The following is a 280,885-nucleotide window of genomic DNA, read 5'->3' on the forward strand; positions in this document are numbered from 1 at the left end:
GGTCCTAGGTCGCTTCCAAATAGCTGAGGTCTATACATTCGGCACTAAAACAATATAATTCGGCATATACGAAATGTTTCGATTCGAACACTAAACTACATATTAGGTATCATGTCAGCCATTATTAGCTGAGAGATCTTATCCTTCATATTAAAAAAGTGTTTGCTAGTATTAAGTTCTGACTTTCGTGGGAACGATACTCTTATTGGTGCATCGACTGATTATCTTATAATAGCTCTTCCCATTTTTAATACAGGCTAAGCCTTTTGTCAAGCCCTAGGCCTTGTAAGCAATGTAGTCTGATACTTTAGAGTACAACTCGATCTTATTTCGCCGCCATTTTGACTTACGTAGTTTCATTTTCGTCTAAAAAAACGGTTTACGAAAAATTCGGGAATTTTATGGATGTCTTTGTTCCGATCCAGACACATTTTTATACCAAGACAACACTGCCAACATATTTCTACCATTTTCTTTCCTTTCACCAGAACACGTGAGCGGTTCAAATAACTTTACTGACAATAATTTTTATTTTAAAAACGTTTTCTCATAAAAATACACGAAAACATGCTTCCATACATATTTTATACACCACAAACTCTTACATACATATTTAGATACAAATAAACAAGAATGAGCATATTCGTGTGGCATGCGATCAACGAGGCATCACCGCGCAAACATTTCCATTATCAGCACTTAACACCTAACATTTATTGTTGTTTCCATAGCTACTGCTGTTATATTATCACCACCAATGCACCGATGTCTGCCGAAGCAAGTGCTCTGTTAACATTCCGTTTCTACTTAACAGTTGTGATGTTAACATATTCAGCTACTGTTTGTGGACAGAATCTTGAATGGGATTTTTCTCATTTTCCAACGTACAGCTGACCTAACAGTTATTTTTCGTCGTCGGCAAATGCTTATCACTTGTTCGGCTTGCCAGCACAGACACACTGTAACACTGTCGGCTACTCGGTCATTCAGCCAGGGAATGTTAATATCACTGCTTGATAAAAATTCTCGGTGTGCGTGATCGTTCGGCCACTGCCGTTTGTGGCGTATGCGATGCGGTGATCGCGTTTTCACTTTAATATAACATTTGAAACGGTACTTGCCGGTTTGATTAGATCGCATTGGGCGCGAGTGCTAGTCGGTGGGGGAAGTGGATTTTTAATTAAAAAATATTTACGACACGAACACACCGTCGCTAAAGTCAAATAAAAGTGATATTTAGTGAATGATTTGCGAGAGGAATTCTCGAAAATAAAGTGAAAATTCTGAAATGGAAATTTTCAAAAATTAATAAGGAAGTGTTGAAGTTTTAAAAATATAAAATAGAGGCAAGCAATGCAAAGCAGCGAGCAATAATTTGCCGAAACTAAATGTGTATTTTGAAATTGTGATAAAACATCAAAAATTTTAAATCTCAGAAATATTTAATTGAAGTAAAAATTTTTGTTGAAATAAAATTTTTTTGTTGAAATAAGAATATTTAGTTGAAATACAAATATTTGGTTGAAATAAAAATATTTTTGTGCGTAAATTTGTTTAGTGTGTGAAAACAGCTCAAAACCACGACAAAGTCTTTAATTCTCAATATTTGTGATAAGGATGTCACTTTCGAAAACGACGAAATTTCTTTTACTAAATTGGAATATAATAAATACAGTCTTATAAGCGAGAGGTGAGCTTAATTTTTTTAATTATTTGAATTCATAAATGTGCATAAATCTTAAGTTGTCGTAATTGGAAATGTTTTCGGTACTAACTTTTAGATTACTGGCTTCATTAAAGCAAATTTGCAAATGTTTGCTTTTTAACTGAGTATTTAAATTTACTTGCTGGCCCATAATTCATATTTTACTATTTTATTAATAAAAAAATATTTTAAAATTAATTTCAAAATTAAATGATCAAAAATTCTGTCATAATATGTATTCATTAGTAACATTTGTTCTATCACATGATTTCTGTGTTCTCATAGCATTCATTAGAACACACAGTTAGGTAGCAAGCAAGTTAGCAATCCTGCAGTAGAAAACTAGCAATCCCGCATTGGAAACCCAACATTCGCTTACCCAAATTCCTTGAAATGTGAACAGCGATTGTTTGAACAAAGAAACGAATTTTATTTAGTTAGGTATGTAGTTACAGGCAAAAGCCAACATGCGGTGAAATCAACTAGTTATAAACTACATACTTTAATGCCAGTATGAATAACAAACCCAACTAGTAACTAGTTAATCAGCCAACTGACGTTTTTCAAACAAGGAACTGCATTTTTTACGTGTTATTGTCTTATAAAATGACAAAAGTCAGATTACGATTGATATCTCGAAACAGATTCACAATTGTCTATTGAACTCATATACTCAGCAACAACTTTAATTTGGATTTCATTCAGGATCTCTGAGTTTTTTATTTGAAAAATTACAGACTGATTCGCTGACGTAATTATGTTCTTTTTCCTCACTCAATTATTAAGAAATTAGTAGGATCTGAGGCTTTTCTGACTAATTCCATTTTAGTTATGAACATTATGTAATGAACTATGATCAGAACCTCATTTTCCTGACTATTTTTCTGATATTTTCCAGTTCTCTCAGAACATACCGATATACATACATACATATGTATATATTTATGTATGCACTCTTAGTCCTCATAGGATCAGTTCTGCTTTGTTAGTTTCCATATATACTATACATAGTTATTGTATGAGGCTGCGTTGACTTCCTTGAAGAAAAGTTAAGAGGAACTTCAAAAATTTTTTTTGTTGAGATTTGTTTTTTAAATAAATTGTTCATTTAAATATGGCAGTGAAAATAACTTATAGTACTGGAAAAGTAGTAAGATATATTTTCCTCTAAATAGTTTGATTTGCTGAAAAGATTTTCAAAAATCGTTCGTATTAGAAAATGCTATAAAGAATCCCAAGTAATACATATTTTAGTTATGAAGAACAGTACAATTTTCTTAAAAATAGTACAACGTGATTCTAACTCATCAGAACGGCTCTCCGGTTCTGAAGTTTCTCTGTGTTGTAACTGTTGGTGTGGCTTGCCATTTGGATTTATTTTTTATTTTGTTGAATATATTTATTTGCTGTCAATTTAATAATGCTTTGTTGAATAAAAACACGCTTTATTCCGGTTACGGAGATCCGACTGTCGTGGAAACATCGTGGTGCCACGGAGAGTTTAATTTTAACTGTGTAGACTATTTCTAATATCAAAAGTACACGAACATATTATTGGAATGAAAATATTAGTTATCATATCGTTTCTTTTTGATGATTTTTTGGGAGTATAAATGAACGAGGAATGTGGTGAAATTTAAAGACACTTATAGGTAACTGTTTGTAAGTTTCTTTTATTTAAGTATTATACCCTGAACAGGGTATACAAGTATTAAGGGCAAACATGGGCTTACTCGTTTAAAAAACAGACTTTTTTCAACAATTTTTTTCTCATATAAAAAGTGGAATATTTTATTAGAAATTTTTATTATTACTAACTTACGCTATTAACAAAGAAATTCTGAAACTTCCGGTGAGCCTTCGAAAAAAGATACGCTCGTGTTGGCAAAATAACTCCTTACATGATCATTTAAAGTGAAAAATACGTGTTTTAGTTAAAACCTTAACTTAGCACTTGGATGAAGGAAAAAAACTGAAAATTGAATTTTTGGCAGGCATTTTTACAAAAAATGAAAATTTCAGTGAAAGTTCGCGACATATTTTTATTCAAAAGTGGTAATCGAAAGAAATCCTTCGCACAAGTCTTTACGAATTATATCTCAAAGACCTGTGTAAAACTTCATGAAGATCGTTGGAGTAGTTCTCGAGAAATCTTGCCAACCGACTTCAAAAACACAGTTTCGAAAAAAATGTGTTTAAAGACGTAAAAGCCTAGCTCGCCTCAAGCGCAAAAGTTCTCAAGGCTGTATCTACGAAACTATTACTCGGATCAACTTGAAAATTGTGGACAATATTCAAGACATGTTGTAGAATATAATAAGACAATAAAAACTCGAATTTTTGGAACCCGTAAACCAATGATCCTACAATATGTGCATACATATATAAATGATCAGCTTAAAAAGCTGAGTCGATTTAGCCATTACACCAACTAATCCGTAAGGTTTTGAGTTATCGATCTGAAATTTTAAACACGTAATTTTCTCTTCAAGAAGCTGCTCATTTATTGGAATTTCTGATTTCAAACAACTTCAGCTTATAGCTGAGATACAACTGAGCTATCAAAATCAAGTCCTTGTATAGAAAACTTTTTTATTTGTCAAGCTATTTTTAGGAAATTTGACATGCATTATTTTTCGAGAAAGTGCTATCATCACCGAATAAATTTTTTAGAACGGACTGCTATAGCATATAGCTGCTATATAAACTGAAGAATCAAAATTCGGTGCAACCGAAGTTCAGGTTTTCTCTTGTTTTAATTGAGAAGAATATTTCTAGTACCCTACTATAAGTCTATACTTAAGCTATAATTATAGGAGTACGAATATTTTTTTTGTTTAGAAAATGTTTTAAAAATCAAACATTTCAAAAAGTAGCATTGATACTATAGAAACTGAATACATTGAAAAACTTTTTACCTAGTTCCTTTCAAATTCGCCCAATAAACTAGTATTCCAAATACCATCCCTCCTTAGAACCGCGTAGTTTCTTTGGAGCACATGTGGTCATCTAACGATTGATCTACTGACCTAACACCCCTTACGTATATTTTAATCATCCAAACCAATGACAAAGTAAATAAACGATTGAAAAATATTTGATTAAATAATTTTGTGTAAAAAAAACTTTTTTTTTTAAGAAGCCTTTAAATACTAACAATGCAAACACTAATATTTTACATACCCACAAAAAATTTCAACCTCACATCTCACGTTTGGTTTAGTACAAACTGATAATATTATCAGTAATATTGTCAGTCATAAATGAATACCTATTTTGGTATGTATGCTTACGTACATGTTGTTGTAAATAAATATTATGCAATTAACCTTTGGTGTTTTTACGTTCAAAACTCAATACAAGACATGTATTTTATCTCCGAAATCTAATCAAAGGACAGAACTCACTAAGTATTTAAAAGCAAACCAACTAAAGCGGCATTTTTTTTCATAAAAAAAAACACTAAATTTTTTTAAATTAAAAAAAAATGTATTTTTGTGTTTGATCTTTTGACTTTTGTTGTACAAAATAAATAACATTTGCCAAAGCAAACACGAGAGAGTCAACAATTTTCTACAAATACAACGTAGTAAGGAGAATCAAACTACAGGGGTAAAGAATGTTGCATGCAAACGAAGAAAATAAGTTAAATTGATTTAAATTGAAAGCGAAGAGCGGCGACACACAAGCAAATAAGAGAAATAGACAGACAAAAGTCAACTAATATAGACTTGTACATATGTATGTATGTGTGTGTAAATGAATGAAAACAGTAAAATATTGTTGCACGAACATACACAAACACTACCAAATGAAAATATGTGCATATACATATACATATATACATAGTATGTGTGTGATAATATATCAATATGTGTGTAAGTACAACACAAAAGCATAAACACAGATAATGGCTCGGTTTGTTTGCACTGCAAGTGGACAAATACCCACCCATTTGGAGCTCGACATTAGACAAACACTTACTGAGCTACACTTGCATACATACATATGTACATATAAGTATATATGATCGTATAGTTGCGCGCATGTGTGCATGTATGCTTATTTGTAACGAATATTCGGGCTTTGGCTCACGTGTGTCGGCCTGCCATGGATTACGGCATAATTTGATTTGACGAGCGGCCGAGCGCCATTGCAGTTTACAAAGTTCACTTTATTCATACATGTGTATGCGTGTGTGTATGATGCAATGCCGTTATCTGTGTAGTTGTAGCATGTTGACTTAGAGGTCAGCTCGTATGTAAGGGTGTAGCAGTATGTTGCAACCTTATGGTTAGTCGAGAAAAGTAAATATTCAAAAAATATGCATAACTGAAAAAGTCCACGGAGAAAATTCTTAATTTACATACTTTCTATATTTAGAAAAATTTTAAAATATAATGAAATAAATGGAAAAAATTCAGGGTGAACCAAGAAGCTATAATACCTTTCACAAATAGAAAAGATTCCATATACTTGTAAGAACTTGATTTTGATCGGTAAGTTGGAATGTCAGCTTTATGCTATAGTAGTCGGATCTGAACAATTTCTTCGGAGACTATGGTGATGTCTTGGATCATAATGCAATATCTGCCAAATTTCTTGAAGATACCTCGAAAAAAGCTTACGACAAAGCTTTCCATTCAAGCAATTGATTGTGATCGTTCCGCTTGTATGGCAGCTATAATCTTTCTCTGTTCGGGGTTTATATGTAAATAATTTATATACTGTTAACCAAGTTTGAATACTGCAGCGTCTTCCAAGTGGAGTTCGTGGCTACCATAAAGATAGCAGTAGATCTACTACTCCGAAGGGCGGCCTTCTCCAGAGTGATGACTTTCAACTCCGATAGTAGGGCAACGGTATTAGTCTTGAGGTCGTTAACTGTGCGCTCAAATCGAAAGAATGCCTAGACTTCTTATCTCTAGCATCGTGTTATTTTAGAATTAGACTAGTTGGCGGTATTGCAAGAAACGGTAAGGCTGGTACTTCTGTCTCAATAGCTGCGGAATGAAAACGAGTAGGAGCTCCTTTGGCTACTTGTGGTCTACGACTGAAATGTTGGGCCCCAAACCAAATCAACAAGCGCTGATCGACTACCAGCATTTGTGTAGTTGCAAGATCCTTCTGGCCCAGGGTAAATTATAAGAGTTTTAGGAAAATCTTCACTCTCAGCAAGGTCCATCTTTCAGTGGTGAGTTCTAACTGGACACTCTGCGAACGGGACTTATGTAGTAAGATGGCATATCTTACCAGAAGCCAGCTGCATCAGAAGAAGATGAGATAGAATTATCTTAACACCTCCTATCGAATGGTCCGTTTTTGTCAAATCTCGCAATCTCATACTTTTTGACATCTATGAGAAATAGCGGAAATAGAACCAAAACACCTAAGCAGATTTCGGTATTTTTGGCGATAGCTTTCAGCTAAAGGAATTTTTCTTCTTGCATCCCAAAAGATTTTACATAACAGTCCAAGTATGATCCTCATGCAATGCTGAAGAATCAGGCACATAACCTTACCTAATCAAGTTTGGATGACGGCGCATAGTTTTTTGATGAACCAAACATCAGAGTGTGTCCAACAACCTTTAATAATTTTTTTACCTATTACTCAACTGGCCTTCCACTATTATGGACCAGTAATTTACAACATCTAATGATTCTTCTCGTTGGGCTCTTACTGAATACGTAAATATTTTCTAAGTTCTAGGTTCAGCTGTTTTGCTTTTAGTCATTACTGTCAGTTTAATTTCTAACCGCACGGAGAGCAAACAGAAAGTCTTGCTGTGTTCGCCATAAACTGTCGGTCAGTTAGACTTTATAAACAAGTTATAAATAATACTTTGATAAAAACTCGAATCAAAAATGGTGACTGGTGTACTCAAGACCACGGTTTATTTTGCGGTTGAGTTTCTCACTTACAGTTAATTTAATCATATTCCTCGTATAACCACGAAGACCATTAGTGTCTAGATCTACATGTCAGCCCCCTGAAATCTCTGTTAAAAGTTAGGTATATCAAAGTACGATGAATTTACATTTCATTTAAATTTTATTTTCAAATATTTAATTATAATTTTAATTATAGAAAGGGGTTCATCAACAAAGTTTTTGAAATTTGCTTATCAATTTTCATCTTTCCTCTAATTTTTGCTTTCAAAATATTTGATTTCTTATTTGATCTTCTAGTATACAAATTCAATTCAATGTATGTATCTAGTTTCTTCTTACTGCTAATAATCTCTATCACAGCTGAATGAAATTCGATTGACAAGTGTCTCTTGATAGCATTTACACTAAAATTAGCATGCATATACATATGTAAATATACACACGATCTAGAAGTATACCTATGTACATATCTACATACATATATACATACATTTATACATACACCTGTAAAGTTTTTATATGCCATTCGTCGTCGACATCGCTGTGCCACATTAAGCCCCTCGTTAGATATGTTGTGCCACAAATGATGAGCCTATGTAGCAGAGGTGAGAAACATGCGGCAGTCGCTGTCACATTAATGATCCCAAAAACCATATGTTAGCTCTTTTGTCACTCGGCCGGAATCTTTGTTGTCGTAAAGTATGCAATAATACCCCTTAAAATAATAAATTGTGGTCAAATACACACACTTATTTATATGATGGCCTTTTCGGGCGGTTGGGTGGTGGGTGGTGTTATTCTAGAAATTTTTAAAGAGATACACTAACTTACGCAAATATTATTCGTCACCTTATACGTTAGACGTTAGACTTATTCGATTCTCGTGAAATTTATTATGTACGAAAGGTGTTTTGATAAGTATATTGGTTTAAATGATAAGATGTATAAATTTCTAACAACAAGCTTCAATAAAGTTAGTAATCAAGTATATATAAGTTAAACATTCATATCAAGTTATATTATGTTTGTATGTATGGTTTATTAATTGTGACAATGCTGTTTACCCTAGAAATTAGTACCTTCTAAACTTAGTTTCTTTATGTGGACAAGTTAAATTGATAATAAACGAATGGAATATGTGAAAATATCATATAGTACAGTCGTTCCCAACTTTTTTAAATCGGATAAGAAAAATATAAAAATATTTTCGATTTGCAAAATTTTTGTGGTTAAAAATGTGTTATCGATAACAGTAGTGCGTTGCGATTTTTACAACGGTTAAAAATATCGAATAAAGAATTTGTCTCAAATTTTGTATTTCTAACCAAATTTTCGTGTGCGTGTGCTAATGTTGGAAAAGTCTTACTGTGATTCAAAAACACAAGTCTACGAGTGGTACAAAACCTTCAAAGACGGTCGAAAGATCATTGAAGACGTGCCTCATTCTGGACGATCTTCGACCTCTTCCACTGATGAAAATAAAGTTAAAGATACGGTACTTGAAAATCGTCAGACAAAAATTAGAGAGATGGCAAGTGAGTTCGACATCTCCCTCGAGTCCGTTCGATTGGTTTTGATGGATATTTTGGGTTTGAAACGCGTTCTTGTTCGACTAGTAACGATACGCCTAATTTTTTTTTTCTAAAAGAGTACGATTGCTACCGAATTTAAAACCAAAAAGCGCAATGAATACCATCGATTAACCATCGTATTCACCAGATTTGGCTCTGTGTGATTTTTTTCTTGTTCCCCAAACCGAAATTACCGCTCCGTGGAACACATTTTCAGTCGATCGAAGAGATAGAACAAAATTCTTTGAAGGAGTTGAAGGCCATTCCAAAAAGTATTTCGAGGACTGAAAAAATTGCTGGCATAAGTGTATTACATCTGGTAGTGAACGCTTTGAGCGCGACAAAATAAATATTGAAGAATAATTGTATATTTTGCGCTTTATTTGCAATTTCGGGGTACTTTTCTGTCACAATTTTCAAATTGAAGTGCAACTAATATACTTAAGTTTTTTTTTTAAATAAAATATTTTTTAATTGCTAAAAGAGCAGATAGGTGTACTTGAGCAAGCTGTGTTATTAAAAGCTTATCGTTTAATTGGATCCACAGGTTACAGAATCATTAAATTTAGGTACTGTTAACAATTTGGTACAATTAATTGATAACCATATTTTTTTTTTTAAATAAAAATTGAAAAAGGTAATTAATTACAATTACAATTTATATATATATATATGGCAATAGCGGTTAAGCCATCAGCTTAGTCATATATTATACAAGTATATAGTGTTTCTTCCGGTAGTATACGTACTACCAGAGACTACTAAAGTTGTCTGCTTATAAAATATGTTTTGATTCACTCCCAGAAAATTACTTGCTTAGTATAACCAACCACCAATGCAATTTATGTATTTTCTAATGAATGAGTTCAGGTGGTATCATCTCGAATTGGCGGCAAATTGCTAAAACAAGAAACGATTATCGCGCTGTTGCTAACTAGGCTATAACCGGGTTAGCGGGGTCTACGCCACTGAAGAAGAAGAATGAATTGTGAAATTATAATTTTAGCACAAAGAATTCTATATTGTTTATAAAATATGCAATTACGCCTATATAAATCCATATACGTGTATGTATGTATGCACTTAATTCACTTCTTTGTTGAGTAATGAATCATGAAATGTTTTTGCTGTAATTATCGAATTTACGTCATACCAACATGCACATAGTCACAATGTAATAATAGTCGCTTTTTTCGATTTGTCAGACCGACGAGAGTGGCGTAACGTACTGCTACTGATATAATTAACTTGGAAAGACATTTTTGAAGAGGAACTCTGCAAGTCAACTACAGGTTAAGTCACTGGTTACTTACCAGATATTTTTGGCAAAAAACCGAAACTTTTGTACAATACGTGTGATCGTATCATGACCAACACCAAATTTGACCTATTACAATTTCACTATTTTAAAGTGAATCTGCATTACCGCCTTCAAAATAGGCTACTGAGCAAATACAATCATGCTAAAATGTAATTAAATTTTCCTTACACTTTTTACAAGGCTTGGGTGGGATAACCTTCAGCGCCTTTGGTGAATGTTTTTTTTTCGGTGTGCTCATGTTTGGATTCGTTAGGTTTTTGAACAGTTAAGTTGTGATATTCATAAACTCACTTCTCGTCATCCGTAATGATGCGTTTGATGAATGTAGCTACCGTCAAGCATCTCTTTTGCGATCTCTACGTGACGTCGTTTTTGCAAGAGGTCGATGTTTTTGGTACGAGTCTAGCATTGACCGGTTTCATACGAGCCAAGAGAATTATCACATCCGCTGACGCCAACAAGACGATTTCAAGCACTGTTTCTTTAACTTTTTCGATAATATCGTTATTACGAGTAACAGAGGTTGATGAACGAACGACTTGTATGAGGCAAGTTTTCGATGACTTCACGATCTTCACTGAATGATCTGTGCCACTCAAATTGTTATGTTAATAATCAAAAAGATTCTCCAAAATACGTCTGCAGTATTTTCAACCATTTCGAAGCCATGATTTTATTGAAAACACAAAATTCGGAAAAACTTGTTTGAATTTTTTTTTCATGGTAAATGGTAATGTTCATGGTATGGTTTCATGGTAAAACTCGCCAGACAAACCTTTCGAATATCAAACAAACAGCTGCCAAACACAGACATTAGGAAGTCAAACTTCACACCAGTATTTAAAAAGGTTGTATTAATCCAGGAAAATATTTAAATTAAAATTTTTATCTAGTCGGTTTGATTGCGCAGTTTATATGGACCAGTCTGGGTCAAATTTGATTAGACGGTAATTTATTTTGTTGTTGTTGTAACGATAAAAGACATTCCTCAATTAATTTCGAGGAATAATGCCGCGTTGACAGTCCTCGGCCGGATAACAATCCGGCTCCATTCCGGTTACTTAGACGCGACTGTCATGGGAGTAGACCGTTCTTAGTTAGTTGGGGTTAGTTACTATGCTAATTCTTTCAATGCGTTGGAGTTTCGGTAGTCATGGCTTGCTGGGTATAGAATTGCATATGCTAACTGGTATTTGATTGAAAGTTTTTTTATTGTTGCTTTCACATGTATTTTTTTTACAAAAGATTAGAACCCAAGCCGTCGAAAAACATTTTATATTATGTTAGGTTCGATTCGGTTTCATAGTTCTATCAAGAATCTTCTTTGATTGGAATGATTTGTGGAAACAGTCTAATTCAAGGATTGTTAATTGTTATTCTTAAGCGATATTATTCTTCTTACTTTTTCGAAGACGGTATATTTATAAATACCTATTTATATCGACTACTGTATCTAATCTTTAAACAATGCTTTTAAAATGCTAAGGAACTAATGAATAAAATCTAACATAACTCTGTGCACTAATATCGTTTAAAGAATTTATATGCCATTTGCCCATTTCGCTCTAAAATTCTGTGCATGAGTTCAGAATGTCTAGTTCTAATTTTCATAATTTTCTAATCCGTGGTTGTTGTTGTGAAAATCGTTGTAACGGTATGTGTTGATGAATTTTCACCAGTTACTTAAAATCTAAAATAATTTCTATTTTCTGTGTATTATTTTCATACTTTTAGCACACAACTGTAGACTGGAGAAATAAAATTTCTCGCAGGTGGAATAGTTGTAAGTAAACATAAAAAATTACAAACATAGAAAAATATTAATATAAACTGGATCTTAGATATTGCAACAAAATCATCAAATCATACATTTTAATAAATAATATATTTATTAAATAATAGAAAATAATGCAAATGAGGAAGAAATTTAATTGCTGCGATCTTTAGAAATAAGAATACAGACAGATACGCAGCGTAAAAATTACTAATATTCGTCATCAATTGTCACATTATGACGTCACATCAACACTTACTTCAATCATCAGTTTAAGTTTGACAGCTTTTACTCACTCTTAGTCCTCCCTCCATCCCACTTAACATCAACAATTTAAGGCACTAAATATAAGTAAAAATCATTACTCAACTATTTTGCCGTTAGAATTTATTGCTGCAGAATGTAAGATTTAATTTACGTCTATATCTTTTCTTTTTCTCGTTTTGAAAAATGTAGCAACACAAAAATATTCTGAAATGACAAACTGTTGCCTTTTCCGTAGCGACGTCACTTCGAAGAGCGCACATAAATATCTTTCAGTATTTAGCTATAACTATAAATAAATAATGATTTTTAAGAGCACTGGCAAAGTTGAGATAATCTTGGAATGTCATGTTCTACACAAAATTGCGACATCATACTAATTGTTCAACAAAATTTAGCGCGTAGACTTGACATTTTCGACACCTGTGCAGAATACAAAGGGGCATGTTTTTTGAGGACCTTCATTTGTGTTTTATAATTTAGTGGAAGTAAAGAAGAATTTAGTGGAATAGAAAATCGTATAAAATAAAATGGCGCTAATTTTAATAACAATGTATGAAGAAAATTAAAAAAGGAGAACTACAAAATTTAAATAAAATTTGAACGTTTTTTTTTTAATTGAATTAAAGTAGATTCAAAAAATTGTTTTTTATACCCTGAGCATGCTTTATTAAGTTTGCCTCGATATTTGTAAAGACCGCGGGACTGTCGGTGTTATTCCCTCAATTTTTGCGATATCAATTTGATATCCGCCGATATCGGACCACTATAGTATATAGCTACCATATATACCATATGGAAAACTTTTTTATTTGAAAAGGCGTATTCATGATTAAATTGAGATCGAACTTCTTCTTCTTTACTGGCGTAGACACTCTTTACGCGGTTATAGCCGTGTTAACAACAGCGCGCCAGTCGTTTCGTCTTTTGGCAATTTGGCGCCAATTCGAGATACCAAGTGTAGCCAACTCCTTCTCTACCTGATCTCTCCAACGAAGTGGAGGTCTTCCTCTTTCTCTGCTTCCCCTGGCAGGTACTGCATCGAATACTTTCAGATCTGGAGTATTTTCATCCATACGGACGACATGACCTAGCCAGCGTAGCCGCTGTCTCTTTATTCGCGGAACTGTCGTCGTATATCTCATACGGCTCATCGTTCCATCGAATGCGATATTCACTGTTGGCAATGCGTAAAGGACCATAAATTTTCCGCAGAACTTTTCTCTCGTAAATTCATAACGCCGACTCATCAGATATTGTCATCGTCCTTGCCTCTGCACCATATAGCAGGACGGGAATAATGAGTGACTTTTAGAGTTTGGTCTTTGTTCGTCGAGAGAGCACTTTACTTATCAATTGCCTACTCAGTTCAAAGTAACACCTGTTGGCAAGAGTGATTTTGGGTTGGACTTCAAGGCTGATATTGTAGCTGGTTCCAAGATAGACGAATTTAGCTGCGACTCCGAAGTTATGACGTAGGAACCAAGTCGCGAGTGTAGCGACTGTTTATGTATATAGTGACAGGAGATATTTCGTCTTGCCCTCGTTCACTACCAGACCCATTTGCATCATATTCTTATCCAGTAATCAATATCATCGGCGTACGCCAGCAGCAGTACACTCTAATAGAAGATTGTACCTTCTCGATTAAGCTCTGCTCAAATTATTTTCTCCAGCAGTTGTTTGAAGAAGTTGCACGATATTAAGTCGCCTTGTCTGAAACCTCGTTTGGTATCGAACGGCTCGGAGGGGTCCTTCCCGATCCTGACGGAGCTTTTGGTACACAAATTTCACGTCAGTTTACACAGCCGAATTAGTTTTGCGGGGATACAAAGTTCAGACATATCAGACCTTTTCGTGCTGTCAAAAGCAGCTTTGAAATCGACGAAAAGGTGGTGTGTGTGGATTCTCTGAATTCTCTTTTCACGGTTTTCACGGTCAAACCAGTTTGTTACATGCTCCTTATCAGTTCTTTATCGCCGGATTTGAACAGCTCGGCCGGCAATCTATCGGCCCCCGTCGCTTAACGTTTTTTCTTATTTTTACTAATGAAAACCTGCCATATCATTTGAAATCTTTTCCCATACAATATACAAATTCATAGAAGCACGTTTTTTGTAATAATTTTATTAAAAAACTATTTTCATTGTTTATATTTTTTGCATTACATGCATTGAGAATTAAGAGCATTCCTGGCGCAAGGCCAAACGTGTCACTACTTACGGCCCATTTACACTTTGTGCATGCGTATTTATGCAAACTTAATTTTTCATGTAGATATTTACTACATACATACACTTAAAATATAGCATAAAAAATATTCATGCACTTACAAATAATTTCAGTAAAAATTAAGTCTCACTGATCGCCAGTATTGATTCATCAGCAAGTTTGAATATTCAATGCTCGATTACAATTTGGAGTCCAGTTCAATTCAATTCCAGCTACCAACAAACACAATTGCTAAAAGCCACATATTTGTATTTATACTTGTATATAAAGATATGACGATATGGGAGCGTTCTCCTCAGGCACTTGCTCGGTTTCTTCGTCTCAGTGGCTTACGAATGCTTCGCTTCTAATTGGCTTTAATTGAAATAAACTACTTTAATTTTTTTCGATCGGAGTCATGAGCTTACACGTTCGCTGTTTAAGTTGGTTTCTCCACTTTGCCTACATTGCATTAGGGTGGACCTTTTTTTTGTATTTCAGAACATACCAAAGAAACCTTTCAGTTAGCGTCGTGGGTTTCAATTCACACCTGGGAACTTTATTCACACCTGACAAAATATACATGTTAAGAGGTGGTGAAGAAAGAAAACCATTCTCACTTGTCTGTGTTAGCAGCCCAAATTCTGGTTAATGTTTCAGAGTAATGCGCGTTAATGTCAGACCCTTAAGAGCCCAAATAAATAAAATCTTAAGTTTTTATAAAAAGGACATAGTCTGGAGATAATTTTGTTATTTTTTTAATATGTGTAATATTATTTTTTATGACATAAGAAATTTAGCCGCCCTTATGCTCACTCGTATCCATGGATCTGCTCTTTCCGTTCAGCTGAATATTTCGAACAATGTGCTTTCGAGATTACTTACATACATATTTATTTCTTAATTTTCGGGGTTAATTAGAAGTAAAGCATAAATTATGTATTTCGTTGAAATAATGCCAAATTGTAGCGATAAACATACTGTTATAACGGAAATAGTCGTCGTCAAATCGTCATTTCCCTGCTTGCTATGTTTGAGTTCAGTTCTCTCTCCTGCCAAAAAGTGGATATGTGAAAGCAGTAAAAAAATTTTCTGTATTACGTATTACAATAATATTAAACATCCATACATGTATATCGCTTTTCTAGCCCTATATGATTATACCAGTCTATTGGATATACCACTCGCTTGTTCGGTTCGCCACTATCTAAGGCTTGTTGAATCTAAGATATCTAAGTAAATATTGGAAATAACGTATTTAAATAAATTTTACATTTACAGTAAGCTGAAAGTAATTTTTCGTGGAAAAAATTATTAAATATTGTTATACCAAAGCCTAAGCATGAATCAGTCCTACCACAAATGACATGACAATAAGGTTCAATAACATAGACGATGTTACGATACATCGAGTTTTTCTGTTTGAACCACTCAGTTTGATGCTGCAGCAACCTCGGCAAAATTCATTAAGGGTTCAACTCTATACATAAACAATACTAATACATATGTAGCTCACACTTTCTAAGACCGATTGTAGTCACTTCTTTTCGGCACTACAACCGCGGGTCGGTCTGGACAGAGAACACAAAACTTCGTCAGTTGTCTATATGCTTTGCCAAGTAACGCCAGTTGTATATTCCACGTGCAGACAGGTCACTATGAATTTATTTTGGTGCCGAGGGTTGACAAAGTCCTTAACTTTTTCAAATGTATCTTTAGATGTGTACTTTGTCTTGTCCTCGTTCACCACAAGACCAACCTCTTTCACTTCTTTATTTAAGCTAGAAAAGTCAGCGGTGGCGGCTCCATTGTTAATACTTACGATGTCAATATCATCTGCGTACCCAGTAGTATTGTACTCTTAAAGTATCATAGAAGGTGCCACTGCGGTACAAAGTAGCAACATATATCACTTTTTCCAGCATTATATTGAAAAAGACGCACGAGAGGCCATCACCCTGTCTAAAATCTCGTCTGTTATCGAACGGCTCGGAGATGCCCTTCCGGATTTTGACGAAGTTCATGGTTATGCTCAACGTCATGCTGAATAACCGTATGAGTTGTCGTTGTGTAGTAAAATGTACGAAACATTTTTCAAAGGAACCTTGAGATGCGAAACTAAAATGCCCAAGTTGAGAAATAAATCATGCTATACATTATATTTATTCCTTTTCTCCCCAAGAAGTTACCATGGTTTATGCCTAAGGTAATGTTGTAAATCCGAAGAAATTGTTCAAGTCGGATCAGTATACCATAAAGCAAGAGATCTAGTGATCTCTTTGCCCTCAGCCTTTTCTTTTTTGTGGGGCTTTTAACAAGCCATTGCCTATTGGCGTCCATGCGGTAAAATTGGGAACCTTACTAGACGCCATCTGCAGAAGCTGTATGGAAGAAGATGAGGTGGAAACAACTCAACACTTCCTTCTTGACTGTCCTGCGTTTGTGAGGTCAAGACTTGGGGAGCGCATACCTTCAAATATCCCACCGAATCGACGGGAATGGAAATTTAACGCCTGTGCAAATTTGTACTGGCTGCTAAACGTTTTGCTAATTTGTAAGTTCGAACACAGGAGTTCTTCTTTTCTATGGCTTTGTAAAAGACTACATAGAGCGGTCCACGTGCAATCTCTCAAGATCAACCATCTCTCCTAACCTAAACTAACCATATTGCTACCATACAAACTGAATGATAGGTATCAAGTTTTTGTAAAGAATTTTTTGTATTTGTGAAGAGTATTACGGCTTCCGTGCAAATGAAATTAACATTTATTTTGTTTCAAAATATTTTTGAGTAAACTCATATTTAACGACAAAATGATAAAATTTTCATAAAATCCATATTATTTCAAAAAAATTTCAAATTTCATAATCTACACAAATACATAAATATATTTTTGCTATAAATTATACGAAGTAACATTCTTGTGCATCACTTGGCTAAACGATAAATTCCGATCAACCGGAAAGGCGCGTTCGCTTTCCTCTCAGCTGTGGCACGCGCGTCAATAGCTTCGCTCTGTCAGTGGCACCTGTTAAATGGACATTTATTACAATGCCAAAATCTGTGAATTTGACAAATGCCGACCACGAACTACAGGCGCACATAAATCCATTCACAAATATTTACCAAGTGATTAAAATACTTGAAACTAATACCGCGCAGCCACCCACATGCACATCCATTTGGAAATGTAATTTTGCATTTAGCCTAATATATGGATCAACTTGTTTGTTTGTCGATGTTTACAATATTTATGGGCTGATTGGTGAATACGCTGGTGGCTGCTGGCTGGTTGTAAGCAAGGTGCCTCCTTATAAACAAAGAAATATGTGAATACATATGTACAAACATAGATTCATAAATAAACTGCAATTACAACATTGGGACCCATTAAAATGCCATATGATTCAAATCAATTAAAATACCGCGATGAAAAACCAAACCAAAACAAAGCAAAACAAATAAATCGCCTTTACAAAAATGTGCGAGCAAACGGTGAATCGGTGAGCATATGGCGTTTTATAAACATTTCATATTTTGAATGAGCAATGGCTTTTAATGTTTTGTTGCTTCAATTTCTTTAATATTTTTGGCCAAAATGTGAAGCCCAAAATTTGGAAAACTGTGAAAAGTTAAAAAGTATGGGAATTTACAAACAAAACACAAAAAAAGCAATTTGAAAACCTTTGACGCCAAATTCACGCAAAGCACTTTGATTACAAATTGAATAATGACTTCTAATGCATTGTAAGTGTTATGCGGAAAAATTATGAAATATTGGTCGTATTAATAATTCCTAGAAAGCAGCAAGAAACTTTTGTGGGATAGACGCCAAATAAATCGTGAAAAACCGGCCAACAGATGGTCACTCGGGGCATGAAATAAGCCAAGCAGGGCACCGGAACTCAAATAATTCAAATTTTTGATATACTGCTACGAGCAGAAAATAGTAAGACTTTGTGCATATTTTTAAAATCCTTTATTTATTCTTCAAAATCTATGTCGTCCCCTTCAAAGTAAACCCCCTTGGCTCCAATACACTTATACCAACGTTTTTTTCAATACTCAAAACAGTCGTTAAAGTCAATCGGAAGCCGGAATAGCCTTCAATGCGCGTTGCGATTTAGGTACGTTTAATGTCTTCAATTGACTCAAAACGGTTTCAACGGAGCGATCTTTTAAGTTTCCTGAATAGCCAGAAGTCACACGGAGCTAAATCAGACGAATAAGGTGTTTGCGGCACGATATTATCGTGGTCCGAAAACCAAGAGTTATCAGCCCATAAGACGCATAACACTCAAATAGTATTCCTTGTTGGTAGTCGGAAAGCATTGTTTCACAGACGTTAACGCGATGCTGTTTTTCGAAAAAATTTGATGATTTTGGAGCCAATCGTGATCTCACTTTTCTTAGGGCCAAACGATCTTACAAAATGGTTTTCACTGATCTTTTTGATATACCAACGATGCCAGTAAGATCTAAGACTGTTAATCATCGATTCTGAAGCACCGATTCCTTTTGTTTATTGACGTGTTGATGTTGATGGCCGTCCTGGACGTGGTTCAGAAAGACAAGCGTATACTAAACACAAATAATTATTTTGATGTGGCATTTGGCACGTACCAGCTTAGAAAGAAATATTACGACGAATGGGTTTCCGTGCGAAGTTTAAAATACTATTTTTTGCTCACAGTAGTGCATTGCATTATGCTTGCGGTGCCTCTTACCGCCTATTATTGGCGGAACTCCCTTTCACTAACACTCATAATCATTTCTCTGAAGCATAATAAAATACTCATAATAAAAAACTCTATGATTTCTACAAAAACATACATAAATATGTTTGTGTATGAATTTATGAGTTTCGGGTTAATATCATGTTTACCAAGGTATGCGGAACTATAGCGGTTAATTCATGAGCATTAAATGTTTGCTGCCCTAGCTTGTCCTCCCATAAGTTTATAAATACTAACAAGCCACATGAAAAGAGAAAAATTATCTTCACACCGATTTTGCGTGCAACATGTGGCATGTAGAATTATATTACCTTTCGGTTTCGCTATATTTTTGGCCAACGAATCGCTAATGTGTAACAGTCATGTTGGAACCTAGTATAGTATGTATATATGTATATATTATATAAAATAGAGCAATTCGACGGAAGAATACAATACCTCTAGGGAGAGTTTTGACTAAATGCACGATATGAGATATTCCTGATTGAAAGTGTTTTCCAAATAAAAAATTAAGTTTGTGAGAGCCAACAGAAAACGTCGAAGACCCTATTAAGTACTTTCGTATACATAGATAATCAGCTTGACGAGCTAAGTGGATTTTGCTATGCCCGTCAGTCCGTCTGTCTGTCTGTTTGTCGAGCTAGTCCCTTACTTTTTGAGATATAGATGTGAAATTCTGCCCACGGCGTGTTCTCTCCAAACAGCTGCTCGTTTATCGGAAGCGTAGATATTGAACCGCTATAATATATGGTTGTCATGCGAGCTGATCAGTTAGAATCAAGCTAAACATCTGTTTATACTCTTTTATTTTATAAGAAATGCACCTATGAAGGGTATTATAGCTTCGATGCAGCCAAAGTTAACGTATTTTCTTGGTTTTTACTTGAAAGGTCCACGTAAGCATTTCTTTAAAAAATATCCTCACTTCACAGAGTTAACTTTCAAAAGATCTCTCGTACTCTCGCATTGGCTTGGTTTATTCTTTGTCATGATTTGAAATTATATTAGTACATTCGATATTTTGTCATGGTGTTACTGTTGGAATCCTGAGTCTCTTTTCAAATTGCTCTATTAAAAAAAAAGGAAACCTCTCCAAATAAGTACAACTAGGCTGGAACCTTCATAGTCTGCTGACTTTGGGATATCCGTCGATATTTTGGGTGATGCTAATGTGTTTGCTTCAGACTCAGGCTGTCTGGAGTTAAAAGGTCTCAATATTTGTTCGAAATATTGACTGTCAGAAGTTCTAAGTAGGAATAAAACATTAGTTACGAATCGAGGCAGAAGGGCCGTATGAGTGATAATGTGTTAAAGTAACCTAAAGTAATTGAAGTTAATGGAAAAATTGTGTGTCGTACTGATAGATTATTCAATACTTGACGTTGGCGATCAACTTGCCTAACACCCTAGATCGCAAGCTTCAAATTATGATAAAATCCAGATAAAATCTGCATATAGGTTATCATTAGAAACGAAAATTCCTAGTGAGATCAAATCATAGTTCTGCTTAAAGATATTGCAATACATCCATATTAAATAAAATAAATAATAAAACTGCGTGCTAATAAAAATCGGACAAAACCACATGTGTTCAATTTATAATTTTTTCTTATTTACGACAGCGTAAATCATAAAAGGCATTAAACACTTAAAATAACTGAAAATTTGTTTGAAAAATATCGGCGAAAATGATTTTTCAAATTTTCGCTATTATCACAGCCCACCACCACTGGCCCTCTTTTACGATGTTTATTATTATGGATTTATTTTTAGAAAATCATAATTTTGTACAATTTCACATCTGCTCTGTCGTTTCTACACTATTCTGATGTTCATATGATTTTCATCTTGTTTTATGTTTTTTTCCATTTCATGCGTTTGTGACTGCATTTGATCACCGGTCAGGCCCAAAGGGTGCCACAGATTTAAACGGAACGCATCACGTCTTGCGATAAAATTTACTATATTTGCGTGAGAGATGAACGTGTGTAGGGCAGGTTAACGTGGTGTGAAGGGCTAGAAAACTGAAATTAAAATTAGCACAAAGAAAATGCTGCCCAACGTTGTCACTGTATATATTTATATGTATATATGTACATATATACAGTTATACAAGCTTATAAATGGGCGCTAGCAGGCATGCTGTCGGTTCCCCTTTGGGGAAATGAGGTCAATTTGTTAGTGCATTTTGAAAATTTCATCTGTCAGCAATGACATTTTCACATGTCAGATAAGTCATGTAGAGTGTTTGGGAAGTAATGATATTTTATTAGTAATCAACAATTAGCAAGAGCTGGAATTTAATATGGCAGTTTGGACCGATTATTTGAAAAAATATTTAGTAATTAGGGGTTTTAGACCTGTTTGAGTGCGTCTGTTGGTCATTATATGAGATTTTTCGTTACTTAGAATATTATAAATATATTAGAACTGAAAATTTTTTCTACCAAAAACTCTTTCCTAATCAATGATAATATTTTTATAGGTTTATTTATTAACGTTTAGGGACAATGATTTGGTCAAAAATACTAAGTTTGTATCCAGAAAACAGCGAAAGGAAAGAATGACTGGCCAATCAAGAAAAAGATATATCCAGAAAGGTTTTTAGCTAATCATAATCCACGAACTTCCGCTCAGCCACACTCATGCTTCTGCATAGAAATTCCCATTAATTAGCTTTCGTCAAAATTAGTCACCCTAGTGAGGGTGAATCTTATCAGCAGCCAGTATTTATCTTGTTGTACTACAAGTATCTACATTCTTAGTTTATTGTTTATTAATAAATTATCTGCAAGCGTTTTTAAGCAATGAATCAAATTCATACTCGTAAGCACCTGCCAAACACACAGACATCTTAACGGGGTTGCCAATTTTCTTTAAAAATAAATCTTGAAAATAAATAAAAAATCATACATATGTATATCCATACATACTTGGATATATAGTATTTACATACTAGAGAACTGTGTGTGCTCACGCTTGGGTATTTATATAATGAAAGTGATAAAAGTGCTTTTATCAAGCTGGTGTGGCAAATTATGACTTTTGAAAACGAGTAATTCTTGCTTCGACAATTTTCTTTTTGTATTTTAATCAAACCACATCCTTTTAGAAAAAAGTGCAATTAATCGCGGTTTTCAAAGTATTTAATTTGTTTTATTTTGAAATTTAAACGTCTATAGCAACAAGTAGACAAGTTGAGCCACAGCAAACAGCGACTTTAGCATTATTTGCATTGTTAGCATATTTCTAAAGGGAATTTCGATAAGAAACTGCGCACAAAGTTTTATCAATGAATATATATTTATATTTTTTTATTTCAATGTCAAGTGCCTGAGGTTAGTTTAAGGGGTTTCATCGGGTAAAACGGCCTTTTTTCAACATTTTTTTCTAATATAAAAAATGAAATATTTTATTATAATTTTTTATTGTTGTATATTATATAAACTATTAAGAAAGAAATTCTGAAATTTTGGGAAAAAAATATTTTAAACTCGGCCATTGCGATGCCATTTCCGTCGACTCCTTGGTAAAACGATGAGCCCGCGTTGGCAGGATAGTTCCTTACAGGATCATCTAAAGTGAAAAAATACGTGTTTAAGTTAAAACCTTAACTTAGAACTTACACGAGGGAAAAAAACTGAAAATTGGAGTTTTGGCAGACATTTTTACAAAAAAAAAAAATAAAAATTTCAGTGAAAATTTCGCGACATTTTTTTTTCAAATCGTTGTAATCGATCTAGCTGCCATACAAACTTATCGATCAAAATCGACTCTTTAAAAATACATTTCAACCGACTTCTGCAAATATTATACTATTACTCACTTCTGGTATATATTATAAAATATTCAATCAAAAGAACTAGTTTAGTTGACTTCTAATCTAAGGCTACTATGTACATATGTACATATATTCCACAATAAACAACATAAGGGACATAATTATTCATATATGATTAAGATCGATAAGATCATTTGTATTTATGGCAGGTATCTCTTCTGAAAAGACTCTCAGTGATCTCCCCATCAAATTGATGTGAGTTCTTGAGAGTTCTGCTGCAGAATACTTAAGAACCTAAGAAGAAAACTACTCAGCCAGTTTTATTCATCTTGCTGTTAATGTGACTAATTTATAAAATTACAAAATACTGTAATATAAATTAATTGAAAATCAAATGTTCTTTACACTCTTCGCTTCCTTACTTGTTTTTATATGAATATTTATCATATGTTATATAGCATTTTTTGCTATTATGCGAAAGATTAGGCATACATGTAAAGAGATCGAGTAATAATGTAAGTAATGTCTAAGCGCAGCATCAGACGATGTACTAAAAAATAAAAAAATATTGAAACAAAATTGCATGCAACAAATTACTATTAAAATATGTAAACCCGTTAATTTCTTTCGCCCTAAAACCGCCCACTGGGCATTATCGCCTTTTATTTGGAAATTGAAATCGTTGCATGCGAAGTGAAATTAGTTTTATTGTTTTTCAATTGCAATAGACGTCACATGAGAACTTCACATACATACAAGTATGTATATATGTACATATATTCGCTCATACATATATGTACATATATTGATATACATACATACATATATACTTATATATCACAGTTATTTGCTCATTGTATTTATCGTTAATTTCCACGGGATTTTTATTTTTGTTCTGCGGCTTCTGTCAGCATCATCATTTAATGAGAAACAAAGCGAAAATTACCGCGCGGACAGGCATTCGAGCTCACAACGTTGGTCAGCATAATTTGTTGACATGCATTTTCAACAATGCAGTATCTAGTCAAGCGCTTGTGAAATATGAAATTAAAAGCCAAGAACAAAAAACTCGCAACAAATGAGCTACAAATAAGTGCAGTGAGTGATATTTTCTGTCAACTCATCGAAAACGGTATTTATCGCAATTCGCTTTCCCACCTAAATGTCAACTAATTATTCCTTAATTTACGGTTTACAGTTATTGGTGTGCTTTTTGCGCGATGCGCTCAAATTCCTTTCGCTCGTGCGGTTGGTAGTGCTGCCAACATTTTATAGTCATACGAGTAGTCAGCGGGCGATTTACAACTCCATACTGGCGTTCCTGAACTAAATTTATTGCAGTGCTGCTGTATCATACATATAGTACATACATACGTTCTTTTCTTTTTAATTAAAACGATTCATTTTGTTAAAAGGTAAACAGTGCTACTTGTTTAATAAATGTGTCAGTGATAAAAGTTGTCTCCACAAGCGCGTTAATTGATAAGATACCTGTAGGTGAGGGTGAATGTGTGACCGCGTACTTAAAAATAAAAAGATTAAATAATAAAGAAGGAAGGAGGAAGGAGGAAGGAGGAAGGAAAGTAAAGTACTACTATTAACAATACATAAGAGTTTTTCTTTGTTAATTTTTTAAGTTAAATTTTAGTTAATCATTTTAAGGATTACACAGAACTGATTCAGATATGTGATATACGAATAATTATTTAATTTTTGAAGCACGAGTACAAGCACCTAACAAAGTAAGCATTACAATAATTTTGTTGTTTTTTTTAATATTGGCTTAAAATGCTCTTAAAATTATTACAATAAAAATATATCAGAAAATATATATATAGAAATCACTTTTTTTTGAACAAATTTACAAATCTAAAAAATTGCAGATTGTTCTAGAGGCTCAAAGTATTAGTAAAAAAATTAGTAATAATAATTATTTAATACATATTTAATTTTTAAATGCAAATATAGGTGGTTACTGATTTGTTAATTAAAATATTTTAGATTAGAAGAATTACATATTTTTTGGATAAATAATTTAGAAAATATTTTTTAATTTAAAAATTGGAGTAACATTTTTTTTTTAATTTAAAAAGGAAGTATTTACATATTTCTAATTTAAACACTATAACTAAAAGCAATTAAATATAAATAAGACAAAAAGAGTTAAACTATGTCGATATTTCATTCAACATTCTGATCTGAACATCCGATCTGAACAATTTTTTCGGAGACTATATTGTTACCTTAAGCAGTAATCCATGTCAAATTTCGTGAAGATACCACGTCAAATGCGAAAGTTTTCCATACAAGCCCTTGATTCCGATCGTTCGGTTTGTATGGCAGCTATATGCTATAGTAAGCCGATCTGAACAATTTCTTCCGATATTACATTATTTCTATGAACAATAACTCATACCAAATTTCGTGAAGATATATCGCCAAATGACGAAGTTTCCCATGCAAGCGTTTATTTCCGGTCATTCAGTTTGTATGGCAGCTATATGCTATAGTAATCCGATCTGAATAATTTTTTCGGAGATTACATTGGTGCTTTAGAAAATAATTTATACCAAATTTCGTGAATATATCTTGTAAAATGTGAAAGTTTTCCATACAAAAACTTGATTCCGATCGTTCAGTTTGTATGATAGCTATATGTTATAGTTGTCCTATATCGGCAGTTCCGACAAATGAGCAGCTTCTTAAAGACAAAATGACGTTTGCAAAATATCAAAACGATTTCATAAAAACTGAGGGACTAGTTCGTATATATACAAACAGACTGACAGACGGACATGGCTAAATCGATTCAGCTCGACATACTGATCATTTATATATATGTATACTTTATAGGGTATCCTTCTGGGTGTTACAAACTTCGTGAAGTCGCCTTGTCTGAAACCTTGTTTGGTATCGAACGGCACAGATATCTAGTGATGTTGTCTTGTGTTATCTAATAAAAAATCTGCAAAATTTAATTTTGGCTCCCAAATTATTACGACCAGCTTTAACTTCGAAGTTGCATTCACTTGAAAACTAGAAACACCACAAATACCAAAGACTATGCCGAATTTTAGTAGAATGATATTACTTCCAAATGTTTGTACAAAAGTGAAATTCTCTCGTGATGCTCATACGTATAATGAAAACTTTTTAGGTATTTTACGATACAAATCCTGCGGCGCCTTCCAGATACAGATTTGTTGACTAGCATTCATTGATTTCTTGTTCTACACGTTTTATTTGATATAAATTATTTTTCATATGAACACAGATATGAGAATGCATATGTAAATATGCATAGGTATATGTACATATGTATTAAATTGCATTTTTCACTGCGAAATTCTCCCATTAGACGGACGATGAGCTTATCCAATTCAATTTAGTGCATTTTGAGATCAGGGTTAGCTTGCAATTGTTTTTATCTTTTTGTTCTTCTTCAGTCAATGGACTGTCTCCGCCAATTCACTTTCAGTAGAATGCTTATTTTACAACATACTTACATACATGCAAAGAGTATTGTTTATGTTAATAGCGTTAAGTGATCTTACATATACAAAAACACAAATAAACAACAACAGCAACAAACACATATATTTATACATATGTACTTGTATATAATGTGTATGTTTGATTATTGTTGATGTTTTACGCTCTTACACCTGCCTGACGAGCCCACTTCCCGCAAGCTGAAGCTTAGCAACGCAGCGGCGGTGCTTCAGAACGCGAATGTTGTCGCAATTATCTGCTTATTTGTGTATTTACATACATACATATAAATAAACACATGGCTTTTTATTTGTTTATTAGACATTTGGCAGTTGACAGTTTGCCGCTGCCGTGCCACTTGACGGATTGGCGCGTTGACATTTGTAATGATTTCGTTAATTTGATTTCAATATGCTGTTTGTTTTCTTTTAAAATGAACGATTTACCTTTTATTTTGTTTCATTCCATTTGTTTTTGTATTTATTTATGCGCGATTAAGCTGACATAATACGAGGAAGAGCAATTGATCAGCATTGTTTGCGCGCATTTCACGGCTTATTTGCTTGTTTGTTTGTTTATGTGAGTGTTATTTGACTTTTACAAACGCTCACACACACTCACATACATATGTACCTATGTGCATGGTGGCAATGTTTGGTGGGCGGCGTGCGCTCGTACTTGGTCGATCGGCGTCGCCGCCGCTAATGGCGAACGCGGTGATTTTGTGAAGTAAACTTTCCGGGGCGCATTTGATACGCTTCATTGCAATTGTTTGTGCACGTCCGTGCCCACCTGTGCGCGGCGACCTCAGCTGTCTGTCGCACACCCTGCTGCATGGGGTGGGAATGTCGACGGAATCCGGCGTTTGAATGTCACACCTTTGCATGGCCGGCTTCTGCCACTCGCTTGTTTATAAACATGCATTTTTATTTAATTTTTACCTATGTATTTTGTTTTTTTTTTTTGGTTTTACTTTAGATGCGTGAATAGTATTGAAAATAAAAACGTGACGAGTTGCATCGGCAATGATCTTGTATAGCAATTCAAGCCATTTGTTGTATTTGTTTATAGAAATTTCAATTATTTTTATTATATGCAAGTGTATTTCAATCAGTTATTGCATTATATGTATTGTGCTCTTGGTTGTTTAATTTTATTAATTTGCGACACATAATAAAATTGTTGGGTTGTTGTTATTATTCAATTTGATTAAATTGTGCAACGTTATTCCCCATTTATATGGCATGAAATTATATCTTCTGAGGGCGTTCCTTCAGTTTAGGTTTAAAATTCTATCCACCAATTGTCGGAGTAGGCAAACTTGGGTCATTGATCCGATAGGATTCTGATAGGCCGCGGGTGTCATTTAGTAGCTACATTCAACCAGACTGCAATGCGCTTTACATTTTAATGGATCTGAGACGAGTAGCATTCCGAGCTTGTTTACCGATTGTTGACCGTTATGATGGTTAACACAGTTAACTATTTTTACACGATCTGAAATTAAACTAACGCATTATAATGTCTATACCAAGAAAACTGGACAGGTGTTAATAAACGTGAAACCTTAAGCTCGGATTAGTGGCGAGGAGTGAGTATACTCTTCGGAAATCACTTTTGTATACAAGATAAGTAGTTGGGTAAGTGTGACGACGCATCAAGGCCTTTAGGAAACCCATTGTGATACCACCGGGACTAATATTCCTTCATCAGCGCATGTATTTTTATCTTTGCGTTCTCTGAAATGTCATTCAGAAACCCTCGGCAAAAAGTTGCGATACTTTTTCTTTGCAGAGCCTTGCATTCACGTTGTAGAGGTTTTACTGTCTTCTTTTCTTCTAGCTCTTGACAGCTTCTATAATATCCTTTATAAGGTGCACCTCGTCTGTTGACATGTCTGCCAATTAGACAGTGACCTGTTAACACGCCTACTAGAGTTGTTATATCATTCCTTTGGAATTTTAATAGTTAACATGTAAGCCCCCTGTTCCATTCATGTCACATTTGTTACGCAAGTCAGGGATTGACTCTGCCGAGATTCAGCTAAATTTATAACATGTTCGTCGATTAAAGTGGCCTTTTCGAAGCCTAATAGTAGGGTGATGCCTGTTCTGGCTAGTTCATCTGCTTCACAGTTACCAAGGATATCACTATCCCCTGAAACCCATTGCAGGTTTATCGTGAAATATGATATTAGATCCACTAAGAGATCAAAGCATTTTTTCACTAACTCTGACGAAACCCTAAGGCCTTCTCAGAACATCAAGACTTTCTTTGATTGCAGTGGTCTGGTAAACGGAAGACGATTTTGGTATCTAATCTTGTTGAAATGGCACCACTTCCCACTCGATTATCTACTTTGGAACCATCCATATATATGTTAATCCCTGCGTCCCTGTATACTTTACAATATTGGGGATCGAATTTATTTTCAATTCTATGAGATTTCGAAAATCTGTGGTAGTGGGTAGAAACGGGAACTTACTAAGTATCATAGAATGCCACTTATTGCAGGCGACTACGTAATAGTTAGGATTCCCTCAATCTGAGAGCTGACTTCGCTATCAGTTGCTCACAGAACAAGTCTGTTGACAGCAAGTGTAAAATTACGTTTAGTTTCTGATATTAGCTACTCTTTGTATGCTTTTCATATGCCGTATAGCGGATTTCTGTATGTCATAATAGATATAACAACTACTGTGTAGAGCCAATGAGCTACCCGATTCATCCGCTTTTGGACCCTACCGTCCTTTTGTAAGTGAAAAATACTGTATTTGCTTTCTTCACCCTAGCGTCGAAGTTTGGTTTCTACGCTTCTTGTTTGTATAGAAATTTATATTGGACTTTATATCGGGTGTATCTCGAGTATATATCGTTTTAAAAGATGGAGAAAGGAAGTAATTATCCAATATTGATGAGTCTTGTCTTCGAAAAGACATCGAAGCACATTTCGTGTGTCTTGGTCAGGACTTCATTATTAATACCGACGATAGAGAAATTGCCTTGTGAAGAAGTTGTTAGCTAAACTGAGATAGCTATGTCTCTGGATCCGATTAGAGTTCCAAATGGTGTTAGTGGTCATTGCGGACTTCGTTCATCTGGGTTTTTCAATTTTCTATGAGATGAGGTTGGAAAGTTTCGTTGAAAAAAATTAACATCTGCATCTTTGAAAATGTGGCAGAAAAATTTTTCGGTATGCTTGTATTGGCTCAAGAGTCTGTTTTGATGGCAAGAGAAGGGAGAAGAGTTCCTTTTGAGCGTTAGTGATTAAAAAAACGTTCGACATTCGTGTTATAGTACAATTCGGCGATGTAGTTCAGTCAAGTTAGTACTTCTTTTATTGCAACACATACTAAAAATGTATGAACATTTATAAAACCGTTTAGCATATTTTTTATTGAACTGGATTCTTATGTATTACGCTAGATTAGTAGACATTGAACCACTTTATATTACAGTTTATCGCGAATTATGTACATACATATTTATCGCATATATATTTATCTTTGAATTGTCCGAAGTTAAGTGCTTGAACAACGGAACACACTCACAGAGTCTTTGACCGATTTACCCGCATCAACATCCACACATACAATTGAATATTGCGATTAATAAATGGCACAGACTAATTTAGTAGATATAGAGTTACTTGAGCGCGCGAGTATATCGTATGACAACGAAAATATTTCAGAGATTCAGTAAATCAATGAAATTTCGCGCGAACTCCACAGACGACACAATGAATCATTATTGCATCATTTGTGTGGAAACAACGCCGCGGCGGTGTTGAGGTCTTTGTCCTCCACCAAAAATCCTTTCTTCTTTACGCTGCATTGGTTGTTGTGCCACATTGTTGTTGCTTTTATTTAATTCATTTGAACTTGCAATCATGCGCGTTCTCTGCATTTGCTCTTTACTAATCTACTGGTCTACTCTTTCGTTGTTTCACTCTCGTTTAGTATGGACTTGCATGCGGTTGCTATAGCGTTGTTGGCTCTAATCACAATCAACACCGAGATGATGATGCCATTCGGTTATGTCGGCGTCGTGCAGGACGAACGCAAGTGTCAGTATTTAAGGCCGTCGCGCATGCTCAAAATCCGTTGCTTCGAAATGAATCTGAGGGAGGTGCCGCAGTACCTGAAATCGTCGGTTGAGGTGAGTAAAGTGATAAAACATCAAAAAATAAATACTTATAAAATATAAAAAATAGTAATTAACTCATAATGCTTAGCTGTTGATTGATTTAAAATCAATTGACCGCGCGTGTGACCTTTGGCGTTTCTGAGTTGCTTAAGTTTAACTTTAAATGTCAACCATTGACTTTTGTTTAAATGCAAATTCCACCGTGCTGTTGCGCCGTCGTGCATCTGCAAGGGTTAATTTGTGTCAAGTAGCTTGATAAGGTTCGCATAAAGTGCTCAGTCGCCAGCGTTTATCCGATTTATTATAATTGTGTGTGCGCTTTTATTTTCTTCCATGGGAATTTGCACCCATCAATGCTCATATATATCTATATGCAAGCGGTGTCTGTCTGCTGCGAAATAAAATTCAATTGACTTTAATTGAACGCACAAAAGAAGTCGCGATAATTTCCTAAAAAATATATGTGTATGTATACAAACACTGTTATACACCTATATATATTTTCTTGTTTGATGATCATCAACTGATGAGCGCTTCCTGCAACCGTGCCCTGCAGGAAAAATGTAGGAAAAGTTTCGAGTTTCAAGCTTGGTAAAAAAATTTTAAATATTTAATTTAACTAAAATATAATGGTTTGGTTAGGAAAATTTCAAAAGAGGTAAGAATTAAAAAAATAATAATTTCGAAAATTAAAAAAACATCCAACAATACTGCAAATAACGACTATTTTATTTAAGACTTGTAGTTTTTAATACCATCTGATCAAATTTGACCCGGATTGACATAAATACATTTGCATGTATACAAATTTTTATTATTGCTCTCATAAAAATCTCCTGGGCCATGCCACTTAAACCAAATTTTCCATTATATTATAAGTCTTGACCGTGATGACTTTGACTGTCTTCAGAGAATTTTGGCTTCTGCTGATTTTTGCAGCGTCATTCGTTACATTGTTGATCACTTTTGAATGTACATAACCCCACGTTTCCGTCAACAGTAGGAATGCGTTTGATGAAGGTAGGGTCCTAAGTTACATTGTCAAGCAACTCATTTGAGACCTTTACTCGAGGCCGCAATTGTAAAAATTCAAGTCTTTTAGTACGAGTCTGGCATTGACACGCTTCATACCCCAAGCATTATCCAAAATAGTTGAGTCAATCCACAAAAAATTTTGAGATCTTCAATGATCGCTCTGAAGTTAACACGAGGATCTTACTGGCATCGCTGAAAAAAATTTTATAATTTCAAATAAATTTACATGACTTCGCATTTTTCCATCAGGGTCTCTACTATAAAATACACATTTAGCTACATACAATACACACACATTCACAAGAGCAAGCTAAAATTTTTTTAATTCCAACTCTCACGCAAACCGTACAGGAAGTGTACTTATTTTGTGCTTCTTATCAGTGTACCTATATAACTAAATTTTCGCTTTCCCGCCTAATTACAGATTCTGGATCTCGCATTCAATCGCATTAAAAAGCTCAAACGCAACTCATTTGAACGTTACACAAGCATTAAAATATTAGTGCTCTATGAGAATAAGATACAATCGGTGGAGCCGGGCACATTTGCGCCATTAACATCGTTGGAGGTAAGTGTAGGGACATATACATACTTACATATATGTGTACTTACACATGCGCATATGTATTGTAGAACATTGCATGCGCTCTGTAGCACCGCTGCAGTTGTTAATTACATAAGTGATATTAGCGTGATGACATTTTGTTCAAGTAATTAGTAAATTTAATTATAATTATAGATATTATATATAGATATTATGAATATTATTGATTTATAAACTTACAGACTTATATATTTATATACATATTTTTATTTTGATATATAGTGACATAAATTTTTAAATTATGTTAGAATATAAAAATTATATGAAAAATTAATTAATCTTTTTCGAAAGTTTTCAAGTACTTTCAGAGTTGAAATCGAAAATTACAGATACATATGTATATATGTATGTATATTATAGATATATATATTACAGAAAGAAATAATAACCCTTTAAAATACACTTTCTCATATATATTTCATTTTATTAATTTATTATTACATAAAATTTGGAATATATTTTTATTTAGAAATCACATATACTAAATTATATTTATTTATTTTATTTTCTTGAATTTATTAGGAAATTGATCTATCAAATAATGCGCTCGTCTCAATACCCTTGGAAATCTTCCAATTACCCTCACTGCGAAATCTTTATGTTGACAGCAACGAGCTCTTCAATCTCGACCGCGATCTGCAGGTTTGTACACACCCAATCATTAACATTTTCTTTAATTAAACATATTTATAAGTAAAACTGAAATTTTAAATAAATTTTAGCCACTGTTTAGTAAAATAAATTCTAATTCTCCCCTTTAGGGTCTTGAAACACCAATACAAGCACCGCTGGAATATTTAAATGTAGCCGATTGCGGCTTAGAGAACCTACCCGATTTGGGTGTACTGCCAAGTGAGTAATTAAGTATTATAAATATATACCTATAATCAACATATGATCAATCTCTCAAATATACTGCACGGATATCAAACTTTTAACACACATTTTTTAACTTTTTCTTCAGAATTATGGCAAATTAATGCCTCATCCAATCCGCTGACTGATCTCACCGTGGACACACTAGCCAATATGTGCAATTTGCGTACAATGGACCTGACAAAAACAGAAATCAGCGATTGCGCTCTACAACAAGTGAATCGTTACTTGCGATATATTGGCGCCAGTTCTAAATATGTTCCGATATCTTTGGGTAAGTTAAAAAATATTTAATACTTAAAAAGGAGTAAGGCTTGTTAGAAGTGCATGCCAATATTTATAAAAACTAATTGTTTACCAGAGAAAATATTAAAATCCTAAAAAGAAAACGCAATCGCCAAGTTTGATGAGGCTTGGACTGAACTGAACCTAATAATGTTTCCAATCTTTCACTTCCGGTAATTTGTCATATTAAGTTTGAAAAATTCGATACAAAATAAAAAAATAATAACTAAATTGTTTCGTTTTTGAAAAGATGTATTAATTTCACCACCGTTGGTTTGAAAGAATATTAACTGATAATCGCTAAATGAGAGACCATAAGAACTTCGACTCGGTAGTGAAAGTTCACAAATTTCCGGTTTTTATGTCAGTCCGACTATTAAATAATATTTGATTTCAGATAGCTTCATTAAGTTTCAATTGAAAACATAACGGAAAAATTTCGCGATTTGCGTAATGATGACCAATAAATTATATGGGAAATTTTATTATATCATGTGATTTTTCTATGCTTCATAAGCTTGAATCTTGGAACCTAAGGCTATATATAAGATGTTTTTATTTCGTAATTAATATACATATGTACTTATATCCGGTGACTCATTTACTTACATTAATCAATTATTATGACTGCAAGTGCGGTGAAGGCCAAACTAAACTTTTATGCTGTATTACCTCATATGGAAACCAGATAAAATCATAAATCATCTCAACATGAAGCACATATATTTTAAGGGGTTCCTCGAGCAAAAACCAGCCAGCTTTTAATTAATTTTTTTCATATAAAAATTAAATATTTTATTCAAACTTTTTATTATACCAAAGATACATAATCGCCTAGTTTTGAATATTTTCTAAATTAAAACAGATTTTGTGAAAATTTCAAAGGAAAATAATCGAAATTCGACCATTACGACGTCATTTTCGGCGGTCCATAGGAAAAAACGTAATTCCGCGTGTTTTAATTAAGACAATAAACTCGGTATTGAATGAAAAAAAAAAACAAAAAAAGGGAAAACTGTGTTTTTGGCCGACGTTTTTACAAAACATATAACTTTTGGTGACAATTTCTCGTCGACTTTATATTATAATTGTACAAAAAGATCGTTCTACAAGGTCTTGAAAGATTATATCACAAAGACCTGTGAAAAATTTCATTAAGATCGATTAAATTGTTCGCGAAAAATCTTGACAACCGAGTTTGGCACAGTTTCGAGAAAAATACATTGAAAGTGACTAAGGAGTAATCCAAGTAGAGGTACTGTTCTCAATAGCATTTTTTGGACAGATTTCATTTGAGTCGTGTAAATAACAGCTTTTTTAATGACATTTTTCACAGTATTGTTTGGCATTTCATCATGGTAACACTTACTTATATAGCTGATCTCGAGCCCCGCAACTTTTCAAGACTGTACCTCCAAAACTATTACTTAGATCAACTTAAGAGCTTAGTACATTAGAGGCATTATAATGAAAAAAGATAATAAAAAAACTTCCGGTTTTGAAGCCTTGTTACATGGGTTAACCCCTTAAAAGACACACTATTTGTGACGCCCCAAAAAGGGCTAATTTTTGCGAATTAAAAAAATCAGTAGTTGTTTTTAGGCAAATATACCAAGAATATACATATTTTAAAAGCACACAGTATAACTTTTGAAGAAAAATATTAAATATTCTGCGAGTTACACGTACTCTCCAACGAAAACGTCCGCCACCACTGCAAAGATTCCGACCTTCTCCGTGAATAAAGCTAAAAAAATTATCTCTACCATATATTCTCCGTAGAATGAAACGATCGAGAAAATAAACCAAAAACGGACAAAGGACGCGGTTTGAAAAAAAGTTGAATAGTTGCCATACATTTTATCAATTTTGGCCTGCCAAAATTCGATTTTTGATCAGCAAAATCTATTAGGAAATCATCAGGAGAACTATATACAGAACATGGTACTTTTAACGGTATCGACTATAGAAACATGCAAAAAAAATAAAAAGTAAAAAAAAATTCTAAATTTGACACTAGTACCAAAAAGTAATGCAGTGTGTGTCCGTAGGTAAGCACTAATTACTCACACATACAAGAAATTGTAATAGATTTGATCATCTGCAACGATCACACACGCCTTAGCAACTCAAAAAATGTTGCATACTTTTAGGCTGTGTGATTTTCAAATGAAAAGTAGGAAATGTAAATATAGCAATGTGCATATATAATACAATTATTCGAAAATACGCACTCAACAAAGCAAGTGTAGGCACACATATGCATCAAAACTCACACACACATATTAATAAAAAAATAGTAATTTAGTTCTCTACAATTTTGCCGAAAACAATCAATAGTAAACAAACTAAATTATATAAAGTTATCGATAAAATTAAAATTATTATGTTTAGATGTACATTTTACAACTTTATTATTATATTATTCATTTATTTTGCCTCCCTTTAACCAAAACCAATTAGTTAATTACAAAAATTTTACAAAATCTATTTATAGACGACCTCGACAACACCAAATGTCCGGATCCATATAACCAAACTGTCAATTCAACGACGTATCATAGCTGTAAAGCAGAGGCTGAACTTGCCAAAGTGCTTAGCTGGCGTTGGTGGGCGATCGCAGCGGCAGCGGCATTAGCTGTGCTTGGTAAGCGAATCAAAAAGCGATAAAAAACTATTAAACAATTTAATTCCCCCTTCCTTTTATTTACAGTCTTTACATGGTACTGCTGTCGTCGCAATTCGAAAAAGAAGAAGAAGAAGTCGAAGGTCAAAACCAAAGTAAATGCGCTGCCGCCCAAACAGCAACCGTTAGTGTCGCCCACGCTCGCGCTCAAGAGTCACAACGATCGCACAATGCTGCAGGACTGTGATTGTGCGTAATTGCTTAATTACAACAACAACAAAGCGCATAATTTAGATGTACAAATGCTAAAAATAGCTGCAATTAAATAGCAATTTATTTACAACTACAGCAACAACTATAACAATTACTGAAAATGTAACTACTTAATGGCTGCATCGCTTTGGGCGGGTAGTGTATAGTTTTTTCCGTTTTTTTTTTTACTTTCGAATAAATTTAGTTGTTAGTTAAATTCGCCATACAGCAAATTGGTGCCAAAAAGTACTAGATACGAACTTAGATATCGAATTGCAACGAACTGAAGGCGAAATCGTTACGCCAAAACTACAAGTGCCTACACTAGTAAACAATAGTAATAATTTTCCCGTTATTTTTACAAACATCGTACATTTAGAGCCCCGTGTAAACATAAAAGTATTAAAAGTTGTAGCCTTAGCTTCGCTTAGTGTAAAATGTCTTTCTTAATGCAATAATATGAAAACAAGTTTCGTTTAGTGAATTTGACAATATTTGTACATAAATTAATATGTAATTAAATGTTAGTTTAGCAAATTACACATACATATGTAAATATATAAATGCATATTTAAAAAAAAAAAAAAAAAAAATAAAAATAAAAAACTATCGCTTTCTACAACTGGAAGCAAAATATGCCAATCGAAAAGGTGCCTTCAATTGCTTTACTGCATTTACTTAGCATATACTTACACAATAAAACATATGTAAATATTAATTAGTTTTACGAAAATTCTTTACTTTTTGAAAAAGTAATAAGTTAAATTTAATTATTTTCTGAATAATATTTAAGTCTGTGCAAAATATATTTATTTACTGAATGGCTAATTTATAAGTTATATATATAGACATATGATCTAAGTACCTAATGTAATATAGTATGTATAGATGATATTAAATTTATCTCACTGTTTTTGTAATAAATGTGAAATGCCTTCAAGAAATTAGCATTTGTTTTTTTTATTAAATTAAAATATATTTACATATACTACTGTGGGCAAAAAATAGTAAGACTTTTTAATTTAAGTTTCGCGCGAAAACCCATTCGTCGAAATATTTTTTTTCTAGGTTGGTATGACTGTCAACGACATCTGTGCCAAATGTCACATCAAGATAATCATTAGTGTTTAGTATACGCTTGTCTTTCTGAGGTACATAAAGTGAATTCGGCGATTTTTACGATGAGTGAAATTATTCATTAAAAAAGTTCCATTAAATTTAGTGTGCGAAATCAAATATCTGGTGCTGAAACGTTCAGAATGTTGGAAAAGGCCTTCGATGACAATTGTTTGCCATCACCATCACGTCAATAAAATAAAGAAATTGTTGACATCGTTGGAATATTGGAAGTATCAATGAAAACCATTTTGAGGGATCATTTGGGCCTAAGAAAAGTGAAACCACGATTGGTTCCAAAATCACTTCATTTTTTCGAAAAACAGCGCCGCGTTAACGTCTGTGGAACAATGTTTTCCGACTACCAGGATGTCATGAAACGTATTATTATTGGCAACGAGTCTTGAATCTATGATTACGACTTGGAAACAGATGATCAATCGACCGAATATCGTGGCAAAAGTGAGCCGAAGCCAAAAAACCAGGCAAAAAATCAAGGTTATGTGACACTTTTCTGCGATTATTGAAGTGTGGTACACGCCGAGTTCCTTCCGACCGTTCAAACTGTCAACAAGGAATACTGTTTGAGAGTTATGCGTCGTTTGCGCGAAGCTTTTCGTAAAAAGAGGCTGGTATTATGGACCGACAACTGTTGGGTTTTGCTTCACGATAATGCACCGTCGCATACTGCATTGATTCTTCGTGATATCGTGCCGAAGCCACCGAATTCGCCTGATTTAGCTCCGAGTATCTTCTGGCTATTCAGCAAACTCAACAACCGTTTTGAGTCAATTGAAGACATTAAACGTGAATTGCACTGAAGGCTAATGCAGAAATTGACTTTAACAATTGTTTGCAGGATTGGAAAAAACGTTGGCACAAGTTTATTGGGGTCAAGGGGGATTACTTTGATGGGTACGTCATAGATTTTGAAGAATATATTAAGAATTTTAAAATTATAAACAAAGTCTTACTATTTTTTGTTCACAGTTATGTATGTATATATGTATTTTAATCGTAAGTTTTCGTGTTCAAAAGTAAGTTATGATATTTTCTCAGCATTCATTATCCAAATGAATATGAAACTTGGATTAATAATAGATTCTACAATACATCGGATGCCATTGCCTTTCATATTTCGGGAATTGGTAACCCTATGACATCGACATCGTGACAGGTGATGAGCCTGGGATTTACACGTACAATATGAGCCCGAAAGTAAACAGTAGTCGACTGCATGGGTGTTTCACGATTAGCCGAATCCAACAAAAGTTGATCGCGCACGAAACTATTCCAAGCAAATAGTTGCCTGTTTCTTTGGAACTAGTTGACATATCGCTACCATACCATACCAGATTAACGCACAACAGTAAATTCTGAGTGAGTATTTGTTTGAATGCCAGTTGTCTTTCAAGAAATACAGAATACCAATCGCTGAAAACGAATCACTGGAACTACTACATTTTGAGCAATTAAAACATCGGTTTGATGAGTCATCATTCAATAGGCATGTTTCGAGATACCGTAATCCGAGTGGCAAAAGCCCTTCGAAATATGATTTAAGGGGCTATACCAGTGTAACCCATGAAAAGTTAGGCGATTTTCGTGAATTTTTTTAAAAGAAAGTATTCAATAGAATGTTTCGAAGTTCTTTGGACATAATAAGGCATATTTTCAGGTATATTATAAGATTATTGTTTTTTTCACAAAAATGTTGAAAAATACCAGAGCTATGTGCTGTATTCGCAGGTGCCAAAAAAAAGTGCCCCAACTGCTGACATGATTCCGGCCGAATGGCTGCTGAATCAAAAGAATTCAAAAAGGTTGTTAAGGGGGTGATCTACTCTAAAATTTTGAAAAATTCGATTTTTTTTTTAATTAAAATTATTTTAAGAGCTACAGTTACTTTAGTGACGCAGGACCTAGCACGGTTCGGTCGTATCGAATTTTTCAAACGCGTTTTTCTCGAAACTACTTTTTTCCACACGGTACCGGCATTATCTCAAGTTCTATACAACCCATTTATTTGAAATTTTGTATGAACTTGATAATTTTATCGTTCTTACTACATCTTCAAAATTTTTGTTTTTAATATAAAAAAATTCTTTTAAAAAAAGCGTTCTTTTTATTTTCAGCATCGCCATTTTAAAAAAAATTTTTTCGTGTTCCCTGAATATTTAAAAAAAAGAATTTCTTTTCATTTTTTTTTTCAGACCACCAGGGAAGTTTGTCAAAAAAAAACCGCGTAAAAAAATATGATTTTTATTTTCAAGCATTCACCATTTTTCAAAAAAAATTTGTTTTCCTGAAATTCATGCCTGAAATAGGGAAAAATGTGAAAAATTAAATGGTGCTCTCTATAAATTTAAAAATTTTCATCCTCCGAATTAAGAGTGATTAAAGAACTAACAATGTTTTATGCTGAGGTAGATAATTTAACTTTGGAAAAATTTTGTATCATTGTTGTTGAACTACCTATCGTGGTAAAATGAACAATTATGAATGAAATAAATCTGTCATTGCTATGAACTCTTGCCAACATAATGAATATCCAAGTGGATTTCTGTAACAAAATCATCTCATAATATCTACCAGCCCTAAGGTGTTGGCTCAATACTTGAAGAACCTAAATACCATTAGTTAAATTTCATTAAATCGCACTAAGTATAATTATTGTGGCGCATATGAATAAGAGTTTTACAACCAAGTTAAAAAATCAGCTAAAATTATAATTGTTTGTTATTACAAGATATTTCAGATGTTTGCCCAGTTTTTTGGTATACGCTCAAGCATGAAAAGAGACGTGGTACTCGTAATTTTGAAATGCTTCTACCGTATAAAAGTACTGCAGCGTGTACTACAGGGCGTATGATGAACTTTTAATCGGTAATACATGCGAGCTGTGGCTGGTTGCATAAGCAAAGTTAAAAGAAACTAATTTATTCATGTTACTTAACACAGATTTCCGCGTACGGTTCATTGCTCTTTAGTCCCATTAACTTATCCCGATTTTTCCTGCTAATTATATGCATATAAAAGCGTGTAAAGCGCTGCTCATACACACACCCAAGCACAAACATATATGGAAATTAATAGAAATGTTTCACTAACATGCAAAGCATGCATTTTCCATAGTTATTTGCAACGTACATTCGCCATTAAAGTGAATAACATGCAATAGATACCTACAGGATATAGCAGGATAATACAGGACTTTCGCGAATAACTGCTTTCAGTTGAATTTCATAATTCGCTGAAAGCGAACACAAGTCACGCTTGACAAACGAAATTGAAATTATATTTAAGGAGATTTAAATAATAACAAAATAATAATAATTTAAAAATGAAATCGCTGGGCGAACAATTTGTCTGGTGCGTGCTGCCCACCTGCCTCCTTTGGATCTTCAACCAACTGGCGCTCAGTCAGGCTTATCTGCGCAGCGTACGCATCGAGGAGATACCATTTAGTCTGGCAGATAGCGCCGACGAAACGCTTCAAAAGGAAGGCCGCTTATTTGGACCGAGCTTAAAGACAGAAGAGCGAGGCATACTAGCGAAATCTGGTCTAGAACAGCGGCGCGGCTTCTTCCATCTCTTCAATATTCCATGTAAGTGTTTAAAAAACACTTTCACTAAATTATTGTTAATGCGATATCGCTACAGATATAGTTTGCTTCTTTGCCGCCAAAGGCAAATGGCCCTTTATACCGACCTTCATGCAAGGACGTGTCGATGCGACGGCCAGGACATTTTTCAAACAAAACGATAGCGCCATAAAGCAGTTTTGCCAAAAGTGGATACAGATAAAGCAGTGCTTCAGACCACTTTTCGGTAGGTATTAAATGTTTTGTTGGAAAAGTGTATTTATGGATGAAAAATAGTTTTTTTCCAGAAATTATTTAATAATTATTAAAAAAACATTAAATTAATAAAATTATTTATTATATGACTTAATTACATTTAATATACAAAACTAAAATCGTTTTTGGTTTTTGTCAACACATTTAATTTTTTTCGCAGCAACAACAAGCCCCAGCGATGTTGAGCAGCTTGATCCGCTACGCTCCACGCCTTGTACTTGCGCCAACGAACCGATTGTTTACTTCGATCGAGATCACATTGGCAATGTAAGCCGTGAAACGATCCTGAGTACTATTGAGTTTCTAGAAACCTTTCTGGTTCCACCAGTGTCGCCCACGAAAAAGTCGAAGAAGAAAAATCGTGTACGCAGTCGCGTGGATGAAATAGATATTGAATGAACCCTTTTAAATAACCTTTTTACATAACCTTTTTATATAAGCTTCTTATTAATAGCTGTTAAAATTTTAAAGTAATCATTAAATTTCAATAATGAAATGGAATATTAATTACCTGCTAAATTTTTCTCCGAAATGTATAAGAAAATAAATGCAATTCTTCTTTCTACGGGGGATTCTTACATACCAAAAATGTTCATAATCGGAAATTAAAAAATTGATATTCGGATGAATAAAACGAAATTAATAAAAATAAAACATTTTGCGAATTTATTTCTTTAAACTCTTTGAACTAAGAACGTGAAGATTTTGAAATAAACAACCAAATGAATGATGAAGCAATAAGCAAAAAAAGGTAAGTTGTAGTATCCACACTGGGTTCTTCTTCTTTAATGGCATAGGCAACGCTTACGCGGTTAGAGTCGAGTTAACAACAGCGCACCAGTCGTTTCTTCTTTTCGCTATTTGGCGCCAATTCGAGATACCAAGTGCAGCCAGGTCCTACTCCACCTGATCTCTCCAACGGAGTGGAGGTCTTCCTCTCCTCTGCTTCCCCCGGCGGTTACTTTCGTCGAATACTTTCAGAGCTGGAGTGTTTTCGTCCATTCGGACGACATGACCTAGCCAGCGTAGCCGCTGTCTTTTAATTCGCTGAACTATGCCAATGTCGTCGTTCAGCTCATGGTTCCATCGAATGCGATATTCGCCGTGGCCAACGCGCAAAGGACCATAAATCTTTCGCAGAACCTTTCTCTCGAAAACGCGTAACGTCGACTCATCAGATGTTGTCACCGACCATGCCTCTGCACCATATAGCAGGATGGGAACAATGAGTGATTCATACAGTTTGGTTTTTGTTCGTCGATAGACGACTTTACTTGTCAATTGCCAACTCAGCCCGAAGTAGCACCAAGAGTTATTCTGCGTTGGATTTCGAGGCTGACGTTGTTGTTGTTGATAATGCTGGTTCCAATATAGAAATCAAAGTTATGACCGTCAACAGTGACGTGGGAGCCTAGACGCGAGTGTGGCGACTGTTTGTTTGATGACAGGAAATATTTCGTGTTGCCCTCGTTCACCACTAGACCCATTTGCTTCGCTGCCTTATCTATTCTGGAGAAAGCATGACGGATTTAATCAGACAATGGACGCTCTCGATATTAAGAGACAACCATGCTTGGGGTTTAATACTTAAGACGAAGCACCTCGATCTGTCAATTTTTCAATTAATAACGAAGCAATGGATTTAGAGCACACAAAAACTTTGTGGGAACCCAAAACGCTTACAGAAAAAGTTACAGAATTTTTTTATATTCTATAGCTTTTCACCGTTACAGTTCGGTTGTAATGCTCTAGTAGAGCTTAGTGGAAAAGAAGCTAAATAAAATATTTGGTAAAGGCGTAAGCTCAAATCATATGCTTGTATACCATCTAATAAAATTTGTTCCGACCTTATAAAAACTTCATTTTCACGTATTTTAATGTGAAGCTTGGTTCAATTTTCCATACTTGTAATAAACCTCGGCGGAAATGGATTTCAGTGCCTTCAACGAATTTTGGTTTAGACTTATTTTAGAAACGCCATTCGCAAGATCGTTGAACAGTTTCGTAATATTCATAAACCTGCTACTCGTAATTATGCGTTTGATGAATGTATGGCCCTGTTGTCAAAAACTTCTTTTGCGATCTCTACTAGACGTCATTTCTGCAAAAATATTTTGGTAAGTCTGGCATTTGGGTATGTAGAGAACCCAAAACGTTAGCCAAAATGTGTTGAGTCGATTCATTAGACCGAGAAGATCCATTATCTTCCACAAGAAGATTTCCAAGCACTATTTCTTTAACTTCTTAGATGGTATCGTCATTAACAAAGGTGGATGAGACATTCACGAACTTTACTGAATGCTTTGTGCAACTGAAATATGTACTACTTATGTTCGTGATAAAGTAAACTCCCCAAAACATTTCTGCAATATTTTCAACGATTTCTTAGCTGTGATTCCATTGAATAAAAGTTCAACAAAACTCGTTGTTAAATTTTTTTCATTTTAAAAATCGCTTCAAAACCAAAGAGCTGCCAAACACACCTTAAATGACATACAAAAAACATAAAGATCAAACTTCACACGAACAAAAAAATGGATCAGCTCGGGTCAAATTTCGCAGGTTTTTCCGTAACACTAAAACTTGCAATATTTTTAACTTTATGAACTTTGGCAGCTTTATTTTGCAATTTTTTTATTAGACACTCTTTATTACAATAAAATATATCGGTAATTGTAGAGTACTGAATGTACAAATTATAATATTTAAAAAACAAAAGAGGAACTTACAAGTATTATACGAAAAAATCATCAGAGCTAATAAATACCCATATATATAGTAATTATGTATAATCTTAAACTTAATGCTATATAATTAAGTTAGAATAATTATTATTTTTCTATAAAATCTACTATGACATTAAAAACTATATAAATATATATATATACCAAATGTAAATGCTCAATAAAAAATCTAAATGCTAATACTAAAATCTCAGTTTGTGCGAGTTTTGTGCTCACTTTTTTCAAGATACTACATTAAAACTTAGTAAATTCTATAAATAAATGCTCTAACGAACCTCAGTCTAATCATCTATTTCTAAAATCGCATTCCATAGTTTTGCACGCTTCACGTGAAACTTGTTGTTTGTGGAAGTTTTGAAAGAATCATTGCCAGAATTCGAAAATTCTTGATAATCACAAATTGCATCCGATTTCTGGTCAAATGTAGCGGCCGTACATGGTTTTAAGGCGTCTACATTCAACGGTTTGCTGGAAGTAAAAGAGGGGCATGTAATAATTCATAGGTATATACAAAAATAATAACATAGTCTTTGAGAAATATGCTTTCAAGGAAGTCAACTAGGGAACTCGATGGGCTCAGAACCGTAAAGCATTCAAGCTCATGGTGTTCAATTTGTACCAAAATATGAGGGTTACCAACATTTGTGAAAATGCAGTGCAACTAAGGTAAAATGTTTCTATATACAGCCAGTTTACTTTTGAGCTTCCTCATCTCTTCATCTACTTCTTCTTCTTTATTGGCGTCACCGCTTACGCGGTTATAGCCAAGTTGACAACAGTGCTTCAGTCGTTCTTCCTTTTCGCTGGTTGGCGTCAATTTGAGATTTCAAGTGCAGCCAGGTCCTTCGCCACCTGGTCTTTCCCACGGAGTGGAGGTCTTCCTGTTCCTCTGCTTCTCCCGGCAAATACTGCGGGAAAGGAAAGTTCTCCATTCACTTGGGAGTGGCCAGAAACGATTCTTTAACATACATTTGACCAGCAGCTCACGACTTCCGATCGTTGACCAAGTATCCCCTGAGTAGCCAAAAAACATCCGTTTGAAGGCGAGCTTTAATGAAAAGGTGAAAAATCGCTCCTCACGGTTGTGCAATGGATTCGAGATCAACCACGTAAAAAACAGCCCCCATGAAAATAAGAAAACTGATCTCTTCAAGTTATGGTTATAAGCGACTCCGAAATTAAGATCTAAAATAAGATCCACCCCCACCACTTGAAAAAAACCTACATTATTCTCAAAGTACAACTCACCCATATTTGGCGAAATGAACAAGATTCCTGGTAAAATACGTGGCTAGAGATGCATCTGCCGAGCTCTGCTTGAAATCGGCAAATATCACAGGCGCACGGAAGGTATAAATTAGATCATCACAATGTACGGCACCAAATTCACCGATTGGTACGCCACCCGTATAAATGCTGGTAAAGCTATGTTGACCTTTGTAACTGAGCTTATACAAATAGACCGGATACTTTTTCACATCGACTGTATGCACATAAGCACGGATGGCATTGTAGTAGGGATGATGAAAGCCGCGATCGCTGATGCACTGTACCAAAAACACAAATAACTTTTTCAAATCCCTTCTTAGTAATAGACAAGCTCAAACACTCACGTCAAGGAAACCCTGCGCGGTTGTATTGTCGATTACTGGACGACCACCAAAGTACTCATCGATGACCAGCTGCGTTTTTGCTGTCAACTGCGTGCGCGTAAAATGCGCTGGAAGCTCGAGCAATTTTTCGAACAGCTCGTGAAAGTTCGCATTGAATTGCTGTCTTAGCGTTTCATTGGCTAAGATGGAGAACACACGGACTGCCCCCTCGCCTGGAACGCCACCATTCAGCCATGGCACAGGCGTGTATTTACCCTCTTTCATTATTTTCACAGGGTGTTGCGTAAGAAATGCATGTCCGTCGCCGTGCTTCTCCACGATTGGACGGAAATTCGTCATGGGATCCACATTCCAATATTTGAGTTTATCTCCCGCATTAATTATGTCCTCGGCGTTCAACGCACGTAAAGCGCGTGCGAGTTTAGCGGTGCTCAGCTCTTCCACATTACTGATATTACAAAACCTTGCGATGTCACGTGTCTGTTGCAGCGGTGAGTCATTAATGGCAAATGGTACATTTGCGGTGCCGCTCATTGTGATAGCGCTACGAAAGAGACCTGAAAATTTAAACGAAAATGATTTTTCTTATTATATAATGAACCGAATCCGGTAAGCAGCATTCGTGTACTTACCTTCGGATTGACGACTCAGCATGTGTAGGTGCACAGAAATGGCACCAGCGCTTTGTCCAAATATGGTTACCTTCTCCGGATCGCCGCCAAAAGCGCCGATATTGAGTTTAATCCAACGCAGCGCCAAATTTTGATCTTTAAGACCCAGATTGCCGGGCATATTGGCATCGTCGGTTGAGAGAAAGCCTAAAGTAAAAAAAATTCAGCAGAAATCATAAATAATTGAAAAGAAAGTTCTAGATTAGTAAGTAAGAAAGCTTCATACTCACCAAAAGGTCCTAATCTATAAGCGATGGATACCAAGATGACCTCTTTGGTTTCCATAATATATTCGGGACCATGTAATAGTGGACTGGCACTGCCACTAAACCAGCCGCCACCATGTATATAAACCATAACGGGCAGTAACTGTTTGGCGTCTGTCTATCGGGAAGATATTTAATTTTATGGAATAACTTGTGCTTCAAATTAAACTTCGCTAACCTTAAAGTAATGGAATACAAGGTTGCACTGACGAAACTAAAGCATATGCTTTCTGAAACTTAATTTATACCCGTCATAACCACATTAGTAGCTAACGCATCAAACTCTTATTTTGCGAAAATTTTCCCTAACCCTCCATCATGTTTTTGAAACAATTCACCAACAATGTGTCTAAATTATATGAGAACCTGTTATGAAATATCAGCGCAACCTGTAAATTCCCGCTTCTCGGGCGTACTTACTTACCATTGGTCTGTAGATATTCAAGTAAAGGCAATCTTCGACGCCTTCCACCACCGGATTCGGTAGTATGTAATTCTTTTGCACACAATTCTGCTTCGGCGCGGTCGCGTCCAAAATACCCCACCAACGTGGAAATGCTTTGGGAATCTGCAAAAGTCAAGTAACGTCATTAAAATGATTATTACTAAATTTCAAATTATTTCTACGCACCGCAAAGCGACGCTCACCCACTGGCGGCAAAGCGTACGGTATGCCCAGAAATGCCTCGAAATTGTGCGCACCTAAACCAGGCATATGTTTGCCCTGCAAGCAACCCATTTCGTATAGGCAAACTTTCGGCAAAACCGAATGCTGCATAAACAACGGTGCTTCGGTGGATGGCGTGTGCGCCAATGCTGTTATTGTTGTTTGACTACATATCATTGTTATAAGGATGGAGATCATGAAGATTGTCTGCCATAATTTTGATGGACGAGGTATGGTGGGCAAGAGCGTGATATTCGGTGGCAGTGACACCTCTGTTCTTGCTAATGAAGCAGCCATGATGTTTTGTTTTTTTTCTTTTAGAGTGATTTGTTTTGATTTTTGTTGTTGAAACTTGTGAGCCTCAGCCGCACTTCACTTCGCCACCCCAAGCGATATTGTCGCCGAGATCGCGTCTGCAAGTTCGTCTAGACCGAACGGTATTGTTTATTGTTTTTGTCTCTTTTTTTGTCTCAAGAGCTCTCTTGCCGTCAAATATATGGCAAGTCACTTTCGCTAAGCTGTAAGAAAAATTATATCTTTTAATTTTAATGATTTCTAAATAGTTTGCGCATTTGTCTATCAAATTTTTATAGAGAAATCTCTCATTGATCAAAATTGTATTTTGTAAAAAGTCATTCATGATTCTTATATTTTTTAGTCAACATGTTTTTTTGTGTTTGCATTCTACAAATAGTGTCCTTTTTGCATATTATTTGCTTACGCAGAGCTATTTTAAGATTTAGATCTGAAAATAGTTGCTCGTTTTCTACGTCAGATAAGCGGAAATACTTTGAAATATACATAAATCATTTATATTTTAAAATCCTCCCACGTTTTTTAACAATTAGCAAATACGCTGCGTGCCATTTTCAATTTTTATACTCTTGCAACCTGTTACTATAGAGTATAATGGCTTTATTCACCCAACTGTTGTACGTGTCATCTAAAATTAAGAGAGTTACATATTCAATACTCGTATTTCCTATGCTCTGAGTTAACTTTATTTCAAACTTTCAGGTTGACTTTAAACCATTTACATCTTTCAATAATTAAGATTTCTTAACAAAATAAAATGAAAACACATTATTTAACTATTAACCTTAGTTAACTACCGAAATTCACATATTTTCATGGATTCACGAGATATTCTCGGCTTTGACCATTGCAAATTGTAAGGGTACAAAATATTCCATCACAGCCGAACCCTGCCCTTCCTTAGTTGTTATTATTAGCATGCTATTTCGACATATTGTTCACTGTATTTGTAACACGATATACTCGGAAATTTCCGTCATTGATTAGTCTGCGATTACTCGGAACGATTTGTGAACAGGTGTTTATGAAAAATATCTATTTACGAAACTCATTCATAAATATGAATATGAATGAATGAAATATGTTTAACTAAAATTAGGTTTTTCTTCAATTGGCACTTACATTTCAGTTAGATAATGGACTGAGTTCATCGTCATTAGCCGTATGCGACTTGGTATAAATCAATATATAAATAATAAAATATATAAATAATACTAATACTACTGTGAGCAAAACTTAGTAAGAATTTTAATTTATATTTAGTCCGAGAACCGATTTGTCGAAATATTTTTTTTCTAGGTTTATATGACTGTCAGTGACATCTATGCCAAATGTTACATTAAAATAATCAAAGTGTTTAGTATACCCTTGTCTTTCTGAAGTACATAAAGAAGTTCCATTAAATTTTGTAGCTGAATCAAATTTCTGGTACCGAAACTTTCATAAAGTTGGAAAAGAAATTCGGTGAAACTTATTCAAAGAGGGTCAAGAACTCTTGACGACAAATCACTGGACGTGACTGGACGTCCAGTGAAGTCATCAACATCAACTGATGATCAACACGTCAATAAAATAAATGGATTGGTGCATCGTTGGCATATTAGAAGGATCAGTAAAAACCATTTTGAGAGATCATATGGGCCTAAGAAAAGTGAAAGCATTATTGGTTCCAAAATTATTCAATTTTTTCGAAAACGGCGTCAAGTTAACGTCTGGGAAATAATGCTTTCCGATTACCAGGATGTCATGAAACGTATTATTACTGACGATGAGTCTTGGATATATGCTATGACCCGATGACCCGGAAACTAACGTTGGTACAAGTATACTAGAGCCAAAGAGAACTACTTTGAAAAGAACGACATATTTTTGGAAGAATAGATGAAGAATTTTAAAATTATCAACAAAGTCTTACTATTGTTTGCTCTTCTAGAAGTAATCTCAAGCCGACTCTGCAAGGCCAAAATACGCAAAGTAATTTACAATTGACTGCTGAGGGAAAACCGCTCTTAGATAAAACTTGCTTTGTACTTGTTATGTAATGATTTCGAGCCTAGATTCTGCGTAGTGTAACTTCTACTCTTGACATTAACACTTTGTGAATACCCATGGTCCCCGAGTTCCTTGAGTATACTGGCTCTAAATATTAAGCCACAATATCAAACCTAACAAATGACATTTTTATTTTCTTTTTTGCTTACTTAGTTATCAATCTAACCTCAGAAAAAGTTAAGTTAATTGCATAAGAATCGTTAAAATTTGTTTTTTCACATAATGAAAGTTTAATAACTATAGCTGAGCCAATACAAAGTATATAAGTTAAATTTGTTGCACCATTTTCTAGTTTCAATCATTTTTTAGTAAAAGTACACAGAGCACACTTTGCACTTGTTTTTAGCTTTTAATTCAATTTACATATAAATATATTGTTTTCCTTCATACCGATTTAACTCCAATTGCACCGAATAACTTTACACTTGAAGCTCTTATAGAACAACCGTCTACTCTGACGGGCCAAACACTTCTGATTTAAGAACTCGCCGATTTGACTGAATTTTTGATTGCCGCCAACAGTAGTGAGACCGATAGAGAAATAATAGCAATGAAATATAGTATATCGACAATACCGGCGACAACAATGAATAGCCTCTTCAGCTAGTGACCAAATACCGAATATGAGTGTACGTGTACTATAAGTTCTAATATAACATATAGACTTGTATGTATAATTAAGTATGAAGTGTTGTCGACAAAGTACTTTTCCAGGATTTATTAGAATTTTTTTAATAATCATAAGCGCACCACGGGCCTACATACGGCATTAATGTAATTTGTATTACAAAAAAAGTATTTATAATAATCAAGCGATAAAATTACAGTTTATAGAGAATTAGTTAGATTTATGATTAATTATTTATTTTTCCTTCTCTCATTAGGCGCTTAAATAATTTACTTAGGCGCTTACATGAAGCGCTGCACTTTCTTTAAACAGTGATCACTTCTGGCTCGTTTATTACTCAAAAATGGTGGAGAGTCGATCCACGCCGATCGCAGCAACTTGGACTGACGTATGGAACGACTTGGTGCACTTTTTGCCGATATCTTAAATTGTAAGCGTACAAAATACAGCCTGTCTAAGAACCCGCTCAACCTTCCCAAGTGACATCGCTTCGCTCTATGGGCTCTTGAAAAGTTTCAAGAAAATCCGACGTTTTTGAGCCAAATTCTGTACAGCGATGAGACCCATTTCTGGCTCAATATGTAAACAAGCAAAATTTCCGAGTTTGGGATGAGAGCAACCTGAAGAAATTCAAGAGCTGCCATTTCGTACAGAAAAAACAACGATTTGGTTTGGTTTGGCAGCCGATGGAATCATCGGCCCATATGATGCCGGTGAAAACGTAACCGTCAATGGCGACTGTTATCGCGCCATGATAACCAATTATTTGATGCCTGAAATTGAAGCTGGTGATCTTGGCGATATTTGGTTTCAACAAGGCTCCCCTTCCCACACATTGCATCAATCAAGGGATTTATTCAGAGAACACTTCGATGATCAGATAATTTACGTTTTAGGCCGGTCGATTGACCACCAAGATCATGTGATATCACACCGTTAGATTTTTTTCTGTGCTGATATGTAAAGTCTAAAGTATATGTGCACAATCCCGCTTGGATTTAGGCCTTGGGGCAAAACATTACGCTTGTCATTCGCCTGTTAGCAGTCGAAAAATGAGACATCGAAAATTGAACTCAACGGATGGACCATCTGAGACGTAGCCCCGGCCAACATTTAAAGAGGTAATCTAGTTTTTTCTATTTATAATCTTAAAAGAGTCTTCCTTTTTCGTGATTCAACAGTATTAACTCATAGATTTGACATTATCTATTGATCACCATCAAATATTACCTCTGTTTATGGACAAGGAGAGGAATATTATGCAATTATCCCTTACAGCAGCTCAAGACTAATAATTTTTACAATATTCTATCCAGACTAAACAGGCAACAGTTGTTTATATTTTAAAATATTGTGTAGTTTTTTTTTCAACATTGCTACAAATTCTTCATCAATACATAGTTCAGTAAATTTGATATCAAAAAAGTTTTCAACGTCAGCTTTATGAGTTAAACCCACTGTGCGACAGAGTCGATCAAGTTTCAATTGCAATGTTGACTGAGAAATATTATTAATTATTTTTATTACGGCAATTTATTGCGGAAATGCAATAAGAATTACTAATTCAAACAGTAGTGATATGTTATAATAATAAAGTATTCGGATGTCGGCGCGTGCATTATTTTACAAGTGTTTGGGAGAGACTCCCCGCGAAGTTGAGTTGCACGTCGTTTAGTACGACAAGATATCGATCTTGAAATGAGGATCATTGATTGTGCGATTTTCACCAATTTTTGACATAGTTGTTAGATAAAACAAAAACAAACATTAACTTCGGCTGCACCGAATCTATAGTAGCCTCAAAGGGTGCATTTCTTTTAGCACAAAAGATCATATAAAGATCTTTGTCATAATTTTGATACATCGATTAGTTTATGTATTTATTATAATCCCCTATAGTATTTGAAAATAAATATATTTCCACCTATTGAAAGATGTATTCAAATTTAGTTTACTTACATACTTATGTATATATACATACATAAATATATATAAGATATTTATGAGAGGTGTTTCCAGACTAGTAGACTCGTGGAAACTACAGTGTTTGGTTCAACTCCCAAAACCAAAGAAACCACCTGAAGAACCTTCATCATACCGATCTCTGTGTATGCTCAACACAATGGGTAAAGTGTACGAAAATGTAATACGAAAGTGCTTGGAGCTAGCAATCCTGGAAGCCGGCAGATTATCAGAGAGACAGTTCGGCTTTATAAAAAAGATATCCAATATTGACGCAATACGAGAAGTAAGTGGCAAAAAGTACTATGACTTGATTACCCCTGGATGTAAAGAATGCGTCCAACACGGCAAAATGGGCACATATAATCAAAGGCCTATATGAAATACGCGCCCCTGAATACCTTTTAAGCATTATAAGGAGTTATTTTAAAAATAGAAGACTGATTTATGACATTTATCTCAGTATTAAACGCACTATTGTGGAACCTCATGTATGGAGTGCTAAGAAGACAGCAACCAAAAGACGTGAAACTAATAGCATTTGCTGACGATCTCATGGTGGTAGCAGTGGCTACAGAATTAGTCGACCTAAGAAAGAAAAGTAATAAGTGCTTAAATGGTCTACGCCAATGGTTCACTTCTGTGAGTCTGGAACGGGCTGAGCACAGAACGGAAGTTTTACCCATAAGCACCAGGAATGTGGAAGAACAAATAGAGCTCACCATAGGGGAGTGCAAGATTTCCTCACACCCGCAGCTGAAGTATCTGTGAGTAATATTGGACCCATTGACATCCAGTCCGATGAACTCGATTATATCAGCTATCGACGCCTAAAATAATGTCGGCAAAGACAGGGGAAAGGAGCAAGAGCATCAAAATGTCACAGCAGCGGTGGCAGTCCTCATGCAAAGGGCGCTGGACTCACAGACTTATTTCGGACATCCACTCGTGGATAGACAGATGTCATGGGGACCTGGAGTTCCATCTGCCCTAAATAAAAAAGTGGACATGGGTGTCCGACGTGTACAGAGTATATAGAAGACTCTCAACATGTATTATTTTATTGCCCTCACTTTTCAAATACCAGGGAAAAACTGAAAACCACACTCGGTGGTAGTTTTATGGTGGATAATTTAACTACACTCATGTGTCAGTCGACTGAGAAATGGAAATTTGTTAGCAAAGCGTCTAAGACTTTTCTACAGATTAGACGTTCGTCAGTCTGCACAATAGAGGAGACATAAATGTGCTGTTCCTTCCACGAAGTAATACTAAATCGGTGGCTCCGTGAGAGAATCTTGAGTTGGAAGTAGGCTAGGTTAGCGGATTAAAGTTCCGCATTCCGGCTTTCTATGCTTCCCTCTACTATAAAAAATTGTATACATATAGTTGAAAAGAAAGCGAAACCTTGAATAATAATCAATGACTGTAAGTTTTTCTAATATTCCGTTATAAACTATTTGCTCATCACAATTGCCATCCCCCATGGAAATACCTTTGTTATGCACGTGTACTTGCAATTAAAGTTATATTGCACACGAGTTGTAAATTTAACTATTAACAATGGAGATATGCAAGTGTGTAAATAAGTGTGGAAAAAGCAATAAATGTAGGCATATTTTACATGGAATGCACATACGTACAATTATACACTGGATTATTAGAAAAATTGCATGTAACTAATTACTTTTATTACATTTTTATAAATATAATGCGATTATTGCACAAATTCACTCTTAAATACATATGTAGGTACGTATTTATATTTAATACATAATTTTTCTGAACAATTTCTTCGGAGATTACATTGTTGCCTTAGAAAATAATCTATACCAAATTTTGTGAAGATACCTTGTCAAATGTGAAAGTTTTCCATACAAAAACTTGATTCCGATCATTCAGTTTATATGACAGCTATATGTTATAGTGGTCCGATATCGGCATATCCGACAAATGAGCAGCTTCTTGAAAAGAAAATGACGTTTGCAAAATTTCATAGGGATATCTTAAAAACTGAGGGAGTAGTTCGTATATATACAGACAGACGGACGAACAGACAGACAGACGGACATGGTTACATCGACTCAGCTCAACATACTGATCATTTATATATATATACTTTATATGGTCTCCGACGCTGCCTTCTGGGTGTTACAAACTTCGTGACAAACTTAATATACCCTGTTCAGGGTATAAATATTGGTTCTTTTCGAGAAAGCATTGATGGACTGAGCGCCGGAACACCGCATATTTGCGATTTCAACAAACGATATCTCTTAATTATACTTATTTCTAGGTTATGAATCGCCCCTAGCATTTTTTCCGCCACTAATAATAATTTTAACATGTTGCATTATCTTCCTGACGATGCGAAAAGTTTAAAATATTCACCGAAACTCTACACACAACAGCTCTTAATTAGAAACTCTTTAGTTTTGGAGAACAATTACTCAATAAAGTGCTGTAAGTCAAAAAAAAACATGAAAATCCTAGTAAGACGATTTACTCTAGATTAGCGCGAGTAATTAAAACGTACTGTATTGAGAATTTTCGTAATATTTTTTATACCGTAGGGGAACAATTTGCAAGCTTTTTAACCTTTCAATAGGTAGTTTGCAAAATTCTGTATAAAACTCTACAAAAGGTTCATTATTATCATTATTAAAGTCTATCATAACAATCCGTGTCTAACCTCAAGAAATTCAAGTGTTCAAGAAAACTCCAACGTCTGAAAACCCCAGTAGATGATAGTAGTCTGATAAAGTGTTGAATAGTTTATTAATATTTATATTTTACTATATAGTTGCTATTTGAAAGTAAGTACGAACCATAGATCTAAGTACGAAAAAAAGAGATCTATGTAGGTTGGAATTATAGATATGCTTGTATGAATGGGCAGAATCGGAACATTAACACGTCCAAGGAACTCCGTCAATCGAAAATATCTCTAACCATTTAGGATTCGACACAAAAGTCATACCATCTGATCATATTTGGATGGAACGATGAGCTGTGCGAAATATACGACGACATTGACGTAGTTCAGCGAATTAAGATATAACATGTCGTTCGAATGGATAAAAACGCTCCAGCTCAGAAAGAGAAGACCTCCCTCCGTTAGAAAGACCAGGTGGAGAAGGACCTGGTTACATTTGGAATCTCCAATTGACGCCAAACAGATCTACGCCAATACAGAAGAAGGAAAAGTTCATTTAAATTGCGCATTTCAATCGAATTTCTAAAACGAAAGAAAAATTGTTCGTGTGAAGTTTTTACTTCATTAGGGTCTGTTATGGCTGGTTTAAAAAGCGAAAGTTTGTCTTACGATTTTTACCTTGTCAAAAAAGTTTAACAACAAACAATTTTCCTAAACATTTTATTTCTCCATTGAAATATTGGCTGCGGATCCATTAAAAATGTTGCAGACGTGTTTTGGGGTCCACTTTATCAAGAAAACGAGTATTTGAGTGGCATAAAGCACACAGACTACATCGAAAACTTGCTTCATGCGAATCGTTAATCCACCTCTGCTAATGAGGATAATGTCAAAACATTTAAAGAAACAATATTCGAAAGCCGTCGTGTTGGCATCAGAGAGCTAGCAGAGTAACTAAACATCTTTTTTAGATCGACTCAACAGATTTTGGTTAATGTTTTGAGTATGAAGCGCGCCAACACTAGACTCGTATCAAAAGATCTGAAGCTTTTGCAAAAACAAACTCGAGTAGGAGTCACAAAAGATATGCTTCACAAGGTAGCATTCATCACACCCAACCTTACTGGTGACGAGATGCGGGTTTATGATTGGGAACATGACCTCGAAACTGAACGACAATGTAGTGAATTATGCTCCAAAAATGAGTCGAAGCCGGAAAAAACATAATTCGCTGAAAGCACTGAACTTAACCGAAACTTATAACAAATGTGTTGAAAATTCAATTGAGCGTTGGCATACTTGTAATGGCTCAGGAACCTATTTTGAAGCCGATAATAAAGATTTGTATTAAATTAGGTCACATTTGATCAGATGGTAAGGGACGAACATTTAAGTAATTTTAGAAGTTATAGAGTAAATGAATCCAAACACTGTTTAAGATTGCACAAATATCTCCATATCAATAAACGTGCCTTCAAAGTCAACGTTGTTCGTGAGTATTTTGCCAATATTTTGGTCCAAAGTAAGACGTAAACATAATGACAAACTCGTGTACGATAACAAGATAGATAGATTACACTTTTAAAAAAATTATAAAAATATTAAAATTAACACTTTCTAATATTACTTCAGTACACTCTTATCTTAAATCAATTCACCAATCAATTAGAAAAATGTAAAGCACTGCGCATTCGATAGCTGCACGAGTTTGAGTTATCATTAACTGCTCCAACAAGTAAACTAGTTAATTCGGGCACAATTTGCCTACTGAAAAGTTGTTCGCTTCGTTGGAGCCTTTTATCACTGGAGCGCATGGTCAGAAATCATGATCGACGATATATGTGTGCGCTCGTGTGCATGAAGCATTGGGGGCTACAGACAGTAGCAACTCATAGCGCATATTATCGCTAAACTCCATTTGTGGCACATATAACCGAGTATGCGCTGCTATGTTACATATAGTGGGGCAATAAGTGTGAGCACTCGCTGCCGCGCTGTGGCACAAGGAGTGTGATAGTAAAGCCTTTAGAAATTTCTTAATGTCTTCTTACATACATATGATGATTTTTATATGTTACTATTTTCTACAGATATGAATGTGGGGTATGTGAGGGCATTTGTAGTCTTCAGCATAACCCATTCTAATTAGATATGCGCTGCTATCGCGGGAATGTGAACTTCAAGACCTACGAACACTGTGGGCTTGTTAAAATAAGTGCTTGGAAAGCTGTGAGAACGTGAAGATAACAATTTTGAGAAAGAAAAATTTACTTAGTATTTTGTGTTATGATTCAACAAATGTCTGCAACATTGTTTAAGTCATGTTTTAGTCGCTAAGAAATATTTCAGAGAAGAATTTTGTCATACCAGCAGAACTTCAGTGTTTCTGGCATTGCTCCCCATTTGTGGTTAGCCAAAATTTATGTTCTTATTTCTACGTTGTGTTACTAATATAAACCAATTTGAAGAATCAGATTAGAGAGAAATTTAATGATGAACTTCTTACAGCTGACTCATGAAAAGTTTGTGACGTATTAAGCACAAAATCAAAGCATATAAGGGTGATCCAGAAACTTCAAATTTAATGGGGACCGTTTATTATCGTACGAAAGACAAACTTTAGCATTTATTTTTGAAGATTATATCTTTCAAATGTTGGCCGTGGCTACGTTATATCTCAACGGATGCGTTGAGTTCAATTTTTTATGACTTATTCGAGCATTTTGACTGATAAGAGGCGAATGACGCGCGTGAAGTTTTGCTCAAAGGCCTGAATCTAAGCGGGAAAAAGTTTAACGGTGTGATATCACGCAATCTTGGTGGCTAATCGACCAGCCCAAAACGTGAAATTAATGCTGACTGAAGTGTTTTCTCAATAAGTCCATTGATTGATGCGATGTGCGGGAAGTGGCACCGTCTTGTAGAAACCAAATGCCGCCGAGATCACGAGCTTCAATTTCAGACATCAAATAGTCGGTTATCATGGCGTTATAAGGTCGCCACTGACGGCTACGTTCTCACCGATATCATTTTTGAAGAAATATGGAACGATGATTCCACCGGCCTGCAAACCACACCAAACCGTTGTTTTTTCTGGATGAAAGGCTCTTGAATCTCTTCAGGTTACATTTCTTCCCAAATGCGGAATTTTTGCTTGTTTACATACCAATTGACCCAGAAAGAGGCCTCATCGCTGAACAAAATTTGGATTTTCGAGTCTTCTGAGAACTTAATAATTTAACAAAATTACCCACCCTATTTGATACAAACATGTCCACTAAAGATATTAACACGCTATAAATCCAATATATTTGATAAATGAGTGTGTAATGCGGTTGTATGAACATGTATTTTTGTTTCTCTAATTACTTACATATATGGATCTATCAAATGCGCTATTATTTTAAATGAAATGTCTTATCTTCGCATATGCAGCTTTGGTGCGCATAATAATGTGGGAAAAAATTATAAGAATAGAAGAAATTCGTAGGGAGTGAATTAGATTGCAATATTCTTGTAGTAATATCATTAGACCAGCACACTGGTCTTTCCCTACCAATACGATATCGTCGCTGTCGCGGTATGACGATTATTCCATAACTAGCGCAATTAAAACTGACGTTTTATGGAATGTGAGGAGTTCTGATATAAGTTTGACACGAAGTTCGTAACACCTTATATACATATATACACAAGATAAACGATCAGCGTCCCTCAGCTTTTAAGAAATCAAACTGAAATTTTGCAGACGTCCTTTTTTCTTACCAGAAACTACACGCTACAAACTGAACGATCAAAATCAAGTTCTGTCTGGAAAACTTCTCTATTTCTCGATCAGTTCAAGATAACGCTACAATATTTGTAGAAATTTTCCAAATCGAACTACTAAATATATCATAAAGCTGCCATAGAAACTGAACAATTAAAATTAAGTTCTTGTAGGTATTCTAGCTTCAGTACAACAGAAATTTAAGTTTTTTCTTTCTTTTTATACCCTGAGCAGGGTATATTAAGGTTGCTACGAAGTTTGTAACACCCAGAAGGAAGCGTCGGAGACCCTATAAGGTATACATATATTTAAATGATCAGTATGTTGAGCTGAGTCGATTTAGCCATGTCCGTCTGTCTGTCTGTCCGTCTGTCTGTCTGTCTGTCTGTCTGTCTGTCTGTCTGTCTGTCTGTCTGTATATATACAAACTAGTCCCTCAGTTTTTAAGATATCGTTTTGAAATTTTGCAAACATCATTTTCTCTTCAAGAAGCTGCTCAATTGTCGGAACTGTCGATATCGAACTACTATAACATATAGCTGCCATACAAACTGAACGATCGAATCAAGTTCTTGTATGGAAAACTTTCACATTTGACGATATATCTTCACGAATTTGGTATGAGTGACTGTTCATATCGGCTTACTATAGCATATAGCTGCCACACAAACCGAACAATCGGAATCACGGGCTTGTATGGAAAAGTCTCGCATTTGACGTGGTATCTTCACGAAAATTGACATGGATTACTGTTTAAGGTAATAAAATAATCTCCGAAAAAATTGTTCGGATCGGATTACTATACGATATAGCTTCCATACAAACTGAACACATAGTTACTAAAAGAAATGCACCTGTGAAGTTTATATTAGCTTCGGAGCAGCCGAAGTAACATTTTTTTAGTTTTTTTTTTTAATTCATTGCTTTCTGTCCATTTTTGTCTTAAAGAGCACTAAAGTAGGCAAAGTTGCTATAGTTTCAGTGCGGACATTATTACGGTTCACCAGGCTTCCATTCACAAAAATCAATTGCCTGGTCGGATTTGTATTCAAATGTGTTATAGTGGTGTATTTTCTCAAATGGAGACGACAAAATGAGGGCCGTGGTCAAATTATTCTATCTTTTGTAATTCACCGGCATCAATATCCATTAGCCAAGGCTAAATGTTTCCTGAATGGCGGCCAAATAAGCTTTACAACATGTGAAGTCATCAAATTGTTGAGATGAACTTTTGGTGACCGAATGTCATGACAAACTGAGCCTTTCGACAAAATGGGTAATTATTTACATTGTTATAACTGCTGGAGAAAGTCAACGAACTAAGCTGAAGAAAGTGATGCAGAATTGAAGCAACGAGATAATTTGCTTAAGACGCCGTCGCAATGGTTTAGTATAAATAAAGATTATCCACCTCAAGAAGTACAGCCTTTTACTTTGTAGTATATATAGATATATGTAGGTGCTATATGTAAGTATATGTATTACATTATACAGGGTTTGTGCGGAAAGTAATAGAACTGACGTGTTTCCGTGAGTGGTGCAAGCCGAAAATGCAGCGTTAGAGCAGAGATACGCGATTAAATTCTGTATGAAACTCTGTAAATCTGCGACAGAGACGTTTGATATGATCAAGCAGACTTACCCAGATGTTGCTTTAGCAAGAAGTGGTGTGTTTTGATGGCACCAAGCCATTTTGGAGGGCCGGGAAGAGGTCGCTGATTAAGACCGTGATGGGAGACCTGCGACTTTGACAAACTGTGACTTGTGTGCGCAAAGTTTTGAACTCAGACCGTCGACTAAGTATTCGTTTAATTGCGGCGAGTGGAAGTGTGCCAAGAAAATTTGAACATGTGTGAAAGTGACCCCCAATGTTTTAATAACGTAATCACAGGTGACGAATCATGGTTCTTTGAATATGATCCTGAGACAAAGAAGCAATCTTCCGAGCATTTTGAGACGACAGAGGGAATCCAAGCAGCATGCACCTCGGCTCTCAAGGCTATTCCGGAGAATGCCTTCCGTGACGCCTTCAATGCTTGGAAATCGCGCTGGCAGCGCTGCATCGACGCAGAAGGAGACTATTTTGAAAGTTTTCTAACGATTCGTTCAATAAATTTTTTTAAATCGACTCAGTCCTATTACAAACCCTGTATACATTCGAGGGCGTCGATTTTTCGTCGTTTACGGATCATTGAATGTAGCATTTCGCCTATAAGACTACGAGTCTAAAAACGGAAAATTTAAATATCTAAATAATCATTTGTATGAGATATACATATGTGATGTGTAGTAATTGTCCGATCTTGCCGATTTCGACAAATGATCAATAGAATATTAAAACTAATGACTTCAAATAACTCCACCAGAAATAGTCTAATGATGTTAAAACACAACTTCTTACTATAAGTTACAACCAAACACACTAACACCTCAATATCAGCACCAACTTAGCTTTCATATTGGATAGCTGAGTTGCAATAGCACCTACGCATAATATAACCGATGAGATCTTACTAAACAGACCTATGTATGCATGTATGCATGAGCCCATAAGATTAAATAAAGAAAAGTTGCATCAATATGAGCGCATCGCACGTGCAACAGCAAGGCATGTCCTTGAAAATGAACCGGAATGATCGTTGCACAAGCGCTTGCACCGCTTTTACATTTAAATAAACTTTACTGCACTTTACTTAAGTATTTCATTTCGATTCTTCTGTGATCACCAACTCGTTGTTAAACAGCTTAGTAGTCGTGTATGCATTTGTGCAACAGCGACTTTGTCGGCTTTCTTTTTTTAGGCATACAAATTTCAATGCCTGCTTGCAGATAATGCAACGCAGATAATCCAACGCCTGATGCCTTTAAAGTCTACAAACATACATAGATATTTATTTACATACATATATATGTAAATATATTTACACGCATAATCAACTCGAGGGCGTGCGCGTGTGAGCTTGAAAATTTTTCAATGTCGCATTTTTATTCAATATAAGCGCAAATACTACTTAGCGTATACACACATACATGCATACATATGCTCTTAATAATATAGTATACATAAATATTCATATATGCGTAAAAATAAGAAATCATATTCGCGATTTCATTGAAACGTCATTCACGCCGCCCACCTTTTGACTACCGGGTGTTGATAAGAGCATGCGAACAAATACTAGTAAATAAATGGGTCACAAGCACAGTGTTGTATTTACATATGTATATGTATGCGTACGACTGCATTAACTAACAGTCAGATAATTATATTTTCGATTGTTATTTTCGAGGAAAACGTGAAGCTCGTAGCCACGTGTCAGACTAGTAAGCCTAGCACACAACCCTAAGAAGTTAGAGGTTATTGTAGCTTAATTTTTTCAACTTCTAAATTTCAAAAAATCATTTTTTTTTGCATTGCAAGTACAGCGTTTGCCAATAGGAATAGCATTATTTGAACAGTAAGATTGCCGTTTCATCATGTCACGTTTCACTTTGGTATCACGCGTGGAAATTGCTCAATTCACGTTCTCTGGTGTCTGCCATAAGAGCTCTTCACGCAAAAGATCTTCTCAGAAGCGGCCCCTTTAATAGTTTTGTCAAACAAACAAACAAAGTAGTCGCTGTAGGGGTAAGTCAAGTCCTCGTGTGTGCGTTAATTTAGGAACAGCCAAGCAACACCGCCAAACACGTTTTTCCGAAGGTCCTCCTGTGTTCTTGGTTTACCTAATTGTTAAAACTCTCTCAATTTCCTACAAGCATAAATTAAAAGGGCTTAACTGCGTAAACCTTGCGTTCGAGTTTCAGACATTTTGGAACTAATTGATTTCTAGTTATTACCTATATGGTGTATTTCGGGTTTAATCGCACAATTTTTGCAAGGTTCAGTGAAAGATCACTTCACGCACGATGGGACTTCTTAAGAATTTTAACAGCAATGTAAAGGGGTTAGGTGAGTCACATATTTTTCGGGGAATTTAGAAAGAATATAGAATATAGAAGAAACAAAGCATTTCCGCTGTCATGAAGCTAATATAGCACAGAACACTTATTTATGATGCGCTGATAGAAGAGAACGATTGGGACTTCATCTGATTTGGAAATGAAAATGTGAGTGATTTGAGTTCAGTTTCAAATAGTGATTTGCTAAATTAAGAAACGAATAACTTGCCCCTATGAATTTGAACAAAATAAATAAATAAGTATTCTACATATTCCGATTTAACTCAGTCAAGTATTAGTATGACTTCATTTTCGGCTTTATTGCAAAAAGAAAGTATATACATGGACATATGTATATATAAATACAAAATATGTATATATATACATTCAAAACTGGCAAATTTCATATAGGTATTCCCAAAACGCCATTCGTTCCATATTCCACGGTATACCAGATTCGAAAGGTTCATCATTCTTTACAATCGACAAAGATTCACATTTCGGAAAATTTAAATCATTACATTCTTCGCTGATAGCAAATTCATCTGAATAACTGAAAAAAGGATACATCACACTAAGTCATACACTTATTTTTAGACCCACTCACCCATTTTCGGCAAAAGACTGAAACAGCCTCACATAGCGTCTAACCAAAGCTGCCTCACGAGACTTCTTTAAATAACCATACGACACTCCGCGTGGCCCTTGAAACAGGAACAGCGAATCATCAACGTGTGCAGTGCCAAAATTTTTTAAGCTCTTTGTAAATATTTTCGAATACGAATAGGGTCCGCGATAGTCAAAATTTATTATTCCTCTAAAATCAGTGCGGTTAGAATCGGCATTATAATTTAAAAGCCTGTAAGTTGGGTATACGAAATAGGCGTCTCCCAAAAGCTAAAAAGAAAACAATAATTAATTATAATTACTTTTGTGCATCCATATTTTATACTTATTTACCTCCAAAAAGCCATCCAATGTTTCATCATTCAATTCTCGGTTACCATCCATGTACTCTTTTACCAATGACTGTATCACATCTTCTGTGTCACATACAAGAGGTAAATCCAATGTAATGCTCAATCTTTTGCTAAACTCTTTATTGAACTCATTCCGCAATTTCTTATTTGTTGTCAACCGAAGTGCCATAGGCAAACCCTCACCCTTGGCAGGTGCATTACCAACGATCCAAGGTATATCATTGTCCGTTCCAAACGGTATATATGGTTCTCTTGGGTTCTTTGTTAAAAATGCATCATTCCAGCACTTATCTTCAACATTCGGACGGAAAATTACAATTGGTTGCTCAGCCCAAATTTTAAGATCATCGGCAGCTCGTAGCAAGGTTTTCGGTTTGATTGATCGCAATGCTTGAACTAGGTCAGCGGAACTTAGACTCTCCGCTTCTATTACACCAGCAGCTTTAGCCAATTGAACGACTTGATCTCTAGGATCGTTTAATGGCAAAGCGAATGGTGAGTTTGCGGCGCCACTCATCATAATAGCGTTACTGAATAGACCTGAAAATGTGTTGAGGTAACAGTGCTTCCAATACTTGGTATCGTCTTTATGGTCTCATAAATTACCCTCTTTATTGTTATTCATTAAGTGTAAATGGACTGCTGCAGCGCCAGCACTATGACCGAAAATAGTCACACGGTCGGGATCACCGCCAAAAGCCGAAATGTAGTTTTTAACCCATTTTAGAGCTAATTTCTGATCCTTAAGTCCAAAATTTCCCGTCATCTCTTCATCGTTAGTAGATAGGAAACCTGTTGAAAATAAAGGAATAATGCAAATAATATTAGCATTAATAATAAGATTCCCTTGGATATGTCCAAATATCTTGAAAAAATGGCAATTGCTTAAAATATTTCAGTCACTCACGAAAATTTTTAATATCTCAGAAGTGAGCAGATTTCCAAAATTTCAATTCACTTAACTTTATATGGATGTTTAATATTACTAATAATTTTGAAAGGGTGTTTTTATTATTTATAGTTTCTGAGTTATACATATAATGTTATACTGAAATATAATCTACTTTGCTTTTAAACCGGGTTTCAAACAAAACAACTTTTATCACTTACCAAATGGACCCAAGCGGTAGGCGGGCACTACTAGAATTACATCACTCGTATCCATAAAATATTGGGGTCCTACACTGCTAGGACTTGGTGAACCGCTAAAAAAGCCACCACCGTGTATGTAAAACATTACTGGCAATTTTCCACCGGCTTTGTGCTGCAGCCAAAAATACACATTTTGTTGAACAAAATTTGGTAATTTAAGAATATATATTAGTTACCAAGGGGCGATATATGTTCAAGTACAGGCAATCCTCTGAACCGCTAATCGGTTTTAATATATTGATATAATCACGTTGTATGCAATCAGGCTTAGGATATTGTGCTAATAAGGTGCCATTCCATAGTTCCGCTTTTTCAGGATTCTTTAATTAGATTATAAATATACTGTTGCAATCAGACATTGCTTGTTCGAGACGTACGCTTCTTACTTACGCTAAATCTCAAATCGTCGATGGGTGGTTTGGCGTATGGTATGCCCAAGAAAGCTTCAAATGAATAGCTCTCATAGCCGCTCATAAATCGACCGACCACACAAGATGAACCCGCAAAGCATACCTTCGGTAAATTGGCACGTATCGGACCGATATTCGAACAATACACCAAACACGTTAACAACAAAGTAATTCCTTTCATTACTGCGCCAATTCGATAGACTTTAAAAATTTGTTTGAGAATCTGACTTTATGCAAAACTTTTATACCAAACCAGAAGTAATTAGGCCATAATTATAAATGAGTTATTTTCCAAACATCTGCTTCCTCGAAGATACAAAGTCGTCGTTATAGATAAACAAATTTATGCAGATATTCGTAATGATTCCGAATAAATTAGCTATACTAGCAATTTTCGTACATAATGTACGTTATGTATAATAAATACAAGTAAGGAAGCGCTAAAAAAATATAGGAGTTGAGGGTGGTAATGACCCGATTTGATCTATTTTTACCAGTAACACATACTATTAACATGTCACATACTAAAAAAATATTCTCTGGGTTTCATTAAGACACCTCACATACTACCACAAATCATATGGAGTAAAGTCAGCCAGACGTTCGAAAATTCCCGGTATAAAGTCACCCGAAAACTCATTCAACCTATTTTTAATACACAGAGATACCATGAATTTTAATTGCATATACCATACACTAAACGACACCTTCGATCCAAAGTCAACTATATATACTGTAGTCCACATTTCCGGTATTTGGGGGCTTGAGCAGTGTTGGTTGGATTTGGACAGTTTTTAGTCATAAAGTGGCATACTTTAAAGGAATTATTATTGCAAAATTGCAAGCCCTTATAATTTCTTCTTGCTTTGTGTACTGGAAAGTGAAAGTTTCATTTAAAATTGTGGTATATGAGAAGTAGGCTTGATTGTAGTCTGATTTCGCCCATTTTCGATCTGTAACATAGAATATGAGTAGAATGCTACGAGCCAAGTTAAGTCGCATACCGTCGGTCGTGTCCCGAAATATGTTATTTTACCAATTCTATCGTCAAATATTTACCACGGCTCCTATAAAACCCCCTCATACCAACCCGGGTGTAAAATTGTATGATATGTGGTATTTAGTTAGTAATTTATCGACCTTTTAGTCGTTTTTAACAGTACAATTAGTGTGGACGAGATTGCTTTCTAAGTCCCTTTAGCACCCTTGCCGATAGCTGATCCAAATTTTTCTAAATACATATTTTCTTAACTTACAGTTCTAATAGTTTTCTGTATTTTTAGTATTTTTAATCTATAAATTAATACTAAATCTATAGTTCATTTTTTAAAATAAAAAAATTTTATTTTTTAATAATCAATAAAGTTTCGCGCGGAAATTTGATATAATTAATATTTCTAATATTTTAAGGGCATAATTTGACATTCACAGGAAGTTGGAACTTATCTTGTAAACAATCTACTTTGTTAGGTTGCTAACTGCAAGCTAATGACATTTGTTTGAGACGCAAGTAAAGCTTGGGAGAATGATTAATTACTTAGTTGAAGCACGTGAACAGGAAGTTTTCAAAATAAGATTTTCATTATAGATGGTCAAGTTCATAAGTAAACATAGAATACCAACAGTGATATCAAATAGTTTTAAACTATTTTTCAACTACTACGAGCCACAGTTCTAATTCGTCACCGGAATATTCAAACAACTATCGCTTTTCTACTCAAGAAACTTCTTATGTTTTACGTTATGCCCTAAGGGCCGGACTCACAGTGATTAGTTAACCAAAACCAACGGCTCAACCAACCAACCAACCAACTTTTTATTAACAATGCTTAGTTAACTATTAGTTAAACCCTCAATCTCTATTGGTTAATTACTAGTCAAATAACAGCTGATGTTGTGAAAGCATAATCAATAATTGCTTTCACTGAAAATTTGTTGAAATGTCTTGCGAATATATGTAATAATGTATAAAGTGATCGTTTCGCTATGAGACAGCGACACTTCAATTGGTGCACCTCCTCCTGTGGCGTAAGGACTTCTCTTTTCTTTTTTAATTATTATTATTTTTTTTTTAATTGTAATATTTGATTCTTCACTTTCCTGACTAAATTTGTCAACTATATTTTCCCACGTTTCTTCTTTTTCCCTTGTAGTCGCATGGTTTTTTTATTATGTTGTTATGCTGTTCTACAAGTTTTAATAATAGGTTTATAGTAGATCCGATTGTGAAAAATTAGCAGAACATACGTTTGGTCTTTCCGTTTTTTTAAATTTAAACATAAAAATGTAAACAGAAAACAAAAAACAGGAAACATATGTTTTGGCAATGGTACCTACATTGAAATCCAGAAATATGACGATGCTGCCATATATTTCAGTTAAGAGAAGTATTAATTAAACTCTACACTGCGAATATAAATTACTAGTTGAACATGTTAGTTTACTAACGGTTAACTAATAACTGTGAATTCGGCCCTAAGAGATGTAAATCGTCAGATTTCGGCCTAAAATGCAACAGTGTCACACTAGTGGAAAACAAGTCCACAATTATATTCCAAAAAAAAACGTACTGGGTTTTAGGTCATTAGCCTTGATATTTTTTGAATTTTCCAAAGATATCAAGAAAGCTTTAAGAAGCATTGTAAGTGCTTCTTGGTATATTACAAAGAACTCTACAAAGTATTGATACGATCGAATAAAAAATTCTAAATTACTCTATACGGAATTTGTATAGAATTTTTAAGTTTAAGCAAATAAAATAATTTAAAATATATTGTTCAGAATGGAGAACAATCAATCATGTCAATTGATAGTTGCAAATACAATATATATTAAAACAAGAAATGAATGGGGTATTTCGGGTGTCACCGAACATTTTTTTCGCATGGTTAAAGTTTAAACGAGATAAAAATGTAATAGAAAACATATGTTTTGAATTCATACATTGGTTCCTAAGCCCGTAAGTAAACTCGATTTCACCCATGTAATGTCATCAGACTGTTATGAACAATATTATATACCGAATTTCATTGAAATCGGTCTAATAACTCCTGAGATATGGTTCTTGGTCCATAAGTGGGCGGCGCCACGCCCATTTTTAATTTTTAAAAAAAGCCTGGGTGCAGCTTCTTTCTGCCACTTCTTCCGTAAAATTTAGTGTTTCTGACATTTTTTGTTAGTCGGTTAACACACTTTTAGTGATTTTGAACATTTTTATTAGGTCGTCACGAACGATCATGGAACTTAGAGTTGACATAGCTATATAGTTTCCGAGATATATCTCTGTCGGGGCGGGGCCACGCCCACTTTTCCAAAACAATTACGTCAAATAAGTCCTTTGTGCCAACTTAATATCTTTATTTATGGCTGAAATTTTGTGGGCAAATCTTCGAAAATATTCTTATGTCAAAATACGTAATACCAAGTTATCATGATATCTCAATTAAGAAGCTTGCACGGGCGGACGGACGGACAGACGGACGGACGGACAGACAGAATATTTCGACTCTACTCGTCGCCCTGAAAACTTTGGTATATACAATATATCTGACTCTTTTAGTTTTAGGACTTACAAACAACCGTTATGTGAACAAAACTATAATACTCTCCTTAGCAACATTGTTGCGAATATAAAAATAACGAATTTAAGACTGTTTTCTCAATTAGGTAAACAGAATCTGTAAGTTCTAGTTAAAATATGTTCTTTTCCGAAAGAAGAACATTGAAATTACCCTGAAAGAATTGGCATTTTACTAAAAATTATAATTACGGTTGAAATATCCTAACTCGAATCACCATAATCATAAACATAAAAAACTTCGAGTTATGGTAGGAAATTTTTATGCAGTTTGACTTCTATTTCTAATTTAAGAGTTCGAGTTATGGAGAACTTCGAGTTATACAAGTAGAAGTTTGAGCTATGGAAGCTCAATTGTATATATTTTTTTGAAGATTGTAAATATGTATATGCATATGTTTAGAAATGTAAACAGTGAAATTTCCCATAACAGACACTGACGAACCAGCCTTTCTGTCCAGTTATTAGAGTTTCTTTCACTGTATTTCTTATTAAACGAACTGTTTTGGCTATCCTATATTCTAAGCTGCTTCAAACTAAACACAGTGTGCTAAATTTTGATAAAATTGGTTCAGTAATTTAGTCCATCGCAGACAAAAAACTTGACACGTAATTTTTATATATAAGTATTATACAAGGTACGTTTCAAAGTAAACAGGACTTAAAAAAACACAGAACAAATGGTTTTTTTCGGCAAAATCATTTTATTTTATTCAAAATAGTATTCTTCTGCTTCATAAGCTTTTTGCACGGTCCAAAAGCATGTCGAAAGAGTGTTTTAGCCAGTATGCCGGTGCAAGCCTTTTGAATGGCCTCTACGTCTGCATAACGCTTTCCTTTCATGGGCAAATGCATTTCTCCGAAAAGTAAGAAGTCGCACGGTGCCCTATCAGGTGAATACGGGGAGTAGTTAATGGTTCAAATGTTAGTTTTGGTCAAATAATCGGTCACAAGCGTCGATCGAGGAGAGCAATTTTTGGTTGTCAGTCAATTTGTGCGGAAGAAACCGTACACATACCTTTCGTAAGCCCAAATGTTCGGTCAAAATGCGACAAATCGATGTTTTGGAGATGCTTTAATTCCATTTCCATGAATTTCAATGATGATTTCGGCTGATGATTGATGAGTTCACGCACAGTTTCGATGGAATTTCCGGTGATCACTGATTTTGATTGGCCCACATGTTGATCGTCATTTATGTCTTCACGACCACTTTGAAAACGTCGAAACCACTCGAGCACTCTGCTACGGGATAAGCAACCATCGCCATAAACTTGTTTCATCATTTGAAACGTTTCGGTAAAAGTTTTACCACTTTTAAAACAAAATTTAATGTTTGCTCTTCGTTCGAAGCTCATTTTTGTACCGATAACACAAACATACTGACACTTAAAACGCAATAACTTCACTTTCAATTAATGAAGGGTCACGAAATTCTCACTGGACAATCGATTAAGATGGCAGATTCTAACGTTTTAGTCGACATATACTATACATAGATGGTGCCACCAGATTCAAAAATTCCTATTTACTTTTTGGGATAAAGTCGAGATTGCCACGTGTAGAGTTTCATTATCCAGGGCAACCAATCATCTAAAAGCTAATGGGAAGTAATATATACAATTTCATTATGGAAAGGCATTATAGCCAAACGTTTACAAATTATTCAATTTTATAATCAAAATAGTCGGTCTCCAATTGCAACTTTACGTCCACGTTTCATCTGATTGGTGCGGCAAATAAACAAAACTGTCGATTTTGGTGCGAAGAAGATCTATAAATTATTCATGAACAACCATTAAATTGACAGTTTGGTGGGGTTCGGTCTGTACTTCTTTCGAAATGAAGCTGGTTACACAGTTACACTCAATGGAGAGCGGTATAGATCGATGATAACCAACTCTTTATGGCAGCAATTGGAAGAAGTTGATCTTGACAACATCTCTTTCCAACAACACGATGCTATGTGCCACACAGAACGTGCAAAAACTGAATTATTGTGAGAAAAGTTTGGATTTTCGATCATTTCAAGAAATTGTGACATTGAATGGCCTTCAAAAAGTTGTGATGTAACACCATTAAACTACCTCTTGTGAGGTTACATGAAGTCATTGGTCTATAGCAATAAATCAGACTTTCTTCAAGCTTATGAAGTCAATATTGAACGTGATATTCATGACATACAACATCATTTAGGGGAAAAAGTGCTAGAAAATTGGGTTCATCGAATTCGTTCCTGGAAAAGACTTCGTGGAGGACATTTGAATGATGTTATACTCAGATCTTAATTGTATCGATTGTATTAGGTCTACAACTTTGCTTCCGCCGTTTTCCAGTAGATGTCTCTAGGGTCAAGCACTGGTCGTTTAAATCGATTAAATCGTTTTCTATCGATCTTGGACAGCAAATATTTGTAGAGATCTGTTTGCATCCCAAACTTATTCTCAACTGAAAATGTCACTTTTTGAGCCGAATTCTCGACATTTTCGGGAAATTTTGCCAAGAAAAGTGCGACTGAGGCTGACACATACATAGATAATACTATTACTCTACTACTACCATCTATATGATTTCTATTAGGTATTAAAAAAATATATAATTTTTGTAAAGCAACTTGTGTTAGTTTACAAAAAAATGGATCATAAAGCATTTCGTGTTAATTAAGCATTGCTTTTTGATGGAATAAAGGAAAACACTTTTGGACCGTTTTTATACAATAAAACCTTAAATTTACAAAAAAAAAACGGCGGAAGCAAAGTTGTATACATCACACTAAATAAAAACGCATTTGAATTTCCTTAGCAATTAGTGTGTTCTTTTGAAAGAAATTTTATTATATTATAAAAATACCCATCAATTTACCTAAAATACTCAGTACTATTTACTGATGGACTTGGAGTCTCCAAAAAACAAACCTCCATCGTGTATAAAGAACAAAATAGATAGATTTTCAGCGGACCTGCTCTAAATTTTACTAAGCAAACTGAGTCATATTTCCAGCCTTACTGCTTTACGATACACAACAAGATATATATCTTTTCATTACCTACAACACTGCCAATTTAATTTTTTAAAATATCTTTCACATCGTATGTTGTTATTAAACTTACTTTTTGTCATAATTTCTTATATTCACCAACCTATAATAACGATAATCTTAAAATTATTAAGGTAGACATTATTTTTACAAAGAACTCCACTCTTGTGCTGGCTAGGGCATGCCGACGAAAGATTTACAGTCCCAAAAAAATTAATTTTAGTGGTCTAATAAATGATTGTGGCTTCATTTTATTTCAATATCAATGGTTTGACTTGACCTGGTACTTAATAAACGCATACCATAACCCTTATGAACTGGAACAAAAAAAATTATTTTTGTTCTAACTTATCAGATTTAGCACATTCAAGTATTAGTAAGACTTTATTTTCGGCTTTATTGCAATAAATGTGTGTATGCGTATTCGAAAAAGCAATTAGCAATAATAATAATATATCTTGTCCCACAATGCCATTCGTTTAATATTCCAAGATTTGCTAGTTTGGAACGGCTCCTCATCTTTTACGATAGACAAATATTCACAATACGGAAAATTTATTTCATTACATTCTTCGATATCAGCAAATTCATCAGAATAACTAAAAAAGGAAACATCACACTAAGTCATTCACTTATTTTTAGACCCACTCACCCATTTTCGGCAAAAGACTGATATAGCCTCACATAGCGTCTAACCAAAGCTGCCTCACGAGACTTCTTTAAATAACCATATGACACTCCTTGTGGCCCTTCAAACAGGAACAGCGAATCATCAACGTGTGCAGTGCCAAAATCTTTTAAGCTATTCGTAAATAATTTCGAATTTGAATAGGGTCCGCGATAGTCAAAATTTATTATTCCCCTAAAATCAGTGCGATTAGAATCGATATTATAAAATAAAAGATTGAAAGTTGGGTATACGAAATAGGCATCTCCTAAAAGCTATAAAGGAAACAAAGATTAAATGTAATTAATTTCATATGCACAGAGATTTCATACTTATTTACCTCCAAAAAGCCATCCATCGTTTCATTATTCAATTCTCGTTTACCATCCATATACTCTGTTACCAATGATTCTATCACATCTTCTGTGTCACATGCAAGAGGTAAGTCCAATGTAATGCTCAATCTTTTGCTAAACTCTTCATTGAACTCTTTCTGCAATTTCTTATTGGTTGTCAATCGAAGTGCAATAACCAAACCCTCACCCTTGGCAGGTACATTTCCAACGATCCAAGGTATGTCATTGCCCGTTCCAAACGTTATATATGGAAATCTTGGATCACGTATCAAGAATGCACCAGTCCAGGCGTAATTTTCAACATTCGGGCGGAAAATTGTAACAGGTTGCTCAGCCCAAATTTTAAGATCATCGGCAGCTCGTAGCAAGATTTTCGGTTTGATTGATCGCAATGCGTGAACTAGGCCAGCGGAACTTAGATATTCAGCTTCTGTTACACCAGCAGCTTTAGCCAATTGAACGACTTGGTCTCTAGGATCGTTTAATGGCAAAGCGAATGGTGAGTTTGCGGCGCCACTCATCATAATAGCGTTACTGAATAGACCTGAAAATGTGTTGAGATTACAGAACTTCCAATACTTGGTATCGTCTTTATGGCCTCATAAATTACCCTCATAATTGTTATTCATTAAGTGTAAATGGACTGCTGCAGCGCCAGCACTATGACCGAAAATAGTCACACGATCGGGATCACCGCCAAAAGCCGAAATGTACTTTTGAACCCATTGTAGTGCTAATTTCTGATCTTTAAGTCCATAATTTCCCGTCATCTGTTCATCGTTAGTAGATAGGAAACCTGTTGAAAATAACGCAATAATGCAAATAATATTGACATTAATAATAAGATTCCCTTGGATATGTCGAAATATCTTGATATAATGGCTTAAAAAATATTCCAGTCGAACACGAAAATGTGTAATATTTTAGAAGTGAGGAGATTTCCAAAATTTCGAAACACTTAACTTTATATGGATGTTTAATATTACTAATAGTTTTAAAAGGGTGTTTTTACAAAGATAAAAGTTTCCCTACAGTAGCTTGATAGCTCCTGATTTATACATATAATTTTATAATCAAATAATCTGCTTTGTTTTAGAACCGGTCTACAACCAAATTATTAACACTTTACTTACCAAATGGACCCAAGCGATAGGCGGGCACTACTAGAATTACATCACTCGTATCCATAAAATATTGGGGTCCTACATTGCTAGGACTTGGTGAACCGCTAAAAAAGCCACCACCGTGTATGTAAAACATTACTGGCAATTCTCCACCGGCTTTGTGCTGCAGCAAAAAAATTTTGGTAATTTTTTGAGCACAATTTTGGTAATTTTATAATTGTATATTAGTTACCAAGGGGCGATATATGTTCAAGTACAGGCAATCCTCTGAACCGCTAATCGGTTTTAATACATTAATATAATCACGTTGTATACAATCAGGCTTAGGATATTGTACTGATAAGGTGCCATCCCATAGTTCAGCTTCTTCAGGATTCTTTAATTAGATTACAAATATACTGTTGCAATCAGACATTGCTTGTTCGAGACGTACGCTTCTTACTTACGCTAAATCTCAAATCGTCGATGGGTGGTTTGGCGTATGGTATGCCCAAGAAAGCTTCAAATGAATAGCTCTCAAAGCCGCTCATAAATCGGCCGACCACACAAGATGAACCCGCAAAGCATACCTTCGGTAAATTGGCACGTATCGGACCGATATTCGAACAATACACCAAACACGTCAACAACAAAATAGTTCCTTTCATTACTGCGACAATTCGATAGACTTTAAAAATTTGTTTGAGAATCTGACTTTATGCAAAACTTTTATACCAAACCAGAAGTAATTAGGCCATAATTATAAATGAGTCGTCGTTTTAGATAAGCAAATGTATGCAGATATTCGTAATGTTTTCAAATAAATTAGCTAAACGAGCAAATTTTGCACATTAGGGTATATGCCCTAAACATTTATTTTCTAAAATAATAAATACAAGTAACGACGGGCCAGGTTCGGGTGTAACCTAACATTTTATACTCTTGCAACTTACAAGAATCAAAGTCCAAGAAATTAACTGCGGAAAATATGGGAGTCGGGGGTGGTAATGACCCGATTTGATCTATTTTTACCAGTAACACATACATACTCCCTACAAGGGTTGTGCGCTGGGTTTGGGACCCGCCACGTAAAAAAATACCCCCAGTGAAGAGCTATAGCCAGCCTCGGATGAGAGACCCCCCTTTTGATGACGACCATGGCAAACGAAACACATACATACTATTAACATGTCAAGTACTAAAAAAAGTTATCTGGATTTCATTAAGGTACCTCACATACTATCACAAATCATATGGAGTAAAGTCAGCCAGATGTTCGAAAATTCCGGGTATGAAGTGACCCGAAAATTAGAAATTAGGTATAGGGAGGCTTAGTAAAGTATTGACCCGATTCAATCCATTTTTAATACACGGAGATACTATAATCAGGAGAGGTTTATCTCAGAATTTTAATTGTAACGTTCCATACATTAACCGATATTTTCGGTCAAAAGACAACTTTAGATACTGAAGTGCGTATTTCCGGTATTTGGGGGCTTGAGCAGTGTTGGTTGGATTTGGACAGTTTTTAGTCATAAAGTGGCATATTTTAAAGGAATTATTATTGCAAAGATGTATCCCATTATGTGAGTAGAATGCCAAAATCAGTGGGACGGGTCCCGTGATATCTGATTTTACCAATTCAATCTTAAAATATCTTCCCCGGCTCCTATAAAGCCCTTTAATACCAACACGGGTGTAAAATTATATGTATATGTGTTATCTAGTTACTGATTTAAACTTCGGACTGAGTAGGCAATTGAAAAGTAAAGTCCTCTCCCGACGAACAAAAGCTAAACTCTATAAGTCGCTCATAATTCCCGTCCTACTATATGGTGCAGAGGCTTGGGCGATGACAGCAACCGATGAGTCAACGTTACGAGTTTTCGAGAGAAAAATTCTGCGAAAGATTTATGGTCCTTTGCGCATTGGCCACGGCGAATATCGCATTCGATGGAACGATGAGCTGTACGAGATATATGACGACATTGACATAGTTCAGCGATTTAAAAGACAGCGGTTACGCTGGCTAGGTCATGTTGTCCGGATGGATGAAAAACACTCCAGCTCTGAAATTATTCGACGCAGTACCCGCCGGGTGAAGCAGAGGAAGAGGAAGACCTCCACTCCGTTGGAAGGACCAAGTGGAGAAGGACCTGGCCTCGCTTGGAATATCCAATTGGCGCCACGTAGCGAAAAGAAGAAACGACTGGTACGCTGTTGTTAACTCGGCTATAATCGCGTAGGCGGTGTCTACGCCAATTAAGAAGAAGAAGAAGAAGTTACTGATTTATCGCCCTTTTAATAGTTTTCAACAGTACCGTTAGTGTGGACGGGGTTGCCATCTATTTTCAGCCATTTTTACAATAGACAAATTCACTCAGGATAAATCCATTTAGCACTCCTACCGATAGCCGATTCAAATTTTATAAGTTTTCAAATACAAATACATATTTTTTAACTTACAGTTTTTATATAAATTTCTATTTTTAGTATTTTTAATCTATAAATTAATATTAAAACTGTAGTTCATTTTTCAAAATAGAAAAATAATATTTTTTGATATTCAAGTTTGGCGCGGAAAAATTTAATTAATATTTCCGAGATTTTAGGAGCATAATTTTACATTCACAGGGAGTTGGTATTTATCTTATAAAAAACTTACCTTTTTATGTTGCTAACTGTAAGCTAATGGCATTTGTTTGAGTAAATCATGTGGGAATGATTTTTTGCTTAGTTGAAGCAACTAAGAACCCGACCACAGGGGATGATATTGTATATTCAAGGTGATAAAATTGTTTAAAAAACTCAATGAAGATTTGTCATTGCTTAACACTGGTGGGGGGAAATGAAAATACCTTCACTGAGCAGAGAATTATTTCATTCTTAAATAACTAAATATATGTGTATGTGTGTATGTTTGTAGGTATTGCGGCATATTGTTTATTGCTGCTTGACATGGGGTTGTTTTCAAGTGTACAATTTAATACATGTGTGTGTGTCTTTAAGGGGGTAGTAAGCCAAGTAGTCGAGCGAAAAAAAGCATATTTTCAATTATTTTTTTTAAAGATACAATCAATATTTATTTATTCGTATAATTATAGCATAATTATATGATATTTAAAGAATATTCGGTGAAAGTTTCATATGTTTTTCTAACACTTCACTTTTTCGCAGAGGGTGAACTCTGTAGCTCAAAATCTACTGAACCGATCCTTTTGAAATTTCGCACAGTTTTTCTTTACATAAATTGTGAGGTAACGCTGTCGAGTTTTGTTTTTAATTTTAACTTCTTTTTAAACAACAAAATTTCTGATTGTGTTTGATGAAAAATTTTTGAGTTCCGCGCGTTGTAAAAAATTTAAAAATCATTAAAAAAAAACTCGACAGCGTATCTGAGGAAACTTATCAACTAAACAAATCAATTTGGTTTTTTAATTTCAGATGATCCAGTCATGTGTTATGCGGTTCACCGCGAATCAATTTTTTTTTGGAACGCCTGCGAAGATTCTCTGTCACCGTCTCATTTTTTAATATTTTTCTATGAAACTTTCACGGAATATTCTTTAAATATCATCTAATTACGCTATAACTATACAAATAAATAAATATTGATTGTATCTTAAAAAAAATTATTGAAAATATGCTTTTTTTCGCTCGAATTAACCTTTCTACCCCCTTAATGTTATCTCTTCTATAAATTTATGACTTGTGTCCCATGCATTTTTGTTATTATTAGATGTACATTGCATTTAAATGCATGTGGTTGTTTATGTACATACATACATATGTTTGCATGTACATTTGAAAATAGATATTTATTTTTAATTGTATTCCGGCTTTGCTGATAAGTAAGCATGTTCAATGATATTTGAGCAAAAAGGAATCCGTCGGGTCGCTGAAACTTATCTTTCGAACAAGGGCTCATTTTACTAAACACTATTGCTAATGAAATATTTTTGTCAAAACAATAATAATAAACATTTTATATTTGTTAGAACTATTTTATCGCTGGGGGGATAACGTCGAGATTATCACGTGTGGGGTTTCTTTACCCAGGAGAACCAATCACCTAATAGCTAATTGGATGCAAAGTATAAAAGTGCCCAAAAAATAAGGTGACATTTGAATTTAAACTGCGCGAGTCGAAAGATTTGGAGAATTATTTTTTTTTTTTTTAGGTTGGTAGTACTGTCAGTCACATTTATGTCAAATATTCATTAGTGTTTGAGATACGTGTCGTTTTGTGAGCTGCTAAAAGTGAGTTTTTCGTTTTTTGCGATGTCGATTGCGATTTGTTGAGCAAAGAATTTGCATTAAATTTTGTTTACGGAATCAATTTTCTGCTGCGGATACGCTGAGGATGGTGCAGAAAGCCTTTGGTGATGAGGCTATGTCTAAAAAAATGTTTACAAGTGGTATAGTGAGTTCCAAGCCGGCCGTGAACGTGTTGAAGACGAAGAGCGTTCAGGGCGACCATCAACCTCAACCGACGAAGCTCACGTTCAACAAATCAAAGGTTTGGTATTGAAAAACCGTCGATTAACAATTAGAGACCCTGCTGATAAGATGGCATATCGAAAGGCTCAGCCAATACCATTTTGAAGGATGTTTTGGGCCTCAAGCGCGTCAAATCTCGACTGGTACCGAAAACATTGAATTTTTGGAAAAAAGGCGTCGCGTTGAAGTGTGTGAAACGATGCTTTCCGACTACCAGGGTGTCATGAAACGCATTATAACTGGCGATGAGACTTGGATCTATGATTACGACCCCGAAACAACCGATCAATCGAGCGAATATCGTGCCAAAAGAGAGCCGAGACCAAAAAAATCGCGCCAAAGTCGCTCAAAAATCAAGGTCATGTTGACTGTTTTCTTCGATTATCGTGGTGTTGTGCATTATGAATTCCTTCCAACCGGTCAAACAGTCAACAAGGAATATTATTTGAACGTAAAAAGGCCGGAATTGTGGAAAGACAAATCTTACAATTAATACCATGTTCAGACCGAGACTTAATCACACGATTTCGGCTGTTGAGTGGTTTATCCCACTAATCTTATAAATTTATCAAGATTTCGCCATACAAAAATGACAGTTCGAAATCACTTCATCGGAATGATTTGAAACTGATCCACGCTAAATCTCTCTGTGCGACTCTGATTTTGCGCCATCTACTTGTCAGCATTGAAAATCTATTTCATTATCACACATGCTTTAGACATACAAAGGGAAAAAATGTGAACAAACAAACTTTTTTTACAGCAATGAATCTAATTTCACCTGAAAATCGACTTCCCAAATGAAAAAATGCGTTCATTATTTCCATTTTGTGGAAAATATTTAAAAGAATACTGCTTTTATTACAAAATACTATATGACAATGTTTTCTTTTAATAAATATTAAGCGATGTGAATTCTTGAATGGCAAAAACAGCTGTTTTATTATCTTTTCAACGGCAGTGAGATGAGTGAGTGATTAGTGAAGGGCTTAAATGTAATATAATCCTTTCAAATTTTCGGTCTGAACATGGTATAAGAAATTAATAATTTTCTTATAGCGAAAAATAGTAACTCGAAGGATCACCAGAGGCACCAATTACATGTTTTTGAAAACTTTAAGAGCTAAGCGAAGCCTGAAGATTAAAAAAAAATACCCGCCAACTTTCCTAATAATGTATATTCAGGACTATTCACAGGACTTGGAGTGGTCGAACACAACCCGCCATCATCTATAAAAAACAAAAGAGATAGTCTATCAGCGTACCTTTCTTAAAATTTACTAAGCACGGTGAGTCATATTTCCAGCCTTATTGCTCTCCGATATTGAGAGTCGGCAGTGAATTGCATTTTTCGAAGTAAAATGTGTTTGCTTTTTTTGAGCATTTAATAATATAATATTAAGCTCAAGAATTTAACTTTAAAATATTGATTGTTTTGTTGGCTGTATGACATGTAGCGCCATCTTGCTGCAACCAAAAGTGGTCCATATAGGCATCCTCCAATTTAGGCACGAAAAAGTCAAAGTCTTTAATCATGGCTCTGTGGCGTTCCCCTCTAACAATGGGGCACTTTTTGGCGTTTTCTGAGCAATTTTACCCAAGTAATGAATGGATTTTTAATAACATCAGAAAGAAGAGATCTCAGCAATCATACAGATTACTTACATTTTATAAAAATCTGATTTTTCTTGATTGAAAATTAGGCGTTTTCCGATATTAGAATATAAGGAGAAAAATTTAATTTTTGAAATTCAAAAAATGGGACAAAAGAAAGTAGGTTTACGCAAAAATTCGTGTCAGAAAACACAATATTTGTTCAAGATAAAAATAAAAAAACTAAAGCTGGGCTATTTGAATTTTTCACATAAATTTTGATTAGTCTGTATACACAAGTTATAGATCACAGTATCCGTAGTATCGGCGTAAATTGGGATAAAATACCGATACCAAACTCTCAACTCCCTTTCATGCGCATTCTTCAATCTACTCTTGGAGAAAATAATTCGGACTGCAGAGCTGAATCGAGAAAGTACTTTCTTTTATACGGTATCATTGGCCGCTACAACCGCTCCGTTAGTTCTGCTTTCTCCAGAATGGGTAAGGAAGCGAAGCAAATGGGTTTGGTAATGAACGAGGACAAGAGGAAATATTTCCTGTCATCAAACAAACAGTCGTCGCACTTCCCACTAAAAATGAAAAAGTAAATGGTTTGACTTGACCTGGTAAGGTTTATGAACTGGAACCAAAAAATATTTAATTTAGATTTAACACAGTCAAGTATTTATAAGAATGACTTTATTTTCTGCTTTATTGGTTAAGTATGTGTATACGTATTCGAAAAATCAATTTAGCAAGAATCATATATTTGGTCCCACAATGCCATTCGTTCACTATTCCAAGAATCGCCAGTTTGGAACGGCTCCTCATCTTTTACGATCAACAAATTTTCACAATTCGGAAAATTTAAATCATTACATTCTCCGCTGACAGCAAATTCATCTGAATAACTGAAAACGGAAACATGACAATAAAATATATATTTATTTTTAGACCTACTCACCCATTTTCGGCAAAAGACTGATATAGCCTCACATAGCGTTTAACCAACGCTGCCTCAGGAGACTGCTGTGAATAACCATTTGATAATCCGACTGGACCATCAAACAGAAACAGCGTATCATCGTAGTGTGCAGTACCGAAATCTATTGAGCTATTTGTATAATATGGACTATATGAATAGGGTCCACGATAGTCAAAACGTAGTATTCCTCTAAAATCACTGCGACTAGAATTGACATTAGATTTTAAAACTCTGTAAGTTGGGTGTATGAAATAGCGGTCTCCCAAAAGCTAAAAAGGAAAAAAGATTAAATGTAATTTCTTTTATATGCATGGATATGTCATACTTATTTACCTCCAAAAAGCCATTTAACGTATCATTATTCAATTCGTGTTTACCATCCATATACTCCGTTACCAATGCATCTATCACAGCTTCTGTGTCACATGTACCAGACAAGCTCAATGTAATGCTTAGCCTCTGGATAAAGTCTTCATTTAATTCGTCCTGTAGACTCTTATTGCTTGCTAATCGAAGTGCTATAACCAAACCCTCACCCTTGGCAGGTGCATTACCAATAAACCAAGGTATATCAGTGTTCGTTCCCAACGGTATGAATGGGTCCATTGGGTCTTTTGTTAAGAACGCACCAGGCCAGGTGTCATTTTCAATATTCGGGCGGAATATTACAAGTGGTTGCTCAGCCCAAATTTTAAGATCATCGGCGGCTATTAGCAAGTCTTCCGGTTTGATTGATCGCAATGCTTGAACTAGGTCAGCGGAACTTAGATTCTCAGCCTCTGTTACACCAGCAGCTTTAGCCAGTTGAACGACTTGGTCTCTAGGATCGTTTACTGGCAAAGCGAATGGTGAGTTTCCGACGCCACTCATCATAATAGCTTTACTGAATAGACCTGAAAATGTGTTGAGATAACAGTACTTCCAAATACCACAATCGTCTTTATGGCTTTAAAAATTACCCTCTTTATTGTTATTCATTAAGTGTAAATGGACTGATGCACCGCCAGCACTATGACCGAAAATAGTCACACGATCGGGATCACCGCCAAAAGCCGAAATGTAGTTTTTAACCCATTTTAGAGCTAATTTCTGATCCTTAAGTCCAAAATTTCCCGTCATCTCTTCATCGTTAGTAGATAGAAAACCTGTTGAAAAAAAACACCATAATGCAAATAATATTGACATTAATAACAGTATTATCTTGGATATGTCGAAATATCTTGAAAACATGGCTATTCCTTAAAAGATATTCCAGTCGAACACGAAAATGTGTTATATTTGAGAAGTGAGCCGATTTCCAAAATTTCGAAGCACTTAACTTTATATGGATGTTCAATATTACAAATAATTTTAAAAGTGTGTTTCTATAATGATACAAATTTCACTACGGTAGCTTTATAGTTTCTGAGTTATACATATAATATTATACTGAAATATAATCTATTTTCTTTTTAAGCCGGTTTTCAAAAAAAAAAAACTTTTATCACTTACCAAATGGACCCAAACGATAGGCGGCCACTACTAGAATTACATCACCCGTATCCATAAAATATTGCGGTCCTACATTGTTTGGACTCGGTGATCCGGTGAAAAACCCACCACCGTGTATAAAGAACATTACTGGCAATTCTCTACCGGTATTGTTCTGCAGAAAAAGATAAAAAATAGATTACGTAATTACTATGGAGCAAACATTCCAGAAATCATATAATTATATGTTACGTACCAAGGGGCGATATATATTCAAGTACAAGCAATCTTCTGATCCGCCGATCCGTTTTGTAACATTGATATAATCACGTTGTATACAATCAGGCGTAGTATTTATTGCTGATAAGGTGCCATTCCATAGTTCAGCTTCTTCAGGATTCTTTAATTAGATTATAAATATACTGTTTCAATCAAACATTACTTGCTCGAGACGTATACTTCTTACTTACACTGAATCTCAAATCACCGATGGGTGGTTTGGCGTATGGTATGCCCAAGAAGGCCTCAAATGAATCGCTCACATTGCCACTCATATATCTGCCAAGCACACAGGATGAACCGTCCAAGCATACTTTCGGCGAATTAGCGCGTATCGGACCGATATTCGCACAATACACCAAACACGTTAACAACAAAATAATTCCTTTCATTACTGCGACAGTTCGATAGACTCTAGCAATTGGTTGAGAATCGGACCTTACGCAAATCTTTTATACTAAACCAGAAGTGATTTAGTCATAAATTTAAGCGTGAACTTTACCAAACACGTGACTCTTCGAAAAAATGTTGTTATATTTTTACGATCTTTTCGGCACGATTTTAAATTTATAAGCTATATTTTGTACATTAGGGTGCAAGCCCTGAAAAGTAGTTTCTGCAATCGTTTAAATATTATAAAAATAAAAATATTTAAAATTTTTTTCTATTATTGTTGAATCAGATCGATGTTTTATAAATTTGTATAGACCGTTTTTTCAGAATTTATATACATTTTTTTATACTTTTGCAACATGTTGCTACAGAATGTAACAGTTTATTGACCTACCAATTGTATGTACTATATAACATATAACTAAGCGAGTTAGATATAGCGTTATATCTTTATATATAAAAAGTACGTGTCACGTTGTATGTCTGCGATCAAATTTATATAAACATATTCAAAATTAAAACTCAATAACAATCCCTTGGATCCTTATACCGACAAAAACGTTTTCACTTTAATCGTAAATGAAATTTTCACTGTGTTGAATAGTTTATTATATGAATAATAATATAAAATATATACCATAGCAACGCGTATGCGAATCCCCTAGTTTGTACAGAGTGGTGCCAAGGACAGAAGATGATCAGAAGATGCTATAAAGTTTGCAATTGACCTCTAATGTCAGTTCTGTTTTGACATTTGTGTAATAAACACATGCGAAATACACTTAAATAAACAGTGGTACACTACACTGCGTGCCACAACCGATATGATGAAGGATTCCCGGACGCCTAATCTCCCGTTTTGGCGATTTGCACTGACCAGCAAGATCGCCTGATTTGACCGCTCCAGACTTCTTTTTGTGGGGCTTTTTGAAGTCGCGGGTTTATGTCAACAAGCCTCAGACTCTTGCCGCTCTTAAAGACAACATCCGTCAAGAATGTGAGGATCTATCGCCGGAAGTTCTGGCCAAAGTGTTGGAAAATGCCATGAAAAGGGCTCAAATAACAATCAACTGTGGCGGCGGCCATTTACATGATATCATATTCTCGACTCAGTGGCGTAGCTACAACTTCGGGCGCCCGGGGCCAAGAATGTTCTGCCGCCCCCCCCCCTTATCTACCAACCTACAAGTTTCATAAGGTGGTTCGAACAAAAGTGAATTTTTACAAAATGCCTTCGCAAATTCTGAAGTTCCAAAATTCTCACAATATTGGTTTTGAGCAAATTGATAGTCAATTTACAAGACATCTTATCAAAAGCCATAGAAAAAACCCATATCTAGTACACTTTTGACACAATTCGCCGGAATTTTTGCCCGAACTGGAGTTTTTAAATATCAGTTTGCCCCAAGACGTTGCGCCCGGGGCGCCGGCTCGGACTTGCATACATATATGACAGTTTGATGAATTATTCGAAGAAATATTTAATAATTAGGGTTTTTAGGCACCTTTGGGTGCGTCTGTTGGTCATTATATGTGTTCTTCCTTCCAAAAAAATCCTAATCCATGGTAATATTTTTTAGAGGTTTATTTATTAGCTATTAGAGAGCATGATTTGGTCAAAAGTACTTAGTATACCATAAAAGTTTTTAGAAATTCGCATTAATTAGCTTTCGTTAAAGGTTCGTCACCCTAATGAGCTGCTGACAAGTCTTATCAGCAGCCAGTATTTATCTTGCTCTACTATGAATAGGTACTATTGTACTACAATGATTCTTAGTTTTTTGTTAACTAATAAATTATCTGCCAAAGTTTTTATGCAATATATATGTATTTGCCACCACAATTACATTTTTAAAAATGCTTACAAAATGCTTCTACAAGCTGAAGCGACAAAATATGCTATTTGAAAACGAGTGATTTTTGCTTCGACAATTTTTTTTTTGTATTTTAATTATGCCACATCCTTTTAGAAAAATGTATTAATTTGTTTTATTTTGAAATTTTCTATAGTATAATAACAGAAGCAAAAAGTAGACAAGTTGAGCCACAGCAAACAGCGACTAGAGCATTATTTTGATTGTTATTTATTTCTAAAAGGGACTTCGATAAGAAACTTCCACATTTTACTTGTACATATATTTATCCAGATTTTATGGCCTAATTACTTCTGGTTTGGTATAAAAGTTTTTCATAGAGTCAGATTCTTAGACAAGTTGTTAAAGTCTATCGAACTGCAGCGGTAATGAAAGGAATCTTTTAATCTTACATACATACGCTCGATAGAACATTATATGTGATCTATAAGTCTAGCAGATAATCGAGCAGCTGTTTGTTGTGATTACAGCTTCTCGAGGTCAAACCTTCCTTCTGTTTGTTGACATGCGTTTTTTGCTGCACGAGTGTGTATCTTGACTACAAAAAATAGTGATCCGAGTCAATACTATGACCTCGGAGAGGTCTGGAGACGTGTCTTCCGTCTATAGCAACATGATCGATCTAACTAGATAGAGACTATGAGATGGATTTTTGTTTTTTGATAAATAATTATTGTAACACCTGTGTATCTTGCTTAAAACTCTATTGTTCCGTTTCATAATATTTCTTTGTTCGACGAATTTCGTTGCGTTTATAAGAAGTAAATGCTATTTTTTTTGGTTAGGTTAGTCAAATATTTTTCGGGGAGTTTAGAAAGGTTAGAAGCTAATATAGCAACGAACCCTAATTTATAATGCGGCGGTAGAAGAGAACGACTGGGACTTCATCTGATTTGAAAATTAAAATATGAATGATTTGAATTATTTTCGGATTTATTGGAAAAAGAAAGTATATATATGGACATATGTATATATATACATTCAAAACTGACAAATTTCATATAGGTTTTCCCAAAATGTCATTCGTTCAATATTCCAAGGTATACCAGATTCGAAAGGTTCATCCTTCTTTACAATCGACAAAGATTCACATTTCGGAAAATTTAAATCATTACATTCTTCGCTGATAGCAAATTCATCTGAATAACTGACAAAAGGAAGCATCACACTAATTTCACTTTTTTCACTTATTTTTAGACCCACTCACCCATTTTCGGCAAAAGACTGAAACAGCCTCACATAGCGTCTAACTAAAGCTGCCTCACGAGACTTCTTTAAATAACCATACGACACTCCTTGTGGCCCTTGAAACAGAAACAGCGAATCATCAACGTGTGCAGTGCCAAAATCTTTCATGCTATTTGAAAAATATTCCGTAAATGAATAGGGTCCGCGATAGTCAAAATGTATTATTCCTCTAAAATCAGTGCGGTTAGAATCGACATTATAATTTAAAAGCCTGTAAGTTGGGTATACGAAATATGCGTCTCCCAAAAGCTAAAACAAAAAACAATAATTAATTATAATTACTGTCGTGCATCTATATTTCATACTTATTTACCTCCAAAAAGCCATTCATCGTTTCATTATTCAATTCTCGTTTACCATCCATATACTCTGTTACCAATGATTCTATCACATCTTCTGTGTCACATGCAAGAGGTAAGTCCAATGTAATGCTCAAACTTTTGCTAAACTCTTCATTGAACTCTTTCTGCAATTTCTTATTGGTTGTCAATCGAAGTGCAATAACCAAACCCTCACCCTTGGCAGGTACATTACCAACGATCCAAGGTATGTCATTGCCCGTTCCAAACGCTATATATGGTTTTCTTGGGTCATTTTTCAAGAATGCACCAGTCCAGGCGTCATTTTCAACATTCGGACGGAAAATTGCAAGTGGTTGCTCAGCCCAAATTTTAAGATCATCGGCAGCTCGTAGCAAGGTTTTCGGTTTGATTGATCGCAATGCTTGAACTAGGTCAGCGGAACTTAGACTCTCCGCTTCTATTATACCAGCAGCTTTAGCCAGTTGAACGACTTGGTCTCTAGGATTGTTTAATGGCAAAGCGAATGGTGAGTTTGCGGCGCCACTCATCATAATAGCGTTACTGAATAGACCTGAAAATGTGTTGAGATAACAGTGCTTCCAATGATAGATATCTCTTTATGGCTTTATAAATTACCCTCTTCATTGTTATTCATTAAGTGTAAGTGAACAGCTGCAGCGCCAGCACTATGACCGAAAATAGTCACACGATCGGGATCACCGCCAAAAGCCGAAATGTACTTCTTAACCCATTGTAGTGCTAATTTCTGATCTTTAAGTCCATAATTTCCCGTCATCTGTTCATCGTTAGTAGATAGGAAACCTGTTGAAAAAACACAATAATACAAATAATATTGGCTTTAGTAATAAAATTCCCTTGGATATGTCGAAATATCTTGAATTAATGACTATTGCTTTAAAATTATTTCAGTCGATCACGAAAATGTGTAGTACTTCAGAAGTGAGCAGATTTCTAAAATTTCGAAGCAGTTAAATTTATATCGGATGTTTAATATTACTAATAATTTTCAAAGGGTGTCTCTATAAAGATAAAAGATTAGCTTTATAGTTGCTGAGTTATAGATATAATTTTATAATGAACATAGGTTAGGTTAGCTTAATCTGGTACACCATTCTTGGCAATCTCGTCCACTATTTCATTGCCCTAGATGCCTTTGTTGCGAGTCTTTCGCAACAGCAAAGAACTTCAGTTTGAAATTCTGTCCGGCAACTTAAGTAAAAGGCTGCCTTATGTCTAACGCTGAACAGTATATACCCGTAATGAAATGTCATCTGCTTTGATTTTGAACCGGTCTACAACCAATGCTAATATCACTCACCAAATGGACCCAAGCGATAGGCGGGCACTACTAGAATTACATCACTCGTATCCATAAAATATTGCGGTCCTACACTGCTGGGACTCGGTGAGCCGATGAAAAATCCACCACCATCTATGTAAAACATTACTGGCAATTTTCCACCGGCACCGTGCTGCAGCCAAACATAAAAATATTTTTGAGCAAAATTTTGGTAATTTTATAATTGTATATTAGTTACCAAGGGGCGATATATGTTCAAGTACAGGCAATCCTCTGAACCGCTAATCGGTTTTAATACATTAATATAATCACGTTGTATACAATCAGGCTTAGAATATAGTGCTGATAAGGTGCCATCCCATAGTTCCGCTTCTTCAGGATTCTATTATAATATTATTTATAATTAGATTATAAATATACTGTTGCAATCAGACATTGCTTGTTCGAGACGTACGCTTCTTACTTACGCTAAATCTCAAATCACCGATGGGTGGTTTGGCGTATGGTATGCCCAAGAAAGCTTCAAATGAATAGCTTTCATAGCCGCTCATAAATCTGCCGAGCACACAAGATGAACCCGCAAAGCATACCTTCGGCGAATTGGCGCGTATCGGACCGATATTCGAACAATACACCAAACACGTTAACAACAAAGTAATTCCTTTCATTACTGCGACAGTACGATAAACTCTAGTAATTGTTTGAGAATCTGACTTTGTGCAAAACTTTTATACTAAACCAGAAGTAATTAGGCCATGATTCTAAATGAGTTATTTTCCAAACATCTGCCTCCTCGAACATACAAAGTCGTCGTTATAGATAAGCAAATTTATGCAGAAATTCGTAATGATTTCGAATAAATTAGCTATACGAGCAACTTTTGTACATAATATATATATGTGATATTTTGTTTTTTGATTTATTGTCCTTTTAGTAGTTTTTGCCTTTGGACGAGGTTGCCATTTTTACAATAGCCAAATGCACTCAAGACAAATCCCTTTAGCACCCCTACCGATAGCTGATCCATATTTTATAAGTTTTTAAATACATATTTCTTAACTCATATGTAGTTTTTATATAAATCTTTATTTTTAGTAATTTTAATCTATAAATTAATATAAAATCTTTAGTTAATTTTTTAAAATAAAAAAATATCTGTTTTGATATTCAATCTAGTTTGGCGCGGAGAAATCTAATTATTACTTCCAATTATATTTCCGAGATTTTAGGACAAATAATTTTAAAATCACAGGAAGCTGGTATTTATCTTATAAAAAAACTACTATGTTAGGTTGCTAACTGTAAATGTCATTAATATTTGTTTGAGACGCAAGTAAAGCTTGTGTGAATGATTAATTGCTTAGTTGAAGCTGAAGCAAGTTGAAAAAGCACGTGTACAGGAAGGTTTCAAAATAATGTTTTTATTATAGATGGTCAGGTTCATAAGTAAACACAGTATTCCTACAGTGAAATCAACTAGTTTTGAAACTATTATTCAACTAGTACGAGCCACACTTCTAATTAGTCACCGGAATATTCAAACAACGAAGGACCCGACAACAGAGGATGATATCTCTTTCGAATCTTCAAAATGTTATAGAGGTCCGTCGGGTCGCTGAAACTTAAGGACACATTTTACTCATTCTGTTGATAATGAAAAATTTTGTCAAAATAATAATAATAAACATTTTATATATGTTCGAATTATTTTATGGCTGGGGGGGATAAAGTCGAGATTGTCACGTGAGGGGTTTCGTTACTCAGGGCAACCATTACAAGTATTATGCTCCCTCTATGAGGCCATCATTGTTGTCTTTATTCCACTTACGAATAATCGCTCTGTTAAGAATAATGATTGGAGTGAACTTTGAGTTTAAGAGAGTGCAGAATTTCACAGTTAGCGAGTAGTTTGTGTAAGGGATCCTTAAAAGTTTTTCTTCTTTACTGGCGTAGACAGCGCTTACGCGATTATAGCCGACTCTCATCCGAGGCTGATTGCTAATTTTCATTGGGAGTGTTTTTTTACGTGGCGGGTCCCAAACCCAGCGCACAACCCTATGTAGGGGATGTTTCGCCTTCTCACTTTAGCTCGCCTTCAAACGGATGTTTTTAGGCTACCCAGAGGATACTTGGTCAAAGACCGGAAGTCGCGAACTGCTTGAACTGTATGTAAAAGAATCGTTTCTGGCCACTCCCAAGTGAATGGCGATCAAGAACTTTCCTCACTTGCGTGAACTTCTACACATGACTCCATCCTCCGATCCTTAAAAGTTAGTTGAATATAAAATAATATATATTAAATATAAAATAATATAATTATATTATAATAATAATTCCCAAAAGGGATAATATGATTTCTAAGTGCCGTTTCGGCCATTTGTAATATTCGGGAATGTTTACAATTTCATTATGGAAAGATACTATGCCCAAACCTTTACAAATTCTTCTTTACTAGCGTAGAAACCGCTTACGCGGCTATAGTCGAGTTGACAACTGCGCGCCAGTCGGCACGCCCTTCTCCACCTGGTCTTTCCAACAGAGTCGAGAAAATCCATTAATTATTCATGAGCAACCATTACTTTCACCTAAATTGACAGTTTGGTATAGTTTTTGGTCTGGTGGCATCATCGGTCCGTACTTTTTCCGAAATAAAGCTGGTTACACCGTTACTGTTAAAGGAAAGCGGTATAAATCGTTGATAGCCAACTTTTTATGGCCGAAATTAGAAGAAGTTGATCTTAACAAAATCTGGTTCCAACAACAGTTAGCTACGTGCCCCACAGCACGAGCAACAACCATATTATTGCGAGAAAGGTTTGGAGATTCTATTATTTCAAGAAATTGTGACAACTGAATGGCCTCAGAGATGTTGTGATTTAATACCATTAGACTACTTATTGTGGAACTATTTGAAGCCATTGGCCTTTACTCTCTTCAAGCTTAAGAAGTCTGTATTGAACGTCCGTGTAATTCATGATATACGACTTGATTTAGTGAGTTCATCTAATTCGTTCCTGATATTGAAGTCTTGTAGGTGATTAGAATGATGTTATATTAAGAAATTAATTGCATTTTCGATACTTCACATTAAATGAAAACATGTCAATATCCTTAGCAATTAGTGTGTTTTTTTTAAGAAATCATATCACTTGTACAAGCCTATCCCTTTTGAAGCTTAAAATGTGGAAATGTAATGTTCACCATATTTCTGAACTCTTTAAGGGCCCTGCCAAGCTTGAGAATTAATACCAATACTTGAAGTGCCCGAAAACAAGCCTCCATTGTGCATAAAAAACAAAAGGGGTAGTTCATCAGCGTACCTTTCCTAAAATTTACTAAGCACATGTATTTACAAGATTGACTTTATTTTCTGCCTTATTGCATAAGTATGTGTATGCGTATTCGAAAAAGGAATTTAGCAAGAATCATATATTTGGTTCCACAATGCCATTCGCTCAATATTCCATGAATTGCCAGTTTGGAACGGCTCCTCATCTGTCACGATCGATAAATATTCACAATTTGGAAAATTTAAATCATTACATTCTTCGATGTCAGCAAATTCATCTGAATAACTAAAAAGAAACATGACACTAACTCATACACATATTTTTAGACCTACTCACCCATTTTCGGCCAAAGGCTGATATAGCCTAACATAGCGTTTAACCAGCGCTGCCTCAGGAGACTGTTTTGCATAACCATTTGATAATCTGGGTGGCCCATTAAACAGAAACAGCGAATCATCAACGTGTGCAGTGCCAAAATCTTTTGAGCTATTTGTATAATATGGCGTATATGAATAGGGTCCACGATAGTCAAAACGTAGTATTCCTCTAAAATCACTGCGACTAGAATTGACATTAGATTTTAAAACTCTGTAAGTTGGGTGTATGAAATAGCGGTCTCCCAAAAGCTAAAAAGGAAAAAAGATTAAATGTAATTTCTTTTATATGCATGGATATGTCATACTTATTTACCTCCAAAAAGCCATTTAACGTATCATTATTCAATTCGTGTTTACCATCCATATACTCTGTTACCAATGAATCTATCACAGCATCTATGTCACATGCAAGAGGTAAGTCCAATGTAATACTTAGTCTCTTTCTAAACTTTTCATTTAATTCTTTCTGCAGATTCTTATTGCTTGCTAATCGAAGTGCTATAACTAAACCCTCACCTTTGGCAGGTACATTACCAACGATCCAGGATATATCATTGCCCGTTCCAAACGGTATAAAGGGTCATGTTTCAAGAATGCACCAGGCCAGGCGTCATTTTCAACATTCGGACGGAATATTGCAAGTGGTTGCTCAGCCCAAATTTTAAGATCATCGGCGGCTAGTAGCAGGTCTTCCGGTTTTATTGATCGCAACGCGTGAACTAGGCCAGGGGAACTTAGATTCTCAGCCTCTGTTACACCAGCAGCTTTAGCCAATTGAACCACTTGGTCTCTAGGATCGTTTACTGGCAAAGCGAATGGTGAGTTTCCGACGCCACTCATCATAATAGCTTTACTGAATAGACCTGAAAATGTGTTGAGGTAACAGTTCTTCCAAATACCACAATCGTCTTTATGGCTTTATAAATTACCCTCGTTATTGTTATTCATTAAGTGTAAATGGACTGATGAACCACCAGCACTATGACCGAAAATAGTCACACGATCGGGATCACCGCCAAAAGCCGAAATGTACTTATTAACCCATTGTAGTGCTAATTTCTGATCTTTAAGTCCATAATTTCCTGTCATCTCTTCATCGTTAGTAGATAGGAAACCTGTTGAAAATAACAAAATAACGCTAATAATATTGACATTAACACGAAATTATGTTACGGGAAGTGAGCCGATTTCCAAAATTTCAAAGCACTTAACTTTATATCGAATATTTAATATTACTCGTATTAATATATTTTTCAACAGATGTCTCTAAAAAAAATAACAATTTTACTGAAGTAGCTTTATAGTTTAAGAAATATATACTTTTATAATGAAATATATATACATACTTTGTTTCTAAACCGGTTTTCAAAAAAAAAACTTTTATCACTCACCAAATGGACCCAAGCGATAGGCGGGCACTACTAGAATTACATCACTCGTATCCATAAAATATTGCGGTCCTACATTGTTGGGACTCGGAGAGCCGGTGAAAAATCCACCGCCATGAATGAAGAACATTACTGGCAATTCTTCACCGGCACCGTGCTGCAGCCAAAAATAAAAAGAGCATTTGTAATAATTTTGGAACATTTTTGTAATTATATATTAGTTACCAAAGGGCGATATATGTATATTCAAGTACAAGCAATCCTCTGAACCTCCGATATAATCACGTTGTATACAATCAGGCGTAGAATTTATTGCTGATAAGGTGCCATTCCATAGCTCAGCTTCTTCAGGATTCTTTAAATAGATTGCAAATATACTGTTACAATCAAACATTACTTGCTCGAGACGTATGCTTCTTACTTACACTGAATCTCAAATCACCGATGGGTGGTTTGGCGTATGGTATGCCCAAGAGGGCCTCAAATGAATCGCTCTCATTGCCACTCATATATCTGCCGAGCACACAAGATGAACCGTCTAAGCATACCTTCGGCGAATTGGCGCGTATCGGACCGATATTCGAACAATGCACCAAACACGTTAACAACAAAGTAATTCCTTTCATTACTGCGCCAATTCGATAGACTTTAAAAATTTGTTTGAGAATCGGACTTTGTGCAAAACTTTTATACTAAACCAGAAGTGATTCAGCCATAAATTGAAACGTGCCCAAGCATGTGCCTCTTCGAACATATGTATGTATAGTACGAGTATGTCGTTATGTTTTTACGATCTTTTCGGCAAATTAGCCATTAAATAATTAGCTATATTTTGTACATTATGGTGCATAAAAAGTGTTTTCCACAATAGTTTATATAAAATTGAAATATCTTTAAAAATATTTTTTTTTAAATTTTTTTCTATTATTGTTGGAGCAGATCGATGTTTTAATGAATTTAAATGAATGAAGTCGGATGATAACTACGCAATAAATTAATAAGTAAATACGCCAGAGACATTTAATTTTTTCTCCGAAATGGTATTAGAGAGATTTATGAGAGTTGGGGTTGAAATTTGGACGATGGGCGTGGCATCATCCACTTTTTGGTGAAACCACATATCGCGGGACCCGTCAGACCGATTTTGACTAAATTTAGTACGTGACATTCTTTAATGTCACGTTACGAAAGTATGTAACATCAGACAACAACCACACCTACTTCGCATATAGCACAATTTTAAATTCCACTTGATTCTTTTACTTTCCAGTATACAAACCAAGAAGGTAACCAATAACGGTATTAAACTATGCACGAATAATGCCTTTAGTGTATGCCACCTTATGACCAAAAATTGTTCAAATTCAAGAAAAACTGTTCAAGCCCCTTGGTACCGAATATGTGGACCTCAGTACCTATAGTTGACTTTTGATCGAAAATATCGGTCAATGTGTGAGATATATGTATGTATGTATAATGAAATTCTGTGATAATCCTTCTCCGACAAAGGTATGTTTACGGGTCAAAAATGGTTTGAATCGGGCCAATTCTTCCCTTAGTCCCTATATTTCTGCGGATTTCTTTGTACCGCACATATCGGCCAATATTTGAATTATCTCAATGAAAATAAGAGAGAGTATTTTACTCATAACAGTGTATCCCCTTGTATCTTTGTGAAAAATTTGAGCGAAAACTTGACCTAGCCCGTATATAACTACTTTACTCTATATTATTGCCTTTTTAGTGTGATGTATGTTAATGCTATGTGGGATTGGGAAAAATAAATAAAATCGTGTCGATACTACTCCAACTGCCATATACTACTACATATCGTCACCTGAAATGCAAGATAACGTAACATCACTTTTCGTAGGTTTACAGGAGAAGCAAAAAACCGTATAAAAAGAAAACCACTTGAGATATTGAAACAAAATTTTCAAATCTGAATTAACATGAACCTATAAGTATATTTTAGAAAAAAATAATGAAAAAATTAAGCAAATTTTATAGTAGGTGTCTTACGTTATTTTGAATTTTCATTTCTGAAACAAAATAACGTATGATCAATGTAAATTTGTATAAAAATTAAAAATTTGAATATTAATACTTTTTTTTTTTAATTTTAAATAAAAACAGTTGCAAGTTTTTTATATTTCATGTTATTTTTATTATTAATATGTACATAAGTACTAGAAAAAATTTTAATATTTCAAGCTAAAAAATGTGGATAATGTTTAATTATTACTTATTAAATAACTAATTATTCAAAAGGTATATTATCATAAAAGTAATAACAGTCTACTGGAATTAAAGCTTCTAGGTCCTGCAGATGTTGCCATTTCTTCTTAGTTATTGTTAAACTTTGCAATAGAATAGGCTGCTGAATTCCTAAAAAAGCACGGGTCTGATTACTTGGATCATGGAGTCGCTAAAACGAACTCTGGCGGCTCCTTCTCTACCCATATTCCGAGGGAGTTGTGGGTGGGAAGAAGCCGTTGGAGAAAAGTTACAGTGAGCTTCTTCATGGATGGGTCAAAGGTAGAGGGGTCTACTGTCAGGAGCTCTCTATCAACTCCAGTTTCTCCAACTTCCTAAGTATTACAGTGTCTTCCAGGCCGAGATTGGAGCCATTAAGGTAGCAGTAGATTTACTACTCCGGAGTGCACCCTGCTTCAGAGGAGTGACCATCGACTCAGATAGCAGAGCGGCGATTCCAGCCTTGAACTCATTAACAATGAGAGAATTCAGAGCTGATCGAAGACCTAACCTCGCTATCAATAGCATCGAGTGCCATGAGCTAGCAAGAAGAGTCTTACCAGACGCCATCTGCAGAATAATATTATTATAGTTAATATTTTAATGAGAATTGTTGGCAATTGTGTAGATATTTTACCCTGTACAGGGTATATTAAGTTTTCCACGAAGTTTGTAACACCCAGAAGGCAGCGTCGGAGACCCTATAAAGTATATATATAAATGATCAGTATGTTGAGCTGAGTCGATTTAGCCATGTCCATCAGTCTGTCTGTCTGCCCGTCTGTCTTCCCCCTTTGGGTTGAGGGGGAAACCGAATATGCCCGCGGCAAGGCATACCTGTCGTAAGAGGAGACGAAAAGCCACATGCACTGTGTATGACATTCATCTGATCTTGTCTCGAATGTCAGCATGGCCAAAAGTCAGAAAAGTGCTTAATATTAGTTTAAAATGATATTATAGTTTTTATATAAGTTTACATTTATATAACAAACATTTGTTGTTCAAGCGACAAATGTCATCAGTCATGATTTGGGATTACTACTCGTATGAGCTCAAACTGGAAGTAGCCAAAAGTTACAAAAGTCATACCAAAGACTTTAACATGGTACCACAGGGAGCAGTTAGCCCATGGAGGAAACTCCAATCTGCTCATAGGGTTTGGCCCTTTGGGGAGATTCGTGGTGGCTGTGGTTTAAACCTAAATGCAGGAAGGGCATTTGTCCAATGTGGAGTCGCACTACGGCCGGGTGTCGGACTCAGAGTACGGCAAAGATTTTAGATGGGCCTCGAACCCGACCAAGGTGGATAGGGAGTCCCACCCTACCAATTGGAACCAAAGTATATGTAAGTGTATGTGGAGTGAACGATCGGAATCTAGTGCTGGTATAAAAAACTTTTGCATTTGACAAGATATATTCACGAAATTCGGTATAGATACAAACTGAATGATCGAAATCAAATGCGTGCATGGAAAACTTCCTCATTTCACGAAATTTGGTATGAGTTCTTGTTTATAGAAATAATGTAATATCGGAAGAAATCGTTCAGATCGGATTACTGTAGCATATAGCTTCCATACAAACTGAACACATATGTAGTTACTAAAAGAAATGTACCTGTGAAGGGTATATTAGCTTCGGTGCAGCCGAAGTTAACGTTTTTTCTTGTTTATTTATACTTTGAAAATAATCCTTATCAAAAAAATATTTTAATTTACTTCCATACCATTATATAACTTTAATATAATTAGTAAATAATTTAATATTATGGCTAAGAAATTATATTTATTTTAAAGATACATACATACATACTCTTATAAGCACTTATTGTGTTTTAAAAATGATTTCGACAAGTGACAGCTACGGCCCCCAAAAAATAGTCCATCGGTGTTCAATTGCTCGATCTTGAAGACCATGCCACAGGCCCACGATACGCGGTAATGCGCTCTTCAAAATTGATCTTGTTAAAACCAAAGATGGTTCAGATAGACATCCTCCAATTCAGGCACGGCTTCCCCTTAGATTTAGCGCCTACTTAGATTTTGAAAGAGAAAAAGTAAATGTTTTATTTAAAAAAAAAACTGTAAGCTTGGGGCATAAGAAAGTAAGTTTACACCAAATTTCGTGACAGAAAAAACAATTTTTGTTCAAGATAAATATAAAAAACCCAAAAATTTGGTTATTTGAACATTTCACATATATTTTGAGGTTATGTAAAAAAGTCTATTCACACAAATTATAGATCTTTTCATTACCTACAACAAGAGCGTTCAACTCATTTCGTACTACTTGTATATAGGCGAGAGTCCGATTTCTAACTGCAAACGCTGGTGTCGAAAAGAAAAGAAGTATTCAAACATACCTGGACCAGCTATTGTTGAGTGCTATAACAAGCACATGGGAGGCATATACCTGGCTGATATGCTGTCAGAGTTATATAAAATCAACCACAGCTCAAAAAAATGGTATATGAGCATCGTATACCTCAACACAGAAGCAGTGAGTAATTGGTTGCTGTATAGAAGACACCTCAAGGGCTAAAACGGAAATACAAAGCATCATTGCTGGATTTCCATCTGAGTATTGCAAATGAGCTCCTACCCTCGTCTAACATTGCACAAATAAATCTACGGAAAAGAGGCCGTCCATCAGCAATTTATTCGACAATTCAGTCAGTGTCTCCATCTCATCTTTAGTGACAGACGTTTCATGTACGACATTATCAAAGCGATCGTGTATTTCTGAACCGCCAAAATCCAAAATGGGGATTAAAAGAGAGAGGCTTTGTCAAACCGCCGTTGCGAAATCCAAATGCTCAAAATGTAAGGGACACTTATGTTGCAATTCTCAAAAAACCTGTTTTGTTTCATATCACTCATGAAATATTTTGGAAATTATTAGAGATTATATATAAAATCAATATTAACCAATTTTTAAAAAGGTAAAATTGATATCAGTTCATATTCAAAGCTCAACTAATAACCTTGTACCCTCAAAATATTTTTAACCACGGCCACTAATATTCTGACATGAAAGGGTAAGGGACCCAAACCGAGCTCTTATGAACTCGAACAAAGAAAATTTTAGTATTTTAAAAAATTAAACAATTCAGATTTAACACAGTCAAATATAAGAATGACTTTAATTTCTGCTTTATTGCATAAGTATGTGTAGGTATGCGTATTCGAAAAAGCAATTTAGCAAGAATCATATATTTGGTCCCACAATGCCATTCGTTCACTATCCCAAGAATCACCAGTTTGGAACGGCTCCTCATCTTTTACGATCAACAAATTTTCACAATTCGGAAAATTTAAATCATTACATTCTCCGCTGACAGCAAATTCATCTGAGTAACTAAAAAAGGAAACATTACACTAATTCATATATGTACATATTTTTAGACCCACTCACCCATTTTCGGCAAAAGACTGATATAGCCTCACATAGCGTTTAACCAACGCTGCCTCAGGAGACTGCTGTGAATAACCTTTAGATAATCCGCTTAGCCCATTAAACAGAAACAGCCTATCATCGTAGTGTACAGTACCGAAATCTTGTGAGCTATTTGCAAATATTGTCGAATATGAGTAGGGTCCGCGATAGTCAAAACGTAGTATTCCTCTAAAATCAGTGCGACTAGAATTTACATTATATTTCAAAACTCTGTAAGTTGGATGTATGAAATAGCGGTCTCCACAAAGCTAAAAAGGAAAAAAAGATTAAATGTAATTACTTTCATATGCATGGATATATCATACTTATGTACCTCTAAAAAGCCATTTAACGTATCATTATTCAATTCGTGTTTACCATCCATATACTCCGTTACCAATGCATCTATCACAGCTTCTGTGTCACATGTACCAGACAAGCTCAATGTAATGCTTAGCCTCTGGCTAAAGTCTTCATTTAATTCATCCTGTAGACTCTTATTGCTTGCTAATCGAAGTGCTATAACCGTGCCCTCACCCTTGGCAGGTGCATTACCAATGAACCAAGGTATATCAGTATTCGTTCCAAACGGTATGAATGGGTCCAATGGATCTTTTGTTAAGAATGCACCAGGCCAGGTGTCATTTTCAACATTCGGGCGGAATATTACAAGTGGTTGCTCAGCCCAAATTTTAAGATCATCGGCGGCTAGTAGCAAGTCTTCCGGTTTGATTGATCGCAACGCTTGAACTAGCTCAGCGGAACTTAGACTCTCAGCTTCTGTTACACCAGCAGCTTTAGCCAGTTGAACGACTTGGTCTCTAGGATCGTTTACTGGCAAAGCGAATGGTGAGTTTCCGACGCCACTCATCATAATAGCTTTACTGAATAGACCTGAAAATGTGTTTAGATAACAGTTCTTCCAAATACCACAATCGTCTTTATGGCTTTATAAATTACCCTCGTTATTGTTATTCATTAAGTGTAAATGGACTGATGCACCGCCAGCACTATGACCGAAAATAGTCACACGATCGGGATCACCGCCAAAAGCCGAAATGTACTTATTAACCCATTGTAGTGCTAATTTCTGATCTTTAAGTCCATAATTTCCCGTCATCTGTTCATCGTTAGTAGATAGGAAACCTGTTGAAAATAATACAACAATGCAAATAATATTGACATTAAGAATAAGATTCTTTTGAATATGTCGAAATATCTTGAAATGATGACTATTGCTTTAAAATTATTTCAGTCGATCACGAAAATGTGTAGTACTTCAGAAGTGAGCAGATTTCTAAAATTTCGAAGCAGTTAAATTTATATCGGATGTTTAATATTACTAATAATTTTAAGAGGGTGTCACTATAAAGATAAAAGATTAGCTTTATAGTTGCTGAGTTATAGATATAATTTTATAATGAACATAGGTTAGGTTAGGTTAATCTGGTACACCATTCTTGGCAATCTCGTCCACTATTTCATTGCCCTGGATGCCTTTGTTGCGAGTCTTTCGCAAGAGCAAAGAACTGTTTCAGTTTGAAATTCTGTCCGGCAACTCGTATAAGAGAATAAAATGCCTTATGTCTAACGCTGAACAATATATACCCATAATGAAATGTCATCTGCTTTGATTTTGAACCGGTCTACAACCAATGCTAATATCACTTACCAAATGGACCCAAGCGATAGGCGGTCACTACTAGAATTACATCACTCGTTTCCATAAAATATTGCGGTCCTTCCTCGCTAGGACTTGGTGAGCCGGCGAAAAATCCACCACCGTGTATGTAAAACATTACTGGCAATTCTCTACCGGTATTGTTCTGCAGAAAAAAATAAAAATAGGTTATGTAATTACTGTGGAACAAACATTCCGGTAATCATATAATTATATATTAGTTACCAAGGGGCGATATATATTCAAGTACAGGCAATCCTCTGAACCGCTAATAGGATCTGTTACGAAGAGATAATTACGTTGTATACAATCAGGCATAGGATATAGTGCTGATAAGGTGCCATTCCATAGTTCCACTTCTTGAGGATTCTTTAATTAGATTATAAATATACTGTTTCAATCGAACATTACTTGCTCGAGACGTATACTTTTTACTTACGCTGAATCTCAAATCACCGACGGGTGGTTTGGCGTATGGTATGCCCAAGAAGGCCTCAAATGAATCGCTCTCATTGCCACTCATATATCTGCCGAGCACACAGGATGAACCGTCTAAGCATACCTTCGGTAAATTGGCGCGAATCGGACCGATATTCGCACAATACACCAAAAACGTTAACAACAAAGTAATTCCTTTCATTACTGCGGCAGTTCGACAGGCTCTAGTAATTGGTTGAGAATTGGACCTTACGCAAATCTTTTATACTAAACCAGAAGTGATTCAGCCATAAATTTAATCGTGAACTTTACCAAACACGCGCTTCTTCGCAAAAATGTTGTTGTATTTTTACGATCTTCTCGGAACAATTTCAAATAAATTAGTTTTATTTGGTACATTAGGGTGCATGCTCTAAAAAGTTTTATCTACAATTTTTTATCACATATAAATAATCGAGTTAGATATAGGGTTAAAATATATATATTCCAGCCATTTTTTTCAGTAAGTTCACCGCGGTTTTATATTTATATAGACCGTTTGTTTGTAAGTTTTGAGACTACTTTGGATGTCAATATACAATAACTTACAGACATATAGATATACGGTTATATCATACCGATGATATATACCTAATTTGATTCCAAATGACTGGTCTAATATAAATGACCAGGGTGACAAGCGGTTGAAACGTTGTCACAATATGCATTCATGGTGTCGGTTCCCCTTTGGGGAAATGTGGTTAATTTATTAGTACATTTTGAAAATTTCATCTGTCAACAAAGACACTTCCACATGCCAGATAAGTCAAGTAGAGATCGGTAAGTTGCAAGATTTTATTAGTAACCGGCGATTAGCCAGAGATAGACTTAAATGTGACGGTTTGAATCACTTATTCGAGGAATTATTTAATAATTACGGTTTTAGGCCTCTTTGGGTGCGTCTGTTGGTCATTATATGTGTTCTTCCTTCCAAAAAAATCCTAATCCATGGTAATATTTTTTATAGGATTATTTATTAACTGTTATGGAGCATGATTTGGTCAAAAATACTTAGTATACTATATATCCAGCAAAGTGCGAATTTCTAGCATTAATTAGCTTTCGTTAAAGGTTAGTCACCCTAATGAGCTGCTGACAAATCTTATCAGCAGCCAATATTTATCTTGTTCTAGTTTGAATAGGTACAATTGTACCTAGATTCTTAGTTTATTGTTCACTAATAAATTATCTGCCAGCGTTTTTATGCAATGTATCAAACTCCATCGGTGCAACAGTATATTTGCAATCTATTTAAAGAATCCTGAAGAAGCTGAACTATTGATTGGCACGTTATCAGCAATAAATTCTACGTCTGGTTGTATACAATATGATTATATAATAGTATCAAAATCGATTAGCGGTTCAGAAGATTGCCTGTACTTGAAAATACTAATATGCATATGTATATAATTATATGATTTCCGCAATGTGTGTTTCGCAACAAATCTATTTTAATTTTTGGCTACAGCACAATACCGGTGGAAAACTGCCAGTAATGTTTTGCATACACAGTGGTGGCTTTTTCACCGGCTCACTAAGTCCTAGCGATCAAGGACCGCAATATTTTGTGGAAACGAGTGATGCAATTCTAGTAGTGCCCGCATATCGTTTGGGTCCATTCGGAAAGTGAAGTATTATTAGACCGGTTCTGAAACAAAGCAGATTATTTCATTAGAAAATTATATATGTACATATATAACTCAGAAACTATAAAGCTAGCGTAGTGGAACTTTTATCTTCATAGAGACACTCTTTTTAAACTACTTGCAATATTAAACATCCGGTTTAAAGTTAAGCGTTTCGATATTGTAGAAATCTGCTCTCTTCTCCTTCTTTATTGCCGACTTCAAAAACAGGGAAAATGCGTTTAAAGACGGCGCACTTAGGCTAGCTTGTCTCGAGCACACAAGTTCTCAAGGTTGAATCTCAGAAAGTGTTACTCGAAACAACTTGAAAATTAAGGACAATATTCCAGAGATGATGTTAATAAGGTAATAAAAAAATTAAATTTTTCGAAACCCATAAGCCCATGTATCCTCAATAAAGTGTTGACAAACCCAAAAAACAAATCGACAGCCAACAGTTTAAGCTTAGTAAAAATGGAGCGTTACACGATAGAACAACGTGTCTTCAGTATTGAAAAATATTTAGTTAAAAAATTTCATAAAAAATATGTTCGGAATAGTGTTTTAACTTATCAACTTTGAAGATTAATTGAAATGCCTGCAAACTTAAATCTTGCGTTAAATTTGGGACAACTGTATCTCTGTCAAAAACCTTCTTACTAACTAAATTTTTTTGAATGCTCACAATTACTTTCTATTTTATTTTTTTTCTTGTAAATGTAGTTTTAACACAGTTGTTTTAAATATCAAAGAGAGTTTTATCTAAGTACTCCCACAGTTTCATGCGTTTCACATTCCACTTATTTTCAACCTGAAATAATTCCGTATCATTGACAATCGACAAATAATCGCAAATGGCTGCTCCGTCGGGTCGGTCAAACTTATCCTTCGAACAAGGGCTCATTTTATTAAAGGCTTCGACAATGCTGGAAATAAAATATTTCTGTCAAAATAACTATAACAAACTTTATAATGCATTTAGAGCTGGTGTGCTAAAATCAGAACTGTTACGTTACATATGAGGTTTATTTACAGCAGGCAACGGAACCATATGTACTTACCCCGTTTTAGCATACTCAACATGTAGTTCCACGTATTTCTTAACCAACTCCCTCTCAGGCGTTGATTTTTCATATCCATTTGGCACTAAGAACGGCATGCGATATAGATATAGCAAATCATCAACATGTACAGCGCCCACGTTTCTCGAGCTGCCCGTAAAAATCTCAGTAAATGTATTTGGCCCACGATAACCAAATTTAATTATTCCCGTAAGGCTATTTGCTCGACCATCAGAATAAACATTGCTGGCAATAGTTTTGTATAGTGGATAAGTAAAAAAGTAATCACCTAAAAGCTAATGGAAAACAAAAATGTATCCATTGATATTAATGTACATATGTATGTTTACTATGTTCCACAATTACCTCGAGAAAGCCATCAATTGTGTCTTTATTCAACTCGCGAACACCACCCATATATTCCACAACTAATCGCTCTATTACTTCATCAACTCTTTCCAGATATGTTGTGCCATTCAGTTCCATCACTAATTTGAATAAATCATTAAAGTTCTTATTGAAGTGAGCTTGTAAATCCGGATCCGTAGATAATCTTAGCGCCAAGACCGTGCCTTCACCAATTGACGAGGTATAACCACCAATCCATGGCACAGTTTTCGGCATTTTTGGACTTCCGATTAATTTGAACATATCTTCCGTTATGAAAGGTTCCGGCCATGATTCTTGTTCAATGGTGGTACGAAAAGTACCAAAAGGGTACACACTCCATACTTTGAGATCAACACCTGCCTTTAACAGGTCTGTTGCTGGCACATTGCGCAGAGCGTCAGCTAGTTCTCTTGAAGACATTTCGTTAACATTTGTAATTCCAACACCCTTAGCTAATTGAATGACCTGAGACTTTTGGTCGATTTGTCGTAAGAAAGGGCAATTTGCATGGCCGCTCATTAATACAGCATTGCGAAACAAACCTAGAAAGGGTTGTGTTTTTGATTAATAATAGTTACTCAACACTCTTTTATGTTGTAAGTTGTGAATAATAATGGAAGCGGAGCTGAAGCTTTAGACACTGTAGAATTTTACATTAAATTTGCCGAGCACGAGTGGTTTGAGTACGAGACCTCATAAGTACCTTTTGAAGCCGGGCTTAACATGTGGAAATGCACAGAAAAACTGCCAGCACTATGGCCAAAAATAGTAACACGCGAAGGATCACCATTGAAGGCAGCAATATATTTTTGTACCCATTTAAGCGCGATGTTCTGGTCCTTAAGTCCAAAATTACCAGTCATATGCTCATCACCGGTACTAAGAAAACCTACAGACATCAAGAATTATGATTATCACATAGAATCCTTTCAAGGAAGCTTAAAAATTGGAGAAGTACCCACCAAACTGACCCAAGCGATACGCGGCTAATACCAATATAACCTCATTAGTTTCCATAAAATATTCAGGACCATACACTGCGGGACTTGGAGTGCCTGAAAAAAAGCCTCCGCCGTGTATGTAGAATAAAATGGGTAGTTTCTCAGTGGACCATTTCTAAAATTTACAAAAAAAGGTGAGGTAAATTGATTGTAGCAAGCACGTTTCAGCGTCCTTTTACTTTGGGACGATACAAATTCAAGTAAAGGCAGTCCTCTTCACCACTAATCGTAGGTATGCGTGGAATTTGGTTATATTGAATGCATTCAGTTCGTGGTTCTTTGGCCATACGTTTGTCGTTCCATGGTTCAACTGGTAAGGGATTCTATTATATAAATAAAATAGAATATTTGCTATAAAATTTTATATGCTCGATATTCTCCCAAACTTTCTTACCTTAAATCGCAATTCACCGATCGGTGGTTTAGCAAACGGTATGCCATAAAAGGCTTCATATTCTTGACCCTCACTGCCTGTTGCATAAACACCTTCGATACAACCCAATTGATCGATACAGACTTCGGGACCACCGGCTTTCGTAACGGAAAAGTTGAAATAATTTGCAACAAGCACAAAGAGCAGCGCAAACATTTTGTTAATCAATTGTTAAAGCACAGATAAAATGATTGATCCGAGTGATATTTTCATCAGTTTTATAGGTTTCCGCCAGCTTTGAAAGTCGGCGACGGATTGCGTGTTTCGAAGTACAAACAAATATTTACACAAATTATTATAATATTATTATAATACAATATATTGTATATATACAGTAGGGGCTCAGAAAAGTTAAATATACGGAAAAGTTAAGCAGCTTTCAGTGACCACACGGAGGGTACATGTGGCGAAATTAAGTGAAAAACTTTACATATGGCAGAATACGTGGATTTGGGAAATCAACTATACAAGTGGTTTTTAAATCAACGAGAAAGGCACTATCGAATATGTGGTCCCATTTTGAAAGCTTAGGCAAAGCATCTTTTTGAATAAATTTATGCAAATATAAATCCAAATTTTTTAAAACTGAAGTAAGATATGATTTTATTTATTAAGTGATTTGAAACTAGAATAAATTTCGATTAATATTCAAAATAACTTGCCTGCAAAGGTCATTCTTCTATTGGATAATTGACCACGAGAACATTTTTTGTATGCTTCTTCCATCAAACGTCACAGCAGCTATTCAACCGATGGACCAGAAACAAATAAAACTGACAAAACTTCAGTTGTTGGCATCCATTGTGGTTCTAGTAGACCTGTTGATTCATGAATCATTGCAGAAACACGATCTTCGTCATGCAATTTTGCTATTAAAACTTTTATGGAATGAGTGCCCTCAAAGCGTTTTAGAAAACTACTAAAACTAACTAAATTGGGGAAATCATCAGTGTGATGACGAAGACAACATCTCTCTATCGGTGCTGCTTCCACCGGACGCTTTTTATAATCGCATATTCGAAGAGACACAAGAGTTGTGACAAGACTAGTTCCTGATTGCATTCTCCCAGTTGAAGATATTACTGCATGGAATGCCGACTTCGTTGATGAGAATGAAAAGGAATCAGACAAGAATGAAGATAATGTTCCCAAGCTCCAGAGTTTGTATCTTACAATGAAGCTATATACGCTGTGAATACGGTTATTCAATGGAATGACAATGCAATACAAAGCTCTGCAACAAGCATATGTATTTCACAACTTCTCGAACTACGATCGGACGTCGTAAAATCCTCTTCACAGAAAAGACTCCTTAAGAATAACTTGCATGTTTCCACGGAAAAGTTAAGGATTCGAAAAGGTTAAGCACCCCAATAACAAACTACTTAACTTTTTCGAGCCTCTACTGTATTTTAAAAAGGGTATTAAATAGTGTTGTTCTACGTCAATATATTAAGGATGTTCCTTTTTATATGTAATATACTATAAATACTATTATTTTACAATTAAATAAATATATAAAATTTAAGTAATTTCGAAGTTCCAATTTTTTAAATTTCAAGTTTTGTTTTCATTTCGCACTTAAATTGTTAGTGAACTGGAAGTTAGAAATCTTTTTGAATAACTGTATTTTTTGAGATATTACTTCACTTGGAAAAAAACCGTATATCTAAGATCAATTTGTAAAATAAAGAAAAGTTCTAAATCTGTTCAAATAAAGGATAGTTTTAGCAAGAATTGGTTTATTCAACCTGATTTAATTTGTGAAAGTATTTCCCTTTGACTTACAGATTTTAAGATGAAATGTCAAGAGCTAGACAATCCATGTCAAAATCTATAAGTCAAAGGAGAATACTTTCAAAAATCATAATAAGTACTTAAAAACATACTTAAAAAAAGTATCTACACCTTTCCTGCATTCAATTGAAATCGATAAGGCAAACGTTTGAACCTCACATCGAGGTTGCATCGTATCAAATATGGGTTTATTCACACCGCTACTCCGGATGCGTGCGTGATTTGCGTGTTTTGGGGTGCTGAAAACATTTAATAACACAAATTGCTTAACAGTTTACTTAACTTATTTGTGAACTATTCATACTATATATTTATATTATAATGAATAATCGCTGAATAATAGTTCGATACTGCAAATGTAGTTGATCAAAAGAACTTAAATATGGTATTGAAAATATGGTCAAAATCTCATGACATTACATCAAACGTTCTCATAATCTAAGTCCCATAATAACGCTTCTTCTTCTTGATGGAGAAAAAAGAGAAACCTTAACTTCGGTTGCGCCAAAGGTGCACTTTAGAGGTTAATTTCTTAAAGCAACTCTATGTATAATTAAATCTAAAAACGCTTACATTCAACGGGAAGCATTCTTTCTAGTCATACGGTTTGATATAAACACCATTCAAGCATGTAGTTATACTTTTTAATACAGAAAAAAGATCTGTTATGAAGATCTTTATCTTGATTTTGATAGATCAGTTTGTATGACAGCTATATGCTCTAGGGATTCGTGCTGAACAGTAATTAGGAGATTGTAACGCTACCCTTGACAATATTCCACGTCAAATTTCGTGAAAATGTCAAGTCAAATGAAACAGTTTCCCAGACAAGTATTTAATTTTGAGCATACAGTTTGTATATTCTATTGTGATACGATATCGGAGGTTCCGCTAAATGAGGAGCACTGACGAAATAGTCGCGTAAATATAGACAGTCAGACGTGCAAGACGGATATAGCTAAAATCGACTCAGAGCGTCATGCTGATCAATTATATAGTATTTCCACTTTTCTCAAATAAGAGGGAAATAAACGCCCATTTTTAAGGCACTACCTCAAGGATTGCTCATTTACTTATTGAAGGACTGTTACAAGAAATGTATTATATGTTATATCAATATTACTTTGAAATTCCTTTGGCCTGGTATTAGCTGATGTAGTTATCGATCCATATCTTGTCTTTGGTCCCATATATTCGTATGTACAAGGATGGATAAAGACCTTCCGTCTGGTTGTTTTCGAGGTGTATACCAAGTTATCAAAAAGTTAGGCCAATTTGAAATTTCAAATCAATTTCGACGCAGTTTTTATCTCCTCAATCGTAACAAAACGACGTTCCCCGTATTGGCTTTTTGAGTTCACTGAACGCGTGGAGACAAATTAGTCGAAAACGGTAGCGAAGGAAGCATATGAGTCAAATTGTGGGCAAAAGAGTCGCGAAGAAGCAATACAGGATGATATGGTGCACAAAAAATCCTTCAAATTGCTTTGGGCTGAGCCAAATGATATTCCAACACTATTAGCAAGGTCTCTAATTGTCGATCTGGTATTTTCATCACCAAATTTTTGGTCGTGGCCCTTTCTGGATTGAAGTTGATGGTGTTCGTCAGGAATAAAGGGTTGTTAAACTTATTCCAGTGTGAGAGCGCCTCAAAATTAGCGTTTTTTATAACATTTTCCATTATGGCCAGATTGAACAAAATTATAATTTTTGGGCATTTAAATTAAAACACCCAACATTTAGTATGAATAAAAATTACTATATAGTGGTTATTTATTATATGGAGAAACTATTTAAATCTTTTTAAAGAATATTATAACAACTGACTTTTGTCCTTCCAATGCCCAATAATAGGATTTAAGCAAATTTCTCAATCATTAAATGTTTTTAATAATTTTTTGGTTGAAAATATTACCATGATGCTTTTGTAATTACAAAACTTTTCATCAAATACCTTTAAATTTCACAAATTTATTTAATTTTCATTGTTTTACATTTTTTATAAGTGTTCATGAACGATGCAACAAATCCCTCCGTTTACATATTTTTTTCGTAAGATTTCAATCTGGCCATCGCTCGTTTCCAATTGCTAAACGACAAAACCTCCTGAACTCGATCAACTGTCAAAGTTTAGGTGGTTTTGACGTTTAGCAATTGCTCTCTCACTTCCAGTGAGAGAGGAGTTAAACATCTCTTTATCTCTGGTGTTCGTCTTTAACGCCAGGAATAATGGGATGCCCAACTTATTCCAGTGTGAGAGCTCCTCAAAATAAGCGTTTTTTATAACATTTTCCATTGTGGCCACATCGAACAAAATAAGAATTTTTGGGCATTTAAATTAAAACGCCCAACGTTTATTACGATTGCAAATTATTATATATTGGACTTTTTTATGATTTTATGATATATTAAAACAACTGACTTTCGATCTTTCAATACTTAATAAGGTGAATTAAGCCTGTTAGTTGTCAATTAATGAATGTTTTTAATCATTTGTAACAGAAAATGATTTCTATTATGCATCAAATTACAAAACGTTTCATGAAATATGTTTAAATTTCGCATTTTCTTTGATTTTTATTGTTTTAAATTTTTATTAACGATCTTGAACGGCGGCAACAAATTTCTCCGTTCACATATATTTTTGGTATAATTTCAATCTGGCCGTTCCAGTCATTCCAATTGCAAAACGTCAAAACCTACCCAATCCAGTCAACTGTCAAAGTTCGGTAGGTGAGCGGCTCTCACATTTCCAGTGACAGGAGAGTTGGGCATCCCATTATTCCTGTTTAACGCATTCTCGGCCTACTTTGAACTCGATGTACCACTTATGGACAGTCTTACCAACCTAGAAAAAAATTTACCTGCTTCACATGAGAATTAAGTGAGCATATTATTTGATAAAAATTCGAAACACAATTCAGGTCGGTGTAGAAAAGGAAAGCAAATTTATTAAAAATTCATATTTACGAGTACAACACATTTGTTTGGTTTTAAATTATGTTCACAGTGGCTTTTGTATTAAACGTAATTGTATAATATTAAATTGCTTTCGTTCGGTTAATAATAAGTTTACACAACTGTCTTTATACATGAATAAATAAATATTAAAACTTATAGTAATTATAGGGCTGTGTACTAATGCTAATTTAATAGAGACTAAAAGATTTTTTTATAAAAAAAAAATGAATACATTCTTACTGTTCATTCAAGAGAATTTGTAACGCCCTAACCAAATGTAACAAAACACAGGGTGATGCAAGCCAAGAATGATTTATTTATTTAATAACTTGAGAACAATTTTTAATTTTAAATATTTTTTTTTTATGAAATTAATTGAAGATAAGCGGAAAAAAATATTAATTTCAAATTATTTTTTTTGTTACATTTTATTCTTAATTATGACTTCGATGCGCAAATACGTTCAACAACACTATTTTTTTAATTATCTTAATATTTTTTTTTTGTTTTTCAAAATCAAAAAATTACAGAAAAAAATAGAAAAAACCTAGACCTACATATTAAGTAACATAAATATCAGCAGTGGCATAGAAACTCTCTCTTATCCAGATTAAACCGCATACAATGACTTCTAAGTGATCTTAAAAATATACCTTTGAGTTACATTTTTCTACTTTTTTTTCATAAACTATTTTAATTCACAATTTTAGTAACGAAATTTTAACAGCAATTAGCAAACTAGTTAGCTTGTTAGCAAGCGTGTAAGCTTAGATTCTAATAAGCTATTTATAAAAGCCGCCTTAAAAAGCAAAATATATTCTTGTTGTAATAATTAATTTAACGTTGCAATGTATTTGGTGTGGTGCGAACAGGAACTTTTAACGACAACAACTGCATATGTATGTGTGTAACATATGTAGCTACATTTCTCAATCAAATCGCTGAGAGCGTTCGTCGTTTCATCGCGCTCAAATCGGGATGCCAGACGTCAACGATCAGAACAAGGCGTAAACTAGTACCGTTATGCCAAACCTCGTGTTCGAAACTATCGTCGAATATCAAAAATTCACCCTCCTTCCAAGTCCTGTAAGCAAATATTAAATGAAAAAAAATAAATAACAGGAAAAAACGTAAACTTCAGCTACACCGAAGCGATAAAACCCTTCATAGGTGCAATTTGTATGACATAGAAGGATATAAAAAGAATCACGCCTTGGACAATAATTCGTAAATAAAAAAACTTTGCATACAAGAACTAGAATTTGATCTGTCAGTTCGTATGGCAACTGCACGTTAAAGACGGTCGATCTAAACAATATTTGCACAGATTGTGGCGATGCCTTGAACAATATGATAGGTTAGATTAGAAGGCTGATCAAAGATCTTACGTGGACTACTATATGTATTCCTTTGTGAGTACATAGAAAAGAAGAACTCCTGTGTTCGAACGTATAAGTTAGCAAAAAACTTAGTAACCAATACAAATTTCGGCAGGCGTTAAATTTCCATTCCAGCCAACTCGGTGGGATGTCTGGAGGTATGCGCTACCAAATGTTTAAGTCTGCACCTCCCAAACGTGGGATCAATACAGGAGCACCGACCTGACCAGCTCTGAACGCACTGTTAACGAGTTCAAAGCTAATATCGCCGCTCTGTTATCTGAGTGGATGGTCACTTTTCTAAAGAAGGCTGTACTCCGGGGTATTAAATCTACTGTTACATTAATAGCTGCTGGTGTATTTATCCGATATCGGTTCCGACAAATGAGCAACTTCTTAGGGCAAAAAGAAGTATATAACATTTCAGATCGATATCTCAAAAACTGAGGGACTATTTCGTGTATATGCAGCAGACAGACAGGGCATGCCTAAATCGACTCAGCTCGCCAAATTGATTATTTATATGTATATATACAAGTATTTCATGGGTTCTCCAACATTTTTTTCTGGGTACTACAAACAACGTTACAAACTTATTTTACCCTGTTCAGGGTATACTAATAATACGATTTATTCCAATATTATTCCTACTACTATGCTTCAGTAAGCAAAAAACAAACGCACTCACCTTTCCTTCTCAGCCACACGCAATCTTGGACCTTTCGGCACAACGAGACCCAGATGTGCACGCAAACGACAATTCGTCGGGCCGCAATGAGCATGAACATGCGTGCCCGGTTGCATGATACTGAATTTCACCTGACCGCGTCGACAGCCAGCTGCCGCTGTAAATTTTTCAATAAGCCCACACGTTATGGGCGCTTTCTGACAATTCTTAACACGCCGCTGACCGCGTGAATACAACTCGTATTGCTGCCAATTACCGGTGTCACGCAAGCTTTCAGCTTCGTCGAGATAATTGCCACGCCTACTCAACAAGCTCAACGCTTCATCACGTATCGCCTGCCAATTGAGTTCCAATTTGTTGAGGTATTCAGCATAAGTAGTCTCAGCTTTGGTCCAGTAGGGTTGTGCACGCAAATCGGGTTCATTGTACAGTGAACGCTGATAGACGGAGGGAAACAGTTGCAGAGCAGCGGCGCGTTTATACACTTTAACAGCTTCCGCTTGCCGACCCAGACGTTGCAACGAATCGCCCAGATTAAAATAGAAGCGGCCATCCTGAGTGCCCGGCGCTTTCGAATTGATGCCCGCACGCAAGTAAATAACGGCATTCTCATAATCTTTATCCAGCTGACGCAAAACAAAACCATAGTGCACCTGCGCAAATCCATCTTTGGGCCAACGACGCAGCACTTCCTGTAGCACTAGTTTGGCATCGGATAAGCTGCAAGAAAACGCGAGTTTACAACAACTGTGGGGAGACTAAATATACCCAAAAGTATGTGGGAAACACTCACCGATTCTGCAGCAGGTAAGTGATGGCCAATTCATTCCGCACATCCGGTTTATTCGTAAAGCGCGCAATCAATTGCTGATGTATGGGCACCGCCTGCATGTGGTGACCTGCAAGCAGCAGAGTTGATTAGCAACAGAGACAGTGAGCCGTGCAACAGTTTAGCTCCTACAGCCAATCGAGTTTACCCATGAAGCGCATACGCTCGATACAGCGCTCTGCAGCCCTCCGAAACTGCGCATGATCGGTGATGCCGTCGCCCAGCGCAAAGTAACGCTTGTACGCCTGTATAGCTTGATTCAGCAGGTTGTTGCTACGCTGCTGTTCCGACATCTTATCGAGCAACCGCGCTTGCCCGAGAAATGCTGCTGGTCGATCGGGAAATCGCTGCACGAGTTCGGCAAAACGTTTATCGGCGAGCGCGTAATTCTTTTGCGTGCGCCATCAGCATGAGCGTGCGTATGTGTACGTGGGTGTGTGTGTGTGTTGTGTCAACAGCGGGTTCGATAACAGCAAATGCAGTTAGCAGCAGCATTGGGAAATAAATAATTACAACAATAACAAGAAAACGCAATTTTAGTAAGAACACGACATGCAATTACAAAAGCAAAAACAAATACACAGTTAGCGCGTGTGCATTCGCAAAATACGTGTGTGTGTGTGTTAGTAAATCAGTATGTGTGTGTGTGGCGTGGCTTCGATTGCAATTAAAGTCATCGCTTAATTGGTCAGCCGTGACCCAGACGGCCGCGCTTTAAGTGGGTGATGAGCGCGTCCCCTGGCGTCGCCGGCGCAGTTAAGCAATAAGTTAATTGTAATTGAGTAATGCAATTCTGGCAAATTAAATTGATGCGCTCTGATTGTTTGGCGCTGTGAGTCAGCAGAAATGCGTAAATATTTAACATATTATTATTTTTTTTTTTTTTAATTTCCTATTAATAAAGCAGCCAATTAGTATAACCGATGCATTTAATAGTCTTTACCATTTAATTTTTTTTTAATAAATGCTAAAGAAAACATTTTTTTAAATTAAAATATTGTTTTTGTATCGTTTATCAAGCTTTTAGTATATTAATGTAAACATTTACTTCAAATTATTTATGAATTCATATTTTCTTTTGTGTATTTTTTATTGAATTAATAGAAAAGTTACATTTTTTTCTTAAAACCTACAGACTAGCATTTTTTAATTAAAGCGAACGCATTAAAAGCTATGCGCAGGAAGGTGGGGACGTTGTTTGTATGTAATTTTATGCAATCATTTACTTTTATTGATATGAAAACTGTGGGAATAGAAAGTTAAATGTGGAAGAATGTTATAAAAAATATATTTTTTTAACTATTGTACTTAAAAAAATATACCCAAGACTAACTCGTAAAATTTTTGAATTTTTAAGCTTTCGAAAATTGTTTTTGTTTCTGAAAATCATTAGTCGAAAGAAATGATATTTTTTTTAATTTTAACACCTAAAATTAAAAATATTTTGATAATACTGAGTCTATAACTATATTTGTACGTAACTTGATTATTATTACATTGTTAATATAACACGAACATTCGTTGGAAAGCTATGCCTTGACTACTGTAAATGGTGATCAATATCGAGGTTCCCTACTTTTTTAAGAAAATACACAGAGACTTCAAAACTAATGGGGAATGTTTATTATCTTTCGAAAGAACATTCTTTGGCATTTATTTTTTGAAGATTATCTCTTTCAAATGTTGGTCGCGGCTACGTCTCTGATGGTCCGTCCGTTGAGTCCAATTTTCGATTTTCGTTCGAACATTCCGACTGGTAACTGCCGAATGACAAGCATGATGTTTGCTCCAAGGCCTGAATCGAAGCGGGATTTGCCGTATAGACTTTAGACTTTACATATTTCCACAGGAAAAAGTCTAACGGTGTGATATCATACGATCTTGGTGGCCAATCGACCGGCCCAAAACATGATATTATCTGCTCACCGAAGTGTTCTCTCAATAAATACATTTATTGATGCGATGTGGGAGAAGTAGAGCCTGTTGAAACCAAATGCCGACGAGATCACCACCTTCAATTTCAGACTTCAAGTAGTCCGGTTATCATAGCGCGATAATGTTCGCCATTGACGGTCTGTCTCTCCGCATTATTTTTGAAGAAATACCCGCCGGTTCACAAGCGACACCAAACCCATATTTTTTCTGGATGAAATGGCAGCTTTTGAATAAAATTTTTTCGTCTCAAATGAGACAATTTTGCTTGTTTGCATACCGATTGAGTCAGAAATGGGCCTCATTGCTGAACAAAATTTAGCTCGAAGACGTTGGATCTTCTTGGAACTTTTCAAGAGCCCATAGAGCGAAACGATGTCGCTTGGGAAGGTCGGCGCCGAATCAACTATCCATGGTCTTCGCGTACACTCTCAATTGCGGCATCCACTAAAATATATTGCTGGGTCTTAAGATAGGTGATGGCGCTGCGAATAGTACGCTCAGTCGGCCGATTATGTTAAACATAAGTTGGGCGAAGCGCGCGACACACATTCTTTACAGAACTTGAATTGTCGTAATAAATTTGAGCGATTTGTAAAGCGTAAGCCTTTCCATGATGAAATGCCAAACAATACTGAACAAAAATAACATGACAGCATGACATGACTCACGCGTGATCTGGCAAAAAAAAAGGGCTATTGAAAAAAGTACCTCTATTTGGATCACCCGTTAAAAACTGTAAGGAAGTATATGTTTGTATAAGAAAAATCCCAATCATCGGTCGGAAATTTCTCGATGTCTCACAGGTTGCACAAATAAAACGTTTTGTAGATATGAACTTCATCAAGCCCATAGAGTGGTTCACAGATTGGTTTCACAATGAGCCTCCCAGGTGTCTAAGTGCATCGTCACACATCGACTCTACCTACCATCATATGTCATTCATTTGAAGCGTAAACAACAATAATTTTTAAAGAAAGATGAGGAACTAAAAGGATTACTCAGGAAGATTGTTGCCAAACAAAAGAAGATATCGCGATACTTTTGTATGTCACTCCAACAGCCATTTAAAAGCAGCCGGATATATTAAAAACCAATATATATCACATATGAATTGAAGCCGAAAGACGATTCTGTATGAAGTTCTCACGACAGTCGGGTGTACATAACCGGAACGGACGCTGATTTTTATTCAGCCAAGGACTGTTAACTCGGCAGAACTGTACCGCTAAAACAACAACAAATCTGCATGTCAGAAATTCTAAGTAATCAGTACCACATTTTGCGTCGGAATATGACTGGTGATCCAAAATAAATATCCTAGTATAACTCTAAACGTAAAAAATCAAATATGAAACCTGGAAAACAAACCAAAACAACGACAATGCCGATATCCATGACACTCTTTATTTAGTGGTGCAGGATAAAACTGGATGAAACCATTAATGAGGAACGCTGCTGACAACAGCTCATCAAATTGAAGTGAGCGTTTGTCGAAAAAGACTAAAATTTGCGACTAGACATGAGGTAATCATTTTCCAGCATAACAATGCTGGACCTCATGATGCAGGACTATTTGGAAACTATTTGGAAAACTGCAGCTGTGATGTTTTGTCTGATCCGCCTTATAGCCAAGATCTTGCCGCTACTGACTACCATTTTTTCCGATCGATTAAGAACGCTCTCACTGGATTTTTAGTTCACATCACCACAAGATATAAAAAAACTCGCTTAATTTATTCTTGTCATAATTCTTTTGTCCTGTAATCCACAAATTTTTAGGAAGATGGGGAAAATGTTGTAGCTTCAGATGAGCAATGCATTGAATAATACAATTTTTGCTTAAATAATCGTTCATATTATAAAAGAACCGCACCAATATAATTATAGACCCAATTAAAATCCCAAATTACCAATTCCGCTTTTATTCTCACTTGTATTTCACTTACCTCTCGCATTAGATCTTCGTTTGCACGGCGCAACTCGTGTTCAAACGAGTCAAAATCATCGTTCTGAGCTTGGGGTCCACCACCTAATTCTTCCTTTGGCTTGATTTCTTGTTATTAAAAAGAAAAAAAAGAAAATTAGGATTTCAAAAAGTTAGGTTATGTTTAGGAAGTGCAAAAATGTTTTTTAAATGAGTATGTAAAATAAAATTTTCAAATTTCGTATGACTTGAGAGTTTAATTTAACGGCAATTCGATAATAAAGAAGCGTCACTGCGCTCCACCCATATACTGATATTTCATATTTTCGAAAATGTTTCAAATTTAATTTTCTTAATAACTAATTTGTGAACACTTACTATCCGCTAATTATTGAGTCATTATTACATTAGCAAAACCTTATGTTACTATGTAAGTATGTAATTCGTATCAAAAGTATTTGCTTTGCTTGCCAACCGATTGTAGTCAGCTTTGATGATGATGATGATGGTGTTAATGATGTTGTTGCTTTTTAAAGCGTGTGTATGTAGGTGTTTGCGGTTTGGATAATTTTCAATGGTGAAGCATACATTTTATAGATAATTAAGGAATCATGAGAATATAAAAACGTATGCAATTACATAATTGCCAATCAGTGGACGGTTGGATATGTATGTGAGTATGTATTAAGTATGTATTTAAATTTTCCATATGTATTAAATTCGACGACAGTAATGCCAATTAAGCAGTAATTTGTATTAGAAATTACGTGTCCATGTTGGGTCGTCGGGATCTTCATCACTCTCGTATTCTTTTGCCGGCAAGCGGCCATACTTGGCCTCCAGTCTATTCATGAGTTCAGTGTCATCGACATCTGAAATATCATCGTCATCTAATAAATCATCGTCAATATCTTCTTCATCCTCTTCCTCCTCCTCATCCTCTTCATCCGTATCCTCCAATATCTCGCGCCTATATGCGCCACCAACACCCACACCATCATCATCATCATAATCAATATCTTCTTCGTCGGGTTGATAATCCAAATCGTGTGTAACATCGTGTTTTGTCGTTTTTGGTGAATCCGGTATGTATTGTTTGGTGTTGCTTTTCGGCGAGTATAGATCAGCTGCCGTTGTTGTTTTTGTTGTTGTGGTATTGAAGTTTTGCTTTGGTTTTATGATTTCGTCTTTCGTACTTGTTGTTGTTGTTGGTGATTGTGTTTGACCTAAACTTGGCGTAAATGTTTGTGCTGTTCTTGTTGTTGTCGCTGTCGCTGTCGTTGTAAATGGTGATACCTTCTTAAATGTTTTATCAGTAGTAGTGGCTGGCGGTGGTGGTGGTGCGGTGAATACTGCTGGTGATTTCTTCGCAACAAAACGTTGATCTCGCACTTCTTCCACACGCGCTGGTGTTGCGCTCGTATGAGCCGACTCGGCCTCGCTTAGCCGCGAACGATAAAGGTTATTTAATTGCTCGAACGTTTCGGGTATATATTCGCCAGCCAAGGCTGATAGATTGTCGTCGGGATCTTCAGGTAATTCGATTTCTTCATCTTCTTCATATTCGTATTCCTCTTCGATTTCGATTTCCTCTTCAGAGTACTCTCCTTTTGGTGTAAATAGAAATCCATGTGTAAGGAAATTATCAAACAAATATGTTAAGCTTTCGAAATGAGCTGAAGTCGCAATTGGAGCGATTGAGGTAATCATAATAAGTCGAAAAATATAAAGGTGAACCACGAAATTTTAATATGAAAATTTTTTTTTTCACCAATTATTTCCCGTTACGCAACGATATATTTTCGATTATTAAGTTTGTATCCAAAGAGCCATAAATAAGTAAATTATAAAAAATACAAATAATCACGGGTTCCAAAGAGATCTATATACGAATGAATTACAAAAATTTTAATTTTAATAAAAAAATATTCATTCTAACCTCAAAAATTAAAAGAAACAAATCGAAAAGATGCCGCTCTTATAGGGCAGTTACAATATTAATCAACGTAGGAAAGCAAATTAAACAAAAAAAAATTAAAAAAAAAATAATAAATTAGAAACAAAATTTGATTAAAAATATAAAAAATTAAGACACAATCTCGAAAAAATTAAATATTTTGGACTCCGCAAAATCTAAAATTTCTTAAATGAGACATAATTAAAAGTTTTTATAGGAAAATAAAGAATCAAGCATTTAATAACGCCAAAATCAATATTTTTTGAAAAATATATTCATTCTAATCTCAAAAACTTTTTTTAAAATTCGAACAGCACCTCGAAAAAAATACGGCAATATAATACAACTTATGGTGCAGTCAACTTCAAAAAAAATATTTAAAAAAAAATAAAAAAATTAAAAAAAAATAAAAAATATTTGAAAAAAATTAAGGCAAAATCTCCAAAACAAAATAAAATATTTTTGGACTCCCCAAAATCTAGAATTTTATTAAGTGAGACATAATTACAATTTTTGATTGGAAAATAAAGAATCAAGCAATTAATAATGCCAAAATCTAAATCAAAAAAAATTTTTAAAATTCCAACAGCATCTCGAAAAAATATGTCAATATTATACAACTTATAGTGCAGTCACCTTCAAAAAAAAAAATATATATTTAAAAAAAATTAAAAGTATTAAAAAAATTAAGGCAATTAAGTATCTATATATTCTAGATCTGCTCTTTGTTTAAATTTTGTATTACTTTAAACATTAGACTCAGCCTCACGCCCAAACCTCTACTCATTTCAACAAAGCTATGCATATTTATTCAAGTATTTATAAATAATGAGTTTAACCATCATCTAGCAGTGGTGGCTCCTCCCCATCGTTGTCGTATGTGTCCTCCTCGCTTGCAATTGTTAGACGGCGTTTCATTATCACCTCTGGTGCAGGTTCCTCAACTATGACGGCGTTAAATTTTCATTTTTTTTTTGCAAAAAAATATTTAGTTAAAATATAAAGAAATATTAAACCACAAACTTATAGTTAAAAATCACAATAAAATGCCAATATTGCAGCATACATACAATGGCGCAAAATATAATATGCGTATAAAATCTTAAACATTTCAATGACTAAAATATAAAATAAAAGAAAAAAAACACATTTACAATGACAATCAATTATAATTCAAGTGAGTACAGCTGAAATTATTTTTTACAAATATAAATAATGAATAAAGAATCCTAAAAGAAAGTGCAAATAACGTTGTTTGTTAAGAGAAAATTTCGATCAATACTTGGAGGGTTAAAAATGTGTTAAGCCATGCTGACAACAATTTTCGAAAAAAAAAATTGTTTGTAGTTAAAACTCACAACAGATAATTAGAAGAACAAAGTAAGAGTTTATGTTTTTTTTTTTGTTTTTTGGCTTGAGGTTTATTTGGCACCAAATTTGGATTAACGTAAAACGTAAAAGCAGCACTAGTAAGCTTGAATTAACTAATTTTACTTTGTTAAGTTCAAAATTCAACACTTTTGTTTTGAAATTGTTCAACTCACTTGTATTTGGATTATTCCTAATCAATACAAGGCGTGCAACTAGCGCGAGTGCCACACCGACGCCAATTTTAACCGCAACTGCAAAATTATATATATGTATATATGTTATATAGGAAATGATTTAGACGAATTATTTCGATATACGATATTCTGAAATACACATTTCAAATATACTTGCACTAATCATAGGCTAAATAAAGCAGCTTTCAACATCAAATCAGTACTTTTGACCAAATTTAAAGTTAAAAACCAATTTATTTCGCTTGCGATTATTAAAAAAAAAAGTATTATATGTTATATAAACGAAAAGTAAGGTGGTTAAAGTATAGAAAACAAATGAGTGCAACAACAGAAGTGGATGATTTGTATATGAAGGTATTTGCACTTTCTTGTACATTGTCGAAAACAAAAAAAAAATAAATACATTTCATACATATAAAAACAACAGTACATTCACATATACATGTGTGTATACAGTAGGAATACAAATTCATAAACAAATAGTATATATGTACATAAATTGTGAGTATTGTAAATTTTATAGTAATTTTCCTTTTTTTCTTTCAATCGATTGCACGAAAATACACTTGTGACTGGCACTTCTTCAATTAAGGAAAGTTTTCAGATCAAGCACAATATCAAATATTCACTGATTTCCAAATATGCAAACACTTTGCTTCTAACTCTGCAGCCTAATTACATACTTCACCCCACTCTCACTCTAATTTGATCCCCACAGTATTTTTTTTACTTACGAGATGAGGCCCAAGATGGCACCGCTTCAGCTGAGTCGTCTTTGTCGTCTTTTTCTGCAGAGTTCGGTGCATTCTTTGCTGCCTCCGCTGCTTGTTGTCGCGCTTTTTGTTGTAACAACAAAAGCTCCTCTGCGTCATTATCGACAACATTCTCTACGGAGTCGTTGGTCTCATCGTCATCATCTTCCTGCAAAGTTATCATTACATTATTGTATAACAAGCCAAAAAATAAAATAAATTAAATAAAAGTACCTCATCAAAAGCATCATCATCATCGTCAACGGCAGCGGCGCTATTGCCGGTGGAACGTTGACTGGTTTGTTGCGTGGAGCGCTCATAGATGGGTTCGACGCTATTATCATCATTATCATTATCAGCGTCGTCATCATCATCTTCATCAGCCGCATTAGCTTTGCTATCATTTTCTTCGTCTTCATTATCATTATCATCCTTATCATCGTCATTTGCTTCTTGACTAACTTCGGCGGTTTTCTCATCTTCATTCTCCTCATCATTATCATCAGCTTCTTCATCGTCATCATCTTCCTCCTCATCATCCTTATTGTCATTACCGACATCATTCTCATCATCATTATCTTCTTCTTCGATACTTTGTTCTACAGTAGCCTCTGCGGTTGCATCTTCTTCATCGTCTTCATCATCATTATCGTTATCTTCATCTTTTTCATCATTATCCTCATCCTCTTCTTCCTCTTTCGTTTGTTCCGTGGTGGCATCTTCTTCTTCTGCATCATGCTCATCATCATCTTCATCATCATGCTCTTCATCGGCATCTTCATCCAATTCAGAGTGATCTTCCTCCTCTTCGAATGGTTCGTCATGCTCGTCATGTTCTTCTATTGACGCCTGCACGGGATCGTGATCGTCATGCTCTTGCCGACTCTCATCCACCCAACCGTCGAAATAATTCGAGAAACGTGACTCTGATAACGGCGTGTCCACTGAAAAGTAATTTAGTTGTTTTTGTATTTTATTCCATAAAAAAGTTCATTGAGTACTCACAATCGGATATGCCGCGATTCTCCAGTATAATCAAGCCAACAAGACCAAATAGTATGGCCAATAGTGAAAAGAAGAATATCTTCGCGCACCAATGGCCGCCAGTGCCGTGTTCGTGCTGCACATGAAAGTGGACATCTTCGCTGCCCATCTTGGTGATGTGGACGCCATGCGAAGACTCATCCTCTGCGCGAAATAATGTGCATAATGAGCGAACATGAGTATAGACAATTCATGCAAGAAAATTGATAATGATACCAAATATATAAATTAAAAAAAGGATTTCAACGAGGACGGTGCAGTGTGGTGGAAAGAGTCGAACATTTGAATAGATATTTTTGGGCGAGTGCAAGGGAAGATGTTCGAGTGTTGTGGGTGCATTAATTTTTATAGATTTTTAAATTCAAATTTCATGTGAAACCAGCGTTTTCTTTTGCAAAATTCAACATTGTATCGCATTTCAAAATAAAGGGTGATTACCCAGTTATTTTCTTATTGCTTTTTTAATGTCTTTATGAATTATATGTTTTGATGTAAAGGGAGAACAGTTCAACAAAATGCAAAAGGTTCTGCAACTACCTTCAAAGCTTGAATGACGCGAAAAAGATAATTCACCCTCCGATTTACGATCGAAGCCATCTAAATAATATAAATATGCAATTAAAATATCTTAAAAACAACAAAGTTAATATAACCTTAATAATACTTAAAAATTACAAGTGTAATGAATTCGACTGAGAGAACTAAACTATTAAATTTCGTTCTCGTCAATAAAAAATCGACCCTACGGAAGAGTAACATGAAAGATTTTAATGAAAAAGCAAATTAGAAAGAGTTAAGTTCGGATATAACCGAACATTTCATACTATTGCCACTTGCAACGATTAAAGCCAATGAATTATATGGGGTCTAGGACGAGCTTTCACACGATTTTATTTATTCTAAACACAAAAGTGCACCGTTATAAGAAAATACACTCCCTCAATTTTATTAACATAACTTACATATTGGCCGATATATGCTATATACAGTCACCCGGCAGTTTGATGATGTTTATATTAGGTATATGGGGACTAAGGGAAGTATTGCCCGATTCAACCCATTTTTAGCACACAGGCATACTACAATCAGAAAACGATTCTCTCTCCAATTTCCACCAATTTTCACGCCGGCTCCCATAGCCCTCTCATGCCATCTCGGAGGTAAAATTTAATGTTTTTGGCGTGCTTAGTTATTAAATTATAGCGCTATTAGTAGCTTTTAATAGTACCGTTATATGGGGAGTGAACGGTGTTATCTTCCGATTTCACCCATTTTCACACTGCCGGTAAGAGTTCGTATGTGGCAGTGGTCCAATCATACACGTACATATATCTACGCAAGAAACAGCTTCCACGGACGGACGAACAGACAGTCACGCGGATTTTAAGTTGTATTGTCATCCAGATGATTTATATACTCGTATATATCTCGCTGAACAAAACTACGAGTATTATACTCAGTAGCAACATGTTGCAAGAATATACCCAAGTACCAAAAAGAAGCAAGTATCTAAGGCGGATAAAGCGAGAAGATTCAGATCCCCGCACCTAGGGTATATTAGGTTTGTCGTAAAGTATGTAACACCCGAAAGGAAACGTCGGAGTCCCTTACAATCATTGAACAAACAACTCATTACATTGTGTTGGAAATGTCAAATTTTGTACCGAAAAGTGATGATTTGCGAAAAACATTAATTTTTTCTTTCCGTTTGAAGAAGATGGCTGCAGCGTCGCATCGAATGCTTATTGAGGCATATAGTGATCATGCTCTATCAGAAGCAAATGCAAAAGATGGTTTCGACGGTTCAGAGATAATGATTTTGATGTGAGAAATGAAGAACGTGGAAGACCACTAAACAAGTTGGAATAGAAGCAATATTGGATGAAGATGATACTTTGAGTCAAAAGTAAATAGAAGTCATGTTAAATGCAGCACAACAAACAATTTCAGACCGTTTGAAAGCCATAGGAAAGATCTAAAAGTGTGGGGAAAGGATGTCTCGTAAATTGAGGGAGGTTAGGTTAGATGGCTGATCAAAGATCGCACGTGGACTGCTATATGTAGTCCTTTGTGAAGCCATGGGAAAGAAGAACTCCTGTATTTAAGACTTGACTCACAAATACGTGACAGTCAAGAAGGAATCTGCTTCTGCAGATGGCATCTGGTAGGATTCCAAGCTTTACTGCGTTGACGCCAATAGGGCAATGGCCCGTTAAAATCCTCTCATCTAGGGAGAGGCTAGCCTTATTGAGGGCAAAGAGATCATTAGATCAGTATTGCGATCGACCTTGGGCCAAAAGGCTTTGTGACAGCGCATGTACTGGCTAAGCTTCCGCGAAGCCCAGCTATCTAGTAGTAAAACAGAAGAAAGTAAGGGAAGACCGACACGCTCCCATTTTACCAATAACGATTCTAGGGTGCCTTTTCTTGCCTAGCTCATCAGCTGTACAGTTTCCTACGATTTCGCTGTGGCCTGGCACCCATAACAGTCTTATCACAAAGACACTCGATGCTATTAATAGCTAGATTAGGTACTCTTTGACCCGGCCCTGTACGCACTGCTAATGAGTGGATCGTCACTTTTCTGAAGGAGGCTGCACTACGGAGAAGTAAATCTACTGCTACCTTAATGGCTGCAACCTCGGAATGGAAGGCACTAAATACAAGTAGTCTGGAACTCTGAAGCTGAAGTTGATGGAGAGCTCCTGGCAGTAAATCTCTCCACCAAGCTTAGATCCATAAATAAAGAAGCCGACTGCCCCTCTCCTCTAACAGCTTCTTCCCACCCACAAGACAAAGGGAAAAGAGGGAAAGATAAATGGAAAACCAAAAAACCTGAAATTTTGCTTCAAGGACACGAAAGACAATCAGTTTTGCATCCAATTGTCACCGGCTGGATGAAAAATAAATTTGTTCAATTCAAGAATCCTAAACAGAGACAATCATAGGACAATCCGAGACAGCCATCAACATCCACATCAAAAACATATGGATTCGGTAAGTAGGCAATGCTCTGTGTTTGGGGGGATCAGAAGGCTAATCGTTACAAACAACATTTGATCGAAAGAAAACACGGCAAAGTAATTTTGCTACACGACAATGCTCCTGCACACAAAGCAAAATCAATGAAAGTTCTTGGCTTTGAATTGCTTCTCCACCACCGTATTCACCAGACTTGACCCCTTCCTCTCCGATTTGGTTGGCCAAATTGCCAAATTATACAATTTTGGTCAAAATACGGAAAAAAGCAATAATCAACTTTGAATAGTTTTATTTTGCTTTCCCATTCAGAATTAATATTTAATTTTCACAAAAAATGCTGCAAAATGCAAATTTCATTCCGGTATACCTATACATATGTAGTTGACATACAAAGAGATCGGTCAAATTAAAGTTCTTGTCCGGAAAACCTTTTTTTACCACATATCTTCTCGAATTTACCGACCGATTAAGCCCAAGCTCTTGTATGGAATTAATTATTAATAATGAAGGCTATAACGAATATAGCTTCGGTGCATTAGAGAAGTGTGATGATGAACGATGCATTAATTTACGTTGTCTACTCTCACACCATTACTGATCTCTTCTTCCTCAAAATTTTTCGAAGAGGCCAGTGACATGTAAGGATGTTAATAGAACTCGTTAGAACTAGTTTTCTTATTTGTCTTTATAGAATTATTGGTACATATGTAAGTATGTACATACATACATATATCGAACAGGAACAGTTACAAAAGGGACCATCGAAATGAGTTGAAAATGTCTAATGTTCTTCTACCTCTCAATCCGTATATAATGCATTAGAAAAGGTTTGGATCAATTATAACAATTTTTGTGAATATAGCAACGGTGTTCCATAACTTATGTATGTATGTACATATGTATTATAATACAATAATATAATTATTGATTGGCCTTTTTGTTGCGACGCCGATTTTAATCATAATCGGGGCATTTTATGTGTTTTTTTGATAACAAGTTTTTGTGGGTGTGCCAATCATACAAATTTGCATACATACATACATATGTATTTGCAAAATGATTTTTCTTGTGAATTTTATTTGTTATTGCAAACTTTTGACGCTTTTGTCTAAATCAAAGAAAAGAATAGAAATAAAAGCTGTGATAATAACAACGAAATTGTATGTTTGCATGTATGTAAGTCCATATGTGTGTATTATGTTACACAAATTTTGATTAATACTACATACAAATGTACATATGTATATACATAGATTTTTAATTGAGGAAGCGTGAGAAATGCGTAACAAAGCAAATGTGACCGCTAAATACGAGTAAACTAAATGGCTGCATAAAAGCAAAATAAACAAAGAAAATCGGCAGACCAGCAAAGAAGACAATGAGTAAATGTAATTAAAAATAAAAATAAAAATAAAAAATAGAATAAAATAAATAAAAGTAAAAAAATAAAAATAGTCAAATAAAATAAACAACAGCAAAAAGAATATTTAAATAAAATAAAAGTAAAAGAATTTAAAAGCAATGCCAAAAATACAAAGTGCAAATCATAATGTCAGTTTTAATGGACAGATGCCAACTGATAAAGGAGGAATGTACTTAAATACATACTTATTGATGTAGAGTACATATGTATGTATGTAAGTACATACTTACATGTGAGTGCATTTATGTTGAACACATATGTACATATGTATGTACAGAAATCAGTTTTCTTTTATATATTTAAGTACATTTATACATGTACATACATATGTATAGACTATGACATATAAGAAAAATAAAATGTAAAAAAATAAGAAAAGGTTAGAATTTAAACAAATAGCTGGAAATTGTTATAAAAAATTTTTAAAAAAGAGATAAAAAAAAGCTAAAAATTAAAAATTAAATTTTTACTTAAAATTTTAAAAGTAGAAATCGATGTAATTATACATATATGTATGTATGTACATATATTAGGTGTAATAAAAAGTATTCCATTATTTTTCCAATAAATGGCTGTAGTATTCTCTATTCCGTATTAAAAAAAATTATTTAGACAGTTATTTGATTGCTTGACTCAGTTTTGGATCATTGATGGACACCAGCAAAAAGAAAATACGTCAAATTTACAGTATTTTTCGACAAAGGCTAAAACGAAAGCCTGGAGACTGAAAATGTCCCACTACTGCAACAACCAATCATGGCCAATTTCGGGTACGTCAACTCTTTTTCGGTAATTTTGATATCAAAGCGAAGAACCCCGCTTTGAAGACCAATTGTCGTTAAATTAATGGAAATCGTCAGGTCCAATTATCGTGTAAGCACGGTCTCGAAACCAATCAATACGACGGTATACTAAAAGAAGTTTGATGAATGGGTGCCACATGCGTCAACGTAAAAAATGGATCGAATTTCCATCTACGCACCGCTACTGAATCGCATAAAATTCTATCTATTTCTGAAGTGAAGCATACTGGTGATGAAATGTGGGTCTTTTCCAACAACGTCAAGTAACAGACATATACGAATCATAATGAGCCGCCGCAAAAGATATCCACGCCAAAATTGATGCATGAAGGTTTTGTATTTGGTGAGATTGGCAGGGAATCATCTAACATGAGCTGCTCCCTACAGTTACAGCGCTTAATTCGGACCTGTATTGTCAACAATGGGAGCGTCTAAAAAAAGCAAGGCCAGAAGCGGCCAGTTTTGGTCAATAGTAGAGGAAATGTGTCCCATCAGGACAGCGTCAAATCGCATACATCAACAGCGATATGTTAAAAGCTGCGGCAGCTTGATTTAGAGGATCTTATGCACCCTCATTATAGTGCCGACCTGTCACCAAGTGATTGTTGTTTGTTCCGGTCTAAGGCGACAAAAACTTGTGGTAATCGACTCCCTGTTTGTTGCCAACATCGATGATAGTTTTTATGAAAGCTGCATTATGAAATTACCTTAAAAATAGCAACAACTTAAATAACAACAAATCGGTGCATATTCGACATAAATCGGATTATTCCAACTATGCTAAATAAAACCTTCAATTCAATGCAAAAATTATGGATATTTTTTTTACTTTTTGTTGTAAGTATGTATAGTAAAGGTTTAAGTATACATACTTACATATGTACATACTATGTAAGTACATCCATACAATATAGAACATAAATAATAGTGTTATGTCTTATTTTGTATTTCATAATTATGTTGTATTATTTTTTTTAATATCTGAAAAAGATAATAACTTCACGACTAATTCCATTGCTCATTATTCTCACATAGCAAACGCGATCATAATTTATTGTCTACGCCATCATTTGTGTCGACTCATTATGAGTTTATGGACGTACATATGTATGTATGTATGTATGTTTGGATATTTGCACGCGCAGTCTGAGTTACAAGCATCAAGACTTAAAATATTGTTGACTGACAGGAATTTGTGTATGTGAACACACACACAAAATTTGCATAAGGATGTATATTCATACATATGGGCACCATACATACATTTGTACATACATACATATAGCCAAGAGAGTTCACTAAGAACACTAGAAAACATAAAAAAGAACTTTCACAAAGCAAAATATGTATACATATTTACGTGTGTACATATACATACATACATATGTATATGTTCATATGTATATTCATATGCAAATGGCTTCACCCACAAAATCACTGTGAATGACCTATAGCTTCATATGGCACAATCATATGCACAACTGCCTCAGCACAAACATATACATATGTACATGCACTTCATGCGGATATCCATACAAATTTCTACTACCGGGTGGCGTACCCGGCTACAATAATAGCGGCGATCCACAGCGCTACAATTTACCTTTCTACAAATATGTAACGTGAATATATACATATACATACATATGTACGTGTATGTAATTATAAGCACGGGAATAGGTAGATGTAAGATCTCATTTGTTTATGTGTAGCCAAGTTGCCAACGCAATTAATGATTTAAGTAATCACATTCGAATCGAAAAATACAAAAAAATAGTTAATTAATAAATAGTGCATAAGTGGATTCGTGACGTGTGATGAAATCGTAGAAATATAAAAATATATTGTATGTAAATATATGTACATATGTTGGTTATATGTAAATTTTCTGAGTTCTAATAAATTTAAAGGTAAACAAAATATTTTAAGGCTTTATTGAAATAGCTTACTGAAGTATTATGATTAAAGTTTGATTTATCACATTCTTTAACGTACTACTTATCTTCTACCAATTATACTCTTCTCAGTAAAACATATTTAATAAAATTTTACTCCGATCCTATCATGGATATCATAGGCTCTATAGCAATCTCATTGATTGGAGTTGCTTTTTCTTTTTGTGGCGATTGTGGTGAGTGTCTTGATGTTATCTAACAAATGCAGGGTTATAGAACTTTACAGCTCTTCAGAACTACTGCTGAAGTAGTTTTCTCAAAATAGTTAATCCAGAATAACGTCAGTCTTGTAAAAAGTAGGTACTATATCTATAGTAACGATAGGCACACCGTAAAGTGAAGACAAAGTTCTAACAAAATGCCTACCAAATAAGTGGTAATTTGAAGGTAATTTCATAATGCGACTTTCATAGAAATCCTCACCCTTATTTTCAAAAAATGAAGCTTTTCTTGAGGCCAATTTTTCACACTCAATATCATTCGTCATAGACAGAAACAGGTACTTGGTGCTAGGTCCAAACTATAAGATGAAAGCAATAGAACCTCCTAACCTAGCTTTTAGGGCTTCTAGCGAGACACCATTGACGCGTGAAACTTGACGTTGTTCTGATTAAACAAATCTGACTTCTTTTGGGCTTCGTACAGACGTACAGAACAGGTCCTTATTGAGAGTTCGGCCGTAGGTGGGGCAGCTCCACCCACCAAACGCATAGCAAAACCTTCATGACTTTCAATTCCTGATATGGCACCGCTTAAAGCAACTCATCAAGATTCGACACGACCGATTTCACTTTACGTTGTCATAGATAACCCACTTGTATCACCAATTTTATCTCAGAAGTTTTTTTAGTACAAAATCTTATCTTTCTAGCGCCATATAGCGTAATCTGATCACAATTAATCGACGCGAGATAGAGCTTGCTAAAGCCATATATTAGAAAAATAATGGATTTCTTTTTACTAGACCTTATATTTTCCCATTTCAAATTTATTTGGCAACTCTTAAAAGAGTCTACCCAGACCAAGGCGAACATAAATATTTATTCCGTTATTTCGTATTCTTTGTTCTTGATTCAGTTCTTTCTCTTGACTGATCGCAAGAAAAACAAAAACAAACCCAAAAGGAAATTATAAATAGAATTAAGAAATATTATTGCGAAAGAAATCTACATACATACATACATACATAATAAGCTGAAAGCACATACGACACATGGATAGCAACAAATAAATTTTTACCGACAAGGAAAAGCATGCGAGAAGGTCACGCTGAAGGCAAATATGAGTGTTTTAACTGGTTTAAATTTTAATGCAGTTTTTAGTTGCAATAAAAATATAGTTAAATAGTAATTTTCTGTATAAATTACGAAAATACAGACCTACATGCACATAAATACATTAAGTCAGCAGAACTTCTAACAAATACGTACTTAGGTAGCTGAGCTACAAAATCTATTTTCTTCTATTGGGGCTTCTATGTTCCTAATTATATGTGTATATATACACACATACGTACATATATACATAAGTATGTATGTATGTATGTCCATATATTAAGTCAACAAAACTTGAAAAGTGCATATTCGCAAACTTACATAGTACATACACATGTACATACATATGTATGTATATATGTATGTTTGTAGAATATAAGCATGAGATAGGAGGTCATGTCATCAATGAATTTTGGGTTTTTCGGTTCAGGCCATATTTTGGATAAACCAACATCTTGTCACCAAAGATGATGCGTATGATGAATGTAAGGTCCTCAGCTACTTCTCTTTTGCGAGCTCTACACGACATAGTTTTCACAAAACATTGAGATCTTTTCTTTTTTTACATACATATGTATGTACATCTACCAAAACAACAATTTTCATTTTTTTTTTTCGTCCAATTTATGGTCTTAATTAAAACACGGATTTTTTTCTTTTATTTCATTGATCTTGTAAGCTCTGCATTTTCCTTTGAAAACTTCACAAAATCTAAATCCGTTTTTGGTTCGAGGAAACCCATGTTAGCCCTTAACAGCACGAAAAATTAAATATATAAAAAATTAGAAGTAAATTAATTTAAATTGGAATTACAACACTAAATAATATTCAGAATTCGTCATTTCTGAAAATCTGATTCAAAAATGATACATTTGTTTTACTAAGCCTAAGAATGTACTTTAAATCAAATAAGTCTTTTATACTTCAATTATCTTGGCGTTTGCCGCTCATCAATTATATTTCTTTTCTGCAGAAAGTAGCAAAACCAATTCGGATTCAGTTCCTAAACCTCCTTTAGAACCATAAACAACAATTTAACATTTTAAATAATTTATTAGAGTTATAATATTATGCTTTATGTTATGCATATATAATCATTATTTATTACACAAGTGAAAGCATATAATCATGTAAATATATATTCAATGAACTCAAATGCAAAATATGAAAACACGCTTGAGAATAGAGGGCGGTTACGCACGCGATAAGATAAGTAGAAAGTTGCTTGTAGGAAAATAAAAAAAATAAAAACACAAACATGCACTATATATATTTTCTATATACACCTAGTTATATAAAAATACATACATATAAACATATGTATGAATGTGTGCTCATGTACATATACATATACATATTTGATTTATAATAAAAAGCTGCTTGCATGAATGTACATACATATGTATGTATGTAGACACAACTATACTACATGCATACCTTTGCGAAGATCAACAAATTTTGTCACTTGTAGGACAGCGTAAAAATATATTCGGTTCTACATACATATGTATGTATGCATTTGTATGGTATCTAGGCGTGAGAATGTGCTTTCTTCTAACCATATGACTTTCATTTCATCTAAAATATTTGTTGGTTTCCTTAAAATAAATTTTAGCGCAAGATTCTGAAAAACAAAATACACTTACAAACATACATATGTACATAGTATATATGTATATACATATATGTATATGTATGTATTATAGTTCGCCGTCCTCATGAAAATGAAATGTTTGCTTTAGATAAAGAAAAGAGGCACTAATTCAACAAAGATGAAGGAAATTTTCTGAACTCGATGAAATTCACTTATGAGTGTTAAATTGGCACATGTTTGTTTGTTCATAGATAAATTAGATTAAAATTAAAATGTCATTAAGTCATAGTAAGTCACTCTCAAGTTGCAGTAGAGTCTGCGTAATTTGGTAGATTTACTGCATCGTAAACTTAAGAGAGACTTGTACATAGGTATTTACATACCTTGTTTAAAATAAAAAAAAACGTTAACTTCGATTACACCGTGGTCCATTTGGAAATTGTTCTGTTGAGTTGGACAATAATATAGTATGTATGTATGTCAAATTTTATGCAGATATCTCAAAAACCATGGTCATAATTCGCGTATATAAAGACAGACGGACATGGTTAAATCAACTCATCTCGTCACACAGGTCATTTACCTACATACATACATACATATGTACATATGTAAGTATCAATTTTGTAGGGTCTCCGACGTTTCTTTCTGGGTGTTACAAACTTATTTTTATATTATTTTTCATTTATTTATGTCCCTATGTATTATGAAGTTATATACATACTTGCATATGTACATATGAATAATATTTAAGATCATCAGATAAATAATAAATCACGTGCATAGAAATACATCTAGACGTTTACATTTAATATTTAGTGCACATTTTCAATAAAAGCCATAACTACCACGGATAATGTACATACATATATATATACATGTACATACCTATTAATAAACTAAAACGACATTAACTTGCGTGGACTTTTTAAATTCATAAGCGTATATAAAATTCTTATACAATAGATAGAAGGTACACATTTACATATGTATATACATACGTTCTTAACGGTAGGCACATACATATGTATGTAAGTATGCCCATCTACAAACATACATATTTATTTTTATATAATATGGTCGCAGATTTTCGGTATGCCCACACAAAAAGCAAAAAGTATGTCACCCACAAAATTACATATAGTACATTGGCCCTTTTTTCAAAAAGTTGAATGCATATTAAAATAATTATAAATATTTATTCTTTTATGATAATTTTATAGCCGTTTAAATGTTCGTTGCTGATCAGCTGTGTGAACTCACCACGTTTCTTTTTCTTATCCTTTCGCTTACGCGGCTGCACGTCACCGGACATTTTTCACCGCACCCTTTTCCTTTCTGTTAACCGCACCTGTTCTATCAATTCTCACTCACTTTTTTGCACTAATTATTATTATTCTTTTTATATTTTTAAATAAAATTAGGCAGTTAAGTTATATGAACTAGTAAAAAAATATGCCTAACTTATTGTGACTATATATTAGCATAATATGTATGCTTCAGGTGAATTTTTGCTCTAACGTCGTATAAAGTTATATTTATATATTAGCGCCGAAACCGCCGCGTTTTTAATCCAACGGCACAATACCACGGCTAACGATCTACTGGACCGGTAGTGCTCCCTATGCGTTGGAGCAAATGGTGATCGTTATTAGGCACATAATTTTTGTTTAAAAATAAAAGCTCACTACCTCTCAAATACAATACGACTCTCTTTGCCAATTCGCCGCATCCGGCGCCAAAGGCGGTTTGTGATTTGTTTTGGCGCTAAAATGTCAAAAGACAGCTGGTTTGTAGGTTCAGAAAGGTACCATATTTGGAAAAGGAATGGGGAGCTACCGAATAATATTAAACAATGTTCGAGATTTTTACTTCTTTAGTCGTAATAAAAGTTTATTTTTTTTTGAATTCGTAGTTTCATAATATTTATAAAAAATTTGCGCTAAATATCAAGATAATTTCACACAGAATGCCACACCACCGCATATTAAATTTCGTTATTAAAAAATATGAGCTATCATATGTACATTTTAAGCAATAATTATTTATAGTAGTATATTTACATATATCCATAGTTTTGCAACAAATCACATTAGTCCGAAAACTACGAAAAATAGGAAATATAAAATGTATTTTCGGTAACTAAGTGGCAATTAGAACAATCAGCTGTAAAATCACTAAACTGTCAAAAGTCAAAACGGAATGAGTTATAAAACAATTTGAAGTTAATTTAGTGAAAGGGATATTTTTTTAGATTTACTTAAATTAGCAAAATGTCGATGTTTATAAGAGGTGTGCGTACTCAAAGAGTTTTAATGGTAAGTAAATATATGATTTAAGGTGGTATTAAACTGCAGAGATATAGTAAAGGATAAAATTTGTTTCAAAAGTAACAAATATATTCCCTTTCACTTTTCTTTGGGTAACTAACCTATTGTTGCTTATACAAAAACAACAATTCCTGAAGAAAATATAAACCAGTAATTGCCATTTGATATATCAAGTGTTTGTTTCTATTATTTTTTATTTCATTATTTTCTGAATACCCTTATAAACATGTACGTATATTTTAACAGCACCGGATGTACTCTTCTTCAAAGTCGTCAGATCCAGCAAGCACTACGGAAGTTAAAACAATTCCTAAAAACTTACTCGAAGGTAGTCAAACTTCTCATCTACAACCTGAAAATGGTGCAATTTTCGATAAGAAACCATTTAAAATACACCTAGAAGCAAGTAAGTTCATAAATGAATAACTTAAAGGGAAGTAGAAAACAATACTTTTATTTAAGATAAATAAATTCAAATCCCTACTTCCTTTAAAACAAGTCTGCTTTATTAATATTTTAACGCTTCTCAAATTTACAGATAAAACTTACAGCTGGTGTTTGTGTGGAAAATCGAAGAGCCAACCTATTTGTGACGGTATGCACAAAAATGAATTTTTAAAAATAAAATTAAGGTTAGTGCACGTTTTTACATGTTTCCTGAGGTTTAGATAATTAAAAATAATATTAAATATATATTCCGCAGACCTGTAAGATTTCAAGTGGAAAAAACGGGCGATTACTGGCTATGCAATTGTAAGCAAACGAAGCATCGTCCCTTCTGCGATGGCACACACAAGCAACCTGATATTCAAGCTGCTGTACGTTAAACTGGGGGAAAAAATAGCACAAACCATCTCTGTAGTTTAAGAAATATCTACATTTGATAAAGTGTATGCATTTCAGACGTTTGTTGTTTAAATAACTGCTAATGTTCCAAGTCAATAAAAAATATTATTCAAATTCGTTTTTAATACAAGCAACAGATTGATATATATATTTCTCTTTTATATTTTTTATATGCCGTTATATGTATATATTCTTATGTAGGTATCTACGTATATATGCATATGCTGCAGTCCAATATTATTACACATATTAAGAAATATACACAATACATGTTAAATGATTGTATGTTACCAACGCTTAAATAGTGTATAATGTTGTGTCGGTAAAAAATCTGATATGCGAACTTTAATATGTCTGTTTTATTAAAGTCTCTTTACTTTAGCAAATGTTTAACGTAATATTTACAAAATTTGTTTTGTGATATTCACCACAGCTAATAACAAGAATGCGAAAATTTTAACATCAAACAATTCTGAAGCTTCTTGTGGTTATGTAGTTCCTGTGGATACTTTGAAATATTTACATGTATAAATTCGCATACATATCGACGTTATAAAGCGTTTTACAATAAGTAAATGTGTGTAAATATTTATATAAAATAGATTGGAGTTCGTTTCATTAGTAATCATTTTCAGCAGATTGGAAACAACGTTTTATTTGGATATAGTGATATGTAAACCCGACCGTACGTTAACGTTTTAACGTCATTAAAGGATACATGTATTTCCCTAAACAATTTCAACACCGAAAAACTTAGTTGTAGCAATCGCTTTAGTTTTACAACTTTCGCAGGCTAATAAATGTAATTACAACTGGGCCATAAAAGTATATGAGCAACAACTATATTGTATAAGTATTTAACAGCTTAATAAATTATATAAATGCCAACTCTACTCATCGCAGCATTGTGAACCCATAATAAATATTTGTATCAAGCACTTCATAATTCTCTAAGTTACATTTGCTAAGTTATGTTGATCTAATTTCACACTAATTCATTTTACCAGCAATTTATTAACTATTTATTTCATTTGAATTGCTGTAACCGTTGAATTTTTCTTTGAACCGATTATCAGCAAACGAAAATTTGTTTACACAAAATTCTAACACAATGTGGTGGTCCATTTGCGTATTGTTGTGGCTATTGCTATTTATTAGCGTCGTTTGCTTTGCCAAAAGCTCAAACCTGAAGCAAAAGAATAAAACCAAAAATCTTTCTTTAATAAATCCTTTATAAATGGGCGTGAGGTGAATGTGTTTTCAAACACATCCAACTAATTAATGACACTGGCATAAATAAAATTTATTGAAAATACGAAAATAAACAAGAGTTGAAAAGCGAACAATAGCAAAGGAAAGTAAACTCGAATTAATTAAATATTTGTTTAAGAATTCAGTATCATGATCCTAACTTCCTTAATAATGCCAAAAAACTAATTATGTGCTGAAAAGGATATTAAGTTCGCCACAAAGTTTGTAAAACCCAGAAGCAAACGTCGGAGACCCTATAAAATTTATAAATAAATGATCAGAATGACGAGCTGTGCCGACATAGCCATCGTCTCTTTTTGCCTATCTATATGCATTCGAACTAGTCCCTAAGCATATGAGATATCGATCTGCAATTTTGAACACGTCCTTTCTTCCCCAAGAAGCTGCTGATTTATGGAAACCGCCGAAACTCTTTATTTGACAAGTTATCTTCAAGATACTTGGTATGAATTAATGTCCAAGGCAACGGTACAATGCTCAAAGCAATTATTCAGATCGAATTACTTCAGCATATAGCTTCCATATAAACCGCCCGATCAAAATCAAATTATTGTATGAAATCTTTCTTATTTATGAGGGTATTATAGTTTCGGTGCAACCAAAGTTAACGTTTTTTCCTTTCTTGTTTTAAATTAGTATATAACCTATATTTTTTACCCACAAGTGCCCTTGCTACTGCGATCTCCTGTCCCAAATTATAGTTCTATATCTTAATTTAGTGCTTAGTTATAGGTTTTCGGCTAATGCGGTGTTGTGGGCGTGGCAGTAGTCCGATCACGCCCATCTACGATGTCGTATTTCTTTCACCATAGAACGCGCCTACCAAGTTTCGTCAAAAATATCTTAATTTTTACTCAAGTTACAGCTTAATATGTATATACATATACATATGTATATACGTATAACCCCATGACTACCTCGCTTAGTTTTAGATGATACCTTCAACCGTTAGATAAACGAAACTATTATACTCTGTGACAACATGTTGCAAGAGTACGTATAATAAATGCAAATGGATATTTTAGATCCTCTAAATCTACCGAGTTTTGGAATTATTGCAATTTAATTTTACAGAACTAAAATCATAAAAACCATAAACAACTTTAAGACGGTTTGTTTTATTTCAAAAATAACATAACGGCACAAATTAAAAATAATTATGTAATGTTTATGTGAGATAGCAAACATGAGAGTGTAGCAAACATGCACTAGTGAATTAGACGATTTAAAAGAAAATACGAAAAAGAGATTTCTTCAAACTAACAAAAATTCTAGGCGCCAAATTCAAAGAATGCAATTGTGTGTACGAAATTTATTATCTTGTAGGTTTTCGTTTATCCAACAAATACGAATTTTGTCTAATGAGTTTGAAATTATTAAGCTTGGCCGAAAAGTAAATGATGAGCAGTAAAAGGCAGTTTATTTTATAATCAGCAATAAAAAATACGAATACAAAAAATAATTAAATATTGAAGCAATCGATTATTTATAGAGAATTATGTCTTTTAAATCTAGCCAACAATTGCTCGCAAGAAAATGTTCGGCTACAGTGAGATATAATATATGATAAAATCTACATCTACTCTATACGAGTATATAAACATTTTCCAAATCCAAATTATTGATCCAAAAGTTGTGAAGTCTTTCGCTGTGCGTCTACAGTGAGGATTGCTGAAACTAGCTTAAGAGGGAGTAGGCTTTTTAGATTTTTTTCTTTCGACTTTTTAAAAAAATGCCTAAAATTAGAAGGTTGTATCGAAATTTGCAGTCGATCCTAGCAAATTAACGTCGTACGAGTAGTAAAAAAAAAAAGTGAAAATCGAAATTTCGAAAACCTTCCTTTGCGTTACCTGGGCACTGCGATTATCTAACGTTATAATTTGTTGCTTTTTTATTTCAAATGATCCAATGCCGAGTAATCAGGGACAGCGCAATTAAACTTTTTTCCGAGACGCTCCCGAATTATTGCTGGCAATGTCGTATTTTTTAATATTGCTCCATAAAAATTTAACAGAATTTACTTCATATGTCATACTATAATATACATTGGTTTTTAAAAATAGAATTTAACTATTTCATCAAAAAAACATAAAAATTTGACTTGTTTTACACGAAATACCCTTTACTCCCCCATTAAGAGAAAAGTCAGAAATTACTTTGTATCAACTACATATATTGTGTCTCCCCGGAGTTCCAGACTCGTACAAACTATAAAAAATCAGTCCGTCGTATGTTGTCGCCTAAACCACTACCTACAGGCGTACACTCACATAATTTTAATGTTTTATTTTTATGAACGTTTTATGTTCAAATATTAATATCGTTTATTTTCGTTAGATTTTGTTCGTATTTATATTATAGATTATCGTAATTTAAGCAGTTTGTTCATGTATTTATTAATTAAAGATACTTCGCCTTATCTGTTTGCTTCTTCATCAGTTTCGAGTGTTATAGCTGTAGTAGCCGAAACTTTCCATTCTAAATTGTCATTGAGTACAGCAATATTTTCAACATTTATCCATCATGTTTAACATAGTTTATTATGCTTAAATTCTTGTATTTTTTAAATCTTGTTTTTTTTTCTTTTTTGTGTAATATAAACATTTTTTTCTCAGTTTCTGTTTATTTGCAGTTCTGTAATCAATCCTCCTTGCGAGTTGTTGCTTTTAATACTCCTCATCCTCGGGCGGAATTTCATCCGGAGGCGCAAAACCATCCTGTCAAGGTGTAGCAGTGTTCGATTGTGTAGTGTTTTCGAATTTACGGAGCATTATGTAAATGATGTATGGTTGAACAAACAGAAGAGAATGTCAATGCACGCACACACACATATACACAAATTTATACACATTGATGATGCAGCGTCGTGGAGCGGTGCAAACACACAAAAATATATGCGCGCGGTGTGAAATGACGGGTATATATTAATTTTTGTTTTCAATTATTAGAGGTTGACGAATAATGCGGGCGTCAGGTGGTGGTGTGCATGATGATATTTGATATTTTCAATTCAAATGCACCGTTTTTATGGCCAATTAACAGCGAACAGTGATGTGATTGTTGTTGTTTTGAGTGTATTGAGGATAATAAAGAAAGAAAAAAAGAAAAAAGAGCGTTATGAAATTATATTGAGTAAAAGTGAGTCATTGGCGGTTAAGACGATTTGCCAAATGGTGTTAGTATTAGAAAATATTTAACAATAAGAAAATGCCAATTCACCGCGTAAAATATAATAGTGTAAACAAATACAATAACAACAATAATTTAGCTAATATGTAAATATAATATCTTTTTCAAATGCGTTCACGCTAAAATAAGCATTTGCATTAGTAATATCTAAAATTGAGAATTAAAAAAATTAAATTAATATTAAAAAAAAATTAAAACTGTTAATGGTTTTTAGTAGTATTATAAATAACTTCCACCGAAAGAAGTTTAATGAAAATATAAAAATTAGCAATTTTTGCTAAAACCTATCATTAAACTTGATTTAAGTTAGTTATTATTTAACTTTGTTTTACTTTTCAAATTGGCATTTTTAGTTTATACAAAAACATAAAAATTTTGCTGTGGGGAATTTTGTTCGGGGTGAAAAAAGAAATATACAAATGAAATTACACATACAGAAGTGTTGCGCTTTACCTCGGTCGCATACATAATATCCAAAATCTTTTGTATTAAAGGATGCGGGTCACCTTCTGCTGCTTCTTGGCAGCTGTTGAAGAAATTCATGAAAACAAAAAAAATATTTTAAAATATCAAAAATTCATTTGTAAATACATATATGCATTTGAGACAAGAGATAAGCGTTAGTTGTATTTATATACTTTTTTTCCAAAAAAAAAAATATTAAATTCATAATTATCTTTCTTTGAGTGTATAGTTTTTTATTATAGCGTTACAGTTAGAAAAATGTTAATATTTCCTTTCTTGTGCCTTTTCAGTTACGCTTTTAATTTGAAAAAAATATTTTTTATACTTTTAAGCCAAGAGATTTTCAATTTTATATTAAAAATCAAATCAACAAAAATTTAAAAATGTAAATTTTCACTTGGAGTGTGGAAAACACGAAAAGCTTATCTCATTACCTCAATACACCACAATTTCAGTACACTTACAGTATTTCTATGTCACGCAATTTTGAGAAATAGAAATCTCGCTCTTTCTCCAAACCTTCCAAATTCAAACGCATATCCATGACCTGCGAAAAATAAAACAAAAATATTATATATTTTATTTTCAAATTTCCTATGTGTGTTAAAAATCTTGCCTGATTGGACAACTCCTCGATCTGTTGGTTCGACACCGCATTGGATGAGTCGCCGGACTTTTTAACTGCACCGGTGGTATTGTTCACGGCAGCTGACTTAGTTACGACTGGTGCTGCTGCGCGAGGTGGTACTTTGGAAACTGCGCATGCGCGTTGTTTGAAATGGCGCAAAGTAAAAAATAGCAATATAAGCAAACATATACCAATATATATATGATAAGTTAGGTTAAAATTCATAATTTACAAGGGTAAATTCAACAAACGTGAAGCACGTACACATCTATTTTTAGAGAAATATTTGAAAATTGTATTTTAACATTATGGATTTTGTTTGTGAAAATGTTTTTTGAAAAAGTTGTGCTTTCAATTTTGTTAAATGAAACATAACTAAATCTACGAAGCAATGAACAATGGATTTTTTGATGAACACTTGGTTAACTAATTCAAAACAAAATTACAAAATTAATGGCGAGAATAGAAAAATTAGTAAAAACAGTAGTCATTAGGACAAACAATTAATAAATAGAAAGTTTTATACACACAGAGATAAATACTTAAAATCAGCGAATTCATTTTTTTTACAAAATAATAATACAGAGATAATAAATTAAATACAAATTATGTGCAAATATAAAAATACATGAGACTACATAGAGATTGGAGCGAATTTCTTTGGGTATAACTAAGCGTTTTTAAAAAGACATAATTTTGTATACAATTTAAAAATGCAACACCACATACTGGGCCGTGTCGTCGATGTTGTTGATGAACGCGCCGGCGGTGCTATGGCCACTGGCTTACGAGAGGATAACGAACCGCCACCGGTGCCAGGCAAAGCCTTCACCACACCCGAACCAAAACCCATTGGAGCACCGTCTCTAGCAGCACTGGCATCGTAATCTCGGCCATCATAATTGGCATCGAAGAATTTTTTAAACCATTGTAAAAATTCGAAATTATCTTGAAAACGGCCCTTGATCAGTTTGTCAATTGGGATTATCTAAAAAAAATACATGGAATATACAAAAAAAAAACACAAATAACCAAATAGAAGAGCAAAAGAAGACATAACAAAGCCATAAAATAAAATTACGAAAAAATTAAAAGGAAATTGTGAAAGAAATTGTAAAATAAAAGTCAATTATAATTCGTAAATATTTATAATATATTATTTATTGGAATAGTTGTAATCAAATTTTTCTTATACAATAAAGTAAATAAGCACAAGGAGTTAAGTCGCGTAATTGGAGCAGCAACTGCTATTGACTGCCGTCTTTTGCTGGGAAATATTTGTGTTTCCTATAATTCTTTGCTGATACCAAAAAAAGAAAAAACGTTAACTTCGTTAGCACCGAAGCTATATGTAATACCCTTCACAAATAAACAATTTTTCATACAAGAACTTGATTTTGATCGGTCAGCTTGTATAGCAGCCATATGCTATAGTGATCCGATCTGGCAAATTTCGAGAAGATATTTTTTAAATAAAAAAGTTTTTATACAATAACATGACTTGGATCATTCAGTTTCCATGTCAGCTAAATGCTTTAGGGATCTTAAATCGGCGGTTCTAATAAATAAGCAGCTTCTTGGAGAGAAAAGAACGTGCGCAAAATTTCAGATCGAATCGATATCTCAAAAACAGATGGACAGACAGACATAACTAAACCAACACAGCACGTCACGCTGATCATTGATATTATTTCATAGGGCCTCGGACGTTTCCTTCTGTGTGTTACAAACTTCGTGGTAAAATTAATATCGGGTTCCGGGTATAAAGAGTAATAAACTTGTTGAATGAAAGTTTACTTTTAATCAATTGAAATGTGTACGATAGCATTTTTACATATCAGCCTGTAGTAATAATAATAAATAAATAAAGTAAACGGAGAATGTGCAAAGTAAATATTTACAACAAATTATTTTGTACGAAAATTCACGCCACCTACTACTGTAAGCAAATTGGGAGTAGGTCTGCGTTTCCAACTCATTTGCCGGCAAGTTGTATGATAGTGGGACTATGGTACTCATAAAACAAACGCAGAAATACAAACGTCAAACAAAACAGAAATGCCAAAATCTGCATTTATTTTTAGATGTAGTAAAAAATTTAAATTTTGGTAATAAAAAATAAATTTCCGCTTAAAGCATTAATTAAATTCAACTCAATTACTATTATTATTTTTATTCCATATGTAATAGACCACTTTCTTTCTTTTCCTAAACTCATGGCAACTCATTATTGTATGAGATGCTGCTACTTTTGCGCTCACAACTCCAAGTGCATATATTTAGTGTATAATTAAGATAAAATTGAAAGTTAAAAAGTAAAATTAAAGGTATGTAGTACTATAAAAATTTCATAACAAGTGAAACATAAACATAAGTCTAACATAATAATAATACAAAGAAAGTAGCTGAAATAGCCCGCTTATGGGGAAAATCACAAATACAAGTTTAAATTCTCAACAGTAGACATACGAACACACCACACTAGACGTAAAAATACACTAAGTACGTATGTTATTATTTAGGTGCTTAAATATACAAATGCGCCAGTTAAACTAGTGCCGAAATTTGAAGCATGTAGTTGAGGGTCACCAGGTAAACCTGCCGGCGTGAGGACGGGCGCATATTTACTACATGTATACTTAAGGTGAGTAGTGCGCACTGTGATTTTACATGTGTATTATTGATATGTATGTATGTGGTGATAGTTAAATAGCAACAAAATTCACTTGAACATAAGTAAAAATAAACAAAACGAGTGTCACGCCGCTTTTTTCGTATAATAAAATATATGGTAACATATGTATGTAACTGACAAACAAGCTAAAAAAGAATGTTACAATTAAATATGTACAACATATGTATAAAACAAGCCCCCTGGGTGTTAGCTGAATGAATGCGAGAGGTCGACTTGAGTTACACTAGGTCGCGTTAAGCTTTGTCTCAGAGTAATTTCAACACGCGCGTATTCTTCGCAAAGTTCAAGGCGACCTCTGCCCTCCATTAATGTGCCAACGTATATATGTATGTTCGTGCATGAGTATACAGTGCAATGCTTTGCGTTTCGCATAAAGTGGCTTTGTAAGATGAAAAAGTGGTGTCGATTTCGTTTAAATAGATGAGCGCGCTGAATTTGGTTACAATTGAAATTGAAATTTGAAATATTCCATTCGTTATAGCAGCATTTCATATTTTCAATACGCAAAAAATATTCGTGCTTCACGTTTTATAATTCTTAAAAATTATTGTTTGTTGTAATTTTGTGCAAAGAATTTGGAGGCGAGTGCTGGTTAAAACATTTTTCCTGTGTCTCGCCTCTTCTTCTCTCACTTTACTTCTATCTAATAAAAGATTTCAATTTTTTCTTGCCCACCTCCAACGCGTTCCGACCTAACGGCGGTACGTTGTGTTACAGCCGGTAACGCATGCGTTCGATTTGGCATCTGTATGGGTCGCTTCTCGAGTAAATCGTTGCTACTGCCTCGACCACTACTGCCGCCGCCGCCACCACCAATGCCATTGCCCAGCTTGACGCCGCTACGAGCTATAAGCGGCTCATATTCGCGCCCATCATAATTTGCATCGAAGAACTTTTTAAACCATTGTAAAAATTCAAAATTATCTTGGAAACGACCTTTTATCAACTTATCGACTGGTATTATCTACAAATTATTAAATTATTGACACAATTTAATTACTTGTTTAAGAATATTAGGCATAAAATTATCGTTCAAGAAATTTATCCAGCATTAAGCTGTTCCAGAATAAATAATTGATATTTAATGTGTCATTTCCCTCTAAATTCAATCAATTTATTTTTGCCCACATATAACCTAAAGGATAGCCGCTATTTGCGAATAAATCAGTTGTCAAATTAACGATGACTTTTTTAATTTCTATTTATAAAACAGCTGATCTTATTTACATTTCACAAGATTATAAATGTGCGATGAAGGCCTATCGCATACCATATTTCATATGTGGAGTGTTTGATAATAAATGCAGTTTATTTTAATTACAAAATTAAAAACAAAATATAACAGGAAAAATGATAACTTCAGCTGCACCCAAGGTATAATACCCTTAACAAGTTCAAGTTTTCTTTACAAGAACTTGATTTCGATCGGTCAGTATGACAGCTACATACATATATACGTATGTATATGCTGTAGTGGTTCGATCTGAACAATATGTTCGGATATTGACCGCTTTGGACAATAATCCTTGCAAAATTTCGTGAAGATATTTTGCCAAATATAAAAGTACATACAAGGACTTGATTATGATCGGACAATTTGTGTAACAGATGATCAGTTTCTTGAAAAGAAAAGGACGTGTGTAAAATTCCAAATCCATAACGTAATCGATCACGTATATACAGACGGACAGACAAGCGGACGTCATTCGCACGTCGCTAAAACGACTCAGCTCATCACGCTGACCATTTATATAAGTATACGTATATTTTTTAGGTTCTCTGACGTTTTCTTCTTTCAACGTATAATGAATAAACATAAAAACCAAATACAACACATCGTGAATAAGGGTAATATATATTATTTTCTCTTATCAAATTTTCTTATTTTAATATTTTTCACGTTTATTAACGTTTCTTCCACGCCAAAATGAAGTTCTGCAAAATTGTGTTTTCTTTAAATATTTTTCATTTTTTACTGTATAATTAAAATCATTTCTTTAACATACTTTCTTTTCCAAATCTCATTCGCTTATCATATTCGCATGTAATAAAATAAAATAAAAAAGTTTTCAACACACTGCTACACTACTTTGTTAAACGCTCAAAGAATAAAATATCTCATAAACATAAAAAAAAATTATAATAAGAGATTAAAATATTAATAATACCAATAATATATTGAGAAACGAATATAAATAAATGCCATATCAGTAAAATAACAATCGGAAGTATTATTACCTTATCAACTGCCATCTTTTTAAAAGATGCTTGCAAGATTTTAAAATTCTGAATATATTCGTGTTCCAAATTTGTACGGAACTTGACCCTTTTCATTGGCACCGAGCCGGGGAACAACATATCCATGAACTGGCAATAAGCAGCGCCTGAATTAGAAGAAAAACAAATAGTTCGATTAATGATTTCATACAAAACAACAACAACAACTAACTCACCAGTGCAGAGCTCTTCAATTTTACCAAATTGCGCTTGCAGGCAATCATTTACCCAAGCGAGCATATCATGTCTGGATAAATTTTCAGTAGTCACATTTGTGGAGTACACGTTGACTGCCATTTTTGTATTGGTACAATTATTACTTTCCTTATTTATTTATTTCTGCTTTACTGCACACACAACAGCCGGCTGCAACTAATTGTCTTGTCCGCTTTTCTCTGTCCTTATGACTTGACTGATGTATAGACCAACTGGTTGATATGGTGTTCTTTCACTTAATCTACTTTCCGTTGACGTCTTGCTCTCACTCCCTACCAATCACTGCCTTAAAACGTATGAAACAAAAATAAAACATAAGCATTGTAAAAAGTATGATTGTATGTATGTACATATGTATATATTGTATGATATATATATTGTGGAATATTGTAAAAAAAAGAAGCCAGGCCCAAAACCGCAACCGAAGGCAAGATTTTGGTTAAAGTTGCAGTTGACTTTTTTGGATGAAGCGAAGCAGAGCGAATAGTTGAACTAATTTATATTATCGCCATGTTAAAGATCTTCAACAGCGATATTTGTAAACGATTTGTAATTTATATGATTTTATATTTCATTTTACAATTTGTTTTTGGATTATGAGTGGAGACGGTGATGGCGCCACGATATAAGTATGTATATATGTATTTATGTAATTATTTTTACTAACGCCACTAATTGCTCCCACATTAAACTTAATTGTTAAGATAATAAGTGAAGCATAACTCGCGCGTGCGTATTATGAACTCATGTTATTTTGGCGCACAGTAGAAACAAGCAACAGATGTTCATCGAAACTGAAACTTAATGTTAAAAAATCAATTTAACTATATTTGGATGCAGGCTTGCACAAGATATATGTACCCGCATATTAAAATTATATATATTTATAGTCATGAATACAAATCATAAGATTTATAACAAGCAAACACTGCTGCTTTTAATTATTTATTATTATTTATATTTATGTCGACCCATGAAAAATCAATAGAAAAAATTCGACCCTATATTTGAGTGAAACAGTTACAAAATTGCTTTCCGACTCACAAACTTCTGTTCTTGAATGACAATAAAATGATTGCTGCATTGACATGCTACGCGGACTTAGTTGCACCGGTCTATTTTAAACGCACCGAAGACGCAAAACAAAACTAGACAAATGGTAAAATATTTAATTTTAAGATTTAGAAATGCAGAGGTTCATACAACTGCTGTACGTGTACGATTGGGCGAGCTGCTTAATGTTGCTTACAGCATACGTATCACAGCACAGCAACACATGTCGCATGCAAACTGAATTCTCCCAAAGTTCCCTACTACAGTCGAATGCAGCAGTGGCCAACGTTCGGCGTTTTTTCTAAAAACAAAAATCTAACAAACATAAATAGATACAAAAACAAAATGAGCACATCACCAACAGCCGAAGTATGCGTCAGCACTTTCACGAGCAATATCAAGCGAACAATGAACTTTACCGTCCGTCAGCCAACTCGAGGCTAGGCCGAGCCACCGGCAAAACCTACGCAAAACAAAGCGACTGCATGCTGACATTTTGGAATGAGGAAGAACCTGAATGGGCAAATAGGAAGTGCACGGTGGTAGGTATTTAAAGTTAACAAATTGAAAAAAGCATATAAAAAATAAAGCAATTGCATTGCTTTGTGCCTAATTAATAGACTGAAAATAACAATAAAAATAACTCCGAGCTTGGCAAACATTGGTTAATAGAGAGACAATTGACATGAATTCAGAAGCTTGAAAAGTGCATTCTTAAAAATGCGAAATAATAGCTGGTAGCAGCTTAAAATTAGCAGGTACCTCTACCGTTAAAGTGTGGCGATTCAGCGTAAGTTCCTCGTAAATACAAAGGCCACATCTTTTTAATGAATAAAATTGTTTTGTGTTTACTTATGTATGTACATATATTCATATTTTTGTGTTGCTACTATGTGTATAATGCTGAATGAAGACAATAAACATACAAATATTCATAAAATCAATAGCATATTTTTGAAAACACAACAAAGCGAAATAACTGCATGCTATTAAATGCCTTTGATGAATTTAATATAAAAACACGAAAAAAATTTTACTTCGGCTGCACCAAAGGAAAAATAGCCTTCTCGGGTGCATTTTTTAAAAAAGGTGCATAAAAAAGTTTTACATACATATATACAAAGACATGATTTTATTTCGTCAATTTATTTGCCAGCTAGATATCTGCTATAGTAGTCCGATATCAACGGTTTCGACAAATGAGCAGATTCTTGGAGAGAAAAGCACGCGTGCAAAATTTCAGATCGATAGACAGACAAACGAAAATGGCTAAATCGACCCTACTCGTCACACTGATGATTTATCTACATATGTATATATTTTATAGCATTTTCTTCTGGGTGTTACAAACTTAATATACCCTGTTTAGGGTATAAAAATAAACCACATTTCTATGTTCGTTGTGCATGTAAAATAATTCGGCAGGCGCTTTGTTAATCAAACCATATGTTGAGCAGCGAATACTTCTGGAAAAGTACGCATAGAATAAGCTACATCAATGCTGGAATATTATAAAACAGGTTAGCATTAAGCCGAAGCGGAGAAAGCGGATAAATACAAAGTGTGTGCCAATGTCAAATAATTAATCAATACTTTGATTGTTATATGTACAGTTCAACGCAATTTCCAAAGACAATTCAATGACACGAAATTTTTTTTATCTTTGTCCACCATATAAGCTCTATCATTCTGACATATACTTATAGTATAAAATAAATTTCGCTTCTTCCTTAACTTTCTGAAAGTCATAAAATGTTATTGCTTCTGTAGTGACAATCCGGGTTTGCGTTCCTGACTCATTATGTATTGCTGTGCTATTAAATCATATTAAAATTCGAAAATAATAGTAATTTACTCGCTTTGAAAATTAGTGTAACGAACTTAACTCCACTACTAGGTCGTCTGTTGACCTTCCTTCCTTCTTGTCATGTACATACATACATATGGATTTGCTTATACAATGTATTAGCAGAGACATTCGTAGATTACGTTGTTGTCAAATTAAAGCAAGTGGCCATGGTGGCTATAGGCTTGTCAGACGAATAAGTAAAATTTTTGATTATTTTTCCTGTCAAAACTCAAAGAAAGGGTCATTAAAATACTGCTTATTACCACACAAAAACTATTTTTATTCGTTTATGAACCCTATATAAGAGGGTATAATGTATGTGATCAACGTACGTACCATATCAAAATTTTGAAACGAACATTCATTTGGCAGCATCAAATCTTCACATACACACACTAATCCAACAGAATGCAAATCTTTTAAATGTGTAACTGGTTTTACAAATGCGTGGGTAACTACTAAACGTCAAAAATATGTCAAATAATACTCTTAAAATTTAAAAGGTACACACAAAACTACGAACAGCATAACGTAGATGGCGATAACATTTTATACTGAATTTCCTTACCACTCAACTTGTACAAAACTTATTTTATACATCCTTCTAAAAGCCATGTATAAAGCCAACATTAAAATGTATGCCATATGAATGTATTAAAAATTTCCCGGAATAAAAAATATGAATAAACCGGCTAATCGTTACTCATAGTTCCAAAGGAAGGTCTGTAAGCAAATTACTTTCGGCATTGACCACTATAACCCTAAGATATATATATATCTACTCCTTTGTGCATTTAAAATCAGTCTTCAGATAATGCGAAAAATCAACTATTTAATATTTATGTAAACCTACATGAACGGCAAAAGTCTGTGGCTACATTAAAATACTTAAGTAGGCGGCTGCATTAATACTCAAGACCGGCTACCAGCATGCCGAACAACTTTGATGTACATACATAGTTACAAACTAGATATTCATAAAATGTACGAATGGAATTTAGTCCATGAACTGATGACGTAATATACCTATATTGAAAATTATGCAAATTTATATATATTCCAAATGATCAAGCTTACGAAATAACTGAAAAGTAACCTTGCTGACTGAATAATTATTTGATTAGATTCCCAATAATTTAAAATTAATCATTGCATTACCCATTTTACATACTCAGCAATTCTTTAGGCATGGGAGTGGCTATTTTGACAAGCAGGTGTTGATAGCAGCCCGCAAGTATTATCAACTTCTGATTTGAAGTACATGGCCAGTTTTAATATTCAAATTTACTTATCTCATGGACTTAACTTAAAATAATAAGAATTATGACTGAAAAATAAAAAATTAAAAAAACCGATTAATTCATGAAGGATCCAACACAATCATTTATACGTTAATAAAACAACTTTGTGACGTTTGTGGTCTAATTTATCTGCAAAAGTGAAACTTCAAAGAATGCCAGAATTGTTCCATATTTCGTAGTACTTTTATAACACTCATTATAAAAAAGAACTCTAAATAGTGTTAAAATCACAACTCAATAAATCGACACACACACTATTCTACAAGAATTTTATTCATTTGTTTCAAATTCAGTATTCTTGCAAGTTGCATTATATCTTTACTGCAATCGTCATCACCATTATCTTCGTGCAACGCATTAATCATCATCTTCATCCTTTATTTTCTCTTGTTACTTTTTACCGATTCCTTTCATTTAAAAATTTGCACTTCGAAAAATTGCCATACATTTGCGCTCTCTTTTACACTCACATTTGACACTCCTTCAGCCAACAAACCACATTATATTTTCGCATTCGCTCATCTACCGAAATACATTCGTTCATCCAAAACGCATCCATGGGTTCGACGAGCGCAACATTTAAAACACACACACTCACCTTCTTCTACAAGCGGATTTTAGCAGTTTTTCGTATTCTTTTCTATCTTACTTGCGTTTTCCAACTTCACGCAACAGACTACCACACCACTCCTGCTTATTTCTTGTTTTTCCCCTTTAAAATTCTTAACTTTTACTCACAACCTGAAATACCTTTTCTCTCTCTAATTCTTCTTCAACACAATCTTCCACAATAATTTCAATGACTGTATTTTCGACATAAATTTGATTTAAAACGCAACGTTTGGAAATTTTTCAATTGTTCAAGTTTGGCGTTCTACCTTTTACACTTGCCGATTTATAATTCTGCAGCGTCTGTGCTTTGATAGCTTCTTTTACGCAGGAAATATCAATTGATTTAATATATAAGTATGTGAGCGGTTTATACTGCTAAAACGCCAAAACGCGAATCAACTAACGCGTGCTATCAACACAGAAAATGCGAACAAACTACTCAAAATCGTTCAATCTCGAACAACGAGCGGATTTTTTCGAATTGGACAAACACAACGAATAGGTATGGTGAATATTTAATTGTAACGACTAGAAGATGTACCAGAAAAACCAAAAAGTTGTGTGCCGCTACAAACACTGTGTTGCCATCTTATTGTGGAAATTTTTATATTTAAACATATACATACATAATTTTTAAACCATTTATTTGTATTACATCTCTTCTGTTCATTGCACAAAACCACATCGCTTATGTCTAATCAGATTTAAAATGATACAATTATAAACATTTTGAGCCTAAACATCTAATTAAATTGAATTGATAATTCAAAAAAAGGTAAAATTTGTAAAGCAAAATATTCAACGTGCTTTAAAGAAATATTTTAAACAAATTTTAAGTACTATTTGTCATGTATATTATTTGCAAATATGTATGTATATTCAATCGATATAATGATTTTACATTAAGTTACCTCTAAACTCACAAAAATTGTTTAAAAAAATTTATCTTAACTCTAATAAATGCAACAATTTCACAGTTGTATCTAAAAATAAATGCAAGAAGCGTCCACATATCCACTTCATATTTTACATGCGGAATACACCAAACCGAGTAGATTGGCTAGCGTTATTCAAAGATGCTTTTAAACTTAAGCCTAGCACTTGGCGTGTATTCGCTGGATCAATGATGCCGTCATCCCATAAACGTGCAGTACTATAATAAGGTGAACCCTCCTTTTCAAATGTCTCGATGATAGGTGCCTTCAACTTGTTGGCCTCTTCCTCGGTAAAGTCTTTACCAGCACGTTTACGTTGATCTGCCGTTATTTGTGCCAGAACATTGGCTGCCTGAGTGCCACCCATTACAGAAATTCGGGAATTTGGCCACATGTAGAGAAAACGTGGTGAATACGCCCGACCACACATTCCGTAGTTTCCAGCACCATAAGATCCTCCGATAATAACTGTAAATTTAGGCACATTTGCACAAGCTACAGCCGTCACCATTTTGGCACCATTCTTTGCAATTCCATTGGCCTCAGCATCGCGACCAACCATAAAACCTTTCCAAAAATTGTCCATAAAAATACATTGATATAAAAGTTATCACTTTTTGGAATTTATCTTACCAGTAATATTCTGTAAAAACACTAACGGTATGTTCCGCTGAGCGCATAACTGAATAAAATGTGCGCCTTTTAGAGCACTTTCCGAAAATAGTACACCATTGTTTCCAATTATTCCAACTGTATGACCGTAAAGTTTCGCAAAACCACAGACTAATGTCTCGCCATACAATTTTTTGAATTCTGTAAAACGACTGCCATCCACTATTCGCGCTATGACCTCACGTACATCAAAACTTTTGGTCAATGTTGTGCCCACAATTCCATATAATTCATTTTGGTCATATTTTGGCTCTTCGATCACTTCTAGGTCTTTAGCATTAACCGTTCGATTCGCCATTTGGCTTGAATAAAACAATTTTTCGTTGTAGCTATTTGTTGAGGGCAAGTTTAAATTTCGAACAACCTGCCTAGCTAAATAAAGTGCATGTTCATCATCCACTGCATAGTGATCGGTTACACCAGAAGTTTTACAGTGCAAATCAGCGCCACCCAAGTCTTCAGCTGATACTTCTTCACCTGTAGCAGCTTTCACTAAAGGAGGGCCAGCTAAAAATATGGTACCTTGTCTTTTAACAATAATGCTTTCATCGGCCATGGCCGGTACGTAAGCGCCTCCGGCCGTACAACTTCCCATCACGACTGCAATCTGAGGTATACCTAATGCCGACATATTAGCTTGGTTATAAAAAATGCGTCCAAAATGTAGCTTGTCTGGAAAAACTTCTGCCTGACGTGGTAAGTTAGCCCCACCAGAATCCACTAAGTAGACACATGGCAGACGATTTTCTTGAGCAACCTCCTGGGCACGTAAATGCTTCTTCACAGTAATTGGATAGTATGTACCTCCTTTAACCGTAGCATCATTAGCAACAACAACGCACTCAGTTCTGTAATAATTGTATATTTTTTAAGTATTCATTGAATTAGTATGCTCTTTTACTAATACGTACCCACATATTCTACCTACGCCAGTAACAATACCGCCTGAATTTACAATATCTTTTCCATACAATTCATATCCCGCCAAAGTGCTTAATTCAAGGAACGATGAACCTTTGTCTAGTAACAAATTGATGCGTTCTCTGGGCAAAAGTTTGCCTCGAGAAGTGTGGCGTTCGATTGCTGTAGTTCCACCACCAGTCAGAACCTGCTGAGTGATGTCATTTAGCTGGTTTATCAAAGTAGTCATTTCCACAACATTTTCCTGCAATTGTTTATTGTTGAGTACATAATATATATATTATTCGCGTTTTATTAAACCTTAAACTCAGCAGAATTCTTATCAATTGAGCTTGACAAAACATCAGCATCACCAACATGCAAAAGTCGGGCTGTGTAACGAGGTATTTGTAGTGTTAAGGGACTTCTACAAAATTTGACTAACTTAAACATGATTGAACGCTAATTAAAAAAAAAATAATTTAAGCTAATAACAATACAAAAATAAAACGATTACTAGACTATCACAATCTAATGACCAACAATATGGAATTGTACAGATAAAGTTACATCACACGCTATAGAATTGATAACAAAACAGCTGTTAATTTCTCGATCGTAGATCGATATATAATTGCAAGCATGGAGTTTCACTCCATTAATATTTAATATGTTTTTCGAAACTTATATTATATTTGTATTTATAAAGAGTTTCTTAATTCGAATAAAATACTTTGTAAACATTATCAATTAATAAAAATATTTTTTTTTGTTAAATGGAAATTTACTGAATTCGCCAAACTCATCAATTGCAACTCTGGACAATTTTGACGTTTCTTTTTGTCAGATTCGTTTCTGTATTTGTGAAGTTCTTAACGTCAAGTTGGGATCAGCAGTCATATCCATTATTTGAAGAAATTCAATTTTATTCCAAATTAAAATTAAAATGTTGGGTCGCACAGGTCTTTTGGCTCGTAATATCACCCAGAGTTTGGTCAGACACCACAGCCATGGCGGTATTCCCGGCGAGGTACAGTAATTCTTTGAGGAAATAACAACCCTTTCAATAGCCACATTGTTACATAAGTTAACATAATATCTAATTTTTATATTGATATTTTGCTTCGCAGAACTTGCCTTTCGGTCTGAATAATCGCTACAAGTTGACCGCTTATTTTATACTTTTCTTTGGTTCTGGATTGGCTGCTCCGTTCTTAGTCGTCAGACACCAGCTGCTAAAGAAGTAAAATTTAAGGTTAGTGATATTACGATAAAATTACGTTTGCCATATTTTTTAAACAGTGCTGATTTTAATGATATTTTTCTCTTATAGTTCCAACTTTATAAGCAAATTTGATGGAAAACTTTTAAAGGCTATGACCAACTATTTAAAAGTGTGTTATGTATGATTAAGATAAAAGTGAAACAATTTTCACCAATAAAACAAATGTCATACCCAAAAGCCTTCAATTTTTTAATTATTATTTTGCAAGCAAATGCTCGTAACACGTACTGCTCTAAATAAACGGAACAATATTAAAACTGTTGAATTTAAAGTAAAAATACAATAAACGGATGGTGAATATGAGTCGGTAGATAGAACAGAAAAAAATAACTGTTTTTTATAGGTAAGAGATAAAAAATAACGCACCGTTTTTATAGGCGATAGGTAAGATATATTTTTCCCCTATGAGTAGTGTACTTGTTCACTTTAATCCATAAAAATTTTGTAGGAATAAATCTTATGGGGGACTGTAGATATTTGAATAAAATTGTATTAATGCCACCTAGCTTCGAAGAAAAAGTTTCAAAGTTAAAAGAAAGTATACATTGACATAATTGTTAAAAACTGTCATCGACAAAAAAACTTTCATGAACTAAAACCTATATAAATATTACAAACATTGCAGAGTAAATTGGATAAACTTTTGATTGAACATAATCAAATATACAAAGATGACTGGTCGATTGGGTATGCTTACAAATAGAATACGTCAATTTTCAACCACAATGGCACGTCAAGGTGGACATGGCAGACCTGGTTGTCCGGGCGAAGTATGTATGAACGTTGACTGAAAACTACAAAATTAATTCTTCACATTTTTTCAAAGAATCTTCCAATAAACTTGAATGCAGGAAAATTCAAAATAACTATGATTATGACACTATTTTTTGGCATTGGCTTGGGCGCTCCTTGGCTTGTAGTAATGTGGTCAATGGTGAAAGGCAAATAATGTTGAAATAACATTAACATAATGTTAATTATAGTTTATCATTGAAGAACACAACGTGTTTTTATAAAATAAATATGTTGTATTAAAAAAACAAAATTTAACTAGTAAATTCAACATAATTCATAGTTATCATAATTCATCCTTTTCATCAAAGTCATACTCTTCTTGAATGGGACTGTAAGGGCAGTATTTCGCCTGAGCTCCGCAAATTTGAGTGTCCAGTTCGTCGCTAAGTGTTGGAGCTTGCAAGGCTTTTATGATGATTTCTTCATGATCGTCGAGTATCTCCAAACACTAAATAAAATTGAAATAATTAAATGTTCTGTAATTCAACGACAAAAATTTACATAGTGGCCAAGACTTTTATTTAAATCACCGTCTTGGACAAAGTCCACAAGTGATGATTCCGGATTCATCTTCCCATCGACAATCATCTTAAGAAGTGTGAACTTGCCATTGCTTTTGTATGTAGCTTTAACATAGTCCTCCATCTTATCACCTGCAATCAGATTTGATAAATCTTGTTAACTTTTCATTTCTCTAAATAAGTTTATTAATATCGAAAAAACGCAACATCACTTACAAATCTTTTCCATCAACTCGGTCAGATACATCTCTGATTTAACTAGTTTAACGGATTTACTTATAGAATTTCCTCTGGCATCAAGTCGAAATCCACTGACGTCAACTGTCTTATTTGGATCTTCCTTAGAAATAGCATTCTCCAATTCTTGTACCGTCGCCTTGCAAACTTTTAAATAAAAATTATTATTTCGAAATTTAATTATTTTATAGTAAAAAATACCATGACATTTCACCTCCTGCGAAGTGAATCCTTCTGCTATTGACAATAGTACCAACAAACATACTACTTTTATTAGTGTCTTAGCAATCATTTTGTTAAAATTTTATCACACTTGCTTTTATTATGCCGAAATCTTCTCCGTCCGTTTCGAGGACTTATAAAAATAATATGCCAATAGAAAGAAAACTAGCGAAAAGTATTACTAAATTTTCTCAAAAAGCCGCATATCAACAACAGGTTCAAAATATTCCACGTCTGCCCTTTTTATTGGCTAGTTATCGCTTTTTCATAGCACTACCTACTCGGTACGTTCAGTGAAATACTGATAAGACGGCATTGTGAAAGTTAAAAAGCATCAACGTCGTTGGCCAATTCTCAACCTTAAGCTCTAGAAGATTCTTTTCTGCTTTAAAAATCTTAATATTTTGTAAGTACTTGAAGTTCCACTTTGTTTCCGGTGGAATTATGTTTAGCAATAAAGTTGGCTGGGACATAAAAGTACTTAAACTTTCAATAAATTGTCAGATCAAGAAAAGTCATTCAAATAGGTTCATTCTGTACTCTGGTTTATTCAAAATTTCATTAATTGTAAAAATCACCTCTCCCCTACTTGGCGTTTGCGCAATTTTATTGAAAAGTTTTAGCATCAAGCAGCATTTGGAGTTGTCTTGCAGTTAGTGTCAAATGGAAATACATAATATGTGTTTTCGGTTTATTGGTGTTGTGTTTGAAAAGAACGAGAGGAAAATTGAGAGAAAATTAAAAATCAAATGCAAATTTAAAACAAATCTCGGAAATATATATTTGGATGAACAATCGCAATATTTCTAAAAGAGATGTTACCTATACTAAACGCGTAGGTAATTATACACATTTTTTTAATTACACATTAAGTAGTCAGCAGAATAAATATGTAAATAACTTATCTGTTGTGCTAATTTATTTTCTATACAAAATTAGTATAGAATCTGAATATATGGAGGAATTTTGTGTAATAATTATTAGAATTGTAAGTTCTAAATTTGATAATTGTTTGAAATTTTATATTTTGAGGAATATTCTATAATTGCAACTCTGGGCTAACACGCTACTTTTTAGCGAATTGCTCGGCGGCCATGCATTCGCACAACACTGTGCGCGCCATATTGTAAAGTTCTTCAGCTGCAAACCGTACGTGCATGAACGGTCGGTGCTAAAAATTTATGTGTGCCAGTTTGTGAAATAGTGAAAAAAATTCCAAATTTATTTCATTTAAATAATGAAAAAGCTATAAGAGGTGCAGAAAAAACATTATACGCCAAACATTGAAAAATTTGCTTTTATGTAAAAAAAGAGCAATACGTAAGCAGTAGAAAGAGTTTAAGGGTTGAGTAGACGATTTTGACAATTTTTATAGGAGATGGAATTCATGAATCCTGAATATCGGAGCTAAATTCTCAGAAATTTACGCACAGTTTGTAGAAGAAGAAATCCAAATGGAAAAAACACTAGAAAGTCATTTATATATATGTATTTCCTTAGTTTAGTTTTTCTTTACTCTTCACTGCTAATTGTAAAAGTGAATAAGCAAAAAAGTGATAAAGAAAGGCGACTTCATTATAACTAAAGAAATTATTTAAGGGAAAATTAAAATATATAACGCATTTAAAACATCTTATTGTATCTTTGTGCGTATATTTAAGACTGCAAGAAATCAGTGATGAGATGGGTTGCAAAAAACAAATTGAATACGCGGCACAGGAAAACATTATCGATCCTACAAAAGAAAATTTTAATTACGAAAGCACGTAGGTGCAACGAAAAAGTGTTTAAAATCTAACTAATATAAAGTTTAGTCTACATATACGGCACATTTAATTAGTGGGTAAGTGGTATTTAATAAATATTTGTAAAATTCAATATTAAAAGTTGATATTCTTGTGGAGTAAAAGCAGAATGGAAATTTTATATTGCATTTCGGACTTTACATTAAAGTTTTACAAAGTATTAGATGCCTTTTGAAATATTTCTATGCACATGCATATATTTCAAAGGACTTACTAAAGTCAATAAATAATTATTATTAATCAAATATATGTGCATAAACTTTTGTGAAGTGGTGCATGTTTAGTCCATTATTGAATTCAGGCATTGGCGCTTCAAGATTCAACTCGTAGGCAGAACATCCTACCAATTAACTAGTTTAACAGGTTTTAAGGTTAAGTTAATATTTTTGTTTTGCTTTTACAAATACAACTAAATAAATTCTAACCAAAAATTCGTCATGGCCTCCTTGCTTGTTGCTTTGTTTTTGCACATTTGTTGTTGGCTACGAAGTCAGGGCAAACATGTGGAATTACATTATTCAGTCTTATCACCGGTATTTTTTGATTTTACTTTAAGACGCCAAAATACATACGTTAAAAAGTGCAATAAGTTATATACGAATTAAACGATAATATATTCGTGAGTGTTTAGCAATATTACTGTTACAGTAATTTTCTTTTGACCATATGGCGCCTATTAAAAGCTTATTTTTGATTCTACAGCTGAGATCATTAAGAAGCCACAGTCTTCGAGAACATTATTTCAAAAATTTATTATTATCCTTAACTTAGCGTTTCTAGAAATTTGTGAATTTCACATTTAGCTTGATTAAGATATTTATAATACTCGGTAAAAATTTGTATGGAGTACAATCCTACCTAAAATTTAATACAACCGATTTTATAAAAAAACTTCTACAAAAATATGTATATGAATTGAAGTTAATTATTTGTCATTATGTTGCTATTTCTATCCGAAATTTCGATATACATAGATCTACATATGAAAATTCTATAATTTCAAACGTTTATTGCCATAAATCTCTAGTTAATATATATATATTATATGTATTTTTAATTCTCAAAATCTTAAATAGAAGCCTTATATATGTGACTTTTCATATAAAACATATCTACTTATATTTTATGTGATTTATTTATGGTGTGGTCGCCATAGTTTCGCCCTAGAAGTAAAAGAGTTTTTGAGATACATTTAAATGTGTCATTAATTTACAGATAATTATTGATTTAATACCTTTTTTTTACCGATCCAAACGGGGTTAGATCGCCGAAAAAACTGCCCTTGGTCGAATAAAATCCGAGTCAATTCCGGTGCGTAGAACCGGCTGTCGTGGATTTAATACCTAATTGGGTTTACTCAACGTTTTTAACCGAATAAGTGTATTCTTAGCATGGTGTAATTCCAGGCAGCGCAACGATAGTAATCAAGTTAATCTTCGATTGATTAGTTTCAATTAATCTGCCTAGAAGATGTTTGCGATAAAGAGTCTCACAAATTACAACTTTTGAACCATTTTAGAACTACGAATTTTTAAAGCATGCTGTGTATATATTTTCCGACCATGTGAACAGCAATTTTAAGTATTTCACGTTCTTTTGAAATATGTAGTTTTTTTACTCCCACGATGGTAAATGTAGTTACATTTGTATTAGACGATTGTGAGCTGAAAATGTATTTTGTATTATTTGTATAAAAATATCAAAATTTTTAAAATAATACAAACCTTAAGTGCGGATAAAATAAATTGTTCTACCTTTCAAAAGTTGTTAATAAACGATTCATATGATTTCAGCTGTCTTTACAACTGTGTTGCTTCTCCAGTAATCTTTTTCAGTTGATAGAAGCACTAAATTTGCAACGACCGCATTTTTTTTTATTTAAAAGATACATTTTTAGTGGTATTTATATTTCACATTTACTTGTTTTCGCTCGTAAAATCGTGTTAACTCTTTCAGACATATTGCATATTGTATCGCCATCTTTCACCTTACGTAAGTGATACGTTAGTGCGCTCACCTAACAGATGAGCACGAACAGTATAAATTGAGTGACTAGCAAACAAAATCCAGAAATACACACAGATACTCTCGGTAAAACTCATACCAATATGTTCACGTGCATATAAGAATTTAGTAAAATTGTTGAGTTCATGACTGCGGACTGATCAACTTGTAGAAAATTGTTGAAGACTATTACAACGAGCGTTAAAAAGTCGGCACATCCGCCAGGGCAATGAAAACCTTTGAGGAGGCAATGATTATTCCGATTAATTTCACGCGTCGTTTCGTGGTCATCCTATTCAACACCAGCAACACCAAATCTATTTGTAACTATACTAGTCACATATCGAGTATTCAAAGCACTACTAGGTTTGTGACTCCACCAAATCATTTATATGCACATATGTTGAATATGAGTAAAATTAAAGGGAAGAGAACGTAAAACCAATGGTGGGTACTACTGAAATATTCGACTGTGAAATTAAAAGGTTTTGTGTATGTGGAGTCTGTTGACTGAAAACGGCGCAAACGATGACATGCCACGAGTTATGCACAATCTCCTCGCAAGTCTCGTCCACATGTGACTAAATATTCTGAAATTTGTCAACTTCCGTGTAACTTTCTTAAAATTTTTTGGTTATTACTAATATTAAAATCTAAAGTTTGCACTTTTTTACCTGAACGATGTAAGTATTCCCTCCAGCACTTCGTTAACACAATTGGATGTTACAAAATTTATGCACAAATATGCTATGTTTAGGGAATCATATTCAGTGTTGCCGGATTTTAATTTGTTCAAAATATTGTTATACACAACCAGAAGATTTCTCATATAATTTTTGGTATGTCTACTTATATAAACTATATTTTATTTTTTTCAGTATTATTTCATGCCTTCAACTATCTTTTGGCATGTTATTATTTTTTAAAAATCTTTTTTAAATACCTTAAGTTTATTGTTATTGTTGATGCGCTAAATAAAATTTTTTGTAGGTTAAATTGTCATATAATTGGGAATACACCTTGTTCCGTTTAAATATAATTCAGACTATATAATTAAAAAAAAAATAAAGTTTATTGACGAATGCAAAATTGTATGATGGATATTAATTTTTATGCTGTCCCTGGCATACCTAAATAAAAGTGCCCGGCATCCCTAAATAGAGCAGCAACTTTACTTCAAATTCTGACTTAAATTCTAAAATTAGTACAAAAGCTTTAAAATGCAAAAATAATTAATTTCTCATTCATTTGTACAAGCATTAAGCATTGCGTGTCAAGAAATTTTTAAGAAAAATTACATAAATTTATTAATTTTTGAAATCTCAGCGTTGACGCCGCTTTTATTTAGGTATACGCCGTAAAAAATCTATGACCATTTTTGACAGTTATTTGCTGCTTTTTAAAATCAGGGATGACAGTAAAGAATATATAACCGGTTGATAAAATAGAGCAGAAAACGGAAAAGTGTATTTTTTTTGTACATGGGCTACTTATAGAAGATAATAAATATTTTTAATTTTATTGAAAATTAATTATAACAAGATTAAGGCCGTAAAAATGTAATAAATACGAAAGTAATAATATCAATGTTTAGTAATAGCAATGCTAACAATTATATATATTTACGATACAAATATTTTTGTGTGGTAACACTTGAAAGCCCGTTCGTCAAACACGACGAGCCTCGTCTTGCTTCGCAGGCAGTCTTTCGAACACTTTGTATTTGCCGTGGTATTTAATCGAAAATGTTTGCGGCGGCGGTAAGATGTAGCAAAACATTTACTCGTCAAATTTTTGTGAATATCTGTAGAAATTCATTGAGAAAGAAATTATTAAAAAGGGAATTCAATTGTGAAAAATATCCAAAATTAAAAATTAGTAAATAATGGTGTTGAAAGCATTAAAATGATGTGCTAAAAATTGAGAAAGTGTTGAAAGTGATTTATTTGCCAAGTGAAACATTAAATAAAATAGCGGAGTAAAATTGAGGCGCGAGTAATTATACTATTATAAAGAAAGCAAGTGAAATGTAAAACTGTAAAGAAATTGAATTTTATAAGAAAAAATCTGTATTCAATAATTGAACGGAGATATAAAACAAAGGCCAACATAAAATTGGTTGCTTTGGGTTTGGTGACGGTGCTGATGTAAGTGTAATTTTTCATATAAACGAGATTTGGTTCAGTTCTAGGTACTTCATTGCATATGAAGAACTAAAAAATATTAATTGTGTTGGAATAACCTGAGAGAAGTAATATTTTCTAAAGTTTATTAGCTGCAAAGTTGAAAGAAAAAATACATAAATTTTTAGGTTAGGTCAATTCAATTGGTTTATATACGTCGTTTTGTTCCTCTATTTCACCTCCGCTGTCGTCGTTCATATATGTATACACGCGCGCTCGTGAATATTCAGCATACACATACACATTCTACAATATATGTGTATAGAGTTCAAATTCATACATAAATATGTATACAGTGAGTGAGTGAGTGAGTGGTTATATATATATATATACATATATAGATATATATATATGAACATTTGCCTTTCTGACAAAAACGTATGACTGGCAACGACGATAAAGTCAACGGCGAATTGCTGTATTGGAGCTTAATTTTTTCGTGTAGATACATATACACTCAAACGTATATAAACAGGACGGACAGGGCCGTTGCCATATTACAAAACTAGGAAGAATTTTGAAAGTTAAATTTCCTTTAATTATAAAAAAAAAAAGTATTTTACATATACAGTTAAAATGCACTTAAGAACAAATATGATGTTCGAAATGATTTGAATAACGTTTGTAGGTTTAAAAGAATGTTGGGGTTCAACGGAAAACTGTAAGTGGCAACAATAGCAAATCGTTTTGTTGTGTTCGGACATATTCGGGTGTTCAGTAGTCGTACGCCTTTTAGTGAAAATTAAAAATAAAAAAAACAAAATAGAAATAAAATATAGACAACGAGAATGCTGAGAACGACTTGAAAGTTTACTTTTATTTTACTCCTTTGCTTTTATTGTAATTCCGTTTTCCATTGTTGTTTATTTATGGTTATTTGCAAATTTATTAATAGACGGAAAATTGAATTGATGAAAATATTCAATAAAAGTACGAAAAACGCAAATAATCTTTATTAACCTAAACCTCCTTAGGGTAACAAAAAACAAGACCACAATAAAATTACATGTTAATTAATGTGCACATTCAGTATTATGTATATGTTCACTCGACATATATAGCTTTCTTACAACTTATAGGTATACTATGTACCTTTATAATTAATTGTAGCTAGGAATGCAAATTATATTATACTTACATATCGAAGATAAGATACCCGCAAAAATGGAGGGAAACCCTATGCATGCCCACTTTATCCCGCCTCAAGAGATACGACTAGTGGCCATTTTCAGTTCATTTAGGTACTGCTATATGAGGAGCTTTTGTTTGGATGTGCAGTGTATATATCTAGTATGCTTCACCCAGTATAGCACAATGACGCGGTATTTGCGGGCGCATACCTCATATTTGTATGCAGCTTCACCACCCCATTCGCCACCAATTTCCTTTCTTCTCCAAGCAAGTCTTGAAATCGCATTCAAATATTCCACTTTGACTACCGTCGGTAATCAGCCAGTCAGACAGCCACCGTTGTCGTCGTCGTCACTGCTGCTGACCCATTCAAAACAATAACAAAAACAAGGTACTCAAACTACTTGCACACAAGCAATCTCATTTTCAAGGATTGTGTCATTTTATTTCTCTTTTACACTCATTCGTATGATGATGTCAAAACTAGTATCGCTCACTGAAGTTGTTTCACTTTAACAAACGTGTTTGTTGCGTTTGTATGGCTCGGTTCGTCGCTTTCTCTTGTTATATACGAGCGCATAATCAGCAAAAGCGACGAAGTGTTTGTATTTTCCTTATCTTTGCTAGTACAGTTTACAATAATAAAATATTCGAATACTCAGACAATGTTTAATCGATTAAAAGTGTGATATTTTTATTTTTCAAAAATTATTTAATGCTTGTGATGCACTTTTGATAGTTTTTCTTGAGTATGCAAATATCTGAATTGATGTGTTTACTTCTCACCATGATATTTGGGCACATCTTTCTTACCAATTGTACAAACGAAAATTTCGCCAGCGATGCAATATACAATATACATACATATAGTATGTTGATACAGGCGTCAATGTAAATAAAAGTTGACATGCCTACTAATATAATAAAAAATATTACCGGGCCGCAAATATTATAATTTGAATAAATAACTAAAATAATCGAAGTGAAATATGCATTTAAATCATTATCTATGATAGAATTGAAGAAAAATGTTAAATATTACAAAAGTTTAATGTCTAGATGTTTTTTTACAATATGCAGCTGGGAGGATACAATTTTGATACCAAGAATCAAAGAGAAGAACGTTCTGACACTGAAATATGTACATATTACTGAAAATTTGTGTCTGGTTGCCTTCGATTTTTCTAAAGAGATTGGGGGATATAAATTTGACATGCTTTTTTGTTTGTATATAATTTTGAAAATCATCAGTCAAAACAGTATTGCTTATGAACCATGTTATACGGAATTGGGTTCTCATGTCAATATTGCGATTGACTGAACTCTTAAATCATTTAAATACATTTCAATTCTGGATTTTCCAAACTATATATTGTAAATGTGTATAAATATTAATATACTATATGTATATAAAAACGTTTACTATCTCATATTATTGCACGTCACACAAGTTCGTATATTTATGTACATTTATATTTATATTATTTGATTTTTTTTTTGTTTTGAATGCCATATGCACATACCTATATTATTCGCAAGCAAGTGCACGCATACGAGCAGGTCAGACTGATGACGATGGATTTGGGCGAACGATATTATGGTGAACAAGGTGAAGTTTGTGTGTGTGGGGAATGGGGCTTGGTATTTTCTCGTTGAGCTCCAATGGTTTGCTATTTTGCCTACCTTTTTTTTTCTACTCCCTCCATAGTGACGCTCTTTACGAGTACATTTTGTGTTATATGTATGCATATATGTATGTGCATATACATACAACGTAGTGTGCATTTTGAACTATTTTGTGCCAACTTGCGAGAGTGGTTGATTTTCTTTTATATAGAATTGCAATGTATACCTACAAATATGCAAAAATGTAAAAGATATTTCATATTATTTAGTGTTATGAAATATTTTTCATTACTAAAAATGTGAAAAAAAATATTTAACTTTCGATATGCTGTAAAATTGTATATCAATATTTTTTTATATACGACTAAGTAATGTAAGTTCGGCAACATTTCTCAAAATGATTTCTGTCGCTTAAACAACAACACCAAAGTATTTCAAAGAAGATTAGGGTCGGCTTTAGTATACCATCCCACGATTTCAGGGTTAAAAGGGGTATGGTTGGATAGTGCTGATGCTCCAGATTAAGAATATATATAATTATTGCCGCCGCAAACTTATAGTTTTCGAGATATTTGCATTTAAAGTCGAAAATTTTGCAAATTTAATTTTGCAATTTCTCGACTTATGGTTAGTTTTTCTTCCGTATTATGCACTTTTTATACATTTACAATTCACTACAATATTTCTACATATTTATTTTTTATTAATATTTTAGATGTTTGCTCAAAATAAGCATTTTATATTTTACATAAATATTATTACACGCACAATAACAATAAGTGTTCCGTGTTGTCAAATAATAAGTATTGCCATATCTACACATTTATCAAACGAATAAAAAATAGGTTTATACGCCAAATACATAAATCATTATCCTTTTTCTTGCTATATCATGAGTAATAATCAAAAAAGGAGTTTTACTCGAAAAAACCCCTGACACACCCTGGTGTTGGCACACTCCGGTGTTGGATCGGCCAGGGTTATTTTTTTGAAGCGCGGCCGAAGGCCGCCAACGCAAAAGGAAGTTTCACTCGAAAAAAAACCTGACACACCCTGGTGTTGGCACACCCCGGTGTTGGAAGGCCGCCAACGCAAAAAGGAGTTTTACTCGAAGAAAACTCTGACACACCCTGGTGTTGGCACACCCCGGTGTTGGATCGGCCAGGGTTATTTTTTTGAAGCGCGGCCGAAGGCCGCCAACGCAAAAAGGAGTTTCAATCGTAAAAACCTGACACAACCAGGTGTTGGTCGCCCAGGATAATTTTTTTCATGCATTTGAGTTTTTTTTTATTTATTTTTATTGTTTTCAATCATTTGTGATATGGTAACACTTATTATTTGACAACACGGAACACTTATTGTTATTGTGCGTGTAGTAATATTTATGTAAAATATAAAATGCTTATTTTAAGCAAATATCTAAAATATTAATAAAAAATAAATATGTAGAAATATTGTAGTGAATTGTAAGTGTATAAAAAGTGCATAATACGGAAGAAAAACTAACCATAAGTCGAGAAATTGCAAAATTAAATTTGCAAAATTTTCAACTTTAAATGCAAATATCTCGAAAACTATAAGTTTGCGGCGGCAATAATTATATATATTCTTAATCTGGAGCATCAGCACTATCCAACCATACCACTTTTAACCCTGAAATCGTGGGATGGTATACTAAAGTTTCCCCGATTTTTAGAATAATAATACCCAGTAAATGTGAGTTAATGAAATTTAAAGTTAAAAATGTTTATGGGGTAAACCAAGTTCCATGGAAATTACAAATTTTCTTCATTTCTACCTTTGTATACATAATTTTTAACTTATTTTAATAATATATTCATGGTAAAACTAATAAAAAGTTATTTTCGTTTCCTTTACAGATTTAGGATTTAGAAAGCTGCTTGTTTTGTCAAACAGATTTCAAAATTGCCTTCTGTGAGTTGACGGTCGATCACAGCGCAATGAAAAGGCAACACAGTCATCGTATGCCAATAGAATTAAAGCCGCAGCAAACATATAAATATCGTTTAAATTATAAAAAAATCGTATTCATTTCCATTGGAGTTGATGAGAAAGCAAAGTATTATTGGAATTAATAATTAAAAAAGAAAAAAACGTCGGTAGTTTTCGACAGAAATCATCATCTCAAGTGATATCTCAAAAGTTGACAACAATTGAAATAATACATTAAGATCGTATAGACTACAATAAAAATAAAAAGCAGCAATTGCAACCAAAATGATGAAACGTACGCGTGTGGATGAAGTCCAATACGGAACGCGCCCAGGTCCTGGAGGTGTGGGTGGTAGTGGCGGTGGAGGAACTGGCGGGACCATAGTGGGGACCTCTAATCCCGGTAATACAGTTAATATCGGCACTGTTGTTCCCGGTAGCCATGGTAACACCAGTTTAAGTGTCGGTTTGTCTGGAAGTAATGCAACTGGTTCAATCCCACATCATCGCATTTTAATACCGCCACATGGTGGAGCGCAGACAATTGCTTATTTGCCATCAACAACACCAGCAGCGACAAACATGAAAGGTTCTGGTGGAATGGTGGAAAATAGTACCGGTAGCGGCAATTCCTCGAGTCATGATAATAGTGGAGGATCCAGTGGTAATGCTGCGCAGTTACCTGGAGGAACAGTTGTTACTTCAGGTGGCGGAGCCGCGGGGACTGTCAATGCAGGAACTGTCCACACACAAGCTGTGCAGTATTCTTCAACTTGTAAGTAGATTAAAAATATAAGTATAATTTTGTATATTCTTTTTAATTAGGTATTAAAAAAAGTGTGAATTTTTTTATTTAATTTATTTATTCAGCCTACAATGTTTCATCAGTATCTTCCAGTGTTGGTGGTAATATAAAAACAACTACAGATGGACCCGTGCAAATTCATGTAACCGGTGGTGGTGGGGCAGGTACTAATGTACAGAACTCTGCATCGCAGCCAAATTCTCTGCGAACACGTACAATCAGCTCTTCTCAAAATATTGCAGTAGGCAGTGGAACTGCACTGAATGCACCACAACCTTTGGCAGTGGTACCACCGTTACCCACAACATCGGGCCAACAGCAAGGCCCTCCACAAGCTGGTCAGCCACAAGGTGGTCCTCCACGACTTAAAGTGGAGGATGCACTTAATTACTTGGATCAAGTAAAGTTCCAATATGCTGATCAGCCACAAATTTATAACAACTTTTTGGATATAATGAAAGAATTCAAATCCCACTGCATTGATACACCTGGTGTAATTCAACGGGTGTCAACTCTTTTTAAAGGGCACCCAGAACTGATTTACGGCTTTAATATGTTCCTGCCAGCCGGTTATAAAATCGAAATACACTCAGATGAATTAGGCGTTTCAGTACCCGTTGTATCAATGCCATCAGCGTCGCCAAACAGCTTGCACGGTAGTATGTCTAATATACCCGGAAGTGTTGGCAATATCCAAACACCTCTAATACTTAAATCAAATCAGAGTAATTCAAGTAATACTTCGAATACTATAGAACTACAACAAATACATGGTACCAGCAGCAGTAACGCAAGTGTGGCTGTCAATCTGATGACACACGGTGGCGCATCGTTGTCACAAACAACAATACATGCACTACAGTCACCGGCTTCACAATCTTCGCCAAGTGGACCGGGAATAGCTCAACAACATGCTCAAGTTTCTGTATCGCCTGCGCCGTCCTCCGTTGCCCAAATTCAGAGTGTGACAGTGGCACCAGTTGCGGCGGCACATTTACCACAAAATTTTTCACGAGACCGCGAGCGTCCTCCTATAGCTCCGGCCATAGTCACTAGTAGTATAGGTGGCGGTCCACCCACACTTAATGCGCTTGGCGAATTAAATCCACAAATAAACAACACTGTCAGTAGTGGCAATATCGGTAATGCTGGAGGCAATGCACACCATAATCTCCATCACATTCAACAGGCGCATCAGTCATTACTAATGGGGGAAACTGTAGGCCAACAGAATCAGCCGGTCGAGTTCAATCATGCGATATCGTATGTCAATAAAATTAAAGTGAGTTATTAACAACAATATTAATTAAAACCGAAAAAATTTAATGTTTTTCCTCTTTACTTTTCAGAATCGTTTCCAGAATAAGCCGGAAAAATATAAAAAATTCCTCGAAATTCTTCACACTTATCAAAAAGAGCAGAAAGTGATTAAAGAAGGTAGTCCCAATCAAGGGAAGACATTGACCGAACAAGAGGTGTATACACAGGTTGCAAAGTTATTCGGTCAGGATGAGGACCTCTTGCGGGAATTTGGTCAATTTCTTCCGGACGCCACGAATCATCAAGGTGCACAATATATGTCCAAATCGCATAACGACCACAAGCGTTGCAGCTCTAACATAGCTGTGGGTCCAATGGCTAACAGTGTTAGTGGCGCTATAAGTGTTGGAGGCGGAAGTGGCCACCATATGGCTATGCCATCAGCTTCTAGCTCGCCGCTACATCTCAATAGTGGTGCGACTTTGTCACAAATTGGTGGTGGTACGCATGCAACGGTATTAGGAAACTTATCTGCTGTGAATACGAGTGTGAGCATCAAATCGTACAACAACACCCAACAGCAGCCTCAAAATCATGTGATCAGTGCGAATGCGGTTGGAGGCCGTGGTGGAGACGTAGATTATGCACATCACGTAACGCTTCATTCTAGTAGCGGCGTTCATTTGAAGGTAATACACGATGGTGTTCACCACGATTTAAATGTCGGCTCAAATATGCGCAACTATGAGAAGGACACGCACCGCAGCAATCACCACGCTATTACGGGTCTGAAATATTCACACGGAGCAGGCTCCAATGTTACTGGAGTTACCAGTCACTCTTCCAAGAAGTCGCCAAGCTACAATTCCGGATTTGGTGCGATAAGCGGCAGTGGCAATGCATCAATGAGTAGTAGTAGCGGCATTGATCGCACGTCGATTAATATGAATTATTCGCACCAAGTACTCGGTCATTTATCGGCAACGCGCCGTCCAGCAATCGATGATGGCGGTAGTGGCAGTGGCGGTATGGGTGGTGGACCACCGCCGCCTAAAAAGCACAAGCCGATTTGTAAGGACATCACGTTTTCGGAGGCATCGCGAAAGTGCACCATATCCGACGCGGCATTCTTCGATAAAGTGCGCAAAGCATTACGAAATCCTGATGTATACGACAACTTTTTGCGTTGTCTAACGCTATTCAACCAGGAGATTGTGTCAAAGACTGAATTGTTGAATTTGGTAACGCCATTCTTAAGTAAATTCCCTGACCTACTTAGCGGATTTACTAAATTTTTGGGACAACCCGTGTCGCAAATGTCTTCGGGCGGTAGCGGCGGTACTGGCACCGGCATATTCGGCTTGGAAGAAATACCAATGCAATCCGCACATCGGCAAAGCGGCAGCCTAAGTAATTCAGGTGCAATAAACGATCGTCAAGGCAATCATCAAGGCGGTGAATTGGCACAGGATATCGATTTGACCTCGTGCAAACGACTAGGTGCATCCTATTGCGCCTTGCCACAGTCCATCGTACCGAAGAAATGTTCTGGCCGTACAACGTTATGTCGTGAAGTTCTAAATGACAAATGGGTGTCATTTCCAACTTGGGCCAGTGAGGATTCAACTTTTGTAACTTCACGTAAAACACAGTTCGAGGAAACCATTTACAGGTGGGAGATTGAAAATTTCAATGCATTTTATCATTTTTGTTTGTCTTTGAGTGCATTTCTTCATCCTCGTGTAAAACACATAACACGTAAATTATTTATTTAAAATTCACTTTTTGTATACAAACAAACAAAAAAACACTAAATAAATATCTAAACCACAAAATTCTAATCAAAGGAATATTCACAGGACGGAAGATGAACGTTTCGAATTGGATGTGGTAATCGAGACTAATAGTGCAACAATTCGTGTACTCGAGGGTGTGCAGAAGAAAATGTCACGCATGTCACCGGAGGATCTGAGCCGATTTTATTTGGACGATTACTTAGGTGGCACCTCACAGACGATTCACCAAAGGGCTATACACCGGATATATGGTGATAAGGCAGGCGAAATAATACAAGGTCTGAAGAAGAATCCCTCGGTTGCGGTGCCAATAGTGCTCAAACGATTGAAAGTAAAGGAAGAGGAGTGGCGCGACGCACAAAAAGTAAGTTTTGTTATCTTCTGGTTGATACTTCTAAAATATTTTATTGAATCTCTCAATTTCAAATTATTAATTTATTTTTTTACTTTCACGTTTTATTAGGGCTTCAATAAGTTGTGGCGTGAGCAAAACGAAAAGTATTACTTAAAATCACTCGACCATCAGGCAATCAATTTTAAACCAAACGACATGAAGGCGTTGCGTTCCAAAAATCTCTTCAATGAAATTGAAACATTATATGATGAGGTATGTAGCGAATCAAAAAAAAAAAAAGAGTTAACATTAATTACTCTTTTTTTACCAAAATTTTCAAGTAATAAAAATAATTGTTCTCTCTTGTTTCGATTAGCGCCATGACCAAGATGATGAAAATGGTGAACCTATTACTGGACCACATCTCGTGCTGCCATATAAAGATAAGACAATATTGGATGATGCAGCGAATTTGTTAATTCACCATGTAAAGCGTCAGACTGGTATACAAAAGCAGGAAAAGACTAAAATTAAACATATATTGCGGCAATTCGTGCCCGATCTGTTTTTCTCGGCCCGTCAACCATTAAGTGACGATGAACGTGAGGACGGTGAGTCAGTTGCTTAGCAAATGCAAATTAGTATATATTTATTTTACATAAATTCATTCAAATGTTAGATATTATTTAATCACAAATTTGTTTTATTTCTAAATTAAACTTCTTTTTTTTAACTAACAAATTATTTATTTACATATGTTACACTTATTAAATATCTTACGATTCTATGCATTTAATTAATTTATTTTAATTAGTTTGAATTTGAATTTGTTTTTTCTGTGCCTGATATAAATAATTTAGTAAATGTTTTTTTTCTTCTTCTTTTCTTTTTTCTTAACAATCAATCCATTATCATCTACCTCTACATTCTCATGCACTAATAATTACATTAAATGTATAATTAAATTTTTGCACTTTCTTTGTTATTGAACCTTTGAATTTTTTACTTACTACCAACTTTTCATCCTATCGCATTTTTTACATATTCCTGTAACACACACAATTAACTATTTGCGCGCTATATGCACCTATTAATCAACCTCTCGCTCTAAAATCATCCTCGACACGCACAATTTCGTTTCACGCTTTGCCATGCTTCATATTTTTATCTGTAAAGTATTCCCATTTTTAATAGATGACAACGAAAAGATGGATGTCGATTGCAATACAACAGGTAATCGGAGCGAACGTGAGTTACATGCCAGCAGCGGTGGCTGCAAAGGGAGTAGAACATCAAGTGGTAGTACATCGAACACCGATACAAATTGTGGTGTAATAGGCAATTCCAAGTCCGATGGCACTGGTTCACATGACAAAAATTCTTTAAATTCATCGACAGATAATAGCATTTTGTTGGAAAATCACAAGAATGGTGAATCGAGTACATCAGCTGTAAATAGTAATAACAGTACTGGTCAAATAGCCGTTGCGGAGCACAACACTGGGACTACATCTGCGTCCAATACACTGAGCGCGGGTGAAAAAGCCACCTCCAATAAAGATTCCAACTCTTCGTCGCTGGCTAAGGGCCAAGTCAACAATATTAATGCTGTCGACGATGTGAATAGTGCAGGTCGCTCGTCAGCCGAAGCAATGACCAAATCCAACAGCACTGTAGCATCTTCTACAATATCCACAACAGTTACGGTGTTGTCTGAAAATAAGACACAAGGAAATAGTAATGTGACCGGCGCTGCTACGGTCGATAATACATCTGGACACAAGGATACAACCGGCATCACATCATCATCTAACACAATAACACCAACTGGGTTAAAAGCTGGTGTAATGAAAGATGCAAATGAGAAAAATAATAGCAATGCTGCCGACACTAGTATGGGTACAAATGCAACAACTGCCACCTCAACTCATGCTAGCGATTGTAATTCTGTGGATGCAATAAAGATGGAAATTAAGGAGGAAACACCTGATATGGATGTGGACATACAGCTGCCACCTCATGCTGTCAGTAAACATTTGGTAAGTGTTTAATGTCTTGAATTCTGAACATCATAAAAATTTAAACAAAATGTGCTTAAAATAGAGTGAGAATGAAACATTAAAATTTTTAACTAGTAACAAATAGCGATTTTTCGACTCGTTGTTTATTGGTATTGCCAACATAAAAATAAAGTTATTTGTGTAATTTTTCTAAGACAAATGCATTTAAAAGTACACATTCAATATACATATTACCATATTTTTTCGTTGCATTATACGATTAATTCTTCACTTTAACAAATATTTGGTGGTAAAAATCGTTTTCATTTTACACATTCTCTACGCACTCTCTCTTTAGAAACTTGTTCTCAACATTATTTTAAATATTTTGTTTTTTATAATTTGTGGTTTGATAATAATCTGATAATTTCATTAACGTATTACAATAGGAGGAGGCGTACACACTTTTCTTTGCCAACAACAATTGGTATTTATTTTTGCGACTACATGCTATTTTATGTGAGCGGTTGTGCACTATGTACGAACGAGCGCAAATGTTGGCTATCGAAGAAGAACGTCACCGTTCAAATCGTCGTGAAAGCACAGCGACAGCTTTAAGACTGAAACCGAAACCTGAACCACATGTGGATGAGTATTATCCAGTTTTTCTGGAAATGCTGAAGAATGTACTTGATGGTAATATGGATTCGAATTCATTCGAGGATTCTATGCGTGAAATGTTTGGCATACATGCCTACATCTCCTTTACGCTCGACAAGGTTTGTAATACTCATCTTCATGTTCTCCATGAAATATATAATGGATTTCTGTTTTTTAGGTGGTTTCGAACGCTGTCCGCCAGCTGCAAAATTGTGTTACTGAACGCGGTGCACTTGAGTGTGTTGAACTGTTTCATCATGAGCAACGACGTGGTGGTGCAGGCAATTATTGCCGCGATGCGCAAAAGAATTACGCCAACGAATTGGCATACCAGCGTAAAGCTGAGGCTAGTTTACACGAGGAGAACTGCTTCAAAGTATATATTGTAAGTTTTCCTTATTACTTTTCATATATTTTTTTATTTGTTGTGCGCAATTGATATATATTAATAAATATTTTTTTTGCTATATTTTTGCAATAGTACAAAATTGACTGCCGTGTAACGATCGAACTGCTCGACACTGAAGTTGAAGAGGCGGAGAAGCCTTTAAATAAAGTGAAATCTTGGAGTAAATACGTAGATCGTTTAGCAAATCCCGCCGCGAACAGCATTAGCGGTCAAAATGCAGCAAATTTGTCCAACACAAATATGGGTGGCACCGCGAGTAATACTAATGCCGTTAGCAACACAAGTAACTCTAATGCGATGAGCATGCCGACCATGTCAAGCAGTCTAGCAGGTGCAAACGGCGGTGAAATTAAGCTTGAGCGCATGGATGATGACGCACTGGTGAGTAGTTAACTATTTGTGTTTTACTACTCTTATACTTTTAGATAGTATTTTCGTTTAGTATTTAAATTTTATTTTATTATGTTTTTTAAGTTTAATTTCTTCAATTGTCGTTTAGTTTTCTCGATAAGTATTTGGTTGCATTATTGTGTGGGAGCAATTGTTGCTAAGGGTAAAGCATGCGAATTCCATTAAAACTTACACTGTCCTTATGGAAGCTAGTGCAAATAATTTGAGAAAATCAAACCGTTAATACAAACTTATTTTTGAGATCGGAACTGTATACATATGTATGTGTAAACTTATTTTTTTTTTGTTGTGTGTAAAACAAATTGAGAAGAGGTGAGAAGGAGAGCACTGAATGAACGTAAGAGACAGAGAGAGAAAGAAAGAAAGAAAGAGATGAAATGCTATTTAACTATATTTACAGAATGCAGTGCGTTTTACAAGAATGTATGTGTAGTAATAAAAAAAATGATCTTAAAAAATTCCGTTATACGTTGTTAGAACTAAAATATGTCGATAATTCAAATTGTCCCTTATTGTTACTGTAACAACTTTTTGTATTCTCAAATGTTCTATATTAAAAATTATGGCAGAGACCTCTCGGCCTCATATAAAACTTAAGATCGTTTGGGTTTCACAGACCCAATTGTCATAATCACGTCCACTATTTGCTGCCATTAAGGCTATATAAAAAAAATTGGAATTATTTTTATGTTTCCGTCTTTGTTTTAATTTACAATTTTAATAAAATGAAGTATTGGAGATTGTAATTTATTTTAGCCCTGTCCTTTGTTTGCAATCTCCCTAAAGTACACAAATTGTTTGTTTTGATGAACTTAGCGCAAAGAAAAAATGAAAAAAATATAAATTTTTTCAATTATTTACGAATAAAATTAAAATTTTAATCGGCACATACACTTGGTAAACAAACTTATACATATAACAAGATAGTCGTACTTACGTAAGTTACTACATATAGTATAGTATATTAGAAAAATTATCACAATCTAGGAATATTATTAGTACCATATAGCGTTAAATTAATATAAACGGCCCTCTTCGATTTTCCAAGTCCGATTTTAACAAAAAAGCTTGAATTTACCTCATCGAAATCACCATACCATAGAATATTAACACCGATGCAACATTTTTATTTATGTGTTAGCTCAGTTGTATACATGTACATAAACGATATATAATATTGATTTGATTTAATTTGATTTTTTTGCTGCGTTGCTTGAATGTTTTGCTGTAAAAACTTCTGTTGTGTGTTTGTTATTTTGGTTGTTTTATTTATTTTTTTGTGGTATAATTTAGTTCAGCAATGGTTCGTCCTTAAAAGTACAACTTTCACTCACCACTCTTCACTTATGCAAACGAATAAGTCGCCTAAAATCACTAATTAATGCTTTTTTGCATTTCTTCTCATTTTTTTCAATTTTTCGTACCAGGTCAAACCCCCCAACAAGGCTTAAAAAAATCAAATACAAAAACAAAAAAGATCAAAATGAACGATTACTAATAAATAATGTAAATTAAATGATTTTAACATTTTCTTAACTAATACATTAAGGCAGAGAAAGCATAAACAAAAAATCAGCAAAAAAAAGTAAAAGGAAAATTCACTGCAAAATATAAATGACTAACGAAGTGATGCATACCTAGATATGAGCATATATTTATAATCCTACACATTTTTCACAAACACGTGGAACATAAATGCACATTTGTAAATTTGCAGTAAATTTACCAAAAAAGACAACACAAATGCTGTCTAAAACGGAAACAAGAAACTTTTTTTATTTTTTCCACTTTAATTTTTTTCTATCGCACAAAACCAAACCTAGCTTTTGTGGAAGACTAGTCTCTTCTTCAAATTTGATGTCCAAATTCCCTTACAGATTTCTGTTTATAGATTTTTATTTATTTTTTTTTTGTAAACGTACTCTATTAACATAAAGCTAAAGACGGACCTTTCCATTCACTTTTACATATACTATAAGAAATGCTCACATTGCTTCTTTATATTTTGTATGACTGCAATTTATCTGTTTGCAATTTTTGAAACATCGAAGCACCCAACGATTTTTTCTTTAATATATTTTATTTTTTTCTTTAATTCATGTTTGTTGAGCAGACTTGCACTTGGTTGTGATTTGTTGTTTTGTACAAGCTTTAATTTCGTTAAGATTTAATTATTCCCTCTCCATTGTACATTCAATTGTGCGTGCTCATTATGTTGACATGACGACAAATTCTTGTAAATACTTTCACAATTATGTACATAAAATCAAATTTTAGATCACTTACTAATAAACAGTTAATTGATCCAAGCGTTCCTTTAATAGGCACTTGTTATCCTTTAAATAGAAATTTTCATTTCGGTTTTGCATACAATCTAATTAAGAAACAAATCAATACATCAATAAATAAATGCTAAGTTAACTTAATTGTAAAGTCAAACTAAATATAACTGTACATGTATAAAAGATTAATATACTACGCAAAAGCAATCTGAAACTAGTTGAATAGCTTTGAAATGTAGGTAATTTTAAAGTTAGTGAGTGGCTAAGGCCAAACAGCAAATAACTTTTGGCAAATAAATAATAAATATATGCGATTGTTTTTTATAAGAAAAAATCTCTACTAGTACATTTACGTTGCACCACAAACTCGAGTTTGACTTAATGTGTGTATTTGGCGCGGTAAACTCGTTGCAAACGCCAAAAATGTCCGATGAACTAAAATTTGTGGCGCAAAGTGATAGTACTATAAACTTTAATTAATCGATGTATGGGTCTGTGCCACAATTCACAATAAATTTTTGCCGGGCGGGTATTTGCTGCGCATAAAATTCCAACTAACAAACACAAATTATACAACTGCTCTGCTAATTCTTTTACCCAATGGCAGTAAAAGACCCACAATAAGGTAAGTTCAAAATGTGCGACAGCAATATTAAATCAGCTGACAAATACTTTATTATATGTTGGTGGTAATTTAAAATGGAGAGGGCTGCCACCATTAAAAAATATTTTTTGTTTACGTTTTTGTTATGCCCGTAACTCTTTTATACAGTGTGTGTATGTGTGCTCCTTTTGTTGTTGCTTTTTTAATTTTTTTGGTTATAACATTTCTTTCAATTGTGTGGATAACTCAAAATGCATCCCTTTGATTTGTTGTTTTTTTTTTTTTTTAGAAATGTCCATATTCCATATTTTTATTAAAAGCTAATTAGAGAGTGTGGTGTGTAGTTGAAAACCGAAATTTTAAATTTTTAAAAATTTTGTACGATCGCTCTTTTTTAGCTTAATTTATCGATGTGTTAAATGATGTTTTAGTTCTACTTCACCAGGCAATTTTGTTATATCTATGTATGCATATTTGTTTTTGAGGGTCAGTTATATTTTATGTAAATATATATTTATATGTGAATAGCTGTAATTTCTTAAAAATCCGTTGCGAATGTTAGTTAAAAAACAAAAACGCAAAAAATAAGCTCGTTTGACCTGGTACTTACATATATATTTCCATATTCGGCACTGTCCGAAGCGAACATTATGCGTTCATTAATTTTTCTTATAACTTTGCGAAATATATACATTTTTACATTTATATATTTATTCTTGTTGTAGCATTCGTTTATTTTCAATTAGCTTTTAATATATTTTAAGCATTATCGCTTCAATTTTAGTTATTTGCATGCATACTATAGTATGAAAGCAACAAATACATCAATTACAAAAAATTTGACAAATAAACAAATTTTCTTCAACTCCTCCATCTCTTTATCCACAGGATGCGCATGTGACATGTAAAGCTCGCTTCCTCAAACGCAACAAGCGGCTGGCCTGCATGCGCGCTGATCAGCAGACACGTTTGCAGCAATTAAAATCGGCGAACGCCACAACGAACACCGGCACCACAAATGCATTAAATAAAGCTTCCGTTGCAGTAGTGGGGAATGTAGCGTCGGACACTGGTAGCGCCAGTGGCTCCACAGACAGCAATGTGAAAAGCACCAGCAGCAGCAATAACCCGGCGACAGCTGGCAGCGAACCACACTGGAGTTGGAATAAGCGACCTCCAGAACGTGTTGGCAGCATTGTGGTGGGCAGCGGTGCGGAGAAGTACTTCGTCAACGATCGCGACGAAATCAAATTCAACGCATTCGGCCGCCAAGTAATAGCAATCAACAAGAATCTACAATTGTTCAAATGGGACTCGGTGCGGCGTGCGAAATTGGTGAGTGCTGCTAAAAAGCAAAATCTACGAGCACATTTTAAATAATTTTGTTTGTGTACATTTTATTTACTTTTCACTTTTACCTTATAGTCACACACTTATGTAACGCAACGCAAACACAAACTATTTCAACGTTTCACACAAAAGTGGCTGGCGGAGCACGTTAGCGAACAGGCGCAACAGCAATGCACGGACTGGCTGCTCGGCAAGACGGTGCCAAACAGCGGCAGTAGTAGTAGTGGCAACTGGGCGCTGAAAACCAAGGTGATACCGCAAAATGATGTGAAACGTACGCCATACCGTGTTTACAATCGTTATAAAGTGACATTCAGCGGCAATGCGAACAGTTGTGCAGACGTTGCTAGTGGCAACAATAGTGGCGTCGCTGGCGGTGGCCGTGTATCAGGTGGCAGTGGTAGTAGTAGTGGTGGTAATGCGCCGGTAGCGGATACTCATGCCACAACGACATCAACGAATACGACGCATTGCAATAGCACGGCACAGTCGCAGACGTCATCTAATACGGCCACACTAGCAAATGTCGGTCCAAGCAATGTTGGTGGTGGTGGTGGAGTGCAGGCGACTGCAAGCGTTGCGGCGGTGACGACGTCGTCGGCTCTAACATCCACAACAGAAGCGTATAAATTGGCAACAGGTAGTGGCAATAATAACACCAGCAATAACAACAATCGACAATTGGAAAGCTGAATCTGACCGAAAAATGCGGTGAGCGCCAAACGTCGACGTTTAAGCGAACGCGCACAGGTGTGATTTACAGCAAGTAATACTAAATCAACAGCACAACAAAAAAACACCAATTATGTAACGATAGCAGCTAAATAAAGAGCCACTAACGAGGAAATATCGAAATTGGCGCTTTCATAATGCAAGGCTATTTGATTTGATGCCCAGTTATGTGTATAAATTTTTTTCCTTTGTTCTTAAGATTATTTGTTATAAGTTTTGAATTTTGCTATTTAACTCAAATTTTAGGCATTAAGAAATACATATTTTCCATATTTAACTATAAAATTACGTTTTTTTGTGTTTACTAATTTATTTTGAAAAGTAGAAAGTAGTTGTTAGGATCGTGAATAGCTGTAATTCATTTTTAAACTTACTCTACTCGGTACAACTGAGCGTAATAACTACATAAACATACATAGATAACATCTAAGCTGTGCTTCTTAATTACAACTTCCGTTTGCAGGTCTAACTAACACTCTGCATTAGATGTAGACAAAAAATGAATGGAAGAGCAGCTTATTAACGTGTATACGTACTAGTTTGTTATGCAACTATAAGTTTAATTTAATTTATAGCAATCTAAATATATCACTAAAAAATCAAGAGAAACAAAAACAAAATTTGCTAAGGGTTAATAATATGTAAATATAGTATATACTTATATATGTAAGGCAATAGTCGTAGTCCACAAATCAATGCATTAAGCTATTTATTTTGGCGCGTGTAACGGAGTTAATTTTATTTGCTTTAGATGCGGTTAATATCAGAGATATGCTTAGATTAATCGTTAAGTCTGTAAGTATGTTTTTTTTTTTTATTTTTGCTTGTAAATAGCGATAATTTTGTAGAGCAGAATAACACAGGTTAGAAAGGAAACAAATTATAATAATAATATGGAGTATATAATATAAAATGTGAAATTCTAACAAATAAGCATTTTTTCCTAGTTATATTAACTTTCAATTAAGAGTTATCGTGTGAATACAATTATTTTGTAATGATAAACGGATTTATTGAAAAATACATATAATAAATGATACATTTGAAAAAAAAAATTTATACGTTTGCATGTTTATTTATTTAAACAGAAATCAAATTGCTTTAAGTGGAATGTATATGTTAGTAATAGTAAGTAACAGTAAAAGCTTAAAACAAGGAAAAACGTTAATTTCTTCTGGGTTTTACAAACTTCGTGGTAAACTTAATACACCCCGTTCAGGTTATAATCAATCTCAAAAACATTTCAGCAATATGTTTTACTTACCCGCAACAGAAGATTAAGTTTCGCTGACGATTATTTCTCACCACTAAGTGCAATATGTTTGTGATAAATTTAGATTTCGTTAATCAGATGTTGAAATATCTATAAAGCCGTCTTGGAGCGCTTAGTGGTAATTGGTAGTCTGTCAAAACTTGTGTGGACTTGTTTAACGTTATTGATTAACCTCGCTATTTAAAATCATTTGTCGTGAATTGTTATTTTGACAACCAACACTACTTTATTCCCCCCAGTTCACGATTTTGGCAATAGTACATACGGCGCTGCAGTAAAGTTATCAAAAATGGCGGCCGGTAGCTTTAGAAAAAGCAAAGAAAAGTTGTTGGAAAAATACGGGTACTCAGAGTGCCGCTGGGAAACAATATGACGGAGATTAAAAAGCTACAGATCTAACACATAATTCCCTACGAATAAAACCGATACTTTGGTTAGTCTTTAGATGTACATATATGTATGTACACATCCGGGTTTTATTGGTGCTGACTTAAGAAGAGGCTTCTTTAGTTGCTTGGATTTTTCAAACGTTATAGTTCAGAAAAATATTCAAATATTTTTGAAAGAAGTTGAATTGATCATCTTTGACTGGAAGCAAATTAGATGCTTTCCCGTTATGTCGAAGCGACTGTCGTAGAATGTTTTTAACACTTTGAGCCCCGCGTGTACCACCGGTGGACATTTATGTTTTGACGATTTGGGACAATGTGACCACCCGTGTACATTGGTGGATTTTCATTATGGAACAATGTGACCACCGGTGGTCACAAAAAAAAAACGAAAAAAAAACAACCAAAATGCATTTGGTTTATCAAAAATAAATATCACAAAGTCACCTCAATCGCAACAAATCAATAAAACTAAGTAAACAATCAATAAAACAAAAACAAACAAACCAGCTTGTCAACTAAAGCACAACCCTTCCTCAGCATGCGGTCCACCGGTACAGAAAAAAATGACGGGTGGGCACGCGGGGCTCAAAGTGTTAAAAATTCTCAAATTGGCTTTTTTGTGGAAGTATGTATGTATACAAACAACTCAAACTGTGTGCTCATTTAATCTCTTATATTAGATTATATTAGATCTCACTTATTAGAGTTGTTGGCTTTAATTAAACATAAAAAAAATAATTATTTTAATATTTTACTTAAATTTTGAGTTTACGTAAAAAACGTGTAATTCGAAAGATCTTTGTATTACCTACATGACATAAACCGTTTTCGACCCTTAAAAATTCAATTACTCCCTCCCCGTCCTCTTCACGACCACAGATCACTGGCACATTGTCTTTCTTTTAAATTTTGTTATTTCTACTACGATTTTCTCCAGTTTGTACCATTTTTGCAGGCTTCTGCACTTGCAAATGAAAACGCCGAAAAATTCTTTCAGTTTGCTGTTCTAGTGACTTTATTTATTTTTTTGTTGGTCTTGATGATTTTTAAATAGGTTCTCTTAATATTTGTTTTTTCTTTTTTCCTAATATTTTTTTTACTCACTAATAACAATATTTCATCATCATTTACAAATACAAGAGCTAATTTTAATTTAATTTTTTTATTTTTGCTTATATTAAAAATAGTTTAAAAAGTTGTTTTTTTATTGTAAATGATGGTCAGCTCTCAATCTATAAATTATGAATTTGAAAACTTTACTAAAAATGAAAAATTACAAAGAATTTATGTCTAACCACATTTGTGTTTCATTTGGTCGAAAATCACAAATTGGCAAGCTAACAAATTTTACATACATACATGTTATTCACAATTTTATAATTTTTCTTACAAATTTGTATAAGCAAAAGCATACATAATAAATACTTTGCCGATATTTCCCTTGCTTTTTAACAATTTAAGCTTTTTATTGCTTTGCAGTCGTAATTTTCTGCTTTTGTTTTTGTTTGTTTATGATAAAGTACAATATGTGCAACAATTACATGAGAATATAAATTAATATTAGTATGCACGCACAAAATGTGTCAGACAAATAAAACGAAATGTTATATGTATAATTATTTTTTTAAGTATTTTAAATATAATTTGAGGTTAACTCTTGCTTTTTTTTTGAATTTTACTTCATTCCCAGTCCGTGCATGCTTTCAAAGTCACAATCAGTCATCCAAAATAGTAGGATGACTGCAAGCACAAAATTGCCAGCAACTTGCTGCATACTCTCCATAACTATTATATAATGATCAAGAAATAATCACTTTGCATAGCCTTCAATCGTCACGGGTATTATTACATAATTATAAATGAGTGTATAGCGTATATATGTATATATATTTTAAGTCAAGCGCTTTTAAGTAAAAATAAAACAAAAGTTTCGCATTTCACGTGATTACTTTAACAATTAAGTTCTGTGTAAAACAGTTATACATACATATATCATTAAAGCGTTGTTATTAAAAATTTCCAAAAAAAAGTAGGGAAAAACATTATGAGAATATTTTTAAAATACATCTACTATATTATCTATATGAGTGAATTGGTTGATGATATTAAAATTTTGTTTGTATAAATTTAAGTAAGTATATATGTATCTGTTTTGCTTACAAAATCATTTGAAGGCGTTCATAATGACTCTTAAAGTATATTGTCTATTTAATTAATTAACCCTTGGCATGACCATTAAGTACCAATTGCATATTCGATACTCCGTTCGATTGCTTTATTTTACTGCCATTAGCTGTTGTGACTTCCTCTAAAATTAAATAAATAAACAGAAAAATAGAGACATGTAAATAATGTGCAATTGTGCGTGTTTTTGCTGACATACAACAGAATGTGTGTATAAGTATGTATTGAGTACAGAGTTCGCATTAAAATTATGAAACATGCTTGCAAAAATTGCGAAATTTAAGAAGCAATTTCATTAAAGTATTAAGCAAATATATAAGAAGCGATTTTGCTAAAATCCAATAAAAATATTATTTGTTAAGCGTTTAAAGAGAGAAAGCGAGGCAAAGGGAGAGAAGGTAAGGGACAAATGACTAATGATATTTATAAAAAGTAAGCCGAAAGCAAACAAATATTACACAATATATATTGTGTATAATAGTATTACACAAATATTAAAAAAAATATAAAATTCGCAATTCTACGTTTGAAAATTATTATTATTTTTTTTTTTAATTTGTAAGTAGAAGAAGAGTTTTAAAAACGCACAAATATGTTTTTGAAATAAATTAGGTACCATAAAATATTAAAATTAGACAACAAATCTACGACATTGAATTTTTCGAATTTTAGAAATACATATACATATTTGTAGAATTATGAAAATTCGCGTTGCTGAAATTAACAAATTTTTAATATAAAAACAAATTTAAAGTCGTTATTTAATTATAAAGATGTATGTAGATAACCATGGTTGCAAATTTTTTTGATTTAAAAATTTTGAAAAAGAAATTATATTTTTATTTTTAATTCAGAGTTCTCCAAAAAATCTTAGATGACTGAAAATTTAACCTAATTAAAAATTGTTTATAAAATTTTAATTTAAGTGGTAAGTAAATTTAAATTTTCATTGTAATTAAATTTAAAAATTTTATTGTAATTAAAATTTCAATTTTTAATTCCGAAAAATTATTTAAAAACAAAAAAATTAGAAGAATTAAGATTAGAAAAAAATAAAATAATTTTTAATTTTTATTTTTATTCTTTTTTGAGGCCAGTGTTCTAAAGTATTGAAAAAAATAGTAGAACACGAAGTACACAAACACGAAAAAATGTAAATTCTAAAAAAACTTTTTTTTTAATTTTTAATTATAGGCTGGTTTTTGGGATTGCAATTTTTTTCAATCCCATATTTGGGATTCAATTTTTTCCATTTTTCAATCCGGAATTTTGTATTAAAATTTCAACACAATTTTTAACTAAGACTTTCGAATTCCAAAATAAAAAAAAAACATTAGTCCAAATATTTCTAGTATATTATAAGCAAACCTGTAGATAACAAAACATGAGGAATATGTTAAAAAAAAATATATTCTTTTTACAGAAAATCCAGCAACTTTGGCGGTGCTAATTTTAGCAAGTTTTAACTAAAAACCCCGTTATATGTTTGAATAACAATTTCAAAAATACATTGCTGCAACATAAATATAGTAAGTACATTCCGTCACCATTGTAATATCAAAGGATTTTGCTAAACATTTTAAATATACTACTGGATTTTTTTTCCAATTTTGCTAATAATTGTATTGAACAATACGTAATAAATACATACTAAATATGGCAGCTAATACAAATAAATAGTGTTTTTATATTGCGTTATTGTTATTGACTAACAGTATATAAATAAAATTTTCAAAACTCCGCTCCACATCTTATTAGTTTTATGATAGGTTTTACGAATATTCAGTACTGAAATTTTTTGTTAGTAGAACATTTTTTACTCAAATATACAACAATCTAAATGAACTTTATATACGCATTTTCTATACACACATACGCACATATAAAATATGCCTGTATATGCCTAAAAATGTAATAATTGGCAAGCAATTAGCGAAAGGTATACTACAGCGTTGTGAAATGTGAAATTTTTTATGATTACTGCTAATTTACTTATACTATACTAATATTTAGGTAGTTTAGGCGGGTAAACAAGCAAGCAAGCAGGCATCGTCATCATCTAGTGCATTAATCACTATCGACGACAATGTCTCCAGTTTTGGTTTCACTAGTTTTGCTGCCTTCCTTACCGGGCATTGGGTGCCAGAATTTCTTTGTCGTGCTCCAATCTTCGCGCAACGACAAGTTGAACATCGAATATGCTGGATCACCAGTGACCTCTTTGACGATATTCAAAAATTTGGGCATATAATTTTTCAGCGCATCGCCCGAGTGTGATGAGTACGTTTCCAATAGGATCAGCCCCTTGCAACTGCATGTTTGGCAAAATATTTTTTAGTAATACAATTAAATGACATAAACATTTGCAACATACCGTGGATGGCTGGGTTCTCTGTAGATGTCCAATTGGAAATATTGGTTGTTGATGAGGAAACAGCGACGTCGCTTGTAGATGGTGAAATGTGCATCGTCGCGTTGCGCCAACAGGTTCATGTAATCGCGATGCGTTAGCTGTGTTTTTACCTCGATGCGCGACTGTCCATGCACATTGGGACGGCGTATTGTGTGTATGTAGCTCCAGTGATTCTTTTGGCCACGTTTGCGCAAACGCGCTTGTACTTTTGGTCCTGAGGATTGCAAGTAGTGATGTACAACATCGAAGTCTTGAAACGGTGGAAATTCGGAGTCGGCTGGTAGTGTGGCGACTGTGAGTTGAAGATAAATATAAAAGATGTACAATTAAAATTAAAAATATACTATAAATATAAAATTGCTTAACATACCGAGAAATTTCAGTTTTCTTGAGGTGGCAAGCAGACGATCACCAATATCGATGCCGACTTTCTGACACACTGCCTCGATTAGGCGATTCATTTTGGTTTCAAAATTTGTTGAATTATCAATGACATCGAAATATGGATGACCGACCCATGCGGCTGCAGACTTGTAATCTAAATCACGTGCCATATCAACACCTTCAGAGCGGCAGGCATGATCCTAAAATAGAAAACGTATTTTTATTTTTCAAAAATTTAATTTATAATTATTAATTTGCATGAGTTTCTAACTGTAATATTGCAGTTACATATTTTCGATACGTCTCCTAGCATTTATATTTTGTTACAATAGCTCTCCAACCGTTTTAAGCTTGAAAATGTTGAAAAACTTTACCTGAGAAGGCTTCTTTAAAATCTTTTGAATAAAAATTGTGTAATAAAAGATATTTTTAGTAAGTGGCGAAGTAAGTCTTTCAGAATTTTGTATACGTTAGAATTAGCTATGAGTTCTTGGGCAAAGTTTAACATATACATATATAAAGTATGTATATGTACAAAATTGTATGTATAATAACTAGCAAACATTAGTCAATTGAAAACTCGAGTATGATGGATGGTTAATAAAGTATTTCTATGATATGAAGCCTTTGGAAGTAATTATGATAGTTATTTATTTTAAACGGCAGAAACAAAAGTAACATTTTAAAGTAATGTAAACTTTATACCAAAGATTTTTGAATTATTTTAGTATACATTTTTTTATCGCCTTCAACATAGGTTCCTTTTGACCTAATACAAGTACGCCAACACTTAAGGGGGAGCCTGCTTTAGGAGGCTCAAAAAATCGATTTTTTTTATTGCTTAAATCTGTTCCTAATATATCTAAGAATATGTCTGTCAATTTTGGAAAGACAATTCGGATTATTTTCGAAGATACAGCACTAAAAGCAGTCGGGCGCCGAGCAGGTATACGAGCGTTCGGGCAGCTGCAGCCGCTCTATAGAGTTCGTGCTCCTCCCTTTATTCGAAATACCCCAAATGTATACCTGGGGACGCATTATAACAGACTCCATCAACTTCAACAAAATGAGTATTTTGAGGAAGAGGAAGGTCTACTTTATGGTCCAGGAATAGCTGATTAGCGTATTATTGCTGTAAGTAATCAAAAAGTACTATTTTTTCCGACCGTAAACTTTAAAGCGCGTTTTCTCGAGTTTTCATTTTTGGGATTTTCCAAAATTGGCGGGCAAAATTACAAAAAAAAGTATTCAACCAATCGTATAAAACCAAAGCTTATTAGATTCAGTATCTTATTACCTCCTCTGTGAACCTAAAAAGTTCTTGAAAACAAAATTCTAAACTATTTTTTTAGTAAATTGAAGTTAGGTTTTTTGGTGAAAAATGCAACTTTTTTTTCAAATCTTAAAAAAACTTTGATTTTCGCGTTTTTTTCGGGTTTTTTTAGGTTCACATAGAAGAAGGACTAATGAAAATTAATTATCCATTTGATTTTTTTGTTTCAGACAAAAATTGCGACCTACATTTTGCCCGCCAATTGGACACTTCAATTGCGCGGTGGTGCACAAAAGTAGATGAAAGTGGGCTGTATTTCGATATTTTAAATTTTAAAAAATGTTTTTTGTAAGTTTAAATATGTAATAAAATGATGTAAAAATTACATTTGCTTGTTTTTTTCTATCCTAAAAAAAATCACGGAAAACTGCCTTTTTTAGGCCTCCTAAAGCAGGCTCCCCCCTTAAATAAATGAGGAGGTTAGTGTCATGGACTCATTGCGCGCGCAGTTTAAATGAGCCAATCCGCGTCAAATTTGATTAAATGGTACATAATTTCCATTACCTTGCCTCACCTATCTCACTTGTAATGATTTCACAATATGTTACAAAGAGGGGTTTCTTGATTTTTTACTACTGTATAACTATACGAAATTATGCAAACTACATGACATGACACTTTTTACTTAATTACACACTCTATACTTATTACTATCTGTTCTACGTAAAAAAACACATTTGCATTACCTCAGTTGTGTAGAAATCTTCAGCTCCATTTGCTGCGGAAACCAAATGCAAAATCTGATGATAACGATTATCACGCAATTCTATAGGATTCCAGTTATTCGCTGACATCATTTTTTCCCATTTTTCTTTCGAGATATCTGCATATATAATATATGGATGTATATGTAAGTAGACGTAATGTCGAGCACATACTATTAAATAAAATAAATTTGATAAGAGCTGATAATACTTACAAGCACTGGCATCCATGACGCCACGATCACAGATAATCAAACAATCACGCAGACTCGATTGCCCCAGCTCAAAGTAGGTGTTCTCGATTTGTATCATTGTACGTATTAGATTCTCTTGAAACTTGAAAGCTGTAATGTTAACAGTGAAATTAGTTAATTGATTATGAACTTAAAATGTTAATGTGTAAACTCTTTGCAACTGCATATTTAACCAATATTTTTATTATTTTTTTTTTTTTGCAAAATATAAATTTGCATTTTAGAAGAAAAAACTTGCAAGCAAAAACGTACAAAAAACATAGAAATTGTGCTAAACAATGAACAATGATTGATTGATCGATTGCGCAAACAGCTGTGTGATGATTGCTGCATATTCGGATACCATGATGTGGTGGTAGCGCATTCTTAATTACATTCTGATGGAGTAAGTTAAGTGATTATGCTGATATGCGTTTATGTATTTGTGCTATAATTTTATTTATGATTTTCCAGACAAATATTTATCATACACCGGTCTTGTACACAAATCTATTTTCTTATAATATATTACCGCCGGATAATATTTAACATGGACTTTTTATTAGAAAATATACATATGTATACATACATCATATATGCTTATTTCTAACAGTATGTAACAATTTACATTACTTTCAAAGCTAAAAATCTGAGAATCTGCACATTTTTTTAGTGCATGGTCTAAAAATAAATCTTAAACTATTTATATATTGACATAAAAATCAGGCCAAGAACAGAGTGTAAATACATATATTTTATGATCTTCAACAAATACTTTTTATATCTTTGACAGGATATATTAAGTTTGCTAAAAAGCCACCTAGAATGTCGGAGACCTTATAAATTATTAATATGATCAGTGTGACGAGCTGAGTTGTCTTATCTTGCACTCGATGAAGATGCTTATTTTTCAGTACCACTGTAGCTTATAGCTGCCATACAAACTGACCTTTCAAAACCCAGTCCCTGTATGGACAACTTTTTTAATTGACAAGATATCTTCACAAAATTTGGCACATGTTATTGCCGAAGACAACGCTACAATCTCCGAACATATCAGATGGCTATAGCATATAGTAGCTGCTATACAAATTGAGCAATGAAAATCATGGTAGAGACCTCTTTATACAGTTAAAACTATCAGAACGAAGTTCTATTTCGAAGAAGAAAAAAAATTTACGAAGCAATCGAAACTTGCCTCTGAATGGAACCATCTGAATTTTCGCATTGCTTGTTGTAATAAATGAAACCTCACTGACAAATATTTATATAATATAGCAAATATTTGCATAATAATAATAAATTATACTATTAATAATAAAGGAATAATGAATGATAATAGTTATAAATAATTTTTATGAATATCAGAACCTTAAAATTCCTAATCATCATCATTCCAGTAACTTCGAACAGTAGGGACCTACCTATGCACAAGCATACATTTTTGAAATGAGTCAAAAGCGTACCGCGTGTCATCCATGGGAATTTTGTTATTTATTTAAACAATAAACAGTGAAATTAACATATTATTTTGAATATTAACAACGCTATAAATACAAGTATATACATATGTTATGTAAGTGTATTTCACATTATTTATTGTTGTGATCAAATTATGCAATTTATATGGAATTACGAATTTACAACAAATGCTTTCTGTTGTAGGGGGAATGCATTAAGTTCGCAAGTAATTCGACGATAATGAAATTGGAATTTTTTATAAAATGACAAGCTTAGCAAAAAAGTAATTAAATGGTTATTGTCGAGAAATGCTTGAAAATCGACGTGTTGGCATCAGAGATTAGGAGAGGTTCTCAAAATCTCTCATGGATGGACTCAATACATTTTGGTTAAAATTTAGGGTATGTAGCTTGTCAATGACTCGAACCAAAAGTACCTGAATCTTTCGCCAAAACGACATCGAGTGGATGCCGCAAATGAAATGTTAATAACGCGGTTGAGCACCCTATATTCATCAAACACATTACAGGTTACATGGCATGGATTTATAAATATGACAAAAATCTCAAAATACACAGAAGGCCATCTCAACCGAGACTTATACAAGTAAGTGTATGGAAATTTTTATTAACTGTTGGCATGCTGTATTAGCTCAAAAGGAGTCTATTGTGAAGGTGATAATATAAAGGTCTTTATTAAAACACTTGGAAATATTGTTTTTTTATCAGTCCTGGTCAAATTTGATCTAATATGTTATGCAAATGATATCAACAAGTGGTGTGAACAGGACTTAAAAATCGAAAATTATTAAAAAAAAAATTCTTAATGCCTTATTGTCAAAGTTTAAGCTTTCTGATACAAAATATGGTTACGGGCGCTTAAAGCTTTCAGATGCACCTAAAGATGGGAGAAGAGAGCCATACATTAGGCGAATATACATATATACATACATATGTATGTATGTATCAAAATGCGTGTTAAACATACATATGTAGTATGTATGTAGATTTGGCTGTCTATATTTAAAATCTAAACCAAGAAAAATATAGGTTAAGCGAATAACATTATGCGACAAATTCTTTTGCGATTGTATCTATCATTTGACCTCGAAAGGTCGTATGATTACAGCCGACTGATAATTTGTATGGCTTTGGCTGGCGCTAGCGAAAATTGGTAATCCGGAAATCAACACGGTTGTAGTAGCAATAGAGATAAGCTGAAAACATATGAAAAACTTCATTGACTGATTTGAGAACATTTGTTAGAAACGCCGCAACTAATAAAATTACTTTCCGTAATAAACTCTAACATATTTATTGGGTCTTTAATTTCATGATTTCTGGTAAATTTATAAGATTATACAAATCTGTTATTGATTGGAATGCATTACTCATTGAACGACCAGAGATATTCATTACAATAAATAATAAATAGTTTTGATTGTTGCTGTGGTTTTTATAAGAACAAAGCCAGCAATAATCATTCGGCAAAAGATTGTGCGACACTACTCGCTTTCTTCACTTTGTTTACGCGACAAGTGATCAATGTAGACACAAATAAATAAACATAGAAATATTTTTGTTTCCAACGCTGAAAGCAGTCATAAAGACACGTGTATGTGTATACACAAATAAATTTTATTACAAAAGCACAGTTATGTGGTATTTTGAATGTCACGACAATTCGATTTCATATTAGCAACAAGATAGGCTTTCATTCTCTTTTTTTTGTAGTATTGACATTTCACAAGTATGCCGTCTTTTGTGGTGGAACATTCTCACAACTAATTTGCCGCAAAATCAATCAGCTGTTGTGGAGCTTTTGTCGCTTCCCTTACGCTGCGGACACTACCTATACATATGGACGTAGATATGTGGATCCGATCAACAAGCCACCCACAGCTAAGGGCATGTGCGAATTGTTTTCCACTGCGATAATTTAATTAGTGCAAAATAACACAATTTGCAAAAACTAAAAAGGGAATAACAAGAAAAAAGCTTGAGGTTTGGTCAACGCTGATGTAAACAATTGCGCAACTGAAAATTCGTTTATATTTGCGGCGCATTTGTGTTTCTATTCAATTACCGTCGGCGATTATTCAAAGCATATTGAAATAAACAATTTAATATTATTAGAATTGGAATCCAATTTTATGGATGTATGTATTTCCATTTTCGACATACAATTGAAAACTATAAATAAGAACATTCAAGCCGTTTCGCGTTTTATGTTTATAGCTGTTTTAATGATTAAAATAAAATTTTTTTATTAAATCGAAGTTACATGGCCTCTCCAAGAATTGTGACTACCCGAAACTACATACTAAACAATACTTTCGAAATAGATTTTATGAAACCAATGTCTGTATACAATAATACGTGGTTTCAAGAAAAAACAGCTCAACTTTGCCATGAAGTTTGTAACACCTAGAAGAAAACGTCGGAGACATTCTAAAGTATATACATATGTATGTATGTATGTATGTATATACGTATGTATGTACATTAATACAATTAATACAAATGAACAACCTGACGCGATGAATCGATTGAGTCATGTCCGACTATCTGTCTGTCAGTATACATCTCAGTTTTTGAGATATCGATCTGACGTGTGGTAACGTCTTTTTCGCCCAATATGCTGTTTATTTTTCACAATTGGGTCCATCGAATCACTAATACATACAAGTGCTGTCCTACAAAATGATCTATCAATATCAAGTCCTTGTGTGGAAAAATTTTTTATTTGACACGCTATCTTCACGGCTTCACAAATTTGGCATAATTATAATCCATGGTAACGCTCAAGCTCCGAACATATTATTCAGATCGGACCACCATAGCATATACATATGTATGTATGTATGTACTTATATATAGCTGCCAAACAAGCAGAACGATCAAAGTGAAGTCCTTTTTTATAGCCTCGGTGTAACCGCTGTGAACGTTTTTTCTTGTTTGCTTCTAAAGTTAGAAGATTACTGTGGGGATTTCGTTTCAACAAGAATTAGCTATGTACATGAATCTATGAATGACTAATCAATTGTGAAGGCTGTATATGAATACATACATACAGGTATAAGTAAGTATGCTTTCTTTATTTCAGTCAAGTCGAAATGAACGGAAAGCTAGGTACTCTGAGTGTGTACTTTCAAAAATTCAATTTTTATCAATTGATTAGAGTGAATTAATAGAAAAGGGGAGAGATCTCTATTGAACTAATTCAAATTTGCGTTTCATTACCTACATATGTATGTATTACGTTTAATTTAAGCAATTTAGATTAACAGTATCAATATAAAAATTGTTATCTAAAACTATTTATTTTACGAACCACGTTTTTTACCACCAACGTTTTTAATAGTATATACTAAAGATAGTGCCATCTTTATTACTGACCTACATATGTACATATACAATTACCATATACACATGTACATATGTATAAATGTATATCTGTTCTCAAATTACCTTAATTGGTTAAAAATAATTACTGTTTACAATTTTTTGTACTTTAGTTTCTTATTTTTTTATTATTGTACCGTTAAATGCCTCTATGTGGTTTTGGCAATATCAGCTGTTACACTAACGTCATAATAACAACTTCTTGTCAGTAGATGTTTTTCAGTCTGTAATTTCAACCTTAATTATTTTTCTTTATATTATTCATTTTTTTAATTGTAAAGTATTTTCACTTTCATAAGTAAAATTGTTGTTGACATAGTGCTTCTCTTTATGTCAGATATTCATTCTCTGCTTAATTAGTGATTATTTTCCCATTTGTCGAAAAAAATGTATTAATGCAAAAAAAAAAATTAGTTTGATATTAATTTACTGCACACCAACACGACTAAATGCAAACAAATTGTATGAAAGGCATACATATGTATATGTATGTACATATGTATGTATAAACAAAAAAAGAAACAAAACCGAAACGAAAAAGGCAACCAAGCGTTGAAAAATGTAACAAAGTAGAAAAGCAGCGTTTTTAAAAATCTGACAGGAACAAGTGACTACAAAAATTAGCGCTAAAACGTGGAAAATTACAAAAAAATGTGCTTAACACATTATCATAAGGGAGTCTAAACTTAATGACAGCTGCATATAAGGGACTTGAGGGGAAGACATTTTGGAAGCCTTAAAAACACGAAGGGTATAGAAATCACACCAAACGTGTGTTCGATCAATATCGAGTAACCATTAAAGTTTTTTTTTACTATTTCCTACACATGCATGACCATAGGTGTCTATTTACGGATAATGTAAATACACTTATAATCACAAAATGGATATTAATAATAATAAATTATTTTTAGAATTTCAAACTGTAACTAATTCTATATTAATGTACATATGTACATAAGTACATAAACATATGTATGTAGGTGTAGATAGTAAAATTGCCCTATCATGCACTTTCCGGTATTGGAAATATAAAGGCGAAAATATGTCTTACATACATATGTACATATGTACATATACATATGTACATATACTTATGTGAATAAGTAATAGGTGCTATTTTGCCAGCTTGCTAGCGAATTGTTAGTAAAAATTTAGTTAACAAATATATGTATGTATGTACGTATTAACCTGTGTGTTTGTATATGAATATAGGTAAAGACCCACGTCTGAATTTATATTACTTAAGTATATGTACATATTGTATGTACATAAGTATGTATGCAGAATTAAGTGTGAAAAATTGCTCATGTGCAAAGGCTTTATTATTGTGATCCGCTTGCACATGACATGTAAATATGTACATATGTCCATACATACGAGTATGTACATATGTACGAATGCAAATAAGTGCCAGCGGTGTGTCACAGAATTCATTATGACTGAATGATGCGGTCAGCACGTGATGCTTCAATATACATGTGTTTATAGACATGTATTTTTTGCGAAGAAATAATAAGTAAACACAACAACAAATATAAACATAAACAGTTATGGCGGTTATTTTATAAACGCGATAACGCGTGCTTTTCCCCCTTACAAACACAAACATATGTACATATGTACATTTGTATGTACTTGCGTATAAAAGAGTTCTTACGGAAGAGTTTATTAATTTTTTTTGACAATGTACTTATTAATATCAAATTTTATCTATTATCTAAAACACAACGTATTTTTCGCGAATTTCGCAAGGCAATCCAGGCACTTCTTCCTTATCATTATAGGCACCTAACGCTACAACTTTATTTACTCTTTTATGGTATACGTAAATACATTACACAAGCATTACAAAACATACATACATATGTATGTATATGCATTTACAATAAATATTACTATTTTTATACAAATAATAACTACTGTCCGTCACCTCAGTGAAGTCAATAACATTTTTGACCTCTTTAAGGCACGTGAAAGCCATCAAGCAATTCCCGCCAATGCCGCGAAAAATTGCGTTTTTGGTATTGTCGTTTCAGAAATAGCGCAGCTGCTGTTTTTACTACGAGTGTCCAAAATATAAAACATACCTTTTTCAATGGCACATGGCAAATGCAGCGTATATACTTATGTACATGTGTATATACAATATATGTATGTATACAGTTGACTGCGTGAAGAAATTCTTCTACGTAAACTATTTCCGCGCTAAGCAGTGGAACATTTATTTAACTGCACATACTATTATATGACAATATTCATGTGTATACTGTAGTATACACTGTGATAAATGCTATATGTATATTTTGAAAAACAGCAACCTCGAGACGCACTTTATCGCTCACCGCACAACAGCGCCTATCTTTGGTCGCTTGTTTCTATCTCCTGGTTGGTAAATTGAATTTGGTTCACACTAGTATCAAGTGAATTAATATTGAATATTTTCTGTGTAAATTTAATCATTTTTAATTTCTTTTGACAGAATGTGTGAGAAAGTTTTTTTTTGCATTAATTTAACCCAGTTCTGAGGTCAGCAGATGACGCGGATTTCTACTACACATTTAAATGAACATTTGTGGGGGTGAAAGCAAAACCACACACTTACATACATACATATACAAACGAGTACTTGTGTACATATAGAAATTTATAAATTATACGAAATAATAATATAGAAAGAATTTCAAACAATACTATGTAAATTTCAAAATCTTCGAAGGTAATTGGGCATCACTGATGCGGAGGTAGTCTGAAATGTCTCGAAATACAGTATATAGTATAAATATACAATATACAAATGTCTACAAATTGTATGTGAATAGTCTCCATTATACTTTCGGTTTTAAGGAATTAAATGTTATTTATTACACATCAGCATTTGAGCTAGAACATACTGATGTGTTCATGATCACGAAAATTTTTGCCGCCTCCCTTTCTATTATTTTTGAATTTTTTCTCTAAATTCTGACCAAATAGTAGATTAAAAGGGTAAGGAGATTAAACTTATGTACATTTTCAAAAAAGTTTCTAGTCACTGAGAGATTGGTTCTCCGTCGAAAAGTAATTTTTTATAGACATTTTTTCACTTCACGCCAGCCAAATAGCTGATACTGTCATGATGACATTTATTTTATTTTTGATTATCTTCTAAAACAAAAAACAAAGAAAATAAAAACGTTAACTTCGGTGTGGCCTAATAAGCTTCACAGGTGCATTTCTTCTAGCAACTATACATTTGTATGTATGTACATATGTATATATGTATGTATGTATATATGTATGTATGTATAACTAAATCTGAAACCGTAACCAATGGTTTGCATTCAAAGGAAAACGTTTTGCTAATTCTTAATTCTTGCTTAATAACAAAAAACATTCAAGTTGATTAAGGTTACTTAATAAGTAAAATATATTTCTTTTGAATTTGATCATTCAATTTATATGCCAGCTATCGGCACAATAGACCAGCACACCAGCTGACACCTGTCAAACTCAAACCAAAAATTCGTGAATTATTTATTTTTATTAATTATAGTATCAATTGATAAATAACCTATTGATAAGTTTTTCCAAATATGAACAAGTCTAACCCTTAACATTAATTATATATTATGTATTTAGAGACTTTAAAAATAAAGACGAAAGCGGTGTGGATGTGTGTGTGTGTACCTTTTTTGCACGTGTTATTAGAAAGCTACGACAAATGACAGGAAACAACGTCAGACACCTTTGTAAAGACATTATACATTATAGAAAGAAACGCATACATTAATAAAATTCTTAAAAAACTCTTAAACAACTTGTCAAAACAAAACAGATATTAAACATTATATAAAGGGGCCTGGCAGAAAGTAAGCTGCGTCAACTAGCACGTAGCAACATTTGCAAAATAATATACTAAGTACAATACTATATAGTAAAGATAGCACTGGTCCATAAGTACAGCAAATAAGCTTTTCTAGCGTAAAAATAAACTACACAGTACTCCCACATTGTCGATGTCAGGAAACCACGAGTTAGGATCTACAGACATACATAAGTACATACATAGTATATAAGAATGTGCATAAGTATATACATATGTACATATATATTTTAACTAAATCGTTTTAGCGTCGACATATTCAGTTTATGCGTAGGTATTTTTGTATATGTAAGTGCTTTGGTGTATATGAATGTTTGAAAGATATATAGATGAAATTTTTAGTATAAAACAAACACACAAAATTTACTATCACTGCAAAATAAAATTGAATAAAAGACAAAACACAATTTAAACATACATAATATAAACAAAAAAGAAGGAAAGAAACCAAAAACAAAAAAAAAACGATAAAAATACAAAAAAAATTGCAAATAAGAAAATTAAAAAAAAAGAAACCAACAAAAAAACACACACATGCATTATAAATTAAACAAAATCAGCAAACCTAAACAGAAGAAGGATACAAATTTAAATAGATATTACTAAACCAAAAAAACAATTGGCCATGTGAAAACGAAAATTGTAAGCAGCAAAAATAGCAAAACAAAAAAAAATAATAAAATAATTTTTGCCAAGCAAATTCATTGAAAAAGATACGCAAGTCTAGCAGGTGATCAGAGATTTTTATGTTAAAACAACTGTTGCTTTACGTCGCCGAACTAGTGCAAGTGTGGTGTACTCGTTTAAGTTTTTTTTTGATTTCGAAAATTTCAACCACCAAATTAATTTACAGTATAATTAAAAAAATTGCATGTAATTTTCACATACATACATACATATGTATGTATTAGTAACAGGGTTGCGGATTTTAAATTATAATTTTTTAAATTTTTATTGTAAAATCAAAAAAATAATATTTTGAATTTCTAATCACAAAAAGTGAATTAAAATTTGTATTTTCAATTTTTGACTCTGATTTTGCAATTACTATTACCGATTATTTATTTTATTATTTTTCAATCCGGCATTTGGCTTAAAAAAAATAATAATTCAAATATTAATGCAATTATTTTTTATGCATTATTTGCAACCCTGAAGTATGAAGTATCTATGCTTTCGTGGGCAAATATTGTTGACCTTAAATTACATTACTTTTTAGCAAATGTAAAATATTTTAAATTGTCAAAGTCAACAATATTCCTGTTGCATACACATGTACTTACATATGCATATACATATGCACATACAAATTTGTAACAAAATATGATTAAATCATTATCAATTCATATTTAAATTTTGTCCTTTTTCTTTTATTTTGTTTTGTTTTCATACCAAAATATAAAAAACGAGCACACACGCACATAGACGACACACAGACACACACACACAACCACACAGTCATATGCAAAACGCGTGGTGTGAACTCACCTTCGCTGCCATTGGGTTTGGAGGCAGCATCGGCCAAGCAGCGTGGACAGGATGCGGTCAAGTCAATGAGACTGTGTTCCGGTGCAGCGAATGGTAGATTTTTGTATTTGAATGTGCTTGGCGTTGGTGGCGCTATCAAATGTACATACATACATACATAATACAGTATATATTCTACATACATACATATCGCTAATGCTACATATGTACATACATATTTATAAGTATATCTAATATGTTTATATATACACTTAAGTGTATTATATACATATGTATGCAGTTTGCAATTGTAAAATAAAAAAACTCAACCTAAGTAAATATGTGTATATATGTTTGTAATTAGTGGTATATACATATGCATTTACATTACTTAGCATATACATACATGGTAGATAAAGTAGAGAAAGCTTAATTAAATAAAAAACGAGAGAAATGGCAATCTATTGGCACATTTAAGGCGACGAGACTAAACAACTTTTCATGTAAGAAGGTTTTAAGAAGGAATTTTTTCTACTATTTTAATGCATTTCACAACTATAAACATTTGCAATTTGCTAAAAAAAAAAAATAATAATAAAATATTTATATCTATTTTATATATGTATGTATATTGTTTATTTTTAAAAAGTGAAGCGCGCATGTGACATTTCATTTATTAATTTACAACTTTTTTCGTTCAATAAAAGAAATCAAGACCACAACCACAACTCTGAAATATAACTTTTTAAAGCCCAATAATTAAACAGCGCGGGAGGGAGTGTAATCGGCCGCACACTGCGTTCAATCCCCTTTGCGTGTACAATTAATAATCAACAAACATTCGCTCATTCGAATGAGACAACGCTTATTATTGACGATTGAATCAATCAATTTTATCATTATGAAAAAATGCCCGCCTGCCAATTACACTTGAGGCAAAACGTTTTATGTGCATACTTATGTATGTATAGCTTTTTTGTGCTAATTTCTTTTAAAGCCCAAAGGTTTAGACGTGTGCGGAAACGGTGAGTAGATAATTCTTGTTGAATAAGACAAATTCGATCGATTAAAATGGATTAAAGTAGTCAATATGCGAGCTTCAAAGCCAAAGGAAGAATTTACACAGTTGGTCATGCGGTTTCTGTTTACAGATATTCTATATTAACTGCTGAGTATGGTTTTCTACAAGTAATTGCTGAGCACTTCAAAAAATAGAAATGGTGTAATTTTAATAAGCAAATATGTATGTATGTATGTGCAAACAATTTTAAACGAGCGTATAACTTAAGCAGGTTTGTTGTTTAGAACGCTTGATAATAAATTTAATTAATTACGAATTAAGAAAAATTTATAAAAATGTGTGATAAATACTAAATTTACATTAAAAGAAAATTCATACAAAAATTAAAAACAAAATAATAATTATGAAATAAAAAATAATAATAAACACTCCGAAAAAAACAAGAAAAAACGTTAACGTCGATTGTAGCGAAGCTATAATACCCTAATGCATTCTAATTACATAAAAGGGTATAAAAACAACTTTATCTTTATTTTGATCGATCAGTTTGTATGACAGCTAAATGCTATAGTTAGGTTAGGTTAATCTGGTAGGCTAATAAGCCACGCATAGACCAGTTTGGTCCTTTGCGATACCAGATGAAGTTCACTTGCTAAGCGCTCACTTAGCCTAAATGCTTTATTGGTCCGATCTGAACAATTTGTTCGAAGGATATAGCGTTGACTTAACAATAATCTATGCCAAATATCGTGTGGATATATTGTCAAATGATAAAAATTGTCGTACAAGGATTTGATTTTGATTGTTGTTGTTGTAAGAGTTATCTAATCCTCGCTTGAGTGGCAAAGTTTAGGTTGGTTGTCATCGAAGTCATCTAATGGTTGACCATATGGAAAATAGGGTTTGCTGGGCATACAAAGAGGTAAGGTATCTTGTTTAGTTTTCCATACAAGAACTTGGTTGAGATCGATCAGCTTGTATGGCAGTTATATGCCAGAGAGGTGGGAAATCGGTGATTCCGGCCAGTGATCGGCTTCTTGGGAAGAAAAGAAGTTGTCCAAAATTTCAGATTGATATCTCAAAAACCGAATGATTATATACGGACACGCACATGGCTAAATCCCTCAGCTCGCCATGCTGATCCTTTATTGTATATTTTATAGTCTCCGACGTTTTCTTTTGAGCGTTACAAACAGAGTGGCAAAATAAATATACATTGTTCAGAGTAAAAAAATAAAATAAATAAATAAATTATAAAAAACATAAATCTTGAAGAAAAAATCTTATTACAAAAAACTCGAATGCATATCGCAAAGTTAACTTTTGGTGGACTTTGATTTTATATTTAATAATTTAAATCAGCACATATGTATGTATTACATACAAATATACATACATATATTACAGAGTAACTTTGTACATATGTACATACATTCATATGTATGTTATCAGTTAATTAGGGGCATCTCCCATTTTGTTGGAATTGATTATATTTCTTCCGAATAACCTCGACCTTAACATTCAGGAATATTTTTTGAAATTTTGTAATTGTTGAAAAGAACTTTACGAAATGTAAGTATATGCACCCATAATTTTCTGAATTTAAAGAAGTCACGCGACATTTTGTTTGGTAAAATATTTACACATGCATGTGTGTGCGTTTGTTTACAATTTTATTTGAACTCAGACAAATTATAATTCGCAAGCTATTAAACAATCAACTAAATACACGATGATACGCGAAATTAATGCATGAGAGTTATGGAAATCTTTTTACTTTGAGGTTATAAAAATGAAGTGCTTCCAATTAGGGAAACAACTTGTATCGCAAAACCCAATAGGCCAAATTAGTTCACGGCACGAGTTGACAAAATTGTATGGAAATTGTCTTTTGCGTGCCTATACCTTTCTGATTGTTATTATTGTTGTTGTATAAACAAACAATAAAAAAAACTAAAAAAAAACGCACAAGAACAATTAAATCTAATTAGACATGAACATGCAATGGCATTATTTATTGTATAATAAACATTTGAAAGTGATCAGCACAAAGCAAAATGTAATAAAAAAGAAGAGCTCAGTATAATGGAGGTGGGGCGAAAAGACACAAAGGTATTCTTATTTGTCAGCTTTTTTTTGCAGCTTTGGGGGTTGGTGATAAATTGACTAATGCAGTCATTATTAGGCTCTGAGATGACCACAAATAGGGGGGCCCGCTGTTACGCGGGACTAAAGCCAAATAACGTGAACGTGAGCATGAAAGAAATGTGACGCCTGGCAACGTGAATTTTCGAGAAAAGTGTAGCAGGCGCTTTGGCACGATTTCAATAACCCGCTACAATAACAAACACTATTATTTTCTTTAAACGCGAATCAAAATAAACTGCAAACTAAAGTACATATTCATATGCAGCACAAAACATATGTATATTTATATACATTTGTGCATGTACATAAGTATGTATATCAGCGCACCATTTGTTAGATAACTGACAAATGTCCAACTGACGACGATGGGACTTTGTGCCATCCGAGTTGACACAGCTAAGTGCAAGAAAGTGTACCTAGCCAAGTGCAGTAGCGGATGCACCTACGCAATAATGCATTTCTACAAAGAAATATGTACTTACAACTCTATATACGTGCATATGTATGTTTAAATGTATATACCACATATACATATTTGTGCAGTTGTTTTCAATTTGTTGGTACGACATAGTACAACTATTTGCACGTTGAGTACGAACCAAGCAGAATGAAAAACCGCTAGTCAGAAATATTTGGCAAATATTTGCGAGTGACGGAAAACGGCGAACATGACCTTTGAGAAGGCAAACGAAATACTATACTCTGAAGATGCCTTCACATTGAGCGAATCAGGGTTATTTCTTTGTTGGTAGAAAGATAACTTTCTATCCAGCGATTGCATACGTTAATACAACGCCTTTATTACGCGTTTAAAATAAAAAATACTGCACCGAAGCTATAATACCCTTTACAAGCAAAAAAGCGTTGCATATAAAAAACTTGATTTTGATAGGTCAGTTTGTATGGCACATAAGTATGTACATGATATGGTAATCGGAACGGAACAATTTGCTCGGAGATTGTAGTGATACCTTGGTCAATAAACCATGCCAAATTTTTTGAAATCTTGTCAAAGAAAACAGCTTTCCATACAAGGATTTAATTTTGATTATTGAGTTATACGGCAGCTATATGCTATAGTGATCAGATCTGAAAGATTAAGTCGGTGATTGTACTGTTGCCTTACACAATAGTCTCTATAAAATTAAATAAATAAAATTTCTTGAAGATATCTTGTCAAAGTTGTTCACAAAGGACTTCATTGAGAACGTTCAGTTTGTATGGCTGCTACATATGTATGTATACATATGTATGTATATGCTATAGTGGTCCGATATCGGCGTTTCCAACAAAAGAACAGCTTCTCGGGGAGAGAAACATGTGCAAAATTTCAGATCGATGTCTCAAAACCTGAGAGACTAAATTGACTCAGCTACTCACTGTGGTCAGTTATAATGTATATGGAAAGGGTATAAATGTATATGGAAATAATAATATGGTTGAAAGTAAACAAAATATACATTTTAAATATTTTTCTGGTATTTCTTAATCTTATAAATGAAATAAATAAATAAATTTTCTTTTTAAATATTTTCAACAAAAAAATTAGTGTAAACAGCAACATGTAATTTGTAATCAAAAAATCAAAGCAAATCCTATGTACATACATATGTACATATGTATAGGCTTGCAATTTGAGCATTTTAAAATTATCTTAGATTTGATAACTCAATAAAACCGCACGCTTCACTTTTTAATTAATTTTTATAATTTTTTGGGAATATTCATGTTTTTTGCATTTTTATTGCTTGCAAATATTTCTTTCATGTCTGCATCAAAGTTTTCCTATCGTTTTATATAGTATTACATAAAGTATTTTCTTTTAAATAAATAAACATATATGTATAAAAATGCAAGTAATTACCTTCTTTATCTGTGAGATCCGAGAATTTAACGCCACCACTATATTTTTCACAAAAGAAGAAGAGATTAAAAATTAAATCAGTCAACATTTATATTGATGGAACTCAAAAAAAAAAATTCGTGAACAATTCTCAATTGCGGAAATACGCAAATTTGAAAAATTACTTTTTTTTAATTTAATTAGTGCAAAAAATGTTTAAAAAAGTTATTGTATACTAGATTATTGTATGTGTCATTGTATTCTATAGTACTTTACGTCTCATAGCTTGAACAGATTATATATGTATATAAAGCACAAAATGTATAATTTGTATATTTGCTGGCAGTATTTGATTTAAGTAAAAGTAAAGAATGTATTTGTAAACATTAATTTGTTGTTGTTTTTAATGTTAGTATTGCTAAAAGGTTGTTTACAATTTAACTATTTAAAGATTTATTTTAATGCCAACAAATCTTCAATACAGTTTTATGAAGTGAAATTTTTTAATTTTTTTTTAATTATTTTCTTTTTTTGCATTCAATTAATTTGAATTTTTAGGCATTTACCTGAGGAGCACGGTAGCCGTTTCAGGCACACGGAATACCTGAAAAAATTATTAAAAGCTCATTTCGTTTGTCATGGTCGTGTAACAACTAGTAGATTGTATTGTTTATCTTTTTAATTTCCTAAAAAATTATTCACTAATGATTTAAATAAATTTTTTTACTAACGGGTTTTGTGTATAAAACGTGCTGAGTTGCAGAAAATTTTGCACTGTATTTGTTGATCATTTAATTTTTCTCAGAATTGGATGTTTTAAGCAGCTTATTCTGTATATACCCACATAAAAATATTGAAAGTCTACATAATTATTCACAAAAGCTGTTATTCTTATAAATTTTTTCTTAACAATTTTTGACGTTTCTAAATCAATAATTTTTTCTCACTTTGGTCCTTGTTTATGCATTGAAATATTAACCATATATTTTCATTTTACAATTAACATATTATGACGTTTCCTTGTTAAATAAACTTATTGTCTAAGGCAGTTATGTGCTCTGTATTTGTTAGTTTTGTTTCTTTTAAACTTCACCAATAATTCCTCAAAAAAACCCTGCCTCTAACAACCAATACTAGGTTAAAGTAGTTGCTATAAAATAAAAACATGATATTCTATAACCCGTTAGTCGTGGAACTATGACATTTTTACAATGATGGAAATATACAATAATATATACATATGTACAAATATCATGTAATAACAATAACTCTTGACACTCATTGAAATATTAATTATGAATGTCAAGGGTGTAGAAATTTAAAACCAGGTATGTCATTTTATAGATATTTATTGTCAACAGGGTTGCGATTTTTTATTTTTTTTTAATTCCCAAATTCTGAGTAAAATATTTAAAATTGAATTTTTAATACACTTTAAAACATTTTTTTTTTAATTTTTAATTATAAACCTGGAATTATTTTTTTAATTTATTATTTTATTAATTTTTGTTTTTCAATCCCGTATTTGAGATTAGACTTTTTTATTTTTTCCTGTATTTGGAATAAATTTTTTTCATTGGATCAATAACTTCATAATTATTTTTAATTAAAAGTTTTGTAATCACAAAAAAAAATCAAATGTTAATTAAATTATTTTTTATTTTATTATTTGCAACCCTGATTGTCAATCACATAAATAAATGTTTAGTTGTTTTTAATAAAAAAAAAATAAATAAATAAAAAGGAACATATTTTTCAAACGTCGAGTAGAACGTTTAAGGTACTTATTAATATTTTATTTACTTGCAAAAATATTTCTTAGCAGGTTTTTAACCATATTATGCAAATCTCTACTTTTATACGTAAAGTATTTGATTCTAAAATTAACTAAATTAATAAAGAAATTAGAAATATTTCGTTTATTTTATTTTCCATGATAAATATGTGTCATAGTTGCATCATTGTAAAACGCCATTTTATGCGAAAGATACTGAAAATATTACATTGCACAAATATGTAGGTCTATTGTTTTATTGGCGCATATTCATAGATATTTACAAAAAAACGCTGTCATTTTTAGCAGTGAATGGTGCTTTTGTATTTAAGAGCACTTTTCTCAAGTAGGAAATGTACTTGTTGAGATTCGAATGAGTGTCTCAATGAAGTAAAAAAGGCAAATGTGAACTAATCAGAACGATGTACGTAATCTTCGTGATGAAGAAGGCTAGTATTTATACTACAAACGACTGTATGCAGCTATGAATATGCGCAAACTATTTTCGAATGAAATATCATATTTCCACAAACAAAATTAATTAAAATGCTGAATTTGCTTTAATTCGTATGAAACTTTCTCCAATAATAACTTTAGTAAGTAAGGACTGACTATATTGTTTAGTATACATTAGACATTAGAATATATACAGAAAGTAGAATTAATTTCAGTTGGTAAGTAATGGGGACTTAGTGAGAAACAAAAAAGAAACGAATACACCTTGTAGTAATTCCCTTAATTCATCTAATATTCAACATACCTTCCATCCTAAATTTTCAAAGAACGTGCACAGACGTGATTGGCCAGTTGTTTTGCCACCACATGGACCTGCAAAGAAAGAAAAATAAATACATAAATGGATGTATAGTATTTTAAATATTTATAAAAGCATATGATTTAGCGAAATACACAAACAATATCTATATATCTACATACATATTATAATATTGTGGTTGTATGCAATACGCATTTAAAAATAGAAATCTCCTGCTGTTCAAATGCAATTACACAACTCAACACCCCCCACCTACTCAGTGATGCTCACACAAATGACCGACTGCTGTATGGCAGGTGAATAAGTAAACAAACTGTAAATGCTTGGCTTATACGATAACTGCTAAAAATACTACCCTATCTTCAATATTCAAGTTCAAATGTGCAATGAGGGAATTTTCGAGCAAATGAAGGTCTTGCCTCCATGCAACATCAGCACCACAATACTCTCACCTATCTACGTAGAAGTAATTCAGATTGTATAGCAAGTACATACATAGAGACAAATAAGAAAACGTACAGCATCTTGCTGACCTTGAGAAAATAACAAAAACAACAACAGATCACAATCAACAGACAGCTCCTGCTTGACTACACGCCCATTATATGCTATGACTTCGACAGTTATCGATACGGACAGGCCCACTGGAGCATAAAAAAAAAATTTACGTGTAGATTCTCTGTATTATTCTATAAATATGAAAAATAAAAACTAAGTGTAATGACGCTAAGGGTTGTTTTATTTAGAATGTGAGAAACAAATAAATAAAATATTAATCAATAAAAATAGAAATTGATTGAAAATTTGCAAAGCATCGCAGTAGGAAGTCGAATGCGCATATGCACATATTAAGTATATATACATATATGTATGTTTATGCATTTATAAAATACACTTTTCTACCTATACACTTGAGAACTGTCGTGATTGTGACTAAGCGATTGGCTTTAAATTGAATTTGATTGAAATGGAAATTGCTCCCATATGCACAACAAATATGCATTTGTAAATGTGATTGCAAGAACGCATGCTTGTCAATATGATAATGTCTAGTAGATAGAATATGTAGCAAACATTGCAATTGTTTTTCAATTGAATGAACTACATAACGGTCAATGGGCATATTTGCAAAGAACTATAACTAACGGTCAATAACAATTGTTAAGCAGTTAATGGCTTTCGACAGAACCACTTTCAACAACTGGCCAAGTGGCGTAAACCAGATAGTGGCATAAACAAATAAAATGGTTAGGTATATACATACACATGCACATTGTAAACTACTATGTAGTAGTGAGCTAGTTGGAATTGAATTTAACTAAATTTATTATATAATAAAGGCGAAATACATTCAAGGCAAAATAAACGAAGCAGTATGTAATTTATGAACACCCTGCAAACAAAGAAAATTATTTCTGTCATTGGTATAAAATAAAAACTATCAGAAGTTGTAAAAAACATAACCATAGTATGTTATTATTTGGACAAATGTGATTACAATGCGATTGTTTTGTAATAAAAAAAAGCGTGAACGTATTAATGCCATATCATATGGCTTGCAAATACTTGTTTGGTTTGATAAGATAATAAAATTAATCTACGATTTCCATTAACTAATGTCATTCATAAAAAGTGCTTTGAAATAAATAATGAAAGAACACCAAACAACACGTAAACTTAAAGTAATTTTAAATCATTCACAAATTAAGTTTTCAAAGTGAAAGAGATTTAAAATTAATTTAAACGCAAACTTTACTGTAAAAAATAGGGCATGCTTTAACCAACAGGCTTCCAAAACCACCTGTAAAAATAGTGGCAGCTTAGTTAATATTTTTTTCGTTCCTTGAAACAACTAGTAATCGTTAAATCGTCACAAAAATTAATTTTAATCAATGCAATTGGTGATTTCATTTTTTTGTATTTTTTTACTTTGATTAATGTTTTTTCTTTTAACTTAGCTTAGCGAGATTTCCATCATTGATATGGGACAAAGTTAGCCGGCTACTAAAGCGCACTATGGTTTTCGTATGGAGATAGAAGCTTTTAGTGATAAGAGCAACAATAACAAAATAAGAGCTGGGCGTGTCGTATTTAAACCGGTGTTAATGTTACACCAATTATTGCAATAATTAATTTAATTAGCTATATGAACTACAAAATACACATTCTTGACGGTTATCAAGATGAAATTGCTTAGATATTGGTATATACATAAATAGTTGCAAATAAATAAATAAATACATAAATTATGAATTAAATTATAAAGTAGATACTAGAAAGTCATACACACATATACTTGTATTTCTTTTAAAATAACTGCACTCAATACAAAACAACTAAAAAACAAAATATTTGAAACGCATACATTTTTAATTCAACATTTGCACAAGTATATTGGAATATTTGCCGGTGTTTTAACTAATTTCTTTCATTCTTTCATATCACTGTCTACACGTACACATGTATGCTAATATATATATATATAAGTATAAAGCTGATCGTAGAAGACGATTTTTAAATAGATTTGACGCAGAAGCAAGCAGCTTGCTGAACAATGAATGTGTTAGTGGGGCACTTATATACATACATATCACGAAAATGACTTTTGGCAAATGTTGTATATAGTCCGTTGTACTTTCGTGCATGCACACTCTGAGATTTCTACAAATTTTCAAGTATAGTATATTATCTCAGCCATGAAATACAAAAAAAAAAATAAAATGTCAAGTGTGGTATCTATTATATATGTAACTGAAAACTGATAGCTCCCTGAAATTTCATAAAACTGGTTTTAATGAATTGAAGAAATAGCAGGTTCCTAGTAGATGTTTTGGAATATGAACACGTGTAGATACATTTGATAACCAAAAAAAAACCCAGCAACGCCGGTTGACATAAAGTTATAAGTCACATTTTGGCCACAAAAGCGAGGATAATCAAGAGAATCATAACAAATGATAAGGTTTATCCACAATTCAACTAAAGTTTAGTATTTTACACATTTCTTTATACACTGACTCCAAATTATTACTTGCAAACTCGTCGTTCAAATATTTCTAGCTTAAAGACAGATTTATTTCAAAAATATATAATTAGGTATATTGAGCGTACTTACCGCCTGTTAGCACTACTTTATAAACACGTTTTTTGGAGGCACCATTTGTTTTGGCCAGCTTCAAGCCAGCTCGTGGATTTAACTTTGGCGATGTCTTTTCGGGTTGTTGTTTTTGTTCTTCCATTTTCTTTTCAATGTCCTGTTGTTTGGACTGTTCCTTTGTTTGATTGCCATTGTCATTTCCCGTTGTTTCGTCCTTGCACTCCATTTTGACCAACTTACAGAAGATTGACTCACTCAATAATTCTCGTTGCACTTTTACTTGTTTTTCACAGCTGATTAATTCACCCCGTCTGATATATGTAATACGCGTACAGGCAGAGCGCAGATATAGATTTGTTGATTGACGCTTATGAATTCCGAGCTATGTTGGTGTTCTTTATACGATATTTCCTTTGGCATATATTATGTCTTGTCAATTTTCTTAAACTGGACTTTCTTGCCGTCAAAAGAGTTTTTATATTTATAATCGAAACCGTTTACTTTGGCAAGGTGTTGTTGTGTCAATTCTGAGTTGAACTTGATGAATTCTAGCATTGAACTGTGTGCAGTGGGGATTTTTCCGCTTCCGCCAAAGTGAAAAACTGAAATATCAGTTCACACGCGGGGTACGTTCGCCTTCAATGTACAATGAAGCAACGACCAGATATGGGCCGAATATCAGAGTTTACGTCTATCCTGTTTGTGTTTGAACATCTTCGGAAAGTTTACACGGTATTTGCGTAATAAAAAAATTGTTTAATTTCACATTCGCAGACACATGGAAAGACCGAAAGATTTATTCACGGTTAATCACGAAATGTAAATTTGCTGGAGCCAAATCACTAAAATGACTGAGAGAACATGGTCGAAAAGCTCCCCTTTTTATGTAATTCGATGCAAAGATGCCAGATGGTAACAACTGCGAAATTTTCAGGAAAACGACAAAATAATTGCGCCAACAAGTAACCAGCAGAGAAATAAATTAAGAACTTAACTTTATATTGTATGTTCATTAAAATTACGAAAATTATATTATTTTTTCAAATTGAGTTTGTCAAATTATTAAAGATAGATTATTAAAGAACGCGGCAAAATTAAGCGAAACGAAACACTGTGTTGTCAGATCAAAAAAAAATTTTTATGTATTAATTGTAGATTACTAAATATTTTTTTAATCTATGCTATCTTATAGATTTGTGTGTTTGAATTACTTACTAATATATAAAAATCCAAAGTTTTGTATATGATACGGACATCAAAGAAATATTTCAATCCGATAAAGAGTTCACAATTAATTTTTGTGTCACCCGTTGTTTCATTACAGAATTACATACGATGAACCAGAGAACGTATAATATTATACGTTCTCTGGCAATTATTCGAAATTGTCATTTGGTGTGAGGAATTTGAAAGTGTGTGACGTGTAAGCACATAATTAAATATTGAGGTGCAACAATCTATATGCGAAAGTTAAATACCGAAATTAAATGTATTTTATAAAATATCATCTAAGTCAAGCAAAAATTCAGTGCAAACGTAATAAAAGCAGTGTAGATTTAAAACTGCGTAATCAAAATGATACGGAGTGTATACAAAGTATCGTTTGAATTTCATTTGACAGCTGTTGCGAATGATTGTATGTAGAGCAGTGGACGCTAATTGTCAGCTGATTGGTGAGGCAGCAATGTTGTTGCACTCTTGCATAAATCCCAAAAAAATATTGAACGTGGAATCAAACTTGTAAAAATTAACACATAATTAAGAAAAAATCAAGTGCCTAACAAGGTCAATGCAGACAATTGAAAATTGAGCCGATTAAACACTGTAAATTTGACAAATTAAATATAATATCCTCCGATAGAAATTGTGTTTTGATAGCAACATTGTTTCGACCTTCACCACCAGCTGTGCGCGGCAACAAACCAAAATCCAATTGTTGAAAATTCAATGTGGTTTCACCATCAATTGTTCAAGTGCACTTCTAAACTATAATATTGTAATTGTGATGGAAAACCTGTGTATGTGAAATTTAAGTAATAAAAAAATAAAAAAAAAAATCAAACTTCGGAACTGTAATGAGAATAAGAAGATTTGCTGCGCTAGCTTTGTTAAATTTATTGAATAATTTGCTACACGCCTGGAATTTGATAGCTGTCCTTGAAAGGAATTTTATTTCTATTTTACGGAGCATACCTTTTTCAACACTCTTTTTCGTTGCAATGGACGGCGAAGGTGGCGAACAACGTGATCATATAGAACACGTACCAGGAGAACCTATGGATGAGGATGATGAGGAACCCGTGATGGGTTTGGGTTATGATGTTGATGACGAAGACGACGAAGATGTTGATGAGGAGAATGACGATGAAGATGCGTCGGACATGTCTAGCGACACAGATTCCGACTATTTTGTTGAAATGGATAGCGACGACGCATCTGATAATTATATACCTGGTTATGGTGGCGATTCTTCAACCAATTCGGAAAGCGAAAGTGAAGTTGGCAGCAGTACATTTTCTAATCAAAGAATTCGCATGCCTGCTAAGCCCATATATACTTTTAAACCTCAACGTTTAATGAAGTGTAATTATAAAAAGCATTGTGCACCAAGAGACTATCCCTTCGCGCGAAGTGGTCATCGTGTAGTCGCTTCCGAATCGCATCTCTATACATTAGGAGGTTACAATCCAAGCAATAGCAATGCAGCCATACATGGCAGTGGCATGCTTTTTCAAGAGCTATGGCGTTTTAATTTGGCAACTAAACGTTGGGTGCTATTGCACAATCCTTCAACGAATCGAAATATGCCAGGAGAATTGGCATCAAATGCGCTTATCATTAGTAATAATTTATTAATCGTAAGTAAATATTAGACAAGGTTAAGAACTAAATTATCTCTATCAGATATCACGTTTATACACATGTACATGTCTGAAATATATAAAAACTTACGGACATAGAATTATTTGCATGCAAACATAATACATTTCTTTTTAATCTTTAAAATTATTTATATAACAATAATTGTTTTCATATTATTTTCTAATATCTTATAATAATATTACTATTCTATATTTTCCTTAAGTCTTACGGTGGGACTGGATATCCCTTCGGTGAATCTTGCTCAAATGACTGCTATATTTATCAAACACAAGTTGATAAACCCAGTGTTATGCGTATTGAGGCTACTGGTGATGCGCCAACACCACAGTATGGTCCGGGTATTGTCTTACACGAACATTATTTATATACAATCGGTGGAACAACTGGCTATGATTACTCTTGTGATGTGCATCGTCTAAATTTGCGCACACGCGTGTGGGAATGCGTTTATATATGCCGACCATATATTCGCGAAGATCCCGAGGGTCGTTACCGACATGAAGTGGTCTACGATGGTCAATACATCTATGTGCTCGGTGGTGGCACTTCAAATTTAGTATACGATTTGGAACGGATTCCTGCATTTAATTTGAAAACGAATCGCTGGGAATATTTCGACACGCTACCCGATAGATCATCACAACCAAACCAACAAGGTTCGCGACCAAGTTCTGGGTACCCAAAACCAAGAAAGTGCTTTTCCTGCGTCCAGCACACAACATCTAATGGCGATGTCGAAGCTTTCATAACAGGTGGCTTACAGGTAAGAAGTTATAGTGAATATATTGAATACATGTTGTATGTTTTCTGATTATTTTTAATTTTTTCAGTCTGATCAAGTATATTTTGCTGATATATGGAAATTAAATTTTACAACTAAACAATGGACATTAATACAAACAGCGGCGCTGCCAAAACCATTGTACTTCCATGCAGCAGCTCATAGCCAAAACGGTTGTATGTACATATTCGGCGGTATTGAATATGATATTAAGCGAATACGTCGGTGCAATGATCTCTACAAAATGTGGATGACCATACCAAAGTTAAGCGAAATTTGCTGGGAGGCTGTGCTGCATTATAGGCCAAACCTTAAAGCGTATGGTCACACACAGTTACTTAAAATGGGTATACCACTACGCTTCGCTCATCGTTTGTGGTATTCTACCAAAACCAAATGATTATTAAAGAATTGAATGGAAGTAATAAAACGCGACGTTTAATTAACAGTGATAATAACTATTATTTTTTACTCCATAGGAACATTTGGCCATTAACGCATTAGTATTGAATAAACAATTAACAGTAGTGGTGAAACAAGCAAAGAAAATAATATATAAACAAAATAATTATATTTATAAATGGAAAACCTAATGCTTACGTATCGTGTGATGATAATTATTTGAAATATGTTCGTTTAAGAAAATACATCGAAAATAACAATGAACATAGCTTACTGTGCGCCATTTTTCAAGTTTTCAAGAATATCTTATAAAAGTTAATATATTTCCGGTGCTCTAATGCAATGTATACGAGTTTGATCAAAGATACAAGAACCACTATAGATATGTTATTTTTTCTTTTTGTGAAAAGTAAGAAACACACTTTCAATGCTAGTCATACATACATATATCGGATATCAGAGAACTTCACAACTTTAACATCAATACTCACGTTTAGATTGGGCCACAGCTCCATATGCATACGCACATGAGCATACATATGTATTATATACATAAGTGTAAATTAAAATAAGTTAGTAACACCCAATTTCATAAATGGTCGAGTAGAGTCTGATAGCTTTTGCTAAAAATTAACCTACACGTGTATGTGCGTATGTATGCAATTAGATTTTCCAAAAAATAAGTAATGTAATTTATAAGTATAACAGCGTTTTTGAGCTACACTTTGCGAACTAATGTTTCGCAAAATTTGGTTTTGAACTCATCATGTCTGCAATATTTATGTAATTTTTGCTTCAGCCAAATAATTCGAGCCAACAAAGCATTGCAAATAATTATGAATAATGAGATCAATGATAAAGAATTTGAAAACAATGAACACCGAGCAGTTACAATTGTACATATTTAAATATATGTACATGTACGAAAAAAGTAATGAAGCGCATATGCATATGTACATATGTATCTACATATATATACATTTTGTGGTACATGCATATGTACATACATACGTGCTTATTGCCAAGGCTATGCTAGAAATTTAGTCTTAGTACATATGTATGAAACATATTTAGCTAAAGTTAATTTTTAATTGTAAATATATGAATGCAATAAAAAAAACTTTCAGAACAACGTTTATTGTATTTTTAACGTTTTTCGCTGCTAAGTCTATTGAGTTTATTTATAGCAGCAGGTAAGTACGAAATAAAACAAATGCCTTGTATTTATGCGCAAACATACATATGTACGTATGTAAGTTGTCATCGTGGGAGATTGTTTGCATGTATCTACATACATTACATTTGTTATCCCTGTAACTAATTCAAATTGAAGTCTGCACTGCCTGTTGCATGTACACTATCATTTGGGGTGTCCAACATGAAATTGACCTTTCTCAGAGTTCATTAACCTCCCCACTGGATGTGAATGAAGTTGATCAACTGCAATGATCGCTTTTAGAACAAAAACAAGCTGGAGTTCAAAGTTAGAACAAAAATACCAATGCGTAATTTATGCGAGCAGCAAGTACTGCGTGATAATTTGCTTTCCAAAAGTCAGAGGGGAAGGCAATGCGCTTTACGTGGAATCGTAAACAATAACGCGATAAGCAGCTGATTTTTGGTGGTGGCACATTGTTACATTGCTATGTTGCTTTTGTTGTTGGCTATGCGACGTATCAAAGTACATATGTGCATACATGTGTTTGTTTGATTGTATTTGAAGTGATCTATTTTATGAATACCTATTATGCATTTAATAAACAAGCACATATAATAGGGTGAATGACGTCACCAATTTAGGCAAAATGCATTGAATGTACTTATGTAAATAAAATATACAGATATATATGTATAAATATATGCATATGTAAACAAACACATATACATATGTGAAAGGTTATGTTCATTTCTAATTGCAAATTGCTCCTAGTTTTTTTTCAATTACAATTTAATCATGATTGTTATAATACACATTTAGTGTTTTATTTTTATGCACGGAATATTAATTATTCACTTCAAAATTAAATCATGTAATAATAATTTTATTTGAAAATTAAATATTTAACAAAAAATCCAATTGGATATGCAACACTGTTTAAGCTAAGTTCCAATGTGGATGGTATTGCTGTTATCGGCCGTTTTGTTTTTAGTTGTGTTTTATTAGGTATATTATTTATAGCAGATATAATATTTTCAAGTTTTATCAACATTCATATATTTATAAGTGCAAATTTCGAAAAATATGTTAAAACCAAAAGCCCTAACCCAAGTGCTTGCACAGGCAAATACTGGTGGTGTGGAGAATACATTGTAAGTTGATAAACGCATTATCGCCATAATTTTGTGGTTTGACACAAGATTTAGAAATTACAACTTAAATTTTTTACAATTTTAGATTACTTAGTCAAGAAGGCGCTTTGCTTGCCTACGCTGGTTATGGAGACAAGGATGCTCGTGTCACTGCGGCAATCGCAAGTAGTATCTGGGCGGCGTACGAAAAACATGGGCGCAATGCATTTCGTGAAGATCGACTAACATTTGTATTATTGGACTGTGAATGTGGGCATGTGGCTATAACTCAGGTAAGTGAGCGTATTGTGTTTAATCAATTAATTAATGGTATAATTTCAGGTGGCGAGCATATTGCTTTGTTTGTATGCAAAGGAAACGGTTGGTTTGGGTTTACTTAAACAGAAGGCGATGGCATTGGCAAATTATCTAGAGGGACCATTAAAACAGATTGCAGCTACATAAAACACACATAAACGTTTATCTACAGTATATGTGTGTGTTGATCAAGCCAAAATAGTGGAATAATAATATATTAAGCCTTTAAATAAAAGTAAATTAGTAACGAAAAATCTAGAAATGTTTATGTATTATTTTTATGTACGTAGATATAATTAGATGAAATGGAATTGGCGTATTACAAATTAATTACATACATTTTTGTAAGCCGTTTAATATTACAAACGATAAATACAGTTTAAATTACTCTTATGTATATGTTGGCCATTATGCATACAGCTTTCTACTGAATCAATTCACTGAGTAAATTTTATTGATACTTTTGAATTCAAAACTTTATATGGTAAATAACTGAAATTGTATGTCTCTTTTCCTACGCCACAAGTTTTACATTCATTTTATTTTATTCAATGGCATATAGTTTTAATGTACGATCCATGCTTGTTGAAGCTAGATATTGTGCATGTTTGCCGAAACGCACACCTGTGGCCAATGCTGTATGATCATTAAAGACTTTCAAATCCTGCCATTGCTTGCAAAGGTGAATCCTGTAAAGTAAAGAGAAAATTATTATATAAAAAAAGTTGTGAATTGGTACTAAATTATTAATTGCGACATTAACCTCTGTACACTGTGCTACGTCTATTTAGCTACACTATGTACAACTTTTAGTCAGGAGCTGATATACATATGAAGCTGATAAATACCATAGAAACGATTATTTTATTTATATTAATTTTGTTTAGCGTGAGTAACAAATATGTTTATCTGCCAACTAACTTGGCAACGTATTAAATAACTGTTTTGTAGGCAGAAAAATAGAACATTTTTGCCGAATGCAAAAGTTTTGCAAAGATGAAAAAAGTTAAAAAGAAAATCTACCGAAAATATGAAGGTAAATTATTAAAAAGAGCAAATATATTGCAAAGTTTTCTTACAAACATTAAGAGAATTATTGAAAATTTTCTTATTAGATTTTTACGATGCGAAAGATTTACATGATCCAGACACTTTTCCACACATAAACTTAACTATTAACGATTTTGATGCGGTAAGTTTGGGTAAAATATGTAAACTTTAACATTACACTAAGCCGAGAGGAACAAGTAGATATTTAAAAAAAATTAAATTATATGGATTTTCTGCTTTAGCGAGGCGGTGTGGTCAATCCACGTGCACCTTGTCTTGTAACTACTATCGATCCAAGCTTCGTGAAGGACGCACGTACACAACGTTTGGCTAGGAAATTTCGCATGAAAACGTACCGTATTATACTATATATGTACATAGAAATTTAACCAAAATTAATTTCTTATATATATTTTTTAAATCTATGCAGCGATATATTATTGTTACGTGAAATAACACGTAAAAAATTTATGATCTACTCAACACAACAAATGTATTTGGACAAAGAACGCGAGAAAAAACAACAAGATGACGAATATGAGGGACTGCTGGAATTTTATGAAGTATGATAAGCAAAAAAAAAATTTAAATACACAGTTATATGAATAAAAGAAATAAATTTAGTCTACAGAAAATTCATTGGAGACAATCGAAGCAAACGCTTTTAAGGATATGACAGCTTCGCTTGAGAAATATCAGGAATTACAAAAATGCACTTTAGCAGATGAGCTAAAAGCGGTGATGGAGGAACACAGGCGCGCTTTAGTCGAGGCGCATGAAGTTTATCAACGATTTTTATACCTACTTAAACTAATTGTAATCTATTAAATAACATCAAATTGTGTATAACTTCAAAGGTTTTATTTTATAGGGTTACTTTGATGAAATCGATGATGAAGCGGTTGGTGCTGAAGGTGACAGACTAATTTTACCTAAGGAGATAGCTGAACTGAAACCACAAAACGAAAGCGACACCGGCATGCAGCAAATTGAAGTTGTTAAAAAATTTATGGCTGCTGTTGTGCGCCCATATTTGGCTAAAAGGAATAATTTGAATGCTGATGTTTGGTTGAGGGTATGCCTTACGTAATATGATTAATAATTTTTAACTATCTCAGTATTTGTTTTTAGGGGTTTGAGCTGACCCGAAGCAAACTTACAAATTATTATAAGCGCTACACAAATTTGGCGCTTTTAAATCACATTGTTGCATTGGTATATGAAAAATTCGTAAGTGAAAGTAATTATAATAAAAGTGGACTACATATTTAACGCCGCCAACTTTTGCAGCAAAAGACACAAGCACGTTGCAAAATTCCGCCAATGCTCAAAGACCCACACTTTATGACGGAACGCGTTGCAGTCTTAAAATTGCAAGCAGAGAAGACTTTGGTAAAATACGAGCACAGACAAAGCCGGGAGTAAGCTGATTATTGACTTGTACATAAAACGTATGAATTAATTTACTTTTTCTCAGCAAATTGTCCTTGAAACTCAACGCCATAGTACCAATAATTTTGAAGACCTTACAACGAACTGCAATGAAAACTACGGAACCAGAGAAGGCACAAGCGCACTTGAATGACATGGAGAAGGGAGTGGAAGATGAGCATCAAAGTATAAAATCTTTACAATCGCGACCAGAATCGGCTTTAAGTTCTTGTCGTGATGAACCAGATACGACGTTAGCTAAAATAGAGCTAATCCAAGCGCATCTCTTGGTGGGAAGCATTTGTTGCTTAACAATCGATTTTTTAACCATATATTTTAACACATTACTTGCAGTGGCTACTTAACGAATTGGATGACATGCCACCAGAACTTTGCAAGGAAGTTGAGAAACGTGTGCGTCGACGCTTTAAATTGGCGAAAGAGAAGTCACGCCGAGCTTTGGTTGAGCAAACACGTTTGCAGAATTGGTTGGCACATTTTAAAAAACATGAATTGCAGCGTCAAAGAGACACAGCTATTTGTGTGCGCCGAAAACCACTACACTTACAGAAACAATAAACTTACAAATATACAAACTACAAAAAACGTATACTATTATGCTTACCTCACATCCGTGCCCGCTATAGCCAAATATGTGCCACTCTGGTCAAAGCAAAGATCCTTAACTTCATAACCATCATCCAATTGTATTGTCTTGAAATTCTTCAATTTACGCAGATCCCACAATTTTACGCAGGCATCGTCTGCAGCAGTAGCCAAATAATAACCGTTTTCCGAAAAACTAATCGCTGATATCGGACCAGTGTGTCCAGGGAAATTAGCTACATTACTTTGTTCTTTCAAATCCCAAATTTTCACTTGTGAATCATCAGTACCAGTGCCGAAAATCAAACCGTCAGGATGGAATTGCGCGGTTGTTAAACCCACCTCTGCAGTATCAATTACCTATAGAAGGGAAAAGCACGAAATTATACTCATATGTGAAGGGTAGCCAAAAATAACAATTAAATTCTAACCTTTGTCAACAGACGCCCTGTTCGAATATCTGAAAATGCCCAATGTTTGTCCGATGATGTTGAGAGTATATAGTCGCCTGTCGGATGCAATGACAAACCGGTAACAGGTCCATCGTGGCAACGTAGCAGCAGTTGTGTCTGTGAAGTGGGCACATGCCAAATGCGTATAGACATATCTGGTGAACCCGTAATAACAGTATCTTCATCCGGATGATAGATGACTTTGGTAATCTTCTTTGTATGCCCTTTAAGTATGGCTACGACCTGTTCGGTATCCTTATTAAATACCGTTGCATTTTTATCATTACCACCCGTTAAAATTTTACTATGATCCGCGCTATTAATATCCAAAGCTAAAATACCAGGTATCGAAGCCGAATGTAGACCAGGATGTGAAGCAACAGTCATAAATGTTTTAATTTGTTCTTGGGTAACCAGTTCATCTGGCACAGTGCGTCCACGCTTCTTGCGTTCTTGTGTCAAAACAGTAGCTTTGTCTTGCAACTTTTGTATAACTTCGGCACTCATGCCAGCCTGCTCAATGGGTTGCGTAGCATTACCTGCCGCTTCGGCAGCAATAGCTGGTTGTGGTATCGAGGTTGGCGCAGTTGAGGTGCCAATACCAGCTTGTGGTTTGAGTGTGGCCAAAGCTTCACGTGCAGCCGCCACTTCCTTATTTAAACGAGAAATAACACGGCAAGCGGCATCGTGCTGATATAACGCATGCGAGAGCTCCTGTCGCGCCGTCTGCAACTGTTGTCGTTGTGTGAACGAATGCAACATAAGTGCGTCCCATTCGTCTTGCATAGTCTTCAATGTGGCTGGTATACTAGTAGCACTCGGCGGTTTCGGTTTCACTATTGGTGGCGTTTTTATATCAATTAATTCTTCAACTTTCATCTCTTTGCCGGTGATTGGATCGCAACCATTCTCGAGTATGTACTTTTCTATGATTCGCTTTTCAAATATTGCGCCCGAGTGTGGCGAGATGACAGGTATGTCTGGCACTTCATTTGTAACTGCGAAATTAGCGAATTAGTTAAATAATAATATTTCAAATTTGTTAAAAAACATAAATGCTGTTTGTGATTATTAAGAGCGGCAGCATTAGCGCTTTCTAACATAACCTAAAAATGCATTTTTGATTGATTTGTTTTATACATACTTGCGCAGACCAAAGACATTGTTTATGGTATATTAAGCAAAGTTTAGGTTTTGTCAAAGAGAATTGTTTCCAAATTATTAAAGTTTTCTAATAGTTTAACTAGTTTTTTTTGCAAACGAAAAACAATACACTGCGTTTGAGCGAAATAACCAATTTATTAGTGATGCCAGATGCTGAATATTTTTTAGATGTTACCAGCTATCAACAATTTCGTCCAATATAATTTTAACCCTTTGTTGTCAAGTCAGGTACTGATTTATTATTGCTTATATATAGTATGAAGTTCTGTGAGTAATTCGAAATTATAACTTAATATTTTGTTTAAATAACATCAAAAATAGTTTGCGATAAAATACCTAAAACTAATTGCAAGACGTTTTTATATTGGTATTTGGAATAAAATTTAATTAGTTGTAATAATGAGCGTCTAAATAGTATTGGACTAAAGACAAGTTCAGTAGGTTCTATAAATCATGAGATGTTCGGCGATGTGTAGTATATATCTTAATGTTACTGGGATGAGGTCCAACAGGCAAGTCAGTAATCGCGATCTCTGATTTTTTTCAGAGATCTGTGTTGAACTGTTTGTATTGGAGGCTTTGATTAAATATGTTTGTTTACTTTATTGGTTAGGTAAGGTTATGCTGGCCGGCTGTCACGCCATACATAGACTTACCATGCGATTCTGTAACTTGAGACAGTCTCAAGTCTCTAAATTTGAGATTTTAAGTTAGAGACAATTTTTGAGACTTGAGACGATTTTGTTATTCTGTAAGTGACAGTCACAAAATCTATTACATTTCATTATTCAGAGATGTTTTTACACTTGAATGAAAATAAATATGTCGATAACAAATATTAAATTTTCTATAACATAGTCAAAAAACATAATTATCAATGAAAATAAAAATATATGTTGACTTTGTTTCATAATATTTACGAAATTTATGTAAAATTGATTTATTTTTAACCTTTTCGTGTTTGAGTTGCTTACAAAATGTAAAGAAACGACAATCGATTAATATCTATGATGATCTCTATTCAGTATATTCAAAATGGCAGACAAGAGTTATTTTTAGTTTTGTGACCTGCTAACTACCAGGTCTCAATATTTTGAGACTACCGCTAGAGACTGTTTAGTGAATAGTAACTAGTCTCAAATTGAGACTTTGCCTCAAAATGTCTCAAATAGAAACTAGAGACTTGTTACAGAATCCCTCTATTACTGCTCTTTAGTAATCCCAGATGGTGCTGCCAGATGCTAAAATATTACCAACACAGAACGCTTTTTGCGAACTTTAAGAGCGATTTGATATCTAATTTTTATATTTCATCTAATCTCTTGAACTACGAAGTGCTTAGTTATGTATTTGGGAAGAGTTTTAGATAATGCTGGACAAAAGCATAGGAGTTGTTCCAGCGCCTCTGCCATGCCTACTTCTTTTCACTTTCTGCAAGTATCGTCGTTACTTACTTATGTCTATCTGGCTCACATGTGAGGCCAGGAGGTTGCGACTTGTCATTAAGCCAGCGATCTGCAGTCCTTCTAAGACCGTGTTGGTAAAAAGCATGCATGTTATTCTTTGGCGCTCTTGTAAATTATTTTCGCGATCCTGCATGTCCTTAAGGCATTCCAACTCGCCATTCCATCCGTCTGTCAGCCCTTGTGGAAGTTTCATTGTATATCGTTTTTAGTGACTTCCATTTTTCTGTACATTTTCGATAGTCAGAGAGATGGCACTTTTGGCAATCTCATCACCTATTTCGGCCTGGGAGCCAGTGTATAGGAGGCGGCTTTCCGGCAGCCATTACATCCACTGCCTCCCTGCTTCTTTGGACATTCTGACGTAATGCGATTTGAAATTATTGTCTTAAATGCCGCCTGGTTATCGACGTACTAAAGGTTATCCTTTTCTAAGTTTTCTATATTTTCGATTAATAACTGGCACATGACATGGATGATGTTTTGCTCCAAGGCCTGAATCGAAGCGGGATTGGCCGCATAGACATTAAACTTCACATATTCCCACAGGAAAATGTCCAGCGGTGTGATATCACACGATCTTGGCTGCCAATCGATCGGCGGCATTCTCACCGGCTTCATTTTTAAAGAAATATGAACCGACGATTCCACTGGCCCACGAACCACACCAAACCATTGTTTTTTCTGAATGAAATGTCAGCTCTTGAATCTCTTCAGGTTTTTCTTCGTCTCAAATGCGGCAATTTTGCTTGTTAACATACCCATTGAGCACGAAATGAGTCTAATCGGTGAACAGAATTTGGCTCGAAAACTTCGGATCTTCTTGGAACTTTTTAAAAGCCCAAGCGTAAGGCTTTCCATGAAGAAATGCCAAACAACGCCAAACAAAAATAACATAACAGCTTGACACGACTCACGAATGATCTGTCAAAAAAGGCTAAGGAAAAAAGTACCTCTACTTGGATCACCCGTTATATATATTGCTTTTATTTGTTGTTTCCTGCGTTGCTAGCTATCTCAGCCACCTTTCTGACCGCAAGGAGTACCGCCTGGAAGAAATTGTAGTATTTCGGAATCGTGAAGGTTTGTTTGAGTTCCAGCTTCGAGCAATATATTCCGGCTCCCACCCCGCTTTTTTTTACTTAGTAACTTAAGTCAGCTTTTTATGGTACAACAAAAGCAACACTATTGAAATGAAATCGAGATTTAAATGCAAAGAATACCAAATCAAAGAGGACGAACTGGTTTGCAATGTGCATAAGTGAGTATTCATAAAAAGTAAAAAAGAAAACAAAAAAAATATATATAAGAGTGAAATAAAGATATGATTAGTATGCATAGCCAGGTGGGGGTAGCAACAAAAAGTTCGTTTTAAAATCTGCTTAAGTATAAATATTTTGTCATGTGATTTCAAAGACTTATTTAAGATTTGTGTACAAAATGAAGATTAATTAGTGAATTAGTGTTTTTACAGACATATTTTTTTTTTATTTTTAAACAAGTTCCATATGTTTTTTGACACTCAACTAACTTTTTTAATTTGAATTTAATAAACTGTTTAAATTAATATATGTCTAAGTAATTTAGTTAGTTTAAAGTAGCATTAGTCGCCGATTCAGCTGTATTCGATCATGTTTGAGCTCTGTTCTCTTGTCAAAAATTCTAAATGATTTATACCAGTTGTTGGTACGATACACCACTTTCTATGGCATTGGCATTAGAAGCATGAAACTACGATAGAGGCAAATGTTGGTCAACTGAAAGGAGGAAATTTATAAAGAGGAGTTTCTATTGTTCCTATAAAAAGTCGCCTTTGGAATTAATAGAATGTTTGTGGTTATTACTTTGTCAGATTTGACATCTTGTGTTAGGCCAAAAGACATTTGCAAAAACGACGTCGAGTAGAGGTTGCAAAAGAAAAAACCCCACGTTCATCAAAAGCATCATGATTGTTGACCAGATGGGAGTTCAGTATTATATAGGCAAAAGCGTTTCAAACATGATTCGAAAAGAAAACCCCGAAATTCACTGAAGGCATTGGAAGCCATTCTAGCTGAGGCTTATAACCACTTAATGAAAAATTTTATGGAGCGTTGACATACTTATTATCGTTCAAAATGAGCTTATTTTGAAGGCGATAAAAAAAAGTCAAATAAAATACGTCAGTCCGTGACAAATTTGATCAGGTGGTTTATTGGGTATGGCGTAGAATAAAATTCAGCGCCGATATTGGAATTTAAAACCTCATCAACAGTGGCTTTTCGGGTTATTTTGTAGGAAAAAGTCGCGGAGGCATCATACCAGCGCAGCCGAAGGAGGCTGTTAAGGTGTCATGCGACTGGTTGGCACCTATCTATGCGAACTGCATAAGACTCGGATACATCCTGGGAGCCAGGAGACTAGTCAGAGTTATGTTCATCCTGAAGACTGGTAAATGCCCCACGTTACGGCTAAGCACTTCAGGCCAATCACCTTACTAAAAACTCTGGAGAGACCGAAGGACTGGTGTATAAGGAGACGCATTTCAAAGGATCATTTATTAGGAGCGCAACATGTTTATTATAAAGGTAGGCCAGGCTGCCGGGTGATTGACTATGCAGATGATGTAGCACTTATGGTCGAAGGAAAGTTCCTGAGTACCGTGTACGAGTTTACGCAAGGTTATCACAGCGTCGTAACAAACGGGGCAGCCGGAAATGATTTCGATATTTACCAAAAAGGAAATGGTTTTATTTACTAGAAGACAATAGATCTCGGTGGCACCGCTGCCGTAACTGGGAGATATCCGTCAGCAACCGGCGGTTACAGGGAAATATATAGGGCTCATCATCGATAGGAAGCTTTCATGAAGCCGACTATCGAAGAGAGAGGAAAAAGGTGGGGTCTCTCACTTCTGATTTTACGACACCATAGTCAAGCCCATTATGTTCTATGGAGTCTTTATGCGGTGCGAAGTTGCTATCAGATTCAGAGAATATGGGTTCCTAAATGAACACGTGTCTGAACATTCAGGAATACTATTATATACTAATACATACTTGAATCATGAAGACGCGAAACCGAACTTTGGCGGCTCCTTCTCTGTCCATATACCGATGAGGAAGTTGTGGGTGGGAAGAATGCTTTGAATGAGCGCCAGGCCACAGCGGAATCGCAGCATGTAAAGCTGATGAAATAGCAAGGATTCTAGGGTGCCAAGAACCGCTATCAGTAGGAAGGGAGCGGGTCGGTGCTACCGTATTCTCTTGTGCCTTACTACTAGGTATCTGGGCTTCACGGGAGCTTAGCAAGCGCTGGGCCACAATCGGTACATGCCCTGTCGCAAAATCCGTTTGGCCCAAGATCGATCGAAAGATATATAGTGATCTCTTTGCCCCTCAGTAAGGCTAACCTCTCCCTAGTTGTGGGGGTTTTGATAGACCAATGTCCTATTGGCTGTCAATCTTACCAGACGCCATCTCCATCTGAGGTGGAAACAAGTCAACATTTCCTACTTGACTGTCCCGTGTCCGGTGTTTAGGAGGTTCAAGGCTTATACACTTGGAAGCGCACATCTTCAGACATCCCACCGAACTGGCGGGAAAGGAAATTAAACGCCTGTGCAAGCCATAGAAGCCAGCTTTATTCGGTTAAACAACCGACATTACAAATGGAAGGCTATTCAAAACAGAGGAAGAAGATGCACGCTTACATGTGGGCTCGGCTGAGCAGACTAGAGTATATGTATATCTGCTATAAAGCAGAGGACACAATGTAAACAAAAATAAGAATAAAAAGAGCACTCTTATTTCATTTAATCTCTTTGCCGAAAACAAGTTTTATATGAAACCGAAATGCCGATTAAAAAATGAATTCTCCAAAAAAACCAGAAACTCGAAAAAATGCCAGCGGTCACATACAAGATTCTCTGCTTCATATATAATGCTATGCGAGTGAAGAAGCCTCCTCGCGTTGTGGATGACCTTGGGTATTTCCTGTTATAGACATGATGCATGATCCTCTAAAAACGCGTTAAAATACGGTACTTTGTGCTCATGTAAACGGTCACTCCAGCGACTGAACGCTTACAAGTATGTACTATATGTATGTGTGTCTACAGTAGTCCCATAACTCGTCTGCTGGCTTGTATAAGCAGTGGTTGCGCTTGCAAAGTTCGCTCTTGGAAATTGGCTGCGACGGAATGCAGCGGCAACTGTCAGGCACTTGATTTATCACCTGCCACAAGTTGCATATTGACGACCTGTGCGCACACAGTTGCACGGCCAAAAATGCACTTGTGTGAGTGCGCATATTTATGTACATAACTGCAGTTGTGTTGATAAATTAATATTTAGTTGCAGCAGTCTTGCTAGTAGATTGGCAGCAGTGCCACGAATAATTGAAAGGTTTTCGAAGACAGCGAAGCATCCGAGCAGCTTGATGCAGCGGCAAATTAAATACCAATAATATTGACCTTCATGCAGTGCGAGTAGGCATTCGTGAAAATGGATTATGCATATATAAAACAACAACAATTATATAATTTCAATTGATTGTAGTGCCGAAATTTTAATTTCGCTTTACAGTGTGATCAAAATAAACGTTTCTGTAAGCAACTTTATTTGGACGCAATTTACTTTCAAAGCCCCAATCGAGTCTGGACGCCAAATATGTGTAGTTAAATGTAGCATTGGACCATTTTTTGATTTTTGGACACAGCTTATTAGTCACAGCCTTTGAGTGCCGGTCCCTTCACGATGCCTGAACATTAGAGGTCCACCAAGGAGGCTTCTATGGCGGAAAAAATCCCTTCAATCGACCAAAATCTCAGTCCGGCGAGTGAAAGTTTGAAAATCAAACGAAGTCCATGAAGACAAATCTACAAATACAAAAAACACGTAGCATATTCTTAGCCTAGTTGTGTTTAATCAATTAAGCCATGGCGGATATGTAAACCGGCACATCATGGTGAAATAAGGCGTTTATTCTGCAATTCGACGTCAAATCGGCGCAAGAATTTGGAGTCCCGTGATCGTTTTGCCCTTGTCTAGGTGGTTAATGTAAAGTACATCTTCGTAACCAAGAAAACGAGTTTCGCCTTTTTTGAAGCAAGTTCGCCGCCTAAGGTCCACTGTTTCAACTGCTCCTTGGTTTCTGGTCTATACAAGAGGATCCATGTTTCATCTACGATTGTCAAACGATCCATAAACCCAGGCGCCAAATCTTGAAAGATACCCGTGAAAAGAGAATCGACACGCACCACCTCCTTGTCGATTTCAATGGTTCTTTTGACAGCACGAAAAGGAGATGTCTTTATGCCGCGTTATCCTCCGTGAGTTTGGTTTTCGAGGCCCGAAAAAAAACACGTCCTGTGAACACGTAAACTGAACCAATTTTTCATATCTGTTGAAGGAGAAGACAACATCCAAAGTTCTTTCGACCCTTCAAAAATAAGGAATATTCGAGCGATTACCTCTCCGATCCGTGCAATTTTGACCGGAGACGAGGTTCAGTAATCACTTGCTGTCAGATTCGATTTCTCGAAGATCTAAAGACTTTTCCAAGCAATCCAATTCTTCTGCCGAGTCAATCCATGTGTGTGTCCCAGAGTTGTCCTAATCAAATAGAGTTGTTCTCTTATTGTTCAAAGTTGTCCATTTCTGGGCTATGGCATCTATCCGACGGTCCAATTTTTGAAAGTTCACATTTGAATTAAGAGTTTGATCAAAGGGGAGTAGCTCATAGTAGGTTTTATAATAATTAATATTAGAATCGGCAGAAAGACTACTGGCTGCAGAAAAATTTTTATATAGAACCTTTGCTCAAAGCTCGGTAATTAATGACATTTTGGAAAACACCGACTACATGATCCCACTTTTCAACTGGGAAAGAAGGTTCCTATCTAAACATAAAAAAGATGCCTTATGTCAGCCTTTCTAAATCTTTATGCAGAATAATTTTGCCAACAGGTGAACACTTGGTCACTGAGGTCCTTGCAATTGAGAAGCCGTGAAGTCCTCTCTGACGAACAAAGACCAAACTCTGCGTAAGTCACCCAAGCATTATCAAGGCCAGAAGTGTCTGTTATATAGCAGGGAGGCAGAAAGGACGATTATAACAAAGTCATCGAGGACAATAAATAGTTTTCGAGATTGCCAAAATGCTCTACGGAAGGTTAACATCCGAAAACATGATCAACATTGGGAAACCCTTGTATTGTCTATACGACGCTGTGGACAGAAGCGTGATAAAGAAAATCAAAGCGGGATGAAACAATCTACCTGGAGAAAAAGTCAAATGCAAAACGGTAGGTCGGAAGTACATAAAAATATTATTGGCATTCTTTAGAAAAACCGTAGGAACATGATCGGAATACTAACTGGTCACTGCCTGGTGGCGACACCCAGCCGCAGAATGGAACTGACAGATCAAGAAGACTGCAGGAAATGTCCAGAGCAGGGCACCAGTGAAAGAGTGGAGCATCTCTTGTGCACTTGTCTCACATTGGCAAGTCTACGCTGTAAACGTCTGAGGTCCTCACGGTATGATACACTAAAAGAAGTATTGATAGTGGGGCCCACAGACTTTGTTGAAATTCGCGTCAAGCGCAGGCATCCTAAAGGATGATTACACCTCAAGGACCAGTAGCTGAACTCCATCTGGTATCGCAAAGGTTCAAAACTGGTCTATACGTGGCTTATTGGCCTACCAGATTAAATTAATCTAACCTACCAATCCCACAAAACACATAACCAAACCTTTCTGACTGTCATTCCTGTCATAAGTTAGATATACCTTGAGAACATGACTACTCTTCGAATATAGTCAAACATTGCTATACTTTTGTAATTCTCGTCTTATTAAATACCAAAGCTTACATACATTGATTTCTTGTCACACTGTATTACTATTTGAGTTTAGTTTTTGCATTTGCCACAAAGCTGAAGAACCATAATTGAAAGCGCGAAATTAAATTAACATTAAATGTGCATACAAACAAACCAGTACTACATACATATACACCATATCGGCTTATTGAAATCGAAAGGCAGCTAATCTTACAATGAGTTCACGGTATGCCTGACACTCTTTGCGACGGCTGCGAGTCAAAGGTGAGCGCAAACAAAAGACTGAAGTGACGAACCTGCCTCGTCAGCCATACTACAATGGAGTATCTATTCATGAATCCAAGCAGTAGCAACAGCCAATGAGTGTCAATTTATTAAAAATCTTGCTTTATGCACCGCAAAACTAGAACTTTGATTAATTCTGCATAAAGCAGCTTTGCTGCTTTTGATCTTTTAGCGAAAGATCAACAAAGTCGCTAAAAACGAAAGATGCGAAAAAACGAAAATACAAATGTTTCGAAGCTTTCAAGGTCCCCACAAGTAAGTGGATGGACAGCAGCGCTGAACAAGCGCATGAGGTGAAGAAAAGAAGACACGAAAGCAATGCTGTTTTTGGAATATGCCAGCATATCAGCAAAAGAATGATTTATGATGCGCAAATCAACAAATGTGAGAACTGCAACTGAGAACACAGGCAATTGGAAAGAGCAAAAAACAAATAAATTAAACAATTGAGCAGCCACAAAGCACACATGCTAACCCGTGACCGGCTGGAGGCATCTACCTTAGCGCGTGTAACTCTTCAATTCCTTTATAGTTCACCAAAAAACGCATAATTCGGACACATTTGAGATAATTCATTAGAGTGAATTGAAGTCATTAAGTTTGTTTAACAAGTAATTAGAACAAACTTTTCTACACGAAAAATACAAAAAAAAATGTGTGTGTATGAATTTTAGCGAATTCGCTCAATCTGGCCTTATTGGGCCACGGAATCAATAGGTACTGCCTTACTGACCCTTACTGACACCAAAAACACCCACTGAACGCATGCTGGCAGAAGCGTGAAATGGAAAATATTTTGGAAAAATAATAAGGCAAAAAATGAGCGTACAATTGAAGAGAGACTAAATGAAAAAAAAAAAACATTTTGAATATAAAGAAAAAACTAAAAATGAGATTATTCGAGAAAACTGAACTCTAATTTTTAAACTTTATTTATTTATTTTCATTTGCATGTTTCTTTATGGCTTATCTGCATTAATCAGCACCATTTCTTGCTTTGATTTATATTTCGTATTAGAAAAATATAAAAAATACATAAATTAAATAAAGTTATAAATAAAGTCAAATTTATGACGCAAAAGCTAAATAAATTTCAATATTTAATTGTTGAAAGAGAAAGAAATAAATTAACATAAGCATAGCAGCGAAAGGAAACATGAATACGGGAAAAAACAGCACGAAGTTTCATATACAGATGGATCTGGAAGCCAGAATTAGCAAGAATATTTCTGGTTTATCTATATTAAGGAAAACTTATTTTTTTTTTATAAAAATTTTAGGATAAAAATAAATCAATTATTAGTAAATAAAATATAATCAAGATTTAAAATTTTCTTATCTTTCCAACTGATCAAAATTGACACGGACTAGTCCCACTAAATTGGGCGCGAAAGTCGAATCAATAAAAATTTGTTCCTAGAATGGTTGGTGCAAGCTTATTATGTTCGTGCGAATGTCAATGAGCTTTTTGTCAGTCCGGGTAAAATTTGATCACATGTTAGTTTTTTTTCGGCTGATATTATCGAACCCCATATGACGCTCAAACAAGAAGATATTAAAAAATAGTGCCTCTAATATAGTTCACTACTCAGCTCAACAATTTTGTCATTGACTTAGATCTTCCCATATACTGAATATGAGGTCCTCAGTGTCTATGACTGAACTTTTTACTGAAATATTTATAAATTTGTGATATATGTATATTAGGGTGCTTCAAAAAAAATTTTTAATTTTTTTTTTCAACTCTTACCCCCTCAAATGTTAGTGATTGACAAACAAAAATCCTCCCTCAAGCCAGGCGCTGTAGCTTAACTCTAAGGGGTCGCCTATTTTTGTTTTAGGTTCCCATACATTTTACATAGGAATTTTCGTTTTTTCATTCAAACTAAAATTTCACCAACTAATTTTCGTTTCTCAAAAATAACCATCATATATTCAGAAAGTTCACTTTTCAAACTTTGGAAATTCTTTAAAAAAATTTAATGTTATTCTTTAAAAATTTATTATTTCATTTTATTTCACCACCACTGTAGCAATATGCTTCTAATACAATTGCTCAACCGTGGTAATTAATTAATTTGAAAATTCCGATTCTGCGCTGATCGGTACAGTTATACGCAATTAATACTGCCGAATTTGGAAACTGCGTTGGACGCCCAAAAATTAAAAGACAGTTACGTTCTAACTAAAAAAAAAAAAACAAGAAGAAAAAAACATGCGAACATTTCAAGCATCAATGTTATGTGACCATAAGTTGAGTGCACAAATATTTGAGCGCTTACCGATTTTTGGTAACTTGTTTTCGTGCATTGACAAAAGTTTCGAAGCGAGCAAATGAAGTGGGCAGTAAACCCGAGATTAATTACTCGGAAGCAGTTTTATGACTTTGCATTCAATTTAGAATGCAGATTTCGCAGAAAAATGGTACACAACAAAATTGGTTCGAATTAGCTCTTTTCAGATGCAGAATGATATTGAAAGTGGTTTAAAAAAAAATAAATAAAAAGAAAAATAAAAAATAAGTGGCAAAAGTTTGAATAAAAAGAATAAAAGTTTTGGCGGCAAGGAAAACTTAGCTAAACGGAAATGTTCTAAAGTGAAGTGAACGACCACTTTTGCTATAGATGTGACTTTATTTAGAAGACACCAATCGATCAAATTTGGACCGGACGAGTTGGCTTGAAATTTTGTGTTTCCATTGAAATCACGGCTACAGAGTCGTTATTGCAGAAGTGTTTTGGGAAGCCTACTTTATCACGAACACAAGTATTTAGTGGAACAAAACATACAGTGAAGGTCGCAAAGCTATCGAAAGTTTATTTCAAACTTTGTTAATAACGATGACGAAAAAATTTAAGAAACCGTGATTTAAAACACTCGCGTTGGCATCAGAGATATTATAGAAGATCTCAATATCTCTTATGGATTGACTCAACACATTTCGATAGACGGTTTGGGTATGAATCATGTCAAAGCTAGATTCTTACCAAAAGATCTGAATCTTTCGCAAAACCGAAGTTGAGCAGAGGTCGTAGGACCCTACATTCATCAAATGCTTGATTACTGCCGACGAGAAGTGGGTTTGTAAATATGACGTTGAAACTGTCCAATAATGTGATAAATGCATTCCAAAAAGGAAACCAAACCGTGTATGCATGGAAAATTGGATTAAGTTTCGGCATTTTTTCAATCCGGGTTAATGCATTTTTTTCAAATCCGGTTTAAATTTGATCAGATGATATAGATTTTCGAGTGTCTTTAACACTAAGTATTAAAACATTTTTTCCATTCCGGGTCAAATTTGATCACATGATATAGTTTTCTTCGAGTGTCTTAACTCTAAGTCTTAATGCAGTTTTTTCAAATCCGGGTCAAATTTGATCAGATGATATAGTTTTTTGAAGTGTCTTTAACACTAAGTATTAATGCATTTTTTCCAATCCGGGTCATATTTGATCAGCTGATATATTTTTCTTCGAGTGTCTTTAACTCTAAGTCTTAATGCATTTTTTCAAATCCGGTTTAAATTTGATCAGATGATATAGTTTTTTCGAGTGTCTTTAACACTAAGTATTAATGCATCTTTTCCAATCCGGAACATATTTGATCAGCTGATATATTTTTCTTCGAGTGTCTTTAACTCTAAGTCTTAATGCATTTTTTTCAAATCCGTCTTAAATTTGATCAGATGATATAGTTTTTTCGAGTGTCTTTAACACTAAGTATTAATGTATTTTTTCAAATCCGGGTCAAATTTGATCAGATGATATATTTTTTCGAGTCTTAATGCATTTTTTTTTGAAATCCGGGTTAAATTTGATCAGATATATAGTTTTCTTCGCGTGTCTTTAACTCTAAACCTTAATGCATTTTTTTCAAATCCGGTTTAATTTTGATCGGATAATATAGTTTTTTCGAGTGTCTTTAACTCTAAGTCTTAATGAATTTATTTACATTAGCAGTGAACTAGGTGTCGCTGTGGTGTCTTCAGACGAAAAATTTGTTGTTTCTGTTAATATAGTCCTAGGAGCATAAACATGCACTAATTAGTTATGGGAAGGTGATAGTCTTTCCGATTGTAATTTTTTTTTAGATATTTATTTTTAAAAGTTGCATTAAAATGATAAAGAAATATATTTATACGTGTCTAATAAAATAGTTGTTGTTATTGCTTTTTTTTGTTTTGAAAATAGTACCTCCCTATAAACTTTTGCTAGAAATGTAGCAGTAAATTACTCACCCCAAACATATTTCTCATTTATAACCAATAAATGCCACATTCACACCGTTATACTGTTGCATGTTTATATTTATTCGATATTTATATGTAAATATTTTCCTGTTTGTCATAAATTGTTATTGCTCTAAATTACTGTTAGTCTGCTGACAGTCTTATCGCCAGCATACATACTAAATCCAGAGTGAGTCGAATTATTTGCATGCAAAAGAGTGGGGCGAGTATTAAATAAAATGGTAACATTATGTTTGAGTGTGTGTGTAATTTTTATACATAAATGCATGTAACTATGTATGTGTGCATTTATGCTTGCTTTGGACTTGTTTCTATTAATTTGATTTCCTGCAAATTTTGTTGCATAAAATCGCATACTTCAATACACAAGTAAACAAAAACAACTATGCCTGCCTTTTCAATAAGCATACATATGTGTATGTTTTTATGTGTATGTCTATATTACTTTAAAATCATGCATAGTTGCTTGTTAGCAATTTTTTCCCACTTCACAATCAATAGACAGTGTTGGTCGGCTGGTGTGGAGCAGTTTCTAGTCACAAAAGTCAATAATTATTTGAGGGAGAGCAGCAGACTTGGAAGGCTGCGAACGTATACCGAAAAGCAAGCGTAAACTATGCATAATTGAATAAGTATTCAAAGTAAATAAAAATATAGAAATATATGAGCATAATTGCCTAACGGTGTTGCTGGTATCTGAGGCAGTTTTGCATACTGTTTAACCCAGCTCGCGAAAATAAGGAATCTAATTTTATTATCTAATTGCAGAAGATACTAAGAAGAGCTTTACAGTGTTGTTAATGGGTTCTGCCTTTCAAATCTTTATATGAGCTTCAGCTCTACAAAGTTTGGATATGATAACTGCTGGCCGCATCTGACGGATCAGGTGTATGGTGTGTCAGATGGCCAGTATAACCCAACCTAAAGCTTGAAATTCTTAACGTTTTAATTTTCTTGGTTTAAAGTGATAAGTTGATAGTATCTTATAAGGGGAAGTACTACCGCTGAACACTGACAGCAGTATTGTTATTAATTTTCTTCATCACTCAAGCAGCGTTCCAAAATCTCCCTAGATTTGGTTTCTGCTAAGGAGAGCATTCTTTCAAGTATCTGAGTGAGAGATAAAATGACCACTGCAATTGCAAAATGTGCTATAAGAATAGAGATGACTATCATTTGGTTCGAAATGTGCTATGTGCCATCTTAAGACTTTAATTAACTCGAGGAACTTGTGGTTAATGGTATTGGTAATATCGTACTTTCTTCTCGCATGTTCAAATGAACATTGGACCTTAAGGGATCAAAGTAAAATGCCATATGGCATTTAGGTTAGGTTAGTTTTGTAGGCTCGTGACCCACGCATAGACTAATTTGGGTTTCTAGTAATGCCAGATGGAGTGTTGTTAGGTAGTTCATGAGAAATAGTCATCTTTCAGGATGCGAGCGCTTGACGCGTATTTCTACAGGTTTTGCGGCCTCATTATCGTTACTTCTTCCTGTGTCTCAAACCGTGCTTCACCAAATATTTGAAGCGTTGTCTCCCCTGGTTTATTGGATTATTCCAATCATGTTTCAGTTCGCAAGAACTTTGTGTATTTTTGATCCAGCACTTTGCACATGATCTTTGCAGTTTTGCTTTCTGATAGATCGTTCATTATCGTCTGCTCTATGATATTTAATCAGAATGAACGCATTTGGAACGAAGAACAACCTGAAGAGTTTCAAGAGCTGCCATTTCATCTAGGGAAAACAAGGGTTTGGTATGGTTTATGGGCCGGTGGCATCACCGATCCATATTTCTTCAAAAAAATGCCGGTAAGAACGTAACCGTCAATGAAATTTAAGCTCGTGATATCGATGACTTTTGGTTTTAACAAGACGGCGTCACTACCCATTCATCGCGTCAATTAATGGATTTATTGGGAAAACACTTCGGTGAGCAAATAATTTCAAGTTTTTGGCCGGTAGATTCACCACCAAGATTGCGTGATATCACACCGTTACAATTTCTTCCTGTGGGGATATGTAAAGTCTAAAGTTTATGCGGACAATCCCGATCAGCCCTTGGAGCAAAAACATGACACATGTCATTCGCCAGTTACCAGTCGAAATCATCGAACGAGTCACCGAAAATTGGACACAACGGATGGACCATCTGAGACATAGCCACGGACAACATTTGAGAGATACATATAATCAACAAAAAATAAATGCCCAAGAATGTTCTTTCGAATGACAATAAACATTCCTTATTAAATTTGAAGTTTCTGTGTTTTTCTTTAAAAAAGTGGAGAAACTCGGAATGGATCACCCTTTATATTTATATCTTCATATTTTTATTTTCTGTAACGAATTGTTTTCGAATAACCCATGAAGCGTCATAACTACTTAATATAAGTACCGCCAGAAACTGGTACCACCTTACTTCTTTTTACTGCTAAGTATTATTGTATATTGCTAGCTGGAATTTTTGCTAACATTTTTTATCAAAGCCATTTGGCAGCTAGTAGCTACTTAACTCAATATTTTTTCCTTTGTCTATTGTCTTTATGCTTCGTGTTGTGGCATTATTAGCCATTATTACACATATGCTCACACATACACACATTCAGGCTGCTCCAATTTACTACGCTTGATTAAGGCGGCCATTATGCGCGCACGTTGAATGCGGTTCAAATGCAAAAGTAGCCAAACAAGCCGCCCAACCAGCCGAACGCCCGAACGCCCGGTTTTCAAGCAGCATCGAGCTGAGGCAGCTGGCGATTTTGAAGCGATTTCGGTGAGTTTCTTAAGTTTTTGGCGAAGTTTTTGCTTTTCACTTTGCCGCGCTTACAGTGCAATGCATGCAACATGAGCGCCAAGCAAAAAAGCTAAATATTGTATAAACACACACCTACATACATACATACATGGTTAATATGCGCGCATAAGCGCTGTAATCGAATGGTGGAGCGAGTTGGCTTCAACCGGTTAATTTTTGTGCGCGCTTTGTTGCGTAAATGCGCCAAAAAATAACAACAACAGCAATTACAATGCTATCCTGCCGTATTTGTAAGCGCCAGGCATGAGTTTGGATGTGTGTGCGCGCGTTTATTGGAAAGCAAAAGTAAATCAATTGCAATGTTCGAAATTCGCAAACAAGCTGACTGTAATACATATTTATATATAAACACATACACACTTATTTACCGTTGTTTATTGCCAATTAACTTTGTTTATAAATTCCCTTTGTTGTTTAATTCAGCGCCAGTGGAGGTCAAAAGGGCGCGTCAAGTTTGCATGAATCAGAGAAATTTCGTTTCAATGCTCCGGTTTGCCGCAATTATTCTTCTTTTTCACTATCAAATTATCATTTGTCCATCTAAATTGTGTAGCGTACTTACGTTAGCCGCCCTTGCAAAGGCGAAAAACCCCAAAAAAGGTAATATTTTTTGCGGTTACAACACTTTGATGTATTTTCGTTTGAAAGTGGGTCACTTTTAGGCGCAGCAACGCCTTGCACCAAGCGCTCCAGCAATATTTCAGCCGATATTTACACTAATGAGCCGAGTGAGTTGGCCGAGAGCGCGCGAGCTCGCCTATCGATTAGATTTGTTCGTTGATTTTATGCAAATGTTTTGATTTTGTTTACGTTTATTATCATTTCGTGTTTTGTTTTTGTGTTTTGGCAGTTTATTTTTAAGTTAATTAGGCACACTCTAAATTGGAGCAAGTCAAGATTTATGTGCGCAATGTCAATTTTTGGGGAGTGGAAGGTTTGTTTTAATTTGCATTTCATGCGTTGCAGATTAAATTAATTTTATGTTCGCTGTAGTGGAGGACTTTATTTCTCTTTTACTATGCATAAATGGTAAAACAAAAAATAAATACAAAGTACGTGCCAAAGTAAACAGGACTTTTTGAAGCTAGCACCCCCTGGTGGCGCTCTCTATATGTTGACTGGTACGTTAGAATCTGCTATCTTTATCGATTGTCCAGTGAGAATTTCACGATATTTCATTAATTGGAAGTGAAGTTATTGCGTTTTAAGTGTCAGTATGTTTGTGTTATCGCTGCGAAAATGAGCTTCGAACAAAGAGCCAACATTAAATTTTGTTTTAAAATTGGTAAAACTTTTACCGAAACGCTTAAATTTATGAAACAAGTTTATGGCGATGATTGCTTATCCCGTAGTAGAGTGTGCGAGTGGTTTCAACGTTTTCAATGTGGTCGTGAGGACATACATGACGATCAACATGTGGGCCAATCAAAATCCGTGATCACCGGAAATTCCATCGAAAGTGTGCGCGAATTCATTAAAAACCAGCGGAAATCATCATTGAAATTCATGGAAATGGAATTGATAATAAGCCAGGCATAGACCAGTTTTGATCCTTTGTGATACCAGATGGATTTCAGTTGCTAGGTCCAAGAGGAGTAGTCATCCTTTAGGATGCCTGCGCTTGACGCGAATTTTAGCAGACTCTATGGCCTCGCTATCGATACCACCTCCAGTGTATCATACCGTGGGGACCTCAGATGCTTACCGCGTAGTCTTGCCAATGCGGGACAAGTGCACAAGAAATGCTCCATTGCTTCCCTGGTGCCGTGCTCTAGATATTTCCTGCAGTCTTCTCGATCAGTCAGCCCCATCCTGCGGGTGTGTGCCGCCACCAGACAGTGACCAGTTAGTATTCCCATCATACTTCTAAAATCTCTTCTATGGCACTTGATAGGATTTTGTGTACTATCGTTTTGCACATAACTTTTGCAGTTTTTCACCCAGCTCCTTAACTATAAAGTGAATGCATGAGGACATCCCAACAAAGCTTCCGGAGCTTCTAGGGCGTAATTATCCATGTGTGTGGCCTAGCGTTGTCCTAAAGGAACACAATTCCTTTTCTATTCGTTGCTTCTCGTCGATTGCTTCTTTCCGAAGGAACGATTGCATAAATCCGTATTAAGAGGGGAGCAGCTTATAGAAGATGAATCCTTGCCAATTCTACAAAATACATATCAAAACATTTTTAACGGTCAATCTTGGCTTGCCGTTTTCGTTATCAACTTTATTAAAGAAAAACTTTAAAATATGACATATTTTCTCTTTGCTGATGTTCATCTTTTACTCGAGCACAAACAATACTAGGTCAAGCCAGCACAAAACTGTCTGAGAGTATTTTTTAGTATAAAATCTTAACATTCGAATATCATAGACACTAACCCGATCACATTTATACAATAGGATATATAGATTACTAAAGCCAACTATTGGAGAAATAATGCATTACTTTTTACTAGACCTGATATGTACATATATCGGCTATATATTTTGATATATAGCAACGAAGAATTGAAAATTAAATTGTGGTTTTTTTAGCTTTCAGTTGGTCTGTGGTTCAACGTTACAATATCTGTGATAATAATGGTGTACTTTATAGAAGCCTTCTTAATGATTAGTGAAGTTAAGGCGTTCACATTGAAGGTCAGCAGTAACGATTACTTAATGTCTTTCCTGCTGATAAAATTATAGTTGCCGATTGGTAACGGTATCCCTTGGTTGTTGTATTACCTTTATTCTATATTACCGTTATGAAGTCGGATTTCATTTGAACAGTTTGTAGAACAGCTAGTAATGCTCCATTCAAAGTCAAATAGAAATGGAGTTATTTTTATCCCACAACGCTTTCTCGTAGACGCTAGGAAGCATGATTGGCGCGAAGTTTATTATGGATTTTCTTCTCATATAAATTAAACTGTTTTTTTGCGGAATTTGCACCAACAACAATACATGTTTATACTACTATAGATATATATAGGTAAGTTAAAGTAAATACCACAAGAAAATGCAAAATATTCGAAATGATAAATGGATTTCGGCCTAAATAATATTAAATTAAATAATGCCTTTCAATATTTTTTGCGTTCACACGCTGCGTATGTGTAATTGCTGTTACCGTTGCTGCGACTAACAAAATATCAATGGAAATCTGTACAAACATCAAAATATTGTAACAATAGCACTTTCGAAAAAATTGAGGAAATTACTTAATGGAAACGTCGATTGTTATGCATTAATCAAAATGTTTGGCCAACACGAGCCCATTCAACACAATCAAAATATTTGTACTCTACCGCTGCGCAAGGCTGGCAGAAATCCTACAAAGAAGTAACCAACAAAAAAAATTGAAAAAAAGAAGGCAAAATTTTATAATTGCGCGTAACCTTCTAACGTTCGTTGCTTAAGTCTTCTGTTTGGCGCTCGGCAACCGACGTTTTTAGTTAAACCGAACGCGGCAAATGTTATCGCTCGCTTTAAAACGCTATCATTTAACGGTTAAGTGTTTCATTTATCGCGCAAAAGCAAAACAAAGGCACTGCGCACTTGTGTGTATGTGTGTGTATAATCGAGGCAGTGAGTTTAAATATCAAAAAATCTAATCACGGCCACTGCGGCTGAATTGAGTCGCTTGTGGTTGAGACGCTCAAGAGACGCCGTAAGCGTATTTTCGGTTTATTGGCAAAATAATTTCCTTTTTATTAACAAAACACGCACACACACACACATACATGCGTATGTTTATACGACAAGTGCCGTTCGTGCATTGTTTAATATGACGCTCAGACATGGCTACATGGGTAAATAAAAGCTTTTGACTCATGTGAACATAAGCAAAGTCGGTAAGTAATAGCATATTTTGCAAACACTAATAAATATACGTTCACATGTGTTTGTGCGTGTATGTGTGGCAATTTTCGGCAAGCTGAATAGCAATGCGCTGCTTTTGTCAACGCTTTTTATTTTTGTTTTACAGTTTTTGGCTTTGGTGCGCTGAAAAATACTTCGTACATACATATATACAAGTATAAACATTCATGCACACACATGCATACATATTTACGTATATGAGACTATCTACAGGTGCCTGTGTTGGCTGCCGAAATATTTTTGTGGTAACTTTTGTCGACTTTTTTGCACTTTTTTCTTCACTTTTTTCTGTTTTGGTGCTACCATATGTGCAATACTTGGCAGCGGTGCGTAGAAGTGGCAGGTATTATGCCGCAAAGCATTAACCTTGAATTATTGCCTATTATCTAACAGCATATGAAGGCATATTTCTGCGTTTCCTTTGCTCATTTTTTATTTGTTTCTTTGTTATTTTTGGCAAACTTGCATTTGTTGAAATGGCGCATTGACGCATTGAAAATTTTCGTAAGACTTTTTACTCTGTTTTTGGCACTTTGACTTTGAACGCATTTGAACTTCAGCGCATAAATCCGTATTTGCATGTAATGCATGCAATAATTATTTTAAATGAAATTGCGCAAAAAATATATTTTTTATTGATTAAGTGAATATGAAAAGAATTTGTTACAAAAAGTTAATAAAAATTAATTTTTTTAATAAAAATTCTGTGTTTAATTTCTTTTGAGTTTTTAAATTTTATCTCGAAAATTTTTTTTAAATTTTGGGTATTATGTTTGAGCCTGTCTTTTATTTTAAAATTTTTTTGTACTATTAAATTTTTTGGTAAATTAATTCAAAATAATTATGAAAAAATTGATTGTTCAAAAAGTTAATAATAATTCAAATTTTTAAAAATATAAATTTTGTGTTTAATTTTTTTTCAAATTTTATTTCGAAAGTTTCGTTAAAAATTTTTTATTTTTTTTTTTAATTTTGGTTATTATTTTTGAACTTGTTTTTTAATTAAAAGTTTTTTTTTGAACTATTCAACTGTTCGATATTTTAATTCAAACTGTATTAAAAATATACAAAATGATTTTGTGGTTATAAAAAAATTTTTGTAAAATAAATTAATAAAAATTAAACATTTAAAAATATAAATTTTTTGTTTAATTTACTTTTAGAGTTTTTAAATATTATTACGAAAGTTATAATATAAACAATTTTAATTTTGGTCATTATTTTTGAGCTTTTTTTTAATTACAACTTTTTTTTGAACAATACAACTTTTTGATATTTTAATTCAAAAAAAACTTCTCTATTGATTCAGCGGTTACATAAATCTTTCATTGTAAAATAAAATTATCAAGATTTAAGATTTTAAATATATAATTATTTTGTTAATTTTTTAAACTTTATTTCGAAATTTTTGTTTTAAATTTTAAACTAAAAATTTTTTTAACTCTGAACTTGTTTTTTTTTATTTTTGAAAATTTTGGCGCACAAAAAAGTATTTTTTAGGCTTTGGAGGAATATAAATTTTTTAAAAATAATTCTTAGTTTTTTGAGTTTTTAAATACATATGAAAACTTTTGCTTACATTTTTTTAATTCGTTTTTATTTTGAATTTTAATTTGCTTTTAATCTTTAAATTTCTTTAAGCTAATACAAATTTGTATTTTATTTTTAATATTTAAATAATTTTCACATAGTGTGATCAAAAATAGATTTTTAATGTCTTGGTAGCAAGTAAAATGTTTTAAATAAAAAAATATAATATTCTTAAGTTTTGTATAAGTTGAAAGGAAATAAAATAATTTTTTTTATAGTTTGAGTTACATTTAAAATAAATTAATTTTATTTTCCAAATTTTCAATTATTTCTTTTTTCAATTAATTCATTATTTTTATTCTATTTTAATATTTTTTTCTAATATTTTTGTTTTTACTTTCTTTATATAATTTGTTTTGGGTATTTTTAAATAAAAATTGTTTTAGCTTATAGTTTTTTGTTAATTTTTAGTATTGTTTAAAACAAGAAATCTTAAAACTTTTTTGTTTTTTGTTTGGTAATGTTTCCTTACATTTTTTTTAATTTTCTATTTATATATTTCAATCGTATTTTTTAATTTATTCTCTTATTTTTATAATATTATTTTTAATATTAAAATTCATTGAATTCTAATTTATTAATTCATTGAGCGCAAAAGTTTTGTTCTTAATTGGAAAGTTTTTTCTTTATTGTTCTATTTTTTTATTTTCTATTTATGTGTTGTTTTTTATTTTTTAGCATATATTTTTGAAATATAATCTTATACTTAACAGTTTTAGGTTTATGATTTTCTAAAATTTTTTATTTTCACTTTTTATTTTAATTTTATTCTCTTTTCTCTGTTTCTCAAATTGAGGTTATGTGAAACTGTTTTATTAAAAAAATGTAAACATCTATATTTTTTAATTTTTGTATAAGTATTTTGTTAAACCATGTTTTTATTTTCTGTTAAAGTGTTTTTTAATTGTTTGCATCATTTTTGAAATTAATTATTTAATTTTTTTGAATTTCAAAAAATTGTTTTTTTAATTATAATTTTTTTGCTATCCTCTTTTCTATTTTCTCATATTATTTTGAAATTTTATATTTTATTTTTATTTTTTTAATTTTTTCCATTTTTTATATTTAAATATTTTTTAATTCTCTTTTTTTTTTTTATACATTATTTTTTAAATATCTGTTGAATTTGTTCAAAGTTTGTTTTTTTAATATTCTTTAATATTTCATTCTTTTAATATTATTATTTTTTATTTTATTTTGTTCGAATTTATTTTAATAAATTGTAATATTGTTTAAAACAACAAAAAAATGTTTGGTTTTATGAAATAAATCTTTTAGTACTGAACGGATTTTTCAAAATTTTTTAAATATTTTCATACCTAAGTTATTGGTTTCATACCTGAACTCTTTACAGTTGTTATATTTCAATACACGTTTGCTGTAAATCCGTTTCTAATCAAACATCTGTGACATATCGGTATCAAGTTCACACCTCAGGCGAACACAGGCACGATTTCAATTGAAAAATAATTCAAATATACCTAAGTATTTGAAAAAATATATTGAAAATTAACAATAAACGCCAATGAACAAATACAAAAGTAATATACGTACGTACATATGTACTTATACACTACATACATACATTCAGTATGTAAGTGTATAAGTTGAACGTAGCGTCATTGCCATTTGAACGCAGAAACCTGCACCGCTATTTGATTGATGTCGTTGTGCGACAGATTAAGCGGTAGTTGACAATACTTATATATGCACATACGCATATATATATATATACATGTATGCACATACATTTAGCATGCGCCGTTTACTTTCAATTTATCTTTTTATTCAATTCATTCGATCACTTTATTTGATATTTAATTATTTTCAACGTTAAACGTACACAGACACACACAAACGAATACATTTGTCTATACAAATGGTACAAATGTACACTATCGGAGATTAGCTTGCTTTAATGAGGCAGCACACGTGCTATTTTATACGCTAGTGTTATACAACAACCAACTATACTAATTTAGTGAGCAAATTCTATGCTTCTCATTACCGCTATGCGGCCAAACCGCATTTTATTGCTCACATTTTCCCCGCCTCACAGGCGTGTAAAGGTGTGTGTGATTGTTTGTGCTGAATTTTATTTGCTAACTGCGCTTAGAATTCATTGAACTCGCACTTCAGTTCCGTTTCGTGTATACGATATTGTCACCACCGGAGATTAGCTTTATGCGACAACTGCCCGAGAACGTAATGTTGACAATGGCGCTGCTTAATTGATTGCGGTGCAGATTGGAAATTAGGCAAATCGAGTTTGTCGCCAAAGTCTTTTGTTCTGATCCGTTGTATGTGTGTGTGTTTGACTGCTGGCGCGACACAAAAGGCGATTTGAAACTAAAGTAAAGTAGATTGTATGCTGATCAAAACAAATGAAGTTAATGAGCCGAAAAAACAAACTGTTAATGGTGGAAATAAATGCCCTGAAATGTATCCATGGGTACATATTGTATTTGAATAGAACTTGGTTACATTTAAAGAAAAATTAGAGGAAAATAATAATATGTGCGTCAAATATTCCATTTTATAAAATTTAAGAAAAAACTTCTACAAATGAATTTTGTGAAAATATGATTTATTTTTATTGATTTTTAAAACTATAATTTGCTATTTAGATGGAGATGAATTTAAAATAAAAAGAAAAACTTTATTTTCATAATATTATTTGCTTAGAAAAGTGCTCACAATTTGCATATATCTTGTCTAGAATTTGGAAGAAAAGTTAGTTCATATAAATATTAAAAAAAAAAATTTCTGTGTTTTTTAAAAAAGATCCTTCTAGCTATTTAAGGAAAATAGTCATAGTTTGAGGTCCTGTTCTTATATCCGTCTATATTTTTGGTCATATTTTGAAAGATAGGTACAAATGACTTCAACCAATTTGTCGGTATGAAGCAGGCTTAATGCAAAATAACCTTTTTTGCTGGATGCACCACTAAATGAAAGTTATGGCCACTATTAAATCTTACTCAAACAAGAAAAAATTTTAGTTTGCTGCAAATACTCTTCAAAGGTCCATTTCTTATACATATGTATACGTATGTATTATAAATGGGTAAAAGAAGATCTTTGTCTTCATTTGATCGGTTAGTTTATGTAGTAGCTACATATAAGATAAAGTTGTCCGATCTTAACAACATGTTCGGAGATTGTAGTGGAGATTGCCTTCGAAAATAATCCATCATTTAGATTTTTGAATTTCCAAAACATTTTTTTTTAATTCTAATTTTCTTTTTATTCTCTTTTCTTGTCAAATTGAGGTTACGTGAAACTTTTTTATTAAAAAAAAATTTATCTCTATAATTTTTTAATATTTTTAAATTTTGTTTTTATTTTCTGTTATAGTTTTTTTATGTTTTGTATCTCTTTTGAAATTAACTTTTTAATTTATTATCTTTAATTTTCGTTTTTTGAATTTCAAAAATTTATTTTTTAAGTATAATTTCATTTCTATTCTCCTTTCTAGTTTGCTCAAGTTATATGGAAATTGTATTGTATATCATTTCTTTAACTTTTTAAATTTAAATTTTGTTTTAATCCTTTTTTTTATTTATATTTCTTTTTAATTTCTTAAAATTTTTTTTTAATTTTCTATAAATTTTTTGAATATTTTATTTTCTTTTTCTAAGGTTTTTTGAGTATTTGTAAAATTTTGAAATTTTTTTATACTTAAGCACTTTACAGCAATAGCAACAATTTTTTTTAATTCTTTACAACTTTGGTTTTTAGTATTCCATCAATAATATTATAGCTCAACTCATATTGGCTAGCTCAAAATTTTAACCACTGTAATTCACAAAAACGTATTATCTTCTAAACAGACAACTATGAGTAAAAATAAACTCTTTTTTGTTTTTTTTTTGTTATCTCGATCACTCCCATTTCCTTCGATAGGGTTCCTGTTGTGCTTCTTTCAATGGCACAATTTGCACACTCAATTAAATTGGGATTTAATGCCCAAAATTACAAAAAGGTAACAACAAATCCAACAATGATAATAGTTTTCAGCAATAAATTGAATAAAAAATAGAAAAAAACTGAAAACGCAAAAATATAATCTCTGAAAATAATAAGTAGCTAATCTGTCACGCTGCCAATCGAAGTCAATTCGCCAATCCCCGACAAGTTCAATGTTATTTTTATAATATTTTGGGGTATTAAGTGTTTTGCAAAAAGCTGGTAATTGTATAAGCGTTTATTGCTGTAATTAAAAACTTTTTTCTTTGTTTTTTTCTTATTGTGTTTAGTTTGCTTATTTTTCTGATTATTTAATGAAAATATGTGAATGAAACCGGCGCTGATATAATTGTGCCATTTTTTCTTCGAAAACCATTTATAAAAGACTTTCGCCTTTGTAATGGTGTTTGGATTGATTTATGAATAATATTTTCGCTCAAATCGTGCCCGCGGCTATTTTAATTGTAATCTGCAAATGGCAGATATACCGAAACACAAACAAAAATCCAAGCGGATATTATATGTGTTTAGGTAAATGTGTAGTCCAACAACAATAAAACTATTTTAAGCAAAATCGTAATAAATTGCACAGTTTCGATAATTAAAATAATTAAACCATAACGCACTCAAACAGTGAACAGTCTATGTCCAAATGTGTGAGAAGAATGGCAAAAATTTCAATTGTACCCTTTAGGAAATTGAAATTATTATGGTGAAAATCATCAAATTTAAGCTAATTACCAATGGGAAGCTCTGGCAAGGAGTTGACAGTTGAAGCTCAATAGTGGTCTATACAAACAAGAAATGGTTCGACCTCTTCACAGCTCTGTTATAGTATCTGATCAAATTTGGCATGGACTAAAAAAAGTACAATTTTCTCATATCTTAATACAAGTTGTTATTATCGCCTTCAGCATAGGCTTCTGAGCCTTTATACATTTGCTATAATCTTGGCTGGGATGACCTTCGGTTTTTTCAGCGAATTTTGGCTTTTATTCGTTATTCGTTAGATTGTTGGACAGCTTCGTCGTCTTATTCATAAGTCCACATTTCGTCACCAGTTATAGATAGCCAAAACATTAACCAAATTGACTTAAGTCGATCCATAAGATATGTTGAATACGATGCTATCTCTGTTATGTCAGCACGATGATTTTTAAACGTTATTTCGTTAACTGTTTCGATATTGTCGTTACTAACAGAGAAGGGCAAACGATTTACATGAGGCTAGATAAGTTGATGTACATACAATATCAGATCGAAAGGAGTGAGAGGAAAGTAAAAAGGTAAAGACAAGCACAGTCTGGTAAAAGTGGAACATTTAAAAATAAAGTGCTGAGGTAATTCCATTTCTTCGTCTTCCAGACAACTTAAAAATTCATATTTGGCAAAACTATTAACTTTACGATGTGAGGGCCAATCATAAAATCATCAGGAAGAACCAGTTAAGCACACGTAAGGTTCAACTGTTCATGAATAAATTGCAAGAGAAATTTCTTTCATTTAAGTTCGTAAATAATAAGACATCGAAGAAGTCTTAAACAAGAATTGAAGCAGAGTTTATGAAAGGAGATTTTCTGAGCTTCGAACGATCATAAAAAATCTTTCTAACCTTTACAGTGACCCAAAAGTCTCAGCCAGTTATGAGCGTAGAGATTTAAGCATTAAAAGCTGGCTTATTGAGGCAAACCAAGAATAGAATGGAAGTTTCTAAAATTTCCAGAGACTCAGAAAATCTAAAGATATATAAGCTTGAAATTATGTAAAAGGCTGGTATGTTCAAAATGAGAAGTGGGTATACCGTTGAGAGATTTTCGTTGTATTAAAGGCTTCACTATCTCTATCTCGTGAACTATCACTTTTAATGAGACGTCCAACTTCCGATTGTGCTGCATTCATTACAAGACCTTTCTTCTCGCTATTTGATTATCAGATTATTTTCTATCTAATAAATTAAATATCTTTTTCAGCAAACAATTACTAAAAGGTAATCATACTAGGATATCAGGACGACTTTTGGGAATTAAAAAAAATACTATTTTACCAATTGTTTAAAAATTTGATTTATAAATATTTTATATAAAAAAAGTTTGAGTTAGCAGTGACTTTGGTATTTTCCGTAAATAAAATTTGAAAAAAAAATCTACTAAAAGGTATTTAAAAAAAGTTGAAATTTACCCAAATTTAGTTTCGTTAAGTCAAAAAACTGGTAGGAAATTGTATGGAGAGTTATATATGTACATCCTCCATTCACCTTGATATTTGAGCAGCTTTGTCGTGATTATTTTGGTTTCGGCTAATTTTTTCCCTCCATTCCGATACTTGTTAACTTGTTTGCATATCAAACTCATAAACCCATGTCTCATCGGCAGTTATAATGCTCTCCATGAATGTGAGGTTGGAATTCGCACGATCAGGCATGTCCAAAGAGACTTATGTCGAGCTCTTTTGCCATCTCTCTAAAACTTGCCTCACGATTTGTAAGTAACATATCTTTCACTTTTTAAATATTTTCATCATTTGAAGAGGTCGAAGTTCGTCTAGAACGAGGCATGTCTTCAGCGATCTCTAGTCTTTGAAGGCTTTATAGGGCTTATGTTTTTGATAAAGCTGACTCATCGTAAGCCTTTTCCAACATTTTCCGACATTCGCAACGACTCCGTACACGAAATTTGTTTAGAAATACAAAATTTGAGGCAAATTCTTTGTTCAATGAGTGTTATTTATTGTAAAATTCGCAACGTACTACTGAGGTACACCGGCTTAAGCAGATTTTGAATGTTATTTGTATAGATAATACCTATTGAAATATAAAAAAATCGATTACCTTAGAGTATTAATATGAGTCCTCAACTCTCAGTTAACTATTTGAATTACCACCACCACCAGAAGTAAATAAAACGGAAGTACAATAACAGCTGAGTATGATAGCTTTGGTTACCGCACAAGCAACACACAGGTTCCACTAACTTCCACTAAATCCAAGAAATTAACAATTCAAATTAGAAGGAACAAAATTAAAGTGTCATAACGTATACATAGTTAATCAAATAATAATCACTTATTTAACAAGTTAAAATTCGCTTAACTTTTAGCTAAATGCATGCTACCTAAAAACCAGTTGGAATATAAATAGTATATTAAGTTCCACCTCATTAATGCTTGCACTATGATTATTAATAAGAAGCAAATTAGCATGTTTAATTGGATAAAGCGAGAAAAATTATAATGGCATCTAAAACTTATAACTAAAACTTGTTTAAAGTTATTGTACTGCCACTTAAATTATATAATAACAATGCTCTTTAAATGAGAGTGATTGCCCTTAAATACTTATAAAATTCAATTAGTGAAATTTGTTTACTTATATTTGTTTATACGCAAATATTTCCCACAGGGCTACTTAATACTGTAGCTTAGGTATGCATTTACTGCCGAAGTCATATTGAAATGTTCAATGTACTGAAAGGGTTCAAACTTGTATGTAAAATATTGTATAATCAAAATAAATATATTTTTTTATATTTTTGTAAATGTAACTGTAGTGCAAACTGGACTGCAGAGTAGAAATGTGATTGTTTGGCCTCTCATATGCATACATATTTATACACCAGAAACATTTCTTACATTTTTTCATTAATCAAATAAAAAATAAATGAATAAACAGCATATGCATACGCGCAAGCACATGTGTGGACACGCAGATGTGCAAGTCGGGCTGAACCAGCTGTGCCGAATTGTTTAAAGTTATTACTTTCTGTTCGGCGCATTCATATTTCATTGCAACAATCAGCTGAAATTCGGTTTAATTGAATTTTCGAAATGGAAAATCATTCCCCGCCAGCTCAACCGTAAACCCTCAAAAAGTAATTGAGTCATGCCAATATGTGCTGTTATGCCAAAAAGCTATGGTATGTCATTTGGCGAGTGTGAAATATTCGATAGTGATCACGAAACTTTTGTAGTGTGTTATTTATAAATCGAAAATCCATATTTGGATATTATAAAAATACAATTACCGTAAGGTTTTGAATGCATATAATTTTTTTTATCAAAGCGTTAAAGGGGCGGCGTTCATCAGCATGTGTGGTGCAGTAAGGTCGGCCCCCACCACGGCACTTAACGCCATCTAAGCACATAAGTCCCGTAAACATCGGCTTAAGGTGTATAGCTGCGAAAGTTGCTATCAGACTCAGAGAATCTGAGTTTTTAAAAGAACACGTATTTGAACACTCGGATGTCTCACACACACTTTGACTTCGTGCCGGATCACTTGGATCATGGAGTCGCCAAATCGAACTCTGACGGCTCCTTATCTGTCCATATACCGACGAGGGAGTTGTGGGTGGGAAGAAGCCGTTGGAGGAGGGAGCAGTGAGCAGAGTGGCGATACTAGCCTTGAACTCAATAATAGTGCCTTCAGGGTTGTTCAAGAAGTGCCGAACCCCGCTATCGTTAGCGGGTCAAAGCTCCCGTATCCTCTTGCGTTCTACTACTAGATAGTTGGGCCTCACGGAAGTTTGGCCAGCGCTGGACCACAATCGGTACATACATCTCATACATATTTACTGCAATGAGATTGGGCACATTTTTCACTTTTAATGTTTAGATGAGAAAGTCCTCCGAGTATATTACTGATTATAAAAGCTATTTATAGCGCTTTTAAAGTTTTATTTGTGGGCCAACAACTAGCAGTCAGCACAATACATGAATATAGAAGATAAAAATAATTATGTTAAACACTTAGTTCTGTCAGTCATCCTGTATCTTCCAGCTTTACAAATTACCAACATTGAAACCTCTTCATTCTTGAGCTTTTGTAGAGCTTTTACAGTTTCGAGGTTTCTTGGGAGTTATAATAGGTCCATTTACTAATACCCTTTTCTTGGGTACTATATACAATTAGTTATGAAGGCACATTTTGTATTTTGAAAAGCTTTTTTCAAGTTTTACATTTTAAAAGCTTTGAAAGAAAAACTAAAAATTTTGTGAGGCTAGTTTTTAATGCAAAACCTACCTTCTAGCTTTACAAATTGTAAACATTAGACTCTGTTCGTTCTCGAGCTTTTGTAGAGCTTTTATAGTTTCGAGATTTCTTGGAGTTATAATAGGTCCATTTGCTAATACTCTTCTTGACTATTATAAAATTTTAATTATGAGGACAGAATTTTGTAGTTTCAAGAGCTTTTTTTCAAGATGTGCTTTTTAAAAGCTTTGAAAAAAGAACCGTTTTCTATGAATTTTGTCATTTGTTTGCTGCTGAATTCCTTTTTAAAAGTATTTATAAGGACACAAGTAGCGTACGAAGAGCTTTTTTTAAAGTAAGCTATTTTCAAGCTTTTAATGCCGAACAGGTTTTTACGAAAGCTATTATTATTATCTTTATCGTATTTCGGTTATAAAAATAAATAATACATATATAATGTTGTACTCATACACTAATCGCTATTCGCTTTAGTCCGCTATTACATAGTATTGAGTTCGAAAATGTAAACTTTGAGTATTTACAAACACATTTTTTATTAGCGTTAATATCTACATAATATTAAGGTGTAGGTTAGGATTGGAGATATTTATAGAACAGTAATATAATTTTATTAGTTTATTCTTTATATTATCTAAAAATAAAAATATTAAGCCTTTTGCTAAGACCTTGAAGATTTATTCAAAAAGAAACTCTCTCTTCCTTCTCTGCACATTTGCAGGTATAAGTATTTGTTTGTATGCATTTGCAAACAATTTCCTACCTTGCACTCATTTCGTTTTCACTTTCATTCATCGAAAAAGCCAAACGAAAGTGAAACTGTAGCCGAGAGACGCCAGTGAAGACATATAAAATCCTGTTCTCTGACCTAAAAACGCGACCAAGTTGCTGTCACTGGCTGCCTACCAGTATTTCGCCTTTTCGCTTTCAGTCTCTTCGCTGGCATATTACATAACTGGCAAATTGCAGATGGCAGATGGTGCTTTGGTGGAGCCAAACAACATGCGATGACCCTTCTCAAGCGCACTCACCACTTTTATTGCAAACTCAAAGGTAAGATTTTGCACGCAAACCCATTAAAGTAGGTCAACTACTCTTGTTGCTTTTGCTCTTTCCGTTCCTGTGCTGTCGGAGATCGGTCGATGAGCAGAGCAGACATTGCTTGGAAAATCCCCAACACTGCAGACGCATAGACAGACGGACGGACATACCAGACGATTGCACATCACTAATGCCGTTAAATGGTAAACGCCTTAAAGCGATTTGATTTACGAGCGACTGTGTCATGTTGCCAACGGGAGCAGCACTCAGCGGCAGATAACAACAAGATAGCAACAACAGCAGCAACATTAGTCAGCGCAGCAGCAATGAGGCAGGAAGCTGTTGCAAACGAAACATAATAAACTCTGCGATATCACATGGATTAAATAAAGCACCGCGAAGGCAGGCAGTCATCGGTTGTCGAGTGTCGTTGGCAGGAGGAAACTGACGCAATACTGGCACATGTGCTTGTGTGTGCGCCAGCCAGTCGGTTATTCGCCAAGTGCCATGCAACAGTGCCAGGAAAAAATTGTTGCGCCAAGAGCAATGACAAAGCTGCAGCCGCGCTGTGGTGGCAAGCGATAAGCTCCCGTGAATAAATGTAAGAATGGAGCACAAAGGAAGCGACAAAATGGTGTGTGATTGTAAATGTACACTGTGGACGGGGATGTAGGGAAATGAAATACGCGGGAATTGCAAAAAATGTTGCCTGAATAAATGCAAGAGTTTGGTATATATGTGTGTATATATATTACAGAATGTGAGGCAAGTTATTGGAAAGGAAGCAGCTGTTGCAAAAGCGTCATTGGTATTTCTTCATCAATGAGAGAATAGTTGCACATATAGGTATATATTGGAAGTGTGTATGTTACTATATAGTTGTGTCTGCAATGTCATTACAAGAAGTAAAAATAATTTGTCTTTGTTTTCAGATTGTGAGTGTTAAGTTCCGATCACAAATTGATTTTAGGAACGTATCATCCAAATCCAAATCGATCCATTATTAAAGCATGTGGTTACTGGTGACCTGTTTATGACTGCGACGAATCATTTGCTGGTGAAAAATGCGCCTCCAGAGAAGGTTGCGGAAATCGACTAACATCTAGGATGTATGTATATGCTTAACTCAATCGGAAAGAAAAGACACCTTAGACTCTCTATTAGTACAATGGAAACAGGTCGACGTTCCGCTCTGGGTGCATTCTACTACGGGACAGCTGGACTTCGCTGTCTTAATATCGTTTTAAGGTCGAACGCAACAGATTCAGTGACTCAGTATGGCTAGCTTCTCCCAAGTTATGAAAGTTTTAAGAAGTCACAGTTCTATCGGTGTTCACGCTGTTAGGTTGAGAATCCTACTGGATGCCGGTTCTAGCAGCCGTTTGAAGGAAAGCGAGGTATAAATTTCACAACAATTCCTTTTTGATTGTCCCGCCTTTTCAAGGCTTAAATACTTACAGATATCTCACTGAGCTAGGAGGAATATAATTAAAAGTCATTAGAAAAAGTAATTTTTTGGGCAAAAATCCTTTTTTTATTCAACATAGCCACCTTCAAGGATAATACACTGATTATAGCGACCCTTCAACTTTTCGATACCATTTTTGTAATATGATTTGTCATTGTCTCAGTGGCGGCGATCATCTCTTCATTCACCAAAAATTTCTTCCCAGCGCGCTTTATTTTGAGATTTGAGAACAAGAAATAGTCGCCGGAGGCCAGATTTGGAGAATACGGAGGATGCGAAGGCAATCGTTTTTACTGACTTGTGACGCAGTGCATGGTTTGGTGAAACAGCACTTTGTTTTTCTTCAAATGCGACCGTTTTTCGTCGATTTCGTTCTTTAAATGATCCAATAACACTATATATTGGGCGCTGTTGATGGTTTTTCCTTTTTCAAGGTTTTCTATAAAAATTATTCCATGTGCATCCCAAAATACAGACGACCTAACCTTGCCAGCCGATTGATTTTCAAGGATTTTTGGTGGGTTTTTCAAGTGCAGTGCACTCGAATGACTATTGATTGGTCTTCGGAATGAAATGATGAAACCTTGTTTTATCTATATATACATATTGATGCAAAAGCTAGGGTTTATTACGTTTAAAACCCTTCAAACACTGCTCCGAATCATCAACTCGTTGTTGTTTTTGGTTAAAAGTGAGCACTCGCAACACCCACTTTCCGCAGAGCTTTCTCATATATAAATATTCGTGAATAATATCATGTATACATTCAGTTGATAACTTTGGAGTGTCTACTATCTCTAACCACTTTGATTTAAGATCATGCAAAATTATTTTGTGGACTTTTTTGATATTTCGCCGGTCTTTTTTGGGCATCCACTCTGTTCATCGTCTTGGGTGCGCATTTCACCGCGTCTAAAATTAGCATAGCAATTCTTAATGGTTGATTTTCCTGTGGTAGTGTCTGGATCAAGCAAGTTATCAAGTAAATTTTGCATTAACTGTATTATTTCCTTCTAAAGGCGATTCTTTATCGACAGTCGAAATTTCTTTTCATTAATTTTTTCCACAATAAAAAAAGTTGCTTCACTCAAAAGGATTTAGTTCCCAAACTAGTGTTCCGACTGCTGCCATATTTATACACGTGTCTTCTGAAGATTAGGGCTAACTAAAAATCATATGCAATTATTTTTAGTAGCGCTAGTAGCGCCATATATGTACATATATGATCAGGCCAATTGACCAGTTATAGCACTCCAAGTACGATACCGAACTTGAGGATCAGCCACCGAACCTATCCAAACTTAGTATCTTATCGAATGGCTTTTATAGATAAAAGAAAGAACAAAAAAGGCGCTGGTTAGTTCCAATAATCTGGCAGCTGATCAGCATTTGAGAAGTTTTATGTACAGTGAATCTAGAGTTTGTTCCCAACAAAAATCCATATAGTTTTGTGATGTAATATTACCAAGTATTGCTGTATACATATGTACATATGTCTATAACATGTACTTGTATGTACAAGTATATGGATTGGTTGTGTAATCTAAAGCAATAAGCGCTTAGGCAACTTTCGATGCATTCGATTTTATCGCAATCAATTTATTGCCCAAATTTTCGTTGCTGTTACATTTTCGATTTTATCACATATTTGTAGTTGTTGTGACAATCTAACCTAATTATAAACTCTTATTGCAATTTTTTTGGCTCACAAAAGCCATTACGATCGAAGAGTACAGTGATCGATCAATGACGTGAGATTGACTTAAGTAAAAGAAAAAATAAAATAATAGATAAATAATAATGTAAATTAATTTCTATAGTCTACATGATTTTAATAGTAATTTGAATCATTAAGTGTTTTCCAGAGGAAAAAAAGCTTTTATATGTTAAGTGGAATTTTCTAGATGTTCTCAAGCGTTTTAGTACCTATCTTGAAGCAGAGGTTCCACAGAAAATATTTCTTGCCTCAGTAGGTCAGTGTCGACGTAAATATCACTAAAATACATAACTTTTTATTTCAAAAATATTGTTTGTTTTTATTTAAAGGCACCTGTTATATTAGAATATGTGGCAACTTCATTTTCATGACTTGTAACAGGTGTAAAAACAAAACGTTCACTTATAATTATTTCAACTCTCATTGCACTACTTTATCAAAATAAAAAACGCATAACTGCAACTAACCGTAGTGCAGTCGAAATTTTACTCCTATTCACCAACAATTAAATAACATTTTGAGTCCACTTAAAAGCTTATTTTTCCATAAGAGTCCAATAAAATTCAAATTAGTTTGTTGGCAATAGCGATTTGCTAACATGCAACTCACTAACTCGCATATCTATATACATACATATAAACATATGTGTATCTGCCACCATATGTGTAACAAACAAAAGTTGCAATTAACAGAATTATAGCATGTTTTGGGTGACGTCTAATAAAGCAGCCGTACAAACAAGCACACATACAAATACATATGAAAATGTAAAGCAATAAAGGCGGTTATAAAACCGCCAGGTTGCAAAAGGATTTCTAAAATAACATCAACAATTGCAGTTTTCAAACAGAAAGTCTTTTGGTAAAATGAAAATTGGCAGCAAATTAATTGGTACAATTGTAATTGCATGCACAATGCGAATGACAACATCGCTCACTCCGCTAGCAACTAGCAACAATTCAAGACGGGCGAGTAATTCTTAGCGTTTTTTCGAAGGCGGGTTTATTTGGGTGCGGACGCTTATTATATTTATGAATGTATAAATTTGTATGGATCTGTAATGGTAGCTTTCAAAAACGGGCTGTGTAGCAAGGAAGCCAAATTATTATTTAAGCAATACATAACAAAGAATAAAATTAATTTCAGGCATTAAAAATATTACGATGAACAATTGTACAGGTTTTATTACCTTTATAATTTCGTATTTTTGGGTAAGCGGGAGACCTAAGAAAATATTTTTTCATAATATTTTATGTTGACGTTGCCAAATACGGTTGACGTGACTTTTTAGTATGCGTTAACGCTTGAATAATAATTCATGCCAAATTTCATAAAGATGTCTTGTCAAATAAAAAATTACATACAAGGACTTGATTTTGACCGATCACTTTGTATCGATATATCTTTGTACATTCCACATTTGGCCTAAATGGGCCTTTAGTTTTCATTTTGCCACGTCCACAACCTCTGTTAACACTTGGGTTCAATTACCCTTTTATTTACACTTCATAGGGACAATGATGCATTTGTTTACATTATGTGGTCACTGACTTTTTATTTACCCTTTGCCGAGGTCAAAGACCCCTTTGTTTATATTTTAAGAGATCAATGACTTTTTTGTTTACATTTAGCCAAACCCACAACCTTTTTTGCATTAGCCTATTCAACAGCCTTTATTTAAATTTTATGAGTTCAAGAATATTTTCGTTTACATTTAGCCAAGTCCACAACCATTTGTTGTCAATGACCCCTTTGTTTAAATTAGGAGGTCAATTCGTCTTTGTTTACATTATGATGTCCCCTAACCATTTGTTTACATTTTGCCGAGGTCAATTACCCGTTTGTTTACATTTTATGAGGTCAATGACCCTTTTGTTTACATTTAGACATGTCCTCAACCTTTGCTTACATTTAGCCAAGTCCACAACTTCTGTTTATATTTGGCCTTTTTAACAACCTTTGTTTACATTTGAGATCAATAACCCTTTGTTTACATTTAGCCAATTTAACAACCTTTTTTATATTTGGTGTCAAAAACCAATTTGTTTACATTTTATATGGTCAATGACCTCTTTGTTTACACTATGAGTTTAATGACCCCTTTGTTTATATGTATATCGTGAGGTCAAAAACCCTTTTCTTTGCATTTAGTCAAGTCTACAACCTTTGCTTAGATTTGGCCAAGTCCACACAGTCTGTTTACATATGGGGTCAATGACACCTTTGATTACATTATGAGTCATTGATCTTTTTATTCACCTTTTGCGAGGACTGTGAACACTTTGTTTACATTTTATGAGGTCAATGGCCCTTTTGTTTCTTTTAGCCAAGTCAACAACCATATTTATTCACAATGTGTTTAAGTGAGAGTCCTTGGTTGAACATTTACTATGTGCTTATCCAGCTTCGTTAGTGTAGAGCTGGCTGGCACATGTTAGGTACGACATATTTTTATAACATAAGTTGTACATTAAAACTGGTAAGTAAACTTTTGTTAGAAGAATTTATTTGTAACCTCAATGACATCACATTTTATTTATTTTTTTTTTGTATTTATATTTTTTCGATGTTAAATTTCAAAATAAGTACAAATCTATATTAAAAAGAGAATTTAATAGTTTCGTGCCTGATTGTGTGGTATGCTCTGAAGGAGAAAAATACAGTTCTACCATCGACTTATTTTTTATATACATATCTACATATTTATGTGGTTATGTAGCTATGCACATAAAAACATACTAAATATCAGTTATGAAATCGAAATTGGAGCAAAGAGTAAAAATTTAAACTAACGACTGTGGCACGTTTGCTAAATGACATAATTATAAGTCAAGTGATTTCTTGCTGTGCTAAGGTTCGATATCGTTGTAGCGTTTACTCATATTTAAAATTATTTCTAGCTCAAAAAAGTTTTTGAAATCAAATTTCGAACTATTTTATGGCAGTTTATGTAAGCATATACTTTTCATAATAATACATATATGAACTGTAGGCGGATATGACGGGAGCTGCACGCCGTTAGGCACGGAAAACACTCAAAAATTATAGGTATAACAATAAACCGTAATAAATTTGTATGTGTGTGTGTGTGTTGCGCGAATTTATTTGCTTTGCCACACGCTGAGCGAACAGTTGCCCACCCACAATGTGCCGTTTCGAACGGACAACGTCAAAATTTCGGCAGCAAATTTTCAAATTTAAATTGACTATCTAAACCATACACATGTGCACATGCGTATATGGCAGCACATACATATGTGCAGAAGTTGCCACAAAGGGCGTTAAGCAATTAAATGTGGCCGGTGGCTGACATGGCAGCGCAGCTCACCTATATTTCGATGCCAGAAAGTGCCGCAATCTAATTCAGTTGCGATTTTTTTGCGGTTTCTGTTATAAATTTTGTTTTCGTTTTGTTTATATTCCTTTGTTTGTATGTTTGTATGCTTCTACACATTTTCCGCCAAATATTTGTGATGGATAACTTAATGTGTAAGAAGGCTGCAGGCTGCTACCACCACCGCAGCTGTTGGCGATTTCTGCTGGTGACTTTTTATTGTTGTCATTATGCAACATTCGTGGACCTTTCACTTGTGTTGCGTAAACCATTTTGCGGTTCGTTCGCGATCAACTAATGCAAATTGTTTTGCTGCGTATAATACAATAACGAACTTTGGGGCTCAACATATTATTCTGTAATTGCTGCTTATAGTCGTATTTATGGATGAGTGTAGTTTTGTATGTGTGTATATTTGCATAGGTGTATACTAGTACGTTTGTAAATATATTTGTATGTGCGTATATGGGTCAGTTGTGAATATTTTATATTGGTGGGAATGCTGTGAAAGTGGCTGTGTGTGTAGGCAGACGGGTTAATTGCTAGTGACCGAGTTCGTCGCTTAAGTCTTTTAATTGTCACAATTGATATTTTAATTGCGTGATATAAAATACTTTTAGCAATAACATATGTACATACATATGTATATGGTATGTGCCGCCATCTCAAAGAAATCAATTAAAATCTGAATTTCATTAGAGAAATTTTTACTGATTTTTTTATAATATTATTTTTTTAATTTTCATAGTGAGCATGCTTATTTCCATATTTAAGTTCACTTAAATTATTCTGTTTACAAAGCCAAGTGAGCGATATTTAAAGTTAAGAAAGACTTGTAATGGACTAAAAACTTAATTTCTTCGTAAATAATCTCTAATAAAGACAAAAAAAAGTTTTAAAAAAGGTGTATGAATAAAAATCTGAAGTAGGGTTGCCACCTATTACATTTAAAATAGTGTTCATACTATAAATTCAAGTAATATACATTATTTTCATATCAGTGGATTATAATTATTTCGCAATGGAGTTGCCACACCTCTAGTTAATTGTATGTATAAAACAACAGACCCTTTTGAAAAATGAATTTTGACACTATATTTGGTAAATTAGGTGACAAAATTCATTCAAAAAATTTTTACATAGTTTTCACACAAGTGGCAACCTTAATTTCTATATTTATAAACTTGCAAGTAACTATTTGAAAGCTTGGAGCTATTTTTACTATTCATTTGGTACCAGAAAATGAATTTATTATGCCTTATGAAATATTTTATATAATTTAATAGGGTTGCCACTTATTTAAACTTTATTATTTTCAATTTGGATAAATATTTTTATTAAAATAGCATTAAAATATTGGTTCAAAATATATAAATAGAAAATATGTCTCTTAGTTTCACCGAACGGTGTTGCCACCTAACCTTTAAGAAAGATTTATGCAAGACATATTACAAAAAAAATGCTAAAAACATAAAAAAATTATCCTATATTACTTTAGGTGATGAAGAGAACGATACTAATATTTAAATATCCTAAAGCAGGGTTGCCACCTATCACGAACATGAAAAATTTCAAACATGTAAGCTTTATAAAATTAAATGTTGAAAACTAAAATCAAATGAAAGCTTGTTTTAATGTGTTTTTTTCAAAAAAAAAAAGGTTGCCATCTGTTTAAAGTTGCACAAAAATATTTTCTATTATTAAAAAAACGGGTTCTGACATATTTTATAATTTAATTTAATGAAAATGTGTTTTTTTGATAATTTATTAACATGAAATCGCTCAGTTGGTATGACAGCTATGTGCTATAACCGTCCGAAGTGAACAATTTCTTCCGAGATTGCATTATTGTTATAGGCCACCTAAATTTCGTGAAGTCATCTGGACAAATGAATACATTTTCTATACAAGCACGTGATTCCGATCGTTCAGCTTGTAGGACAGTTATATGGTATAGATGACTAGTTCGCTTATATATCGAAAGTCAGACAAGCAGAAAGATAGCTAGACACGCTGAACATGTATATACCTTTATATTTTATAGGGGTTTCCGAAGTTTCCTACTGGGTGTTACAAACTTAGTGGAAATTTTGAAATATCCTCTCCGTTCTGGATATAAAAACAAATAAGTTAAATAAAAAATGTAACTGTTGGTAACAGAAGAGAGTTGTTGTTGTTGTCTTAATAAAAATAAATTATTTTTTAATAGTGTTGCCACGTATTTGTTAAATTAGTGTCAAGCAAATGCAATTACCATAGTTTTGGATACAAACACTACAAATTATTTGCTAAGGAAATAAATTCATTAAATATATTGAAGCAGTAAAAAATATTGGATATAAATTTTAAGATTTTCAGAAAAAAAAAATTTTTAATTTTCATCAAAATTATTTTTATTTTTTTTTTTACATTTTCTTAAATTTTATCCCTTCTTGTGCTCTAGTACTCCATTAAAGCCGTTACTCAAACATTATTCACCCACATTCAACAATTTGTCAACTTTTTTGGCATGAGGTTTGCCTATCTATCCGCAATATTTCCCTTCACTTTTTCATTCAAAATAATAATCAAAACTGTACATTTTGACCTGCAATCGGTTGCAAAAGCAATAAATATCCAACGCTTGCCGCGTGTCAATCAGCGGACACAGCTCCAGCGCACTTAGCGTATTGACACTTGCAAAGGCGAGAGAAATACGCGCACACACACACACACACCCACGTAGCATAACTGCACCAGTAACGCAAATAAATAAACGCAGAGTTGACACCACCTCCGACCGTCAGGGTGATCAACGTCATCGGCATAGTCACTACTTAAGCGGCAACAACAACGGCTGCTTTGCGCCACCAGTGGCCTTTTCGCATTAGCCAACGTCACAGCGCATTATCGCCAACAAATCTAGCCAATAATCACAGCCACAATAGCAATAACAAATAGCGATCGGGTGATAAAAATAAGAGCACTGTCTTTGCTAAAAGCTATGGTACTAATGCAATTGTCAGCGTTGTTTTGCTTTGTTCGAACGCGCTATGTGAGTAATTCACTCATTGATTCGTTCCGTAGACCACACATTCGTTCCTTGACGGAAAATATCATTTGCGCATGCGCAGCCAAACCCATTGCTGTTGGGCAACAATAAGTGTTGTTTTTGTAGCAATGACGAGTGCATATATGTATAGTCAGCAAGGCAGCGCCTTCCGCACGCGAAGAATATGAGCGGTTATGGTAGCACCAGCGGCAGCGCCACTGCGATCTAATGCATTTCGGATTTTATGAATTTTACGCTTAACCTTGAGCGATTTCCAATATAATCAATCCACACCATAAACAGTGCTGACCAAACCATAGTGAGTTTTTACGGTTTTTTTTTCGTTGGTGGCAGTCACCACCTTTTCCAAATCATTGGATAAGTTTGCGGCTTGCACCTTTTCCATATTTCGTGTTGTATTGAAATTATTCGAAATTCCGTTGCGCATGCGCAGTCAAACTCACAATCAATTGCTAATCAGAGCATTTACGGTGATTGACTAAGAAAAATACCGAAAAACCGAATGTAAAATGAAAATGGAAAATGTAAAAAATATAAAAAGAGAAATTTATAGAGAAAATCCGAAAAAGTATGTATGTATGTTGCTTAAATGTTGTGGAATTTTGTGTCGAAAAACTAGAATTGAGCCGCCCAGAATACCAAATGGTTAGAAATTTTAACGAAAAACACGAACCGATTATTTTTTTAAGTTTATCGATACATATTATACATACATATGTTTATCGATAGTTTTAGTAGTTAATTTTTTGAGAAAGTTTTTTGTTTGAGTACATCGTTAACAAAGTTTATACAATATCTAACTTCTAAAAATGATCGATTTATTTGTTATCGAAGTTTATTGATAAGTCTTATCGATACGAAAGCCTGAAATTTATAAGAAAACATCGACATATTAAAACTGAACAACACATACAAAATTTGGAACGATCCAATTTTTAAAATTTATCGATACATAAATAAATAAGTTTATCGATAATTTTTAGGAGTTAATGGTTTACGTGAGTTTAGCTTTAATACATGGTAAACAAAATCTCTAAAAAGATTAGTTCCCAAAAATTTTCGAAATTTTTTATCGATTTTTCAAAGTTTATCGATACTTTTATCGACATATTTTTTAGATATTTTTTCTGACATTTATTATAAAAATAAATTATATTTTCGATAAACACCTAGTTTCCATCAATACTTTTCGACACATTTCAGAAGTTTATTTTGTGATTACAACTAAAATTTTATAACTTTGCTGACTAAAATGTGTAGCTTTTTCCTGTGTGTAATTTTTTATGTGATAGTAAATGTTATTTTTAAAACTCTATCAAAATTTTACAAGTTTTTTCACCCATGGTAGTCCAACGGTAATATAGAAAAATATTAAAAAAAATAAAAATTTAAATAATATCGATAATTTCCAAACGATTATTGAAATTTAAAAATATTTTTATTGATACACCTTAATATCAACAATTTTTTCTCTCAAATTTTAGGTATTTTGCAATATTTAAAAAATAATCGATTGCAATTTTCACACTCTAATTTTAGGACAAAATTTGTTTTTTTACAATTTAATATTTATTTCCATTGAAACGTCTCTTTTAGCTGTTTACCATCCAAAAAGTTCCATTGGATACTTTAATACTTATTACATATTTAAATTAAATAAAAAATTACATCGATAACAGTTTATCGATAAATTTCCACATAAACTTTTTGAAAATATTTTTGAATGAAAATAGTCGTTAATTGATTGTAGTTTCTCAATAAAAATTAACTTTGCAAAATTTTTAAAATTTCTTAAAAAAATTTAAAATATATTTTAACATATAATTTCACAGTCCTACCCCTAATAAACACGCACTGTACACCCTTTATTTTCTATTTATTACGGTGCCTTTAAAGCACAGCTATCAATAGGTAAACCAAATAATCCGTTATAATAGCCAGCTTTCCGCCGTGTACTCAATTATAGGCACTGAGTTACTACTCACTCTCGCGGATCAATTACCCGCGCACAAAGGTTCAGCTGATCTTTGATTTTGTGCGCCGCTGAAGTGGCAATCAATGGGTCAGTCATCCAGTTGCCACCTGCTGAGCCCGCGTCACAATTCGACCGTTGTAGCTTTTAATTTCTTTTTTACCTCGGTGTGAGTATTTCTTTCATGCGTGCTGGCTTATGAACTGTGGTAACCTGAGTAGAGTTCAGGCTTAAGCATGCGGCATGCAACGCTTTTATTGAGTCATATGGTACGCAGCTATTCAACGCCTACAAAGTAACAATGGTATTACAGTTATGCGTTGATAGTGTAGTTTTGTTGTTGTGTTATGTGATTGGTAGGTTTGGATATGAAAATTAGAAAAATATGTATATCCAAGATTTGTGGAAAGGAATGTAAAGAAATCTTAGCTAAAGCAATCGCTTGTGGTATCTAAGAATATCAACATTCTTGCATCAACATTATGTTTATGTTAAGAGTTAGTTTTTGTAGTATTTACTAAATTTATTTGGTTTAGTTCGAGTACAATAAATGTTATTAGTTTTCGATATAAAATTTGCAAAAGTTACGAACAAATCCTTAAAGGATAAGTGAGTGAAAGAGCACGTCGTTTCAAGTATGGAAACCATTAAGTTGTTGAATCAAAACTTTGCGAAGCCCGAAATCTGGCTTTAAAGTAAGTGAAGTATAATCTAACGACGATAATTTGTTTAAAGAGGCAGACTTGCCTTCATCGTCAGTTACAGCTCAGACAAAATGTTATTGCTGTAATAAAAGCATTCAAAGTAGATATTGGCCAATTAGTGGCATGGATTAAGCCATTAGCTGACGCTGAAATAGTAAAAATCTGCACTATGAGGCATCGTTTTCTAAGTATGATGCTCCAACTCGTATGATTCTGAATTCTTTTTTTAAGCAATTGCAAAAGCATATTTGCTCTATTATCACCAATAGCCAGAGAGTCAACAAACACAAGCTCAAACAAAGAAAATCAAAATCAACACGTCTCAATCTCAACAGTGTCACTATTTTTAAAGCCGAATGTAAAAAGACATGTTACGAACGAATCGAATTGCTTTGAAATCTAAAATTTCTTATAAAAAAGTGTTGGAAGAAATCAGACTTGAAGATGACAAAACAATCTTACAAGGACTGATGCTTTGAGGTACAAAACAGAAAAAATGTTAACAAAAAAGTTGGAAGAAAACCCGATGGCTTCCAACTCTAATGTAAAAAAAATATTTTTGCCCCTGTGTAGGAACACCTAACCAATGAATGCATATAATCTGCTTGAATTTTTTGCATAAACGATATGCTTTTTATGAAGGAGGTATTTTTGCTAATTAAATAATTTATTATTTAATAAATTATAAATGAAAACAAAATATTTAATTATTCATTAATAATCCCCATAAGATGAAATACCCTTATGCCAACGATTTTTGCAGCCCTCGAAACGCTTTTTATAAGCACTTTTTGGGATAGCCTTCAGCTACTTGGGCGAATTTTGTTTTATCTCTTCGATCAACTGAAAACGGATTCCAGGGAGCTGCAGTTCAGTTTGGAGAACATGAAGAAATCACACGGAGCCAAATCTGGTGAATACGGCGGTTGAACGATGGTATTCATTGCGTTTTTGTCTTTAAATTCGGTCATAATCGTGGCTCGATGCGATTGTGCATTATAATCGGATGTTTTAACGAAAACGCCTCGATACGGCCAAATAGAACTTCTCCTTGACCGTCTGTCCCTCCACAATAAATTCACCAAATGTACCAAACCACGATTATCGAAAAAAATAATGAGCATCACCTTGATTTTTGAGTGGCTCTGCCGTAATTTTTTTGTTTTTTTCCCTCCTTGTTTGCATGTCAAACTCATAAACCCATGTCTCAACGGCAGTTACAATGCTCTACGTGAATGTGAGATCGAAATTCGTATGATCAGGCATGTCTGAAGAGGCCTGTTTAGGGCACTCTTTATGCAAAAAATTCAGCTTTATAGGGAGAGTCGAGCAAGAATGCATTTCATACTCAAAATATCCACCAAAATCATTCGAACGGACTCGCGAATGACGCCGAGCTCTCTTGGCATCTCTCTAACACTTGCCTGACTTTCAGGCACCATATTCTGCACTTTTTAATATTTTCAACAGGTTTAGAGGGCGAAGGTCGTCCAGAACGAGGCATGTCTTCAATTTGTGGGGTTATGTCAAACTGCTTGACTATGCAGATAAGCTCGAGACGATTGGTGCCTTGGAATATAATATACGGTGCGTTATCGCTGATATACAGCCACAGTTGCTGCAAGAAGTGAACCGAAATTGGGCCATTCAGTTGGAACTAATTCGAGCCAGCCGTAGCGGTTACTTGCTTGAAATCAAGTGGAAGAAAAGTAATCGAATCGGTGCTTTGCTGTGCAAAAATATTTTAAAGAAAAGTCTATTCGAGTATTTAGTTTGAATTTTTATTTTCAAATACTTTTTATTTTTTTAAGTATTTAAGAATTTTAAGTAAGAGTATTTCTAACCTAAAAATTAAAAAAGCTCGAAAATTAATTTTTTTTCCTATATATGAAAATAGCAATTTTGAAAGTTCTAATTACTTTCAAAGTTATATTAGACTAGTTTGAGAAGACAATGAACCTTAAAAAAAGTTTCTTGAAACAAATTTCTCGTTGGCGCTTTCACGACATCTGAAGAAATGGAAAATAAGTCCTTTTTAACAAGCTTTCGCTTGATGCTATTTACAAACAAAGAGGGATTGTCCTTCCTATATCTTCAATTTCAGTATTGAGTATTTTAAATGTGAACTATTATCAAATAATTGTTTGAGAGTAAAACGTTTTGCTGACTTCATTGCAATTAAAAAAAAGTGTTGCTCTGCTTGTTTCACTTTTTATTCAAATTTTAACAGCGAAAACGAAGAAACGTTAATATTACATCAACAACATCACTCGCCAGCAACTTATTGCGTAACACTACATGTGTTCGAAATCTGTCTCGCAGCTCTCACTTCGCCAACTGCACTACTTTCATGCCCTGCAAGATTTTGTTTTGAATTAGTTGTGCCGATTATTGCTGATTAATGACATTACAGCTGACCATTGTTGTTGTTAAAGCGACGACCACACCTGCAAAGGTCGTTCGGAATATGCGCTAAACGCGCCATGCCGAACTGCTAAGCTGTTAGCGAGCTGTACGAGTATGTATGCAGCGCAACTTGCCTAAGCGATTGGTGGCGGCGATGGCGGTGCGCTGGTGGTGCGCTGTTGGTGACTGTGAAGGCGGCGCCTTTGCATGTTTGGCTAATAAAAATTATTTGCTCAACAATTTAATTGCGTTCATGTTATTTTACACTGTTTCCGATTACTTTTTATGATTACACGCTGGCTAACGGCGCTTTAAAAGCGCGCAAACCTTTTTATTGATTTACTGCATTGATACGAAAGACTTAAGACACAAACCTGAACGACCTTAAGAGCAATCCTTTGATTTTATTTGGAAATTATTTTGATAGTTTTTGTAGGTAAATTTTACATACAACAAAGCGAGTGAAGGTTGCATTAGTTTAAAGTTGTGTCAGCTTTAAGCCATAACTGTACCCATGTTTGTGTGAAAGTGTGCTTGCTCGCGTTTGTGCAATATTAGATTTGCCAGCACAACCTTGAAATTCTATTACGCTACAAACAAGTTGCACCAACAACACACATAAATCTTATTCCTTTGCTCGCAATTGTTGACATGCACACACACATAGACATGCAATTGATTGACGCTTTTGTGGGTGGATAAACATCACACACCCTTGCGCTGCGCTCGCAAGCTAATCAAACTGAATTCATTCTTGCCAGTTATGCTTCGAAAAGTAACAACAACAACTACTACTTCATAGTAAAACCGTATAATTTCCATTTTAGCAAAATTATGCAAAACCAGTTGTTCAGTTATGGTTGCTCCACTTTCGAAAATGCAACATAGCAATTAAAATAGCTACCCTCAATGCTTATTAATTTATTACGATAATTTATAGCATGTAATATTGGCATAAATTGCATACGACATCACTGAGCAGCGTGAGCACATTAAACACTGACGATGGAAAAATATCGGAAAAAATAATCCACAGCACAATAGCGCTTGATTTGTGTGTAGAAGCGCAGGTAATACTAAAAGCAGCCAAGGTATGCAAGTAGCAGGTTTTAAATTAAGCTATTTACTATGCAGTTATTGTACTGTATATTGAGTAGTATACTGAGATACTTAGACTTAGATTTAATAATATAAACTATAAAAGTATGCGGGATTTCTGTTCAAAAGGTAAAATTAAAAAAAAGTTTTCTTGTAGTAACTTTAATTAGCATACTCATTGATAGTCTGCATTTAAACACTCAATCCCGATATTACTTATTGAATACCGAAATTTCGGGATTTGTAACTCCTCTAATAACAGTTTGAATTTAAACACTCGATCCTGAAATCGCTTTTGGAGTCCCGAAATATTTTTTAATCCCGAAACAAATTTTGAATCCCGACATTTCGGGATTCGTAGCTCCTCTAATAACAGTTTGAATTTAATTACTCAATCCTGAAATCGCTTTTGGAATCCCGAAATATTTTTTAATCCCGAAATTTTTATTTAATCCCGAAATGACAATTCGATACTCGGATGGTGTAGATTATTGATAATCTGCGCTTAAATACTCAATCCAAAATCTCTTTTTTAATCCCGCAAATTCGGGATTTGGATTGAAAAAAACTTTTGAATAACTTTAACAAGAATAATTATCAAGAGCTTGTATTAAACATTCGATCCCGAAATCACTAATTATTCGAGATTTTGGAAAATTTGGTATTTTGATTTTTATACTTATGTACATATCCCCTAAAACACTTTCGAAATTCCGAAATATTTTTTAATCCCGAAAAAATGTTTAATAACGAATTGACAATACGATACAAGGGTGCTGTAGATTATTGATACCAGCGCTTAAATAAACAATCCCGAAATATCTTTTTGAATCACGAAAAGCCAGGATTTGGATTAAAATAAAAAGTTTTGAATAACTTTAATAAGAATAAGTATTAAACCGAAATCACTGAGTATTCGAGATATTGGAAAATTCGGTATTTTGACATTTATACTTTGATGTGCTTGGAGAGCAATTGTACCGAAATCACGTTTTGAATCCCGAAATATCGGTATTTGAAGATTGCTCTCCGAGCCAAGCACATTCATTCTGAATTCGTAATCCCGAAGTATTATTAGCTTCATTTCGGTACTAAACCCTATAACATATTATATAATCCGACAGCAAATAGTGCACTAAGCTCCTATCGCAAATAACTTGTTATAAATTATAATTAAGCTTATGGTAGTAAATAAAATGCTTAACTAGAAATTGATGCTAGCAATGCTTGAAGCTCTTAATTGTGCTTGTACTTCATTCTTTATCATCTAGCAACAAACCAGCTTAGATTTTTCTTTGTCACATGTCACCCACTTGACTTCGTTACAATTTTCTTCGACATATACACATACCATAGGAGTACCTGTTGACAACTGTCGGCAAGCTGTCAGCCACCCCGCTTGAGTGGACCAGTGGCAATGCAAAGCAGCGGCAAATAGCTGACCACTAAACTTGAAAATGATTTGTGTTGAGCGATTCATGCAAAACTGCTTCACTTCCAGCTGAAGTATGTAAGGAATTTATGTGACAAATTGCGTCATGATAATGTGAAGTATTTAACAAAGTACTATATATCCTCGTACCTATATACTTGTATATATATATATTAGCATATATATTACGAACTTATGCAGTTAGACTAGAAGAAAACAAAACAAACAAGTGTAAAAATATAATTCTTTATTATTATCACTTGACCCTCATGGTATGTCACTGATGTGTTTAAAGATTGATAAAAAATTAAAAACTCAGTACAGTCGATGATTCCCAGAATGGCTCTGTAATCGAGTCATACTAAGTCATTAAGTACTCCAGAGAGAAGTGTGACTAGTTCTGTTATTAACCACTTTTTAGTACTAGCAGCATTGGATCTTAACCATTCTGATAAGCTCTAGTGTCCAACTCATGGTCAGGGGTCATCTGATCGTTATCGATATATTACAATCTCACTACTCATCGAGTCGCTTGTAGCCTGACTTCGGGAAGTGTATAATTTCGCATAACGAATAGTTGGCTTAATTATCGTCGGATTGAATAATGAGATGACTGATCGACTAGGACGGAAAAACGTCTTATTGACGCCTTGAAATCTTCTTCATTTATATTTTCATATCTTTGGCAAATTGTGGATTGAACCGGCCACCAAGAGAGAATTAAATAAATTTTTCATACCCTGTTTTCGTGTGAACCGTATTTCAGTGAGAGTTTTCTTAATCGACTGGAACAAAAAATGGACAGTAATGGCAAAGTCTAGGCTATAAACCAGGTGCTGCAAAACTTCCTAGCCGCTGTTTTCCCAATAGTTTTTAACCGGTATTGTCATGTAAGGGCGAGTGTGGTAATGATGAAAAATTACTGCCTTGTGATTAGTCGCAAATTCAGGTAGTTTTGCGGCAATCGCTTGCATAAACTTGATGAGTTGTTGTCTTAGCCGTCCTCAAATGGTTCCGACCGGAAATAATAGTCTATCACAAATCTTGACGTCAATAAAATGGACAGAAATTTTTAGCATTAGGTTGTCAAATGCAAAAACGACTTCATTTTGTAGCTTTCAAGCAGTATTTCTGATTTGCAAAATAGTCTTTTTGAGTTGGATTTTCTTTTTGTTCTATGATCTCCATTATATACATACATATGTATATGGATGGATGTTATGTGTAGAAGTTCTCGCAAGTTAGGAACGTTTTCTGAGCACCATTCAATTGGGAGTGGCCAGAAGCGATTCGTTTAAATATGACTCACGACTTCCGGTCTTAAATCCAGTATACTCTGGGTAGCTAAAAAAGACATCCGTTTGAGAGTGAGCTAATATGTAATAGACGGCGAAACATCCCATTGTGCGCTGGGTTTGGTACGCGCCACGTAAAAAACACTCCCAATGAAAAGAAGAAGAAAGTAGTCTGTCAGCGTATCTTGGCTTCAATTTGAATAGATAATTATGTGACTTGCAAAGAATCTGCGAGCTTTTTTGTGGTTCGCAACAATCTTCATCGAGTAATTCTTCTAGTTCCTCATTTTCAACAATGAACTAATAATCAATTTACGTTCCATTGTGAATGATAATAATGTCAAGAGTTGCCTTCCAAAGTGTATAAATACTTGCATATTTGGATGGAATTGAAGTTTGGATCCTGAATATCCAAAATATAATATAGTGGACAACCTGCGGGTGACTATTCAATGAAAGTATTAGGGTGACGATGGAAAGAGGAGGAGCTGTCGTGGAGTTTCTTTGAGGTATATAAGATAAAGGGAAATAAGTGTTTAGAAAGGCGTCCACTCCTGCAAAAATTCCTTGCCACAAACTTGCAACTTGCCTTAGCCGAAATTTGAACACATAATAATCGCGATGGTGGTCACGCACTCAACGTGGTAGCAGCACCCACACTTAATTTACTAAATATATAAGTACATATGTATTTACTAAATATATAAGTGTATATATACTTGTATACTCGTATATTTCCACATAACATAAACAGTATCAAAAAATTTGCCTCACTAGTTAATTGCATGCGCCAGCAATTTTGGTCAAAGGCCAAACATTTGTTAAATTTTAGGTAATGGAAACGCTTCACGTTGAGCATGCGCACGCGCACACGCTTACCCAACACAGCCACGAAAAGCAGCAGCAGCCAGTATTAAATAATAATGAAAAAGAATGATCAGCTTACAAAAGGGCAAAAATGAAAGTTCAGAAAGGTCGGGCAAAGAAAACCTACACAAACTAAATCGCTGGGCGCGCAATGACGTTGTTGAAAAATCGAAGGCAATGAGCCACATATAGCACATATACACATATACACACATATGGTGTTTTGAAGTTAGTAGCGCTCGAAAATGATTACTTTGCATTAATTGTGAGCTTATTGAGCGCGTTTTGGGTTCATACAAATACACACACATATATATATACATTTGATATGACTTAATCAAATTGTCTACTATGCAAGTGTGTGTGTGTATGTATGTGTTGGCGCTTTGTGCGCGCTCACTTCCTTTTCATTCACGGAGCTTATCTGCGCGCGCCGTATCGAATGGCTTTAATCTGCCGCAGATTTATGAATTTATTAACCGAATTAGTGCAGCGCCAATAATGGCGGCCGAACGACCACCGCCACCGCCACCGCCACCTTGAAGCGCTACCCTCTGACCAGTGAACCGCGATTGTTGATTGTTTAGTGGTTGTGCAACTGGCGCTCGTGTATTATTTTAAGTGATTGTTTACTTGGCGGCTTTCGAAATGCCGTGAATGCTCGAGTTTCATATGATTCGCTTGGGGGTGTTGCTTTGGATTGTTGTTGCTGGGTGTTGCAAGTGTAGCACAAATTGGCAACGGACAGTTGAGATTTCGAAATATACTTGCTACATTCACTGGTATACCCACAAATGTTTGAGAATATCTTATAGATAGGAGTTTTTGGATTGTAGGAGCTTTCAGTAAGAGTTTATTGGAGTACTTTGTTACATGAGGGAAGGTTCACAAAGCCTCTCACTTAGATAAAGGTTTGTGCCCAATAGAATTTCTACCTTTATATGTCTATAAATTCAGCAAATGGGATCAAATTTGACTCGGACTGACAAAAAATCTACATTTTCAAGTATTATGATTCAAATCTTTATTAATGCGCTCAAAATAGGTTCATGAGCCAATTTTCTTCTTCTTTATTGGTATAAACACCATTTACGTGGTTATGGGCGAGTTTACAACAGCGTCATCCGGGACTATTTTATTCCTTTCATAGGGGGTGTTTTTTACGAGAAGGGTTCCAAACCGAGAGCACATCTCTGGGGAGAGATCTTGAGTCGGTTTAGACCGGAAGTCGTGAGCCATATGTTTAATAATCGTTTCTGGTCACTCTAATTGAATGGCGCTTATAGAACCTCATTACTTCAACATATGACTCATCCTCCTCTAAACATGACCCCAACCTTAAGCTCCTTCTGAGCCAATATAAACCTTTAATCCAATTTTCCTTACACTTTTTAAATACCTCGGCTGAGATGGCGTTAGGGGTGCTGTTACTTGGGGCAATTAGATTTAGATGTACAAACGTCGGACCTCTATAAACTTGCAATCTCGTTTTATCTTTGCGCTCAAAACATTTTGTGCTTTCCATGATGCTACTTATGTCCGTTATGCTTTTTGTGGAAACCCATTCAAGGTTTGATGGCTGATACGTTTCAAGTATTCTGTGTGTGGTTTGTGTTAGAGCTGGACATTTATAGAGAAAGTGGAAGCTTGTTTTCTTATTCCTTCTAACATGCAGTTGCGACAGATTTTGTTGTAGGGCAGACCCATTTTTAGCGCGTTTTCTTCAAACGGCCAGTGCACCGTTATAGTTGCTGTAAAGAGGTGAATACTTTCCTTGGTTCTAGTCTAATCATATTTGAACCATACCTGCATCGATATTTTGCAGTTGATTATTGATATCAATTTTGTGTTCATAGTGAGTATAAAGCTCTCTTTTGATCGTTCCCAGCGGATATGGTATTAACTCCGCTTTAGATTCATCTAAAATGTTCCTGTGGCCGGGAACCCAAATTAAGGACATGCCCTCAACGAATGTTTAGTTTTTCGGTTTCGGTTAGTTTTTGGCGCACCACCCGCTAGAATATTGGACACTTGTGACAACATATTCATAAAATCATGACTCCTCACCAATAATGATGTGTTTGGCGAATGTTGAATGCTATTATCTATCGTCTCTTTTGCGACCTCTACTCAACGTCACTTTTGCAAAAGATACAAGTATGAACGGGAACGAAAAATACTAGCCAAAATGGTTGAGTCGTTCCATGAGATATGTTGGGATCCTCTGCTATTGCTTTGCTGTCAATACAATGCGCTTTAAGCACTGTTTCTTAAACTTTTTCGATACAGTTTACACTTCAAAACATTTCTTTAATATTTATAATGATTTCGTAGGCTCGATTCCATTAGAATTATTTCCATGGCAAAAATCGCTTGACTAACTTTTTGCGACGAGAAACCAACATCTGCCAAATACTGCCTCATTTTTTATCGATGTGGTTCCTGCGCAGCTTAAATGGATTAGTCTGGGTCATATTTGATCATATCACCTGAGTAGTTTCTCGTTCCGATTTTGTTCTGAACTCATTAGATCTTCTTATTTACTTAAGTCTATGAACATTAGTTCCTCTATAAATATATAATATTAATATATTTATGACGCATACGTTCTCAGAACCATTGTATATCAAAACTTGCTGATTCGGCAGATATGTTGTTTTGTCAACATTTCAAGCAGTGAAACATCATAGTATAAAATAGTAATCTCCACGCGTCCTTATGTTGCCGATTACCAATGGTATGTTTGTTTATATCTTTTGAGAAGAAAATTTAGTATTTGAACCTTGCAAAACCCCATGTATATTTCTCAGACTTACTATTGACAGATGTCGTTATGAATAGGAGCTAAGTTCATAATTAATAAACTTACTTCTTTATAATACCGTCGATATCGATGCACCGACTTCACTTGACTGTTAATGAAGTTTAGAAAAACCGTCACATAACCGAGGTTTACCAAAGAGTTTTACTACTAAACTACGCCAAAGAGATCTGCAATAGCTGGATTTTCATTTACGTACGAGTTTGCTAACCGAATTCTATGGTATTTGTTCTTCGCTACTGTATTCAAGTCGGGATGTAAAATCCGAGTTACTAAATTCGGTGAGAATCAAATTTCAAGATAAATATAAAGCGTTAAAGCTTCGAAGTTGGTCGATTATTAGCTGCTTAAAATGTTGCATGCACATAGACCACATTTTAAGGTGATTTTAAAAGCTCTTGATAGTCTGAGATTAAAGCTTCGCTAAGAGAGATTCACTTTGTCGTCAACAGCGTCATTTTTTATGGTGTTTTGCTGATAATTGAAATCATATATACATATGTATTTTATATGCACTTGACTTCCTGACTGCCAAAACTTAACTTTAAGAATTGAAATTAATTAAAATTAATCGACTTACATATATCATCATATAAATAAAAAGAGTGGATAAAAGAAAGATATTATGCATTGCCTTTTGATTTATATTTAATTTTAATAACGACTTCAGCACATCTTGATTAAATCAACATTGCAGCGAGTAAAAATATATTATTTATGCTTTGCTCAACACAACAAAAAAATTTAAATTAAAAATTAGTTTTTCCTTAATTTTCAATCATTATTATACATAAAAGTATAAAGATATATGCATTTGTGCCGACAGACATCAAATTCATTTGCCACCGCCTTCCAGCCTTCCACTCACAAAATCAAACTTAATTAGCTGTCTGTTAGCTCCTCTGTAATTAGCAAGTTCATGATAAGTGACAAACACGCCGAAGGCATTCACACAACTAACTATAGACGAAGCATACTTTCATACAGTTAAGATAAATTTCAAATAAAATAAAAACGAAAGTCTTTTAATTGATTTCGGCAAAAAGCAAAAGTTATGCGCATCATTGACCTTAAAGAGAAGACAACTTTGCTGACACAAAAACTGCGTTAACGAAAAACAAAGTCACACAACAGACAAGTATGTTGCATATGAATGTTTGTACACACACACATATACACACATGCACGAAGCGCAGCTGAGACACTCCTCATGCGAACGCGCGCCGTCCAAACATTCAATAATCATAAGCTAATATGCACTCGTAAATATATTAACATCAATAAAATGGGAAAACAACAGCAAACACATAATTGACGACGTTTGACGAAGACAAAACAACAATAATAACGATGCTTGCACCTAATCGAAACGCAGCAGGTTTGTTTGGCATGTGAACTTAAGCCATTTTCGCTCGATGTTTGAAAGATATTAGCATTTTTTGAGTTTGTTGATTTTTTCTTCGTTACAAAAACTAGTTAAAACTAAAATATGAAAATAAACAAAATCAAGAAATGTTGCATTTTGACCTACAGCCAGATGTCAGCTATGTGGAAATGTTTATATATTTGTGTTAATATTTTATGTGATTTGCGTTTTCTTGAAAAGAAAAAGACGATTGAGCTCTTGTGGTTTACATTTTCACTTTAGTGAACATACATACATAGTATAAGCTGTGTTTTGTAAGCAAGTCTATGGCTTGTATTGGCACTAAATGTTCAATAAATGTTATTAAATTTAGTTACCCGCAGTGACTTAATAAATTAAATAATTTAGCATACGATAACTACTCCCAGCTGCCATTACCGCCGACGATGAAATGCAGATGTTTTTAAAGTAAAGCCAGTTTGGACGCTACTACCTAAGTGTGTTGATAAAGTTGTATACTATCACTTTGTAGGAGAGGAGTTCGGTGCGCTCACAAAACCGTTGAGTCTACGTTACCGGCAACGTCCTTAATTTCTATTCGGCCAAGCACTATAAACTCTGCAGAATTCTTTAATATCAATTGTTAAATATTTTCTGGTATTTCTGGTATAACAACAACAAGTAAGTCTTGATTTCAGTTCCGGCTAATAACATAGCTTTTCACTTTTTTTATGAGATTTTTTTTTTGTATTATCAATTAATAGCTGATAGTTGGCGAAAATTGTCGGTCACTTCATTTGCCTGTCAAGGGGCGGGTATAGTAAAAAATTTTGGAAATTATTTTGGATATTTCGGTAACCTATAATTTTAAAAATACCATAACATACTAAAATTTTTAATGAATATTTTCTATATTTTGCAAGTAAAAGTCTTCTAAGGTCTAGTCTTTAAGGGAGCCTACTTATAGATGCTTCAAAAGAGATTCATATTTGTTAATAATTTGTCTTCTAGTTAAACTAAAAAACTTCCAAAAACAGTGTAAAATTCTACAATTTTTTAAAAATTAAAAAGCGTGGTTTTTGTCTAAAACTTGACTTTTCTTAATTATTAGTTTAAATAGAAGATTATTTAATGCCAAAGTTAATAAACTTTGTCCCAATTCTTGCCCGCCAATTAAGAAAAATCTTAAAAATGAAAAACCGAGAAATCTCGCGTCAAAGTTTTCGCTATTTTTCCCATCTATAACTTTGGGGACATATTCTTAGATAATTTTCAATGAGATTTAAGCAAAAAAAAATCGATTTTTAGATGCTTCTAAAGCAGGCTCTCCCCTAAATTCACCTTTCAAAATTTACGAAGATGATTGAATTGAGGGAGTAGACATTAGAAGCTTTCAGCTTTTTGGCATGAAGAAAATACCACAATTTAAGGTAAATTACTTTAAACACCATCATATTTAAGATTTTTTACGGTTTTTGAGTTCACATACCAATATAATACATACAAAAGAACATGAAATGGTCTTTCAATGACAAGTTAAATACAAATAACACATTTAGTTAATCGATTGGCTTTTGGAGACATAAAAATTTTATCTAAAAGACTCATTACAACAGCAATATAAAGCTAATACTTTTATATAAGTTTATGTTAATAGAGGGTACTAACTGCAAATAGAACCTAAAGACGACAACTCGTTTATATTTTATATTTTTGTTCAAGTTCGTTGCTTAAGTCTTTTAGGGTTAGGTTCGCCAACATCAGGTTCGTTGCTTAAGTGTTATGCACATATCTGCTATAAATTGCAGTAAAGATTATTCGCTAAAGATTTTTGCAATCAAATTCTTTGCCCAAAAGATTGTATACACTTTTGAATTAAAAAAAAAATATTTTTTGTGCACATATATACATATAACGAATATATATATGTATACTAATGGATTCGGCCACGCGTTGCTGTGGTTTAAATTTTATACCATTATTCATATAATAAACTATTCAATACAGTGAACATTTTATTTACGAATAAAGGCGAAAACGTTTTTGTCGGTATATGAATCCAAAGGATTGTATTTGAGGTTTAGTTTTGAATGTGTTCATACAAATAAATTTCATTGGAAAAAATAACGAATTTAAGGTTGCTTTCTCAATGTCTGGTTACCAGCCTTTCTGTCCAGTTAATAGAGTAGTTCGCTTAATAGAGCGACCATATAATATCATTTTCACTGAATTTTTTTATTTATGAATTGTTTATACTATTCTATCTGTTAAGTTGGTTCGAACTGGACAGTGTGTTAAATTTAATAAAATTGGTTCAGTAGTTTAGGAGTCCAACGCGGACAAACAACGTGATATTTTTTGAAATTTTGAAGTTATTATTATCATAATAGTTTCGAAGATGTGAGCATATTTGTAAAAAAATCTCTAACTTAGTGTAATTGGGTTTCAAAACTGTAAATGTTTCAGAGTCGGTCAGGAAAGTTCTCTGAAAAGGACTGATTGTCTTAAAATTTTCACGCGACGCTCTTAACTATATTTTTCAGGTAATGGTGGAAGAAATAAAATTTTTGATAATAATTTTGATTTTCTAAGCCACTCTGAATCATTACCCTTGTTTAGGAAGAGACATCAGCCATGTACTTTATAAATTCGGGATCGTATTTTTTGCTAATTTTTTTTCTTTTACTATGTATTAACCGTTATTTTCAATTCAGCGTGAAGTTCGTTACTTAAGTCTTTCCTTTGTGTATGTTACATATTTTGGTTTAGAAATTTCGCTAAGATCTTCGTAATCCGCTTCACAAATCCCATATTAAGTTTGTTTTTAAGTCTTTTCTTGTTTAATGCATACTTTATATTGTGTTATTTTCCTGTCTTCCGGTTATAAAATATTTCTGACATTTAACCTCTACCAATTCACCATAAATGAGTGTTAATAAGCAATTACAAGCCGAAATTAGTTTTGGGTCAATTCCAGCTAAAATAAGCGCATTACAGCGACAAATATCTCAGCAAAGCATATAATTTTCATTTCCACTTAATGACTTACCCGTTTTGGTATACCTTGGTGAGCTTGCCAACACACACAAACGTATTAACCAACGCATTAAATATGCGCAAGGTCAAGACAAATACAACAAAAAATGTATATCTTTTAAATGAGAAGTGTGAATCAAATGTGTAAAATGTTTCTGAGTAAGCGAAAAAAGAATTGGAGCAATTTTTCACAGCATCATTGTCTGATATTTTTTACTAGAATTGTATTTAAAATACTTATTTGTGAGTGTGTGTGCTTTTTTGTGCTGATGTGTAGCAGCTAAATGACGACATTTGTCCATTGTTGCTTCATTATTTACAAATTGTGCCTGGTTTTGTCTTTGACAAGTGTATGTAGTTTGGGGAAATATTTTTTTTTAGTTTTTGTAATTTTTTTTCTATAATTATTTATTTTTTTATTAATTTATAATATTTTCTTCAACTAAGTTTGTTGTACATATGTTTTGTACGAATGAAGTTAAGCGCTGATAAATGGTTAAATTCGATGTTGGCGGTGCGTTAGCCATTAATATTTGGTGACAACAGCTTTGCCGTGTGGACAATGGCTTCAGGCGGCTTAAGTGGAGTTCGGCGCTTTGTGTGGGTGTTGTTGATATTGTATATCTCTACCAATTCGGTTTGAAAAATTATTTATGCATGCAAAGGTAGTGATTAAGTGAGTTTTAATATGCTTTAAAGTGCTATTCGGCATAAAGGCGAATAAATGATAATTTATTAAAAAAGTTAAAAAACAATGAAATAAAAAATAAACTAAGGAACAAAAAAAACACAACATTTGAAAGAAAATAAAACTGTGCTTGATATTTCTTAAAAAAAAAAATTTAATTAAAAAAAAAATTAAATAAAATTACAAAAAAAAAATTTAAAAAGTGTTAAGAAAGCTAAGACAAAAAATAAAAATGGAAATATATTTAAATTAAATAAAAAGCTTAATAAACAGGTAAGCATATATTTTCAGTTAAAAAAAATCACGGCTTGGTAATTTCGAAACTCGCTAGAAATTATTAATATATTTAATTACCCAAAAATAAAGGTTAAACAATATTAAGCTTTAATATACTTTATGTATATATAAGGGTTTATAAATATTGCTGATCTTTTTTAAAGAAAAAATGAAAGACATTAAAAAACAAAAATAATAAATAAAAAAAATTAAAGATAAAAAACTTAACAGAAAATTAATAATAATAAAAAAAAAACAAATAAAAAGTCAATATTGTTGATATTTTTTAAAGAAATTAAAAAAAATTTAATAAATAAAATAATTAAAAATCAAAAACTAAAAAAAACTAATAATAAAAAAAAAACAAAATAAAATAAAAAAAATAGATATTGTGGATAGTTTTTAAAGAAGAAACTTAGAAGGAATTAAAAACAGATAAATTAAATAATTAAAGACAAAAAAACTTAAAAAAAGTTTTGTGGTAAAAAAATAAAACAAAATAAAAAAATATTGCTGATGTTTTATAAATAAAAAATTAAAAGAAATTAAAAGGATATATAAATGAAATTATTAAAGATAAGAAACTGAAAAAATAATAATAATAATAAAAAACAATTAAAAAAATTGAAAATCGCTTATATTTTCTAAGGAAAACAATTAAACGAATTAAAAAAAATAAATAAAATAATTAAAGATAAAAAACCTAAAATATAATAAAATATTAATAAGAAAAATAAAAATAAAAAAATTAATAATAATAAAAAAACTAAACAAAATAGAAAAACTCAATATTGTTGATAGTTTTTAAAGAAAAAACTGAAAAGAAATTAAAAAAAAATAAATTAAATAATTAAAGACAAAAAAACTTTAAAAAAATTTTTAATAATAAAAAAAATTTATATATATAATAAAATATAAGAAAAAAATAAAACTGATATATTAAATATATATATATATATATATATGATTATAAATAAAAAATTAAAAGAAATTAAAAAAATATGTAAATAAAATTATAAAAAACTAAAAAAAAATAAAAAAAAAACAAATAAGAAAAATCAATATTGCTGATATTTTTAAGGACAAAAAAACTTAAAAAAAAAAATTA

The 280,885-nt window shown here is 33.9% G+C and overlaps 18 protein-coding genes, 1 long non-coding RNA gene and 1 pseudogene across 49 annotated transcripts; 8 read left to right on the forward strand and 12 right to left on the reverse strand.

Moving 5' to 3' along the window:
• Positions 1–1,054: 1,054 nt before the first annotated feature.
• On the forward strand, positions 1,055–37,518 carry LOC126754750 (immunoglobulin superfamily containing leucine-rich repeat protein 2). Of its 3 annotated transcripts, XM_050466834.1 has the most exons (9): positions 24,245–24,390; positions 24,457–24,673; positions 30,710–30,908; positions 32,356–32,499; positions 33,058–33,177; positions 33,297–33,387; positions 33,500–33,685; positions 36,194–36,343; positions 36,410–37,518. In XM_050466834.1, the coding sequence occupies exons 3-9, from the start codon at positions 30,711–30,713 to the stop codon at positions 36,577–36,579; spliced, it is 1,059 nt and encodes a 352-aa protein (XP_050322791.1). In that variant the 5' UTR covers positions 24,245–24,390; positions 24,457–24,673; position 30,710; the 3' UTR covers positions 36,580–37,518. The 3 variants fall into 3 exon arrangements, with proteins under 3 accessions (XP_050322790.1, XP_050322791.1, XP_050322792.1); XM_050466833.1 differs by lacking the exons at positions 24,245–24,390; positions 24,457–24,673 and adding an exon at positions 1,055–1,690; XM_050466835.1 differs by lacking the exons at positions 24,245–24,390; positions 24,457–24,673 and adding an exon at positions 24,898–25,000.
• Positions 37,519–41,033: 3,515 nt separating this feature from the next.
• Positions 41,034–42,046, forward strand: LOC126754754 (uncharacterized). Its single transcript, XM_050466854.1, has 3 exons — positions 41,034–41,298; positions 41,354–41,521; positions 41,711–42,046. The coding sequence occupies exons 1-3, from the start codon at positions 41,034–41,036 to the stop codon at positions 41,947–41,949; spliced, it is 672 nt and encodes a 223-aa protein (XP_050322811.1). The 3' UTR covers positions 41,950–42,046.
• Positions 42,047–44,463: 2,417 nt separating this feature from the next.
• On the reverse strand, positions 44,464–88,782 carry LOC126757644 (uncharacterized). Its single transcript, XM_050471711.1, has 20 exons — positions 88,550–88,782; positions 74,368–74,511; positions 74,145–74,298; positions 73,622–73,807; positions 72,996–73,555; positions 72,641–72,930; positions 72,428–72,587; positions 65,355–65,477; positions 65,141–65,284; positions 64,923–65,076; positions 64,419–64,604; positions 63,793–64,352; positions 63,440–63,729; positions 47,476–47,884; positions 47,269–47,412; positions 46,809–46,962; positions 46,540–46,725; positions 45,908–46,464; positions 45,543–45,841; positions 44,464–44,762 (listed from the first exon to the last, which is right to left on the reverse strand). Exons 1-20 carry the CDS (start codon positions 88,748–88,750, stop codon positions 44,576–44,578), a joined length of 5,088 nt encoding a protein of 1,695 aa, XP_050327668.1. The 5' UTR covers positions 88,751–88,782; the 3' UTR covers positions 44,464–44,575.
• LOC126754744 (juvenile hormone esterase-like) lies at positions 63,128–65,599 on the reverse strand. Its single transcript, XM_050466822.1, has 7 exons — positions 65,355–65,599; positions 65,141–65,284; positions 64,923–65,076; positions 64,419–64,604; positions 63,793–64,352; positions 63,440–63,729; positions 63,128–63,385 (listed from the first exon to the last, which is right to left on the reverse strand). Exons 1-7 carry the CDS (start codon positions 65,553–65,555, stop codon positions 63,220–63,222), a joined length of 1,701 nt encoding a protein of 566 aa, XP_050322779.1. The 5' UTR covers positions 65,556–65,599; the 3' UTR covers positions 63,128–63,219.
• Positions 88,783–91,497: 2,715 nt separating the features above from the next.
• Positions 91,498–93,800, reverse strand: LOC126754748 (juvenile hormone esterase-like; annotated as a pseudogene).
• A 4,705-nt stretch (positions 93,801–98,505) lies between these two features.
• On the reverse strand, positions 98,506–101,178 carry LOC126754746 (juvenile hormone esterase-like). The gene is made up of 7 exons (XM_050466826.1): positions 100,948–101,178; positions 100,734–100,877; positions 100,500–100,653; positions 99,788–99,973; positions 99,162–99,721; positions 98,807–99,096; positions 98,506–98,749 (listed from the first exon to the last, which is right to left on the reverse strand). Exons 1-7 carry the CDS (start codon positions 101,146–101,148, stop codon positions 98,590–98,592), a joined length of 1,695 nt encoding a protein of 564 aa, XP_050322783.1. The 5' UTR covers positions 101,149–101,178; the 3' UTR covers positions 98,506–98,589.
• A 2,096-nt stretch (positions 101,179–103,274) lies between these two features.
• LOC126754743 (juvenile hormone esterase) lies at positions 103,275–105,686 on the reverse strand. The gene is made up of 7 exons (XM_050466821.1): positions 105,457–105,686; positions 105,242–105,385; positions 105,024–105,177; positions 104,765–104,950; positions 104,038–104,603; positions 103,672–103,967; positions 103,275–103,536 (listed from the first exon to the last, which is right to left on the reverse strand). Exons 1-7 carry the CDS (start codon positions 105,649–105,651, stop codon positions 103,350–103,352), a joined length of 1,728 nt encoding a protein of 575 aa, XP_050322778.1. The 5' UTR covers positions 105,652–105,686; the 3' UTR covers positions 103,275–103,349.
• A 4,531-nt stretch (positions 105,687–110,217) lies between these two features.
• Positions 110,218–134,045, reverse strand: LOC126754740 (aspartyl/asparaginyl beta-hydroxylase). 2 transcript variants are annotated; one of them, XM_050466817.1, is made up of 10 exons: positions 133,621–134,045; positions 122,864–122,923; positions 122,288–122,470; positions 121,517–122,226; positions 121,265–121,451; positions 117,031–117,137; positions 113,298–113,538; positions 113,114–113,219; positions 112,321–113,040; positions 110,218–111,337 (listed from the first exon to the last, which is right to left on the reverse strand). In XM_050466817.1, the coding sequence occupies exons 1-10, from the start codon at positions 133,670–133,672 to the stop codon at positions 111,187–111,189; spliced, it is 2,517 nt and encodes an 838-aa protein (XP_050322774.1). In that variant the 5' UTR covers positions 133,673–134,045; the 3' UTR covers positions 110,218–111,186. The 2 variants fall into 2 exon arrangements, with proteins under 2 accessions (XP_050322774.1, XP_050322775.1); XM_050466818.1 differs by lacking the exon at positions 122,864–122,923 and having other exon boundaries at positions 133,621–134,043.
• Positions 134,046–134,545: 500 nt separating this feature from the next.
• On the forward strand, positions 134,546–135,667 carry LOC126754757 (CDGSH iron-sulfur domain-containing protein 3, mitochondrial). Its single transcript, XM_050466857.1, has 4 exons — positions 134,546–134,675; positions 134,934–135,093; positions 135,226–135,319; positions 135,391–135,667. Exons 1-4 carry the CDS (start codon positions 134,631–134,633, stop codon positions 135,512–135,514), a joined length of 423 nt encoding a protein of 140 aa, XP_050322814.1. The 5' UTR covers positions 134,546–134,630; the 3' UTR covers positions 135,515–135,667.
• On the reverse strand, positions 135,648–151,534 carry LOC126754753 (microtubule-associated protein RP/EB family member 1). 13 transcript variants are annotated; one of them, XM_050466853.1, is made up of 8 exons: positions 151,357–151,534; positions 146,236–146,561; positions 146,021–146,166; positions 144,458–144,746; positions 141,076–141,215; positions 140,924–141,006; positions 140,448–140,520; positions 135,648–136,719 (listed from the first exon to the last, which is right to left on the reverse strand). In XM_050466853.1, exons 2-8 carry the CDS (start codon positions 146,354–146,356, stop codon positions 136,714–136,716), a joined length of 858 nt encoding a protein of 285 aa, XP_050322810.1. In that variant the 5' UTR covers positions 146,357–146,561; positions 151,357–151,534; the 3' UTR covers positions 135,648–136,713. The 13 variants fall into 13 exon arrangements, with proteins under 13 accessions (XP_050322810.1, XP_050322799.1, XP_050322797.1 ...); XM_050466842.1 differs by lacking the exon at positions 135,648–136,719 and adding an exon at positions 139,088–139,522 and having other exon boundaries at positions 140,430–140,520; positions 146,236–146,557; positions 151,366–151,534; XM_050466840.1 differs by lacking the exon at positions 135,648–136,719 and adding an exon at positions 139,088–139,522 and having other exon boundaries at positions 140,430–140,520; positions 146,236–146,557.
• A 183-nt stretch (positions 151,535–151,717) lies between these two features.
• Positions 151,718–154,193, reverse strand: LOC126754742 (probable methylcrotonoyl-CoA carboxylase beta chain, mitochondrial). The gene is made up of 4 exons (XM_050466820.1): positions 153,919–154,193; positions 153,609–153,862; positions 152,659–153,545; positions 151,718–152,592 (listed from the first exon to the last, which is right to left on the reverse strand). The coding sequence occupies exons 1-4, from the start codon at positions 154,048–154,050 to the stop codon at positions 152,117–152,119; spliced, it is 1,749 nt and encodes a 582-aa protein (XP_050322777.1). The 5' UTR covers positions 154,051–154,193; the 3' UTR covers positions 151,718–152,116.
• Positions 154,194–154,446: 253 nt separating this feature from the next.
• LOC126754758 (cytochrome c oxidase subunit 7C, mitochondrial-like) lies at positions 154,447–155,059 on the forward strand. The gene is made up of 3 exons (XM_050466858.1): positions 154,447–154,627; positions 154,728–154,852; positions 154,931–155,059. Exons 1-2 carry the CDS (start codon positions 154,544–154,546, stop codon positions 154,842–154,844), a joined length of 201 nt encoding a protein of 66 aa, XP_050322815.1. The 5' UTR covers positions 154,447–154,543; the 3' UTR covers positions 154,845–154,852; positions 154,931–155,059.
• An 828-nt stretch (positions 155,060–155,887) lies between these two features.
• On the reverse strand, positions 155,888–156,938 carry LOC126754755 (protein seele). Its single transcript, XM_050466855.1, has 4 exons — positions 156,637–156,938; positions 156,415–156,582; positions 156,179–156,330; positions 155,888–156,125 (listed from the first exon to the last, which is right to left on the reverse strand). The coding sequence occupies exons 1-4, from the start codon at positions 156,725–156,727 to the stop codon at positions 155,961–155,963; spliced, it is 576 nt and encodes a 191-aa protein (XP_050322812.1). The 5' UTR covers positions 156,728–156,938; the 3' UTR covers positions 155,888–155,960.
• An 865-nt stretch (positions 156,939–157,803) lies between these two features.
• LOC126754738 (paired amphipathic helix protein Sin3a) lies at positions 157,804–180,852 on the forward strand. Of its 9 annotated transcripts, none has more exons than XM_050466807.1 (14): positions 157,806–158,001; positions 158,319–158,500; positions 167,287–168,134; positions 168,230–169,446; positions 169,514–171,096; positions 171,272–171,584; positions 171,684–171,827; positions 171,931–172,165; positions 172,731–173,593; positions 174,004–174,333; positions 174,393–174,599; positions 174,696–175,004; positions 178,809–179,255; positions 179,346–180,852. In XM_050466807.1, exons 3-14 carry the CDS (start codon positions 167,645–167,647, stop codon positions 179,961–179,963), a joined length of 6,756 nt encoding a protein of 2,251 aa, XP_050322764.1. In that variant the 5' UTR covers positions 157,806–158,001; positions 158,319–158,500; positions 167,287–167,644; the 3' UTR covers positions 179,964–180,852. The 9 variants fall into 9 exon arrangements, with proteins under 9 accessions (XP_050322772.1, XP_050322764.1, XP_050322765.1 ...); XM_050466808.1 differs by having other exon boundaries at positions 157,806–157,977; XM_050466809.1 differs by having other exon boundaries at positions 157,808–157,912.
• Positions 159,446–161,233, reverse strand: LOC126754761 (uncharacterized). Of its 4 annotated transcripts, none has more exons than XR_007666422.1 (4): positions 161,141–161,233; positions 160,187–161,056; positions 159,697–160,126; positions 159,446–159,625 (listed from the first exon to the last, which is right to left on the reverse strand). It is a non-coding gene; the product is annotated as an uncharacterized LOC126754761 (long non-coding RNA). The 4 variants fall into 4 exon arrangements; XR_007666421.1 differs by having other exon boundaries at positions 160,187–161,081; positions 161,141–161,207; XR_007666423.1 differs by having other exon boundaries at positions 160,187–161,085; positions 161,141–161,155.
• Positions 180,853–182,655: 1,803 nt separating the features above from the next.
• LOC126754749 (TRPL translocation defect protein 14) lies at positions 182,656–210,635 on the reverse strand. 4 transcript variants are annotated; one of them, XM_050466828.1, is made up of 12 exons: positions 209,792–210,635; positions 206,662–206,729; positions 204,694–204,731; positions 204,149–204,186; positions 199,137–199,268; positions 188,901–189,029; positions 188,668–188,804; positions 187,023–187,043; positions 186,635–186,848; positions 186,226–186,556; positions 185,981–186,162; positions 182,656–183,975 (listed from the first exon to the last, which is right to left on the reverse strand). In XM_050466828.1, exons 1-12 carry the CDS (start codon positions 209,997–209,999, stop codon positions 183,884–183,886), a joined length of 1,590 nt encoding a protein of 529 aa, XP_050322785.1. In that variant the 5' UTR covers positions 210,000–210,635; the 3' UTR covers positions 182,656–183,883. The 4 variants fall into 4 exon arrangements, with proteins under 4 accessions (XP_050322785.1, XP_050322786.1, XP_050322787.1 ...); XM_050466829.1 differs by lacking the exon at positions 187,023–187,043; XM_050466830.1 differs by lacking the exon at positions 199,137–199,268 and having other exon boundaries at positions 209,792–210,634.
• A 534-nt stretch (positions 210,636–211,169) lies between these two features.
• Positions 211,170–214,971, forward strand: LOC126754745 (kelch domain-containing protein 10 homolog). Of its 2 annotated transcripts, none has more exons than XM_050466824.1 (4): positions 211,170–212,631; positions 212,859–213,419; positions 213,487–213,858; positions 213,917–214,971. In XM_050466824.1, exons 1-3 carry the CDS (start codon positions 211,849–211,851, stop codon positions 213,835–213,837), a joined length of 1,695 nt encoding a protein of 564 aa, XP_050322781.1. In that variant the 5' UTR covers positions 211,170–211,848; the 3' UTR covers positions 213,838–213,858; positions 213,917–214,971. The 2 variants fall into 2 exon arrangements, with proteins under 2 accessions (XP_050322781.1, XP_050322780.1); XM_050466823.1 differs by having other exon boundaries at positions 211,170–211,409; positions 211,748–212,631; positions 213,487–214,971.
• A 994-nt stretch (positions 214,972–215,965) lies between these two features.
• Positions 215,966–216,708, forward strand: LOC126755416 (ragulator complex protein LAMTOR2 homolog). Its single transcript, XM_050467964.1, has 3 exons — positions 215,966–216,149; positions 216,235–216,421; positions 216,471–216,708. The coding sequence occupies exons 1-3, from the start codon at positions 216,082–216,084 to the stop codon at positions 216,591–216,593; spliced, it is 378 nt and encodes a 125-aa protein (XP_050323921.1). The 5' UTR covers positions 215,966–216,081; the 3' UTR covers positions 216,594–216,708.
• On the reverse strand, positions 216,691–221,281 carry LOC126755413 (pre-mRNA-processing factor 19). Its single transcript, XM_050467962.1, has 4 exons — positions 221,130–221,281; positions 219,965–220,983; positions 219,553–219,893; positions 216,691–217,135 (listed from the first exon to the last, which is right to left on the reverse strand). The coding sequence occupies exons 1-4, from the start codon at positions 221,146–221,148 to the stop codon at positions 216,991–216,993; spliced, it is 1,524 nt and encodes a 507-aa protein (XP_050323919.1). The 5' UTR covers positions 221,149–221,281; the 3' UTR covers positions 216,691–216,990.
• Positions 217,131–219,509, forward strand: LOC126755414 (uncharacterized). The gene is made up of 10 exons (XM_050467963.1): positions 217,131–217,482; positions 217,562–217,638; positions 217,739–217,848; positions 217,927–218,059; positions 218,121–218,312; positions 218,368–218,571; positions 218,628–218,726; positions 218,787–218,917; positions 218,974–219,217; positions 219,282–219,509. Exons 1-10 carry the CDS (start codon positions 217,443–217,445, stop codon positions 219,504–219,506), a joined length of 1,455 nt encoding a protein of 484 aa, XP_050323920.1. The 5' UTR covers positions 217,131–217,442; the 3' UTR covers positions 219,507–219,509.
• Positions 221,282–280,885: the final 59,604 nt, after the last annotated feature.

The sequence above is a fragment of the Bactrocera neohumeralis genome, chromosome 4 (genome assembly GCF_024586455.1).
Source record: "Bactrocera neohumeralis isolate Rockhampton chromosome 4, APGP_CSIRO_Bneo_wtdbg2-racon-allhic-juicebox.fasta_v2, whole genome shotgun sequence".
In the NCBI taxonomy this organism is placed as follows: Eukaryota; Metazoa; Arthropoda; class Insecta; order Diptera; family Tephritidae; genus Bactrocera; species Bactrocera neohumeralis.

Excerpts from the sequence above, each read along its gene's own strand:
- LOC126754753 (XM_050466842.1), bottom strand. The coding sequence starts at position 146,356 with ATGGCAGTCAACGTGTACTCCACAAATGTGACTACTGAAAATTTATCC. Across the intron at positions 146,167-146,235 it reads AATTGAAGAGCTCTGCACTG|GCGCTGCTTATTGCCAGTTC; the intron begins GTGAGTTAGTTG and ends CTTCTAATTCAG. Across the intron at positions 141,216-144,457 it reads TAGGTCGGAACGCGTTGGAG|TTTCCAAAGTACCACCTCGC; the intron begins GTGGGCAAGAAA and ends GCGCATGCGCAG.
- LOC126754746 (XM_050466826.1), bottom strand. The coding sequence starts at position 101,148 with ATGAAAGGAATTACTTTGTTGTTAACGTTTTTGGTGTATTGTGCGAAT. Across the intron at positions 100,654-100,733 it reads TGAATATATATCGCCCCTTG|AACAATACCGGTAGAGAATT; the intron begins GTAACTAATATA and ends TTTTTTCTGCAG. Across the intron at positions 98,750-98,806 it reads CAGTCTTTTGCCGAAAATGG|TTACTCAGATGAATTTGCTG; the intron begins GTGAGTGGGTCT and ends TTCCTTTTTTAG.
- LOC126754738 (XM_050466806.1), top strand. The coding sequence starts at position 167,645 with ATGATGAAACGTACGCGTGTGGATGAAGTCCAATACGGAACGCGCCCA. Across the intron at positions 169,447-169,513 it reads CGTATGTCAATAAAATTAAA|AATCGTTTCCAGAATAAGCC; the intron begins GTGAGTTATTAA and ends TTTACTTTTCAG. Across the intron at positions 175,005-178,808 it reads GCATGGATGATGACGCACTG|GATGCGCATGTGACATGTAA; the intron begins GTGAGTAGTTAA and ends CTTTATCCACAG.
- LOC126755414 (XM_050467963.1), top strand. The coding sequence starts at position 217,443 with ATGAAAAAAGTTAAAAAGAAAATCTACCGAAAATATGAAG. Across the intron at positions 217,849-217,926 it reads AGGAAATTTCGCATGAAAAC|CGATATATTATTGTTACGTG; the intron begins GTACCGTATTAT and ends AAATCTATGCAG. Across the intron at positions 219,218-219,281 it reads TAATCCAAGCGCATCTCTTG|TGGCTACTTAACGAATTGGA; the intron begins GTGGGAAGCATT and ends CATTACTTGCAG.
- LOC126754743 (XM_050466821.1), bottom strand. The coding sequence starts at position 105,651 with ATGTTTGCGCTGCTCTTTGTGCTTGTTGCAAATTATTTCAACTTTTCC. Across the intron at positions 104,951-105,023 it reads GTATCGCTTGGGTCAGTTTG|GTTTTCTTAGTACCGGTGAT; the intron begins GTGGGTACTTCT and ends TGATGTCTGTAG. Across the intron at positions 103,537-103,671 it reads GTTGAGTATGCTAAAACGGG|CATTGTCGAAGCCTTTAATA; the intron begins GTAAGTACATAT and ends TTTTATTTCCAG.
- LOC126757644 (XM_050471711.1), bottom strand. The coding sequence starts at position 88,750 with ATGAAAGGAATTACTTTGTTGTTAACGTGTTTGGTGTATTGTTCGAAT. Across the intron at positions 74,299-74,367 it reads TGAACATATATCGCCCCTTG|CACAAAGCCGGTGGAGAATT; the intron begins GTAACTAATATA and ends TTTTTGCTGCAG. Across the intron at positions 72,931-72,995 it reads CGATGGATGGCTTTTTGGAG|CTTTTAGGAGATGCCTATTT; the intron begins GTAAATAAGTAT and ends TTTCCTTTATAG.
- LOC126754754 (XM_050466854.1), top strand. The coding sequence starts at position 41,034 with ATGAAATCGCTGGGCGAACAATTTGTCTGGTGCGTGCTGCCCACCTGC. Across the intron at positions 41,299-41,353 it reads CCATCTCTTCAATATTCCAT|ATATAGTTTGCTTCTTTGCC; the intron begins GTAAGTGTTTAA and ends ATATCGCTACAG. Across the intron at positions 41,522-41,710 it reads GTGCTTCAGACCACTTTTCG|CAACAACAAGCCCCAGCGAT; the intron begins GTAGGTATTAAA and ends TTTTTTTCGCAG.
- LOC126754758 (XM_050466858.1), top strand. The coding sequence starts at position 154,544 with ATGTTGGGTCGCACAGGTCTTTTGGCTCGTAATATCACCCAGAGTTTG. Across the intron at positions 154,628-154,727 it reads ATGGCGGTATTCCCGGCGAG|AACTTGCCTTTCGGTCTGAA; the intron begins GTACAGTAATTC and ends TTTGCTTCGCAG.
- LOC126754755 (XM_050466855.1), bottom strand. The coding sequence starts at position 156,727 with ATGATTGCTAAGACACTAATAAAAGTAGTATGTTTGTTGGTACTATTG. Across the intron at positions 156,583-156,636 it reads GCAGGAGGTGAAATGTCATG|TTTGCAAGGCGACGGTACAA; the intron begins GTATTTTTTACT and ends TTTATTTAAAAG. Across the intron at positions 156,331-156,414 it reads CGAGTTGATGGAAAAGATTT|GTGATAAGATGGAGGACTAT; the intron begins GTAAGTGATGTT and ends ATCTGATTGCAG.
- LOC126754749 (XM_050466828.1), bottom strand. The coding sequence starts at position 209,999 with ATGGAGTGCAAGGACGAAACAACGGGAAATGACAATGGCAATCAAACA. Across the intron at positions 206,730-209,791 it reads TAAAGTAGTGCTAACAGGCG|GTCCATGTGGTGGCAAAACA; the intron begins GTAAGTACGCTC and ends CTTTCTTTGCAG. Across the intron at positions 183,976-185,980 it reads ATTCTGGCACCCAATGCCCG|AGGAAGTCACAACAGCTAAT; the intron begins GTAAGGAAGGCA and ends ATTTAATTTTAG.
- LOC126754757 (XM_050466857.1), top strand. The coding sequence starts at position 134,631 with ATGTCGATGTTTATAAGAGGTGTGCGTACTCAAAGAGTTTTAATG. Across the intron at positions 135,094-135,225 it reads TAAAATACACCTAGAAGCAA|ATAAAACTTACAGCTGGTGT; the intron begins GTAAGTTCATAA and ends TCAAATTTACAG. Across the intron at positions 135,320-135,390 it reads TTTTTAAAAATAAAATTAAG|ACCTGTAAGATTTCAAGTGG; the intron begins GTTAGTGCACGT and ends TATATTCCGCAG.
- LOC126754745 (XM_050466824.1), top strand. The coding sequence starts at position 211,849 with ATGAGAATAAGAAGATTTGCTGCGCTAGCTTTGTTAAATTTATTGAAT. Across the intron at positions 212,632-212,858 it reads TTAGTAATAATTTATTAATC|TCTTACGGTGGGACTGGATA; the intron begins GTAAGTAAATAT and ends ATTTTCCTTAAG. Across the intron at positions 213,420-213,486 it reads TCATAACAGGTGGCTTACAG|TCTGATCAAGTATATTTTGC; the intron begins GTAAGAAGTTAT and ends TAATTTTTTCAG.
- LOC126754740 (XM_050466817.1), bottom strand. The coding sequence starts at position 133,672 with ATGTCCGGTGACGTGCAGCCGCGTAAGCGAAAGGATAAGAAAAAGAAA. Across the intron at positions 122,924-133,620 it reads GGATAAGAAAAAGAAACGTG|ATGGCTTCGATCGTAAATCG; the intron begins GTGAGTTCACAC and ends TATATTATTTAG. Across the intron at positions 113,041-113,113 it reads ACTTACCTGCTGCAGAATCG|CTTATCCGATGCCAAACTAG; the intron begins GTGAGTGTTTCC and ends GTTTTCTTGCAG.
- LOC126754742 (XM_050466820.1), bottom strand. The coding sequence starts at position 154,050 with ATGTTTAAGTTAGTCAAATTTTGTAGAAGTCCCTTAACACTACAAATA. Across the intron at positions 153,863-153,918 it reads AGAATTCTGCTGAGTTTAAG|GAAAATGTTGTGGAAATGAC; the intron begins GTTTAATAAAAC and ends AAACAATTGCAG. Across the intron at positions 152,593-152,658 it reads GTTTTTACAGAATATTACTG|GTTTTATGGTTGGTCGCGAT; the intron begins GTAAGATAAATT and ends ATTTTTGGAAAG.
- LOC126755416 (XM_050467964.1), top strand. The coding sequence starts at position 216,082 with ATGTTAAAACCAAAAGCCCTAACCCAAGTGCTTGCACAGGCAAATACT. Across the intron at positions 216,150-216,234 it reads GGTGGTGTGGAGAATACATT|ATTACTTAGTCAAGAAGGCG; the intron begins GTAAGTTGATAA and ends TTACAATTTTAG. Across the intron at positions 216,422-216,470 it reads GGCATGTGGCTATAACTCAG|GTGGCGAGCATATTGCTTTG; the intron begins GTAAGTGAGCGT and ends GTATAATTTCAG.
- LOC126755413 (XM_050467962.1), bottom strand. Across the intron at positions 219,894-219,964 it reads CAGGGCGTCTGTTGACAAAG|GTAATTGATACTGCAGAGGT; the intron begins GTTAGAATTTAA and ends TCCCTTCTATAG. Across the intron at positions 217,136-219,552 it reads ATAGCGGGCACGGATGTGAG|GATTCACCTTTGCAAGCAAT; the intron begins GTAAGCATAATA and ends TTTACTTTACAG.
- LOC126754744 (XM_050466822.1), bottom strand. The coding sequence starts at position 65,555 with ATGAAAGGAATTACTTTGTTGTTAACGTGTTTGGTGTATTGTTCGAAT. Across the intron at positions 65,285-65,354 it reads TCGACGATTTGAGATTTAGC|AATCCTGAAAAAGCGGAACT; the intron begins GTAAGTAAGAAG and ends ATCTAATTAAAG. Across the intron at positions 64,605-64,922 it reads CTACCGCTTGGGTCCATTTG|GTTTCCTATCTACTAACGAT; the intron begins GTAAGTGATAAA and ends TATTTTCAACAG.
- LOC126754750 (XM_050466833.1), top strand. The coding sequence starts at position 30,711 with ATGGACTTGCATGCGGTTGCTATAGCGTTGTTGGCTCTAATCACAATC. Across the intron at positions 32,500-33,057 it reads CGCCATTAACATCGTTGGAG|GAAATTGATCTATCAAATAA; the intron begins GTAAGTGTAGGG and ends TGAATTTATTAG. Across the intron at positions 33,178-33,296 it reads ATCTCGACCGCGATCTGCAG|GGTCTTGAAACACCAATACA; the intron begins GTTTGTACACAC and ends TCTCCCCTTTAG.